This window comes from Hemitrygon akajei, chromosome 26 (genome assembly GCF_048418815.1).
Source record: "Hemitrygon akajei chromosome 26, sHemAka1.3, whole genome shotgun sequence".
In the NCBI taxonomy this organism is placed as follows: domain Eukaryota; kingdom Metazoa; phylum Chordata; class Chondrichthyes; order Myliobatiformes; family Dasyatidae; genus Hemitrygon; species Hemitrygon akajei.
Genome location: NC_133149.1, coordinates 44,979,662 through 45,268,019, shown reverse-complemented (window position 1 = coordinate 45,268,019; position 288,358 = coordinate 44,979,662). Strand labels below are relative to the sequence as shown.

The window sequence follows — 288,358 nt, the reverse complement described above, 5'->3', positions numbered from 1 at the left end:
ATTCTCCATTGTCTATCCTCCTTGTTATTTCTTCAAAGAATTCCAACAGATTTTTCAGGCAAGGTTTTCCCTTGAGGAACCCATGCTGACTATAACCTATTTTATCATGTGCCTCCAAGTACCCTGAGATCTCATCCTTAATATCTTCCCAACTACTGAGGTCACACTAACTAACCTATGGTATCCTTTCTTCTGCTTCTCTCCCTTGCTGAAGAATGGAGTGACATTTGCCATTTTCCAATCTTCTGGAACCATTCTAGTGATTCCTGAAAGACCATTACTAATGCCTCCACAATCTCTTCAGCCAGCTCTTTCAGAGCCCTAGTGTGTACACCATCTGGTCCATGTGACTTATCTACCTTCAGACCTTTCAGTTTCCCAAGAACCTTCTCTCTGGTAATGGTAGCTTCACTCACTTCATGCCCCCTGACACCTGGAACTTCCACCATACTGCTAGTGAATTCCACATTGAAGACTGATGCAAAATACTTATTCAGTTTGTCTGCCATTTCCTCGTCCCCCATTATTACCTCTCCAGCATCGTTTTCCAATGGTCCAATATCTTCTCTTGCCTTTCTTTTACACTTTATACATCTGAAGAAACTTTTGGTATCCTCTTTAATATTGTTGGCTAGCTTAATTTCATTTCCATCTTTACCTTCTTAATGACTTTTTTAGTTGCTTTCTGTTGGTTTTTAAAAGCTTCCCAATCCTCTAACTTCCTGCTAATTTTTGCTGTATTATATGCCCTCTCTTTGGCCTTTATGTCAGCTTTGACTTCTCTTGTCAGCCACAGTTGTGTCATCTTTCCTTTAGAATACTTCTTCCTCTTTGGGATGTATCTACTCTGCACCTTCTGAATTTCTTTCAGAAATTCCAGCCATTGCTGCTCTGCCATCATCCCTGCCAGTGTTCTTTTCCGATCAATTCTGGCCAACTCCTCTCTCATGCCTCTGTGATTCCCTTTTCTCCACTGTAATACTGATACTCCTGACTTTAGCTTCTCCTTCTCAAATTTCAGGGTGAATTTACCTTAAGCTCTCTGATCAATTCTGGTTCATTACACAACACCCAACCCAGAAGAGCTGCTCCCCTCGTGGGCTCAACCATGAGCTGCCCTAAAAAGCCACCGAGTAAGCTTTCTAGAAATTCCCCCTCCTGTAATCCAGCACCAACCTGATTTTCCCAATCTACCTGCATATTGAAGTCTCTCATGTCTATTGTAACATTGCCCTTTTGGCATGAAATTTCTATCTCTCGTTGTAATTTGTAGATCACTTCCTTACTACTGTTTGGAGGTCTGTGTACAACTCCCATCAGGGTCTTTTTTACACTTGTAGTTCATTAGCTCAGTCCACGACCTCCTCTTGTGCCAGGATGAGTCCACCCTCATGGTGGAGGAGCAACACCTTATATTCCGTCTGGGTAGCCTACAACCTGATGGCATGAATATTGATTTCTCCTTCCAGTAAAAAAAGTCCCCTTCCTCTGTTCCCTACTCTGACCTTTTACCTCTTCTCAGCTGCTTATTACTTCCCCCGGGTCCCCTCCTCCTTCCCTTTCTCCCATGCTCCACTCTCCTCTCCTTCTCAGATTCCTTCTTCTCCAGCACTTTACCTTTCCCACCCGCCTGTATTAGATTTAAGCAGAGAACAAGGAGCAATCCTAGGAACTACAGACAGGTGAGTCTCATGTCAGTTGTAGGGAAATTGTGGGAGAAAATTCTTAGGGTTAGGAAACTTGAGCGTTTGGAAACCCATGGCCTAATTAGGGAGAGCCAGGATGGCTTTGTGTGGGGTAAGTTGTACCATACCAACTTGATTGAGTTTTTTGACACGGTGATGAGAGAGATTGATAAGGGTAGGACAGTGGATGTTGTCTACACGGATTTTAGTAAGGCACTTGCCCAAGTCCCTCATGGAAGACTAATCCAGAAGATTAAGATGCATGGGATCCCTGGTGAATTGGCTGTTTGGATTCAGAACTGGCTTGCGGATAGAAGACAGAGGGTAGTGATTGGAAGGATTTATGCGAGCTGGAGATCTGTAATTAGTGGAGTTCCTCAGGAATCTGTGCTGTTTGTGATGTACATAAATGTCCTGGATGAACATATAGATGGGTAGGTTAGTAAGTTTGCAGATAATACCAAGATTGGTGAAGAGTGGTGGATGTCTAGAATGTGCTGCCTGGTATGGTGGTAGAGGCAAATATAGATTGGAGGCTTTTAAGAGACATTTAGATAGGCTCATGGATGTGAGGAAGATGGAGGGATTCGTCTTTTGGGATTTTTTGATTTACTTTTTTGTTGGTTTGGCACAATCCTGTGTGCTGAAGGGCCTATTCTTGTGCTGTGCTGTTCTATGCTCTATGTTACTGGCCCTTTTCTGGCATCTTTCTTTATGTTTGTCTGATGGTGGGTAGGCTGATGCCGCTGATCCATTGGGCAGTTTTGACCACCTGTCCGCCGCAGTGCAGTTTCCGTACCACACAGTGATGTAGCACGTTAGGATGCTCTCTGCTGCACCAGTATTAATGTGCACAGTGCAAACCTCACTCCAGCAAGTTCAGCAACCAGAGGGGATAACTTCACTCACCCCATCACTGAAATGTTCTCACTTTCAAAGACTCATGTTCTCACTTTCAAAGACTCATGTTCACAATATTTTTTGTATTTGCACAGTGTGTTGCCTTTAGCACATTGGTTGTCTGCCTTGTTTCAAAGATTCAAGATTCAAAGCACATTTCGTAACAAAGTATATATGCAGTATACAACCCTTCGTCTTCCCCACAGACAGTCACAAAACAAAGAAGACCATGGAATCAACCCGTTCAAAGAAATACATCAACGAAACCGCTCCACCACACACTCAAACCAAATCATGCAAATGGCAACAAAAAAATGAGTGAAAACACAGAATATAAAACACAAAATCAAAAGGCAAGCTTCAGTTCAGCACAGTGTTCATTATCTGCAGGCCTCCTGATTCAAAAATCACCCAGAACTAGCAACAAAAAAAGGAACAACCAGAAAAACTAGAACACATCATAAACGTGAATTAGAGTCCCATCCGGAAACTGTGTCGATTAAACTTTGCTCTGGCACTATCCTCCGACGGCATCGAGAGAGAGAGAGAGATTATTTGAATGCAAGGACCTTCCCTTGGGAGCAGCGAGTGGGAGGGAGACAGAGATGGTCACACACAGACACTTTCCTTCACCGGCAGCGAGTGAGAGGCTGGTAGACGGCGCTGAACACCCGCTCACCTCTGCACCCTCCTTGATGGTTTGAGTCTCCCTTGGTGCTTTGATCAGCGAGAGATGGAGTTGATCATGGGTTCGCTATTGCCCTCATCCACCACCCCGTCTCCAGGCTTCCTGGCCTCCATACCACACACTTTGCTCGCGGCCTCGTGGTACCCTCTTGGAGACAGCAAAGCGCCAGATTGCCCGCTCAGCCCAAAAACACACCAGAAGGCAGATAACAGGCTCCAAGAGTAGCAGAACCACACCTGAAATGTAAAGAGGTGAAAGGAGATGCTTCATGACCTGTCTTGAGGCTATCGCCTTTGGTAGTGTTGTTCACTGGTGCCATCTTCTTCCAGAGTTGATGTGATCTTTCAATGATTCTAATATGGTTATTGGATTTATTGAGTATGCCCACAAGAAAATGAATCTCAGAATTGTATGTAGTGACATATATGTACTTTGATAATAAATTTACTGTGAACTTAGAATTTTTTTCTTCAGCCTCCTCAGAAAGTAAAGGCATTGAGGTAAAGATGCTAACAATTGCAACAAATTATTTAATACACAGAATTATGAGAAGATATATTTCATTTTTTGCTCTCCAGTTAGTTACAAATTGACATGTGAAATGAAACTAAGAAATGTTCTTCAATAACAACTCATTTTTTAGTTAGTCTTGTCAACGACTTTGACAAACTCCAAGATATAGCACAAGAGGGAGCATTTTATCTATTTGCTTTGAATAATGATATGCATTCCTTGCACTCACTAACTTCATTTTGATGAGACAGCAAACCCAAGATACATCCCTCAAGAGCTAAAAGTTATATGCAACTCCTACACTAACAGGTTGCTAAAACCAGTTTAAAACTTTAATCATAATTAATTATGCAATTATAAGGAAATGTAATTCGACTGTAAATGCCAATGCATTTAACTAGTATGATAGAAAAATATATTTGAAAAAGTGAGAGTTAAAGAGAAAGGGGTGAAGCAGTAAGAGTGGAATGTGGAATAGTGGAATAGGGGTCACAGTGTAAGGATAAAGGGGAAGCCTTTTAGGACCGAGATGAGGAAAAACTTCTTCACACAGAGAGTGGTGAATCTGTGGAATTCTCTGCCACAGGAAACAGTTGAGGCCGGTTCATTGACTATATTTAAGAGGAAGTTAGATATGGCCCTTGTGGCTAAAGGGATCAGGGGGTATGGAGAGAAAGCAGGTACAGGGTTCTGAGTTGGATGATCAGCCATGATCATACTGAATGGCGGTGCAGGCTCGAAGGGCCGAATGGCCTACTCCTGCACCTATTTTCTATGTTTCTACGTTTCTATGGAAGGAAGTAAATGTGAGTGTGGATGTATATGTGTGTGTCTGTGTGTGTGTGGGTCATGTGCTGTGTGAGTGATTGTGGGTATGTGTGTCTGTGTATGTGTGTCTGTGTGATCTGGGTGAGTATGTATTTGTATTGTGTCTCTGTGTGTGGGTGTGTGTCTGTATGCATATGGGTCTGTACATCTGTGGGCTTGTGTATGTGAGAGTATGTGAGTGTGGGTGTTTGTCTGTGTCTGTGTTGGTGTGTGTATGTGTGTGTGTGGGTGTGTGTTTGTGTGTGAGTGATTGTGGGTGTGCATTTGTGTGTGTGTGACTGTGTGTGTGTTTCTGTGTGAGTAAGTGTGGGCGTGTGTTTATGTGAATGTGTGAGTCTGTGTCAGTATGTGTTTGCATCTCTGTGTTGTGGCCATACGTGTGTGAGTCTCGGTGAGTGTGCATGTGTATGTGTTTGTTTGTGGTTGTGAGTGTGTGTATATGTGCGTGTCTGTTTCTGTGTGTGAGTGTGAGTGTGTGTGTTAGTCTGTGTGAGTGTGAGTGTGTGTGTGTGACTGTGTGAGTGTGTGTATGACTGTGTGTGTGTGAGTGTGTGTGTGTGACTGTGTGAGTGTGAGTGTGTGTGTGTGACTGTGTGAGTGTGTGTATGACTGTGTGTGTGTGAGTGTGTGTGTGTGACTGTGTGAGTGTGAGTGTGTGTGTGTGACTGTGTGAGTGTGTGTATGACTGTGTGTGTGTGAGTGTGTGTGTGTGACTGTGTGAGTGTGTGTGTGTGTGACTCTGTGTGTGTGTGTGACTGTGTGAGTGTGTGTGTGACTGTGTGAGTGTGTGTGTGTGACTCTGTGTGTGTGTGTGTGTGAGAGTGTGACTGTGTCTGTGTGTGACTGTGTGTGTGTGTGACTGTGTGAGTGTGTGTGTGACTGTGTGAGTGTGTGTGTGTGTGTGTGTGTGTGTGAGTGTGTGTTCTGTGTGGCTGTATTACAGATGATGGTCTTATCTTCATGAAGGTGAATGATCTAAGCTCAGAAAATCAGGATGTCAAAATGGTTTGGGTTGTTACTAGAAATAATAAAGGTTAGGGGTTACTTTAATGATTTCCAGTTTCCTTAACAGTAAGAGCCTATCAGGACAAAGTGTAAAAAATAATTTACAGGAATTGTTGGAAAGTTACGGTGGTAATCACTCAGAATTGGTTAAGTCACACATGGACTAGATGGACAAAGGCAGCCTTGATGAATTGGTTAATGATTTCTTTGTGGTGGCACTCCTAGGTTGAGTTGGATGGGGAGAAGAAAGTGTAATATTTTTTCATCCAAAAAGGGCAGGTCAGAGAACAAAATTGCAGAATGTAGGCATGTCAGCCTATTCTATGCCAACCTCCCTTTCATTAACCTCCACTTCTGCCCATGACGTTGTGCCAACCTTTTAACCTACTCTAGGATCAATCTAACCCTTCCTTCCTACATAACCCTCCATTTTTCTATCATCCACATGCCTATGTAAGAGTTTCTTAAATGTCCCTAATTTATCTGCCTCTACAATGCATTCACCACTCTCTGTGTAAATAAACTTACTTCTCACACCTACACTTTCCTCCAATCACCTTAAAATTGTGCACCATCACATTCGCCAATTCCACCACGGGGAAAAAGTCTCTGACTCTCCACTCGATCATCTTATATACCTCTATTATATCACTCTCATTCTCCTTCATTCCAAAGCAAAAGTCTTAACTCACTCAACCTTTCCTCAAAAGACATGCTCATGTCCCAACGTTTTTCAGAAGTTCCAGCACATCCACTTTCCTTTGCCATATTCCAGCATTTTAGTCTGTTCTGGCTGTACATTTGTCAAGTCAAGGCCCCTCTTGCTTGTCTTACCCTCCCTCTAGTTATCCTCCATATGCAGTATGTGTAAAATGCCTTGGGATTTTCCTTAATTCTACTCGCCAAGGCCTTCTCATGTCTCCTACCAGCTCTCCTAAGTTCTTTTTTCAGCTCCTTCCTGGCTACCTTGTAACTCTCTAGTGCCTTGTCTGATCCTTGCTTCCCAAACCTTAAGTAAGCATCATTTTCCTTCCTCTTGCCTAGATGTTCCACATCTCTTGTCAACCATGGTTCCTTCACCCTACCATCATTTCCCTGTTCAATGAGAGAAGCCCTTCCACAACCACATGCAAGTGCTGCCTATGTCACAAGTGTATCCATGCTATGTTGGTGCTGAAACATGACAACTCTTGCGGGCTGCCCCCAGCACAATCCTCGGACTGTGCTGTTCGTTAAAGCAAAATGATACATTGCACTGTATGTTTCAATGTTTTGATGTACATGTGACAAATAAGGCTATTCTTTAAAGAAATCTTTAGTGAAATAGCTATGTGGTAGAGTAGCGCTTAGAGTGACGCATTAGGCTCGGGATGTTGGAGTTCAGAGTTCTCTATGTCCTTCCCTTCAGCACATGGGTGTTCCAGTTTCCTCCCGGAATCCAAAGATGTACTGGCTAGTAGGTTAGTTAGTCATTGTAAATTGTGCTGTGATTAAGCTAGGGTTAAATAGGTGGGTTGCTGGGTAGTAAGGCTCGTTGGGCTGGAAAGGCGGTATCTCTAAATAAAATAACATATTTATCTGACAATCTGGAAAATTAGCTCAGCATGTCCTGGGATCAAAATCCAGTCCAGTACCCAATCAGCCTATGCTCATCATTCACACAGTGATGGAAGCTGGTGAAGAGAGTGCTATTCAGTAACACTTCATTACTGACAGCTTGCTAATCATTGCCAGGACCACTCCAGACCTGGTTCAGGTACGGGCTGAAGACCTGAACTAGACTCAGAATTAGGTTTAATATCACTGGCGTATGTCTCGAAATTTATTACCTTGAGCCAGTAGTACATGCGATACATGATTCTAAAAAACATAAATTGCAAAAAGAATATATATACAGTGTATAAAAAATTAAATGAAAGAAGTATTGAAAAAGCAGGCAAAAAAAACCAAATACATCATGAGTTAGTGTTCATGGGTTCAATGTCCAATCAGAAATTGGATGGTAGAGTGGAAGAAGCTGTTCCTGAACCACTAGGTGTGTGTCTTCATGCTCCCGAACATCCTTCCTGATGGTAACAATGAGAACAGGGCACGTCCTGGGTGATGAGAGTTCTTAATTACGGATGCAGCCATTTTGAGACATGGCCTTTTGAAGGTATCATTAATGCTGGGGAGGCTGGTGCCCATGATGAAGCTGACTGAGTTTACAACCCTCTGCAGCTTTTTCTGATCCTGTGCAGTAGTCCCTCCTTTCCAGTGATGCGACCAGTTCGAATGCTCTCCACAGTACATCTGGAGTCATGTGGAGATAGGTGGAGAGAAACAGGTGCTTCTGCTCATTAGTCACCAATTATGTTAATCCCATTTGTTATGCTCATTATGCCCCCCACCCCAACAATTTACTACTCACCCACATCAGGGCAGTTGTGCTGGCCAACAGGTGGCGGGGGGGCGGTGCGGCATGGTAATATAATGGCTGATGGCAATATAATTTTCTTTACAGCACCAGCTGTAAGATCTGGATTCAATTCTGTAAGGAGTTTGCACATTCTTCCTGTGATTGTGTGGGTTTCAAATTCAAGTTCAAGTTCAGTTTATTGTCATTTAATCGTACCTGTGTATACCACCAAATGAAACAATGATTCTCAGGACCAAGGTGCATAACACAGTACATATAACTCACACACATAACACATAAAGTAATATTACCACAAATAAATTAACAAATAATAAGGTAGCCGGGTGCTCTGGTTTCCTCCCACATTCCAAAGATGTACCGGTTAGAGTTAGTGAGCTGTGAAATGCTATGTTGGCACCAGAAGTGTGGTGACACCTGTAGGCTGCTCAGCATAATTCTCGCAGATTTGATTTAACACAAACTTCACATTTCACTGGACGTTTCGATGTACATGTGACAAACAAAGCTAATCTTTCTATCTCAACTTCCTGCTGGGAGGTAGGAGGTGAGCAACTTCATGAGGTTAGGAATGAACCCAGATCTCTGGGACTGGGAGGCAACAGCTCTACTTGCTGCCCCACTGTTTCACTCTTGACATCAGGCTAGCATTTGACCAAGTCTGTCTTCAATGAGTCCTGGTAAAACTGAAGTCAGCAGGCATCCTTCGTATGATAATTTTGGTATAATTTTGATTGTTCATTTCTACACCGGGGTTTATGGGATATCTACAGAGAGATAGCACCTCTGGTGAAGATGCTTGTCATGTCCATTCTGGGGTGACTTCGCTCTCACCTGTGGCTCCAAGTAGCTGTTTGCATGTGACAGCAGCCATACCCCAGTACACTGCTTCAACAGGCGGGCTAAGGAAGCAATGCGATTGCAGCAGGACTTAGACAAATTGGAAGAATGGGCAAAAAAGTGGCAGATGGAATACAGTGTTAGGAAATATACGATAATGCGTTTTGGTGAAAGCAACAATGGTGTGGACTATTATCTGAATGGGAAGAAGATTCAAACACAGAGGTGCAAAGGAACTTAGGAGTCCTTGTGTAAGATTCCAAGAAGGTTAATTTACAGTTTGAGTCTGTGGTAAAGAAGGCAAATGCAATGTTGGCATTTCTTTCAAGGGGAATAGAATATAAAAGCAAGGAGATAATGCTGAACCTTTATAAGACACTAGTCAGGCCGCATTTGGAGTATTGTCAACAGCTTTAGGACCCATATCTCAGAAAGGATGTGTTGTCATTGGAGAGAGTCCAGAGGAGGTTCACGAGGATGATTCCAGGAATGAAGGAGTTAACACATGAGGAGCGTTTGGCAGTTTTGGGCCTGTACTTATTGGAATTTAGATAGAATGTCGGGCAATCTCATTGAAACCTGCCGAATTTTGAAAGAACTGGATAAGGTGGATGTGGAGAGGATGTTTCCGATGGTGGGTTATCCAAAACTACAGGGCACAGCCTCCAAATTGAGGAGTGACCTTTTGAAAAGAGGTAAGGAGGAATTATTTTTAGCCAGAGAGTAGTGAATCTGTGGAATACTCTGCCACAGACTGTGGTGGAGGCCAAGTCCATGAGTAAATTTAAAGCGGAAGTTAATAGTTTTCTGATTGGTCAGGACATCAAAGGATATGGCAAGAAAGCAGGACTAGATGGGAGAATAGTTTAGCTCATGGTGGAGTGGCAGAACAGACTCGATGGGCCGAATGGCCTACTTCTGCTCCTTTGTCTTATGGTCTTATGATCTTGTGTGTGGGGTTGAGGAGGATCCGGAATCAGCCATGATGGAATGGTGGAGCAGACTCAATGGGCTGAACAGTCTTATTTTGTCCTTATATCTTATGGTCTAAATGATTGACTGCACTCAAGACAAGCAGATTTTTGATCTATGGGGCAATAGAGGGTTTGGGAGAAATGAAGCCAAAATCAGATTAGCTGTGATCTGATTAACCAGTGGAGTAGGGCTGTAAGGTTTTTCTTTCTTCTCCTTTTTCTCTTGTAAACAAAAAAACATTCAGTGCTTATAAAAAGTATTCACCCCACCCCCTTGGAAATGTTTATGTTTGATTATTTTACATTGAATCACAATGGATTTAATTTAGCTATTTTGACACTGATCAAAAGAAAAAGACTTTTTCATATCAAAGTGAAAACAGATCACTACAATGAGATCTAAATTAATTACAAATATAAAACACAAAGTAACTGAATGCATAAATATTCACCCCCATCATGTCAGTATTTAGTAGATGCACCTTTGGCACCCCTAAGTCTGTGTGGATAGGTCTCTATCAGCTTTATACATCTGGACACTGCAATTTTTCCCTATTCTTCTTTACAAAACTGCTCAAGCTCTGTCAGATTGCATGGGAATCATGAGTGAACATCCCTTTCCAAGTCCAGCCACAAATTCTCAATTGGATTGAGGTCTGGACTCGCACTTGGCCATTCCAGGACATCAACTTTGTTGTTTTTAAGTCATTCCTGTGCAGCTTTAGCTTTATGCTTGTGGTCATTTTCTTGCTTGAAAACAAATCTTCTCCCAAGTCTCAGTTCTTTTGTAGACTGCATCAGGTTTTCCTCCAGGATTTCCCTGTAATCTGCTACATTCATTTTAACCTCTACCTTCACAAGCCTTCCAGGGCCTGCTGCAGTGAAGCATCCCCACAGCATGATGCAGCCACCACCATGTGTTTTTGATGATGCTTGCTGTTTGGCTTATGCCAAATGTAGTGTTTAGTCTGATGGCCAAAAAACTCAATTTTGGTTTCATCAGACCATAGAACCTTCTTGCAACTGACTTCAGAATCTACCACACACTTTCTGGCAAACTAACCAAGATTTCATATCCTGCTGAAGGTCCTCAGCCTGAAATGTCGATTGTAATCTTTTCTGTAGATGCTGCCTGGCCTTCTGGGTTCCTCCAGCTTTTTGTACGTGTTGCCGAGATTTCATTTGGGTTTGTTTCAACAGTAGCTTTCTCTTTGCCACTCCCATCTCAGCCACTACACTCCATTGTTTAAAAAAGGCTCTAAAAGTAATCCGGGAAATTATAGGCTGATAAGTTTGACGTCGGTAGTAGGTAAATTATTGGAAGGAGTAATAAGAGATAGGATCTACAAGTATTTGGATTGACAGGGACTTATTAGGGAGAGTCAACATGGCTTTGTGGGTGGTAGGTCATGTTTAACAAATCTATTAGGGTTTTTCGAGGAGGTTACCAGGAAAGCGGATGAAGGGAAAGCAGTGGATGTTGTCTACATGGACTTCAGTAAGGCCTTTGACAAGGTCCCACTTGGGAGGTTAGTTAGGAAGATTCAGTCATTAAGTATACATGGTGAGGTAGTAAATTGGATTAGACTTTGGCTCAATGGGAGAAGCCAGAGAGTGGTAGTGGAGGATTGCTTCTCTGAGTGGAGGCCTGTGACTAGTGGTGTGTCACAGGGATCAGTGCTGGATCCATAGTTATTTGTCATCTATATCAATTATCTGGATGATAATGCAGTAAATTGGATCAGCAAATTTGCTGATGATACAGAGATTGGAGGTGTAGTGGACAGTGGGGAAGGTTTTCAAAGCTTGCAGAGGGATTTGAAAAATGGGCTGACAAATGGCAGATGGAGTTTAATGCAGACAAGTGCGAGGTATTGCACTTTGGAAGGACAAACCAAGGTAGAACATACAAGGTAAATGGTAGGGCACTGAGGAGTGCAGTAGAACAGAGGGATCTGGGAATACAGATACAAAATTCCCTAAAAGTGGCATCACAGGTATATAGGGTAGTAAAGAGAGCTTTTGGTACATTGGCCTTTATAAATCAAGGTATTGAGTATTCCTCCTCCCACCCTGTCTCCTGCAAGAATGCTATCCCTTTCTCTCAATTCCTCCGCCTCCGCCGCATCTGCTCTCAGGATGAGGCCTTTCATTCTAGGAGAAAGGAGATGTCTTCGTTTTTTAAAGAAAGGGGCTTCCCTTCGTCCACTATCAACTCTGCCCTCCATCGCATCTCCCATATTTCACTCACCTCTGCCCTCACCCCATCCCCCCACCAGCCCACCAGGGATAGAGTCCCCCTGGTCCTCACCAGTCTACAGATCCAACGTATAATCCTCCGTAACTTCCACCACCTCCTACGGGATCCCACCACCAGACACATCTTCCCCTCCCCCCGACTCTCGGCTTTCCGCAGGGATCACTCCCTACGCGACTCCCTTGTCCATTCATCCCCCCCATCCCTCCCCACCAACCTCCCTCCGGGCACTCATCCCTGCAAACGGAAGAAGTGCTACACCTGCCCTCACACTTCTTCCCTCACCACTATCCCAGGCCCCAGACAGTCCTTTCAGGTGAGGCACCACTTCACCTGCAAGTCAACTGGGGTGATATACTGCATCCTGTGCTCCCGATGTGGCCATTTATACATTGGGGAGACCCGCCGCAGACTGGGAGACCGTTTCGCCGAACACCGGTGCTCAGTCCTCCAGCAGTGGCGGAATCTCCCTGTGGCCACACACTTCCACAGACCACTCACACTCCGACATGTCTGTCCATGGCCTCCTCTACCATCAAGATGAGGCCACACGCAGGTCGATGGAGCAATACCTTATCTCCTGCCTAGGTAGCCTCCTACCTGCCGGCATGAACATTCAACTCACAGACCTCCGTTGATACCCCTGCCCCCCCTTACCCTATCCCTATCTATAATTTTAGTCTGGTTCTCTTTATCTCTCTTTTTCCCCCTTCACTATAATCTCCCCCCAGCCCTACCTTTCTTTCTCTTTTATTTCCCATAATTCTCCACCTTCCCCCAGCCCATTTCCCTTCAGCCTATCACTTCTCAGCTCTTTACTTCATCCCTCCCCCCACCTCTTATCCCCCCTTGACCATCCCATGTTACTTCACTCCTGATGAAGGGTATTGGCCCGAAACGTCGTCACTACCTCCTCCCATAGATGCTGTCTGGCTTGCTGAGTTCTGCCAGCATTTTGTGTTTTTATTGAGTATAAGAGTTGGAATGTTATGGTGAGGTTGTATAAGACATTGGTGAGGCCGAATTTGGAGTATTGAGTGCATTTTTGGTCACCTAATTACAGGAAGGATATTAATAAGGTTGAAAGAGTGCAGAGAAGGTTTACAAGGATGTTGCCGGGACTTGAGAAACTGAGTTACAGAGAAAGGTTGAATAGGTTAGGACTTTATTCCCTGGAGCGTAGGAGAATGAGGGGTGATTTGATAGAGGTGTATAAAATTATGATGGGTATAGATAGAGTGAATGCAAGCAGGCTTTTTCCACTAGGGGAGGAAAAAAACAGAGGTCATGGGTTAAGGGTGAAGGGGGAAAAGTTTAAAGGGAACATTAAGGGTGTCTTCTTCACACAGAGAGTGGTGGGAGTGTGGAATGAGCTGCCAGATGAAGTGGTGAATGTGGGCTCACTTTTGACATTTAAGAAATACTTGGACAGGTATATGGATGAGAGGGGTTTGGAGGGATATGGCCCAGGTGCAGGTCAGTGGGACTAGGTGGAAAAATGGTTCGGCACAGCCAAGAAGGGCCAAAAGGCCTGTTTCTGTGCTGTAATGTTCTATGGTTCTATGGTTCTATGAAAACTTGCAAGGGTGGGGACAAATACTTTTTATAGGCACTGTACATAACAAAACACAGCAAATTCTGAACAAAGACTCTTAACAGCAGAAGCATAATTAAATCCCCTGGGTATTCCCCTAAATATAAAATCAAACTACATTAACTCATTTTTATTGATACCTTTTCTCCTTCAGCAAATCTGTTTGTTCCTCCTCACTTGCACAATTCTCACCATTTCAGGCACAAAAGGAGGGCTGGTGCAGCATACTGTTTTTTTCATATTTTTGTTCATTCGAAACTGCAGAATTTCGATCATGCGGCAAGCTGTAATCTCAATAAGAGTGAGGGCATCTTCCCAGTTTACAATGGAGGGAAAACAAGTTCACTTTCACCAACATGCCCATCGTTGAAAAGGTGTTTAGCAAGGCACTGGGCAGGGCAGATCCTCTTTCTAAACTACCTGATTCAAAATCACTTATTTCTTTGTTTTCTTTCTGGGATTATTCATTGGCAGGCAGACATTTGTAATATACATGAAAGCATTTATTCTTTGAATAGGGACCATATTTTTTCACAAGAATCAACTTGTGTGAATATGAAACGTGATTTACAAACTGGATTTTCCTGCTCTCTGTGGTTCTGGCAGATTCATTCTATCATTCCACTATGCATAACTGACAAATGGTAAAACCAACATGCATAAGCAATTTGTGAAGAATAGTTCTATTAAATGCTCCCTTGATGTCTAGTGAACCTTTTTTGGGATGTGTGTTTCTATCTGCAGGGTATGAAAACAGATGGAAAGTAGTTCAATACACCCTATTAGTAATTATGTGCTCATGGTGATTCATAAATCAACTTCCACGCCCAACCTGCTGAACCTTACGAACGTGCCTAGCTTGTAGAGTCATGCCTGCTTCTTTAGAGCAGTATTAAGTAGCAAGAAGGTTTTTTCCTAAACAAAGATAGTCACCAATTCAGTACTGATAAACACATTCAAACAATGAAACATTGATTGTTCATGGCTTTCCATAGTTGCTGTCTGACCTGCTGAGTTCCTCCAGCATTTTGAGTGTGTTTCTCTGGATTTCCAGCATCTTCATGATCCCTTATGTTTATGATACAGTACTGATGAAATTGGGAGTTGCTTAGACATCATGGCCAAGAAAGTTTGCCAATGTCTCTACTTCCTTAGGAGGCTAAAGAAATTTGGCATGTTCCTGTTCTCCCTTATTGATGCTCCATAGAAAGCATCCTAACGGGATGCATAATAGCTTGGTACAGTAACTGCTCTGCATGTGACCACTAGAAACTGCAGAGAGTTCTGGACATAGCTCAGCACAACATGGACACCAGCATCCCCTCTATGGACTTTGTCTATACATCTTGCTGCCTCAGTAAGACAGCCAGCATAATCAATGATCCCACCACCTCGGCCATTCTCTTTTCTCCCCCTTCCATTGGGCAGAAGATACAAAAGCTTGAAAGCACGTACCATCAGGCTCAAGAACAACTTCTACCCCACTATTATATAGCAATTCAGTAGTTTCCTAGTATAATAAATTGGTCTCTTGACCTCACAATCTACCTCATACAATCTTGGACCCTATTAGACCATAAGACCATAGAACATAGGAGCAGAATTAGGCCACTCAGTCCATCTCCTTCTTCAATCATGGCTGAATTATTTTTCCTTTCAATCCCATTCTCCTGCCTTCTCCCCGTAACCTTTGACACCCTTACTAAACAAAAACCTATCAACCTTTGCTTTAAATATACCAAATGACTTGGCTTCCACAGTCATCTGTGGCAATGAATTCCACAGATTCAACAACCTCTGGCTAAAGAAATTAAGGTTACTTTTATGTTCTAAAGCAATGTCTTTCCATTGTGAAGCTGTGCCCTCTAATTCTAGACTCTCCCACGAATACATACATCCGCTTGATATCCACTCTATCAAGGCCTTTCAACATCTGATAGGTTACACTGAATCCCATATATAAACAATATATACCATACATTGTACAACCTTGAGATTCATCTTCTTGCAGGCAGCCACAAAAACAAAAAAATTCAATAGAATTAGGTATACATAATTAAGTGGTCATGTAATTAAGTGCAGAGTTAATAGAAAGAAAAGATGAAAATAAAATCTTCTTCCTAATCTGGTGTTAATCCTTGATCTGGTTATTAAGATGGTGCTTGACATGGAGAAGATTTCAGAGGTAGAGACAGAGGCAGATGGATAGCATAATGGGAGTAACATGATGATCTTGAAAGAACAGCAGCAATTAGAAAAGAAAGGTCCAGGAATTAGACTTGTTAATGCTTTCCTTTACACTCTCATGAGTTCATTGTAATAGCATTCGCAACAATTAAAACCGAAGATTTCTAGTCACATTCTCCATCAGAGAGTTCTCCACCATGAACATGAACATAACTGTCATCAATGTATATTTCAATTCTGTGTGATAGAGACTGGAGCCCCCAGCTCTGGAAGACCACTGACATTAAGCAGTCATAAAGAAAAGGAGCACCTTGACTTGCATTCTTTACACGGGCTCCAATTAAAGGATTGCTTGGGATACCTTGAGATATTACACAAGGCATCTCAGGAACCAGCCAAACCTGGTGTATCTTTTTGATTATTGAAGAATCAAGATTGATGGGATGAGGTGGGAAATGTTAATACTAAAGATTGGTGGTATACTAGTGCTGTGGTTGGTGCAATTGAGCGATCACCGACTGGGATTCAATTTCCACCGCTGCAAGGAGTTTGTACGTTCTCCCTGTAACCATGTGGCTTTCTGCCAGGTACAATCCAAACATCAGAATGGGGAAGAAATGTGATCTAAGTGACTTTGACAGTGGAATGTTTGTTGGTGCCAGATGGGGTGGTTTGAGTATCTCAGAAACTGCTGATCTCCTGGGATTTTCACACACAACAGTCTGTAGAGTTTACAGACAATGGTGTGAAAAACAAAAAGCATCCAGTGAGTGACAGTTCTGTGGGTGAAAACACCTTGTTAATGAGAGAGGTCAGAGGAGAATGGCCAGACTGGTTCAAGCTGACAGGAAGGTGACAGTAACTCAAATAACCACACGTTATAACAGTGGTGTGCAGAAGAACATCTCTGAACACAACACGTCGAACCTTGAAGTGAATGGGCTACAGCAACAGAAAGCCACAAGCAGACACTCATGGGATACCTAATAAAGTGGCCACTGAGTATACATATTTGAATTTGACTTTGACTACATCCAATTAAATGTCAGAACAGCTTTCAAGGACTGTATGCTTTACTTCTGCTTCCAGTTCTTACATGCAGACTATAATGATTTGGAGGTTAAGAGGGCCACAGACTACAGAGACAGGAGGGTAGAAGGCTTTGATGGGCACAGAAGACAAGGGCTGACATACATAAAATTGGATGTTAAAACTAGGGAGACTAGTCAGGAAAGTAATGAATCATTTGTGAGTTACAAAGGTATGTGTGAAGGTTTCAGCTGCAGAGTCAGATGATATTATAGATGCAAAAATCGCCAGTTTCAGTGAAAGCACAGGAATGTAGTGCATGTCATTGCTCTCTTTACAATTAGCCGGGGATTACAAAGTCAGTTAAAACTAATAAAACCACTTGAGGAAATGAAAAAAGCATCATGGAATACGAAAGGCGTTCCAACCGAAACGTATGGTATATAATGAATCATTTGGGGAGAATATGGAATGACTAAACCAATGCACATCCATGCCAAAAATTTACAATAAATCAAAAATTGACAGCATCTTGATCTTAATTTTTAATAAATATCACTGACTATGAAATATTTGAACAGCATTTAGTTGAAATGTTGCTTGGTATTTTAAAAGATTAATTGCTCTCTTGATCTTTGCAGTCTTCTACAATACACACAAAATGCTGGAGGTACTCAGTAGATCAGCTAAATTTCAACTGTTTATTGCCCTCCATAGATGCTGCCTGACATGCTGAGTTCCTTTAGCATTTTGTGTGTGTTGTTCAAGATTTCCAGCATCTGCAGAGTCTCTTGTGTTTTTGATTTGCGATCTGAAAAGTCCATTGGAGTTCAAGATGGCAATTTGATGGCAGTTGATCACATGCTCTATAAAAGTGTTCACGATACAAGATTAAGTATGATTGGTCACATGCACTTTAAAACAAACAGTGAAATGTGTCATTTACATTAACAACAACCAACACTTCTTTGTGGGAGAAGCCAGAGAGTGGTAGTAGAGGGCTTGCCTCTCTGACTGGAGGCCTGTGACTAGTGGAGTGCTGTAGGGATCGGTGCTGGGTCCATTGTAGTTTGTCATCTGTATCAATAATCTGGATGATAATATGGTTAACTGCATCAGTAAATTTCTGGATGACACCAAGCTTGTGGGTGAGGAAGACTATCAGAGCTTGCAGAGGGATCTGGACCAGCTGGAAAAATGGGCTGAAAAATGGCAGAGAGAATTTAATGCAGACAAGTGCAAGGCTTTGCACTTAGGTAGGACCAACCAGGGTAAGTCTTACACAGTGAACGGTAGGGCACTGAGGAGTGTGGTAGAACAAAGGGATCTGGGAATACAGGTACATAATTCATTGAAAGTGGCATCACAGGTAGATAGGGTCATAATTAAATCTTTGGGCACACTGGCCTTCATAAATCAAAGTATTGAGTACAGGAGATGGGATGTTATGTTGAAGTTGTATAAGACATTGGTGAGGCCTAATTTGGAGTATCGTGTGCAGTTTTGGTCACCTAACTACAGGAGAGGTGTAAACAAGGTTGAAACAGTACAGAGAAAATTTACAAGGATGTTGCCAGGTCTGGAGGACCTGAGTTATAAGGAAAGATGGAATAGGTCAGGACTGCATTCTGTAGAACATAGAAGATTGAGAGATTTGATAGAGGTATACAAAATTATGAGGGGTATAGATAGGGTAAATGCAGGCAGCCATTTTCCTCTGAGATTGGGTGGGACTACAACCAGAGATCATTGGTTAAGGGTGAAAGGTGAAAAGTTTAAGGGGAACATGAGAGGAAACTTCTTCACTCAGAGGGTTGTGAGGGCGTGGAATGAGCTGACAGCACAAGTGGTGCATACAAGCTCGATTTCATTGTTTAAGAGAAGTTTGGATAGTACATGGATGGTAGGGGTATGGAGGGCTATGGTCTGTGTGCATTTTGATGGGACTAGACAGTTTAAATGGTTTGTCACAGACTAGATGGGCCAAAGGGCCTGTTTTCGTGCTGTACTTTTCTATGATTCTATGAATCTATGACTATGTCATCTGAGAATGAGCTGGGAGCAGCCCAGAAGTGTGGCCACACATTCTGGCACCAACTTACCATATTCACAGTGTTCAGCAGAACAACACAGAACACAACAAGCAACAAAACAACAACAGCAAAAACAGTCATTCATTCCTCCCACCCATACACATACACAGTCCTCTAACTCCAGCAGTCATGGACTTGGGCCTTCAGGCACTGGGCTTTGACCTCCCTAGTGGTTCACAGACTTGGCTCCGGCCAAAGGGCGTTAACCCCTGGACTTCTGATTCCTCCTCAGGCCTACTTTATCATTTGCTGCCAGAATCACTTAATGTACAAATATCCTGTACCTACTGTCCTTTTTTGGACATATAATCAATCTATGTATATAAGCTATCATATATATTAATATTTATTGTGTTTTTAATCTTATTACATTTCTGAATGCTTCTCTGTGAAATAGCATCTATTTCTATAATCCTAAGTTCAAATGACAAGACATTTTAAAGTATTTATCTGATGCAACCTCCAAGTTTGGGAGACCTTTGAATTTTACTGCACATCTCCACTCCAGCCAACCTACTGTCACCATTTCTTGTCCTCACTGTCACCCACATTTATGACAGCCATGAGTGAAGTTTAATTTTTCCTTTACTACTCTTTAACATTGCTTTTATTTACAAAACTGCTGCAAAAGGTCATGCCTGATTATTGGACTGCTTGAGATGTCCAACATCAGAGTCCTGTCAGGGTGTTGTTTGCAAATTATGGAGGAGTGTGTGTTTATGTACTATTCATTTTAGATTCTGCAGGCAAACCTCAGGAACAAAATCTCTCTGACAAACTGATGGTCACCAACCTGCAAAATCTGTGAAAGTGGGTTACAAATGTGTATCAGAAAGTTATTTTCAGTTCGGTTGGATATATACCAATAAGCTGGGTATGTACAGGCCTGTGGGGGGAAATTTCAACATTTAAGAAAAACAGGTACATGGATGTAGGGAGATGGAGGGCTATAGTCCTGGTGCAGGACGATGGGAGTAAGCTGCTTAAATGGTTTGGCATGGACTAGATGGGCCAAAAGGCCTGTTCTGTGCTGTGCTTCTCCATGACTCTGTGACTCTATGACATGTACATTGAAATATAGTGAAATGTATCACTTGAGTTAATAACCAAACCTAAGTAACACACATAAAATACTGAGGGAACTGAACAGGTCAAGCTGATACATTTCACTGTGAACAAAGAGCTAATGTTTTGTGCTGAGATCCTTCATCAGGACTTTGCCAGGACCTAAGGATGAGCTGGGGCAGCCCTCAAGTGACACCACACTTTCCTGTGCCAACACGCCCACTGTGATCAGCAGAACACCACAAGCAGCGCCAACAATAAAAGTAGTTATTATTACATTCACAAACAAGAGAAAATCTGCAGATGCTGGAAATCCAAACAACACACACAAAATGCTGGAGGAACTCAGCAGGCCAGGCAGCATCTATGGAAAAGAGTGAACAGTCGATGCTTCGGGCCGAAACCCTTCATCAGGACAGGAAAAAAAAGATGAGGAGTCAGAGTAAGAAGGTGGTGGGGCGGGGGGGGGGGGGAAGAGGAAGAAACACAAGGTGATCAGTGAAACCGGGAGGGGTGGAGGGAGAAAGTAAAGAGCTGGGAAGTTGATTGGTGAAAGAGATACAGGGCTGGAGAAGGAGGAATCTGATAGGAGAGGACAGAAGGCCAAGGAAGAAAGAAAATGGGGGAAGAGCACCAGAGGGAGGCGATGGGCAGATGAGGAGATAAGGTGAGAGAGGGAAAAGGGGATGGGAAATGGTGAGGGGAGGGGGCATTACCAGAAGTTCGAGAAATTGATGTTCATGACTTCTCAGTTCCTCCAGCATTTTGTGGGGGTGGCTATTATTGCATGAGACCATTTTCAAAGCATATGACCCAAATACATCTGTTCACTCAAAGCAGTCTCACTCTCTCTTCCAGTGACATGCGTGTTGTATGCCTATCATTTACTGGCATCAGTTGCTTAAGCTACTAATGAAGTCAATGCATTTTTGTGGTGGGTAGCTGTGTATTCATGCACATACCAAATTGTATACTAGTCCAGACGACACATTGAAAATACTTTTGGGTTTAGACAGTTTTTTCCCTTTCATATTTTAATTCAAAATTGTTGCTGCAGGAGCAAAAGCAATAGAGTTGATCCATTGTGCAAGAGAACAGATGAAGCCCCAAGGTTTGAAAACATACTGAGCACGGACATGGCGTTGTTCAACTGTCAAGTCAGCCAGTTTCGACAAGATAAAGTCTGTGGGTGTTTTCAGCTCCTTGCACTGTGTGTTTCCCTGATCCAGGGCCAATGCCCCATGTACTCACAGGACTCCAGTCCGAAAAACAAATTTTCACTATCATGCCCGAGTAATTAGGTTGTTCTTCCTACATGTTTCAACCATGCATTGTACATTCTTATTCAAATCATTGATATAGATTATAAACAACAATGGGCACAGCAATAACCTTTGAGATACGCCTCTAGTCATAGGACTCCAGTCTGGAAAATAAACTTTCACTCTTTGCCAGAATAATTGGATTGTTCTTCCTACATGTTTGTATGGGAACTAAAGAAATAAAGACCTTGTTCTGAGGACATAAAGAGATTCACATGAATCATGTGCAGCATGAATAACAATGAACCTGAAAATGCACTTAAACGTGAACTTGATATGGGTAACTGAAACATGATGAAATTGGAGAAACACTATTCCCAGCCGGCAAGTGTTGCCACACAAGCACGTCCACAAAGTTCAGCAGAACAACACAAGCAACAACAGAACAACAGCAAAACAAACCTGTTTCCTCTCTCTGACATGTGGACACACACACTTACAAAAAAAACACACACACACACACACTCACACTCACACATACACAGACACTCACAAACAAAAAACACACATATGCAGACACTCACATATACACACACTCACACTCACAGACAAACACACACACACAGGTACATACAGACAAACATTCAGACACACACACACATACAGAGACACACACAAACACACATTCACAGAGACACACAGATACACACATACAGATACACACTCACAGAGACACACAGAAACACACTCAGAAACACTCACTTACACACATGCAGACAAACACACAGACATACACACACTCACAGAGACACACAGACACACACATATACTCACACATACACACTCAGATACACAGATACACACACACACACACACACACAGACAAACAAAAAACACACATATGCAGACACTCACAAACACACACACACACTCACAGACAGACACACACAGGCAAACACATTCACAAACAAACACACACATATACATACACATACAGAGAAAGTTGGTCCTCTGGAAGACCAGATGGCAATTCATGTGTGGAGCCAAACCATATAGGGGAGATCTACTTCTGGTGTGCAGATGGAAGCTGATTTAAAATTTGGGGAGAGTACTGTCAGATGAGTGTGGGATTACTGTAAATGTGTGCATGATGGTTGTCATGAGCTTGATGGGCCGAAGGGCCTGTGTCTGTGCTGTCTGATGCTCATACTCTAGAACTAAATGCCTGAGATATCCTCACATTAATCCAACGCTGAAAACCGGAGTGGACCTTTTCCCCATTGAATTCCACACAACACTTAACTATACAGAACTACATGCTCCCAAGGTAAAGAGATCAGCTAACTTACTTACTGCCTGTTAAACCACTGGCGTTTTGGGCAACAAGGAAGGTCCTTCATCTCTCTTTTCTTGGCCACTAAGATGTAGAAGGAATCTTCATTGCTGTATCCGTAACTATTTTGTTTGACCAGCTGGGGTTGTTCACCCTGAGCTGAACCCCCGAACCCGGAGGACCGGTGGACCGCTCTTAGTCTGGCCTCTACCCTTCGACCTATTTGGCATGGGTGACCCTACCAAGAGCCAAAGCATAAAGCCAACACAGCTCTCTGGGTCATCGAGGCACGCAAGCCTCTGAACCCTACAACAAGGTTGTGGCCCTCTTGGAGAGGGTAAAGCGATTAAAGGTCAGCTTTGTTCGTCATCTGTACATCGAAGTATATAGTGAAATGCATGGCTTGCGTCAATCTGATCAACGAGGATCGTACTGGTCAGCTCGGAGGTGCGGACGTGCTTCCAGCACCAACGTAGCATGCCCACGACTCAGCAACCCTAACCCGTATGTCTTTGGAATGTGGGAGAAACCAGAACAGCTGGAGTAAATCCGCGTAGTCGCGGGGAGAACGTAAAAACTCCTTACAGAGAGTGCTGGGAGTCGAGCCCCGATCTTAACACTGGCATTGTAAAGTGTTGAGCTAACCTCTATGCTACTGTCCCATCCTAGGCAGTTCACCGGTGTCTAATTAAACAACAGTGGACAGGGAGATGTTGGAACAGATGAGCAGAAGCTTGGTCAACAAGACCTCTTTTGATTGATGCACTGACGCTGGCAGAATATTTGCACTGACCATGCCCAGCTTCCCTGCTGACATGGAGGTGAGGTGAGATTAGTGTATGCCTGGCCCAGCAAAGTGCTACAGGCCCTTCCACAGTACCCAGCAACCCCAAGCCCAGCCAGTGGACAATTTACAGCGACCAATCAACCTACATGGTACGTCGTTGGACTGTGGGAGGAAACCGGAGCACCGGAGGCAAAACGCGCACAGTCCGTGGGGAAGACTCACAGACTCCTCACTGGGGATGATGGGATTGAACTCTGAACTCCGACACCCCGAGCTATAATAGTGTCGCACTACGGCACCCTCTTGCACGGAACAATCTGGTGAAATGGAAAGACAGGAGAAATTGGTGTCAGTCAAAAACAAGATCAACGTTGTCACCATGAGTGAGACTTGGTTGCAGGAGGGGCAGGACTGGCAGCTCAACACCCCAGGGTTCCGTTGTTTTAGACATGACAGAGTGGGAGGGATTAAAGGAGGAGGGAATGGCCTTTCTAGTCACGGCAGTGCTCAGTCAGGACAGACTGGAGAACTCAACTAGTGAGGTGTTACGGGAGGAACTGAGACATAGGAAAGGTATGACCACGTTAATGGGGCTGTATTACAGACCACCCAACAGTCTGAGGGATTTAGAGGAACAATTTTGTAAAGAGATTGCAGACTGTTGCAAGGAACATAAGGTTGTTATAGTAGGTGATTCTAACTTTCCACATATTGACGGGGAATCCCATACTGTAAAAGGACGAGATGGGATAGAGTTTGTCAAATGTGTTCTGGAAAGTTTCCTTCATCGGTACTTGGAAATCCCAAGGAGAGAGTGTGTGATACTGGACCTGCTATTAGGGAATGAGACAAGGCAGGTGATGTGCATCTTGTGACCACAATGCCATTAGTTTCAAAGTAAATATGCAAGAAAGATAGGTCTGGTCTGTGGGTTGAGATTCTAAATGGGAGAAAGGCCAGCTTTGATGGTATCAGAAATGATCAAACAAGTGTGGATTGGGACAGGCTGCCTAATGGCAAAGGTGTCCTTGGTAAGTGGGAGGCCTTCAAAAGTGAGATTTTGAGAGTACAAAGCTTGTATGTGCCTGTTGGAATAAAAGGAAAAGATAACAGGCTTAGGAAACCTTGGTTTACAAGAGATATTGAGGGCCTGGTTAAAAATATAAGGAGGTACATAGCAGGTATAGGTAGGTAGGAACAAATGAGGTACTTGTGGAGTATAAGAAATGTAAGAGAACTCTTAAGAAAGAAATCAGGAGGGCAAAAAGAAGGATGTCATAGCAGACAAGGTGAAGGAGAATCCCAAGGTATTCTACAGATATGTTAAGAGCAAAAGGATTGCAAAGGACAAAACTGGTCCTCTGGAAGACCAGAATGATAATCAAAGAGATGGGGGAGATTTTAAATGTATTTTTTGCATCTGTATTTACATGGGAGATAGATGCAGAGTCTGTAGAAGTGAGGCAAAATGGCATCAACTTCATGGACCCTGTACAGATTACAAAAGAGGAGGTGCTTGCTATCGTGAGGCAATCAGGGTGGATAAATCCCCAGGGCCTGACAAGGTGTTCCCTCAGACCCTACAGGAGGCAAATGCAGAAATTGCCAGGCCTCTAGCAGAGATATTTAAATCATCCTTAGCGAGAGGAGAAATACTGGAGGGTTGAGGATAGCTGTTGTTCCATTGTTTTAAAAAATCTCTAAACAGAAATCAGGGAATTATAGGCTGGTGAGTCTATAATTAACCATATAACCATATAACAATCACAGCTCAGAAACAGGCCATTCCGGCCCTCCTAGTCCGTGCCGAACTCTTAACCTCACCTAGTCCCACCTACCCGCACTCAGCCCATAACCCTCCACTCCTTTCCTGTCCATATACCTATCCAATTTTACCTTAAATGACACAACTGAACTGGCCTCTACTACTTCTACAGGAAGCTCATTCCACACAGCTATCACTCTCTGAGTAAAGAAATACCCCCTCGTGTTTCCCTTAAACTTTTGCCCCCTAACTCTCAAATCATGTCCTCTCGTTTGAATCTCCCCTACTCTCAATGGAAACAGCCTATTCACGTCAACTCTATCTATCCCTCTCAACATTTTAAATACCTTGATCAAATCCCCCCTCAACCTTCTACGCTCCAATGAATAGAGACCTAACTTGTTCAACCTTTCTCTGTAACTTAAGTGCTGAAACCCAGGTAACATCCTAGTAAATCGTCTCTGCACTCTCTCTAATTTATTGATATCTTTCCTATAATTCGGTGACCAGAACTGTACACAATATTCCAAATTTGGCCTTACCAATGCCTTGTACAATTTTAACATTACATCCCAACTTCTGTACTCAATGCTCTGATTTATAAAGGCCAGCATTCCAAAAGCCTTCTTCACCACCCTATCTACATGAGACTCCACCTTCAGGGAACTATGCACTGTTATTCCTAGATCTCTCTGTTCCACTGCATTCCTCAATGCCCTACCATTTACCCTGTATGTTCTGTTTGGATTATTCCTGCCAAAATGTAGAACCTCACACTTCTCAGCATTAAACTCCATCTGCCAACGTTCAGCCCATTCTTCTAACCGGCATAAATCTCCCTGCAAGCTTTGAAAACCCACCTCATTATCCACAACACCTCCTACCTTAGTATCATCAGCATACTTACTAATCCAATTTACCACCCCATCATCCAGATCATTTATGTATATTACAAACAACATTGGGCCCAAAACAGATCCCTGAGGCACCCCGCTAGTCACCGTGGGAAAGTGGGAAAGTTATTGGAAGGTGTTCTAAGGGACCGGATATATGAGTATTTGGATAGACATGGACTGATTAAGGATAGTCAGCATTGCTTTGTGCATGGTAGGTCATGTCTAACCAATCTCATATAGTTCTTCAAGGAAGTTATTAGCAAAGTGGATGAAGGGAAGGCAGTGGATGTTGTCTACATGGACTTTAGTAAGGTATTTGAAGTAAGGTATTTGGTAGTAAGGTATCAAGAAGATTCAGTCGCTCAGCATTCAGGATGAGGTAGTAAATTGGAGTAGACACTGGCTTTGTGGGAGAAGACAGAGAGCGGTAGTAGAGGGTTGCCTCTCTGACTGGAGGCCTGTGACTAGTGGAGTGCCACAGGGATTGGTGCTGGGTCCATTGTAGTTTGTCATCTTTATCCGTGATCTGGATGATAATATGGTTAACTGCATCAGCAAATTTGCGGATGACACCAAGATTGTGGGTGCAGTGGACAGTAAGGAAAACTATCACGGCTTTCAGAGGGATCTGCATCAGCTGGAAAAATGGGCTGAAAAATGGCAAGTGGAACTTAAAGCAGACAGGTACGAAGTGTAGGACCTACTGGGGTAGGTCTTACACAGTGAACGGTCGGGCACTGAGGAGTGTGGTAGAACAAAGGGATCTGGGAATACAGGTCTATGATTCGTTGAATCCAAAAAAAAAAGGCATAGGCGAAAGGAGTCATAGAGCCAGTACATGCACAGAAACAGGCTCTTCAGCCCACCTAGTCCATGCTGAACTGTTGTTTTGCTTAGTCTCTTTGACTAGGAAGGAATTTTAAAGAAGATTGTAGGGGTTAGATTTTTTCTGACACTACATCCACCAACTACTTGTTAATCAGTTTTAATTGACTCCAGACTGTTTCTATTAATCCTGTGGTCCTTTAAGGTTGTCATAGACAGGGGATGGAGGTCATTGGGGACCTCCCACTACCACTACCTACTAAATACTCCCGATGGCATGCACCTCAAATAGGTGCAGCTCTTGGTCGTCACATGTGGCTTAGCTATTAGGTCTGGCGGAACCATTTCTACTGACAAGAGAAGGGGCAAAGGCTGGTTACTGGTGCCTCAAAACCAGTTGCTTTGGGCAGATAGGGGTCATCAGCCATGGTTTGCAGTGGTGGAGAAGGAAAATTCTGGAGCTGGAGTCCCTAAGGCAGTCCTATACTGACTGGCAACTCCTGCGACACTGCCGGTGCCAGAATGTATTGGTCTTTGCCGTTCCTTTGGGCTCATCAGCAGCACAGAGAGTGGAGCCTGCTGCATGGGCAACAGTCTGATCTCCATATTGTACTGATCTATCTTGCGTGCTAGCTTCTAGCGGCCCAATCAGTGGCGGGAGCAGCGACCTGTGAGGAGGTTACTCGCAGGTGAGTGGCGCAGACACTCGTTATCAATCCTTTGACCCAAATCTCCCTCTACGTTGAGAGCATCCGGCTGCAGCTCCTTGAAGACCGTGTTAGGGATCTGGAGCAGCAGCTGGATGACCTTCGGCTTGTACGGGAGAGTGAGGAGATCATCGATCAGAGTTACAGGGAAGTAGTCACTCATAAGTTGCAGGAGGTGAGTAGCTGTGTGACTGTCAGGAGAAGGAATGAGAAGGTGAATGCAGGGCACCCCTGTGGCTATTCCCCTCAATATTAAGTATACAGTTTAGGATACTGTTGTGGGAATAACCTCCTGGGTGAATGCCACGGAGACCAGGTTACAGACACTGAGCGTGGGTCCGTGGTGCAGAAGGGAATGAGGGAGAAGAGGGGAGCGGTAGTGATAGGGGGCTAAATAGTGAGGGGAACAGACAGGAGATTCTGTGGATGTGAACGGGACACGTAGAGAGTATCTTGCTCCCTGGTGCCAGGGTCAGGGATGTCTCAGATCACGTCCACTACATTTTGGAGAGGGAAGGAGAGCAGCCAGATGTCTTGGTACATGTACATACCCATGACATAGGAAGGAAAAGCAATGAGTTCCTGAAGAGTGAATTTAGAGAGCCAGGTAGAAAGCTGAGAAGCAGGACCTCCTGAGTAGTAATTTCTGGATTGTTGCCTGTGCCACGCACCAGTGAGAGTAGAAACAGGATGACTTGGCAGATAAATGTGTGGCTGAGAAGCTGGTGCAGAGGGCAGGGCTTCATGTTCTTGGATAATTGGGATCTCTTCTGGGGGAGGTATGACCTGTTCAAAAGTGACGGGTTGCACCTGAAGCCAAGGGGGACATTATTCTCATGGGCAGGTTTGTTAGAGCTGTTGGGGAGGGTTTAAACTAACTTGGCGGGGGGATGGGAACTGGAGTGAAGGGACTCAGGATAGGACGGATGGTAAAAAAGCAAAGATAGCATCCAGTCAGGCTGTCAGGAAGGGCAGGCAGGAGATAGGGCAAAATTGCTGCCAGCAGGGTGAGTATCAGTGCATTGGGGATGCAGAATCAAAAAGGGTGGCAAATGCAGTACTCAAAGTGTTATATATGAATGCACAGAGTATGAGAAATAAGGTGGATGATCTTGTTGCACTTTTACAGATTGTCAGGTATGATGTTGTGGCCATCACTGAATCATGGCTGAAGGATGGCTGTAATTGGGAGCTGAATGTCCAAGGTTACACGTTATATCGGAGGGAGAGGAAGGTAGGCAGAGGGAGTGGTGTGGCTCTGCTGGTAAAGAATGGCATCAAATCATTAGAAAGATTGGAAGATGTTGAATCTCTGTTTGTTGAGTTAAGAAACCGCAAGGGTAAAAGGACCCTGATGGCTTCCAAACAGTAGCTGAGATGTGAACCACAGATTACAATGGGAAGCAGAAAAGCTGTGTCAAAAGGGCACTCCTCCCATGATAGTCATGGGAGATTTTAACATGCAGGTCGATTGGGAAAATCAGGTTGGTTATGGATCCCAAGAGAGTAAGTTTGTTGAATGCCTAAGAGGTAGCTTTTTAGGGCAGTTTGTCATTGAGCCAATGGAGGGATCAGCAAGACTGGACTGGGTGTTATGTAATGAACTGGAGGCAATTAAGGAGCTTAATGTAAAGGAACCCTTAGGAGTCAGTGATCACAATATGATTGAGTTCAACTTCAAATCTGATAGGATGAAAGTAAAGTCTGATGTAACAGTATTTCAGCGGCGTAAAAGAGAGGAGTTGGCCAAAGTAAATTGGAAGGAGATGCTGGCAGGGATGACAGCAGAGTAGCAATGGCATGAGTTTCTGGGAAAAATTGAGAAAGGTGCAGGATAGATGTATTCCAAAAACAAAGAAATACTCAAATGGCAAAATAGTACAACCGTAGCTGACAAGGGAATTCAAAGCTATTGTAAAAGCAAAAGGAGGGCAAACAACAAAGCAAAAATGAGCAGAAATGATCTTTCAAGAATCATTGGACTCTGGCATGGTGCCAGAGGACTGGAAAGTTGCAAATGTCACTCCACTCTTTAAGAAAGGAGGAAGGTAGCAGAAAAGAAATTATAGACCAGTTAGCCTGATCTCAATAGTTGGGACAATATTGGAGTCAATTGTTAAGGATGAAGTTACGGAGTACATAAGACAAAGTAAGCATGGTTTCCTTAAGGAAAAACTTTAGTTGATGAAACTCTTGGAATTCTTTGAGGAGATTGCAAGTAGGATAGATAAAGGGGATGCAGTGGATGTTGTGTACTTGGATTTTCAGAAGGCCTTTGACAAGGTGCCACACATGAGGCTGCTTACCAAGTTAAGAGCCCATGGTATTACAGGAAAGTTACTGGTATGGTTAGAGCATTGGCTGATTGGTAGGAGGCAGCAAGTGGGAATAAAATGATCCTTTTCTGGGTGGCTGCCAGTGACTAGTGGTGTTCCGCAGGGGTTGGTGTTGGGACCACTTCTTTTTATGCTGTATATAAATGATTTAGATGATGGAATAGATGGTTGCTAAGTTTGCAGATGATATGAAAATTAGTGGAGGAGGGGCAGGTAGTGTTGAGGAAACAGATAGGCTGCAGAAGGAATTAGACAGATTAGGAGAATGGGCAAGAAAATGGCAAATGAAATACAATGTTGGAAAATGCATGGTCATGCACTTTGGTAGAAGAAATAAATGTGCAGACTATTTTCTAAATGGGGAGAAAATCTAAGCATCTGAGATGCAACGGGACTTGGGAGTTCTTGTGCAGAACACGCTAAAAGTAAACTTGCAGATTGAGTTGGTGGTGAGGAAGGCAAATGCAATGTTAAGATTCATTTCAGGAGGTGTAGAATATAAGAGCAGGGATGTGGTGCTGAGGCTTTATAAGCTACTGGTGAGGCCTCACCTTGAATATTGTGAACAGTTTTGGGCTTCTCATCTAAGAAAAGATGTGTTGGCATTGGAGAGGGTTCAAGGAGGTTCACAAGGATGATTCTGAGACCGAAAGGGTTATCATATGAGGGATGTTTGATGGCTCTGGGTCTATACTTGCTGGAGTTTAGAAGGATGAGGGGGGATCTCATTTAAACCTTTTGAATGTTGAAAGTTCTAAACAGAGTAGATGTGGAAAGGATGTTTCCCATGGTGGGAGAGTCTAGGACAAGAGGGCACAGCCTCAGGTAGAGGGGCATCCACTTCAAACAAAGATGCTGAAAAATGTCTTTAGCCAGAGGGTGTTGAATTTGTGGAATTTATTACCACTGACAGCTGTGGAGGCCAGGTCGTTGGATGTATTTAAGGTGGAAATTGATAGGTTCTTGACTGGCCACAGCATCAAAGGTTACGGGGAGAAGGCTAGGGTGTGGGGCAGAGGATGGTGGAGCAGACTTGTAGAATTGCCTATTTCTATTCTGTGTCTTATGGTCTTATGGTCTATAAATTCTGAAGCAAATTAGCCATGATCAGATTTGAATGGTTGGGCAGATTTGAGGGGCTAAATGACCTACTCCCCTCTCCAAAATGCAGCTTCTCCCGGTGGCTACCTCATTTCAATTCAACTCCAAACTCAGGTTGGAGGAGCAACACCTTATATTCCGTCTAGATAGCCTAACCCTAGCCCTGACAACATGAACATCAATTTCAAAGTTTCAAAGTAAATGCATTATCCAAGTATGTATATTTACTGTGAGATTCATTGTCTTGCAGACATTAATAGCCAACATAACCTAAAGATGTGCTAAGGGCAGCCCGTAAGTGTCACCACAAATTCCACTGCCAACATAACATCTTAACATCTTCAAAATATTCAGCAGGCCAACACAAAGGAAAACAAGCCCCTTTCCCAATGGATCTCTCACACACACACACACACACACACACACACACACACACACACACACACACACACACACACACACACACACACACACACACACACACACACACACACACACACACACACACACACACACACACACACACACACACACTTACTTCTTGGCCCTGGACTCTCAGACATCAGGTCTCCAACCTCCAGTCCCTATCCTGGACTCATGCTTTTAGGTTCAATGGCTACTGTAAATTACAGGAAGACCACAATCTTTGCAGATCGGTGATAACATCTCCTCCTCGCTGATGATCAACACTGGTGCACCTCAGGGCTGTGTGCTTAGTCCACTGCTCTACTCTCTATATGTTGATGATACAACCATTGTTGGTAGAATCTCAGGTGGTGACAAGAGGACGTACAGGAGTGAGATATGCCAACTAGTGGAGTGGTGCTGCAGCAACAACCTGGCACTCAATGTCAGTAAGACGAAAGAGTTGATTGTGGACTTCAGGAAGGGTAAGACAAAGGAACACGTACCAATCCTCATAGAAGGATCAGAAGTGGAGAGAGTGAGCAGCTTCAAGTTCCTGGGTGTCAAGATCTCTGAGGATCTAACCTGGTCCCAACATATCGATGTAGTTATAAATAAGGCAAAACAGTGGCTATACTTTATTAGGAGTTTGAAGAGATTTAGCAAGTCAACAAATACACTCAAAAACTTCTATAGTTGTACCGTGGAGAACATTCTGACAGGCTGCATCACTGTCTGGTATGGGGGGTGGGGGGGGGGAGGTGTGGTGTTACTACACAGGACCGAAAGAAGCTGCAAAGGGTTGTAAATTTAGTTGCTATCTTGCTCCACCTTGGGTACTAGCCTACAAAGTACCCGGGACATCTTCAAGGAGTGGTGTCTCAGAAAGGCAGTGTCCATTATTAAGGACCTCCAGCACCCAGGGCATGCCCTTTTCTCACTGTTAACATCAGGTGGGAGGTATAGAAGCCTGAAGGCACACACTCAGTGATTCAGGAACAGCTTCTTCCCCTCTACCATCCAATTCCTAAATGGACATTGAACCCTTGGACACAACCTCACTTTTAAAAAAAATATATATTATTTCTGTTTTTGCATGATTTTTAATCTATTCAATATATGTATACTGTAATTGATTTATTTATTTATTTATTTATTATTATTATTATTTTTTCTGTCTGCTAGATTATGTATTGCATTGAACTGCTGCTACTAAGTTAACAAATTTCACGTCACATGCTGGTGATAATAAACCTGATTCTGATTCTGAAGTAGGTGGGCTGCAGAGGAGTTCGGCAAGAGAATAGTTTACAGGAGGTTAAGATGAGGATTGGAATTGATGGGTATGTATGTACAGAGAATTGGCAAAAACTGAATGGAAAGACTGGCCTCGTATGTGGTAAGGAACAAAAAGAAAAGCTCCAGGTAATTTTTCCCTTCCTTTCTTTATTTCTGCTCAGCTACGACAGTGGAGATGCCAGGCAGAACAGTTCAAAGCTCCTCTTGCGGGATGTGGGAAGGCAGGGAGATCTCCAGTGTCCCTGACAACTACTACTGCGAGAAGTGCATCCAGCTGAAGTTTCTAACAATCCATGTTGGAGCTGGAACTGGATGAACTCTGGATCATTCGGGAGGCCGAGGGTGTGATAAATAGGACAGAGGTATGTCCTATTTATCACACAGAGGTAGTTACACCCAAGGAAACTGGGTGACAGTCAGGAAGGGGAAAGGGGTTAAGGAGCCAGTGTATAATACCCTGTGGCCATCCCCCTCCACAACAGGTGTATCACTTTGGATATTGTCGTGGGGGGGGGGCAGAATTATCAAACAGAGAAAAGTCACAGTGGTTGGGTCTCCAGCACTGAGTCTGCCTCTCTGACGTAGAAGGAAAGTGGGGAGAAGAGGTGTAAAGTGGTGATAGGGGATTCGTTTGTTAAGGAAGCGGACAGGAGGTTCTGTGGGTGAGAATGAGATTCCTAGATAGTATGTTGCCTCCCAGGTGCCAGAGTCTGGAACATCTCAGATTCTAAAGTGGGAGGATGAACAGCCTGAGGTCATGGTCCATGATTAGGACAAGGAGTGATAAGGTTCTGCATAGGGAATTCATGGAGATAGGTATTAAGTTAAAGAGCAGGAGCTCCAGGGCTGGGATCTCAGAATTGCTACCCATGCCATGTGTTAGTGAGGTCAGAACTAGGAAGGTTATACAGTTTAATATATAGCTATGGAGTTGCTGTAGGGGGGAGAGTGTCAGATTTTTGGATCATTGGGCTCTCTTCCAGACAAGGTGGGACCTATACAAATGGGACTGTTTGCATCTCAACTGGAGGGTGGCTAATATCCTAGTGGGAAGGTTTGTTAATGCTGCATGGTGGGGTTTAAACTGGAGTTGCAGGGGGATGAGAACCAGAGTGCCAGAACAGTTAGTGGAGAGGTTGTGGAGACAGATGTTGGTAAGACCTCAGACAAAGTCAGGAATCAAAAGGTTGAGCATGGTGTGATTAGTGTCCTGAGCTACGTATATTATGACTTTGTAGCCGTTAGTGAGACTTGGTTAGAGGAGGGACAGGACAGGCAGCTCAATATTCCAGGGTTCTGTTGTTTTAGACATGACAGAGCAGGAGTGATTAAAGGGGGAGGGGTGGCGTTACTAGTCAGGAAAAATGTCACTGCAGTGCTCAGTCAGGACAGACTGGAGAACTCAACTAGTGAGGTGTTATGGGTGGAACTGAGACATAGGAAAGGTATGACCACGTTAATGGGGCTGTATTACAGACCACCCAACAGTCTGAGGGATTTAGAGGAACAATTTTGTAAAGAGATTGCTGACTGTTGTAAGAAACATAAGGTTGTTATAGTAGGTAATTCTAACTTTCCACATATTGACCGGGAATCCCATACTGTCAAAGGACGAAATGGGATAGAATTTGTCAAATCTGTTCAGAAAAGCAGGTATAAGCAAGCAGGAACAAATGAGATGCTCATGGAATATGAGAAATGTAAAATAACACTTAAGAAAGAAATCAGGCAGGCTAAAAGAAGGCATGAAATTGCACAAGCAGACAAGGTGAAGGAGAACCCAAAGGGATTCTACAGTTATGTTAAGAGCAAAAGGATTGTTAGGGACAAAATTGGTCCTCTGGAAAACCAGAATGGTAATTTATGTGTGGAGCCAAAAGAGATTGGGAGATCTTAAATGTATTCTTTGCATGTGTATTCACTCAGGAGATGGATACAGGGTCAACAGCAATGAAGCAAATTGGCATCAACTTCATGGACCCCTCAGATTACAGAGGAGGAGGTGTTTGCTGTCCTGAGGCAAATCAGGATGGATAAATCCCCAGGGCCTGACGAGGAGTTCCCTTAGACTCTGCGGGAGGAAATTGCAGAAATTGCTAGGCCTCTAGCAGAGATAATTGAAACATCCTTAGCGACAGGAGAGGTGCCAAAGGATTAGAGGTTAGCCAATGTTGTTCGCTGTTTAAAACAGGCTCTAAACATAAACCAGGAAATTATAGGCCGATGAGCATGACATCAGTAGGGACTGGATATATGAGTATTTGGATAGACATGGACTGATTAAGGATAGTCAGCATTGCTTTGTGCATGGTAGGTCACGTCTAACCAATCTCATATATTTCTTCAAGGAAGTTATTAGGAAAGTGGATGAAGGGAAGGCAGTGGATGTTGTCTACATGGACTTTAGTAAGGTATTTGGTAGTGAAGTATCAAGAAGATTCAGTCGCTCGGCATTCAGGATGAGGTAGTAAACTGGAGTAGACACTGGCTTTGTGGGAGAAGCCAGAGAGTGGTAGTAGAGGGTTGCCTCTCTGACTGGAGGCCTGTGACTAGTGGAGTGCCACAGGGATTGGTGCTGGGTCCATTGTAGTTTGTCATCTTTATCCGTGATCTGGATGATAATATGGTTAACTGCATCAGCAAATTTGCGGATGACACCAAGATTGTGGGTGCAGTGGACAGTAAGGAAAACTATCAGAACTTGCAGAGAGATCTGCATCAGCTGGAAAAATGGGTTGAAAAATGGCAGATAGCCTACAACCAAAGAATCATATTTGGAAACTAAATTCAAGTCCACTCAATGATCCCTATTTTAAGGAACAAATTAAAAAAAGAAATTGGTCTTTACTTAGAATTCAATGATAATGGAGAGGTTTCACCTCCCATTCTATTGGATACTCTGAAGGCTGTCTTAAGAGGGCAAATTATAGCGATATCTGCATATAAGGAAAAAAAAGGAATAAAACATCAGAGGAATTACAAAATAGGCTGAAGGAACTAGAAAAAGAAACACAAATTGAATTTGGCACAGGATACATTAGGGGAAATTTAAAAAATTAGGAATGAAATTAATAGTTTGACTACACAAGAAATCAGGAAAAATTTAATGTTTCTGAAAAAGAGACAATATGAAAGTGGATCTAAGTCTATGAAAATACTGGCGTGGAAACAAACAAAAATAGCAGAAAATACAATTCATAGAATTAGGGAATTAAGAATAAAAGTGATTAAAAAATAAGCTAAATGAAATTCAAGAAGCTTTTGAAGTGTTTTACAAAACTCTATATTCCAAAGTTCCAGGGGGAAGCATAACCCAAATTGACACCTTCCTGAATTCTCTAGAGTTACCCACTTTAAGCGAAGAACAAAATAGAATGATGACTGCTGACATAACTGAAGTTGAATTAAAAACTGCAATTAGTAGGCTTAAATTAAGCAAGTCACCAAGATCAGATGGGTATACGGCAGAGTGGTACAGAGAATTTAAAAATGAGTTAATTCCTGTTTTACTCCCCACACTGAACTGGGCTCTAAAAAAGGCACAAATGCAACCTGGCTGGAAGGAAGCGATAATCTCAGCTATACTGAAAGAAGGCAAGGATAAAATGGAATGTGGGTCATTTAGACCAATAGCCATTCTTAATGTGGATTATAGATTATTTACCTTCATCATGGCCAAATGATTAGAAGAGTTCCTACCCACACTGATACATAACGATCAGACAGGTTTTATACGATAACGCCAAACACAAGACAATATACGAAAGACACTTCACATTATGGATCATACACATAAAAATAAATTCGAAGCAATAGTGATAAGCGTGGACGCTGAAAAGGCATTTGATTTGGTTAATTGGAATTTTCTTTACAGAATTTTACATAGATTTGGTTTACATGACACAATTATTAAAACTATACAGGCACTATATGACAACCCTACTGCTAGGATTAAAATCAATGGATGTTTATCAAATAGTTTTACCCTAGAAAGGGGCACAAGACAGGGTTGTGCATGGTCACTGCTACTCTTCACGTTATATCTGGAACCATTAGCTCAATACATCAGACAAAATGAAGATATCAGGGGAATTACTATTAAAGTTACAGAGCATAAATTGGCCTGTTACGTGGATGACATTTTGATCTATCTAGATCAAACATACTCTTTACCTAAATTGATGCAATCCTTTGAACAATATGGTCAATTATCAGGATACAAGATCAACATAGATTAAAAACCCAATTACTTTCATATAACTATAGCCTACCAAGAGATATTGAAAGTAGATATCCCTGGGCATGGCAAACAGAGTCTTTCAAATATTTGAGCATCATTATGCCAAAAGATTTGGCAAAATTATCAGAATGCAATTGTTCGCCTATATATAAAGAAATTAAGGAAGATATAACAAGATGGAACCTAATCCCTTTTTTCAGTCTCGGTTCAAGGATTGAATCCATTAAAATGAATATACTGCCCAGACTATTATATCTCTTTCAGACCCTACCAATAGAGATTAATCAAAATCAATTCAATGGATGGAACAAAATGTTATCAAGATATATATGGCAAGGTAAAAGGCCTCGAGTTCATCTCAAAACTTTGCCATTAGCCAAGGAAAAGGGGGGGATGTGGCCTACCTTCTCTTAGAGATTATTATTTTGCAGCACAGTTGAGAGCTGTGATATGTTGGTGCAACCCATCATATGACGCTCAATGGAAAAACATTGAGGAGGGGATACTTCCCATCCCCATACAGGCAATTTTGGCTGATAACAACCTGCAAAGGTACATAAATACTATTGATAACCCATGGGTGAAATGGACTCTTAAAATATGGAAAACTACTATAAAAGAATATACAGTAAACTAGAGGGAGATAATGCAATTCTTAAATGGTGTGCATATGACTCGGATTTTACGCCAGATAAACTGGATGCTAAATTTATGGACTGGACGGCTAAAGGAATAACAGTTCTTTGTTCAGTTTTGAAATGCTTAAAGAGAAACACTTATTAGAAAAACAAGACTTTTATCGGTATTTACAGATATGACAGTATGTTAATGGGACAGTTAAAAATGTAACCAAGGCAAGTACATGTTTGATAGAGCTATTTAGAAAAGTATATAATTCAGATAATTGTAGTAGAATCATTTCAAGTATATATAAGGGTTTGTCAAATCTTAAAACTTATTTGACTTCATACATTAAAACAAAATGGGAGAAGGAAGGAGGGATAATTATATCTGAGGAAGAATGGACAATAATATGGAGGTATCAATGGAAGTGTACCAGTTCACAGAAATGGAGGGAGTTTGGTTGGAAAAACTTGATAAGATTTTTTATTACACCCGCTCAGAAATCCCATTATGATAGTAACCTCCCTGTTTGCTGGAGAAATTGTGGAGATCAAAATGCAAACCATTATCATATTTTCTGGGAATGCCCCGTTATCAAAGACTATTGGAGTGGGATACATAATGCCCTACAAGACATCTTTAAATGTGAAATACCCTTAGAAAGTAAGACCATATATTTTGGGTATATACCTCAAGAATGGTTGAAAAGAGATAAATATTTAATGAATATACTGCTGGTGGCTGATAAAAAGACTCTTACTAGGAAATGGTTATCACAGGAGAGTCCAGCTTTAAACGCATGGATAGAAATTACAATGGACATTTACAAAATGGAGAAGATAACAGCATCTGTTAATCACAAGTTAGAACAATTTGATTCATACTGGGAAAAATGGTTTAACTACATAACACCTCATAGACTTGATTTTATTCTCACAAATCAATGAATATGTTGTTAAAAAAAGATCACTCCCTACTTGTACATAGTTTTCTCCTTTCACTTGTTCTTTCTTTCCTCTCTTATCTATAAGTGTATACCTCAGGTAAATATTATGTGGAGATTTATGACTATATATGTATATATGACTATATATGATATATATGTATAGCATCTGAAATACATCTTATGGAAATGTTTGTTTGATGATGAACTTCAATAAAAATTAAATTACAAAAAAAGTAAAATGGCAGATAGAATTTAATGCAGACAAGTGCAAGGCTTTGCACTTTGGTAGGACCAACCAGGGTGGGTCTTACACAGTGAACGGTAGGGCACTGAGGAGTGTGGTAGAACAAAGGGATCTGGGAATACAGGTCCATGATTCATTGAGAGTGGTGTCACAGGTAGATAGGATTGTAAAGAAAGCTTTTGGCACATTGGCCTTCATAAATCACTGTATTGGGTACAGGAGATGGGATGTTATGTTAAATTTGTATAAGACTGTATAAATTTGTATGAGGCCTAATCTAGAGTATTGTGTGCAGTTTTGGTCACCTACCTTCAGGAAGGATGCTAACAAGGTTGAAAGAGTACAGAGACAACTTACAAAGATGTTTCCGTGTCTGGAGGATCGGAGTTATATGGAAAGATTGAATAGATTAGGACTGTATTCTTTAGAACATAGAATACTGAGAGGAGATCGGATAGAGGTATACAAAATTATGAAGGGTAAATGCAAGCAGGCTTTTTCCACTGAGGTTGAGTGGGACTGCAACCAGAGGTCATGGGTTAAAGGTGAAAGGTGAGAGGTTTAAGGGGAAAATAAGGGGAAACTTCTTCACTCAGAGGGCCATGAGAGTGTGAATGAGTTACCAGCACAAGTAGTCCACGCAAGCTCGATTTCAATGTTCAACAGAAGTTTGGATAGGTACATGATAGTAGCAATATAGAGACCTTGGTCCCACTGCAGGTCGATGGGAGTCAGCAGTTTAAATGGTTTTTGCATGGACTTGGTGGGCTGGAGGGCCTGTTTCTGTGCTCCAATTATCTATGACTCTATATGAATTTCCTTACAATACAGGAGGCCATACAATGCCATGGTAGTGTAGTAATTAGTGCGACACTATCACAGCTTGTGGTGTTGGAGTTCAGAATTCAATTATAGTATCCTCTGCTAGAAAGTTTATATGTTCTTCCTGGGAATGCATGAGTTTCCTCCAGGTGCTCCAGTTTCCTCCCACAAAGACGTACTGTTTAGCAGGTTAATTGGTCATTGTAAATTGTCCTGTGATTAGGCTGGGGTTGAATTGGTAGCTTGCTGGGCAATGTGGCTCATTGGGTTGGAAGGGTCTGTTCCATCCTCTATTTTGAAATAAAATTCAGTCAAGTGATTGTTAGTACCTGAGGAGATTTGGGTACATCACACTCATTTGCATCATCTCTCACTCCAGGTTTATTTAATACTGATTTCTCACAGCTTCAGGATTAACTGCAGAGGGATCACATTGTTAAATACATCAATGCATTCTTCTTGTGTCATTCACATAACCTACTTAACTAATCCTTGACATATTTTTGGTTCTAGTTCAGCTCTTTCCTAGTGTATAGGAAAGTGGGAAAAAAGCAAGTGTCACACAAGGACAATGTCTGAGAAATAAAAGAAGAATGACTTGAAAACCATAGAGGTACCTAAGAGAACAATGCTCCCTGATAACTGTTTAGAATCAACTCAGAGGTCTTGTGACATGTGATGAGGATGTTAGGAGAATTCAGGGTGACTTGGATAGGCTGGGTGAGTGGGCAGATACTTGGCAGATGGCGTTTAATGTGAATAAGTGTGAGGTTATCCACTTTGGGAGTAAGAACAGGAAGGCAGATTATTATCTGAACAGTATAGAGTTGGGTAAGGGAGTAATACAAAGAGATCTCGGAGTCCTTGTTCATCAGTCACTGAAGGTGAATGAGCAAGTGCAGCAGGCAGTGAAGAAGGCTAATGGAATGTTAGCCTTTATTACAAAGGGAATTGAGTACAAGAGCAAGGAAATCCTCTTGCATTTGTACAGAGCCCTGGTGAGAACACACCTGGAGTATTGTGTACAGTTTTGGTCTCCAGGGTTAAGGAAGGACATCCTGGCTGTAGAGGAAGTGCAGCGTAGATTCACGAGGTTAATTCCTGGGATGTCTGGACTGTCTTACGCAGAGAGGTTAGAGAGACTGGGCTTGTACACGCTGGAATTAAGGAGATTGAGAGGGGATCTGATTGAAACATATAAGATTATTAAGGGATTGGACAAGATAGAGGCAGGAAATATGTTCCAGATGCTGGGAGAGTCCAGTACCAGAGGGCATGGTTTGAGAATAAGGGGTAGGTCATTTAGGACAGAGTTAAGGAAAAACTTCTTCTCCCAGAGAGTTGTGGGGGTCTGGAATGCACTGCCTCGGAAGGTAGTGGAGGCCAGTTCTCTGGATGCTTTCAAGAAGGAGCTAGATAGGTATCTTATGGATAGGGGAATCAAGGGATATGGGGACAAGGCAGGAACTGGGTATTGATAAGAATTGATCAGCCATGATCTCAAAATGGCGGTGCAGGCTCGAAGGGCCGAATGGTCTACTTCTGCACCTATTGTCTATTGTCTTTAATTCAAAAACATTGATGTATGAGGCATCTATTATTCTTCTTTTAAAAAAGGGCAAAGACCCAACAGAGTGTTCCTCGTACAGGCCGATCTCTCTGCTCAATGTTGATGTAAAGATCTTAGCTAAAGTGTTGGCTCATAGATTAGAAACCGTTATTCCCTCCATTATCTCTGATGACCAAACAGGCTTTATTAAAAACCAACTCCCTTTTTTTAACATTCAGCGTCTATTTAATATTTTATACTCAGTTCCAACTGGGACTCCTGAATGTGTTATCTCCCTTGATGCAGAGAAAGCATTTGACCGTATAGAGTGGAACTACCTTTTTGCAGTCTTAGAAAAATTTGACCTCGGCCAAAGTTTCATCTCTTGGATCCAATTGCTGTACCTGTGTCCTACTGCTTCTGTTCTAACTAATTTTCAGAAATCCCAAGTATTTAATCTCAAACGTGGCACCCGTCAGGGATGCCCCTTAAGTCCCTTTCTCTTTGATTTGGCTATAGAACCTCTGGCGATAGCATTTCGAAATTGTCCTGAATTGACCGGGATTTGGAGAGGGGGTGTTGAGCATAAAGTTTCTCTCTATGCTGATGACTTATTACCGTAGATTCCGGACTACAGAGCGCACCTGATTAAAAGCCGCTGGCTCTAATTTTAGAAATAAAATCAATTTTTTACTTGTACAGGCCGCACCGGATTTTCGGCCGCAGGTGTCCCACGTTGTAATATGAGATATTTACACAGAAAGATATTACACGTGAGGATTTTTTAACTTTTAATTAAATCCATATGGTAACATAAACAAATACATATTCCAAATGCTTTTTTTCGAACCGTGCCTGTAACGCGGCTACTTTTAAATATACGTTGCGTATACTTCTTTACTGAACAACATTCCAATATCTCCTAACGACTGGTAAAAAATATATATACTGCAGCCTACCAGGAAAAGTTATTGATCGCCTTTAACTTAAAAGCAGCGTTTTCGCTCTGCCGCTCGCCCCCCTCCTTCCCGTTTATCGCAAACTGGCATTTTTCCCACAAGACGCAGCGAAACCGGGTGTGACGTCATAGCATCCCGCGATGTAGTACAGAAAACAAATATAGTTAAAACAGTTCTAACTTTAACTAACAAATGAATTACTAAGCGAAAATATTATAAACTAAATAACTGCCATAAAGGCAGCACAATGCTTTTCTTCGAGTGTTTTCCATGTTGATGAGGGTGAGTACAAATGACTGATTTACAATAATTTAATTGTGAAAGTGCGCTTGATTTATCGTACAATTTCATTGGACCTCTGTGAACTACTCATCAATTTTATTGGTCTACTGTTACGAGGCAAAATGTTTTTGGCGGCATGAAAAAAAACCATGTATTAGCCGCTCTGTATTAAAGGCCGCAGTGTTCAAAGCTGTTCAAAATGTGGGAAAAAAGTAGCGGCTTAAAATCCGGAATCTACGGTACTCTTTCTCTCAAATCCATCTACATCCTTACCTCTAATGTTTTCACTTCTTGACCAGTTTAGCCAGATCTCTGGCTATAAACTTAACTTACATAAGAGTGAACTTTTCCCAATTAATAAAGAAGCACAAGAACTAATATTTCGTGATCTCCCTTTTAAAGTAGTCCATAATCAATTTACTTATCTTGGAATTACAGTCACAAGGAAGTTTAAAGATCTCTTTCGTGAAAACTTTGTCAATCTTTCATATGCTATAAAACAGAGTCTGGTACAATGGTCACCTCTATCTATGTCCTTGGTAGGTCGTATTAATGTTGTTAAAATGTATGTTCTCCCCAAATTTTTATACTTATTTCAATCTATCCCAATTTTTATTCCTAAATCTTTTTTTGATTCCTTAGACTCTATTATTTTGTCATATCTGTGGCAGAATAAGCACTCTAGAATTAATAAAATCCACCTCCAAAAATCTAAAAAAGAGGGTGGCATGGCTTTACCTAACTTTTGCTTATATTACTGGGCAGCTAATATACGTTGTGCTGCCTTCTGGTCTTTCTTCCACGGTCAACCCGAGTGCCCTAACTGGGTGGCAATGGAGTTGAGCTCCACGAAAGAATTATCTATATCTGCACTTCTTGGCTCTGCACTCCCTAGCAGTCTGCCCAGATCAATAGCTAATCCTCTGGTTAGACACACTTTGCTTATATGGGCTCAGTTCAGGAAATGCTATGGTTTCCAGGGGTTTTCCGTTTCTAGCCCTGTCGCACATAATCACCTTTTTTTACCTACTACGTACGATTCAGCATTCCATGTTTGGTACAGGAAGGGCATTAGACATTTTGAAGATCTCTTCATTGATAATCGCTTTGCTTCTTTTCAGCAGCTCTCTGTTAAGTTCAACCTGTTTAACGCTCACTTTTTCAGATATCTCCAAATCCGACACTTTACTGCTCCTTTAATTCCTAACTTTCCTGAAATGCCTGCGAAAAATGCTATGGACCTATTTCTTTCCATTAATCCACTAGGTAAAGGTTTAATTTCAATTATCCGAGATAAACTAGCAGCCTTACGACGGGCCCCTGTGGATAAAATTAAAATGGCCTGGGAGCAGGATTTAAATATCTCCTTATCCGAGGAGAGCTGGGACTCAGTTCTCAAAACGGTTAACTCAACCTCCCTTTGTGCTCGCCATTGCCTCTTACAGTTTAAGATTGTTCATAGAGCCCATATGTCTAAATCTAAACTATCTCGATTCTACCCTGGCATTAGTCCGCTCTGTGATAAATGCAAGAGGGGTGTGGCCTCTCTCATCCATATGTACTGGTTCTGTCCTAGCTTGGAGAAATTCTGGAAAGATGTCTTCACTACATTATTGGGTATTCTGAATCAGCACCTAGAACCTAACCCCTTAATTGCTCTGTTCGGTTTTTGGGGCGAGACAGATTTATGTCTGGGTCCGACCAAATGCCGAATACTATCCTTTGCCTCTCTCCTGGCGAGACACTTGATCCTCCTTAGATGGAGAGATGTTGCCCCGCCCACTCATGCGCAATGGCTTAACGACATTATGGCCTGCTTGGACCTCGAAAAAATTCATTATTCAGTTCTTAATTCGGATCTAAAGTTCCATAAGGTCTGGGGACCTTTTATCGAGTACTTTCATAACTTTCCTCTTGACTAGGGTTTTTTTCTTCTTTTCTTTTTTTTTCTTCTTTTCGGTCCCTTGCTTTCAGCTCCCTTTTTTTTCTGGTAGTAGGCATTATTATCCTCTGTTACTAAGTGTATTCACAGTCTGGGAGTTTGACTGTCCGGACTTATACTCTTTATACTGTGTGGTGGTTGGTCTGGAGTTGTTGTTGTTTTTTTCTTGTGTTGTGGGGCTTGGGGAGGACACTAAGCTCACTTGTCTTTAATTTAGGTGCTTTTTTGTTAAATTCTCTTCCTTTGTAGCATATTGTTATTGTATGCTTAATCTTGCAGTGTATTAATGCTCCTCATTGGGATTTGGGGTTTTTAATTTTGTAAAATGTTTTGAAAAACTAATAAAAAAATTAAAAAAAAACATTGATGTCAACAAAGTTGAGAGTAGAGAGAAAATTTACAAGACTGTGGCTGGAACTTGAGGACCTAAATTATAGGGAAAGGGTGAACAGGTTAGGATTGAATTCTTTAGAGCACAGGAGATTGAGGGAAGATTTGATAGAGATATATAAAATTATGAGGGGTATAGATAGGGTAAATGCAAGCAGGTTTTTACCACTGAGGTTGAGTGAGACTACAACTAGAGGTGATGGGTTAAAGGTGAAAGGTGAGAAGTTTAAGGGGAACATGAGGGGAATACTCAGATATTAGTGAGAATGTGGAAGTGCTGGATGCAGGCTTGATTGCAATGTTGAAGAGAAGTTTGGATAAGTACATGGATGAGAGGGATATAGAGGGCTGTGGTGAAAGTGCAGATCAATGGCAGTAGGCAGACTAATAGTTTGGCATGGACTAGATGGCCAGTTTCTGTGCTGTGGTGTTCTATGTCTCTCTTATGCTGATAAAATGAACTGAAACCATCTCCAAAAATTAACAAATGTTAAAACAGCTTATAAACACTGATGAAGGGTCTCAGCCCAAAGAGTTGACTCTATTCCTCTTCATAGGCTTGCTGAGTTCCTCCAGCATCTTGTGCTTTTTTTAAATTTGAAGATACAGCACGGTAACAGGCCCTTCTGGTCCAATGAGCCCACACTATGCACTTACACCCATGTGACCAATTAAACTACTATCCCTTACATCTTTGGAATGTGGGAGGAAACTGGAGTACTTGGAGGAAACCCACACAATCACAGGGAGAATGTACAAACTCCTTCCAGACAGCGGCAGGAGTTGAATCTGGGAAGGTGCTGTATTGGTGTTACACTAACCACTATGCTACTGTGTTGTCCTACACAGTATTGTGCGTGTTGTTAAAGTAATTCCAGTGTAAATTACTCATACTTACCCTTCTCTCCTTTCCATTTAAATGAATGGAATCACTGGTCCTGCATGTAACACAGATTCCTCAAAATAAATGCTGGGGAATGGGAGCAAGTTCTTGCTTTTTCAGTGGTTTCCACATTGAATCCAATATCAGAGCTGTGGCTGATTATCACCGGTGAAGCTTGGTCAGCAACTTTAGGGCTTGCATGTGTGTGGAGGAATCCTGGAATTGCTGACGTATACAGAATGCGGTGACTGTAGTTTGGTGTAAGGCATCTAACGAGTCCCAAACCACTTAGCTAACATGAGGCAGCATAACTTTAAGGTGATTGGAGGGAAGTATGGGGGGGATGTCAAAGGTAGTGAGTGCATGGAAGGGGTTGAGGTAGGGGAACTGTTAGAGGCAGATGCATTCTGGACATTTAAGAGAATTAGGCACATGGTTGATAGATAAATAGAAGGCTATGTAGAAGGGAAGGGTTAGATAGATCTATATTCTATGTTCTATGCTCCATGTTCTATGTTCTATTACAAGTGTTACATTTCTGCAAGAAAGAAGAACAAACACAAAGAGAAACAATAGTGTATAAACAGAGGAAAAGTTCTAAGTAACTTTATTGTCGAAGTATGTATATGTCATCGTATACTACCTTGTGATTCATTTTCTTGCAGGCATTCACAGTAGGACAGAGGAATACACTAGAATCAATGAAAAACTACACACAAAGACTGACAAACAACCAATGTGACAAAGACCAACTATGCAAATAAAATAAATAAATAATACTGAGAACATAAGTTGTGGAGTCCTTGAAAGTGAGTCCATAGGTTGTGGAATCAGCTCAGAGTTGCACTGAGCGAAGTTATCCACACTGGTTCAGGAGCCTGATGGTTGTAGGATAATAACTGTTCCTGTACCTGGTGGTGTGGAACCTGCCTGATGACAGCAGTGAGAAGAGACTATGGCTCAGATAGTGAGGGTCTTTGATGATGGATGGTTCTTTCCTGTGCAGGGCTCTGTGTAGATGTGCTCATTGATGGGGAGGGCTTTTCTCAGATGGACTGGCATGTGTCCATTACTTTTTGTAGACTTTTCCATTCTTGGACAATAGTGTTTCCAAATCAGGCTGTGAAGAAAATAAGAGAAAAATATAAAGCAAAAGCAGAATTACCCTCATGGATTGATTGTGCTATACAGCATGGAAACAGGCCTCAACTTGTCCAAGATGTCTACCTGAGCTAGTCTTATATTCTTGCTTTTGGCCCTCGATGCCTCTGGGTATTTCCTATCAATATATTTGTGCAAATTATTTTTAAACAGTGTAATTGTACATGCCTCTACAGCAGGAGTTCCAAACTTATTTTATGTCATGGACCAATACCATTAAGCAAGATGTCTGTGGACCCCAGTTTGGGAGCCCCTGATTTACAACATCCTTTGGCAGCTCCATACCTCAACCACCCAGTGCATGAAAAAGTTTCTGCACAGGTCCCTTTAAAATCTCTTTCCTCTCACCATAAACCCATGCTCTTTAGTTTTCAACTTCCCTACTCTGGAATGAAACTGTGACCATTCACTTGATCTGTGCTCCTTGTGGTTTTATATACCTCAAGGTCACCCGTTGGCCTCCTGCACTTCAAGGAAAAGGTTCCCAGCCTATACAGATGAATTTTAAGAATAAATAAACATTTGAAAACATAAATTTTGCTACTATAGTTAATTAATTATTTGGTTGTTTATTTATCCATTCATCTGTTTATTTTGTTATTAACAGATATGAGGGATACTTGGTTTGTGCCGGAAAATGGGGCTGAGCTAACAGGTCAGCCATGATCACGTTGAACAGCGGAGCAGACACAAGGGACTACACAGTCTGCTTCTGCTTATTATTAAAGATTAACTTTATTTGCTACACGTACATCAAAACGTCAAAGCATCCAGTGAAACAACCAACACCGAGGATGTACTGGGGTCATCACGCACGTGTTGCTATGCTTCTGGCACCAACATAGCCTTAACTCATCCATATCTGGACTATGGGAGGAAACCAGAGCACCTGAAGGAAACCCACGTGGTCACGGGGTGAACGTACAAACTCCTTACAGACAGTGGCAGGAATTGAAACACAATTGGTGGTGCTGTTCTTATTGCATTCTGAATCAGCAGTCTGCAAACATTATCCAGGAAACCGAGACAGTAGATAACAAGCCGAGCGTTTATCAGAATTAACTGTTGTTACTCTCTGCAGTCAATAGAGGATGCCAAACTCTTATTGGATGTAACATCAACAGGAGTGATCTTGGAGTAATTACCTCAGTTTTGCTGCTTGACTCCTGATCCAACTGGCTATTTTAATCACTGATATTTAAGATTGTAACATTTTAAAGAATGTCAGTGTCTCTACCTATTTCTCCCTTTGCAATGCACCTTAAAATCTGTTTCTTTAATGCAGTTTTTGTTTGCCTACCTAAATGGTTTGACATTTGATTTACCTTTTCAATTACTCTTGGGAAGCTGTGATGTTCTAAAGATGTGGACACAGGATGTAGGAAGGATGCAATTGCTTGAATCAAGTATGATGTTCTAGTAGGGGTTATTCACTCAATGGAGAATGCCTGTGGGCCACTTTGTTTAACATGGGGAGGCTGATGAATGGGCAGCCACTACATGGTCCTTTACAGATTGGGTCCTGAAGAGTGAGTACAGAGAGCTTGGTAGGAAGTTGAAAAACAGGACCTTGAGGGTAGTAATCTCTGGATTGCTGCCTGTGCCACGTGCCAGTGAGGGTAAGAGTAGGATGCTCTGGCAGATGAACATGTGGCTGAGAAACTGGTGTAGGGGGCAGGGTTTCAGATTTCTAGATCATTGGGACCTGTTCTGGGGCAGGTGGGACCTGTACAAGAGAGACAGGTTACACCTGAACTACAGGGGGACCAATATACTTGCAGGGAGGTTTGCTGGTGTTATTGGGGAGGGTTTAAACTAGATTTGCAGGGGGATGGGAACCAGAGTTCCAGGGTAGATAGTGGAGCGGGGGTGAAAATAAATGATGTTAGTAGTTCATGCAAAGTCACAAATAGTAAGGTTGTGTGTGGTGGTAATAATCTTCTGAGGTGTGTATATTTCAATGCGAGGAGTATTGTGGGAAAGGCAGACGAGCTGAGGGCCTGGATTGACACATGGAATTATGACATTGTAGCCATTAATGAAACTTAGCTACAGGAGGGGCAGGACTGGCAGCTCAATGTTCCAGGGTTCCGATGTTTCAGACGTGATAGAGGCAGAGGGATGAAGGGTGGGGGGGGGGGGGGCGGGGTGGCTTTGCTAGTCAGGGAAAATGTTACAGCAGTGCTCAGGCAGGACAGATTAAAGGGCTTGTCTACCAAGGCCATATGGGTAGAGCTGAGAAACAGGAAAGGTATGACCACATTAATAGGGGTGTATTATAGACCACCCAATAGTCAGCGACAATTAGAGGAGCAAATCTGCAGAGAGTTAACAGACAACTGCAGGAGACAGAAAGTTGTGATTGTAGGGATTTTAATTTTCCACACATTGATTGGGACTCCCATACTGTTAAAGGTCTAGATGGGTTAGAGTTTGTGAAATGTGTTCAGGAAAGTTTTCTAAATCAATATATAGATGTACCAACTAGGGAGGATGCAATATTAGATCTCCTATTAGGAAATGAGTTAGGACAGGTGACGGAAGTGTGTGTATGGGAACACTTTGGTTCCAGTGATCGTAACACCATTAGTTTCAACTTGGTCATGGATAAAGATAGATCTGGTCCTCGGGTTGAAGTTCTAAACTGGAAAGAGGCCAAATTTGAAGAAATGAGAAAGGATCTAAAAAGCATAGATTGGGACAGGTTGTTCTCTGGCAAGGATGTGATTGGTAAGTGGGAGGCCTTCAAAGGAGAAATTTTGAGAGTGCAGAGTTTGTATGTTCCTGTCAGGGTTAAAGGCAAGACGAATAAGAATAAGGAACCTTGGTTCTCAAGGGATATTGGAACTCTGATAAAGAAGAAGAGAAAGATGTATGACATGTATAGGAAACAGGGAGCAAATAAGTTGCTTGAGGAGTATAAAAAGAGTAAGAAAATACTTAAGAAAGAAATCAGGAGGGCTAAAAGAAGACATGAGGTTGCTTTGGCAGTCAGGGTGAAGGATAATCCTAAGAGCTTCGACAGGTATGTTAAGAGCAAAAGGATAGTAAGGGATAAGATTGGTCCTCTTGAAGATCAGAGTGGTCGGCTATGTATGGAACCAAAAGAAGTGGGAGACATATTAAATGGGTTTTTTGCATCTGTATTCACTAAGGAAACTGGAATGGAGTCTATGGAAACAAGGCAAACAAGTAGGGAGGTCATGGAACTTATACAGATTAAAGTGGAGGAGGAGGTGCTTGCTGCCTTGAGGCAAATCAGAGCAGATAAATCCCCAGGATCTGACATGGTATTCCCTCGGACCTTGAAGGAGACTAGTGATGAAATTGCAGGGGCCCTGGCAGATATATTTAAAATGTCGATATCCACGGGTCAGGTGTCGGAGGATTGGAGGATAGCTGATGTAGTTCCGTTGTTTAAAAAAGGCTCAAAAAGTAAGCCGAGAAATTATAGGCTGGTAAGTTTGACATCAGTAGTAGGTAAATTATTGGAAGGAATACTAAGAGATAGGATCTACAAGTATTTGGATAGACAGGGACTTATTAGAAAAAGTCAGCATGGCTTTGTGCGTGGTAGGTCATGTTTAACCAATCTATTAGAGTTTTTCGAGGAAGTTACCAGGAAAGTGGATGAAGGGAAGGCAGTGGATGTTTTCAAAGCTTGCAGAGGGATTTGGACCAGTTGGAGGAATGGGCTGAAAAATGGCAGATGGAGTTTAATGCGGACAAGTGTGAGATATTGCACTTTGGAAGGTCAAACCAAGGTAGAACATACAAGGTAAATGGTAGGACACTGAGGAGTGCAGTAGAACAGAGGGATCTGGGAGTACAGATACATAATTCCCTAAAAGTGGCGTCACAAGTAGATAGGGTCGTAAAGAGAGCTTTTGGTACATTGGCCTTTATAAATCGAAATATTGAGTATAAGAGTTGGAATGTAATGGTGAGGTTGTATAAGACATTGGTGAGACCGAATTTGGAGTATTGTGTGCAGTTTTGGTCACCTAATTACAGGAAGGATATTAATAAGGTTGAAAGAGTGCAGAGAAGGTTTACAAGGATGGTGCCGGGACTTGAGAAACTGAGTTACAGAGAAAGGTTGAATAGGTTAGGACTTTATTCCCTGAAGCGTAGGAGAATGAGGGTTGATTTGATAGAGGTGTATAAAATTATGATGGGTATAGATAGAGTGAATGCAAGCAGGCTTTTTCTACTGAGGCCAGGGGAGAAAAAAACAGAGGTCATGGGTTAAGGGTGAAGGGGGAAAAGTTTAAAGGGAACATTAAAGGTGTCTTCTTCACACAGAGAGTGGTGGGAGTGTGGAATGAGCTGCCAGATGAAGTGGTGAATGTGGGCTCACTTTTGACATTTAAGAAAAACTTGGACAGGTATATGGATGAGAGGGGTTTGGAGGGATATGGCCCAGGTGCAGGTCAGTGGGACTAGGCAGAGAAATGGTTTGGCACAGCCAAGAAGGGCCAAAAGGCCTGTTTCTGTGCTGTAATGTTCTATGGTTCTATGGTTCAGTAGCATGGAATGCAAGATGGCTGGGTACCCTTCACTACTGCAACGTGCCCTGCTGTAGTGAAGTTTCATCATCTGCCAGCTCCACTGCTGAGGTCTTGATTGGATTTCACTTTGACTGGAACCTCCCCCTTGACCATGGATGATCCTACCACGAACTAAGCTTCAGGTGGCATAGCTCTCAGGATCCCAGGAACTCACAAGTCTCTCCACCACAAATTGATGATCCTCAGAGAAGAATGAATGTGAATATTGTTCAAACCGCCTTCATGTTTTGTGAATCATGTATTGCCGTAGAAATGCAGAAATAGATAGGAGCTCTGACATGTAAGTTTAAACTACCTGTGGAGTGGAACAGGGAAAATTGGCAAATTTCCTTCCTGGAGATGCTCGATGACAGGTGGTTTCATCTGAGAACATAAATTATAGCATGGCGTAGGACAGTGCTATTTTTTTAAATTTTGGGTTACCTTAATCACTGGAATTTGAATTCTCCAGGAACAATGAGATTCAACCTTGTGATTCCTGATCAGTAATCCCACGCAAGAGGATCCAGTTCACTGCACAACTGGTAATGCACAAGATCGTAAGACAGAGCAGCGGAATTAAAATTCACCCCTTTGAATCTGCTCTGCCATTCCATCATGGCTGAGTTATTATCCGTCTCAACTTCATTCTCCTGCTTTCTCCCCATAACCTTTGATGCCTTGACTAATCCAAAACCTATCAATCTCTGCTTTAAATATACCCATGATTTACCCTCCAATGATTGTGGCAATGAATTTCACAGATTCACCAACCTCTGGCAAAAGAAATTCTTCCCTATCTCTGCTCTTAATGAACATCCCTCTGTTCTGAAGCTGTTCCCTCTGGTTCTAGACTCTCCCCACTACAGGAAACATCCTTTCCATGTCCACTGTATCTAGGCCTTACAATATTTGATAACTTTCAATTAGATCTCCCCTCATTCTTCTAAACTCCAGCACGTACAGACCCAGAGCCATCAAACACTCATACAGTAACCCTTTTATTGCTGGAATCATTCCTGTAAATCTGCTGACAACACTCAAGGTGAGGCCTCACTGGTGCCTTAAAAAGCCTCAGCATCACATCCTTGCTTTTAAAGTCTAGTCCTCTTGAAATGAATGCCAATATCGCATTTGTCTTCCTCACCACCGACTCTACATGCAACTTTTAGGGAATCCTGCACAGGGACTCCCATGTTCCTTTGCACTTCTGATTCCTGAATTTACTCCATGCTTAGAACATACTTAGTCTACACCTTTATTCCATCAACTAAAGGCATGCAGTCGTTTCCTGAACAACTATAAAAGTTGTGATGCAGATGCTTGTCTGATGTTATCACTTAGGAAGTTCAAAGTCTTCCACTCAGTTGCATTCAAGATTAGGAGATCCATAGATAGGATTGATAGTCAAAATCTTTTTCCCATGGTAGAGATATCAAAAAGAGGAGGAGGGGAAGTGAGGAGTTTTAAACGGGACCCGAGAGAATGGTTTCCTGCGCAAAGATTAGTTGATATCTGGGAAATGCTGCCAGAGGGGGTGGTGCAATGAGAATCATTTTTCTTCCCCCTCCTATCTGGAAGAAAATACAAAAATTCTGAAAGCACCTACTACAAGGCTCAAGAACAACTTCTAACCATCTGTTATAAAACTATTGACTAGTCTCTTTGTTTGATAAGATAGACTTGATCTCAACCTACCTGGTAATGACTGCCTGCACTGCACTTCCTCTGTAACTGTAACACTTTATTTTGCATTGTTTTTGTTTTCCCTTGCACTGCCTCAATGCACTGTTGTAATAAAATGGACTGTTCCTCCGGCCATGTAACAATAATAAACTAATTTACGTTTAGGAGATAATTAGGCAGACATTGAATGGGTAAGGCATAGAAGGATACGATCCTAATGCAGCCAATTGGTATTCGTGTACATGGGCAAGGCGTTCAGCGTGGACGTGGTGAAGAGTTAACTTTGGGTGACTTTAAGGGACTCTGGCTCGTTTACTGTGCGTTGCAAACCAGGTTGGCATGACTGTAATATACCTTTGTCGCCAGGTCTCTGTGGTGGGAAATTGCTCCCGGTGATGGGTGACGGAGACTGTGTGCCAATATGTATTTTCTGTCGGTACATGTCAGGGTTTTTTCCTCAATAAATAAGCAACAGAAGTGTACAGCTGAGAATAACTTCTGCTAATACTCCAGGCACTGATGATCTTTGCGGCCCGAATTCTAGCGGCAATGATTGTAGGCAGCGGCTGAATTAATTCTCCATGCTCCTATCCCTTGCACTTATGCAAGAAGGCGTTTTTCGTTTTGTTTCCAATGAAACGACAAAATATATAGGCTTCAACTCACACACAAAATGATCTATCAGCGCAGACAAGAGTTACATCAAATAAATTAATTGGAGTGTTTAATTTCTGCATGTTTTAACTCCTGCATTGGTCCGGATGTGTACCGCTCCCTGCACAACTTTGAATTAGTTTTGATAAACTGGGTTTCTCAGATTCCTCCTACCGTATTAAATCGATTAATGATAAAAGGTCATTATTGGAAGATTAGCAGAATTAGTGATTTCAACTATAGGTATTTCACAGCGAAAAGAAAACACTCACTTTGACACACCCAGAGTGGGCAGCGGCGCGGACTGTTGGTTTCACAGAGCAGTGTTTTACACCGCAAGAGAGTTAAGATGTCCTGTACATGCAACGCAGTGGAAAGCAGCTAAAGACTAATTAAATGGAGCACCCGTATGATTGACAATTAGCCATGGGTTAACATAGACCATCCAAATGAGCGGGAACACACCTATAAATGAGATACAAATCTCAGTATGCTGGTGTAGCGTAAAACTAATATAAACTACATCCATACGTGACAGCTTATACACAAATAAATTATTCCTATCATTTATACTTAAAATATCCATACATACCTGTGGAATATAAACATGTCTACGTTGAGACGCACCTATCTGTGATACTGTATCTACTATATATGTGACGACAAATGGTGTATCAATATAAATGAGCACTTTTAGACAGACAGACATACTTTATTGATCCCGAGGGAAATTTTAGGCTATAAGATGTTACATTAGGCGCTGTCACATAAATGCCTCATTATATTATGTTCCGCGTGTCGATTTAAATAGGCATGTAGTAACTGTGGCAGAAAGGATGGGCTTCTTGTGCCTTAGAATCGTAGATATACAACACAAAAACGGGACCTTTAGCGCTGATCATCAAACACCCATTCAAACTGACCCCACATTAATCCCGTTTTTTCATCTTAACCTGAATTCTCCTCAACTCTCCCGGGATTCAATTCAAAGTTCAAAGTAAATTTATTATCTTAGCATATCTGTCATCATATACAACCCTGACATTATTTTTCCTGCGGACATTCACAGTAAATACAAAGGAACACAATGCAAAACGTACACAAGACAAACAACTAATGCGTAACCGACAACAAACTGTGCAAATACAAAAACACAAAAATAATAACTAAAGCAATAAACATCGAGCACATGTGACGACGAGTCCTTGAAAGTGAGTCCATAACGTTGTTCAGTTCCACTTACCCACCCGCTAGGGCAGATTAGTAGAACTACCTGCATTTGATGTACAATTTGAATTTTGTAGGGTTTGCGGGTGAATGGAAAATTCATATATTGCATAAAGTGTTAATTTACGATAATGCGCTTGTTCGTCAGCGACTAGCACCCTCGGTACGGAACGGTGTTTTGCCTAGTTGCTCGTCGCTGCACAAGATCCCTGCAAAACACGCAGTTCGCCTTCATTAAACTGAAAGAAATTTTCAACTAGCAAGCCGGTCGGAGGACCCAGTGGGGTAATCTTTGATATTATAGGTGAAAACTATGATTATTCCTGACAGTTTAGCAGAATGGACACCAGGAAGGAGGGGAGAAGTCAGGCCCCTCCCTCTCTAAATTACCTGCCGGTAAAGCGAACTCTACCGGGAAGGACCGTAGCAAGAAAGCGCCGCGTCCCTCTGCGCGCTCGGAACACCTTTTGTGACTCCCCGTCCGAATTTTACTCGGGGAAAAAAAGACAGGATCGGAGTGTCCTACTTGCAGAGTAGGAAGAATTAGTTCGATCAAATAAAATACAATGATTGCGGAAAGGGCCATAATTTATTTTATTGGTCTAATTCATTTGATTCTCGCAGGGGAAAAAGTATGAACCAGGCTTCCGCAGATGTAAAAAAAATTTAACCTGCTCACTCCAATAGTATTCACTTACCATACAAAAGAGGCTAAGTCGCGCCTCTATCATTTTTGTACGAGGTTTAACAGAAATCCCTCTGCGTTCAATTTATGAACCAGCTGCGAAAATAACAAGACCCTCCAAACAGAGAAGGACTGGAGTTAATTTTTAGGAAAGGTAACATTGACATAAAAATAGCCAGAAAACGGTGGCACGTTTAACTGTATGCTTTGTATGCAGCGACTAAAGAAGTTTACATTCATACAATAAAATATATATCATTTAGTTTCAGTTTTAACAGTTGGATATGAATGTGTAAATGTTTGGCATAAAGGAAATGAGATCATCTTTAGAACATTTTATACACCATATATACACCATAAGAAAAAAAACGGGAATGATGACACAATGAATTTAAAACACGCTCTTCTGCTGTGTTCCAGAGTCTGGTTAAAAGAGGTGATCAAAAGCCCAAAAAACAATTGGAAATTTATAAACGATAAATATGTTTAAATTAGAATAGTGATTTTAGTTGTTGCAGGTACAGGAAGTCTCTGGTTTGTGATCCAGAAGCCTTTACTGACACCACAGCCAGAAATTAAGGAATTTAATAAGAAATGTACTTAGTTATCAGGATTCACTGTAGTGAAAGGAGTTTTGGAAACAGGTGAGAGGTACCACATGCTGTTTCAGTTCCAGTTGTGTGATGGAATGAAGTTTTGGTTCTAGGCCACGCCCACAGTCTGCCATGTTAGACACCTAAATGTGAATCAATAACACATTTTACACTAAAATTTGGATGTGAAGTATACCCAAAGATGCAATACGTTCCTTGCAATCATATTTGTGAAGCTGTGGTGGTTTGAGGCAAAAAGGGCCCAGCAAATGGAAAATTATGGACATATTTGGTCATCTCCATGTGCTTTTGGCAAAGATTGCTAAAATCATGAAAATGTGCCAAATTCTGCTCAAAGTTCTACACTTTTACATTGTATTTTATTCCATGGAAGGCTTTAGTACATGGAAATGTACAGTGTATCAAAAAGAGAGCAGTCTTTTTGTCTAGGCTTTGAATATTCAAATTGAAAGTATCGCGCAATCATCCGTTGTCAAATCATTGGATTGTAGGGGTTTTAAAAAGGTCGGCAAGTGTGTTCCTAAAGTCTAAGTTATATCCCAAGCTATAGTGCAATAATTTTGTTTGTGAGTTATCCAAAATTAGGCACAGAAGGAAAGAAATTAGTTTAATTTAAAAAATACTGCACTCTTGTGAAAGGATCTGAAGGCTAAGATTTACTTCTTGAGGCCACATAATTATCTCTCCTGTAGCTAACAGCCAAATAATCCAATAATGTCTGGTAAGAACATTTTTCTCTCTTTTGTGCATCTTCTTTTTGCATTCGTTTTTCTTGTCTTGGTTCACTTTATAATTACCTGTAAAAAGAAAAGAGTAATCAGTGTTTGTGTGGGTCCTTTAACATATTGCTGAAATCCGTTATATGCATTTTCTAACTTCAACACAAGACCCACAGGGTTAAATATCACAACTGCTAGCTCAAAATTGTGGGTGCAGTTCATTCCTGGTAATTTTAAGTAATGGTTTATGAGTTGTTATTTGGTTGTAGCACTTTATTTATTGTTTTTCTTGATTTCTTGCAAGGAAGGGAATTTTAACACGTATGGGTTGTGCTGACTCTTTCAAAGCATCACATTTTATGCGTTCACTCTTTTGTGATTAACTGGATCAGAAAAATAGAAATTTTTTTTTAGATTTATCTTTTGTATCCCTTCCATACCTTCAAAGGGGGTAAAAGAAACACGTGCTTCCACAAAGGAGAAAGTTGAGGAAAGGAAAAAGTTTTTTTAATATATCTTTGGGCTGCTATAATTGTATATTAGATTGGATGTTAGACCAAACCGATTCACTTTCTGACCGTAAACAGCGAGATGTTAAGGGTCGGTGGCAGCGCACAGTTACAGTTTAACCATCGATGCACTACATGCATATTTGATAATTTTAAATATATCCATTTGCATTTAATTTCGATGTTTGATATTGGTTGTGAGATACAGTTGTAAGCACTTTCCGGGTAGAATGTGCATAGTTTAAATTCGAAGTATGCCGCAAAGATGTTTTTTTAGTTGTTGTTACAAGAGTTTGTTTCAAAGCCCAGTGTGTTTTCAAGTTTAGATCAGAGGGAGGCGCATCTCGTTAGGTGGAGGGCCCTGGACTCGCCACATCTGTCCGGAGGTGACTCTGTGGGGAGACATCTTGTTAGCGAGAGGTGACTGGAGAGAGGTTAGGAAAGGGGTGGGGGGGGGGGGGTCGGCGGAGGATATATGCCCTCGGGACTGTGACTGCCTATTCGGGGTAAGGGACCACCATTTGATAAACCTGTGCGAACAGAGCAACATACTGAAGCGACTTAAACAAGAGGGACTTCAACCAGCGGTCGGAAACTGCAAAATTAAACATTTTTAAACGCATTGTCCCAAAAAAACTTGCGATTGTTTGCCCCGGGCACCACCATCAGCTTTTGCTGATACCAATAAAAGTAAATCTCCTCTTCTGTCGAACTTTTAACGAACCCTTGGCTTTCAAGTTTTCGATGTATTGGGTACGAAGTCACCTAAGGTTTCTCGGTCAATGTTCCTTCACCGAAAACTGTTTCAAGGAAACGCGGACTCGCCGTGTGCGAGCTCCGGCAAACACGTTCAATCCGCTCAAATTAAACAACTTTCCGCGCGCTCACTCACCCACCGCTCTGCATTATCCTCGCATTGAACTCTCTCGTCTCCTGGTTATTAAGCGCATAAAGAATTTTGAATCGGGACTCCGCACAACTGTTCTCCCCCCGGTGTGGGAGAGGTCTCTGCCGTAAAATTCAGTTCAAGTGTTTACGACTTTTACTAGCGGCAGGTAACTTAGTGGCTTCCTCATCCAACGCAGGCTGGGTGCGTTGGGGGAGCTGGTGAAGACGAAGCGGGGTTTGGGGGGCGGGCGTGGGTAGATTATCCCCGCGCGAAAGGGGTTTCATCGACAAAAAAAGATTTCTGAAAATACTAGGGATGTCAGGTCTGTGTTTGTGAAGCTAAACTGGCGTCTTCCGTTAACTCGTTCAATGCTGAAAGGAACCCATTGACAAGATAATTAATTGGCACGGAGTTCCAGTTAGAAACCGATTGCGGGATTGGGGATCTGCCCCGCTTCGAAATGACTCTCCGTCCACTTGATAGGGGAGGACTTGGTCATTTAGTGGCGAAAACGTTGCAGAGGGTGAAGTGGCAGAATAATCTAGTTACTCCGGCTTGAAAAGGGGTAGGCAGTGCACTAAAACTGTTAGCGAGGGGTTTCCACTGACACGTGTGTATACAACTATTATCCAACTATAATTATAGAAGGACTGGTATTTCATCTTCGGAAATGTGCTGTGTTTCCCGGTAGCGTTTTCCGAGAATTTTCTTGGAATCAGACTTGGCAGTTTTACGTAGTCAAATGTCCTTAGGAAAGAATGCAATCCCCCAGCTGAAGCCCACAAGTGAAAAGGGGTGTTGGGTAACCCATTCCCAGCACACAAGGGAGTGCAGATGCTGGAATCTGGAGCAAAAAGCAAAATGGTGGAGGAACTTTTCGGGTAGGGGCAGCATCTGTGGAGTCAACGTTTCGGTCGACACTGGTGAAGAAAAAGTCTTGACCCAAAACATCGTTTATTCTCCTCTGCGGGTGCTGCCGACCCGCTGAGATCCTCTAGTTTTCTGTCACTCTCGCCACTACCGCCCCTCCAACATACAGAATGTTATTGAGTTCATTTTGTTTTTATACACATACATATCCGAGAGCAATTTGTACGTGGAGATTTCCAATCAGAGAAATAATTCCAAGAAGCGAGGGAATTGGGTGATTCAAAGGTTAATTTATTATCCAAGTATACAACCCTGAAATTCTTCTTAGTGGGTTAACTGGTCATTATAAATTGTCCTGTGATTAGGCTAGGGTTAAATCGGTGGCTCGCCGGGCGGCCTGTTCAACATTGTATTTCAAAATAATACAACATGGACCGTGCGTCTTCCAGGCAACTTAGATGTGTAATGTAGAATTGACCCCGCGGGTAAACAACCATCGACAGTAGGCGCGCGGCTTCCAGTTTGTGCGGTTGCATATCTGATGTTTATCAGACTCTTAAAACCCGCAGGCTCAGCCAAAATGATTGAACTGGAACCATGGAAAAGAAGTTCCCCTCCCTCTCTTCGACCACTTTATTTGAATACGCATATTCTCCTGACTGGGAAAAAAGTATTTTCCAAACAATATTATGTTTCCCAAATGCGGCCGTCCGTGGGTATCAATAAGATTGGTTTGGGGGAAGTCAAGGAGATCTTTTTTGGCTTATTGTTATGGGCGTGAGGGAGGGAGACGGAACAGATTGAACACGAGCAATTGGAAAATGCAATTTTTTTTAGGTCTGGGTTGTTTGTTGAATCATTTCTGAGTGTTGCGAGGCAGAAATAGTCCTTCATATAAAATAAGTACATCAAGAGCTTGTCCACATTTCTGCTGTGGCTTCAAATTCCAAAGTATTAAGTTTCAGCAATGCCTTACAAAGGTAATTGAGGAAGGAGAACTGGGTAGAAATTTGCACCCTCCCTCCGCTAGCACCTGTCCCGAAAGTCCCGATTGTATTTCCAAGCACCTTGAGCCCTAAGCAGTTTGGTTTTGAAGTTACATGGCTGTGTGTGTCTGTGTGCATATATTCTCTCACCCCTTATGGGTGGTGCATATGTGTACTTCTCCCTCAATCTCGGGTCCTCTACCAGAGACTGGGAGCTTGAGGGTTCGGCGCAGTATCTTTGCTGTTCCTAGTAGTGTGCTCTTCTGGACCGAGATCTCAGATATTGTTCCTGGGATTTGTCGGAGCCACTCTCCCAGTCCAGGTGTCACAGCTCTGAACGCTCCCATCACCACCGGGATTACTCTGGCTTTAATCTATCTGCCCTTTCAAGCCCTGGTATTTCTCCAGCTTCTCGTATTCTTTCTTCCTGATGTTACTGTCACTCGGGATTGCCACATTTATTACTATTGCTTTCTTCTGTTCCTTGTCCAGTATTACCATGTCTGGCTGCTTGGCCAGGACCTGCTTATCAGTCTGTATTGGGAAGTCCCACAGGGTCTTAGCTCTGTCATTCTCCACTGCCTTCTTGGTTGTTTCCCATTTGGACTTGGTTGGGGAACCTCGACTATCTTGCGATAAATTGTCTACTGATAGGAGGGCAGGAAAGAGAACATCCAGGGTGGGTGGGATCTTTGATTTTACTGGTTGCTTTACTGAGAAAGCAAGAAGTGAAGACAGAGTCCATGGAGGAGAGGGTGATGGACTGAGTTGTGTCCACAACTTTGCAATTTCTTGTGGCCTTGGGCAGTTACCATACCAAGGCATTATACATCAAGATAGGAGGCTTTCTATGGTGCATTGAACTTTATTCCCAAGATAACAGGAGGATGGTTGGAGATTTGATGGAGGTATGGTGGATGTGGGCTCAAGTTGCACATTTAAGATAAAGTTGGATAGGTACATGGATGGGAGGGGTATAGAGGCCTATGGGACTAGGTAGAAGACCAAACTATCATGGACTAAATGGGCCTAAAGGCCTGTTTCTGTGCTGTAGGGTTCTGTAAAGGAAAAGATGGAATACAAAGGTAAACGAGCCAATAAAGAGAATACCAAAACTTTTCTCAGATATATAAGGAGTAAAAGAGAGGCAAGGGTAGACATTGGACCACTGGAAAAGGAATCTGAAGAGGTAGTAATGGGGGACAGAGATATGGCAGAAGAACTGAATGAGCATTTTGTATCAGACTTCACAATGGAAGACACTAGTAGTATGTCGAAAGTTCGAGAGTGTCAGGAGGCAGAAGTTACTATTACTAAAGAGAAAATGCTTGGAAACTGAAAGGTCTGAAGGAAATCAGTTGATGTTGTGTACTTGGATTTTTAGGCCTTTGACAAGGTGTCACAGATGCAACTGTTAAACAGGTTAAGAGCACATGGTATTATAGGAAAGATTCTAGCATGGACAAACCAGTGGCTGATTGACAGGAGGCAAAGAGTGGGAATAAAGGCTACTGGTGTCTAGTGGTACTCTGCAGGGGTTTGTATTGGGACTGCTTCTTTTTGCATTATATGACTTGGACAATGGAATTGATGTCTTTGTGGCCAATTCAAAGATGGATGGAGGGGCAAGTAGAGTTGAGGAAGCAGAGTGGCTACAGAAGGACTTGGGCAGACAGATTAGGAGAATGGGCAAAGAAGCAGCAGTTGGAATACAGCACCAGGAAGTGTATGATATGCACTTTGGTAAGTAAAATAAAAGTGAAAACTGTTTTCTAAATGGAGAAAAAATGCAAAAGTATGAATTGCAAAAGGACTTGGCAGGATTCCCAAAAGGTTCATTTGCAGGTTGAGTCTATGGTGAGGAAGGCAAATGCAATGTTGGCATTCATTTCAAGAGGACTAGGATATAAAAGTGAGGATGTAATGTTGAGGCTTTATAAGGCACTGGTGTGGTCTGACCTGGAGTATTGTGAGATGTTTTGGGTCCCTTAGAAAAGATGTGCTTACACTGGAGAGGGTTCAAATGAGGTTCACAAAAATGATTCCAGGATTGAAAGGCTTATCATGAGGAATGTTTGATGGCTCTGGGCCTGTGCTTACTGGAATTCAGAAGAATGCGTGGGGATCTCATTGAAACCTATTGAATGTTGAAAGGCCTTAATAGAGTGGATGTGAAGAGAATTTATCCTATGGTGGGAGAGTCCAAGACCAGAGGACACAGCCTCAGAATAGATGGGTGTCCTTTTAGAATAGAGATGAGAAGGTATTTCTTCAGCCAAAGAGTGATGAATCTGGATATTTAAAGCAGAGATTGATAGATTCTTGATTGGTCAAGGCATGGTCAAATGCAGTGGGTTGGGGGGGGGGGGGGGAGAGGCAAGAGTTTGGGGCTGAGAGGAAAAATGGATCAGCCCTAATGAAATGGCGGAGCAGACTTGATGGGTCAAATGGCCTAATTCTGCTGCTATATCTTATGGTCTATGGTGTTATTTTCTATGACTTAATGTATCATTACTGTGCTTGGTAGTTACTCCGAGGTTTACATGAGCAAGGAATTTTGCTGCACCCTGGTGTATTTGACAAGAAACTGATCTGTTCATTTTCCCTGCTCTTTGCCAAAAAGAGTCTCAAAGGGATTGTGAACCCCTCAACACTCGCAGTAATATCTCTAAAAGCAATACCTCTGACAATACAAAGCAACCTTGCTAGTGCACTGAATTGGCAGTCTAGATGTTTCTGCGCTTCTCTGGAGTGGGAATTGAACTAGGAATGTTCAGACTCTGAAGGAAAAGCACCACCTACTCAATCATGTGCATGATTGGACACTGCATGGCTGTGATTTCACAGCAGTGAGGAAGGATGCCTGTGTTTGTGTACCCTGTTTGTTTGCTTAGTGAACTCTGCCAAAAGCATCCAAATTTAAATATAACATGCACAAAATTCTGGAGGAACTCAGCAGCTCAGGCAGCATCTATGGAGGGGAGTAGACAGTTGATGTTTTGGACCAAAGTGACATGCATCAAAAATATTATTTTTGTAATAATGGGCTACCTTATCATTATTGAATACTTGGAAAAAAACAGCCTTCCATGTATTTTCCAAAGCTTATCCACAAAATGGGGAGTTTTGTAAATTCTTGTTGGAAAGCAGCTCAAAAGTCCAAATTCCATATTCGCAATTAGCCCAGATTCACAGGCACAGGAACTAATTTGAACTAGATCTGTGTTTGGCCGTTAGGCTCCAGAAATCCATGCCAAAGCTGTGGTATTTGCCTCTGTCTTTAGAACAGTCCTTAACCTATCTGTGTTTACAATTCTACACCACCATTTTCTAATGTAGCTCAGTTCAGCATGTTGGGATATTGTATTAGGTTACACACTGCCATTATCTTCAGCTTAGCTGTAACAGTAAACAGTGAACATGTTTTAACCCTGAAGATTTTGAATCAAAACCACAAGAGGTTCTGCAGTTGCTGGAAATCCAGAGTAACACACACACAAAATGCTGGAGGAACTCAGCAGGTCAGGCAGCATCTATAGAGAGGAATAAACAGTACACAGTTTGGGCCAGGACCCTTCTTCAGGACTGGAAAGGAAGGGGGAAGAAGCCAAAATAAGTAGGGGTCGGGGAGGGGAAGGAGTACAAGCTGGAAGGTGAGAGGTGAAGGTGAAGGGTATGGTGGGTGGGGGGGGGAGGAAAATGAATTGAGAAGCTGAGAAGTGATTAGGTGGAAAAGGTAAAGGCTAAAGAAGGAGGAATCTGATTGGAGAGGTGAGTTGAACATGGAAGAAAGGGAAGGAGGAGGGGCACCATGGTTGTTAGGCAGCTGAAGAGAAAGGGCAAGAGAGGAGCTAAAATGGAAAAGGAGAGAGGAGAATTTAGCAAAAGTTGAAGAAATCAACTGAATTTAAATTCCTCTATGTTGATCTATGAAATGATGCCCCACTTCAGATAAATGGACCCATGATGAAATTGCTTGTACAGGGCAGTATGTATGGAAGGTTTTGCTTTGGAACACTCAACCTTGTTGAGGTACAAACCAGAACCTCTGCATCAGGTAGAAATATTAAAAACACAATAGAAACATTTGAAGAATGGAAATGGAGTTCAGCAAGAATCAACTTTATTCACTATATACAGTATATTTACATGTATTAAGCTTCTCCATGATCATCACCTTGTCATGGTGGAGAGGCTTGAGATTTCCTGAGATCGATGCTGTCTGGACGTTAGCTATCTTGAGCTTAGCGCCTGGTAGGGTCACCCATGGTGGTGAGCTCAAGGGGGAAGCTCCAGACAAAGAACAATCAAACTAAGACCTCAATAGTAGAGCTGGTGGAAGACGATGATGGCACATCACAACAGCAGTGAAGAGTCCCCGGTTGTTTTGCATTCTAAGCCACAGGACCATGACTGTGATTTGTGCATTCAGCCTCCGCACGTTAAATAAAGTTACGCACAGGTGTTCTCCAATAAAAGAATACGAGGATCCTGGATCAGCCACCTGAGGACCCACCAATAGACAACCTCTGAGGAGAGCATTGTACTCATACTTGCACTACATGCATTAGGAATTTGCTGTGCTGTGTTAGCGCACCATGCAGCAGAAACAATTGTAAAGAATTATATAAAAATACATTAGAGGTTAAAGTACGGATATGGAATAAAATATGCATAAATACCAGTATGTATTGACAATGTAAACAGCATTATAAAAAGTGGTTTGAAGTATTTACAGTGCAGTGCAGTGATAGGGTAATAGATGGGGGGGTGGGGGGTGTGGATAACTAGAATGTTTGATTCTATATGGCTTCTGTACCTCCTGTCCTCTTCTCATTGCTACCATCAGAGGGGAGGTACAGGAGCCTGAAGACACACACTCAAATGTTTTAGGAACCGTTTCTTTCCCTCTGCTGTCAAATTTCGAATGGGCAATGAACCAATGCATGAACACTACCCATTGTTTGCTCTCTTCTTGCACTATGTATTTAATTTTACATATTTCTTAATGTAATTTATAGATTTTTTAATGTATTGCTCTACACTGCTGCCACAAAATAACATTTCATGACACGTACCAATGATATTAAACCTGATTTTGATCAGATTACCTGCCTGGGTGTGAAATTTTAGCTTTAATAGCCCTTTTCAATAATTATCTCTCAACTAACATCACCAAGTAAATTATCTGGTCACTTTTCTTATTGTGGAACCTGGCAAGGTGCAATTTAGTTTCTCCACAACAAAACAGTGAGAGCACAAACTATTTTGAGACTTTTCCTGAAGAAGTAAAAATTATTACTTTTTGTAATTTATGGATCATTGCTAGCATATTTTTGTTCCAATTTTCTAACAGCTATTTACATTTAATATTTATTCTTATCAATAAAAATTAATTGAATCAAACTGTATATCTTACCATAAATATTTACATTTCAGAACAGAATTATTTTAATTTGATAATATATCTCATATCTTTTAAATTTCCCCATCTATTAAAAGAGATAGTGTACTGAAGAGTACACACGAGTTAGTCAGAATAAAGATCATCAGTCCTATTACCCTCCCATTAGTACTCAGCTGTTTTCCAGTGACTGACCCGACAAAATGGGAAAAGTTGATGGACAATTCCCCGTTTCTTGGCAGTGTCAAAAATACTTGTTTCTTCACTCTGCAGCCCTGACTCATTATCTCACATTCGAAAACAACTTTGAAAGCACCTAAAAAATATAAATCACTTATTTTCTTTATTTTATTTTTATTTAAAGATCCAGCATGTCAACACCCTATTGGCCCAATGAGTCTGTGCCAGGCAGTTACACTCATGTGACCAATTAATCTATTAACCCATACGTGTTTGGAATGTGGGAAGAAGCCAGAGCAACTGGAGGAGACCCACGTGGTCACGGGGAGAACATTCCTTACAAACAGTCGCGGAATTGAACCAGAGTCATTGGTGCTGTAACTGTTATTGTGCGCTGTCATGCCACCCCATTCTGTTTGTTTATTTCCGGCCCCATGAGCCGTGCTGTCCAGCAACCCCCCCCCCCCCCCACCCCGCAATTTAACCCGTGCCTAATCATGGGACAATTTACAATGACCAATTAACCTACTGAATTGTAGGTCTTTGGACTGTGGGAGGAAACCGAAGCACCCAGAGGAAACCTTACTTTCTTAAACTGAAATCAACTTGAACATTTATTCATATTTAAAAGGACAAGCCATGTGACTAAGACTTAAAAAAATGCTCACCATACTGGCATTTCTATGGATGCTGACTGTCCCACTGAGCAATTCCAACATTTTCAAGTCAGTGCAGAATTTATCATGCAGAAATTAGGTGCCTGGTCACAAATGTTATAATCTCATGTTAATTTCTTCAGCAGAGAAACAGAAGGTTTATCAAGGAGTGAGGGTGAAGATCACAGTGAAAGAGCTCTTGCAGCAGAGAAGGGCACTTCAAGCAGCAGCTGCAATAACCACCACAGCAGTATGTATATCTCCTTTGCATGCCAGCTTCGCAATACACAGAAACTTTCAAGGCAATAAATTATTTTTTTAGGTCTAAAAAGTTAATTTTATGAAACTTGGTAACTGTGCAAAATAGCAGTTGCTAACAGAAATATCTTCTAGATATCAGCTTGGTTTAACAGACATAAATTCAAGGTTCAAGTTGTACTCCAGTAATGTTAACACAAAACCAAGAGGTTGTGCCCCTTATACAAGAAGCTAAGATAACAGCTTGCCTGCTTCTTCAGACAGGCTGGACACAAAAGATTCTGTAGTATTGTCTTAAGTGGGGAAAAAAAACAAGGTTTGCATTTATGGAGTGACTTGCAGCATGCTAAGATTTATTATAACCAGTAAGAATTATTTTTGAAGGACCGTCACTTTAGCAGTGAATAAAATGCAGTGTTGTGTGCATAGCATGGTCCTACAAACAACAATGGATAATGATCAGGTGGCACTTCAGTGATATTTATTGAAGATTAAGTATTGGTCAAACACAGGGGAGACCCTCTCCCCCCCCCCCCCAGTATTCTGCTTTGGAATCATGGGGTGTGTGTTCTTTTATTGGACTACTGATATAATTGGAAATCTGTAATTTTTAACAGTAATTTGGATGTGAATATACATGGCTAGCAATTTTGTGGATAGTACTAAAATAGGTGGTGTTGGCGATAGTGTCAAAGATTATGAAAAATTTCAGGGTGATCTTGATCAGCAAGGTACAGTGTGTGGGCTCAGAAATAGCAAATTGTTTTCAATCCAGATTAAGGCCATTTTGGGAGTTCAAACCGAAGTAAATGTTAGAGCCCTGGCGAGTGTTATAGAACAGAGGGACCTAGAGTACAATCACATTGTTCACTGAATGGTAAAGGTGGTGTTTGGCACACTGGCCTTCATTAGTCAATGCACTGAGTAGAGGAGTTGGGAAGGTATGTTGTGCTTATACAAGATGTTGGTGGGACTGCACATGTTGTGTACATGTTGGTCACCCTGTTATAGGAAAGATGTCATTAAACTAGAAAGGGTCAGAAAAGACTTACCAAGATGTTGCCTGATCTTGGGGGCCCGAGTTACAAAGAGGGATAGACTTGGGCTTTTCTCCCCCGGAACATAGGAGATTGAGGGGTGATCTGGTAGAGATATACACGATCATGAGGGGCACTGACAGGGTAAAAGCACAGTCATTTTCCCATGGAGGAGGTGCTAAGAGCAAAAGATTTTAGATAGGAGCAAGAGATTTAAAAGGGATATCAAAGGCAGCTCCCTCACACAAAGGGTGGTGTATAATTGGAATGAACTACTAGAATTAGTGTTTGAGGCCATCACATTAGCAACATTTAAAAGCCATCTAGACAAAGTACATGGTTAGGAGAGGTTTACAGGACAGTGGGACAAGCATGGGCAGATGGGACCAGATAACTGGGCAATACAGTTGGTACAACATGGACCAATTGGTCCAAAGGGCTTTTTTCCATGTATGACACTATATGCTATGTCCATATTCCGCTTAACATTTTATCCAAAGTCACCTGCTAGCTGTACATGCTATCTCCCACCATTGACCTAGAGTGTCAGTGCAGATTACTGTGCTTCAAACTCTGGACTGGGAAGGGAAGGAACATACTTTCTAGTTAATTTTTACCCTTCAACCAACATCACATTGCAGTCTAGAGGACTGTGGTATGTTCCACGTTGCCTACACTGCATTGGTCATTAATCTAACACGCCTCATTGCATGTATTCTGAGTGGGGTGGCATGGCAGTGTAACGATCAGGGTTCGTCTTTATGGAGTTTGTACATTCTCCCCATGATCGCATGGGGCTCCCCCTACAGGGCTGGTGAGTTGTAGTCATGCAATGTTAGCGCCAGAGGTGTGGAAACATTTCAAGGTTTTGAAGTAAATGTGACAAAGCTAATCTTAATCTGAAATCTAGCGATCGTGAAAGGTGCAACATAATTGTGTTTTTGTTTCAGTTACATTACACTTGGTTCTGGAAGGCTTAGTGCTATATTCTAACTAGCTATAAGCTCCATGACATTGGAAGCAGTATCAGGATAAATAGAGGAATGGTGAGCATGGCAACTGACTTGACAGATATCAGCGATGGAATCTCAACTATTGTCAGTCTACTTTATTCAAAATTCAAAGCTCATTATCAAAGTATGTATGCATTATACAACCTTGAGATTCAGCTTCTTGCAGGCAGCCACAAAACAAAGAAACACAATAGAACCCATTAAAAAAACACCCAAAGACAAAACACTCAATGTGTTTGCAAATTGTGCAAACAATAGAAGTCCAGAAATAACACAGAGAAATAACACTGCAGAGTCCCCAAAGGCGAGCCCACAGCCACAGAGCCAGGTCAGCGATGAAGCAAGAAAATGTCACACAGTAGTGAGCTGAACATCAGCCCATCTTTTGCTCTTAGCCTTGATCAAATAGCGCAAATAGTAAAAAAAAAGTAAACAAAACCACATGGGACACAAGCTGCAAAATGAGTCCACGGTTGCAGAGCCCGTTCAGCATGGAGGTGAGTGAAGCCAGACGTCTGCAGGCTAACGACTACTCCCAAACCTGGCGGCATGGGACCCAAGACTCTGGCACCTTCCGCCTGACGGCCATGGCAAGAAGACAGGAAGGCAGGTCAAACACAGGCAGACATCACCGTCTACCTGTTCATTTTCTGCTCTCACCTTTGACAATTTTATTCTTGCACAGAGTAACGGAGCCAACCAGGTCTTGATGCAGCATCCACCCCCAGTGATGGCTGTCCTGGCCATACCTGCACACACGACAGTCTAGTTTGCTGAACCCCCCAGGAGGTTGCCAAAGTGCCAAATCATTTAGTTGGTTCAAAAGTACATCCTTAAAAGGGAAATTACAGGCTGCAGACCACAGCAATCGCAGTTCAGAAGTATATCTACTAGAGCATCTAGTAGTTTTGTGAGCTCTCTGGAAAACTTTGCCATTAGTTGTGAGTGCCATTTTACCATCAAGATTATTTAATATCATTTCTAGTACACAAGCGTAAAGGAGAACAAAATAATTGTTACTCTGGATCTGATGTAGCACAAAAAAAACCACACACACACACACAATAAGATAATGAACACAATTTTTTTAAAAAAAAAATCACAATAAATAAATTGATTGTATGTCCATAAAGTGACACTAAGCACAGCGGTGCCTAGCAGAAGGGATTGGGTCTGTTGTAGCAAAATATCTTGATGATGCAAAAGCAGGTGGAAAGCAGGTGAGGAGAACGTGAAGACCTTGCAAAGTGACTTCAGTAGGTTAAGTGAGCGAGCAAAAATTTTGCGAGTGGAATATGGGGAAATGAGAAGGTATCCACCTTGATGGGGTGATTAGAAAAGAATATGGTTTATTTGGAGAGGAAAAATGCAGAATACTATTGAGTGCCTTCATACTAAATTCAATACAAATCTTTTCCTTGAGGGTGCAGCCTCAGAATAGAGATGTCCACAGAACAGTGATGAGGAGGAATTTCTTTTGCCAAAGGATTGTGAATCTGTGGTATTTGCCACAGACGGCTGTGGAGGCAAATGAAGCCCACAGCATCATCCTGACATTATTCTGGCAAATCTCCTTTGCAGTCCACACCCTCTGACATCCTTCCTGATACATAGAGCCCAGAAAGGGACACATGTTACAGTAGCTGTGTCCAAAACAGTGATTTGCATTTTTGAACCTGTCTTGCCATATTTGCATACATAGAGTACACCCCAATTCTTTAGCCCTCCCTTAAAATTGTACTTGTATTTTATGTTGCCTTAATAAATTCACTGGTGTTTGAATACAGACTCTGAAATGTAAACTTTCACTCAGTGGGGTTGCAAGTTTTAGTCAAGTTTTAGCAAGTTTGAGACAATGTCTTCATTTTGCACTGCATTCTGGAGTGTTTCAGCTCTGGGAAACATTGTAATTCTCTAGCATTAACATGAAACTACATTGGTGAGGATCATCTGAAATAATCTATAAGAAGATTAATGCTGAAATGTGGTGCATCTTTGCATGCGTCTCTCCAGTAAGCATCAGAGCTGAATTTATAAAATCATTCTTTTAGATGATAGAGTTCTTCATAATCACAATTACCAAAACATGGGTTAATTTTATACTTATTGCAATAATCTAGACACACACATCTATGTTGTCCTGGTCATTATTTAGGACAACCTGATGACCATGAAACTTTGAACAGAACTGGTACCAACATATTCAAAATCTGCCTTTGCAGACTTCAGAATAGCACCCGTTAAGTTGAAGGGTGTGTAGAGCAGGATGGTTTTTAATGAAGTGAATCTACTGGAGACTCAGAGATGGCCTGTTCTGGGGTTCAAGACCGTCTCTATGTGTGGGTGGTAAAGGGCTTGGTTTGCTGTTGTTATTGGTTGAGTTGTTCTGTCAAACACTGAACATACTACGTTAACGCTAGAATATGCTGCGACACTTGCGGGCTGCCTCCAGCACACCCTTAGACAGTGTCACAAACAACTTATTTCTCTGTATGTATCAATTTTGATGTGATTAATAAATGGATCTGAATTTGACCATTTCACGTCTTTACAAAAGATGTCACACTCTTTGAGTGATGAAGTCACAGTAATATGAAATGTTGTAACCAATTGGTATATAGCAAGTTCCTAAAAATACCAACATTGGTGTGAGCCAAGTTGCTTTTTTGTCATTGAATATTAAACATTGACCAAGGTGGAAAGATAATAATGATTATTTTTAATTTCTGAAATTGTGGCAAAACAATCTGGAAGCCCATAACCTGAGTGGGTCAATATGAACTCGTTTACCATTCCCATTTAAGAGATGGCATCTTAGAGAGAGCAACACATGTTGGCACATTAGTTCTCACACACAACAGTCTCTAGAATTTACAGAGAATGATGTGAAAAAAAATCCAGTGAGTGAAACTGACAGGAACTCAAATAACCACAACAGTGGTGTCCACAAGAGCTCTGAACGCACCACATATCAAACCTTCAAGTGGATGGGCTACAGCAACAGTAGATCACAAGCATAAACTCAATGGCCACTTTATTAGGTACAGGAGGAACTTAATAAACTGGCCACCGGGTGTATCCCTTCATTATTGCATTGATTTGTAATTTATTGACTTTCCTTCTGTGCTCTTAGCTGCACTTTTTTGCCCAGTTCAGAAAAGCAAGGATCACAAATAAATTCTGCAGATAATCCATCAAATAGCTAGTCAAGATGATGACATTGAGAGATACTGTTGTATTTTGAGGTTAATTCTGCAGTCCTCAGATTCCACCGAGAGGATACAAATATGCAACATTCAAACATTTAACTAACTTGAATATGTAATAGAATATCAGTATCAAAATTGTATTAATTTCTGATGTTTGCAACAAGATATTTGAACATACAACTTGTCTGCAAGTAACTTCAATTGTACCTGACATAAATCTGTGAAGTATTTCTGCAGCACATTGTCAAAGATGTTTATTTCCTCCTTTGCCAGTGTTCAATAGATATTTGATTGCTGAGCATTATCCCCATCCCTAACTTCCTCAAACCCAGACTGTATTCAAAGTAGTATATGGTGACATACCCATTCTTTGATAATAAATTTGCTTTGAAAGTGCATTGCAGGCAGACACTCATCGCTGTATTAATTGCTGTACTCATTATTGCCATGTATATTGTTTACTCTGAGTTTGATGCAAGCAAGACATTTCATTACAATTGGTGTATTTGATGATGAACTAAAGCAGAGTTTGAAAGCGCTAAATCAGCAGAGTTCTGGCAGTGAGGTGACATCACAGCTATGGCAAAGATACTAACATATTCTGCTGTAATTGTGTGTGTAGGGTGTGGAAGTACTGTGATTTTGTTTCTGTAGAAATAGGGTAGATGATTTTTTTTAATCTAGTCCACGTTTCAGTCTTCATGTCCTCAAGTCACTTAAAGGGAAGACATATATATAGCTTTTTTTATGCATGAGATAATGTAGGATTTCCGAAATGCAGTGCTGGGAGCAATATAGTTAATTAGTGCATAGCTAGTTCCCACAGTTTGATATTGACGGAAGATCTGGTTTGGTGGACTTATTTATGTGACATATATACTGGAGACAAGCCTAAACTCTTCTTCACACACTTGTTTACATGCATTGAGAGCTGACAGAGTCTTACTTTAACAGAAACTTGGTGCTACCAGCAGTGTGATATTCCCTTAGTGCTAATCCCAGTTCAGATTTTCATCCATAAGATTGGGGTGGGGGGGGGGGGGGTGAAGAGAGCACAAACCCAAAACAAACCAACTAGACCAGTCACTTGGGCTTAGGTTGATGTTACATCATCTCCAATCTCAAGAACAAAGTAAAAACAGAAAAAAAACTTACTAACACAAAAAGAGTAATCTCACCTTGATTCCACAATAGGATGAGTGCCCCTGAAGACGGTCTTAATTCAGTCTTGGTTTCACACATAGTGCTCATGACATCCATTTTGTGAAGCATCAAGGAGTACTTCACTAAATTAACCACATTGCTGTTGATGTGTCAGACTTTCTGCAGACCCATCCTGAAAACCAAAACTAGAATCTTAAATGCGAGGAATATTGTTGGCCTAGCCAGCCTTGTCTTGATTAATATGCTCACAAGCATCTCAAGATTAAACATTAGAGCTTCTGAATTTCAGAGTTTATAGTGTTAAGCTATGAAAGTGTCAGTTACAGTTCAGTTGGTCAAACCATGCTTTATGCATTGTGTTATTACTTTATGTGTGTGTTATATGTACTGAGTTATGCACCTTGGTCCAGAGGGACATTGTTTCATTTGGCAGTATACATGTGTATGATTGAATGAAAATAAACTGAACTTGGACACATGAACAGGAAGGTTCTTGCTTTAGGCTCTATTCCAAAGATTAGAGTGCAATAATTTAGGCTATTGTCCAATCCAGTACTTAACTCAGAAGTGCTGTGGTTTAAATTAATATTTAAATTGTGCCCCTTGTAAGTGGGCATGAAAGGCTCCAAGGCTCTTGTCATTGCAAATTTTGCTTTACCTCCAATGACTTCCAATCCCTTTCTCAACATCACCAAAAAGAACAAATGGTCTGGTCATTATTGCTTATTAGAAGTAAATTGTCTGAAAGAAATGACCTATCAAAAGTCCTTCATTGTCTGTAAAGTGCTTTGGAGGGGTTCTGAAAGGACACAACAAGCACTAACAAAGCTGGAGGTACTTAGTGTGTTAGGCAGCATATGAGCGGAGGGATATGGACTGTCAACATTTCAGGTCCAGGCTATGCTCTCTTCTCGTTACTACCATCAGGAAGGAAGTATGGAACCTTAGGTCCCACACCAACAGGTTTGGGAATAGTCACTACTATACAACCATCAGGCTCTTGAACCAGCATGGATAACTTCACTCACCTCAATCCTGAAATGATTTTACAAACCACAGTCTTACTTTCAAAGGACACTTTACAATTCGTGTTCTCAGTTTTTTGAAATATATGTGCATAGTTCATCTTCTTTTGCACATTGGTTGTCAGTGCTTGTTATATATACTGTATAGTTTTTTGTAAATTTTATTTCTTTATGTTCTGTAAATGCCTGTAAGAAAATGAATCCCAAGTTAGTAAATGGTAATAGGTACTTTGATAATAAATTTACCTTGACTTTGAAGGGTCTCATCCCAAAACATCATGTTCATTTCCGTCCACAGATGTTCCCTGAAATACTGTGTTCCTCCAGCATCTTGTTTGTTACTAACAAACACAATTTGTATTTTTATATAATTGCAAAGTAAAATTAGATAATGTAATCTACTAGAAGTAGGGCAAATCTGAAACATCAGATTAGTTTCTGTAAAAAAATCCTGAGGAAATTCTAGCATTGGTTCACAGTGTTTAGCATTTGCATTTTAAAAATATTAACATTGTAACATTGAACTTGTTCCAACTCTCCAGGCCACTGAAGTTAACATTCCCTCTTCATCCCACCTTCATATCTGTTTGATTCACAATTTGACTTACACAACTGGGTGAGCTGCATAAATCAAATGAAATCATCAGTATACTTCTCATCGGTGTCACTACACTTGTAATTTGAGGATGTGCTGTCAGATGGATAATATGCATACCCAATGTTAGGAGAAATTGCCAGGTGTGAAACTGTCCTCCAGAGGCCAAACATGCATTTCTCAAGCTGCACTGACACCAACTTCCACGTACTGCACCATCACCAGCAATACTCAACAAACACACACACAAAACGCTGGAGGAACTCAGCGGGTCAGGCAGTATCTAGGAAAAGAGAATGTCAACTGTAATCTTTTCCTAGATGCTGCCTGGCCTGCTGAGTTCCTCCAGCATTGTGTGTGTGTTGCTCAGATTTCCAGCATCTGCAGATTTTCTCTTGTTTGTGACCAGCAATACTCAGCCCTGTCTGGAGTGTGTATCACACTGCCCAAAAAGACATACAGTAGTTGGCAAATGATAACCACTGACTAAAGTACCTAGCTGAAAATTGGTATTCACTTCCATCAGTGAGGTGTTCAAAAACTGGGACCTCCACTATGAATGGATCTTATTACTCTTGTTACTGTAGGGTTATCCTATCTCCGGCCATAAAAAAATAACACAGTTCACTAAATAAAATTGAAATCATCCACATCCCAGGATGGATTCCTTGGATCTTTACACAATATCTCTCACCCTCAGCTGTATCAATGCTTGGCCCTCTATTAGCACACCAAAGAAGGATCAACTTTGTACTATAGATATGGTTTGAAATCATGGAAGCTATTTCCAAGTATTACAGCAATTGCTCATGCATATCAAAATGCAATTATGTATTTAGAAATAACATTTCTGAAAAGGAACTCGAAATGATTTAAGGGTAGAAAATCAAAGTTCAGATTTCCAGCTTCTGCAGTGCTGAAATAAAATAGAAAACAGTGGAAACACAGCAGGTCAGGCAGCATCTGTGAAGAGAAATAAGGAACACGTTTCACTGAAGCATGAACTTGGACTTAGTGTTAACCCATTTCTTGCTCTCAAAGTGGAGAAAGATTCAAAACTGCTCCAGACAGAGGGGAGGGATTATTTCCCAAACACTGCATAACAAACAGAATTTGAGAGTCAGTGACCTTATCAGTGTGAATTGGTAATAATATCTCCTCCTCACTGACAGTCAACACAGGCACACCTCAAGAGTGTGTGCTTAGCCCACTGCTGTATTCCTCTCTACACCACAGCTCTGTGGCTGGGCACAGCTCAAACACTATAAATTTGCCAGTGATGCAACTGTTGTTGGCAGGATCTCAGATGGTGAGAAGGTGGCATGCAGAGATAGATCAGGTGGCTGAGTGGCGTCACGACAACAACCTTGAAGACCAAATAATTGATTGTGGACTTCAGGAAGTGAGAGTCAAGGGAACACACATCAGTTCTCATTAAGGGATCAATATGTTGAGCAGTTTCAAGTTCCTGTGTGTTGACATCTCTGAGGATCTATCCTGGGCCCAACATATTGATGCAATTACAAAGAAGGTACAACAGCAGCTATGTTTCACTAGGAGTTTGAGGAGACTTGTTATGTCACCAAAGACTCAAGCAAATTTCTACAGATGTATCGCGGAGAGCATTCTAACAGGCTGCATCACCGTCTGGTCTGGAGGGGCAGAAAAAACTGCTGAAAGTTATAAGCTCCATCATGGGCACCAGCCCCGTCAGCATTGAGGACGTCTTCAAAAGGCGATGCCTCAAAAACAAAAGGTGGCATCTATGAAGGACCCTCGCCATTTGGCACATGGCCTTTTATTTCTACCATCAGGGCGCTTAAAGAAGCACTTCATATGTTAGGAACAACCTCTTCCCTTTTGCCGTCAGATGACTGAACGGCCCATGAACCCTATCTCTCTATTCTGCTCTTTGTACTTCTAAAAATACATTCTTACTCTAATTTGGAGTAATTTTATGTACTTCCATCACAAACATTTCACGACACGTCAGTGACATTAAACCTGACTCTAATTCAGTTGGCAGTTTCGACTGTCGAATCCACACACCGCCCTTATACAGTGGTTATCAGACTTACGCCAACGCCCGCTGATACCTTCCGTCAGGGAAGGATGATAAAATCTGCCGAATTAATGCATGGAAACGCGCAAATTACCTTCCACTAGCAGGCCAGAGATTGAGCCAGACCTCTGCCAGACTCCAAACCTGTTTTTGACAAGTCCAGTCGGTTTCACCTCTAATACCGCTGTCATGTTTGAGGCGCAAAATTACTCAAATATATATTTTATTTTGACAAGTGCAAGACCGTCTTTCACTGCAACTCTGAACAGGATCTGTCTGTAAAACATCAGCCGGACTACCTCCGACGGCAAGACATCTGTCCAGCCATTAAACCTACGACGGCAGATCACCGCAGCATCGTAGTCAAGTAACTCGAGTTCTGATAAGATGAAGCAGGCAGTTTTGAATTATTACCGCAATTAAACTCCCACTACCTAAGCTAAATTCAATAGAAAAAGTCCACGAGTTATCTTGCATCAGGTGCTGGGAAGGGATGATGTAATGCAAACACGATCCAGGGAGGTTTCAATTTAAATCACGTGTCCATTTAACAATTTAGGGAGGGGTAGCTCTCTGAAAAGTATCAGGCACTGTGACTTTCACGCTCCTGGACCTCATTAAAAACTTCTATCTAAACCTAAACGCCACCATAACTTACTACTGTACTTGTACATTCTGCAAGCGAGGCATCTGGAAATGAGTATCTAGTTTCGAAAACAATAACAAACGGTCTAACCAATGCCCACACTTAAATCTGGACGCAAATGCTCTTGTTCAGCAGCCTTGCGCAGATATGAAATGAAATTAAGTTCAAATGCATTGATATTAGTACAAGATAACTAAATGTAGCCTGCTGCTGGCTGTTTTTGTTGCTACGTTAGTTAGTATTTGTCTAAAGACCACCTTCGTTTTCTTATTTGCAGCTTACCACAGGCAACAATCCACAGGTCGCTGAACCAGTCGTTCCCTCGTATTCAGGTCAGTAAATGGCACCCAAGATACAGCATCCGTCTCACCAGGAGGGTCAAAAAATTCAGCCTGCAGCCTTTTGCGATATCGTATCCTCGCCTTTAATATTAAAGTACAGACAGCGCATAAATCAGTTAATCCACCAATCAGGCACACAAAGTGGGAGAATGGAATGCAGATGAAAGGGTTGGAACGAATCAGATACTGGGGTCGCTCCGCCATCCACTGCTCTCACCATCAAAGGATGACTCCATTTAAAGGTTGCCATCTAAACTGCAAATCGAAGGCACGGTTTAAGCGTTCTGTCCCGTGATAATCGCATCTCTGCTGTTGGCGGAGGGTGCCTCTCATTTGCTGTTAGCAGACAGGAGGCGATCCTCTGATGAATGCTTCTCTTCAAGACTCTCATATTTCACCTCTTAATGAGAACCGAGCGAGCTAACGCGTGTTTCGCAGACCTTGTTCACCTGTCAGTCTATTCATTAGCCAGGGTAACCCACCCCTGGACTTAAAAACATTCAGCACTGCCAGTCCTACCTCGGAGCAGTGTTGTCGACCAAGAACTAAAAAAACAAAAATCTCCCTCTTTAATAAAGTATCTTTATTTAGAAAGTAGCGGTATGAAGCGTAATTAATGGCGAGCCAGTGCTGTCTTGTTTTAATTGGCTGTAACTCGGGAAGTATCAGTGATAACCGCTACGTTGAAAACTGTCTTAAGGGGCACTTGATTTGGAGGGTCTTGTCGATTTTTCGGAGGTATTGACCAAGGAACGTCGCCAGAACGGGAGATTTTAAGTGGCTCCGGTCCTGACTCAAGCAATACAAACGCAAAGAATCCCTGAAGCTGCAATTCTGAAGTTAATAGATGGAAGTAGAGAGCAGACAGTATCTATGCAGAAAGAAACAGAAGCTCAGGTCAATGATCTTTAATCGGCATTATTCCAACCTTCTCCCTACAGATGCTGCCTGGCTTGCTTGAGTTTTAAAGGTTTTGTTTTAAACTTCTTAAGTAATTATTTGTCCTGTGCTCAGCATGTCCTAGCGATCTTTGTTACAACGCAAAGAAAAATGAACAAGCCCAATTTGAAATCCATTTGAACCAACAGCAAATTACACCTCCTCTGGAAGAGTTTTAAAGTTACCGGGTTCCGTTAAAGAGCCGTTATGACTCCTCGAATGCGAGGACTGCGAGGAAGTGGTTAGTTCAGAGCAATATGTACGATGCTGTCACAGTGGTCAAACTGAAATCCATCGTAAATCAAACAGTTCCAGATACTGAGGCTCTCCTAAGCTGCCGACGTGCACCCACACATTTTGTGCAGAGCGAACAACCTCACGTTATTTTGCAAAAGCCAATTAGAAAAAGAACTTTCTACTCTGCTCAAAAGAACTCCACTCTTTCTTGTCCAGTGTGGCTTGCGCCCAGTCTTCAACACGGTACAATATACTTTCCAAAAACAAAGGATTTTTTCTGACTTTTTTTTCCAATTCGCAGTGTTTGTAACTTAAATTTATTTGATCACATTGCACCCCGGGAAAGGGAAAGACCGTTTTAACCATGAACTTGAAATAAATCCATCCACCTTCATCAACACATAAACGAACCTGTAATTGTTAACATGTAGTTCAACGTTGGGAAGCCAAGAAGAAAATGTTGCTAACTCATCCTCTGCTTTTGATTTTTCCAGCTCCCCAGTATGCTTACCCTCCACCTAACGGTTGTGAATCCAGTATTTACCAGACCCACCAGTTCCCAGAGAACGGCACGAACCCGATCTTCTATGACGAGGCGTGCCCGCCTGACCTCTGCGCTGACAACTCTTACAACCCGTACAATAACGGTCTCTGCAGCCCCCCAGTCAATTACCAGACACCCGCCCACTACAATCACTCAGCTGTGGTAAGTGAACCTGTCCTATCACTCTTTGCCGTTCCACCGCACTTGGAATGACTTGTCGACATTACGCACAATGATTGTACTATTTCCTGTAAAATTATTTCTATATTGGTACTTCATTGAACCAAGAATCTCCAATTCCTCAAACCTAATCATTCATTAAGGAAACCCAGTCGTGTATATGAACTTGAACTCCGAAACCTGGGATGTTAATCACAGAAACATAGAAACATTGTAGAACAACATTGAAACAAAAATAGAAGTAATAGAAACAGATTATCCAAATTAAATACCTATTGCAACCCTCTCCCCATATCCATTCATCATCTCTCTAATCTTGAGGGAAAATATCCAGTTGCTTATTGGATAAGTTTAATGATTTGGCTTCAACACAGGTACCCCTCTAGGCTGTGTCCGAAGCCCCCTCCTTTACTCCCTGTATACCCATGACTGTGTCATAACACACACAGCGCCAATCCACTAATTAAATTTGCTGATGACACTACACTGACCTAATCTCAAATAATAATGAGGCAGCCTACAGAGAAGAAGTCATCACCCTGACACAGTGGTGTCAAGAAAACAACCTCTCCCTCGATGCTGCAAAAATAAAGGAGCTGGTTGTGGATTACAGGAGGAATGGAGGCAGGCTAACCCCTATTGACATCAATGGATCTGGGGTTGAGAGGGTGAACAACTTTAAGTTCCTCGGCATCCACATCACCGAGGATCTCACGTGGTCTGTACACACCAGCTGTGTGGTGAAAAAGGCACAACAGTGCCTCTTTCACCTCAGACAGTTGAGGAAGTTTGGTATGGGTCCCCAAAACCTAAGAACTTTCTATAGGGGCACAATTGAGAGCATCCTGACTGGCTGCATCACTGCCTGGTATGGGAACTGTACCTCCCTTAACTACGGGACTCTGCAGAGGGTGGTGCGGACTGCCCAGTGTATCTGTAGATGTGAACTTCCCATGATTCAGGACATTTACAATGACAGATGTGTAAAAGGGGCCCAAAGGATCATTGGGGACCCGAGTCACCTCAAGCACAAACTGTTCCAGCTGCTACCATCCGGGAAACGGTACCGCAGCATAAAAGCCAGGACCAACAGGCTCCGGGACAGCTTCTTCCACCAGGGCATCAGACTGATTAACTCATGCTGATGCAACTGTTATATTGACTATCCTGTTGTATATAATATTTATTATAAATTACTATAAATTGCACATTGCACATTTAGACAGAGATGTACGTAAAGATTTTTACTCCTCATGTATATGAAGGATGTAAGTAATAAAGTCAATTCAAATTCAATTCAGTTCAATGGCTTTCATTCTACAGGTTCACCATACTTTGGGAGAAGATCTTTTTTTCTTCTCATGTCAGTCTTAAATCCTTATCTTTTTATTTGTGACTCCAAAGCCAAACCAAATCTTTAGGTGACTTTATCATGATCTTCACTGGTGATGAGGACTTCTGCTTTGTTCCTTTGTTCTTTATGCCTGCAGCTTTCACGCCATATGACATAGGAGCAGAATTAAGCCATTCGGCTCATCGAGTCTGCTCCATGTGGCTGAGCACTTTCTCTCTCAACCAGTGACCAGTGGTGTGCCTCAGAGACCCCTACTCTTTGTGATTTTTGTAAATGACCTGGATGAGGAAGTGGAGGGATGGGTTAGTAAGTTTGCTGATTACACAGAGGTTGGAGGTGTTGTGGATAGTGTGGAGGGCTGTCAGAGGTTACAGCGGGACATTAATACGATGTAAAACTGGGCTGAGAAGTGGCAGATGGAGTTCAACCTAGATAAGTGTGAAGTGGTTCATTTTGGTAGATCAAATATGATGGCAGAATATTGTATTAATGGTATGACTCTTGGCAGTGTGGAGGATCAGAGGGATCTTGGGGTCCGAGTCCATAGGATGCTCAAAGCAGCTGCGCAGGTTGACTCTGTGGTTAAGAAGGCGGATGGTGTATTGGCCTTCATCAATGGTGGAATTGAATTTAGGAGCTGAGAGGTAATGTTGCAGCTGTATAGGACCCTGGTCAGACCCCACTTGGAGTACTGTGCTCAGTTCTGGTCGCTTCACTACAGGAAGGATGTGGAAACCATAGAAAGGGTGCAGAGGAGATTTACAAGGATGTTGCCTGGATTGGGGAACATGCCTTATGAAAACAGGTTGCGTGAACTCGGCCTTTTCTCCTTGGAGCGACGGAAGATGAGAGGTGATCTGATAGACGTGTATAAGATGATGAGAGGCATTGAACGTGTAGGTAGTCAGAGGCTTTTTCCCAGGGCTGAAATGACTAACACAAGAGGGCACAGGTTTAAGGTGCTGGGGAGTAGGTTCAGAGGAGATGCCAGGGGTAAATTTTTTATGCAGAGAGTGGTGAGTGCGTGGAATGGGCTGCCAGCAACGGTGATGGAGGCGGATACGATAGGGTCTTTTAAGAGACTTTTGGATAGGTACGTGGAGCTTAGTAAAATAGAGGGCTGTGGGTAAGCCTAGTAATTTCTAAGGTAGGGACATGTTCGGCACAACTTTGAAGGCAGAAAGGCCTGTATTGTGCTGTAGGTTTTCTATGTTTCTAAAAAGTTATAAATTAATAATTGCATATTAAACCTGACCAACCTGACCAATGGTTACTTAACTCCTGGCACTTTTTCAAGATATTGTGAATAACTTCATAAATTAATATTTACACTTGAAGTGGAGATAAGCTCTAGAAAAAGCATGTAGATGCCTGATTAATTTGTTTATTCTGAGGTCAGTTGCTAAATGATGAATGTTGAACTGGATATGTCCTGTTGCCCCAATAGTCACTGCTCCACTCATACCCACTTTACCACATATTAAACTTTTCCACAAACTCCACTAAAACTTTGCATAATGTTTTTCCTTTCTATTTGAGCAATGGGTAATGAAGGATATAATAAAATTGGTACTGCGCTGAACTTATGTTGGATTCTGATGCTTCTGTGATCCAGAAGTTCTTGGGAAGTCAAGAACGATGCATAAAACTTGTTGCTTATGGCCATTTTATTAAAAGTTACAAGAGTAAAGAACAAGCAAAGAAAGAGGAGCCAAGAAAACAAAGAGAAAAAGAGAGGAAAAAACAGCTGTGGTTGCTTCATTCTCAGAGCAGAGATAACAAATTTCCAGTGATAACAATTAACCTATAAAATCACCAGGTTCAAGTGCTATAGGAAAACTAAGAAGCTTCTCTGGAAAAAGAATACAGAAAAGTCTGTACCGTAATTGCTGGAAAATTCACTGAACAATTACAATTATATACAGTGCCTATAAAAAGTATTCCCCCCCCCCCTTGGAAGTTTTCATGTTTTATTGTTTTACAACATTGAATCACAGTGGGTTTAATTTGGCTTTTTTGACCCTGATCAACAGTGTCAAAGTGAAAACAGATCTCTACAAAGTGATCTAAATTGCAAATATAAAACACAAAATAATTGATTGTAGAAGTATTCACTCCCTTCAATTTAGTAGTTAATAGATGCACCTTTGGTAGTAATTACAGCCTTGAGTCTGTGTGGGTAGATCTCTATCAGCTTTGCACATCTGGACACTGCAATTTTTCCCCATTCTTCTTTACAAAACTGCTCAAACTCTGTCAGATTGCATAGGGATCATGAGTAAACAGACCTTTTCAAGTCCAGCCACAAATTCTTAATTGGATTGAAGTCTGGACTCTGAGTTGGCCACTCCAGGGCATTAATTTTGTTGTTTTTGAGCCATTCCGTGTGGCTCTGTCTTTATGCTTGTGGTCATTGTCTTGCTGGAAAGCAAATCTTCTCCCGAGTCGCAGTACTCTTGCAGACTGCATTAGGTTTTCCTCTAGGATTTCCCTGTATTTTGCTGCATTCATTTCACTCTCTATCTTCACAAGCCTTCCTGAGCCTGCTGCAGTGAAGCATCCCCACAGCATGATGCAGCCACCACCATGCTTCACGGTAGGGATGGTGTGTTTTTGATGATGTGCAGTGTTCGGCTTATGCCAAACATAGTGTTTAGTCTGATGGCCAAAAAGCTCAAATTTGGTTTCATCAGACCATAAGACCTTCTTCCAGCTGACTTCAGAGTCTCCCACATGCCTTCTGGAACTCTAGCCAAGATTTCATGGGTTTCTTTCAACAGTGGCTTTCTCTTTGCCACTCTCCCATAAAGCTGTGACTGGTGAAGCACTCTGGCAACCATTCCTGTATGTGCAATCTCTCCCATCTCAGCCACTGAAGCTTGTAACTCCTCCAGAGTTGTCATAGGACTCTAGGTTGCCTCCCTCACTAGATCCCTTCTTGCACGGTCACTCAGTTTTGAGGACTGCCTGCTCAGGCAGATTTACAGCTGTGCCATATTCTTACCATTTCTTGATGATTGACTTAACTGTACTCCAAGGGATATTCAGTGATTTGGAAATTTTCTTGTATCCATCTCCTGACTTGTGTTTTTCAATAACCTTTTCACAGAGTTGCTTGTAGTGTTCTTTTGTCTTTGTGGTGTAGTTTTTGCCAGGATACTGACTCACCAGCTGCTGGACCTTCCAGATACAGGATACTTTTACTACAATCAATTGAAACACCTTGACTGCCCACAGGTCTCCAAAAACAGATCTCCATTTAACTAATTATGTGATCTCTAAAACCAGATGGTTGCATCAGTGATGATTTGGTGGGTCATATTAAAAGGGGGGGGGGGTGAATACTTAGGCAATTGATTATTTTGTGTTTTATATTTGTAATTAATTTACATCACTTTGTAGAGAACTTTTCACTTTGACACAAAATTGTCTTTTCTGTTGATCAGTGTCAAAAAAAGCCAAATTATATCCACTGTGATTCAATGACAATAAAACATGAAAAAGGTGAATGCTTTTTTTAGGCACTGTAGGAGATTATATAAATATACAAGCAAGGATCGGAAAGCTAAGCTACAAGGAAAGTACAAGGAAAAATATCAATTTTATTCCCTAATCCAATAAAATCTTAGAATGGGGCTTGAAGTCATAAACCCCTTAGGATGCACACATGTATAATTGTCCTGTTCTCTTCTTAGATTTCAGGATCTCCTACGTATGCTTCAGTGGATTATGAATATTCTAGCCAGCGCGTTGCATTGTCTGCCCAAGACTTCTGTCCGTCTTCACACTTGGAACCTAAGTCCTTTTATCCAACTTCTGAAGAGTATTTCACTCACCAACAGTACAGCTGCACATCAGCCATCTGTTCCATTTTTTCCTACATGCCAGACAACATGGAAATGGGCCCTGTGTCTGAAAACGGGTCCTTTCCAGAGTACAAAGACTATTCGACTGGATTGCTCACAGAGGATATTTGGAGAGGAAATCTAAATGAATGTTTGGACTATTGAAATAATTCTAGAGCATGTTTTGAGAACATATTTTCTTCCTCATATGCCTGTAAAAAGATGTGATTGTTTGAATGAGTGTAGTTTCTCTTCATCAATGTTGTAAAGCCAGCAAGGAAAGACATTCAAATCCAGAACACTGGAATCACTACAGCTCTCACTCTTCTCATTAATTTTCTCTGGATTTTTCCCCTTTCTATCCAATTACAATGCATTTTTGCCAAGCTTAGTACCATGTGCTAGTCACTCTATGCCATGCTTATGGTTTACTTACTATGTGTGTTTTTGTTAGACTGAACTTGCTTGGATATATGGTCATTACCAATACCCACATTCAGATTGGGGGTGGGGAGGTGAAATCGCTGAATATTTTTCAGAAGGGCACTGAGGCAACGAGTAACATCTACTCTGCTGAGGATAGAACCTGGGCTTTTTGGCCTATACATCTTTACTGATCACTAGATAAACACACACAAAGTACTGGAGAAACTCAACAGGTCAGGCACCATCTGAACCAGAATCCAAACAGAATTTGGTTAAATCTAGACCATAAGGCCATAAGACACAGGAGCAGAATTAGGTGATTTGGCCCACTGGGTCTGCTCCACCATTTCATCATGGCTGATCTATTTTTCCTCTCAGCCCCAATCTCCTGTCTTCTCCTCTTATCTCCTCATGCCCTGACTGATCAAGAATCTATCAACCCCTGCCTTAAATATATATTAAGAATTGACTTCCACAGCTGCCTGTGGCGAAGGATTCCACAGATTCAACACCCTTTGGCTAGGTAAATTTCTCCTCATCTTCATTCTAAAAGGACAGCCCTCTATTATGAGGCTGTGTCCTCTGGTTTTAGACTCTCCCACCATAGGAACCATCCTCTCCACATCCACTCTATCAAGGCCTTTCACCATTCGATAGGTTTCAATGAGGTCACCCCTCATTCTTCTGAATTCCAGTGAATACAGGCCCAGAGCCATCAAACACTCTTCATATGACAAGCCATTCAATCCTGGAATCATTGTCATGAACCTCCTTTGAACCCTCTCCAGTTTCAGCACATCCTTTCTAAGATAACAGCCCAAAACTGCACACAATACTACAAATAAGGCCTCATCAGTCCTCTTGAAATGAATGCTAACATTATATTTGCCTTCCTCATCACAGACTCAACCTGCACAAGGACTCCCATGTCCCTTTGCACCTCAGAGTTTTATATTTTCTCTCCACTTAGAAAATAGTCAACCCTTTCATTTCTTCTACCGAAGTGCATGACCATACACTTCCTGACACTATATTTCATTTGCCATTTCTTTACACATTCTCCTAATCTGTCTAAGTTCTTCTGTAGCCTCTTTACTTCCTCAGAATTACCTGTCCCTCCAGCTATCTTCATACTGTTTGCGAACTTTGCAACAAAGCCATCAATTCCATCATCCAAATCATTGACATATAACATTAAAAAAAAGGTCCCAACACAAAACCACGTGGAACACCACTAGTCACTGGCAGCCAACCAGAAAAGGCTCCCTTTATTCCCACTTGCTGCCTCCTGCCAATCAACCACTGCTTTATCCATGCCAGAATCTTTCCTCTAATACCATGGTTCCATTGCTTGTTAAGCATCCTCATGTGTGGCACCTAGTCAAAGGGCTTCTGAAAATCCAAGTACACAACATCAACCGATTCTCCTTTGTCTATCCTGCTTGTTATTTCTTCACAGAATACCAACAGATTTGTCAGGCAAGATTTTCCCTTGAGGAAACCATGCTGACTACTGCCTATTTTTTTGTGTGCCTCCAAGTATCCTGAGATCTTATCCTTAACAATCAGCTCCAACATCTTCCCAACCACTGATGTCAGACTAACTGGCCTACAGTTTCCTTTCATCTGCCTCGCTCTCTTCTTGAAGAGTGGAGTGACATTTGCAATCTTCCAGTCTTCTGGAACCATTCCAGAATCTAGTGATTCTTGAAAGATCATTACTAATGCCTCCACAATCTCTTCAGCCATCTCTTTCAGAACCGTGGGTGTGCACCATCTGGTCCAGGTGACTTTTCTACCTTCAGTCCTTTCTGTTTCCCAAGAACTTTCTCTCTAGTTATGGTAACCTCACACACTTCATGTCCCCTGACACCTGCAACTTCCACCATACTGCTAACGTCTTCTGCAGTGATATTCCACAGTGAATATCATTGGCAGTAAATAAGTCGTGCAAAAAGAAAGCTAACAAGCATTAAAAAAAATTGCGGTCATGTCCATGGCTTCATTGTCCATTCAGAAATCTGATGCTGGAGGGGAAGAAACTGTTCTCGAATGACTGTGTGTGTGTCTTCAGGCTCCTGACCCTCCTCCTCAATGTTAGCAATGAGAAGGGGGCATGGCCTCGGTGATGGGAGTTCTTAATGATGGATGCAAAATTTTTGAGGGATCACTTTTTGAAGAACTCCTCTATGGAAAGGACAAACACTTCATGTTTTAGGCCAAGACTCTTCAGCACACTGTAATGGAAGGGGAAGAAGCCAGAGTAAGAAGGTGGGGGTTGATGAGACAAAACATTTACTTGGAATACGTTCTCCCTTTAAGATTGGCAATGAGACAACATATTATTTGTTCAACATGCAGCAGTCATCAAATTCCAGTATTACAATATCTGAACAATGAATATGAACAATTACCTAAAAATCTATACAGTTGGGGATCTAATTTATCTTTTCCTGATTTCAAGCAATAAATATAGATGTAGAAGTGATTTTGAATCACCTTAGTTTATTTATCTGAACAATCTACTCTTCCCTCATTTCAGGATTCAATCAACCCTTGCTTAATTCCACCTTTTTATTTTGGTGCCTTCCCCCTTCCTTTCCAGCCCTGTTGAAGGGTCTCATCCTGAAACATCAACTATTTCCATAGATGCTGCCTGACCTGCTGAGTACCTCCAGCATTTTGGGTGTGTTTCTCAAGATCACCTATATCTGCAGAATCTTGTCTTTATGATCACTGGATAAACTTGTTGAACTACTCAGTTAAAGAGTACCCTAACTTATAGAAATGTTCTTTAGAAATTATATTGTGATAGTATAGCATTTAGTGTAATGCTATAACCTGGGTTCAGTTCTGCTGGTTACAGCCGCTGTCTGTAAGGAGTTTGTACATTTTACTCGTGATCGTGTGGATTTCCTCTGGGTGCTTCAGTTTCCTCCTATATCCTACAGATGTAGAAGCTTGTAGGTTAATTGATCATATTTGGATTCAATCAACTCTTGTTTGGTTCTACTATCTTTTCTTTACTCAGAAGTATATTTTTGTGAAATTTTTGACTTGGCTGCTTACTGTGCCTTTTACCTTCTTGCCATAGTTCACCGTGGAGCTGAGTTCATCAAAGGGAATCAGTGCCTAATCATAGTTAATGCTAAAGCCATGCCATCCAGTTTTATTATTTACTTTTTATACAATCCAGATAAATGTGATTTATGTTTTCATTCTCTTGAACAACCACACTGTAGTAGGAGACCTTTGCGATCTTTCTCTTTCCCCACAACACATCTGAGTGAAGGATTTTTGCAAAATTGTGATTGCAGATAGACTTAATCAGAATGATTTCTGCAAATGTTGACTTGAACAATGCTCACCATCCAAAACAGTCTGCTTGCTCTCAGCTCTGCTTGCTCTTGGAAACAAAATACCTTGCTGATGTGGCATATTATTGTTTGGACTTGCTTACATCTCCTCGCCCTATTCCGATCGGTTGAGCAACTTGTCAGTGATGTTTTGGTTTCTACAGCATCAAAATTGGCATTTGAGAGTTGTTTTAACATCTTTACGAGGAAATACATGATGATGATCAAAAAATACAAACTTGGCTTCTTCATGTTTCCATTTGACTGACAAATGCAAAGTTCACTTGCATATACCAAGCATATATTAATTCAATGACCACTCACAGGGATTGAGTTCATTGCTTAGTTATTAAGTTCAATGTAAATTTATTATTAAAGTATGTATATGTCACCATTCAATTCACTGAAATTTTCAATCTCTCTCCTTTATTCTGATTTGACACCACCTTTGATTCAGCTTACAGCAGTAGTTGTAGGCTTAAATATGGTATTGGAGCTGTGCGTAACCTCACAGTCATGAGTGTAAAGCAAGTGGAGCAGGGGCTAAATGCACAGCCTTGTGGTGCACCTGAGCTGATGGAGATTGTCAAGGAGGTGTTGTTGCCAATCCAAACTGACTGGGGTCTGCAAGTGAGGAAATCCAGGATCCAATTCCACAAGAAGCTATTGAGGCCCAGGTCTTGGAGCTTATTCATTAGTTTTGAGGAGATGATAGTATTGAATGCTGAACTGTAGTCAATGAAGAGCAACCTGATGTTTGCATCTATAGTTACATTCATTAGTTAGTGAATTAAGACTGCAATTTGCTACAAATTGATTTCCAATGGTCACATGTGCGTAGAGGAGAATGGATTGGTCGACGCAACCTTAGTCCGCTCCTCTGGATTGCTTCATTTACTACTATCTGTTGGTCAGTAGACTTGACATTCTTTTCCTACAATTTTACCTTTACAATCTTTGTTCATATCTGGTCAAACTCATGAATTATTCAATTGAACAATGACATCTAACACAAACTGCACATCAGGTTGGAAACTGAATCAAGTTCACTTTGCATTGGGAATGAGTGGGAAGGCGAGAGGAATTATATATTTCTGTTGGTGCTTACACAGTTAACCACATTTCCATTGGTGAAGGGCTGTTTTCTTGCAACCAATTCCTTTGACACACTTCACAATTTCAGCTTTATTAGAAGTGGCGCATTTCTGTTTTTTCAGCTGTTTCTGGTGAGCTGGTGAGTGCTTAGATTGTTTAATCTCACAGGCTGGGGGAATATGTCAATATGGGAATAGAATCAGAACTTTAGCTTTCCATTTAACTATGCATTTTAAATGCCTAGATTGTCTTTTTCTTTGTAGTTCATTTGTTGTAGTGTCTCCTGAAAATGAAATTCTCATGCTACATAGAACAGAAATACCACTGAACCATTATTTTGATATTTTGAAAATAAACATTTTTTATGGATATAGAAATAAAAAAATATACAAATCATATGCTATGCCTGAGTGATCAATCAAACACAACTACTGTATGTTCAGACGGTCATAAAAATCAGGTTTGGGAAACTCAGACAATATATGTCTCTCCATTCTTTTTGTCGTGTTTGAGTAGAGCTATCCAGTTTGATCCAGTCCTCTGATCCATCTTCACCATCTGCAATGTTTTTGTTCTTAAGCATATATCTGATTCTCTTCTGAAATGAGCATGCTGCTGTTGTGTACACACACAGATCTTGTTGGCGAGAAAGCATGGATTTGTGGTTTGCCAGATACCTTGCGAAGAAATAGTCTGACTTGTTTTTACTGGGGCTGTTACAATTAAACAATACCTGGCCTTGAGCCAGAAGAGGAGATATTAAAAGAAAATGTTGTACTGTAAATTCTGTAGAACAATGAAAGGGTTAAAGTATGAGAAGTTTTTGATGGTTCTGGGTCTGTACTTGCTGGAATTTAGAAGAATGAGAGGGAATCTCATTGAAACCTATTAAATATTAAAAGGCCTTGGCAGAGTGATGTGGAGAGGATGTTTTCAATAGTGGGGTAGTCTCAGACCAGAAGACACAGCTTCAGAATAAAGGAATGTCCCTTTCAAACAGAGATGAGGAGGACTTTCTTTAGCCAGAGGGTGGAGAATCTGTGGGATTCATTGCCACAGACAAGTCTAGGCCATTGGGTATATTTGAAGTGGAGGTTGATAGGTCCTTGATTAGTCAGGGCATCAAGGGTTACAAAGGGATGCAGGGGAATGGGTTTGAGAGGAATGATAAATCAGCCATGATGGAAAGGCAGAGCAAACTCAATGTGCCAAATGGCCTAACTCTGCTTGTTTGTTTATGACCTTATGACGAGTAGAGAATGCAACTTTCCAAGGAGTAAATTTCCTTGGAATAAATTTTCTGTGGAAAGGGAGACAGTTGGAGAGGAAGTGATGCTTTAAATTTAATACAAATACAAGTTTACAAGTTTCCAACATGATGGTACTAATTTAGAGGAAACCCTTGTGGTCACAGCAAGAATATGCAGCTTCCACCCAGAAAGCGCGGGGGACAAGGATCAAATCAGTTGGGTCATTCTTTCAATGAGCCAGCGTTGACTGGATGGGCTGAAATGCTTCCTCCATTTTATAACCTTCTACTAGTTCCCTCTTTCTTCTAAATCTACTTCCATTCAGTGCGCTTCAGTTTATAACGATTTGTGGCTTTGAAGTATCTCTCCTGACAGTTCCTCTTGGTTGCCCAACAGGTCCCCTTTAAATCTTTCTCCTCTCACCTTAAACCTATGACCACTCGTTCTAGATTCCCTTATCTTTGAAATAATACTGTGCCCACGCACTTTCTCTCTACCCCTTAAGAGTTTATAAGGTGATTCTTGGCTGGCTGGTGGCGCAGTGACATCAGCGCTGGACTCCGGAGTGAAGGTTCCCGAGTTCGAACCCAGTCTGGCCTCTCCTGGGCACGCCTTCCATCCGTGCCGGGTTGAGTGTCGAGCTCACAACTTGGCCTCATAAAAAAACACTGTGCTGTGAGAAGGACGTGGGGGACCACTCACAGAATCTTTCCCCCAAGACAACCACTTGATAAAAAAGTGGTCACCGAGGCTCTGGCAGTGTATGGCACACACAAAAAAAGGTGATTCTTAGCCTCCTTCACTCTGATATGTCAGAGCAATGTACCTATTGGAGTGAATAATCTAGATCGATCATTAGTAGAATAACCTTGACCTATCATAAATAACCTACATCAGAAAATACATTCTGCTGTGAAAAGATCTAGGTTAATAAGGAAGGTCCTTGTGGACACATAATTGGTGCCAGTATGAAAACACCAAAGCCCTTGAACAGAAAGGCCTATGAAAAGTAGTGGTGAAAACTTCTCTGTTGTGTATTTGATATTTCAACAAATATTTCAGCATTCTTTGTTGTTTATGTAATACCCTGGTTAAGATTTCGATTGCTATGCTGTGAGGTATTTTTATTTTACCAGTTTTCTGCAAAAGCAGTGTGTCCTGTTAGTAAGAGTGTTTTGCCTTCAGCTAAAGATAAGGAGCCATTTTGTCCAATTTAGGAATGTTGTGTCAGCCATTCAGGGTTGCCTTGGTACATGTTGTAACTTTCTACCCAGTGGGATGTCACGGAAGATTCGATGAGAGCTGGGTGGGATTGGATTCTGAAGTGCAGTAGTCTGATATGGTGTCTTTTGGTGGGAGCAGCTGAGTGGGGCACAAGGAAAGAAGCCGCTGAATGCCATTCAAAGGAGAGACCCCATTTTAAGAAGTGCTTTGTGCAGAATGGTTCAAAGGAGGAAGTGCCAATACTCCTGAGTTAGAAGTACGTTTGGGATGGTCTTCGAGGGAAGTTCAAATTGTGACTGGTGTCTTTCACGCAGAACGTGAGTAAAGTGATACAGTCGACTGCTCCAGGAATGAGCTCCAACTTTTAACTGGAATGGGCCCTTTACTTTCTTTTCTTTTTCCTATTAACTGTTTACTAAAGCTTAAATTGGTAAACGTACTTTCTTTCTAACTTCATCCGGAGTACGATTTGTAATTTCTTGCCGACCGATAAATGTGCATGGGCAGTATTCACAGAGCATTCACTCAATTGAGGTTCCATTAATCAGAACATCACAACTTTCCTGTTTGGTTGAACCCCAAATCATACTGAATCTAGATGATTATTGCTTATGAAAGGTGACCCCCTCACTGCTGAGTCACAAGGCTGTTAGCAGAGTTAGCTATCGAGCCAAGTTTGTATGCAAGCCCGGTGAGAGGGTTACATTTGCTAAATGTACACGAGTTATCCCTGGAGATCCCATGTTTTTCTTTTGATTAATTTTTGGAGTTACAAGACATAACACTCTCCACCATTGAGCATCTACAAGGAGCACTCCACAGGAAAGTAACATCTGTCATTAAAGACCCCACCATCCAGGCCGTGCTCTTCGGCTGCTGCTTTAGGGAAAGGGCTTCAGGACCTACAGCACTGGGTTCAGGTACAGTTACTACCCCTTAACCATCAGGCTCTTAAACCAAAGGGGATAACTACACTCACCTCAACACTAAGCTGATTTCAAAACCTGTGGACTCACTTTCAAGGACTCTACAACTCATGTCCTCGGTATTTGTTATTTATTGATCATTTATTAGAAGAATCTGTTCGTCTAAGAGCAGAAAGTGTGGATGCTACAAAGAACAGAATATTGAGATTGAATATGGATTTCCTGCTGCCACCTGGAACAATCCAGTGTCCAAGAAGTTGGAAGTCACAAACAGCTCTCTTTCCAAGGACAGGGCAAGTCAAGGTGCCATTCCAGAGGGTGTCACGTGTCTGTGATAACTGCCTTAGCTTAAGGGGTTGCCTCTTGACCTTCCCTGTGTAGCACTTTAAGAAAACCAGACTCGCACACAAAATGCTGGAGGAACTCAGCAAGCCACGCGGCATCTATAGAGGGGAATAACGGTCGACCTTTTGGGCCAAGACCTTTCCTCAGGAGTCCTGATTCTGATTGCTTGGTCTAGCTGTTTAGGGAAAACTTTGGAGCAGAAATTTGAACAAGTAGCCCAATGACGATGCAGATCCAGAAAACCTGGCTCATTGTAAGCTGACATTCCCTTCTCACCACACACCACCTTATTAATCAAATTGCAGATCCTGGAAATCCCATGAAAAAGTATCTATCCTACAAACTTTCTTGGTAGATATATATCTTTAGGAATGATTTTATTTTACATAGTGCAGAGCTTTCTCGGTCATCATTGGAAAGTATAGCTAGCAAGTATCAATTCCTTCTCTAGGTAGCCATGATCTCCATCGTATACAGATCTTACATATGATATTCTTCATCATATAAAGAAGAGTACTTTCCAAGCCTGTTGAGTTGTTAGTGTTACTGGACCATGTATCTAGCAACTTCTGGCAGGTAGAAATATGCACCTGTAAGTTTTTATATTGACACAGGTTATTTCATTACAAGGTTTGACATGTTGCACATTCAGAGATGCTCTTCTACACACCACTGTTGTAACGTGTGGTTATTTGAGTTACTGTCACCTTCCTGTCAGCTTGAACCAGTCTGGCCATTCACCTCTGACCTCTCTCATTAACAATGAATTTTCACCCACAGAACTGCTGCTCATTGGTTTTTTTTTTGTCTTTTGCACCATTCTCTGTGAACTCTAGAGACTGTTGTGCGTGAAAATCCCAGGAGATCAGCAGTTTCTGAGATACTCAAACCATCCTGTCTGGCACCAACAATCATTCCATGGTCAAAGTCACTTAGATCACATTTCTTCTCTATTCTGATGTTTGGTCTGAACAACAACTGAACTTCTTGACCATGTCTGCATGCTTTTATACATTGAGTTGCTGCCACATGATTGATAATATATTTGTATTAATGAGCAGGTGTACAGGTGTACCTAATAAAGTGGCCACTGAGTGTATATCAAATGAATATATTACTCATATGAGTTTGGCCCTGTTGGTATGATGTGGTTCCGTTCTGACAGCAATCAGTAGAGTCTTTGGTTGACTTGTAGGCACATGCTGGTGTTGTTTCACCCTGATGAGCTTGAAGGTTGTCCACCTCGTGCTTCTTCCTAGTGCACCAGCTTATACACACTTCACCTCACCAGGAAACCAGCAGATATCTTTCCTAATAGGTCCCACCCTGATGACTTAACTGTTATATGTCTTCCCCATATCTTTCTATTTTCTCTGGTCCTGCTGATGTATCTTTACAATTATTTTTATATATAATTTTCCCAGAAAAGTAAACCCTTGAGGTATCAGGTTTATATGTTTAGATGTGTCCATTACACTGTCTTGGTTTCGCTTTATCCCTGTTTCCAGTAATTGCAACCTTAGTAATACCAAAATACTTATAGTCTGCTTCTGTAAATCCCAGCTGGAAATTATCTTTTATTTTTCTTAATGTTCCTAATCTGCACCCTTTCAGCCGACTATTTAAGAGCCTGTAACTGATTCCACCATGTTTATGATAGTGAGTTCCAGATATCAATCTTTCTGTATGGAAAAAAAAAATTCTCCTCAAGACACTTTTAAAAGTCTTTCCTCTCACCCTTACAAATGCCCACTTGATTTAGATTCTTCTTACTAGGGGGAAAAAGATTCTGACTATCTAGCCTGTCTAGATACCTAAAAATTATAAATTGTGTTATCATTTTATTTGTTGGTTTGTAACCTGGTTATAATAAATAACCTAGTTGTCCAATAAATTCTTGCTTATCTAGCATTTATGGATCCAGAATTCACATGCAACTGGCAAACACTTCAAAGAATATTGAGCAATTTTATAAACATTTCTCAAAAATGCAAATTTGAGTTTGGGAGGCTGGGTTCTGATGTGATTTTATTCATGCACTGTCTCCCATCAGCCTTCAACACAGCAGTCAACCCTTAGTAAGTCACTTGTGTTTACAACTGGTGGTAGGTTCCAGCAAAAGTATAAAGGAGAAATACGGCACCCTAAGATTGAAACCAAAAATGGAGAAATCATAAAAGACTGGAAAAAGTTGAAAGTTGTTATTCTTCTGGAAGAATTTAGTGTTAAATGATTGCATTGCAAAGCTTGAAATATTCTTCCTGAACTCAAGAGAGTGATAAAAGTGTTGAAATGTTCCATAGAATTCTCTCAACAGTGCTTTATGTAGCATGTTTTTCTTAAAGAGTTCAGAGGCTGCATGCACCTCAAGGCCAGTTTTAGTAGAAAAAAAGTTATTTTATGAAAGAATGTCTTTTCTCAAGGATGGTTCAATCTCTTCAAGATTCGGCACCGGATTCAAAGACCGTTTCTGGAGAACAGATCTGCCAATGTCTAAAGTTCAAGAAGAAGAAAATGATGATGAAGGGGAACCAGATGTAAATGTCTCTTGCAAAATTGTTGTTGAATGATTCTAAACTATCTTAAAATTGTTAAGTAATTGAATTGCTTTTCTGCCCAATTTTATTCTCACTTCTTTCGTGAAGAAAAAAAGGCATGCAAGCAAGCAGTCAAAAGGGGTCTAGTCAAGCAGGCTCCGACTTCGACACGTTTACATTCTGTTGAACCTGGTGAAATGCTGTTAGAATATTCCAAGCACAGTGAATAAAGTCCTCTGCCCTTTTGACACTTAAAAGCAAATTATTTTGTTTAAGTTATAGCCGAGTCAAAGTTAGGTTATGCATAAAAGTCCATGTATAGCCTACATAAGATTGCTTTGTTATGAAAATAAGCTCTAGCAGTAATTTTTATAGAGATACAGCACAGTAACAGGCCCTTCTAGCTTAACAAGCCTACACCACCCAAATACACCCACGTGAGTAATTAACCTGTATGTCTTTGGAATGTGGGAGGAAACAGGAGCATCCGAGGGAAACTCACAGAGTCACAGGGAGAATGTAGTGGGATTGTACCCAGGTTGCTGGCACTGTAATAGCATTACGCTAACCACTGTGCTACTCTGCTGCCCAAAATGTCTTTCAAGTGTTACGCCAAATAAGTGTGAAAAGACATTTCTAGTTCATTTAAAATTTTACATTAAGGCAGCGCAGCTGTAGGCTGATTAGCAACATTCTCTGTGAAGGTTTGTCATTTCATGTGACAGTGAGTACAGTCACTCATTTGCTGTGTGTGGAATGAGCTGCTGGCCGATGTGCACTTGATTCAATTGTGTTTAGGATCATAGTGTCATGGGGCAGTACAGCACAAAAACAGGACCTTTGGCCCATCTAGTCTGTGCTGAAACATTTAAACTGCCTACCCCCATAAACCTACATCGAGGCCACAGCCCTCCATACCCCTACCATCCATGTACCTATCAAACCTCTCTTAAATGTTGAAATCAAAATTGATCCATCACTTGCACTGGCAGCTCATTCCACACTCTCATCATCCAATAAGTGAAGAAGTTTCCTCTCATGTTCCCCTTAAACTTTTTACCTTTCACCCTTAACCAATGATCTCTGGTTGTAGTCCCACCCAATCTCAGAGGAAAATGTCTGCCTGCATTTACCCTATCTATACCCCTCATAATTTTGTATACCTCTATCAAATCTCCTCTCAATCTTCTATGTTCTACAGAATGCAGTCCTGACCTATTCCGTCTTTCCTTATAACTCAGGTCCTCCAGACCCAGCAACATCCTTGTAAATTTTCCCTGTACATTTTCAACCTTGTTAGCATCTTTCCTGTAGTTAGGTGACCAAAACTGCACACAATACTCCAAATTAGGCTTCACGGACGTCTTATACAACTTCAACATTAAATCCCAACTCCTGTACCCAATACCTTTATTTATGAAGGCCAATGTGCTAAAAGCTTTCTTTATGGCCCTATCTACCTGTGACGCCACTTTCAATGAATTATGGACCTGTATTCCCAGATCCCTTTGTTCTACCACACTCCTCAGTGCCCTACCGTTCACTGTGTAAGACTTACCCTGGTTGGTCCTATCGAACTGCAACATCTCACACTTGTCTACATTAAATTCCATCTGCCATTTTTCAGCCCATTTTTCTAGCTGCTCTAGATCCTACTGCAAGCTCTGATGGTCTTTCTCACTGTCCATTACACCCCCAATCTTGATGTCATCTGCAAATTTGCTGATCCAGTTAACCACATCATCATCAAGATCAGTGATGTAGATGACAAACAATAATGGACCCAGCACCAATTCCTGCGGTACTACATGAGTCACAGGCCTCCAGTCAGCTTCCACACCACTCTTTGGCATCTCCTCCAAAGCCAATGTCTAATCCAATTTACTACCTCATCCTGAATACCGAGCGACTGAACCTTCTTAACCAACCTCTCATGCGGGACCTTGTCAAATGCCTTGCAGAAGTCCATATAGATAACATCCACTGCCTTCCCTTCATCCACTTTCCTGGTAACTTCCTCAAAAAACTCTATATGATTGGTTAGACACAACTTACCAAAGCCATGCTGACTATCCTTAATCAGTCCATGTCTATCCAAATGCTTATATATCCGGTCCCTTAGAACACCTTCCAATAACTTTCCCACTACTGATGTCAGGCTCATCGGCCTATAATTTTCCTGGTTTATTCTTAGAGCTTTTCTTAAATAGCGAAATGACATTAGCTATCCACCAATCCTCTGGTGCCTCACTAGTCACTGGGGATGATTTACATATCTCTGCGATTTCTGCACTAGTCTCCCACAGGGTCCGAGGGAACACCTTGTCAGGCCTGGGGATTTGCCTGAAGACAGAAAATATCTCCTCCTCTGTAGTCTGTGTAGGGTCTATTACCTCACTGCTGCTTTGCCTCACTTCTATAGATTATGTATTTATTGAGAATGCTCCCAAGGAAATGGTAGTCTGTACTTCCAAAGGTGCATTTACTAAATACTGACTTGAAGGAGTTGAATACATATGCAATCAATTATTTTATGTTTTATATTTGTAATTAATTTAGATCACTTTGTAGAGATTTGTTTTCACTTTGACACAAAAGTGTCTTTTCTGTTGATCAGTGTCAAAAAAAGCCAAATTAAATCCACTGTGACTCAATGTTGTAAATCAATAAAACATGAAAACTTCTAAGGGGGGTGAATACTTTTTATAGGCACAAACAGCAACAAACAGCCTCCAGCCTCCAGGATCACGCTCCATTCCTGACTGGCTCGAGATCCAAATGTAGAAGCCAGACTGGTTATTTGAATCATTGGCATGAAACACTGTTAGGTGACGATGTCATAGTGCCATATAGCATAGAAACAGATTCTTTGGCCCACAGAACCCCTCAATCCTACACTATTCTCATTTTATTTTCCACAGGAGGTTTTAAAGAGCTAAGTTTTATTATTAGTTACATGTACATCAAAACATACAGTCAAATGTGTTGCTTTACATGAACAACCAATACAGCCAAAGTATTTTACTGGGGGCAGCCTGCAAGTGATACCATGTTTCTAGTGCCAGCATAGCCTACCCACAACTCACCAACCATAACCGTATGTCCTAAACAAGGGTCTAGGCCTAAAACGTCGACTGTTTGTTAATTTCCATGGATGCTGCCTGACCTGCTGAGTTCCTCTGGCACTTTGTGTGTGTTTCTTACTGTATGTCTTAGGAATGTGGTGCCACAGTGGCTTTGTGGTTAGCATGTGCTATTCCAGCTTGGGGCTTCGGAGTTTGGAGTTCAATTCCAACATCCATTGTAAAGAGTTTGTATGTTCTCCCCATGACCGTGTGGATTTCCACTGGGTGCTCCGGTTTCCTTGCACAGTCCAAAGATGTGATCATGTGGATAGTCAGAGGCTTCTTCCCAGGACTCAAATGGCTAGCACGAGAGGGCACAGTTTTAATGTGCTTGGAAGTAGGTACAGAGGAGATGTCAAGGGTACATTTTTCATACTGAGAGTGGTGGGTGCGTGGAATGGGCTGCTGGCGACAGTGGTGGAGGCGGATACAATAGGGTCTTTTAAGAGACTTTTGGATAGGTACATGGAGCTTAGAAAAATAGAGGGCTATCGGTAAGCCTAGTAATTTCTAAAGTATGTGTTTGGCACAGCATTGTGGGCCGAAGGGCCTGTATTATGCTGTAGGTTTTCTATGTTCTATGTTTCTATGTACCAGATAGTAGGTTAATTGGCCATTGTAAATTATCCCGTGATTAGGTTAGGGTTAAATCAGCAGGTTGCTGGATGGCACGGTGTGAAGGCCAGAAGGGCCTGTTGCACGCTGTATCTCTAAATAAATAAATAAGAAACCGGAGCATCCGAAGTATTCGCACAAGGTCACAGGGAGAATGTACAAACTCATTACAGACAGTGGTGGGAATTGAACTCAGTTCAGTAATTGCTAGCACTGAAAAGGTTAACATTTTGTTCTTAAATGAGATTTGAATGCCATACGTGTCATTGCAAAAATATATATCATGTGGCAAGTGCATGAGTAATGAGTAATTTGCAGAGTTTGTAATTGGTTGAAAGGAGAATGCAGAGCTTTAGAGGTTGATCTGTTAGAAGTTTCGGAAGCTGTTTTATTGCACTAGCATGGTAGCACAGCAGTTAGAGCAACACTTTACCGCTTCACCTTAAGACTGGGATTCCATCCCACCACTGTCTGTTAGAATTCTCACCATGACCACATGGGTCTCCTCCCACATCCCAAAGACGTGTGGGTTGGGGTTAGTGAGTTGTGGGCATGTTATGTTGATGCCAGAAGCACAGTGACACTTGCGGGCTGCCTCCAGCTCATATTTGCACTGTGTTGGTTGTAGATGCAAACAGTGCATTTCACTATACAGTATGATTTGATGTTTCAATGTCTATGTGACAAGTAAAGCTAATCTTTAATCTTTAATCTGATAGAAGCTTTTATCATTCGCCAACACAAACGGTCACATCTTCCACTGCTGAGTGATTGTTGAGTAATTACCCTTGGACCAAATGCTCCTTCCAGCATGGTCCCTAGGTTAGATTCCTATTGGAGGGAGCTTGTTTGCGAGGCCCAGGAAAGTGTAGGACCACACAGGACCTCCCACTTAACACCTTCGACAGCTTTGCCCTAAGGCTCATCAGCTCCCACAGCTGCCATGAAACATTGAATACTTGAATTCAGAATCACTCAGGTTCTAGTGAAAAACAAAAAAACAATATCAAAGAAAATGAAACATGGTTTAAAAAATTAAGAAGTTATCACGACAGGGGGCGGCATGGTAGTGTAGCAGTTAGCATAACACTATTACTGCACCAGCGATTTGAGTTTGTTTCCGCGGCTGTCTGTAGGAAGCTTGTTCTCCCCATGACCATGGCAATTCCTCCGGGTGCTCCCGGGTGTAAATGCACTGTATGGGCTCATTGGTTCAGAGTCAAACCTCTAAATAAAAAATAAAACAAAGAAAAGCACCACACATGTACAACACAATACACACTCACACTCACACACAAACTCACACTCACATACACACACACTCACACACACATGCACTCACACACTCACTCACACTCACACACACACTCACGCTCACATACACACACGCACACACACTCACTCACTCACACACTCTCACTCACACACACTCACACTCACTCACACACACTCTCACTTACTCACACACACACACTCACACACACTCACTCAGACACACTCACTCACACACACTCACACACACACTGTCACTCACTCACTAACACACACACTCACACACACACTCTCACTCACACTCACTCACTCACACACACACTCACGCTCACACACACACTCACACACTCTCACTCACACACACTCACACACACACTCACACACGCTCACACTCACTCACACACACACTCACACACTCTCACTCACACACGCTTACACTCACTCACACACACACACTCTCACTCACTCACACACACACACACTCACACACTCTCACTCACTCACTCACTCACACACACTCACACACACACACACTGTCACTCACTCACTCACACACACATGCTCACACTCACTCACACACACACACTCTCACTCACTCTCACACACACACTCACTCACACACACTCACTCACTCACACACAGACTCACACTCACACACACACTCACACACACTCACACTCACTCACACACCCACTCTCACTCACTCACTCACACACACACTCACATACACACTCACTCACACACGCACTCACACACACTCACACACACACCGTCACTCACTCACTCACACACACTCACACACACACACTCACTCACTCACACACACACGCGCTCACATACACACACGCATACACACACTCACACACACACTCACGCTCACATACACACACACACACACGCACTCACACACTCTCACTCACACACTCTCATACTCACACACACACACACTCTCACTCACTCACACATACACTCACACACGCACTCACACACACTCACTCACACACACACACTCTCACTCACACACACACACTCACTCACACACACACTCACTCACTCACACACACACACACTCTCACTCACTCACTCACTCACACACACACACTCACTCACACACACACTCACTCACTCACACACACACACACTCTCACTCACACTCACTCACTCACTCTCACTCACACACGGTCACACTCACTCACACACACACACTCACACACGCACTCACACACACACAAGACCTTGCCTTGGGAATGCTCAGCCATTCCGCCAACAGAGCTGAATTGGCTTTTGTGGTTAAAACATTACTGAAACTTGGGTTGAATCCAGTGTTCCAAGTAAACCCTGCAATCAGTAGAAAAGATAACACAAGCAACTGACAAAGCACACACTTCTGTTTCTGTTTATCCCTTGCATGTACCTGCAGAGGTTTCCACACCCTGGCAGTTATTATTCAGCTCAGTCCAGGTGTGTGCATTTTATTACCGTCTACCAATTGCATTCACACAGCTCCCTACAAGCAAAAAGAGAACAAATCACTCCCTTCAGTTCGAATGTTAAGATTTGGGGGTGATCCAAAACGGAAATTCAAAGGGATCCAGTTCTGAACATTTAAAATATATTCAAGAAATTCTGATGCAGAATTCTTTATCTATACCACCCACCCTGATCACAAACAACCGATGTGCAAAAGAAGACAAACTGTGCAGATATAAAGAAAGAGTAATAAAGAAAGAAACAAATAAATGAATAATACCGAGAAGATGTGTTGGAGAGCCCTTGAGAATTCATAGGTTGTGGAATCAGTTCAGAGTGCTGGTGAGTGAGGTTATCCCCTCTGGTTCAGGAGCCTGATGGTTGAAGGGTAATAGCTGTTCCTGAACCTGGTGGTGTGGAACCTAAGGCTTCTGTACCTTTTGTCTGACAGCAGCAACAAAAAGAATGGTGGGCATCCTTGATGATGAGTGCTACTTTCTTGCATAAACGTGAAATTTATTTATGGTGAAAACTGGGAGGTGGTAGGAGAGAACAGATCCAAGACTGAGATGGTTATTCTATAGGGTTAAGTTGTAAAAGAATGAGGGAAAACTGAAGGATACCGAAATTCCTTATCAGAGAAGATGTAGCAAAGGGTTCACAACAAATATATTAAATATGATAAGCTAAATCCTGCTTATGATCAACATATGCTTAGAAACTGAATCTCCAAACATTGGAAAACAATGCTACTTGATCCATTTTCAATATTTCTGTATATTCAGCTTTGGGATATGCGTGTTACTGACAAGGCCACAAGCTCCAGGATGGAAGCTTGCCGTTGAACTGCGCATGGCTTTTATAGTGCACAGGTGCTGAAGCTTGACACTGCAAAAGGTTTATCTCTCTCTATCTACCCACAGCACAGGCAGGGTGGAAATAAAGGGGAAGAAAGTAGATAAGAAATTAATGGAAGAATAATGGAAACTTTGGATCTGGGAGCATCAGGACAAGCAATGTCAGCTCGTAATAAAGAGAAAATTCGTTTTGCAGTTGAGCTCTAGACTCCATGTGAATTCCTTCAGTCTACTGTGGGCTGCTGGCTAAGCAACCTACTTTATCCTACTTTATCACAAACAGGCCATTGTCTCCCACACCATCACCAACTTTATTGACTCTGGGGATTTCCCATCCACTGTTACCAACCTCATAGTTCCTGCACCCCGCACCTACCGTTTCTACCTCCTACTCAAGATCCACAGACCTGCTTGCCCAGGAAGACCCATTGTTTCAGCTTGTTCCTGTCCCACTGAACTCATATCTGTATACCTCGATTCTGTTTTAGTCCCTTCCTACCTACATCCATGACACATCACACACTTTTGATCTTTTCAAGGATTTCAAGTTCCCTGGCCCTGATCATCATATTTTCACTATGAATGTCCAGTCCCCGTACACCTCCATCCCCCACCAGGAAGGCCTCAAAGCTCTCCGCTTTTTTTTTCTGGACACCAGACCTAACCAATTCCCCTCCTCCAACACTGTCTTCCGCCTAGTGGAACTTGTCCTCACTCTCAATAATTTCTGCTTTGACTCCTCCCACTTCCTTCAAACAATAACGGTAGCCATGGGTCCCAGCTGTGCCTGCCTGTTTGTCGGCTACGTGAACAGTCTGTTCCAAGCCGACAATGGTGACTGTTCCGCACTTTTCCTACGCTACAATGACAACTGCATTGGTGCTGCTTCCTGCACCTGTACTGAACTTATCGACTTCATCCACTTTGCCTCCAACTTCCACCCGGCCCTCAGATTCACCTGGTCCATTTCCAACACCTCCCTCCTCTTTCTTGATCTCACTGTCTCTATCTCCAGAGACAGCTCATCCACCAACAAACCCACGGACTCTCACAGCTACCTGGACCACACCTCATCCCACTCTACTACTTGTAAAAATGCCACCCCTCTTCTCTCAATCCCTTTGTCTCCACCACATCTGCTCTCAGGAAGAGGCTTTTCATTCTATAATGAAGGAGATGTCCTCCTTTTTCAAAGAAAGGGGCTTCCCTTCCTCCATCATCAATGCTGCTTTCCCTTCCATTTCGCTCATGTCTGCTCTTACCCTACCCTCCTGCCACCTTACCAGGGATAGGGTTCCTCTTGTCTTCATCTAACACCCTACCAGCCTCCGTGTCCTGCAAGTAATTTTCTGGAACTTCCGCCTTCTCCAACGGGATCCCACCACCAAGCATATCTTTCTCTCCCCTCCCCCAACACCTTCTGCTTTCTGCAGGGGTCGTTCCCTACACAACTCCTTTGTCCACTCATCCCTCTCCACTGATCTCTTTCCTGGCACTTATCATTGCAAGCGGAATAAGTGCTACACCTGCCCCTACACCTCCTCCCTCACTACCATTCAGGGCCCTAAACAGTCCTTCCAGGTGAGGTACACTTCACCTGTGAGTCTGTTGGGGTCATCTACTGTATCTGGTGTTCCAGGTGTGGCCTCCTGTATATTGGTGATAGCCAATGCAAATTGGGAGACTGCTTCACCAAGCACCATCTGCCAGAAGAAGTGGGATCTCCCAATGGCCACCGATTTTAATTCCACTTCTCATTCCCATTCTGGTATGTTTATCCATGGCCTCCTCTACTGTCACGATGAGGTCACACTCAGGCTGAAGGAACAACATCTTGTATTCCGTCTGGGTAGCCTCCAACCTGATGGCATGAACATCGATTTCTCGAACTTCTGGTAATGGCCTCCACCCCTCTCCTTCACTATTCCCCATCCCCTTTTTCCCCTCTCACCTTATCTCCTTGCCTGCCTATCGCCTTCCTCTGGTGCTCTTCCCCCATTTCTTTCTTCCTTGGCCTTCTGTCCTCTCCTGTCAGATTCCCCCTTCTCCAGCCCTGTATCTCTTTCACCAATCAACGTCCCAGCTCTTTACTTCATCCTTCTCCTCCCAGTATCACCTTGTGTTTCTCTCTCTCCTTCCCCACCTTTTAAATCTACTCCTCATCTTTTCTTTCTCCATCCTTCCAAAGGGTCTCGGCCTAAAACATCGACTGTACTTTTTTCCTTAGATGCTGCCTGGCCTGCTGAGCTCCTCCAGTATTTTGTGTGTGTTGCTTGGAGTGTTGTGAGCAGTTTTGGGCCCCTTATCTAAAAAAAGATGTGCTGGCATCATAGAGAGTCCAGAGGAGGTTCGCGTGAATGATTCCGGGAATGAAAATGTTAATGTATGAGGAGCGTTTGATGGCTCTGGGCCTGTACTCACTGGAGTTGAGAAGAATAATGGGGGAATCCCACTGAAACCTATTGAATATTAAAAGGCCTCGATAGAGATGATGTTTCTTATAGTGGGGGAGTTTAGGACCAGAGGGCACAGCCTCAGAATAGAAGAACATCCATTTAGAACAGAGATGTGGAGAAATTTCTTTATCCAGAGGGTGGTGAATCTGTGGAATTCTTTGCCACGGACAGCTGTGGAGGCCAAGTCATTGGGTATACTTAAAGTGGAAGTTGATAGATTCTTGATTAATAATGGCATGAAGGATTACGGGGAGAAGGCAGGAGAATGGGGTTGAGAGGGATAATAAATCAGCCATGATGGAATGGTAGAGCAGACACGATGGGCCAAATGGCCTCAATCTGCTCCTATGTCTTATGGTCTTATATTCCATCACACTCCTGACTTGTACCTTGTTGATGTCAGTAAGGCCTAGCAGTGTCAAGAGGTGAGATAAAAGAGATTTCAGATGCTGGAATCAAGAGCAACAAACAATATTCTGGACGAATTCAGTGGGTTGAGCAGTATCTGTAGGAGGAAAGGATTGTTTGTTATCCAAACCCTACATTAGGCTAGTGATAGGTGAGTCCAGGTGAGGGGGAAGGTGGATGGTTCAGGGAGGGGCAATGAAGTAGGAAGCTTGGAGGATGGGTAAGAGGTAAACGGTTGAAGAAGGAAGCTAATAGGAGAGGACGGTGGACCATAGGTGAAAGAGAAGGAGGAGGGGCACCAGAGGGAGGTGATGGACAGGTGAGGAGGGGAGAAGGGTTAAGAAAGGAACCAGACTGGAGATTGGTAAAAGAGAGAAGGGAGAGAGAAGGAGAAATTCCTAGAGTTTAGAGAAATCGATATTCATGCCTTCGAGTTCAGAATCAGAATCAGAATCAGGTTTATTATTATTGTAGCTCAATGCAATACATAATCTAGCAGAGAAAATAAATAAATAAATAAAATAATAATATTAATAAATAAGCAAGTAAATCAATTACGTATGTCGAATAGATTAAAAAGTACAAAAACAGAAATACTGTATATTAAAAAAAGCTGAGGTAGTGTTCAAAGATTTAATGTCCATTTAGGAATCGGATGGCAGAGGGGAAGAAGCTGTTCCTGAATTGCTGAGTGTGTACCTTTAGGCATCTGTACCTCTTACCTGATGGTAACAGAGAGAAAACCATCTACACCTCGGACTTCAACTACTGCACAGAGTCTTGCCATCTTCAGAAGTTTTCTGATGACTCTGCCATAGTTGGATGCATCAGCAAGGGAGATGAGGCTGAGTACAGGGCTACGGTGGGAAACTTTGTCACATGGTGCGAGCAGAATCATCTGCAGCTTAATGTGAAAAAGACTAAGGAAATGGTGGTGGACCTGAGGAGGGCTAAGGCACTGGTGACCCCTGTTTCCATCCAAGAGGTCAGTGAGGACATGGTGGAGGATTACAAATACCTGGGGATACGAATTGACAATAAACTGGACTGGTCAAAGAACACTGAGGCTGTCTACAGGAAGGGTCAGAGCCGTCTCTATTTCCTGAGGAGACTGAGGTCCTTTAACATCTGCCGGACAATGTGGTGGCCAGTGCTATCATGTTTGCTGTTGTTGCTGGGGCAGCAGGCTGAGGGTAGCAGATACCAACAGAATCAACAAACTCATTCGTAAGGCCAGTGATGTTGTGGGGGTGGAACTGGACTCTCTGACGGTGGTGTCTGAAAAGAGGATGCTGTCCAAGTTGCATGCCATCTTGGACAATGACTCCCATCCACTCCATAATGTACTGGTTAGGCACAGGAGTACATTCAGCCAGAGACTCATTCCACCGAGATGTAACACTGAGCATCATAGGAAGTCATTCCTACCTGTGGCCATCAAACTTTACAACTCCTCCCTCGGAGTATCAGACACCCTGAGCCAATAGGCTGGTCCTGGACTCATTTCCACTTGGCATGATTAACTTATTATTATTTAATTATTTATGGTTTTATATTGCTATATTTCTACACTATTCTTGGTTGGCGCGGCTGTAACAAAACCCAATTTCCCTCGGGATCAATAAAGTATGTCTGTCTGTCTGTTAAAAGGGCATGCCTTGGCTGCTGGAGGTCCTTAACAATGGACGCTGCCTTTCTGAGACACCACTCCATAAAGATGTCCTGGGTACTTTGTAGGCTAGTACCCAAGATGGAACTGACTAGATTTACAACCTTCTGTAGCTTCTTTCGGTCCTGTGCAGTAGTCCCTCCATACCAGACAGTGATGCAGCCTGTCAGAATGCTCTCCACGGTACAACTATAAAGGTTTTTGAGCGTATTTGTTGACAAGCCAAATCTCTTCAAGCTCCTAATAAAGCATAGTCACTGTCTTGCCTTTATAACTACATCGATATGTTGGGACCAGGTTAGATCCTCAGAGATCTTGACACCCAGGAACTTGAAGCTGCTCACTCTCTCCACTTCTGATCCCTCTATGAGGATTGGTATGTGTTCCTTTGTCTTACCCTTCCTGAAGTCCACAATCAGCTCTTTTGTCTTACTGACGTTGAGTGCCAGGTTGTTGCTGTGGCACCATTCCACCAGTTGGTATATCTCACTCTTGTACATCCTCTCGTCACCACCTGAGATTCTAGCAACAATGGTTGTATCGTCAGCAAATTTATAGATGGTATTTGAGCTATGCCTAGCCACATAGTCATGTGTGTTTAAAGAGTAGAGCAGTGGGCTAAGCACACACCCCTGAGGCGCACCAGTGTTGATCGTCAGTGAGGGGGAGATGTTATCACCAATCTGCACAGATTGTAGTCTTCCGGTTAGAAAGTCGAGGATCCAATTGCAGAGGCCCAGGCTCTGCAACTTCTCAATCATGATTGTGGGAGTGATGGTATTAAATGGTGAGCTATAGTCGATGAACAGCATCCAGACTTAAGTGTTTGTGTTGTCCATGTGGTCTAAAGCCGTGTGGAGAGCCATTGAGATTGCATCTGCCGTTGATCTATTGTGGCGATAGGCAAATTGCAATGGGTCCAGGTCAATGCTGAGGCAGGAGTTCAGTCTAGACATGACCAACCTCTCAAATCAAAGCTGGAGGCTAGCCGGGTGGTGCTCCTCCAACCTGACCTTGGCCTTATCGTGGCAGTAGAGGAGGCTGTGGACAGACATGTCAGAGTGGGAATGTTAAATCAAATTGCACTGACAGTGAAAAGCTTGTTTTGCATGCCATTCACACAGATCAAATCATTCCACACTCTGCATTGAGGCAGTGCAAGGCAAAACATTAACAGAATGCAGAATAAAGTGTAACAACCACAGAGAAAATGCAGAGGTATTTTAAAAATTTTTTATTTTTAACGACACAGCGCGGAGTAGCCTCTTCCAGCCCTTCGAGCCACGCCGTCCCAGCAACCCCTGACAAACCCGATTAACCTTGACCTAATCACAGGACAATTTATAATGACCAATTAACCTACCCGGTGCACTGGAGAGCTCGGAGAAAACCCACGCATTCCACGGGGAGGACATACAGAAACTCCATACACGACGGCACTGGAATTGAACTCCAAACTCCGGAATGCCCTAACCACTACTGTGCTGCTTGTTCAAGCCCAATCTCCAGTTTGCATATTTTTCTATGACTCCATCGGTTTCCTCCAGATGTGAATGCTTTAAAGAGAGTGCAGAGGAGACTTACCAGGATGCTGCTTGGATTAGAGAGCATGTCTTAGTAGGATAGGTTGAGCGAGCTAGGACTTTTCTCTTTGAAGCAAAAGAGGACGAGAGGTGACCTGATAGCAGTGTGTAAGATGATAAGAGGCATAGTTAAAGTGGATGGCTAGAGATTTTTTCCCAGGGTGGAACTGGCTAATACCAGTGGACATACTAATTTTAAGATGAATGGAGGAAAGTATAGGGAGATGACATAGGTAAGTTCTTTACACAGACAGTGGTAAGTGCATGAGAAGCACCCTGCCAGGGGTGGTGGTAGAGGCAAATTCACCAGGGATATTTAAGGATCTGTTAGGCACAGGGATGATAGAAACATGAAGGGGTATGTGGGAGAGACAGGTTGGATTAAAGAGCAGGGTTAAAGGGATGGCACAACGTTGTGGGGTGAAGGGCCTCAGTTGTATTCTATATTCTATGTTCTTGCTTGCTCCCATTTTCAAAAGGCATGATAGCTTATATTGGAAGTATGATAGAATCTGCAGGGAGTTGATAGGAACGTGGAGAGAATAAACGGAATCAGTGTAAAATGGATGTTTGATGGTTGGTGTAGAGTCAAAGGTTTGAAGGGCCTGTTTCCACTCTGAGGGACTGTATGAATCTCTGGTTGCCTTGCAATATTCCACAAGAACGGGGATGACCCCACTCAGCATCCACATCCTCATCTCCCAGCTGAGTTGATAACATCTGTTAGGGATGTATAGATACCTGGTCTAAAAATCATTTCTTCCAAGGAAACTGCAAAATTTTACACACCAGCACAAGCCAAGTAACATGTCCACTCTCCATTTGTTACCATCAACTGCAGAGCTCAGATGATGATGGTTTATTAATTTTTCTGTGCTCTGCAGTTGATGGTTTATTAATTGTCCTTTCTCTCTGACAAAGACAGGCTGATCTGATTCTTCTCCCTGGTTTGTTCTGCTCCAGTCTTCACCCATCACAACACCTCAGTGCATGAATGAACAACCTGAGATGGAAAGACTGGAGAGGCTGGGTTTCTTTTTCTTGGAGCAAGGAGAGGGTGACCTGATGGAGGTCTACAAAATTAGAGAGGCATAGAAAGAGTAGATAATAAGAAATTTCTCCCAATGACAGAGGTGTCTAGGACCAGAGGGCATAATTTTAAGGTGAGAAGCAAATAGTTTAGAGGAAAATTTTTTTCATCCAGAGGTGGTTGCAATCCAGAAAGCACTGCCTGAGAAGGTGGTGAAAAGAGGTGCTCTGAAAACATCTGGATGCACATTTGAATCACCAAGGCATATAAGGCTACACTCCAAGAGCTGGCAAATGAATTGACTGTAGATGGCTACTCACTGGTCAGTCTGAAAATGATGGGTTGAAGGACCTGTTTCTGTGCTACACATCTCTATGACTATAATTATTTATGACTCGATCTCTGCCTCTGTGCTACTGATGAGTAACACCTTGCTTAAAGAAACCTGCTCCTTGAACAAGAAACATTTACCTTGGAATTGCTCCATTCTGGGGGTCAAAATCAATCAGTAATTGAAAGATTGTATATTTTGGGCTTATTCAATCTTATTGGTGGCTTTCATTGTTACAACTAATGCATCTTGCATCACAATATTTAAATCATAGAGTGGATTCTGGCTTCTGCCCCTTCTTTTCCATTCCTAAAGAAGGGTTTCAACCCAAAATGTCGACAGTATTTCCTCCCATAGATGCTTCCTAATTTTCTGAGTTCTTCCAGCATTTTGTGTGTGTTGCTCAAGATTTCCAGAATCTCTGATGAGAAAGATGGAGGAGTTGGTATTTCAGGCAATGAAGTCCATACTCATTCATTGAGAATGCCCAGACTTGAACGTGAAGCAAATTTGAAGTTGGTCTAAGGGAAGAACTGATGAATTCTCAGTGGTAAATGGAGGACTCTACAGCATGTAGTTAAAACTGCGCAATGCACCACCAGCACCACTCCCATCAGAGAGGAGGCTACGTAACATCCACAGCAGGACTACTGGACTTAAAAATAGTTACTTCCCCCAAGCCATCAAGCGGATGTACACTTTATGTACATTCAATCAGTCAATGTATATAACCTAATCTTATGTATTGATATTTATTGTATGTTTTTCATTGTGTTCTTTATGCTTATTGTGATTTTTTTTGCTGCGTTGGATCAGGAGTAACAATAATTTTGTTCTCCTTTACACTCGTATATTGACAAATGACAATAAGCAATTTTGAAACTTGAAACTTGAGGCACATGCAGATATCACACTTACCTGCACAGCAATCACTTTTGACTAGTGTTCTCACCTGTCCCTGCTGCAATCATTCTACCACAGAATGAAAAGGAAATGGTGATTTTACTTACACCACTCAGCTTCTCAGAAGTTGCTATGATACATATAGCAAGAGGAGACCAGTGGAGAGAAGACAAGAAGTCACCCTGAGTTATTGCCAGAATAGGATGGTAGTTTTAATCACAGTGAGTCTCTCATTTCTGTTGAAAAGTATCCTACACCATATAGTGGGCATTATGCTGACCTCATGAAGTGACCAAAAATCATGCATCTGCCCCCTAAAGGTTGATGCAACAATGCAGTAGCAGTTTGTGTAAGTGTCATGTTATCCTAGATCCCAAAGAATTTCCCAAGATATGTGTTTGGTGCTCTGCCAACCATCCTGATGTACAATCTATTCTGATGACATAAAATTTCCTCTATCTTGCTCCATTGTGTGGGTGTTCTCACATTTGGAGGAGATGTATATGGTCCAAAATCCTGTCATACTTGCATTATGTTTGCCTTTGAGTATGATGTCCTTCCCTGATTGTTGTTGAGCAAGATGCCAAAGAGTATTCATCTAAGCTGGATCCTGTAGGGAATGAAAGATCTCTTATTTTTCTTCATCTTTTTGAGTGTAAAACACTCCAATACAGTTCTAGATTTTGGCCAATTTTATGATATGAGGGGAAATGAATTTCCCTTTGTATTAAATGCCACAATATTTTAGCATGCCAAGCAAGAATCTTATCCAATCTCTAAGTGATGTAGATGGGTGGGTTACCTAAATGAAAATGTATATAGATGGGTTACCTGGATGGGTTAGTAAGTTTGTGGATGATAGCAAGATTGGTGGAGTTGTGGATTGTGTAGAAGACTGGCAAAGAATACAGCACGATATAGATCAGTTGTAGATATGGGCTGAGAAATGGCGGATGGAGTTTAACCCAGATAAATGTGAGGTGTTGCCCCTCGGTAGGAAAAATGCAAGGAGACAGTACTCTGTTAAGGGAAAGGTCCTGAACAGTGTTGCTGAACAGAGAGATCTTGGGATCCAAGTTCACAACTACTTGAAAGAGCTACACAGGTCGATAAGGTGGTTTATGGAATGCTTGCTTTTATTAGTCGAGGCATTGAGTTAAAAAGTCAGGAGGTTATGTTGCAACTTCATAAAACTCTGGTAAGGCCACATCTGGAGTATTGCGTACAGTTCTGGTTGCCCCACTATAGGAAGGATGTTGAAGCTTTGGAGAGTGTGCAGAAGAAGTTTACCAGGATACTGCCCTGATTCGAAGGCATGTACTATCGCCAGAGGCTGGATAAACTTGAGCTGTTTTCTCTGGAGTGCTGAAGGTTGAGGGGAGATCTGCTTGAGGTTTATTAAGTTATGAGAGGCATAGATAGACTGGACAGAGAGTATCTGTATCCCTTGGCTGGAATGTCTAATACCAGTGGGTATGCATTGAAGGTGAGAGAGGGCAGGTTCAAGGTGGATGTGAGGATAAGTTTTGTAACCCTCACACTGGGGCTTGTACACCAGCTTAGCTTGTTACCATAACAGCCATGTGACTCAGCGGTGTGAAGGCTACCTTTCATAAGAAATATACAACTTGGGTCAGTATGATTTGGGGTTCAACCAAACAGGAACGTCGTGATGTTCCGATTACAGGAACCTCGATTTGAGCGGATGCTGTGTAAATACTGCCCATACCCAGTTTTTGATAACGCAGAAGTGACAGATTGTACACTGGGATAAAGTTATAAAGAAAATATATTTATCAATTTTCAACTTTATCAAACAGTTACCAGAAAAAGAAAAAAATAAAAGGGCCCATTACAGTTAAGTAGTCTAAATGTCACAAAACGTTGGAGCTCATTTCTGTAGTAGCTGGGTATATCGCTTTACTTATGGCGCTGAATTCCTATCACTAACCACAGGTAGAACGTCCCTTCTTGGAATCCTCCACCTCGCGAAGGGTTTCCCTTTCAATGGAATCCTCCAGGCCTCTTCTCTGGTGCTCTTCTCTCCACCAAACCAGACTGCTGTCCTTCAGAAATCCCTTCCCGCCCAGCTCTCTGAAACCTTCTCACCCATCCCACAATCCTGATTGGCTGACCCAACATTCCTAAGGACAGCATGGCTCCTTATTTTTAGTCAAAGCCAAAACACTCTTAGCAGCAGGACACACTGTTTTTACAGAAACTGCTAAAATAAACTATCTCACAGGATAGTAGTTGAAATCTTAACCAAGGCACTGCAGTTTTTTCACTCAGAGAGTCGTGGATGCCTGGAATGCACTACCTAGTATGGTGGTACAGGTTTTTAAGAAATGTTTGGATAGGGACATGGATGTAAGGAAGATGGAGAGATATGGACATGGTGTAGATAGGAGGGATTAGTCTTTGGGTGTTTTGATTTGCTCTTTAGCTGGTTTGGCACAACATTGTGGGCTGAATCCTGGTCCTGTGCTCTACTGTTTTATGTTCTATATTGGAAGTACAGAATTTATATATTTTTGTTGAAATAAAATACAACAGGTTTAGAGAACCTCGGTTTTCGAAGATATTGAGACCCTTTTTAATATTCCTTTTTAAGAAGGAATATTATATCAATAAATGACAGTTAGGATCATCATTAGGAACCCTAATGAGGTTCTTGATGAACATAAGGAATGCAAGAAAACACTTAAGAGGGAAATCAAGAGGGCTGAAAGAGGATATGAGGTTGCTCTAGCATACAAGGTGAAAGAGAATCCCAAAGTCTTCTGCAGATATATTAAAAGCAAAAGGATAGTAGGAGACAAAATTGGTCCTCTTGAAGATTACCATGGTCATTTATGCATGGAGTCGAAAGAGATGAATTTTTTGCATTTGTATTTATTCAGGACACAGGCACAGGATCCTCAGAAGTGAGGCGAGACTGTAGCGAGGTTATGGACCCTTTCTGGATTACAGAGCAGGTGCTTGTTGTTTTAAAGCAAGTTATGGTGGATAAGTCCCCAGGAGCTGATAATACATTCCCTCAGACCAAGTGAAGGAACTAGTGCAGAAATTGCAGGTTCTCTGGTAGAGATATATAAAACATCCTTGATCATGGGTGAGGTGCCAGAGAACTGGAGGATAGTAAAGGTTGTTCCATTATTCAAGAAAGGCTTTAAGAATAAGTCTGGAAATTACAGGCAGTGAGCCTGATGTCAGTTGTGGGTAAATTATTGGAAAATTATCGAAGGCTTTGGATGTGTAAGTATGTGGATTGACAGGGCTTGATTAGGAATGTTAGTGTCTAACCAATGTTACAGAGATTTTGAGGAGGTTATGAAGAGGGTTACAGTCGTAGAATAGAGTCAAAGAATCACAGAAACAGGCTCCTTGGCTCATCTAGTCCATACCAAACTGTCAATCTGCCTAGTGGTATTGATTGCACCTGGACCTTAGCCCATCGACATACCTATCCAAATTTCTCTTAAGCATTGAAATCGAACCCACATCCCTCACTTCCACTGGCAGCTCATTCCATGCTCACACCATCCTCGGAGTGAAGAAGTTCCTCCTGATGTTCTCCTTAAGCATTTCACATTTCACCCTTAACCCATGACCTCGTCTTATAGTCTTGCCCAACCTCAGTGAAACTCTCCATTTCTGGAGAACTTCAAAGACACTGGAGAAGGAGAGCAGTTTTCTATAGATAATGCTTTCACCTGATCTTTATTATGATCAGGTTGGGTAAAGTATGGATTAATATTGTAAGCTCTATAGTACAGAGCAAGTGTGCTCATGTTAGATTTTAATTTGTAAAATCTTATCTCTGGTGGAGAAACTCTTGGCTCAGAAATTCACAACTGAGTTGAACATTGAACATAGAAACTTACAGCACATTACAGACCCTTCAGCCACAATATTGTGCCAACCATGTAATCTACTCTAGAGAATGCCTAGAATTACCCTACTGGATAGCCCTCTAATTTTCTAAGCTTCATGTACCTATCTAAGAGGCTCCTAAAAGACCCTCTTGTACCCGCTTCCACCACAGCCACTGGCAGTGCATTCCACGCACCCACCCCTCTCTGTGTGAAAAACTTACCCCTGACATCCTCTTATCCAAAATTTACTCCTGACATCCCCTTATCCACCCACCTTAAAACTACGCCCCCTCGTGTTGGCGATTTCAGCCTGGGGAAACAGCCTCTTGCTATCCACCAGATCAATGCCTCTCATCATCTTATACACCTCGATCAGACCACCTCTCATCCTCCGTCACTCCAAGGAGAACAGGCTGAGTTCACTCAACCTGTCTTCATAAGGTATGCCCTCCAATCCAAGCAACATCCTTGTAAAGCTCTTCTGTACTCTCTCTATAGTATCACATCCTTCCTGTAATGAGGTGACCAGAACTGAACACAATATTCCAAGTGGGGTCTGATCAGGGTCTTATATATTTGTAACATTATCTCACAGCTCTTGAACTCAATCCCACAATTGATGAAGGCCAATGCACCGTATGCCTTCTAAACAACACTGTCAACCTGCACAGCAGCTTTGAGTGTCCTATCAACACGGACTCCAAGATCCCTCTGATCCTCCACACTGCCAAGAGTCTTACCATTAATACTATATTCTGCCAGCATATTTGACCTACCAAAATGAACCACTTCACACTTATCTGAGTTGAACTCCATCTACCACTTCTCAGCCCAGTTCTGCATCCCACTGCTGTCCCGTTGTAACCTTTGACAGACCTCCAGACTATCCACAACACTCCCAACCTTCGTGTCATCAATAAACTTACTAACCCACCCTTCTACTTCTTCATCCAGGTCATTTATAAAAATCACAAAAAGGAGGGATCCCAGAACAGATCTCTGAGGCACACCACTGATCACCAACCTCCATGCAGAATACAAGCCATCTACAACTACCCTATCTGCTCCTCAATGTCCCTGTTACTATTGGGGGGGGGGGGGGGTTCTATATAAAAAAACACCCAGTGGAGTTACTGCCCCTTTCCTGTTTCTGACTTCCACCCACACTGACTCAGTAGACCATCCCTCCATGACTTCCTCCTTTTCTGCAGTCATGACACTATTCCTGTTTAGCAATGCCAACCCCCACCCCCACTTCTTTTGCCTCCCTCCCGGTCCTTTTTGAAACAATTTAAGCCTGGCACACTCAGCAGCCATTCCTGCCTATGAGACATCCAAGTCTCTGTAATGGCCACAACATCACAGTTCTATGTATTGATCCACACTCTTAAGTTCATTCGCCTTGTTTATGATACTCCTTGCATTAAAATAGACACATCTCAAACCATTAGGCTGAGTGCATCTTTGCTCTATCATCTGCCTATCCTTCCTCACAAACTCCATACAAGCTGTCTCTACTTGTGCTCCAACCTCCCCATCCTCTGCCTCTTTACTTTGGTTCCCACCCCCCTGCAAATCTAGTTTAAACCCTCCCCAATAGCATTAGCCAACCTCCCTGCCAGGATATTGGTCCCCCTTGGATTCAAGTGCAACCCATCCTTTTTGTACAGGTCACGCCTGCCCCAGAAGGGCTCCCAATGATCCAGAAATCTGAATCCCTGCCCCCTGCTCCAATCCCTCAGCCACACATTTATCCTCCACTTCACTCTATTCTTATGCTCACTGTCATGTGGCACAGGCAGTAATCCCGAGATTACTACCTTTGAGGTCCTACTTCTCAGCTTTCCTCCTAACTCCATGTAGTCTGTTTTCAGGACCTCCACCCTTTTTCTACCTATGTCATTGGTACCAATTATGTACCCTGACTTCTGGCTGCTCACCCTCCTATTTCAGGATATTGTGGCTGTGCTCAGAAACATCACAAACCCTGGCACCTGGGAGGCAAACTACCATCCGTGTTTCTTTTTTGGGTCAACAGAATCACCTGTCTGTTGAGTATAGTACCACGGTCAAAAGGAGTCTTTGCCCAAGATATTGACTTATGGGATTATCGTTAAGAGTTTGGAATCTGCTAGAAGCCTCAGGGTGTTGGCCTCATTCCTCCCAATATTTAGCCTAAAGCTCTGAATTGAGCTACTTGGGGTAGCGTGGTAGCATAGTGGTTAGCTCAACACTTTACAGTACCAGTGCCTCACGTTCAATTCCTGCCATTGTCTATAAGGTGTTTGTACATTCTCCCCATGACTGCATGGGTTTCCCCAGGTGCTCTGGTTTCCTCCCACAGTCCAAAGACAGGTTGTCTGTGATTAGGCTAGGATTAAACTGGGGGAGTCCTGGGTGGCATGACTCAAAGGGCTAGAAGGGCCTGTTCAGTACTGTAGCTCAATAAATAAAAAATAATTAATTTTCTCGTAAATCAGACTATCAACTTTAGATCATAAGACCATAAGATATTGGAGCAGAATTTTCCCTCTCAGCCCAAATCTCTTATATTCCCCCCATATCCCTTTATGCCCTGACTAATCAAGAATCTATCAACTTCTGCCTTAAATATACCCAATAACTTGGCCTCTACAGCCGCCCGTGTCAACAAATTCTACAGATTCTCTACTCCCTGGCTAAAGAAATTCCTCCTCTTCTCCATTTCAATTGGACATCCCTCTATTCTGAGGTTGTGTCCTCTGGTCTTAGACTCCCCCACCATAGGAAACATCCTCTTCACATCCACTCTATTGAGGCTTTTCACCATTTGATAGGTTTCAATGAGGTCACCCCTCATTCTTCTAAATTCCAGTGAGTAGGGGCCTAGGGCCATTGAATGCTCCTTATATGACAAGCTTTTCAATCCTGGAACCATTTTCATGAATCTCCTTTGAGCCATTTCCAATGTCAGCACATCCTTTCTAATATAAGGGGCTCAGATCTGCTCACAATATTCCAAGTGAGGCCACACCAGTGCTGAATAAAGCTTCAACATTATATCCTTGCTTCTAGTCCTCTTAAAATGAATGCTAACATCGCAGTTGCCTCCCTCATCACCACCTCCAAATAAACCTTCAGGGAATCTTGCACAAGGATTTTAGGGGTCATTTAGGGAGTCTTTCAGAGTTTTACCTTGCACATTCAAAGATTTTCATTTGTCTTGTTGACAGAATAGGACACAATTTCATGAAAAAGGGAAACTGAGATGGTGATTGATAGCTTGGGAACTTTTACTGACAACTGGCCAAGACTAACATTGATTACAATTAGCAAATGACCACATCTTTTCTGCAGTAGGTACTGTTCAATTTTTGGGAAGTGGTAGATAAGGAAGCACGCTCCTTCAACTGAAAGAACCTGATTATAACAACATATTATAGTGGCCTTAACAGCTAGGGTGGCCATGGTAGTGTAGCAGTTAGCACAATGTGCCAGCATTGAACTGATCAGGGTTCAATTCCCACTGCTATCTGTAAGGAGCTTGTACATTCTTCCTCTGATCTCATAGATGCTCCGGTTTCCTCCCATATTTCAAATGCATATGCTTTGGGTTAGGGTTAGAGTTAGTGAGTTGGCGACACTTGTCAGCTGCCACCCTGGACCATCCTCGGACTGGGTTACTCATTGACAGAAAGCAAAATATTTTATCGTATGTTTTGATGTTTCGATATACATGTGACAAGCTAATGTAGATAATCTAGAAAATCTTTGCTGGATGTATGTTGTAAGTCATCTGACTCAGGACAGAAACAAGACATAATAAAATGCAGTATTATGAGACAGTATGCTGAAATTCTTTCAAGAGTGCAAATGTTTATTATGCATTGTTATCAATATGCATACAGATGAAAGGGCCAGTTATACCAGCAAAATGTTACATTGTGGTTCACAATAAATGATAAAACGATATTCTAATAAAGAATAACAAACTCAAGTTTAAACTCTTTTCCATACCACAAAAATAGCCAAGCTTACAGTGACAGAAATAATTTTATCCAGAATTCAGGAATAAATACAAGAAAGATTGTGATATCTCAATTCCAAGGGCAACGTCAGATCAGTTTGCAACATCACGGTAAACATAGTATCAAAACTTAATAATGTGAAGCAAGCGGCAGATGCAAGCACTGCTGAAGCAGCACTGGATTAGAAACTGCGTCAAATGTCTGAATTGGGTGAATAGTATTCTCCTGAAATAGTTATTACAGGAACCATTTTAAAAATCCCACATCTCCAGATCAGGCATACTGCCTGTTTGTGAGGGATTACCAGGTTTAGGTGGGTCAATTTAGGAGTTTGTTCAGAAGGGATTTTTATACTTCACTCTTAAATTGCAAGATAGTGAACGTCGTTAACTTCCTCCTCAATGGACTTCATAGCTATTTCACCACAAGTTTCATTCACCTTGTCAGGGTAATTAAAGCATCAATTGTTTTCAAGTAACAAGCATTTTATTTCTATATGTTGGAACAAACAGGAACCCAAATGAAAAAGATAGAACAAATGTTTACCCTATCTCTTAAACTTCCGTCAAGGAATAATCATAGAATTATCCGGCAATCTCAAGCTTCTTAAAAACCGCCACATGCATAGAATGAATTTCCATGAAACAGTTTTGAGCTGAGAGCAATGTATGTTTGACGTAGAGGAACGCCTTCCAAAAGGTTTATCGTTAACAACTGGAATCATCATCATCATCAGAGAATCTTAGGATTTTATGGCATAGCAGTGGAAGGACTTCATTTGATCAATTGTGTCCAGCTTGGACAGTGAATATTTGAGACTAACCTCACTTTTCAGGTTTTTATCTGCAAACTTGTGAGGTAGTTCCCAGTATAATCCATTGTTACAAAATTGTAATAATATTGTCATGAACAATTACTCATTTGTTACCATTATGCTGTTCCAAAGAATAATAAAGTACATCAGAGATGTATGTTGTCAAACCTGAATTCTGTGATATCCTAAATGCAGCCAAGCAATATAGCCCTGCCACACTGATGCAGTGTAATCAAATTTGATCTATACAAAAATACAAAGTATGTATTTATATCGCAGATTGTATGACAATCAACAATTTATTTCATAGAAATAATAAATATTCTGCTTTAACCTGATCCACACATCAGTCACAGATGTGCAGAAAAGGGAGTTACTGTCACCAGTACTGATTCCCTGAAAGAAAAAATGTGGGAGCCAAACAACGGGCCAAACTGTAGAAAATATGATCTCATGTATAAATAATGAACAAAATATAAGGCAGACAAATTGTAGAAAGCTGTGAGATGATCCTTTCTTGTTTGAAGCCTGATCTCTTAATTGAAAATGCTACAATCAGAGGCAAAAACATACTGAATAGAGAACAAAGAGTAGTGCAGAGCCTTCAGCTCATGATGTTTATTTCAAGATACAGCAAGGAACGAACAGGCCCTTCCAGCCCAACCAGCTGCACTGTTCAGCAAACCACTAGCCTAATAACAAGATAATTTACAGTGACCAATTACCCTACTAATTGATACATCTTTGGACTGTGGGAGGAAACCAAACCACCTGGAGGAAATGCTCACAGGAAGGATGTACAAACTTTTTACAGAGGATGCTGGAATTGAACTCCGAAACCTGACTCCCCTCCATTAATCTTTTATCCATGTGCCTTTCTATGAGTTTTGTATATGTCACTAATCTACCTGCCTTTACCACCACCCTGGCACCCACCACTCGCTGTGTGAAAACCTACCTCTGACATCCCCCCCTATACTTTCTTCCAATCACCTTACAATTACGCCCTCTTGTACTCATTTCTGCCCCGTGAAAAAGTCTCTGGCTGTCCACTCGATCTATGCCTCTTATCATCTTGTACACCTCTATTAAGTCACCTCTCATCCTCCTTTGCTGCAAAGAGATAAGCTCTAGCTCGCTCAATTGGATGAAGAACCCAAATCATCTCAATTTCATTTTGGCTTGTATTGTGCTCTCTTGAGCTATTTCAAACTGCAGAACCATACTTGGCACCCACCCAAATGAGAAGAGTCTCTAATCCAGCTGACAAGTATTAATGGTGCTAATATTAAATCTATGGTGGTGTTAGCAGATAAATTCATATCACATTTCTCAATTGCTTAAGAAATTTTGAAAATTAGTTTGAAAAGAACCATTGTAAAAATTGTCATTAAGCTATTTCTGGCAATCTTAAATTAGATGAAACTGAATAAATACAGTGTACTTATCAATGAAGCAAGCCAGTAGGCTGAGAAAAGAAAGTATCTGAAACACAAGAAGGATGTGCGTAGAATTAATTTGCTAAAACCAAGACAAGAATTTTCTGGGCAGCGATGTAAGTAATTGTGGCAAAATATCTAATTTTCAAGATAACACATTTGATACAATCAAGGAGGATATTAAATTTGAAATACAACTGTTTTTGACACAATGAGATGTTACTGGTAATGTGTTAACAAGTAACCATGGCTTGTGCCCATCCCTGCTTATGTGTTTAGCCAATATTTGTGGGCATTGTCCTTAAACATAGTGAAATTCAGTCTGCAGGGCCCAGTGAACTAACTCTGATGCTATTGAAAACATCCAGATGGAAGAATGATATTCACGGTTGGAGAATAATCAAAGATTATATCTTTGTTCCAAGGTACACCTTAGCAAAGTATCCAGAGACACATTGGAACATACTCCAATTAATTCATTTTAAAATCTGTTAGCATACCTAGTCTAGGCCTCGGTAATGTTAAAACTAAGGCTTAAGGCCAGACATGAATAAATACTAAAAACTTTGTTTTAAGTTACATTTAACAGAATCAAGCAGAAAAAAAAATAATGCTATTACAGGCAATAGCACAATTTTCTTCTACCTTTTCAGCCATGGCTGTATCCTTATCAATGACTTGTAATGAAAATGCTACAGAGTAAAATTCCTCTAATCCCTGCTTTTAAATCTAACATTAACAGCTCTCTAGGTTGTGGATACACTGTGTGTTTCCCAGCTGAGTGGCTCTAAAGTTTTCAAAATGAGGTGAGGTGAGAAATCAGAACAAGAAATAGTGGTGGGATGCTTTGGTACATTAAAAGATGTGCTGGCATTGGAGAGGATTCAGATGTTCACAAGGATGACTCCAGAATGAAAGGGTTAATATATGAGGAGCATTTGATGGCTCTGGGCCTGTACTCACTGGAGTTTAGATGAATGGGGGGGCAGGAAGAATCTTGTTGAAACCTATTAAGTATTGCAAGGCCTAGATATAGTAGGTATGGAGAGGATGTTTAAAATAGTGGGGGAATCTAGAACCAGCGGGCACAGCCTCAGAATAGGACATCCCTTTAGAACAGAGATGAGGTGGAATTTCTTTAGGCAAAGGGTGTTGAGCCGATGGAATGCATTGCCACGGACAGCTGTGGAAGTCATGTCATTGGGTCCAATTAAAGCCGAGGTTGGTAGGTTCTTGATTAGTAAGGGCATCAAAGAAGGCAGGGGAATGGGGTTGAAAGGGAAAATAGTCATGATGGAACGGCAGGGCAGAGTTAAAGGGCTGAATACCAAATTCTGCTTCTATGCCTTCTGGTCTATTTTCTGGAAATAAACCAAAGTGGTTTTATTTTTGCGTTAGACTTAGGAGAGGGGAAGTTCATCTTCGTTACCATCCATGAATGTTTGAGAGTATTGGCTGCTAGTTGTATTCAGCTTCTGACAATCACCAGCAATAATTTTAATGATTTCATTCACATCAATGGAACTGAAAACCAGGAGGCTAACACAAGTACTGGTTAATAATCTCAAAACCATTCAACACTAGTGACTAAAGATACATCCCCCCCCCCCCCCCAATATTTGTCGTCTTCTGAGTTTTTGTCAGTTAGTTGTGCCCAAGTCATTTCTAAGGCTGTTGATTCCTCACTATTTTGTAATTCTGAAAGAGGCCACAACTCCTGTTTTGTTTTGGTGCTGATGTTTTACCCCATGTCCTGCACTAAAGTAGGAATAATCTGTGATAAAACTGGCTTCTCTGGTCCTTAGGAAGCTCCAAAGCACTTTCCAGCCAACGATGTACTTTTGAAATGTTGTCACGCATGGTAACATGAAACGTAGCAGCCAATTTGTGTAAAGGGGTACAGATTCTGTTTTAATTATATTGGTTTGCAAGCAAATACTGGCAAAGACAGTGGTGAGACTTCCTCCACTTTAAACTGAAATGATGCTGGGTGGAGAAAATTCAAGAGTCCTCTTGAATTGATGTCTGATCTGACTGCTGGCAGTGTGGCACCCCACAGTACTCCACGGGAGTGTGAAATGAGTTTTTGTGCTCGAGTCCTTCCAAGTAAAAATGGCCCTGATTGAACTAGAGTTGACACCATCTCAAGAAGCTTATTCTTGCAAGCTTTAAAAATGATAGTTCTTTATAATTCTGTGGAAATTATTTTAGCTATTGGGAAAATGACTATATCAAGAAAATAATTGTTCTACAAGCAGGAAGATCTTTGCAGCTGAGGAATTAACAGACTGATGAAGTCTGACTAGTAATCTGCCTTTTTTTGTATAGGACTGACCTCCAGAATCACTACTTTCCACATACCTTTGGATGTTTAATGAGTCTTTGATTGCACTGTGGTGTAGAAATCTGATGCACACTGATTGCAGTCCATCTTATATTCCGAATATACATCAGTTCCACAGGAGTGAAGAGGGTATACTTGTGAACTGGTCTGAGTCCAGACTGAGTTTGGCAGCTGTTCTGGATCACAATGGACCGAGGAGACAGAAATAATTTGTATCCAGTCCTCTGGCATAATGCCAGTGATTTGTGCTAACTTTCATGTAAATACCTGCTAAGATTTTTATTTTGTTTATTAGTTTGTACTAATTTAATGTACTTTAGTTAAATTATTTTTTGACTCATAACTTTTAAAATTTTAATTACACTGTTCATTACTCAGTCTCACAGGGAGCAGAGACTGCCTACACAATGTACATCATGGTGCTGCTATGCATCACCAGGCAATCAACATGGCAAAGCAATGAACGTGGGTAGCATAAATGAACCTATTAGACCATAAAACTGTAAGATATAGGAACAGAATTAGTCTATTTGGCCCATCGAGTCTGCTCGACCATTACATCATAGCTGATCCAATTTTTCTCTCAGCCCCAATCTCTTGTCTTCCCCGTATCCCTTCATGCCCTGACCAATCAAGAATCTTTGAACCTCTGCCTTAAATATACATAAAGACTTGGCCTCCACAGCTGCCAATGGCAAAGAATTCCACAGATTCACCACTCTTTGGCTAAAAAAATTCCCTCTCTTCTCCATTCTAAAAGGACGCCCCTCTGTTCTGAGGCTGTGTCCTCTGGTTCTAGGCTAAGGTTTCCTAAGGTTTCCACCATAGGAAACATCCTCTCCACACCCACGCTATCCTTTCACCATTTGTGTTACCAATCACTTTGATACACTGGTTGACCTTTACTTAGCAAGCTGATCATTTTTGCTAGGCTCCAATGAAAGCAAAATAATAATAAAATATCAAAATTGATTTAAATTAGATTTTTAGGAATCTATTGAATAACTATTAACTATTTTTTGTTGAATGATTCTATTGTAGCTTACTGTTAATTCAAACTTAAGAGGGTACAACTACTTTGTGATTTAATTTAACCAATATAAATAAAGTTACCAAAATAAAGTACAAAAATGTAAAATTATCCCATTATTCAAATTAGCCAATTCAACTTCAGATGTTAAAAAGATACAGCTTTCTGCTTGGAAATTATTGTTTCTTGTTTTCCTATTTTCCATCCTCTCCTGAGATTATCCAGGGCTGGTGTCTTTTTAGGATGGTCTGTAGCCATCTGGTCCATCAACATACTACTGTACCACCTCCTGTGCCACCAAGGAAGGAGTTGGAAAGGTAAGAGGGGAAGGATGTGGGGGTGGGTGTAATTATCAAAACTAGTCTTTATCCCACCTCTTTCTACATTCCTTCCCATAAAGTGCCCATCAGAATCTGCTTTATCATAACGAGGTGTGGGGATTTTGGACAATTTTATTTTCTCTCCAAGCTCAGTAGGAACGTGTCAGACTGTTTTGGATGGCACAAGCTAAAGTTTTTGTATCAATATTTGATCATTGCATTTGCTTAGCAAAATAGAAAACAAATTTGGATCAGTTCCACTGTTGATTAGTAGAGTTCTGATTTACTCATTATTTGCTGTATAACTTTTTTTGTATTTTGGGTTTGTGCTAAAATGAATAAGTAAATATTTCCTCTTTGAAATGCTCTTTTGAACTATGCTGTTATTATCCAACAAAAATAATTCATTGGCTGTAAAGGACTTTGAGGCTTCATTCTGAAAGGAGTTAAAAAATTCAGTTTAAGTTCTATGACTGCACGAAGATTCACAAGTCCCTTGGAACATTAAGTGAGAAAGAAAATGTCTGCTGGAAGTAGTTTGTTACATAGGTAAATTACACCAGGAATGAAAGACTTGAGTTTTGCAGATAAGTGCATGCTTAAACATTCCTAATGCATTCATTCCGCAGAGTGATGTGGGTGGGACTGGTCTGAGTCCAGGCTCAGCTACATTCCTAGGATGTTGCACTTCGTTGGTTTGACCCTGAGCCAACTCGTCCTTTCTTCAAGAGATGCCTGATCTGTAAAGCCATAAAAATGTTCACAATAAGCTTCAAGTGAATGATTAAACCCATTTCAAATGCTTAACAGTACAACCCAGTGCCATACTGGTAATGGGGAAATCAGTTCTCTGTCAGCCATGCAAGACGAGACCTCTGACTGGCCACCCATTTCAATCAACTTTCCATTCTCATTCTGATAGCCTCCTCTGCGGCCACTCTCAGGATGGAGGAGCAACACTTCATATTCTGCTTGGGTAGCCTCTAACCCAATGCTATAAACAGCAATTTCTCTAACTTCTGGTAATTCCTTCCCTACCCCCCACCCCTTCCCTCTTTTCTCATTCCCCATTCTGGCTCCCCTCCTCATAAGACATGCTCCTTGATCCAGGCAGCGTCCTGGTGAATCTCCTCTGCACCCTCTCTAAAGCTTCCACTTCCTTCCTATAATGAGAAGTTCATAACGAAGTTCAGGAGTGATGAAACAGGCTTGAGAAGCATGTAAGCCTCGCCTTCCACCATTTCTTATGTTTTAAACTATCAAATCTTTTATCACCTATATTACATGCTACAAAATGGAGTTCAAACAGACAACAGCATCACAGGAAAAGCCCTCCCATCATTGAGCACATCTACAGGGAGCACTACGACAAGCAGGCAGGTCCCACACTTCAGGAACAGTTATTACCCTTCAACCATCAAGCTCCTGAACCAATGTGGGGATATCTTCACTCACCTCAACTTTGAACTGAATCTGCAACCTATTGATTCACTTTCAAGGATTCTACAACTCATGTTCTCAATATCATTTGATTTGATTGATTGGTTGCTAAAGTTGTCATAGCCAGGGTGGTAGTGGGGATAAGCTCCCACTACCTATAAAGTGCTCCAAATGGCATGCATCTCTAATAGCCTCTGACAACCAAGTCCAACTCTTGGCCTTCACGTGTGGCTTAGCTACTAGGCCCGGCGGAACCGTTTCTACTGACAAGAGAAGGGGCAAAGACAGACCACTGGCACCTCAAAACTAGTTGCTTCGGGCAGGTGGGGATCATCAGCCTTGGACGGCAGCCCACCTAGGAGAAGGAAAACTCTGATTTTAAATCCCCACTGCCTTGCGGCCACACCCACCCATGAGAAAGATTTTGGGAGTAAACCCCGAGGAAGAAATCCGGAGCCGGGGTCCCTAAGGCAGTTTGATGTTGTTTACAACTTCACTCTGGTAACCTCTGTGACGACTCTGGTGCCAAGCTGTATCGGTGCTTGCCCTTCCCTTGGACTACATCAGTGACGTGGAGAGGGGGAACCCGCTGCATGGGCAACAGCCGGTTCTTCAAATCTTCCCATGCCCAGGCTTGCACCCTGGATAGGACACAGTCCAGCAGAGGCCCAAACCCATTATCCTCTGGGATCAACAGCTGCCTACTACCTACTTATTGATTGATTTTTTTTTTGTATTTACACAGTTTTACTTAATTTGCAAATTGGTCGTTTGACAGTCTTTGTGTGTAGTTTTCCATCGATTCTATTGTATTTCTCTGTTCTATTGTGAATGCCTGCAAGAAAATGAATCTCAGGGTGGTATATGGTGGCATATGTACTTTGATAGTAAACTTACTTTAAACTTTGAACTTTGACAAACATGGTATAATTTCTAAGGAAGAGTCTTTCAACTTTTTGTTTTATATTCTGTGTTTCTGTCCATTCTTTCTTGTCGCTGTTTGCGCAATTTGTTTTTTTGCACACAGGGTGGGGGGGGGGGTTGATGTTCTTGTTGCCATTTGCGCGTTTTGATTTTTGCTCATGAGGGGTTTTGATGTTCTTGTTGCTGTATGCATGTTTTTCTTTTTTTGCGCGTGGAGGGAGATTGATGTTCTTGTTGCCGTTTGCGCGTTTTGAGTTTTGCACAAAGGGTTTAGATGTTCTTGTTGCTGTATGCGCAAATTTTTGCACATGGGGTGAGTTTGGTGTTCTTGCTGCCATATGCGAAATTTTTTGCACGGGGGTGTTGATGTTCTTGTTGCCGTTTGTGCAATTTGTTTTTTTTGTTCATGGGGGTGGGGTTGATATTTTTCTTTTGAATGGCTTCCATGGTTTTCTTTGCTTCATGGAGAAGACGAATCTCAAAGTCATATACAGCATACATACTTTGATAATAAATGTACCTTGAACCTTGAACCTTGAAGAGCTGTGGGAACCAAGGACAAAGAATACATTTTCTGTGGCTCTGCTATTGAGGATACGTGGACGAGCAGGGCATTCAGTAAAGGAAATCTATCCCCCACAGTTCGTTGCATCGCATTTCAACACAGATGGATGTGAGGAGAGCACGTGAAACTGTAATCATCATTGCAAGAAATGGATGAATTGCCAACAAGAGATCTTCCTCACCTGATCTCCCGGCTCCCCTGGCTGTACCAAATGAATAGGTTGGTCGTTCTCCAGGTTTCGAATGCTGCCGTCTGCTCCATGCTGTAGAAGTAGTTTAATTATTTTCTCCTGATTTCTCTCATTGTGAAGACCAGCTGCCATGTGCAAAGCTGTGTTACCATGAGCCTAGACGAAAGCAAAAAAATTACAAATGTTTTCCTGATTCTGAAGATCCAGATTAGCGCAAAATGTTGGAGGAACTCAGCAAGCCAGGCAGCATCTATGGAGGAGAATAAACAGTCAACATTTCAGACCGACACCCTTTATCAGGACTGGAAAGAAAGGGGGAAGAAGACAGAATGGGAAGGTGGGGGAGGGGAAGCAGAGGGAGTACAAGCTAGCAGGTGATAGGTGAGACCAGGTGAGGAGGAAGGTGGATGGGTGGGGGAGGGTCGTTGAAGTGAAGCTTCACACTTCATTCCATCCCCCCTCCCCACTTACCCATCTACCTTCTTTTCTTTGTTTATTGCTTTTTCTTTGTCCTATTCATTGTTTATTTTTGCAAATTCTATTTTTAACACTGAGCGTCCAAGATTAATAGTTACCCTTCCCAACCAGGGCAAGGTAGTAACTGAAGTATTAAGCCACTGTGTAAAGTGGACAGTATCAGGTTGGTTGCATGTAATAGAACTATTTGATAAGGAAAACTAAATGAGTGACCAAAGGTCGACAATTCCACTTTACTATCACTGCAGGTTTCCATTCTTCACAAACAGTTAATTCAGGCACTCCACAATTAAAATATGATGAGGAGTGTTTGAAGGCTCTGGGCCTGGACTCACTGGAGTTTAGAAGATTGAGGAGGAATTGAATATTGAAATGCCTAGATTAGGGTGGACGTGGAGGTGATGTTTCCTATGGTGGGAGAGTCTGGGACCAGTAGGCACAGCCTCAGAATAGAAGGATGTCTCTTTAGAACAGAGATGAGGAGGAATTTCTGTAGCCAGAGGGTGGTGAATCTGTGGAATTCATTGCCACAGATAGCTGTGGAGGCCAAGTCATTGGGTATATTTAAAGAGGAGGTTGACAGGTTCTTGAATAAAAATGGTGTCAAAGGTTACAGGGAGAAAGCAGGAGAATGGGGTTCAGAGGGATAACGATCAGCCTTGATGGAATGGTGGAACAGACTCGATGGGCCAAATGGCCTAATTCTGCTCCTATGTCTTATGATCTTATGGTTTGATAAAATGCTTAGTGAACACATACTGTATGTGATTACTTGTTATGTTATGGAAAGGATTAACATGTTTAAACTAAATCTCAGATAAAATCAAATGGAGAAATAAGTTAAATATTCACTGAGTGAAAATACACACCATAATTATCTATATAGAGATCTCAGTTTGATGCTTTCTAATCTTTATGATTAAGAAATGTAGATTGGGCACATGTAACCAGTTAGGAGTAGGTAATCTCTCCTCTGAATGAGGTGCAGTTTATTCCAGTCCCAGTGTAGTAGTGCAGGGCCTAATGGTTAGGCTTATCTTGCTGACAGTGAATACTGATTTCAGACACAGTATCAGAAAATTATGGAGTTGTGCAACACAGAAAGTGGCCCTTCTGTTTACCACTTTCAATCTCTTTTGCCCATGCTTTGACCATGTTAGGAATATATTCTTCTGTACCTTACTTCTGTAAGCATCTGTCTAAATGTACCTTAAACACACTGGCTCTATCTAATTTCACCACCTCCTCTGGCAGCACATTCCAGCTATCAACCACTGTCTATGTAAAAAACTGATTTCCTTCAAATCTCCATTAAAGCTACTTCTTCTCACCTTAAACCCATGACTTCTTCTTTTTCATACTCCTACCATGGGGGAGGCGGTATCTTATGATCATGTACTTTATCCAAGCTTCTCATAATCTTCTATATTTCCATCAGGTCACCCTTCAGCTTCCTTCACTCCAGGGAAAACAAGACAAGTCTATCTAATCCCTCCCCATAACTGTAGTTCTCCAACTCAGCCAGCATCCATGTGAATCTCTTTTGCATTTTCTCCTGTACAGTCACATCATGAACAGTTTCCAATGATGAGTGTATTATTTGGAGATTTGGTTTGTCACCAAAGACTCTAGCAAATTCCTACAGATGTACTGTGTAGAGCATTCTAATTGGTTGCATCACCATCTAGTCTGGAGGGGCCACTGCACTGGATCGGAAAAAGCTGCAGAGGGTTGTAAGCTCGGCCAGCTCCATCATGGACGCTAGACTCCCCACCATTGAAGACATAATCTGAAGAAGGTGGTGTCTATCATTAAGTGCCTTCCTCATCCAGGACATGCCCTGTTCTCAATGCTACCATGAAGGAGGATGTACTGGAAACTAAAGACACACACTTAACATTTTAGGAACAGCTTCTTCCCCTCCACCATCAGATTTCTGAACAGCCCATGAACCCATTTTGCTTTCGTTTTACACGATTATTTATTTTTTAAAAATAGTTTTATTGTAACTCATAGTACAGTTTATGTATTGCATTGTACTGCTGCTGCAAAACACCAAATTTCATGACGTGCTGATGATAATAATTCTGATTCTGATTTCCCTACAATAAGTGGGGTTAATAAAAGTGATCAAACTGCATTGCCAGGGACAATGTGAAAAAAGAGGGGAGCTCGTTTGGTGTGGAAAAGTTGGAGAGCAACTCTGTCCACCAGAAACAAAAGACTTTGTGTACTCCAGGACTTACCATCCTGTAGGAACTGGAAGATAGACAATGGCAACCAACACTGTTCGTGCAAGAGTTGACTTGCATGAGTATCTGTGTCTAATTGCTAAGGAAAAAGCTCAGGTGTCTGAACTTGCCTCACGCCGATCGTTAGTTTTAATCTCTTAGTACACTTAAAGTTGTTCATTGGACTAACACTTTCTCAATAAATCTCCAAGATTGCTCAAGACATTGGAAGATTTCTAAGGGTTTGAAAATCTCCCTTTAATTTCCAAAAGTCCTGTACACTTTGTAAGATCTCAAGGCATCCCTGGACAATTTACAAAAAATTGAATGCTTCCTGACACCTGGGCACTATTCCAGAGAGGGGAATGTGATCGCCAGCCTTGTTCAAAAGCTATCACAAACAGCAATGTGATAATGGCCAGACAAGTTCTTTTTGCAGTGCTGACTAGGGTTCAAATTTAGACAGAAAACTAAGCACAACATCCTGAGAGAAGACAAGGCATTATTATTTAATTGGGATCCAAAGGACAGGTACATCTGACAGTGTAACACTCCCTCAGTCTCTCAACAAAGAACTACCTGGTTCACTCTGTCCTTTGGGAAATCTGACATAGTACTGCCTTTATGAGATTTCAGGCCCAGTATAGGGGAGATCTCTTAACAGTCCTGTGGAAAACACCTAGAAAGCCAGTTTGGGCTGGAGAACAAAAAATTATACCATGAATGAGGAAAAATAACAGGTCTTAGTCTACAAGCAACTGCCTGCCATGCATCTTGCAACATAACAACAATAATACACCAAATAGATGTAAAGATGTAATAGACAATAACACACAAAATCAACTGAAGTGCACAATATAAGCTTAAGTTGTTGGTTCCTTCTTGGATAAATGCAAATTCTGTTCCCTGCTGACTTCCAGAGGAAACAGTGAAAGTGTACATTTATTTCTAACTTGTGTTGTTTTTCCTGTGTACAGCTGTTTTCTAGTGCCAGATGGGACATGCACCCATCTCATACCTTCTATCAGGGAGGAGCTACAGGATCTTGAAGAAACACACTGAGTGTTTTAGGAACAGCTTCCTCCCTTCTGCCATCAGATTTCTGAGCAGTCCTTGAGCTCACAAACACTACCTCACTATTCTTTTTTGTTTTTGCACTATTTATTTATTCAGTAATTTGTTGTAACTTTATGTCTTTGCTCTATACTGTGGCCACAAAACACCACAGTAATATTGCAGTTACCACATCACTTTACACCATCCATGATCATTGATTGGGGTTCAATTCCCATCACTGCCTGTAAGGAGTTTGTACATTCTCCTATGACCATATAACCATATAACAATTACGGCACGGAAACAGGCCATCTCGGCCCTTCTAGTCCGTGCCGACCATGACCATGTAGGTTTCCTCCAGGTGCTTCGATTTCCATCCAGATTCCAAAGACATGTCGTTAGGTTTAGTGAATTGTGGGCATGTGCTGTTGGTGCTGGAAGCATGGCGACACTATGGGCTGCACAGCATGATTCTTACTGATTTGATTTGATGCAAATGATGCATTACACTGCAGGTTTCAATGTACATGTGACACATAATGTTAATCTCTTTAATTTTTAATCACACACAATTAGACAGCGATAATAAAGCTGATTCTATTCTGGAAATATTCAACAGGTCAGGTAGCAGCTGTTTAGAGAGGAAAACTGAGCTAATGTTACATTCCCTTTGTTCTCTCCACCGTTCTCTCTGCAACTTAACACCTTCCAGTCCTGATGTAAGGGGATATCTGCAATAAGATCTTCGATAGAGTGGAAAGCATAGTTGATCAGGTAACATGATAGCTCTCAGTACCGTTTAAAGAGAGGGAAATGAAAAGTAATTTATCACAACTTATCTCTCTGCAGCGTGTAAGTACAGGAAAATGAATAAGAGCATTAGGGAGAGTATATGCAATTCCTGCTGGAAATGGATTTAGGGGAGACCTCATCATCAGCACAGATCTCTCTGTAGCATGTAAAGGTGACCTCACGGTTTGTAGAGGAGATGTCGTGGCATGTAGAACAGACATTATGACATGTGGAGGAGACCTCAAGGTATGGAATGACCTCAGGATATGTAGAGGAGAACTCACGGTATGGAGTGATCTCATGGTATGTAGAGGAGACCTTGTGGTATGTAGAGGAGGCCTCATGGCATGCAAAGAAGACCTCATGGTATGGAGTGACTTCATGGTATGTAGAGGAGAACTCATGGCATATCAGGGGTACCTTGTGGTATGTAGAGGAAACCTCATGGTATGTAAAGGTGACCTCATGGCATGTAGAGGAGACCTCATGGTATGGAGTGACCACATTGTATGTTGAGGAGAACTCATGGTTTTAGTGGAGACCTTGTTGTATGTGCAGGAGAACGTGCTGTGAAGAGGAGACCTCATGCAATGAGTAAGAGGCCTTGTGGCATGTAGAAGACACCTCACAGTATATGGAGGAGACCTTGTGGTATGTAGATGAGGCCTCATGGTATATAGAAGAGTTCTCCTGGTATATAGAGGAGTTCTCATGGTAACACAGAACATAGAAAACCTACAGCACAATACAGGCCCTTTGGCCCACAAGGCTGTGCCAAGCATGTACTTACTTTAGAAGTTACCTTGGGTTACCTATAGCCCTCTATTTTTCTAAGCTCCATGTACCTATCCAGGAGTCTCTTAAAAGACCCTATTGTATCCACCTCCACCACCGTCGCCGGCAGCCCATTCCACACACTCACCACTCTCTGTGTAAAAAACTTACCCCTGACATCTACTCTGTACCTATTTCCAAGCACCTTAAAACTGTGCCCTCTCGTGTTAGCCGTTTCAGCCCTGGGAAAAAGCCTCTGACTATCCACACGATCAATGCCCCTCATCATCTTATACACCTCTATCAGGTCACCTCTTATCCTCCGTCACTCCAAGGAGAAAAGGCCGAGTTCACTCAACCTATTGAGATGAAGATGAAATCTTGAGATAAGATGAAATAGTGGCACATTTGGATAGCAGTAACAGGATCGGTCCAAGTCAACATGGATTTACACAGGAGAAATCATGCTTGACTAATCATCTGGAATTTTTTGAGGATGTAACTATGAAAGTGGACAAGGGAGAGCCAGTGGATGTAGTGTACATGGACTTTCAGAAAGCCTTTGATAAGGTCCCACATAGGAGATTAGTGGGCAAAATTAGAGCACATGGTATTGGGGGTAGGGTACTGACATGGATAGAAAATTGGTTGGCAGACAGGAAACAAAGAGTAGGGACTAACGGGTCCTTTTCAGAATGGCAGGCAGTGACTAGTGGGGTACCGCAAGGCTCAGTGCTGGGACCGCAGTTGTTTACAATATACATTAATGATATAGATGAAGGTATTAAAAGTAACTTTAGCAAATTTGCAGTTGGGTGGCAGTGTGAAATATGAGGAGGGTGTTAGGAGAATGCAGGGTGACTTGGACAGGTTGGGTGAGTGGGCAGATGCATGGCAGATGCAGTTTAATGTGGATAAATGTGAGGTTATCCACTTTGGTGGCAAGAACAGGAAGGCAGATTACTATCTGAATGGTGTCAAGTTAGGAAAAGGGGAAGTACAACAAGATCTAGGTGTTCTTGTTCATCAATCACTGAAAGTAAGCATGCAGGTACAGCAGGCAGTGAAGAAAGCTAATGGCACGTTGGCCTTCATAAGAAGGGGAGTTGAGTATAGGAGCAAAGAGGTCCTTCTGCAGTTGTATAGGGCCCTGGTGAGACTCCACCTGGAGTATTGTGTGCAGTTTTGGCCTCCAAATTTGAGGAAGGACATTCTTGCTATTGAGGGAGTGCAGCGTAGGTTCACGAGGTTAATTCCTGGGATGGTGGGACTGTCATATGTTGAAAGATTGGAGCGACTGGGCTTGTATACACTGGAATTTAGAAGGATGAGAGGGGATCTGATTGAAACATATAAGATTATTAAGGGATTGGAACACGCTAGAGGCAGGAAACAGGTTCCCGATGTTGGGGGAGTCCAGAACCAGAGGCCACAGTTTAAGAATAAGGGGTAGGCCATTTAGAACAGAGTTCAGGAAAAACTTTTTCACCCAGAGAGTTGTGGATCTATGGAATGCTCTGCCTCAGAAGGCAGTGGAGGCCAATTCTCTGGATGCTTTCAAGAAAGAGTTAGATAGAGCTCTTAAAGATAGCGGAGTCAAGGGATATGGAGAGAAGGCAGGAACGGAGTACTGATTGTGGATGATCAGCTATGATCACATTGAATGGCAGTGCTGGCTCGAAGGGCCAAATGGTCTACTTCTGCACCTATTGTCTATTGTCTATTCTCATAGGGCATGCTCCCCAATCCAGGCAACATCCTTGTAAATCCCCTCTGCACCCTTTCTATAGTGGTATGTGGAGGAGACCTCATGGTATGTAGATGAGATCTCATGAAAGAGACCTCCTTATATCAAGAGGAGAGCTCATGGCATTTAGAGCAGACCTCATGCTATATAAAAGAAATCTCCTCATATCTCGAGGAGAGCCCATGGCATATGGAGGTGACATCACTGTATGTAAGGGAGACCTCATAGTATTTAGAGACCTCACTATCAGCACAGATCTCTCTGCAGCACAGCTGATCTCCCTGTGGCGTTTAAGTAGGGGAAATGAATCACAGCATTAGAGAGAGTGAGCACTCTGTGTTAACTGCATTTGGTTTCTCTGATGTATAGGAGACCTGAGCAGTAGCACAGTATGCAAAACATTAAACTTAAGAAAGAGTAAGTGTCTCCCTGTTTCACCTGGGTGTCTGATGGGAAGTGGGCAAGGGAAAAGTGCAGTTGCTGTATCCCCTGTCTTTGTTCGGGAACATTGAGGATGGAAGAATTTGAGCAGGTATTAGGGATTGATGAATTGAGCTGGGAATCATGGACAGAAGAGTCCTTTTAAAGTGATGAAAGAGGTGGAGATGGGAGGCGACATTTGGCAGTGGAATCTTATTGAAGGCTTCAGAAAGTTGTATGTGCAGATAAAGGGCCCTCTACCAACTTCCCAAGTCACAGACACACTCATATCCTGCACTGGTCACGTTTCGTCTTGTATTGCTGCTGTTTCACATATCTATCAGACTGCTTGTTTTATTATGATCGTGTCAGTAACATTACACTGTCTTACAGAAACATGTACCTCACACTTTCAATCTTCAGACCATGCCACTCAGGAACTTGTGCTGGTATTATTTTGTGACTGTATGCGCTGGATCGTAACTCTATGTGCTGTGTGTGACCGTATGTACTGTGTTTTGTACCTTGGTCCCAGAGCCACACTGTTTTGTTTGGCTATGTATTTGCGCATGGTTGAATCTCTATAAACTTGAACTTGAACTTGAATTTGAAATCTAAAGACTCATCCATTGCTTGTGGAGGTGAGTGGGATTGAAGGTAAGGCCAAGGGAAACCCAATCATTGATCTGGTTGTGATAAGAGGAACTGGAACTGAGGCTCTCTCGACCAGGGCAGAGGGGGAAGAAGGAAGACATCTGAATACTCTGTTGAAGGAAGTCTTTTCTGAACAGAGATGATGGAAATGGGCAAATTGGGACAACTGAGTGGAATGCTTACCAGAAGAGGGTAGGAAGTGGAGTAGTTAAGATAGTTGCAGGAGTCTGTGAGCTTTTAATGGATATTTGGTCTGTAATTGTCTCCTTAGATGCTGATAGAAAAGTCAAGAGATGGATAGAGAGCATGACAAAATAAAAGACGGGTAAAAATTGGCAGCAAAGATAATGAAATGTTCCATGTTGCGCATTTGTAGGAAGCAGCATGAATCATGTCATCATTGTATCAGATAAAGAGGTGAAGGAGGGAGCCCAAATTGGACTGAATCAAGGACTGTTCCACGTATTTCATGAAGAGACAGGCATTGCATGTGAGTGACTAGCTACATCTTTGACCTGGTGAATGCATGTAGAGAACAAGGAGGAGATCTTCAATGCAATACAGGCTAAAGACAAATACAGATGCTGGAAATCTAAAACAAAAGTAAAACATTTCAAGTTAATGATGAAGGGTTGTGAACTGGAAAGACTAACTCTTTCTCCCCCTCCATAGATGCTGCCTGACTCACTGAGAACCTGGCTTTTTCTTCTTTTGTAACCAATGGAACAAATTATGCTTGAGAGTTGTAGTGCTAAACTTGTAGTTCATACCTAAACATAATACATCGATAAAGTCAGCAAAGCTTACTAAATGCTTAATTATCCTTACAATTAGGTAAATTAAAGAATTTTAATTAAATTGAGATACTATTATGCTTTTAAAGAACCTAACCTATGTATCATATCACCAGAGTGTTGTCATTTTACAAATGAACACGTCAACATCACCTACCTTCATGTTGACAAATTCAGATGACCTGGTGCCACTGAGTTTCAGGAAGTAGTCCAGCAGCAAGAGATTTCCCTCCTGAACTGCAAAGTGCACCACTGTTTTATTGCTCTTCACATCCTGTTCACAGAAAAGAAAATGAATGGAACTTTCATTTGCATCCAGACACCTATGGAGAGTCTTTTCTAGTGTAGCACTTACTACACTAGAACAGTATAGCCCATGATATTGTGCCAGACTAATTAAACTAGTTAACTAGGGTGGCATGGTAGCATATCAGTTAGCGTAATGCTTTACAGTGCCAGCAATCAGAAGATCAGGTTTCAATTTGTGCTGCTGTTTGTAAGGAGTTTTTACATTCTCCCCGTGTCTGCGCAGGTTTCCTCCCACAGTCCAGAGGTGTATGGTTAGGTTTAGTGAGATGTAAACATGCTTTGTTGGTGCCAAAAGCATAGCAACACTTGCGGGCTGCCTAGCACATCCCTGGGCTGTGTTGGTCATTAATACAAATGATGCATTTCACTGTATGTTTCGATGTTTTGATGTGCATGTGACAAATAAAGCTAATCTTTAGTAATCAAGTGCCCAAGTAAATGAATCCCTTCTGCCCACACAATGAATTAGAATTAGAACTCTATTTCTTACATCCATCTCACAACATGAGGGAGTAAAAATCTATATGTTGCGTCTCCATTGCTATGTACAAACAATAAGGAAGGAAAATGTGGGAGAATATTACCCAATGTCCATATCCTTCCATTCTCTGTACATTCATGTGCATATCAAAGAGCTTCTTAAGCATCTCTATTGTACTTACTTGGCAGTGCATTCCATGCTCCCATCATTCACCGTTGAAAAAACTTGCCCATTGACATTATCCCTTCTCACCTTAAATGCATGCTGTCTAGTATTAGACATTTCAACCCTTTGGAAAAGATACAGTCTGTCTACTTTATCTATGCCTCTCATAATCTATCTTATAAACCTCTATCAGGTTTCCCCTCCCCTCTCCGCTCCAGAGAAACTCATTACATGCCTCTCCCCATTGCACATGCCCTCTTGTTTGTGCTACTCAGGGAAACCATGCCAAAGCAAAAATCAGAGATGGGAAACAAATATTCCATTGCTCATGTTATGTTAATGAAAAAGTGGTTCAGTGTTGTGGAACAGTGAAGAAAGCTTTGTTCCAACATGTTGAGAGTGTAAGTAGATTGACAAGGCATGATTTTCCTGAGAATTCCCCATACAAGCACCAGCAAGTTTGGAAAAGTCATGGATACGTGTATAAACTTGGAAATCTCAAACTTTCTGGCAACTATTGGACAAGTTATGTGTGAAGATTTTTTTGTAATTCTATGGAACATGCAGACACGTCTAGAAACTCTGGCACAGTGAATGTAAATATCAGTAAATAACTCCATAAAAATATACATTGATAGATGGGCCTGTGAAAGACGATGAAGTACTCCAATTGGGCCATTATCTTAAGGATGGCACGGTAGCATAGAGATTGGTATATATAACACCAGTGATCACTGATTGGGGTTTGGTTCCCACCACTGCCTATAAGAAGTTTGTGCCTTCTCCGTGTTCGTGTCGGTTTCCTTTGGGTACTCCAATTTCCAAGAAGTATGGGTTAGGATTAGTGAGCAGTGGGCTTACTACATTGCTGCTGGAAACGTGGTAATACTTGCAGTTTGCCCAGCATAATATTTGCTGATTTGATTTGATGCAAATGACACATTTCACTGTATGTTTTGATGTAAATGTGATAAATAAAGCTAATCTTATAATCTTTTCTTTTATCTTTTTAACAGTGCTGGTAAACAAGTTACCTGGCTGGTTATTAAGGCTCCCATTTCTATCAGTAACCGGATGCAGGAATGAAGTTGATCAGCTTTATAATGTAGCTCGTTCTGCCTCTGTGGTGTCAGATCATGATCATAAAAGAGTTCCCGAAAAACAGAGTTATGAGAAATAACTGCGCAGTGCAAAGGAGTGAGTCCTAAAACACAAAGAGAACTGGAATTTAGTTCCATGCAGACAAACCACATCAACTGTAAACCTTTAGCACAGCAACCGACCAAAGGAGTTTTATAAAACCACAAAAGTAACCGAACTACATAAGGAGATATTCGAGTACGTGACCAAGAAATGAAAATGGTGGTGTAGATAAAATCAACTTGAATGACATTTACTGATAATTATTTTGTAAAACTTTTGTTTCAGTTGCTTCCCTGGAGAAGAAATTTTGCTACCACTAATACAGTACTGGCACATATACACTGTATATAGCTAAGGTGTCTAAGACTTTTGCAGAGTACTGTGTTAATTTTATGTAATGCATTATACTACTGCCATTAAAAAATCATGACATATGTGAGTGATAATAAACTTGATTCTGATACGGGTCTTTGTTGTGGACTGAGAGTGGGAAGGGGACAGAGAGAAGGGAAACAATGTTAGGAAAAGGGGAATGGAGAAAGGAGGGAGTGGGAAGCACCAGCGAGACATTTTGTAATGATCAATAAACTAATTGTTTGGAATCAAATAACCTTACTTGGTGTCACTTCTAGCCTTTTGTGAACCATGCACTCAGCTCCCTCTGCATCTCAGAATTCTTCCATCTCTCATCTCTCATTATTCTGATGACATCCTTCTTTTTCATCTTCCCTGCCAAAATGGACAATTCCTGATTTTCACACACTATGCTTCATATTTGCCCACTGACTTAACCTATCTATATGCCACTGTAGCCTCCATATGACCTATTTATAACTTACTTTCATACCTATCTTGGTGTTATCAGCAAGTTTAGCAATCATATCTTTGACACCTTTGTTCAAGCTGTTTGAATAAATGCATAATATTGAAACCCTAGTACCAAAACCATTCTTTTTTCTTAAGTTTGTTCTACCTCAGTGCACTGCGTAATAATTTCATCTATATGAACAGCATGAAACAAACACCTTTCTCTGTACATGGGACAACAATAAATCAATACCATTACCTCAGCATGTCACTTGTTATGTAAGGAAGAAGCTGAGTCAATAGGAGGTTGGATGCTGATGAATCTGAATTTCAAGCTCTGGTTTAAATTTCACTAATACATTAGTGTGGAATCTGCACTTGTGTGATGATAAAAATTACGTGTAACTAATGGAAATCGAAGTCATTGGAAGGGATACAAAGTGGGTGGCCATAGACTCATTGCCTGTATCACACCAAACTAGGATCTATTCCTGTCAATGCTTTTCATCTGTTCAAACTACAAGAAGATCAACAATGAAAGAGATGACCTTGAAAAGCTGGTTAAATCAAACATAGAACAGTACAGTAAAGCCCTTTGGCCCATGATGTGCTGAGTTTTGACCTACTCCAAGATTAATCTAACTCTTCCCTTCTTGCATAGCTCTCCATTTTTCTTCCGTCTGTGTGCCTATCTAAGAGTTTCTTAATGCCCCTGATTCACATGCTTCTACCACCACCCCGGCAGTATGTTCCATGCACCCAACACTCTCACTATAAAACACCAATCTCTGACATTCCCCTACACTTTCCTCCAATCACCTTGCATTAGTCATTTCAACCCTGGGGAAAAGTCTCTGGCTACCCACTCTATCTAATCCTCTTATCAAACAATGCATGTCTATTCTACTTGGCAATGGACATGGAGGAGAAAGTAGCCAAACAGTTGGATGATGTTGGGTTGATGTATGAGTAGCCAATATTTATGCACTATTCATGCTGTGTTACCACCTGAAGGTAATTCCATTCCAATAGGGATTAGCTCTCACTAGTTGAGGAAGTTAGTAATGTTCTTTCTTCTCAGTCTTATGGGCTTGTTTTGCCTTTTATTACAACACTGTGCAGGTGTAGTTGCAATATTGAGTAGTTTTTGTATACTTTCCAACTTATGGACAAAATCAATTTGTGGATGTCTGTAAAACTATTACCCATGGACAGCCTGTGGTTAATTGGGAGTAATTCTACACAGTAAGCTTTCATGGTATGTTGCATCCTAGGTGCCAGGGTCAGGGGCGTCTTGGATTGGGTCCACGGCATTCTAAATGGGGAGAGTGAGCAGACAGAAGTCTTGGTACATATTGGTACCAATGATATAGGTAGGAAAAGGGAAGAGGTCCTGAAGGGAGTTGGGTAGAAAGCCGAAAAGCTGGACCTCCAGGCCGGTAATCTCTGGATTGCTACCTGCACCTCGAGCCAGTGAGGGTAGGAATAGAATGATTTGGAAGATGAATGTGTGGCTGAAGAACTGGTACCGAGGGCAGGGTTTCAGATTTCTGGATCATTGGGATCTCTCTGGGGAAGGTACAATCTGTACAAAAGGAATGGGTTACACCTGAATCCGAGGGGGGACCCGATATCCTTGCTGGCAGGTTTACTAGCATTATTGCGGAGTGTTTAAATTAAATTGACAAAGGCATGGGAACCAAAGTGATAGGCTGAGGTTGTTATACAACTTGATGTAATGTGTAGTGAGACTGTCAGGAAGGACAGATGATTGGGAAAAATTGCAGTCAGTGGATGAGTTGCAGTGTAACCGAGGGATAAAATTTAAAAGGGTGATAAATACAGGACTGAAGGTGTTATATTTGAATGCACAACTGTATACGGACTAAGGTAGATGATCTTATAGTGCAATTGGCAGGTAGGACATTGTGGGCATCACTGAGTCTTGGTTGAAAGAAGATTAAGTTGGGATCTTAACATTCAAGGATCCACATTGTATTGAAAGGACAGGCAGGTAGGCGGGGGGTGGGGGTGGCTCTGTTAGTAAAAATTGAAATCAAATCCTTAGAAAGAGGTGACATAGGATTAGTAGAGTTATGGGTAGGGTTAAGAAACTGAAAGGGCAAAAAGGCCCTGACAGGAGTTATATATAGGCCTCTAAACAGTAGCCAGATGTGGCTACAAATTATAACGGCAGAAAGGGAAGGAATGTCAAAAGGGCAATATTACGATAGTCATGGGCAATTTCAATATGCAGGTAGATTGGGAAAATCAGGTTGGTGCTGGATCCCGAGAGAGAAAATTTGTAGAATGCCGAAGAGATGGCTTTTTGGAGCAGCTTGTGGTTGTGTCCACTAGGGGAAAGAATATTCTGGATTGGGTGTTGTGTAATGAACCGGATTTGATTAGGCAGCTTAAGGTAAAGGAACTCTTAGGAGGAAGTGATCATAATATGATAGACTTCACCCTGCAGTTTGAGAAGGAGAAGCTAAGGTCAGATATTACAGTGTAGTAAAGGGAACTTAGAGGCATGAAAGAGGTGCTGGCTAAAGTTTGATTGGCAGGGGACACTAGCAAGGATGTCAGCTGGAGTTTCTGGGAGCAATTTGGAAGGCGCAGGATAAATACATCCCAAGGAAGAAGTAGTATTCTAAAGGCAGGATGATGCAACCGTGGCAAACAAGGGAAGTCAAAATCAACATAAAAGCAAATGAGAGGGTATACAATGGAACAAAAATTAGTGGGAAGTTAGAGGATTGGGAAGTTTTTAAAAACCACCAGAAGGCAACTAATGAAGTCATAAGGAGGGAAAAGATAGCATATGAAGGTAAGCTAGCCAATAATATCAAAAAGGATACCGAAAGTTTTTTCAGCTCTATAAAGAGTAAAAGAGAGGCAAAAGTAGATATCATAGATCTAGAAAATGACACTGGAGAGGTAGTACTGGGGACTAGAAAATGGCAGATAAACGGAATAAGTATTTTGCATCAGTCTTCACTGTGAAAGACACTAGCAGTGTGGTGGAAGTTCCAGGTGTTGGGGGCATGAAGTATGTGAAGTTACTATAACTAGAGAGAAGGTTCTTGGTAAACTGAAAAGTCTAAAGGTAGGTAAGTCAGCTGGACCAGATGGTATACACGCCAGAGTTCTGAAAGAGGTGACTGAAGAGATTGTGGAGGCATTAGTAATGACCTTTCAAGAATCAACTGATTCTAGAATGGTTCTGGAGGAATGGAAAATTGCAAATGTCGCTCCACTCTTCAAAAAGGGAGAGAGGCAGAAGAAAGGAAACTATAGGCCAGTTAGTCTGACATCAGTGATTGGGAAGATGTTGGAGCCGATTGTTAAGGATGTGGTGTTCTGGTACTTGGAGGCACGTGATAAAATGGGTCAAAGTCAGCATGGTTTACTTAAGAGAAAATCTTGCCTGACAAATCTGTTGGAAGAAATAACAAACATGATAGACAAAGGAGAATTAGTGGATGTTGTGTACTTAGATTTTCACAAGGCCTTTGACAAAGTGTCACACATGAGGCTGCTCAACAAGTTAAGAGTCCATGGTACCACAGGAAAGATTCAAGCATGGATAAAGAGTGACTGATTGGCAGGAGGCAAAGAGTGGGAATAAAGGGAGTCTTTTCTGACTGGCTGCCGGTGACTAGTGATGTTCCACAGGGGTCTGTGTTGGGACTGATTCTTTTTACATTATATATCAATGATTTGGGTGATGGAATTTATGGCTCTGTGGCCAGGTTTGCAGATAATACTAAGATAGATTGGGAGGTAGGAGCAGGGAGGCTGCAGAAGGACTTAGGCAGATTAGAGGCATGGGCAAATAAGTGGCAATTGGAAAACAGTGTCAGGAAGTGTATGGTGATGCATTTCGGTAGAAGAAATAAAAGGGTAGACTATTTTCTAAATGGGGAGCGAATACATAAATCCACAGTGCAAAGGGACTTGAGAGTCCTTGTGCAGGATGCACTAATGGTTAACTTACAGGTTGAGTCAGTGATGAGGAAGGCAAATGCTTTAGTATTTATTTTAAGACAACTAGAATCTAAAAGCAAGGATGTAATGCTGAGCCTTTACAAGGCACTGGTGAGGCCTCACTTGGAGTATTGTGAGCAGTTTTTGGCCCCTCATCAAAGAAAGGATGTTCTAACATTGGAGGGGGTTCACAAGAATGATTCTAGAAATGAAATGTTTATCATTGGGGGAGCATTTGATAGCTCTTGGTCTAGAATTTAGAAGAATGATAGGGGATCTCATTGAAGCCTATCAAATGTTGAAAGGCCTAGATAGAGTGGATGAGGAGAAGATGTTTCCTATATTGGGGGAGTTTTGGTCCTGAGAACACAGCTTCAGAATAGAGGGACGTCCATTTAGAACAGAGACGAAGTGGAACTTCTTTTGCAGAGGGTGGTGAATCTGTAGAATTCGTTGCCACAGGTGGCTGTGGAAGACAGGTCTTATGGAAACCTACTGGATATTGAAAGGCCTATATGGAGTAGGTGTGGAAAGGATACTTCCTGTAGTGGGGGAGTGTAGAACCAGGGGGCATTGTCTCAGAATATGAGGGAGTCCCTTTAGTGTTTGATGGCTCTAGGCCTGTATTCACTGGAGTTTATAAGAATGAGGGGGAATCTCATTGAAGCCTATCAAATATTGAAAGGCCTAGATCAATGATTTCAAATGGGGACAGTTATGTGTCCTAAGGAAATGTTAAGGGAAAAAATGTCATTGGGAGGTGTTCAAGATTCTTGAGGTGGGGGTAAGCGATACCCTAACTTGAGGCAAGAGATATGATCGACCATTAGTAGAGCAGGCACTTCCAAAAAAAGGATGAGGCACTGGAACACAGGAAGAACCATAGCTCTGCAGGCGGTGAGCACCCGTCGTCACAACGCGTCTGAAACTCAGTAATCTCATCCGACCTTACCAATCAAACAGACATTATTGGGGATGCATAAATTAGTAACCAGGGTGCTCACCAGTTCCCCTTGAATCATGGCACGGAACGAGTTCATGCAATTTAACAGTGGTAAGTCTTCTCAGCACTGCCTGGAACCAAACAGTGAAATACAGCCAATCTGTGAATCTGCTGACCCCCAGGATTCCTCTTGAGATGTTCAAAATGATCTTGGCTTCTTATGTGTGATCAAGAGCCATTTTGGGGATTATGAGCCCTTACATGATTGGTCAATCATGCTAACTGGAATAGTATAAAGGTAGTTTGCTGAACACCACCTCCATCTCAACTGACATTCAGATTCCAATCTGAATCATTGTCAATGTAATTTTCACTGTCATGATCGTCTTCATCTTAACTCACATGCCGCTACTATCGTTCCATCCATGTCAACTCGCTGCCGTCATCAACATCTGATAGGCATTCCCAGTTTGTGTTAATTATTTATTTTAATTTATCCCTGTTAATGATGGATAAATGGCGCAATCTCTATGAGTCTGAAGGCAGTGAAGCCTTGAATTCTAATCCTGCTAAGAAATAGAAACTACAGGAAGTGTGTCAATACTATGTTACACACCTGGAGTATGATTTTATTCTGTTCCCATCAGATCAGCAACACTCCATGTGTCTCGTTTGTAATACTGCACTGTCTAATGAAGCCATTAAACCATCAAGATTGCAGGAACACTTCCGTAAAAACCAGCCTCAAAAGGCTACTCAGTTCCAGAAGATGAAAGAAGCATTTTAAAGGTGTTGCAAACTCGAGTCATTTGCCAAGAAAGCTAAAAATGACCTTGATAGTGGTCTCATTGCTTCTTATAACAGTTCCAAAATGATAGCAAAGTGTTGAAAATCTCATACAATTGGCAAAAGGTTAACAATGCCTGCAGTATCAGAAGTGCTCACCATTGTTCTTAAAATGGATACCAATATTTTAAAATGAATTCCTCTGAGTAATAACTCTGTAGCTCGTCATACTGACAAAATGAGTGAAGGCATTGAGAATCAACTATGCACAGAGCTATAAAAAGCACAATTTGGCATACAACTGGATGAGTCAACAGGACAATGAGATAAATATACAGTTATCAAAAATGGAAAAGTTTATGAACAGATTCTCTTTTGGAAAAAGTTGAAAGCAAATATCAACAGAGAATCAATCCAGAATGAGCTCAAAATGTATATTAAGGATAAAAGTATTTCGATTAGGAGTTCTTGTGCAACATATGTGACAGATTGCCATGCTGGTTTAGTGGCATTTGTGAAAAAAGAAATTCCAAATCTGTTTGCAATTCATTATGTAATTTATCACCAACATCTTGCAGCCGAAAACCTCAGCCACTGACGTTTTTCAAGCATGACTCTTGTAATATCTGCTTTCAACAAAATTAAAGCTCATCCATTAAATAGCAGAATATTTCACCAGTTATGCCAAGATAATGAAGATAGTGCTTGCTCCTTCACACCAAAGTGCGTTGGCTGTCAAAGGGCTGCTGTTTAAAATGTTTCTTTGATTTTTTTCACACTGTGGTTGAATATTTGCTCAAAGTTGACAAGAGCTTGGGAAACAAGATGAACTTCGACGTGGAGATGTGACATACCTAGCCGACCTGTGTGACAATATGAACATTGAAACTGCAGGGTGATAATTTCAATTTAATCCAGGCAAAAAGTGCAGTGTCCACTTCTATCAAAAAATTGAAAATATATAAGCAGAACATTGGGAGAAGAATGTTCTCACAGTTTCCCTGCGTGGAAAGTAAGGCACTCTCTTTCACCAATGGTGATTTGCAAGAGTACTGCTTACACTTGTAGAAGGATTTTCAGAATCAATTCAAGGATTTGAACAAGCTGGAAATTCAGGTCTGGATAATTAACTCATTTCTTTGCAAGGTGGAAGAACAGGAAACAAGAATGCTGTGGACCTGATCTGAGACGTCCCTGACCCTGAACACCTGGTAGGTAACATACCATCTGGATGTCTCTATCGCACCCACAGAGTCTTGTCTCTATTCCTCTAACTACAGAATCACCTATCACTTCTGCATTCCTCTTCACGTCACTGGTCTTCTGAGCCACAGTACCAGAGACCCGGTCACTGCGACTCCCCCTCAACAGTGTCCAAAGTGATAGCATTTCAGCGACACACACCTCATTCTTCTAAACTCCAGCGAATACAGGTTTAGAGTCATCAAACACTCTTCATATGTTGCAACAAAGTACAGGCCCTTTGGTGCACAATTTTGTGCTGACGTGATAACCTACTCCAAGATCAATCTAACTCTTCCCTTCCACATAGCCCTCCATTTGTTTTTATCATCCATGTGCCTATCTCTCAAATGTTCCTGATGTATCTGCCTCTACCACCGCCCCTGGCAGGGCATTCCACACACCCACCACTCTCTGTGTAAAGAACTTAGCTATGACATCCTCCCTATATTTTCCTCCAATCACCCTAAAATTATGCCCTCTCATATTAGTAATCCTTCCATTAACCCTTTCATTCCTGGGAACATTCATCTAAACCTGTTCTGGACCCTCTCCAATGCCAGCACATCTTTTCTAGATATGGGGACCAATCAGGATTAAACATGGGTTTTATACAACCAGTGAGGCCAAACCCTCGATGACTGAGCAGTAATTACATACCTTCAAAGTCTCTGGCCTCCAAGTCCACCAATGTACCTGCTGCTATGACCATCTGTAAAAGCAAACAAGTTTGACTGAGATCACATAAGGTCAGTTGAAAATCATTACCTTGTATATTTCAAAGAGACATGCAATTTAAAATCTATGCATTTATATGCCATAGGAATATGATCTAGTACCCTCCTATATCAGGAATGTCATACTGTTTATTTCTCTGATCCCAGGAATTTGATCCCAGATCTCTCTCAGCCCAGGGATAAGCTTCTACTTATCATGTCAACTTAAAGGAAAATATCCACTTACTTCTCCCATCACCAGTCCCACACATTTATGCTGATTTACTCCATTAGTCCTGATGAAGGGTCTCAGCCTGAAATGTTGACTGTTTATTTATTTCAATAGACGCTGCTTGACCTGCTCAGTTCCTCCAGGGTTTTGTGTGTTAGACCAGTAAATGCTGCTTTGTTTAAACGTGCTCCAGTAACACCCAGGCTTTTCTCACTTTCCCCCGATGGCACAGAGAAGGTGTATTGGCTATTGGTGTAAGCTATAAATCTATGGCTTGGGAGCTGGGGAGTGAAATGAGACCACAGGCTCTCTCCAGGTTGCAACAGGGTTCTGTTCCTGTGAACCTTTTTGTAACCTGAACAGTTCACAAGTTGGAAATGTGACCCTAAGCTGAGTTTCCACGCAGCAGAAAGTGCCTGCAGGCCCACAACAGCTGGCAAATCCACCTTGCAGTTTCCCAAGTGCTTGATTTTACTTACAGGCTTTACACAAGTTGGCTGTTAGTAATCTAGGGAGGACATGTAAATAGTGTTTATGGTTGTATAACTATGATAGGTTGAATGGCCATATTCTGTGCTATGAATTCTATACTCACAGGGCTTCAGAATGTCTGGGTAACATGCTGGAAGATAAGTTTTCAAAACATACAGTGAAATGTATCATTTGTGTCAATGACCAACACAGGTTGAGGATGTGCTGGGGGCAGCCACAAGTGTCGCCACACTTCTGGCACCAACATAGCATACCCACAACTCACTAACCCTTACCCGTACATCTGGAATATGGAAGGAAATCAGACAGCAGGAGGAAACATGCACAGTCCTGGGGAGAACGTACCAACTCCTTACGCTCAGCGGTAGGAATTGAAACCTGATTGGTGATTGATGGCGCTACTAACTGCTATGTTATCGATCTTTCTTGATGTTACTTGATCTTTCCTCTGATTGGTTTTTCACCTGGCACATTCCACCCTCCCCCTACATTCTTTATAGGGCCCCTGCCCCCTCCTTCTTCAGTCCTGATGAAGGGTCTCGGCCCGAAACGTTGACTGCTCATTTCAACGGATGCTGCCCGACCTGCTGAGTTCATCCAACTTGTTTGTACGCTATGTTGCCATGCTGCGCATTCTTGGAAGAATGGCCATTCTTGGAGATAATGGAACTTGCTTTTTAAAATGGAGTCCAGGGTTTTGAGTTACCATGGCTAATTATAAGCTCTGCCTCCATAATAGTTTTTGGATAAGGTGAAAGAAAAAAAGATATGTATTCTGCAGGACAGAAAGAAAGACAAAGTAACTACTGGAGGATAATGAGAGAGTAAAAATGGGGAGGGGAATTGATATAATGTTACTCATTTGGTTCTGAGAGCTCATGTGAAATAACTCGCTAAGATTCCCCAACAATTATTTTTCTGACACTTGGGCTAATTTCCGTGGTTGGCTTCCATGATTGTGCACAATCCAAAATGGTGTGAAACTTGAGCATTGGCAAATTGTCCCTCATGCCTAGCAGTATGAGTCCAGTTTAGCTCTTGGCACTTGCAACAGGAATAGTCAATAGATCAAGAACCACAGTGATTTTCCCTTAGACAGGGGCTCTGAGGCAACTGTTTGCCCAGATGATGTAAGACACATAATAACTGACCATTTAGTTTCTTCTATAATCACTATTCTGAGACCCTAATTATTATTATGATGTAGCAAAATATATGAACTTCAAATCTAGTTTTCTGTTCCTACTATATCCTCTTTGACAGTGTGACAAGAGACCGAGGCGATAATGGGAAGGACCCAAGTGCTGGAGTATCGGAGACTAGAATTGATACACGATACGAGACCTACATGAGGCCAGGGTTCTAAACTAGATGCTAGACAAGAATCCAAAGTAGAGCTGGCCATTGAACCCTGAACTTTAAATATTAAAATCTTGGCGCAAAAGCATGGCCATCAATTAGCAGGATGGGCCTGACTCTTTAAAGGAGCTGCACCAGCTAGTCATATTCCGAGAATTGGAGCATCTAAATCCAGAAGCTGGCACAATTGGGTGCATACTGTAACAGATAGCAGCAAGATTACATTAAGAACGAGTTACTGCCTTTGTCAAAAACCTGAGTAATTATGTTGGCCCATTTAATTATTTGCACTCTGATCTCTCAGTCACTAGACCCATACGCAGCCAAAGTCAACATAAATTCCAACAAGATTATGATAAATGTTATAGTCAGACCTCTTCCACATTCTGCAGTTCAAAAATCTGTACAAAAACTTAGTGGAGGCAAGACCTTATAACAGAGCCAACCACAGGACATCTGGGACTTCAGTAAATTGTGAGATCAGCAGTTTATCACTAGGCTTTGAGAACAGAAGAAACCAGATAGGAAAAGAAGGAAGGTGAATTATAGACAATAGGTGCAGAAGTAGACCATTCGGCCCTTCAAACCTGCACCGCCATTTTGAGATCATGGCTGATCAATTCCTATCAATACCCGGTTCCTGCCTTGTCCCCATATCCCTTGATTCCCCTATCCATAAGATACCTATCTAGCTCCTTCTTGAAAGCATCCAGAGAATTGGCCTCCACTGCCTTCTGAGGCAGTGCATTCCAGACCCCCACAACTCTCTGGGAGAAGAAGTTTTTCCTTAACTCTGTCCTAAATGACCTACCCCTTATTCTCAAACCATGCCCTCTGGTACTGGACTCTCCCAGCATCTGGAACATATTTCCTGCCTCTATCTTGTCCAATCCCTTAATAATCTTATATGTTGCAATCAGATCCCCTCTCAATCTCCTTAATTCCAGCGTGTACAAGCCCAGTCTCTCTAACCTCTCTGCGTAAGACAGTCCAGACATCCCAGGAATTAACCTCGTGAATCTACGCTGCACTTCCTCTACAGCCAGGATGTCCTTCCTTAACCCTGGAGACCAAAACTGTACACAATACTCCAGGTGTGATCTCACCAGGGCCCTGTACAAATGCAAAAGGATTTCCTTGCTCTTGTACTCAATTCCCTTTGTAATAAAGGCCAACATTCTATTAGCCTTCTTCACTGCCTTCTTCACTGCCTGCTGCACTTGCTCATTCACCTTCAGTGACTGATGAACAAGGACTCCGAGATCTCTTTGTATTTCTCCCTTACCTAACTTTACACTGTTCAGATAATAAACAACAGAAGGTAAAGAAAGTGACATAAATAGCAATAAAGTAAAGAGGAAGGAGAAATAAACACAGGGAAAATGATACATTTAAAAAATCATTGACAAGAAATGTGTGCAACCAAATAAGTGGGAATGAGACTGAATGACTTTAATTATGTTTTAGAGAAATGACTTGGAATTTTTTTGAAAAGACTTTCATTGATCTGATGTTCCATTGCCAACTTCATGCAGGGAATATATTGATGAATGGTTTCAGAGTAAATTCAGAAAGTAGTTAAGAATAATCAGTGACACCAAGGGGGAGGCAATGCTTGTAAAAAGCAAATGAAAGAGTAATAAAAATCAACCAGCAAATTCTGTAGATCCACTGTAGAAAGTAACTGTGATTCCAACATCATGCCAACACAGCATTCACTATTTTATCCCATCTTTCATTACAGAGAGATGGTGCCATGTAGCTTTTTTAGATTAAAAGAAAAGAAAGACAGGTTAGCTTCATTTGTCATGTACACATTGAAACATACAGTGAAATGCATCATTTGTATCAACGACTAACAGTCAAGGATTACTGGGGGCAGCCTGCAAGTGTCACCATGCTTCTGACGACAGCATATCATACCTACAACTTGAAATGTGTGTCTTTAGAATGTGGGAGGAAATCGGAGCACCTGGAAGAAACCTTGTGGTCACAGGGAGAACGTACACACTCTTTACAGACAGTGGCAGAATTGAACCCAGCTCACCTGTCCTGAAAGTGCTACACTAACTGCTAGGCTGCCCTTTTAATACACACATCCTTCCTTCCATACTTTCTAGAAAGCTGTTTTATTGAGAAAATCTTTGAGCCTATCATGGCGAGAGCTGCTAACTAATAGACACTTGGCAGTCAACAATGATGATTGGATTGGCCGCTGCCTAATCCACACTTTCATTCTGTCAGCCTGGTCCCAGAACAACAGGTAAAACAATGCTGAAGATGTTAAATGTATCTGTCTTAGTCCAGCAAGTCCAGTGTCACAATAGCTATGCTAAAAAGAAGCTTTGAAATATGCTGGTTTTCTCATCTCCACACAAAGTAAAATTTGACGTTAATCGGTCATACTTGTGAGCTTTTCCTGCTTTATGTGGGATAATGGCAGCTGTTGAATGAATCAAACTTCAGAAAGCCAGAACCATGGTGATATGTTTAATGACAGTTGAAATAAAAATAAATTTGAAACATAGCCTGAATCAGATCAGGCAAGAGTTATAATTCCATAGATTTGATCAGCCTCAGCTTGACAGAACACTATGCAAGTTACTTCACTGTTGGTTGTTGGCTGGAGAGAGCAGTGTGTAAGTGTCAAGTGGTAATTTGCTGGGTTAAAAGCTCTGACATTAAGCCTGAAGGCATGTGATTCAGTTTAAGATATATTTCTTCACTTACTGTGCTGCTTTTTTAAAACTAAATTGCTCCATATTGTAGAAGCACAGTCTCAACATTGTTTTAATTTTCTGTCAGTTTAACACTCGATAGATTAACTTCAGCTTGTCTTCATTTTGAACCCTAACCCTATAGTATATAGTTATACTATAAATTATAGCTATAAATAATATTTCTTATTGGAATTTATAATTTGTTTTTATATATTGCACTGTACTGCTGCTACAAAATAACAAATTTCACAACTTATGTCAGTGATATTAAAACTGATTCTGATTTTGATAATAGATTTTTGCATTTGATGGCTCAGGCTCCAATGATGGAGGTATTAAATTCAGAGATGATCCAGTGACTACAGCTGGAATCTGAATTCATTTGGTAAAATTCTGAAGTGCAACGAATTGGAACTTGTTTCACAAAATATTGTCTTTGTGTACAGGCTTGGGAAGGGAAACAAAAGAACGGCAAGCCTCACCTTGATAAATGCCAAGCACATTAAAGAAGGATCTATCTGGGCATGTGTGTACAGTAAGCATCTATTTAAACTGCATGTTAAAACGAATCGTATTTCAATTCCAGGACTGGTCCTTGTATTTTTACAAAGTAATGGCCAAGCAGTCTACTCTGAATATCATGTTCATATCCATTCTAAACAAAATGCTGGCATTGGAGAGGGTCCAGAGGAGGTTCATGAGAATGATCCTAGGAATGAAAGGCTTAACGTATGAGGTGCATTTGATGGCCCTGACCCATACTCACTGGAGTTTAGATGAATGAGAGTGGATCTCATTGAAATCCACTGAGTATTGAAAGGCCTAGATAGAGTGGATGTGGAAAGGATGTTTCCTATGGTGGGGGAGTCTAGGACCAGAGGGCACAGTCTCAGAATAGAAGGATGTTCCTTTAGAATAATGATGAGGAGGAATTTCTTTAGCCAGAGGGGGGTGAATCTGTGGAATTCATTGCCATATACAGCTGTGGTGCACAAGTCATTGAGTATATTTAAAGATGAGGTCAATAGATTCTTGATTAGTAAGGGTGTCAAAGGTTACAGGGAGTAGGCAGGAGAATGGGGTTAAGAGGGTTAATAAGTCAGTCACTATCGAATTGCAGAGCAGACTTGATGGGCTGAATCGCCTAATTCTGCTCCTAGGTCTTATTCTCTTGTGGTCAGAACTATATTGAATATTTCTTGAAAGTGACCAGGAACAAATGTTGTTGCTGTTGATCTTATAGGAAAATGCACTTGCGAAGGGAACCTGTTGCATATTTACAAATATCACACAGTATTGCAAAGGAATCTTTCAAATCAAATCATGGTTGATTTAGCTGTAATGCAGTTTATATCTTCTGACACTCAAAACACTGATTAAAAAGGCAAAGGTTCCATTAAGAGCCATTGATTTCACTGATCTTCACTGGTAATTGGCTCACTGATTTGATTATTGGACTGTAGTTTATATTGGTCTCGGTGTTTTCTATGTTGTTGCTGATTGGTGGGTGGGTGATACATTACTTGTTTGTGTGAGGGAGGGGTTGATGTCTGATGTTCTTGTTGGTGTGCTTCTATGTGGGTGATCTGCTAGTTTTTGTGTGTGAGAGAGGGGTTGAGGGTTTGATGCTATTGTCACTGATTTTTTGAGAGGGAGGGGGTTGGGGGTTTGGGGTTTTGATGTTCTAGCTGCTGTTTTCAGTGTGGGCAACCTGTTAATTTTTTTGAGTGAGTGAGGGGGTGGGGGGTTTGTGGTTTGTGAGTTTTGATGTAGCATCCTGCCGTAGGTGTTTGTGTTGTCCAGGTGGTCTAAAGCCGTGTGGAGAGCCATTGAGATTGCGTCTGCCATTGACCTATTGTGGCGATAGGCAAATTGCAATGGGTCACCTGGACCAGATGGTGTACTCCCCAACATTCTGAATGAGGTAGCTGAAAAGATTGTGGAAGCATTAGTAATGATCTTTCACAAATCAATTGATTCTGAAATGGTTCCGGAAGACTGGAAAATTGCAAATGTCACTCCACACATCAATACGGGAGAGAGGCAGAAGAAAGGAGACTATAGGCCAGTTACTCTGACCTCAGTGGTTGGAAAGATGTTGGAGTTGATTATTAAGGATGTGGTTTCAGGGCACTTGAAGGCACATGGTAAAATAGACCATAATCAGCACAGTTTCCTCAAGGGAAAATCTTGTCTTACAAATCTGTTGCAATTCTTTGAAGAAATAACAAGCAGGATAGACAAAGGAGAATTGGTTGATGTTGTGTACTTGGACTTTCAGGCCTTTGACAAGGTGCCACACATGAAGCTGCTCAACAAGCTACAGGCCCATGGTATTACAGGAAATAAAGCAGTCGCTGATTGTCAGGAGTCAAAGAATGGCAATAGAGGGCCATTTTTGAGGAAGTAGAGAGGCTACAGAAGGACTTAGACAGATTAGGAGAATGGGTGAAGAAATGGCAGATGGAATACAGTGTTGGGAAGTATATGATCATGCACTTTGGTAGAAGAAATGAAAAGGTTGACTATTTTCTAAATGGAGAAACAATACAAAGAACTGAGGTGCAAAGGGACTAGGGAGTACTTGTGCAGGAATCCCTAAAGGTTCATTTGCAGATTGAGTCTGTGGTGAGGAAGGCTAATGCAATGTTAGCATTCATTTCAAGAGGGATCCTTTGCAGGGATCGCTCCCTTGTCTATTCATCCCTCCCCACTGATCTCCCTCCTGGCACTTATCCTTGCATGTGGAACAAGTGTTACACCTGCCCCTACACCTCCTCCCTCACTACCATTCAAGGCCCCAAACAGTCCTTCCAGGTGAGCCGACACTTCGCCTGTGAGTCTGTTGAGGTCATCTACTGTATCTGGTGGTCCAGGTGTGGCCTCCTAGATATCGGTGATAGCCGATGCAGATTGGGAGACCACTTCACCAAGAACCTATGCTCCATCTGCCAGAACAAGCGGGATCTCCCAGTGGCCACCCATTTTAATTCCACTTCCCATTCCCATTCCAACATGTCCATCCATGGCCTCCCCCACTGTTGTGATGTGGCCACACTTAGGTTGAAGGAACAACAACTTGCATTCCGTTTGGGTAGCCTCCAACCTGATGGCATGAACATCAATTTCTCAAACTTCCAGTAACCCCCCCCCCCCCACCCCCTTCACCATTCCCCATCCCCTTTTCCCTCTCTCACTTTACCGCTTTACCTGCCCATCACCTCCCTCTAGTGCTACTCCCCCTCCCCTTTCTTCTGTGGTCTTCTACACTCTCCTGTCAGATTCCCCCTTCTCCAATCCTGTATCTCTTTCACCGATCAACTTCCCAACTCTTTATTTCACCCCGCTACCCTGCTAGTTTCACCTGTCACCTTGTGGTTCCTCCTCCCCCCCCCCCACCTTCTAACTCTGACTCCTCATCTTTTTTTCTCCAGTCCCGATGAAGGGTCTCAGCCCGAAATGTTGACTGTACTCTTTTCCATTGATGCTGCCTGGCCTGCTGAGTTCCTCCAGCATTTTGCTTTTGTTGAAGCGAGACATTTGTCCATACTTGTGCAAATATCCACAGGAATGTGTCATACAAGTCAGTTCAATATCCATTATTTATAAAGATGGTCTGTAGTTTTTAGCAGTCTATCAATGTCAGACATACGGAATGCATAGTCTTTCACTACCTGACTATCTTCTAGTGTAACAACGAAGCAGGTTTGGAAGGTGCTGGCATAGACTCCACACCACAACCCAGGACTATCCTGCAGCTCAGGAAACCTAACACATGTACATAGTTCTAGTGAGGAACATAAGAATCTTAAAGACATTCTGCATCTTTCCCACTGTTTTAGGCTGGCTTTGTTAGAAGCACCCTGCAGGCAGGACGTCTGATATCTTTGAGCAGTTTCAGCTCTTTGGTGGCATTCTGTCAATGGAAACAATATCAATCATTTCCCGTATTAAAATTGTTCAATTCCCATGAACGGAAAAGCCTACAGAAAGTAGTGGATGCAGCCCATTCCATCACAGGAAAAGCTCTCCCTACCATCGAGTACATCTACAAGGAGCATTACCACAAGAAAGCAGCATCTATCATCAAGGATCCCAACCACCCAGGCCATGCATCCTTCTCATTGCTGCCATCAGGAAGGAGGGACAGGAGCCTCAGGTCCCACACCCACTAGGTTCAGGAACAACTATTATCCCTCAACCAACAGGTTTCTGACCAGTGGGGATAACTTTACTCACCTCAACACTGAACTGACTCCACAACCGAAGGACTCGCTTTCAAGGACTCTACAATTCATGTTCTCAATATTATCTATCTATCTATCTATTTATTTATTTATGCATTTATTAATTTATTATGATATTTTTTGTATTTGCACATTGTCAGTCTTTGTGCACAGTTTTTCATTGATTTTATTGTATTTCTCTGTTCTGTGAATGCCCACAAGAAAATGAATCTCAGGGTAGTATATGGCGACATATACTGTATGTAATAAATTAATTTTGAACTTTGAACTTTGAATATGAAAACTTTTAATTCTTCCATCACCAGTTTCTGTCACTATAATCCCTCTCTATAAACACTGTAAGTCATTTCCATTAAATCTTCACGGTACCAACTCTGGAGCATCCATTTACAAAGATGGACACTGGATATCTGTCTAGAAATGTGGTGCATGGAAATTTTCCAGCCAAGGCCTAACTGGAGATTTAGATGTATTTACAATTGTTTTGGTACTTTGTCCAGTTGTTCATAAAACTAAGGGTATCAAATGCTTTTCTAGCAGCCTTCTTAACTTGTCCTGCCATCTTCTTGGATTTCTGTTCACTTTCCTGGATCGTAAAGTTTCCTGCCAAGTTCTATTATTTTAACTCACCACTATATTAAAATTGCTTCTACTTGTGTGGCTGGATCCATCTGCAGTCTCTCACTACCCTCTGCTGTTAATGGTATTCCCACACTTTGAAATTATGGTGCGAATACACAAATCAAAGGAGAATTGGGTCCAGTACCAAACCATGTGGAATAGCACAAGACTTCTTAATAAAGCTCTCTGCTTCTTTCTTGACAACAGACTCAACTAGTTCTCCTCTACCACCACCCTCCCCCGTCTGGCGGAACTGGATCTCACTCTTAACAATTTCTCTTTCTCCAAACCAAAGGTGTAGCCATGGGCACCCACACGGGCCCCAGCTATGCCTGCCTTTTCGTTGGCTATATGGACTAGTCCATGTCCAAGCCTTCTATGGTAATGCTCTCCAACTTTTTCTGCACTGCATTGATGACTGCATTGGTGTTGCTTCATGCACCCATGCTGAGCTTGTCAATTTCATCACTTTGCCTCTAACTTCCTTCCTACCTTTAAATTTACTTAGTTCATTTCTGACACCTCTCTTCCCTTTCTCAATCTCAGTGTCTGTATCTCTGGGGACAAATTGTCTACTGATATCTTTTACAAACCTACCAATTCCCATGGTTATCTTGACATCTTTCCATCTCCTGTAAAAATGCTATTTTCTTTTCTCAGTTCCCAGGATATGGCTTTCCTTTCCAGGACATCACAGAGTTCCCTTCCACCACCTTTGACGATGCCCTCATCTGCATCTCCTCTATTTCCTGGATATTCACCCTCACCACACTTTCCTGCTGCCCTAACAGGGATAGAGTTTCTTTTACCATCCCAAGAGCCTTCACATCCACTCTGTCGCTTTCAACAGACTCCTACCACCAAACACATCTTTAACCCCCCCACCCCTACCCCTCTGGTGCCTCTCCTCCTTCCCTTTCTTCAATGCTTCACTCTCCTGTCAGATTCCTTCTTCCTCAGCCCTTTACCTTTTCCACCTATCACCTCCCCAGCTTCTTCCTTCATCTCCCTCCCTCTTCCACCCACCTGGCCACACCTTTCATCTTCTAGCTTGTACTCCTTCTCCTGCCCCCACCTTCTTATCCTGCTTTCTTATCCCTTCTTTTCCAGTCCTAATGAAGGGTTTTGGTCTGAAATGTCATCTGTTTATTCCTCTCCATAGATGCTGCCTGAACTTCTGAGTTCCCCCAGTATTTTGTGTGTTACTCTGGGTTTCCAGCATCTGCAGATTCTCTTGTGTTTACTTCTTAATTCTGACTGTTCACCACCACTCTCTATTTTCTGTTGCTTAACGAATGATTTTCTTAAACATGTCCACCTGTTCTATTTCTATGGATTTCAATTTGTCAAATGGATCTAATTTTCCATCTTTGTAAGTTGATATACAAAACATTGGCTGCATTATGTTCATTATCAAGTTGGTGAAACAATAATTTGCCTTTCACAAAAGAGGTGCTTTCACAGATGCTGTTTGACCTGGTGATTATTGCCAACATACACTGTTTTTTGGTGAGCATCTGCATTTTTATTTGTCGTGAAGTTGATGACAAACTCCAATTGGGTTTTATCAGAGGTACGCCTCTGCATTCTAGGTCAACATCCTCCCCAAATTTTGCATGCTTCAAGAGCAGTTCAGGTTAGACCATAAGGCCATCAGACTTAGGAGCAGAATCAGGCCATTTGGCCCATCAAGTCTGCTCCATCATTCCATCATGGCTGATTAATTATATCTCTGAACCTCCATTCTCCTGCCTTCTCCCGTAATCTTTAATCTTTGGTGCCTTTACTAATCAAGAACCTATCCACCTCCACTTAAATATACCCAAAGACTTGGGCTTATCTGTGACAATAAATTTCACAGATTTGTCACTCTTGACCTAAAAAAATTCCTCCTCATCTCTGTTCTAAAGGGACATCCTTCTATGTTAAGGTTGTACCCGCTGGTCCAAGACTCTCCCACATTCTCTCCACATCCATTCCATGTAGGCCTTTCAATATTCAATGTGTTTTAATGAGATCCCCCCTCATTCTTCTAAACCAGTGAGCACAGGCCCAGAGTATCATAGCAGACCTATATCCACTTGGTCACCAAGAGAGCCAGTGATCATCAAAAGATTATATTTTGAAAATCCATTACATCCCACTGACATTTCTGTATTTTTTTTTACGTTGTTTTGTTACCCATCCTCAGGAGGGTTTAAGCGAGGTTGTTGGTGGGTGGGGGGGGGGGTGATAACTAAAGCAACAGATCAAAGGAGGAGGGTTGGAGAGGACAGTTAATGTTATGACTAGTAAGAACAATCAGGGGCAAGGTAATAAACACAATGGGACAAGTGGGGTGAAATGTGTGTATCTTAATGCTAGGAGTATTATGGGTAAGGGTGTTGATAGGGAAACTTGGATGTTGAGAGATTCTGGTGGACTGGCAAGTAGCTAATGTTTTCCATTTCAAGAAGGGAAACATGGACAGGGTTAATCTTGGAATTATAGATCTGTGAGTCTCACATCAGAGGAAGTGAAATTACTGAAAAAGATTCTTAGGAATCTTATGTTCCAAGTTTATAACTCCCTGAAAGTGTTTGCACAAGTTGTTAGAAATTTGGAAATTCAGAGGGCATGCATTTAAGGGTGGGGGGAGTGGGACAATAAATTGAAAGAAATTGTGCCGGGTGTATTTTTTTACATAGAGTGGTGGGTGCCCAGAATACACTTCCTGGCGTGGTTGTGGAAGCAAATACAATAGGAGCATTTGGTAGACTCTTAGACAGGGTAATGAATGGCTAGGAAATGGAAGGATATGGACATTGGGTAGGCAGAAGGAATTGGTATAGTAGCCATTTGATTACTAATTTATTTGATTCGGCACGACATTGTGGGCTGAAATGCCTGTTCCTGTGCAGTTCTCAGTTCTATTTTCTATATTCTATTCTCTTAAATGCTGGCAAAAGTAATTTAGACCTAAACTCTTCAACCATTAAAATATGCAGCTGAAGTTCCAATATTTTGATTGGGAACTGGTTAAAAAACAATCTCTTGGCAACCACTTTATGATTCTCTGTGACTAATAGAAACTCGTGTCCTTGAGGGTATTTACAGGCAGCCACTATGCAAATAAGCTCATAATCCCTGATTGCTATGAAGTTACAAAGAATTTTAGTAATACTTCCGTAAAGTAACAGCCTGGATCACAAGTCTTCCTCACATGCTTTGATGTGTTTGGAGCATACTAGAACATATTTACTTTTGAAACCTCCAGTGCTTAACTGTTCATTGAAAAAACTCACCGAGTTCAGGGGGTGGGGGGGGGGGGGGAGTATAATTTTAATGGTAAAAAATGATAACCTTACCAGGGCAGCATTGTTTTTTGTAATGCTTTGTAGTGCCAGCGAGCACTGATTAGGGTTCAATTCCCACCACTGTCTATAAGGAGTTTGTATGTTCTCCCTGTGACTGTACGTGCTTCCTCCAGGTGCTCCAGTTCCCTCCCACAGTCCAAAGATGTGTGAGTTAGGGTTGTAAGTTGTGGGCATGCAACGTTGGTGACACTTGCAGACCTTAGATTTAGATGATGGAATAGATGGCTTTGTTACCAAGTTTGCAGATGATACGAAGATTAGTGGAGGGGCAGGTAGTGTTGAGGAAACAGGTAGGATGCAGAAGGACTTGGACAGATTAGGAGAATGGGCAAGAAAGTGGCCAATGAAATACAATGTTGGAAAATGCATGGTCATGCATTTCGGTAGTAGAAATAAATGTGCAGACTATTTTTTAAACAGGGAGAGAATTCAAAAATCTGAGATGCAAAGGGACTTGGGAGTCCTTGTCTAGAACACCCTAACAGTTAACTTGAAGGTTGAGTCGGTGGTGAGGAAGGCAAATGCCATGTTAGCATTCATTTCAAGTGGTCCAGAATACAAGGGCGAGGATGTGATGCTGAGGCTGTATAAGGCACTGGTGAGGCCTCACCTTGAGTATTGTGAACAGTTTTGTGCCCCTCATTTTAGAAAAGATGTGCTGGCATTGGAGAGGGTCCAGAGGAGGTTCACAAGGATGACTCCAGGAATTGAAGGGTTATATTATGAGGAACGTTTGATGGCTCTGGGTCTGTACTCACTGGAATTCAGAAGGATGAGGGGGATCTCACTGAAACTTTTCAAATGTTGAAAGGCTTAGACAGAGTAGATGTGGAAAGGATGTTTCCCATGGTGGGAGAGTCGAGGACAAGAGGGCACAGCCTCAAGGTAGAGGGACGCCCTTTCAAAACAGAGATGCGGAGAAATTTCTTTAGCCAAAGGGTGGAGAATTTGTGGAATTTGTTACCATGTGCAGCTGTGGAGGCCAGGTCATTGGGTGCATTTAAGGCAGAGATTGATAGGTTCTTGATTCGAAATGGCATTAAAGGTTATGGGGAGAAGACTGGGAACTGGGGTTGAGGAGGAGAAAAAAAAGGACCAGCCATGATGGAATGGTGGAGCAGACTCGATGGGCCAGATGGCCTAATTCTGCTCCTATGCTTTATGGTCTTATGATCTATCTCAAGAAGGATGAGGGGGGATCTCATTGAAACCTGTTGAATATTGAAAGGCCTGGACAGAGTGGATGTGGAGAGGATGTTTCCAATAGTGGGTGACTCTAAGGCCAGAGAGCACAGCATCAGAATAGAAGAATGATCCTTTAGAACAGAGATGAGGAAGAATTTCTCTAGCCAGAAATTCGTTGTTACAGATGGCTGTGGAGGCTAAATCATTGGGTGTACTTAAAACGAGTCCTTGATTAGTAAGTGTGTTAAAGGTTACGGGGAGAAGGCTCATGAATGGGGTTGAGAGGGATAATAAATTGGCCATGATAGAATAGTGGAGCACACTTGATGGGCCAAATGGCCTAATTCTGGCCCTTTATGATATGATCTTATAACTCAACTGTTTAACATAAAATAGGCAACCAACAATGCAGTTTCCACATTTCCACAGTTGAAAGTGTGTAGTTCTCCCAATTTATCATATGAGACATGGTGAATGTATTTAACTTGGACGCCATTTAGGAATGTGAATCATTGTAATTGAGAGCTTTGGTAGCTTAAAGTGAACCGAGCAAATAGCAGGCTTACCTGAATGATGCTCAGATGGCCATATGTCGCAGCCAGGTGGAGAAAGGTTAACCCTTTGTCGTCAACAGCATTCAGATCAGCACCAAGTAGGATCAGATCTCTTACAATCAGAGGCTGATTAGCTACCACGGCAACCAATAGGGGTGTCTAGGAATATCATAAAATGCATAGTTGGTAGTAAAGGAGGTTAATGGAATAGGAGAAGGGCCAGCATTATCTTGAGCCCATTCCACAAATGATCTCATTCAGAGTTGAATTGTACCTTTACTTCATTTATTTATAACACAGAACATAGAACACCATGATACAGACCCGTTGGTCCACAACGTTGTGCCGACCTTTTAGCCTTCTCTAAGATCAATCTAACCCTTTATTTTCTATCAGCCGTGTGCCTATCTAAGAGTTTCTCAAATGTCCCTACTGTATCTGTCTCTATCACCACACTGGCAGAGCATTCCATGTATCCACCACACTCTGTATAAAGAACTTATCTATGACATCTCCTTATCCTTTCCTGGCAAGGAGTCCCTTTTCTACAATTAACCATTAATCTTAGTTATGCCTTAAACCTACCCTCAGTAGCATTTTGCAGGGAGAATTCCAGATTTTCATCATCTTTCGAGATCCCTGGAAGTTGCCGTGCAAATTGATTGGATATAGTTAAGAAGGCATATGGTGTGTGTTGGTCTTCATAAGTTAGGGCAATTGGGTTCAAGAGGCATGAGGTAATGTTGCAGCTCTATAAAATCATGGCTGGGCCCTACTTGGGATGCCACAGTAGCACAGTGGTTAGCGCAATGCTATCATAGCTCAGGATGTTAGAGTTCAGAGTTCAACTCTGGCACCCTCTGTAAGAAGTTTGTATGTCCTTCCTGTTTCCTCCTATAGTCCAAAAATGTACCAGTTAGTGGTTAATAGGTCATTGTAAACTGTGCTGTGATTAGGCTAGTGTTAAATAGGTGGGTGCTGGTTGGCACAGCTCATTGGACCAGAAGGGCCTGTTATATGCTGTATCTCTAAACAAATAAATAATAAATAAAATAGAATATTGTGTTCCTTTCTGGCCACCCCATTATAGGAAGAATGTGGCAGCTTTGGAGAGGGTGCAGATGAGATTTACTGGGATGCTGCCTGGATTACAGAGCATGTCCTACGAGAATAGGCAGAGTGAGCTAGAGCTTTTCCCTTTGGAGCGGAGGGTGAGAGATGACTTAGTAGACGTGCACGTAATGATAAGAGGAATAGATCAAGTGGATAGCCAGAGACTTTTTCCTGGGCAGAAATGGCTAATATGAGGGGGCATAACTTTAAGGTACTTGAAGGAAAGTATGGTGGGGGGAATCAGAGTTTACACAGAGTTGTGGCTGCATGGAACACACTGCCAGAAATGGTGATTGAGGCAGATACATGAGGGGCTTTTACAAGATGCTTTGATGGGCAAATGGATGATAGAAAAATAGGGGCAATGTAGGAGGGAAGGGTTAGATTGATCTTAGAGTAGGTTAAAAAGTTGGCACAACATTGTGGGCCAAAGGGGCTGTACTGTCCTATACTGTTCTATGTTCTATGTGAAGAATTAGTTACTGATATGGCTCCTGTACAGTATTGCTCTGATTTTGTTAAGTCCCTCTAGAACAAATAACCTCTTCATCAAGCCCATAAAATTCATTCATCATTTAAAATTCTCAGATTGGATCATCTCTTAACTTTTGTAGTCAAATATAAATTCAGTTCTTATCACCACATTGTAGGGAGTTGGTGAGTTTGGAAGTTATGTTGTTATGAAGTTATGTAATATAGGCTCCTAAGTCTATTAAAAGTGCCAGTAAAGATATGCAAGTGTAGTTATTGGGTAATTAGGAGAATACATTGAAAGGTGGGATGTTGGAGAGGTAATTGTTTATATCGAAAGAAGTCATAAATAAGTTATTAAAGAAATATGTTCCTTTCAGTCACTAAACGCCTAAAGGAAATGCAATCCATCCATGGCTGACAAAAGTAATTAAAGATAGTATTGAATCAAAGAGCGAATCTTGTAAAGTTGCCAGAAAGAGCAAAAGGCAAGAGGATTAGAAGTATTTAGAACTCAGCAAAAGAACACTCAGAAAGGCAAGATGGAACATTGCTGTCACATAAAAATGTAAGAGCCTTTATAAGCAAATCAAATAACTAGTAAGGGCAAATCAAAAACTGCAGATGTTGGAAATCTAAAATTAAAAACAACAAAAGTGCTGGAAGTACTCAACATGTCACACTGCCTCTGTAGCAAGAGGAACAGGTCAGAGGCTATATCGTAGCAGTACTGAATGGTGGAGAGTAATGTGCAGGCAAGCAAGTCTTCTTTTATTTTGATTTGCTGGAGGATGGTCAAGTGAGTGGCATCAATAAACATGACATAATCAGAACAATCATTGGATCAATTTGCAGGAATACTATCTGTAGAGAAATGGAGAGTCTATGACCTTAATCCTGATCACCATTTTATTTGAAATATACACGGTACTGGAGAAGATGCAAAAAGAATTTACAAGTATTAAAAAAATGCAAGGGTATGTCAGTCAGTAAAGGAATTTTTAGGCTGGATTCTAGTATAAAGAGAAGTGACAGATCTAATAAATATATTTAAAATTATGAAATGTCTTGAGTATGATATTCCTTTACATTGGAATATCTGTGGAGAAGAATTTGCAGACTTTGTGCAAGACAAGAAAGTCTTGGAATCTAAGCTAAGTTAAAGTCCTTGGGCCCAGGGAGATTTTACTTATGTAAAGAAGGTAATTATTTGCTTTTACTGTAAAATTGTAGTGATTTAGAAATGTTTTTATATTATTTTATTTCTTTTTTAAAGCCCATTATTAATATATATATTATAAAAATTAATTGTTTCTTTATTTTTTAATGTGGACATTTGAAAACATTGAAAATCTGGCAGGACAGTGCTGGGGCTTGGCTTTGCCTTTTGTGGGTGGGGCATGATTCCGACCATGCAACCCAATTAATGTTGCCATGGAAAAAGGTACCAAATGGGATGTGGATGAGATGTGCAGTGAGTTGATCCCCATGGGTAAGGTACGTGCGGGACAACTGTGTATCTTAACAGTAAGTTTCATCAATCAGTTGGTACTCCTTGTGGGGCCGACAAAAGCCATGAACAATCATGGAAAAATCAAATTGGAAATTGCAAAGAAACTTTTTGAAAAATTGTAAATTGCTCCTGTAGGGACTGGTTGAGATCAATAATACAGAAGCATTGAAGGGAAACTGTATGAATACAAGACAGGGTCATGAATAAATGGATATGGTGGACATCTATCATTCACTAGAATCACTAGCTCGCTACCTTTGTGCATACTGCTTGCTCCATTAATTCATTAATACTTGGATCTTGTTTAAAATGTTTTTTTAATGCTTAGTGCACTGAAATTCATCTTGGGCACTAAAAATATATTGCAATTAATTAGATATAAATTAGCAGCCAAAATCACCCCTTCATTTTAATGGAGGCTTTTATGATTGTGCCCGAATTAACCCAACACACACTCAGTGGGCATGTTTCCCAACCTGGGAGCTGCGATAAAGAAAGATATGGAAACACATTATGAGAATAGCATTGAGCATAAGTGTTCGGATGGACTAAGATGCCTGTTTCTGACCATTCTGACTAGTTGCATCACAGTCTGCTATGGAACCTCTAATGCACAGGATCGCAAGAAGCTGCAGAAGGTTATAGACTCAGGCAGCTCTGTCAGATTCTCAACAACTCCCCCAACAGCCACCCCCACCCACCACCCACCAACATCGAGGACATCTTCAAGAAGCGATACCTCAAGAAGGGAGCATCCACCTGACTAAGGACCCTCACCATCTGGGATATGCCCTCTTCTCGTTATTAACATTGGGAAGGAACTTGATTTACTTCCTCTCCACCATCCACTTCCTGAACGGTCTGTGAGCCCATGTACCCTACCTCGCTATTCCCTTTGCACTATGTACTTATCTTGTAATTATAGTAATAATTATCTTTGCTGCCACAAAATATCAATTTTCATGTCATACAATAACAGCAATCCTGATTCTGATTCAGAAATTCTACAATCAAACAGGCTAACTATAGACAGTAATGCAACAATGGATTTTTTTTGTCTTTATGCTTAATTCTGTGTAATTTACATATTTTTAGGTTCCTTAAGGTTTTCATAGCTGGGGTAGGTAGTGGGTATAAGCTCCCACTACATACTAAATACTCCCAATAGTGAGTGTGCTTCTCAAATAGCCTCTAACAACCAAGTCCAGCTCCTGGCCTTCACATGAGGCTGAGCTACTAAGCCCGGTGGAACTGTTTCTACTGACAAGAGAAGGGACAGATAACTGGTGTCTTAAAACCAATTGTTTTGGGCAGATGGGGCTCATATAGGAGAAGAAAAACTCTGATCTCAAATCTCCACTGCCTTGCTGTTATACCCATTCATGGGAAAAGCTTCGGGAGTAAACCCCAAGGAAAAATCTGGAGCTGGAGTCCCTAAGGCAGTCCGACATTGAGTTCAACACTGACTGGCCATTCCTGTGATGCCGCTGGTGCCAAACTGTATCGGTCTCTGCTGTTCCTTTGGATTCATCAGCTGCATGGAGAGGGGGAGCCTGCCCTATGGGCAACAGGGTATTCTCCATATCATACTGCCCTGGCTTGCACTCTGGCTTACGTATCACGTAGACAGCTAGGCCGACCCAACCAACAGAGGGCTTCAATATAACACATATAATGTATATGGTTTTTCTTGTGAATGTTGTATCTCTAATGCTATGCATCTGTGGAGCTGCTGCAAGTAAGTTTTACATTGCACCTGTGAATACATGTACAACAATACAACAATAAACTCAACTTAGATTGTGGTAAGGTTTTTATACCTTTCCTCTGTGTTCTTTTGTATCAAGTCTTCTGAGCTCACGCATTCGCTCAGCGGCTGCGTAGGCATGCTCCCTCATACCTTTTGCTGCGTAGATGTGTAGGATTCTGGAAGAGACAAAATCATACAATTACAGTTTAGACTGATTGCTAATTTTGTTTCCATTTTTTGGACTGATAGATGGATAACCAGTTTGAAAAAATGCTTCAAGAGGTAGTTCATAGAAACTTCAATATTCATCATTAAAGAGTAAGGCAAAATGTTCTTCTGTTTTGCTGCATGGCTGGTCTCCGCTGCTGTCATGAGAGGCACTGAATGAAGAATGGCATGTCGCATGGTACGAGGATCCAACTGGGCAGTTCTAGTGCAGGCCCTTGCAGCTTTCTAAGAGCACTACTGACAGAAACTTGGAAAGGTTTATAACACATCCCTGTGCCTATGACCAACAGATAAAGAGAGATTCATGAACAATCATTAAGATTGTGAAGATTAAGAGTTGACACTCCCATTACTTTGATGTATTTCTATCTCCTTTCTATAGATCTGCCTTTCTCAGAGTTGAAAGAAGGTGGATCATCCACTCTCAGGTCAGATGGTTGTCTACCGGCTCATGAATGAAGATGTGGGTGACGTGTTCTCTGATGTTCCTGAATCAGCTTTACAGAAGCATTGAGCTTCTGCTGGTCTTTCACTGCCTCCATCAATAGCATAACATGTGTTGCTAATGCCCTTTTTTATCGATCAACACTGTTCTCCTCTGCATCTTGCAGCATGCTCATTTATTTCTTAATGTTTTGGGCAGATTCCACTCATTCCTTCCTTTAAAACAATTGGAGTGCAGAAAGAATATAAAATGGGATTGGTGGAGATGACTGTTTGATGGCTGGCGTGGACTGAACGGAATGTTTCCCTGCTATATGATTCTCTGACTATTGTGCAAACAAGACTTCTAAGTAAAGTAAGCCAGTGTGGAAGTGGGAACAGTGTCAATGTAATTATGGTGTTTACAACTTGACTGTGGCAAACCTGAACAAATACAGGTGAATCAATACACACACAAAATGCTGGAGGAACTCAGCAGGACTGACAGCATCTATGGAAAAGAGTACAGTCAATGTTTCAGGCCAAAACCTTTCAGCAGGACTGGAGGAAAAGAAATATGAGAAGTAGAATTAAAAGGTGGGGGTAGAAGAGAGAGAAACACAAAATGAGAGGTGAAATCTGAAGGGGGAGGGATAATGTAAAGAGCTGGGAAGTTGATTGATGAAAAAGATAAAGGGCTGGAGGAGGGGGATCTGATAGGAGAGGACAGAAGGCCATGGAAGAAAGGGAAGTGGGAGGAGCACCAGAGGGAGGCGATGGGTGGGCAGGGAGATAAGGTGAGAGGGAAAAAGGGATGGGGAATGGTGCAGAAGGGTGGTTGGGGGTCATTACTGGAAGTTTGAGAAATTGATGGTCATGCCATCAGGTGGAGGCTATATAAGGTGAATATAAGGTGTTTTTCCTCTAATCTAATCATCATGACAGTAGAGAAGGCCATGGACATATCGGAATGGGAAGTGGTATTAAAGTGGTTGGCAACTGGGAGATCCCACTATTTCTGTTGGTCAGAGCATAGATGCTCGGTGAAGCAGTCTCCCAATCTACGTTGGGTCTCACCAATGTACAGGAGGCTACACCAGGAGCACCAGACACAGTTTATGACCCCAACAGACTCACAGGTGAAGTGTCACCTCACCTGGAAGGGGTTTGGGGTCTCAACAGACTCACAGATGAAGTGTCGCCTCACTCATGTTGGAGGAACAACACCTTATATTCCACCACTTCCACTGGTAGCTCGTTCCAGTATCACCACTGTCTGAGTGACAAAGTTTCCCCTTAAATATTTTATCTTTCACCATAAGCTTATAACCTCTAGTTCTAGTCTCACTCAACTTCAGAGGGAAAAGTCTGCATGAATTTACCCTAAAAATACCCCTCATAATTTTGCACACCTCCGTAAGATCTTGCCTCATTCTCTGATGCTCCAAGAATAAAAGTCTTCACCTATTCACCCTTTCACCATAACTCAGCTTCTCAAGACCTGGCACCATCCTTGTAAATTCTCTCTTGTACTCCTTCAATTTTATTGATACTTTTATCATTGTAGTACTTTTAATATTATGTTGACTTTTTTTGTTTATGTCTATAATTTTTCCCTCATCATATTTTTCTTAAATTGTAAGGTCTTATTTACAAATTTAGTTACTGCAGTGAGATGCTGAAGATGTTCTATAGGTCAGTTGTTGAGAGCGCCCTCTTCTTTGTGGTGGCGTGTTGGGGAGGAAGCATTAAGAAGAAGGACGCCTCACGTCTTAATAAGCTGATAAGGAAGGCGGGCTCTGTCGTGGGCAAAGTACTGGAGAGTTTAACATCGGTAGCTGAGCGAAGGGCGCTGAGTAGGCTACGGTCAATTATGGAAAACCCTGAACATCCTCTACATAGCACCATCCAGAGACAGAGAAGCAGTTTCAGCGACAGGTTACTGTCGATGCAATGCTCCTCAGACAGGATGAAGAGGTCAATACTCCCCAATGCCATTAGGCTTTACAATTCAACTGCCAGGACTTAAGAACTTTTTTTAAAGCTATTATTAATGCTTTTTGAGTTAGTGATTTAGATGCATATCATATTATTACTGAGTTAAGTATTGTATGTAATGAGTTTTTGCTACAACAAGTGTATGGGACATTGGAAAAAATGTTGAATTTCCCCATGGGGATGAATAAAGTATCTATCTATCTATCTATCTATCTATCTATCTATCTACTTTCCCAAGACATCCCTTCCCAATGCAGATTTTTTGTGTCAAATCTTATTGCCACTCTAGGTGAATATCTGGATAGGGAATGTTTAGAGGGCTATGGGCTAAAAGTAGGCAGATAGGACTAGCTTGTTGGGTAACACAGTTGGCATGGACCAGTTGGGCCAAAAGGCCTATTTGCATGCTATACGACTCCATGACCCACAAATTGAAACCGCAATCACCCCATTGCTCATTGAATCATATGTTCAACTTTCAGAATTTAATCTGTACTCACGTAATTTAGAAGAATGAGGGGAAATCTCACTGTAACTTTCCAAATACTGAAAGGTCTAGATAGAGTGGATGTGGAGAGGAAGTTTCCTGTAGTGGGTGAGTTTAGGACCAGAAGGCACAGCTTCAGACTATAATGGATGACCCTTTAGAATGAAGATTAGGAGGAATTTCTTTAGCCGGAGGGTGGAATTGATTACCACAAATGGCTGCGGAGGTCAAGTCATTAGGTATATGTCAAGAGGAGGTTGCCTGATTCTTGATTAGTAAAGGCATCAAAGATTTTGGGGAGAAGGAAGGTGAATGGGGTTGAGATGGATAATAAATCAGCCATTATGGAATGGTGGAGCAGATGTTGGGCTGAATGGCCTAATTCTGCTCCTATGCCTTATGGTCTTATGGTGCAACTTTTTGAACCAATACATTTTATTGGTGGTTCAGTTATGAATCATTTGAGCATTATCCTTGATGTTTTGCATTTTAGGAACGGCAGATGTTCTCCCCTGAAGGAAAATAGCAAATCAGATATGTCTTTACAACAATATAATGGTTTCATGGCTACTCCATGCCATTCTTTTATTTCTAGAGTTAGTTGATTACTTAAATTTAAATTCCCCGGCTGCCATTCTTGCCACAGGGGAGTGCCACAATTGTTACAAACCAGTCTGAAATTTTATTGATACTAAGATGGATTAACCTTGCATAATCATTTACTTTGATTTTCCTTTTTACTGAGCCAAGAATTCATGAGACGGGAGGAAAGCTGTGTGCAAATGGGTGTTTATTTTGGTCTCTCTTTACATATTTCTCAAGATAACATACCATTTATTGGCTTTTACAGGTGGTTCACATAAGCAAGGGTAATCTTACAAGGAGCACAAATACATTTATAAATCTTTCAAAAGGAATATATTATTTGTGATCATATAAATTGAAGCCATATTCTCTTTTCTTTGTGTTGCATTCTGAAATATTTCAAATCAGAGTGAGATCTCTGTTCACCAACAAATCCAGAGACCTGGAATAGTGATCCTCAGAACCACAAAGCAGCTGGTAAACTCAATTTCAGTTAAGTAAATTTGGAAAATAAAGAAAAATTATTTAACACTAATAATGTCAGAAATGGAGCTGTGTTGAAACAGGGGTGTCCATTGCCTCTAAAGCCTGGTTGCATGGCTCTTCTGTGATCTAACTCCCTCAATACAAAATTAATAGTGGTATAGATAGGGTAAATGCAAGCAGGCTTTTTCCACTGAGGTTGGGTGGGACTACAACCAGAGGTCATGGGTTAAAGGTGAAATGTGAGAAGTTTAAGGGGAACATGAGGGGAAACTTCTTCACTGAGAGGGTCGTGCGTGTGTGGAACAAACTGCCAGCACAGGTGGTGCATGCAAGCTCAACTACAATTTTTAAGAGGAGTTTGGATAGGTACATGGATGGTAGGGGTATGGAGGGCTGTGGTCCTGGTGCAGGTCAATGGGAGTAGGCAGTTGGAATGGTTCGCACAGACTAGATAGGCCAAAGGGCATGTTTCTGTGCTGTACTTTATGATTCTATGATTCTAACTCCAATGGTTGAATTGTACCTTTCATTATACCCACTTTATTGATTCTTTCACTAAAGTTATCAATTTGAGAATTAATAAGGAATTCAATATCAATTGTCCTTTGAACTTCATTATAAAATCCATTTGTTAAAGGGACTGTACCATCCTGATCTAGTCTGAATCTGGCTCCAGACAAAGCAACGTTATGTTTACCTCTTAAATTTTAAAAGATTAGATTTGAAAAGATTCAGCCCTTCGATCCGACTGGTTCAACCAACCACAGCATCCTCCCTGCTAATCTCAGTTGCCCACATTCAGCCCATAACCCTCCAAGTTCTTACCATCCATGTAGCTATTCAAATATCTCTTAAATGTTGCAATCTTACCTGGCTCAACCATATCCTCTGGCAACTCATTCCAGGTACTCACTACCCTAGGTGCAAACTTATCTCTCAAGTCTCTTTCAAATCTCATCCCTCTTGTATCTGTGTGTGGTGAACTACATATACCTGTCTGGACACGCCCCTCCCTGCTGACTGCTCCTGTGGCTCCTCCCACAGACCCCGGTATAAAGGCGATTGGAGCCACAGACCCTTCCTCAGTCTCCAGGATGTTGTGTGGTGGTCACTTGCTGCTGACGGTGCTTTCTTCCAGCCAATAAAAGCCTACCTTAACCCACGTCTCAGAGTTATTGATGGTGCATCACCGTGCTCTCAAGTTTTGGACTCCCCAACCCTGAGGAAAAGACTACGAATGTTCACTTTATCCATACCCCTTGAGACTTCATAAAAATTCCAGGAGGTCACCAAATAATAAGCAATTGAGCACCAACATCCTCTGCTAGTTACACCCCTCAAGCTGTAAAGGAGTTATTTGGACAAAATGTTTTTTTTCTTTGTGATGGCCAATTTCCAATCCATGCTAACTTATTTCTTCCAATACCTAGGCTCTTAATTTATATACCAGCTCCTTATGTGGTTCCTTACAAAAAAGCTTTTTGGAAATCTAACTACACTATGTCTACAGATAGCCCTCTATAAGCTCTCCTTGTTACGACTTCAAAGCGTTCAAGCTAATTTGACAGGCATGATTTAACTTTCATAAAACAATGTTCATACATTTAGCATTTAGGTCTACTTTGATTACTTACTCTAGCAACTACGGACACTATGTAACATTATTCCACCCATCCATTTTCTCTACTGTGTCCTAGAGTAATGTATGTTTCTCAGTTCTGATGAAGCGCCTGGACCTGAAATATTACTGTTTCTCTTTTCATAGATGCTGTCTGACCAGCCTTTTCCAGAATTTTCTGTTTTTATTTCAGATTTCTAGCATCTGCAATTCTGTTTTGATTTTCAAAGGAAAATAACATTTGCATTTTAAACAAAGGTTTAAGTTACATGAAGGCCACAGCACAAGCAGACTGCTTTGTGCTCTCTTCACACAAGTTTACTTCAGCCCTTTTCAGTAATGCTCTCTAGTTCTTTTTCCATGTGGTTTAAGCAAGATTCTCTTTCATAGCAACCATGTTGCTTGCTGGGAAAACTTCTTATTGTACAACATCTTAACTACTTTTGGGTTAAGGAAGTTCAGGCTGAGTTGAATTTATTGATGAATGTAAACTAATTAGTGTGAGGTATCGGGAATTTATGCACATGAGTAGGTTAACTTCCTCAGTGTAGTAGGTTTCAGATATTAGCCAAAGCATCAGCTCAGAAATTGGAATATTGCTTTGGGAGAAGTTGGTGCTGGGCCAGAGAAGTGGGGAGAACTTGGTTCAGGACTAATTCTTGACTGTGGTCACTATTAAATGTTAGTACAGCTCAGGGGCTTGGAGTTCAGAGTTCAATTCCAATATCATTTGTACGTTCTCCCCATGGGAATGCGTAGATTTCCTTCCACAGTCCAAAGATGTACTGTGTAGGATAATTGGTCATTGTAAATTGTCTTGTGATTCGGCAAGGGTTAAATTGGGTGATGCGGCTTGAAGGGGTAGAAGGGCCTATACCTCTAAATAAAAATAGGATACACTGCAGCTCTGTGACATTTGCTGATCTGAACAAAAATGATGACTCAGAAATGAAAAAAAACAATAGATCTGTTAAGACAAAGGCCAGAAATGGGAAAATTGCCTTTCCTTTGTAGCTGTCTGACCATGATCCCTTATCTCAAGACTGCAATTAGCTTCTTCATAATGTCAAATATTAACTTTTCAAAGTACGAAGTCATGAAGTACATCATTGTGTTCACACCACTGATTACACTGGGACAACTGAGAAACAGAGAATATGACTTCAATCATAAACATTTAAATGTAATTGTAAAAGCAGATATATGATGAATGTGCCCACAGTGGGTACAAGACTCAGACTTGAAAAAGCCAATAAACTGGAAACTTCTCTAAGACAATTTCTCATTGCTAGCAACAAGAGGACAGTGTAAGCTAATCTAGAGTACCTCTGGGCTATTTAAAGTTCATCACACTGTGTCAAAGTTTGAACTTTATGAAGATGAGATATAATAGTAGTATACAGAGGAACAGTTTCTTCCTTTCGTCCTATCATTCTACTAAGCATACAACATTCAAAAATAAATCCTAGTTACAGTTCCATATCAAGTTATCCCTGCTAATACAAACAGAAAACAAGACAAATTATAACATTACAAAAGGTTATAGCACAGGAAAAGACCTATTATCCCACCTCCTCCATGGTGATGTATATGCACTTAGTGAACGTCCCTAATGTAATATAGAGCCCATCTGCAGATGATATGAAGGTTGGTGGTATTGTGGATAGTGTAGAAGGTAGTTGTAAGTCCCAGCGGGACATTGACTGCTTGCAGATCTGAGCTGAGAAGTGGCAGATGGAGTTCAATATGGAAAAGTGTGAAGTGATTCACTTTGGAAGGTCAAATTTAAAGGCAGAATACAGGGTTAATGGCAGGATTCTTAGCAGTGTGGAGGAACAGAGAGATCTTGGAAAAATGGATGGCCATGTGGGATGGAAAAGTTAGATTAATCTTGAGTAGTTTATTCAGTCAGCACAACATTATGGGCTGAATGGCCTTTACTGTGCTGTACAGTTCCTTTCTTCCTCATAATCTTTTCTACCTTCTTCTCACAAGCACAATTTGACCTGGCGGGTAGCACTAAATAGCCAAGACTGTGTGTTTTATTCTGCTTTTCTAATTTTGATTTCAACAAAGTCAATAGAACTCAATGTTGAAAACATTAGAATCTGCAGCTACTACTTCATGGCCAATGTAATGGAGATGAGTTTAAATATTTGGCTGCTATGGAATTAATATCCTGTCACAGTGAGTGACTGCCATGTGGGAGACAGCTGATGTGAACCAGGATGGTGATGCGCTTGGTGATGAGTGGATATTGTCTAATACCTCACACTGTGGAGCAGGAATAGTTTTATTAAGATGGGAATTTGAAGCATAGTACACATTTAATTTCATTCCAAGAATGGCTCAGTGGAATACTTCTGACAACCTTAACAGTAGAATTTCCTTTTAGACCATAAGACCATTAGTTATAGGAGCAGAATCAGGCTATTCCATGATGGGTGATTTATTATCCCTCTCAACCCTATTCCCCTGCCTTCTCCCTGTAACCACTGACACCATTACTAATTTCTTAGAAGTGATGCATGCCTGAAAATTTATTTGGAAAATGATACATAGCTCTCATTCTCTAGTGAGGAGTTGATGAAATTGTCTACTAATAACAACCTATTCACTTATTTTCTTGGGCTAAATACTTCTCTATTTCAACATTAAACTGGTGATTTTTAATTATAGCTCTTAACATTTTATGCCTTAGGGATAGTTTTAAGTTTTAATTTATTTTAGACCATAAGACCTAAGAGCAGAATTAGGCTACTTGGCCCATTGAGTTAGCTCCAACATTCCATCATGGCTGACTTATTTTCCCTCTCAACCCCACTCTTCTGCCATCTCCCTGTAACCTTTGACACCCTGACTAATTAAGAACCTATCAATCTCTGTTTTAAATATGCAAAAATAACTTGGCCTCCACAGCTGTCTGTGGCAATGAATTCCACAGATTCACCACCCTCTGGTTAAATACCTGTTTAAGAAACATTTAAACACTTCTATCATAACTGCCCCGGCCACCACCCCTTTCAATATTCAGTATGTTTCAATAAGATCCCCCTTCTTTAATGCACCATTACATGTATAAGCAAATGTTATATGATTATGGAGTAATACACTCAATGGCCATTTTATTAGGTACACCTGTACCCCTGCTCATTAAAGCCAATATCTAATCAGCCAATCATGTGGCAGCAACTCAATACATAAAGGTGTGCAGACAGGGTCAAAATGTTCAGTTGTTGTTCAGACCAAACATCACAATGGGAAAGAAGTGTGATCTAAGTGACTTTGACAGTGGAATGATTGTTGGTGCCAGACAGGGTGATTTGAGTACCTCCGAAACTGCTGATCTCCTGGGATTTTCACACACAACAGTCTCCAGAATTTATAGAGAATGGTGTAAAAAACAAAAAACAATATCCAGTGAGTGGCAGTTCTGTGGGTGAGAACACCTTGTTAATGAGAGAGGACAGTGGAGAATGGCCAGACTGGTTCAAGCTGACAGGAAGGTGACAGTAACTCAAATAACCACACGTTACAACAGTGGTGTGTAGAAGAGCATCTCTGAATGACAATAGACAATAGGTGCAGAAGTAGACCATTCGGCCCTTCGAGCCTGCACTGCCATTTTGAGATCATGGCTGATCAATTCCTTATCAATACCCGGTTCCTGCCTTGTCCCCACATCCCTTGATTCCCCTATCCATAAGATACCTATCTAGCTCCTTCTTGAAAGCATCCAGAGAATTGGCCTCCACTACCTTCCGAGGCAGTGCATTCCAGACCCCCACAACTCTCTGGGAGAAGAAGTTTTTCCTTAACTCTGTCCTAAATGACCTACCCCTTATTCTCAAACCATGCCCTCTGGTACTGGACTCTCCCAGCATCTGGAACATATTTCCTGCCTCTATCTTGTCCAATCCCTTAATAATCTTATATGTTGCAATCAGATCCCCTCTCAATCTCCTTAATTCCAGCGTGTACAAGCCCAGTCTCTCTAACCTCTCTGCGTAAGACAGTCCAGACATCCCTGGAATTAACCTTGTGAATCTACGCTGCACTTCCTCTACAGCCAGGATGTCCTTCCTTAATCCTGGAGACCAAAACTGTACACAATACTCCAGGCGTGGTCTCACCAGGGCTCTGTACAAATGCACAGCATGTTGAACCTTAAAGTGGATGGGCTACAGCAGCAGAAGACCATGAACATACATTCAATGGCCACTTTATTAGGTACAGTTTGGACTTAGTGAAGTGTCTACTGAGTGTATATTAGCAACAAAATCTGGCTGGAGTTTGGCAGAGGTTTAATTGGAATACCAAACAATAATATTTGATTGATAAAATCATTAACACAAGAGATTCTAGAAATCCTGAGCAACAGACACAAAATGCTGGAGGAACTCAGCAGGCCAGGCAGCATCTATGGAGAAGAATAAAGAGCCAATGTTTCAGGCCGAGATCCTTCATCAGGACTGGAAAAGAAGGGGGAAGACACCAGAATAAAATGGTGGGGGGAAGAGAAAGGAGGATAGCTGGAAGGTGATAGGTGAAGCCCAAAGGGTAGAAAAGGTCCAGGGCAAGAGAGGAAGGAATCTGATAGGAGAAAGGGAAGAAGGAGGGGACCCAGGGGGAGGTGGTAAGCAGGCGGGAAGAAGTAAGAGGCCAGAGTGAGGAACAGAAGAAGAGGGTGGGTGAGGGAAAGAAATTACTAGAAAGAGAAATTGATGTGTTCAAATTGATAATATCTAAGTCATTCTAGAAAGATCATCATTTGCCGCATGGAACTCAAATCCTCCCCTATAAGATATTCAGTGGATGGTCCGTCTGAAACATACAATTTCCGTCAAATCAAGACCAGTGACGATGGAAATATACCTTTGGGACATTTTAAAATTTCTCCCTGTGATTAATGTCAAACGTAAAATGTTAGTACAGTAAGTGCTTTTCAGTGCTGGTGACAGATGTACAGCAGGAAACTTCCTAAAACTGTCATTTGGTAAAATATAGCTGACAGGCAGTAAGTAAGTCCAGTTCTTTTGCCCTACCAATATTGATCATAGTTCCTGGTACACAGCTGTTGTTTTTGCCTCAGCTCTGAAGATATACTGATGATCCAATTTCTAAATGAGCAATAGTTATTTAGGAATGTATGGTTTATGTTTTTAGAAAACACCAAGTAGCTCATCTACCTAGTTTCAAATCTTTGCATTAAATCTAGTTAAAAAATATATTGTGAGAAGCAATGTGACTAGAATTCATGTTATTAATAGGAACCAAATGCGATGAAGTTCAATCTGGAAAAATATGAAGTGATTTACTTTGGAAGGTTGAATTTGAAGGCAGAATACAGGGCTAATAGCAGGATTCTTTACAGGTGTACAGTGTGGTTCACATCCACAGATCTCTCAAAGTTCCAGCACAAGTTGATAGGTTGGTTAAGATGGCATATGGTGTGTTGGCCTTCATCAATCAGGGGATTGAGTTCCAGAGCCATGAGGTAATGTTGTGGCAATATAAAGTTCTGGTGAAACCACACTTGGAGTGTTGTGTTCAGTTCTGGTAACCTCATTATTGGAAGGGTGTGGAAGCTTTAGAGAAGGTGTAGATGAGATTTACCAGGATGTTGCCTAGATGATAAGAGACATAGAAAGAGCCACAGACTTTTTCACCGGACAGAAATCGCTAATATGAGGGGGCATGGTTTTAAGGTGATTGGGTGAAAATACTGTATAGGGGAGGATGTCAGGGTAGGTTTTTTACACAGAGAATGGTGGGTGTGTGGAACACCCTGCCAAAGGTGATGGTAGAGGCAGATACATTAGGGAGATTTTATATAGGCACATGGATGAAATAAAAATGGAGGGCTATGTGGGAGTGAAGGGTTAGATTGATCTGAATTAAGAGGTCAGCACAACATCATGGGCCAAAGGGCCTGTACTGTGCTGTAATGTTCTATGTTCTATAGTTACTCTGAAATGACCCCCTCTTTAAAGGCTCACTCTGACCCATTGTAGACCTTTTGCATTGCTATTGTAAAGTAACATACGTGTCATTGTCTTCATCTTGCTGCAGCAGCTTCTCAATGGCCATGCTCGCAATGGTTCTCCTGGCATCCTCCAACTCCAGAAGTCCTAGCTCAGGGATGGAAATGTTCAGAGGCATGAACGGGGATGGCAGAGACTGCAGGGAGTTTGTCTGACATGGTACACCTGATGGTGGTAAAGCTGAAAGCGTTTGGCTCCAGGATGAGTGACTGAGTGCTGACTGCTGATCCAACAGATCCATTTGTGAAATCCCAGCTGGTGTAGGGGCCCTCGACTGTGGGGAAACAAAAGCTTTCATCAAATAACAGTTCCCTTCAAAACATTGCTTTGACTCACTGACAAGTGCACTGATTATCCTTTGTTTACCTTTTTCTAACTACTGATAATTTCTCCCTCGTTCCCCTTTTCTCTTTTGCCATTCCCAATTCTGGCTCCTCTCTTGCCCCTTCTCTTCTCCCCCCACTAGTGCCACGCTTTCTTCCCTTTCTCCCATTGTCCACTCTCTTACAGAGTTTACAGAGAATGGTGTAAAAAACAAAATAAAAAAATCCAGTGAGCGGCAGTTCTGAGGGCAAAAACAACTTGTTAATGAGAGAGGTCAAAGGAGAATGGCCAGACTGGTTCAAGCTGACAGGAAGGTGACAGTAACTCAAATAACCACACGTTACTACAGTGGTGTGCAGAAGAGCATCTCTGAATGCACAACATGTCGAACTGTGAAGTGGATGGGCTACAGCAGCAGAAGACCATGAACATGCACTCCAGGGTCACTACATTAGGTTCAGGATGGCTAGTGGAGAGATATTTAAACTGTCTTTAGTCACTAGTGGGATGCAAGAGGATTGGAGGATAGTGGATGTGATTCCATTGTTCAAGAAGGGCTCCAATAATAAGCACGGAAATTATAGGCTGGTGAGGATGACATTAGTTGTGGGAAATTTATTGAAAGGTATTCTAAGAGACCGGGTACATGTGTATTTGGACAGACACGGACTGATGGAATAGTCAATATGGCTTTGTGTGTGGCTGGTCGTGTCTAACCAATCTTACAGAGTTTTTCGAGGAAAGTTGATGAAGGCACAGCAGTGGATGTCTACATGGACTTTAGGAAGGTATTTAACTCGGTCCCTCATGGGAGGCTGGTCAAGAGGGTTCAGTGGCTTGGTATTCAGGATGAGGTAGTAAATTGGATTAGACCGGCTTTGTGTGAGAAGCCAGAGAGTGGTAGTAGAGGGCTTGCCTCTCTGACTGGAGGCCTGCCTGTGTGATTGGTGGTGTACCGCAGGGATCGGTGCTGGCTCCATTGTTGTTTGTCATCTATGTCAACATCTGAATGATAATATGGTTAACTGGATCAGCAGTTTTGTGGATGACACAAAGACTGTGGGTGTAATAGACAGGAAGGAAGACTATCAAAGCTTGCAGCAAGATCGGGACTAACTGGAAACATGGTCTAAAAAAATGGCAGATGAAATTTAATACAGACTAGTGTGAGGTGTTGCACTTCTGTAGGACCAACCAGGGTAGGTCTTATACAGTGAACGATTTGAATTGAATTGACTTTATTTCTTACATCCTTCATATACATGAGAAGTAAAAATCTTTACGTTACGTCTCTGTCTAAATGTGCAATGTGCAATCCTAGTAATTTATACTAATTTATAATAATTAGAACAGTCAATGTAATATAGAAATACACTCAAATCAGCGTGAGTTCATCAGTCTGATGGCCTGGTGGAAGAAGCTGTCCCGGAGCCTGTTGGTCCTGGCTTTTATGCTGCAGTACCGTTTCCCGGATGGTAGCAGCTGGAACAGATTGTGGTTGGGGTGACTCAGGTCCCCAGTGATCCTACGGGCCCTTTTTTCACACCTGTCCTTGTAAATGTCCTGAACCATGGGAAGTTTACAACTACAGATGTGCTGGGCTGTCCACACCACTCTCTGCAGAGTCCTGTTATTAAGGGAGGTACATTTCCCATACCAGGCAGTGATGCAGCCAGTCAGGCTGCTCTCAATCATGCCCCTATAGAAAGTTCTTAGGATTTAGGGGCCATATCAAACTTCCTCAACCATCTGAGGTGAAAGAGGCACTGTTGTGCCTTTTTCACCACACAGCTGGTGTGTACAGACCACGTGAGATCCTCGGTGATGTGGATGCCGAGGAATTTAAAGCTGTTCACCCTTTCAACCCCAGATCCATTGATGTCTATAGGGGCTAGCCCATCTCCATTCCTCCTGTAATCCACAACCAGCTCCTTTGTTTTTGCAACAATGAGTGAGAGGTTGGGTACTGAGGAGTGTGGTAGAATGGAGGGATCTGGGAATACAAGTCCATAATTCATTGAATGTGGGGTCACAGGTAGACAGGGTCATAAAGAAGGCATTTGGCACTTTGGTCTTCACAAAGTACTGAGTACTGGAGATGGGATATTCTGATGCAGTTGCGTAAGACATTGGCAAGGCATAATTTGGAGAATTGTGTGCATTTTTGGTCACCTGACTACAAAAAAGATGTCAATATGATTGAAAGAGTGAACGGAAAATTTACAAGGATGTTGACGGGACTTGAGGAACCGAGATATAAGGTAAGTTTGAATAGGTTAGGACTTTATTCCCTAGAGCATAGAAGGATGAGGGGAGATTTGATAGAGGTATACGAGGGGTGATTAATAAGTTTGTGGCCCAAGGTAGAAGGAGTCAATTTTAGAAAACCTAGCTCATTTATTTTTCCTACATTTACACACTTAGTCTAGCGGTCATGGAGCATACGGATCCCTTCTTGTAGAAGTCAGTGTCTTGGACCTTCAGAGGTGGTCGACAGCATGGGGTGATTGATAAGTTCGTGTCCGAAGGTAGAAGGAGTTGAGTTAGTAACTTCAAACTTTCTGCATTTCACTTAAAGAGTCAAACTGCACGTGCATGTAACCAGAGCTGTATAACTCATCTCCTTCTACCTTAGGCCATGAACTTATCAGTCACCCCAGCTGTGGACCACCTGGAGGTCCAAGACGCTCTCATTACATGCACGTGCAGTTCAACTCTTTGAGTGATAATGCAAAATGTTTGAAGTTGATAACTCATCTCCTTCTACCTTAGGCCACAAACTTATCAATCACCCCTGCTGTGGACCACTTCTACAAAGAAGGGATCCGTATGCTCCACGACCTCTGGACTAAGTGTGTAAATGTAGGAGGGGACTATGTTGAAAAATAAATGTGCTAGGTTTTCTAAAATTGACTGCTTCTACCTTAGGCCACAAACTTATCAATCAGCCCTTGTACAAAGTTATGAGGTGCTTAGATAGGGTATGTGCATTAGGGTTTTTACCACTGAAGCTGGGTGAGACTACATCTAGAGGTCATGGGTTAAAGGTGAAAGGTGAAATATTTAAGGGGAACATGAGGGGGAGCTTGTTTGCGCTGAGGGTTGTGAAAGTGCGTAATGTTCTGCCAGTGCAAGTGGTGAATGAGGGTTTGAGTTCAACTATCAAGAGAAATTTGTAAAGGTACATGGATGGGAGGGGTATGGAGGGTATGGTCTGAGTGCTGGTCGATAGGACTGGTTAATAGTTAGATTAATAGTTCAGCATGGACCAGTTAGGCTGAAGGGCCTCTTTCTGTGGTGTGGTGTTTTATGACAGCATGACTATGTCCACTCTACCTATGCCTCTTATCATCTTCTACACCTTGATCAATTCACCTCGTTGGAAAGCAGCTCAAAAGTCTAAATTCCATATTCGCAATTAGCCCAGATTCACAGGCACAGGAACTAATTTGAACTAGATCTGTGTTTGGCCGTTAGGCTCCAGAAATCCATGCCAAAGCTGTGGTATTTGCCTCTGTCTTTAGAACAGTCCTTAACCTATCTGTGTTTACAATTCTACACCACCATTTTCTAATGTAGCTCAGTTCAGCATGTTGGGATATTGTATTAGGTTACACACCGCCATTATCTTCAGCTTAGCTGTAACAGTAAACAGTGAATGTGTTTTAACCCTGAAGATTTTGAATCAAAAACACAAGAGGTTCTGCAGATGCTGGAAATCCAGAGTAACACACACACAAAATGCTGGAGGAACTCAGCAGGTCAGGCAGCATCTATAGAGAGGAATAAACAGTACACAGTTTGGGCCAGGACCCTTCTTCAGGACTGGAAAGGAAGGGGGAAGAAGCCAAAATAAGTAGGGGTCGGGGAGGGGAAGGAGTACAAGCTGGAAGGTGAGAGGTGAAGGTGAAGGGTATGGTGGGTGGGGGGAGGAAAATGAATTGAGAAGCTGAGAAGTGATTAGGTGGAAAAGGTGAAAAGCTGGAGAAGAAGGATTCTGATTGGAAAGGAGAGTGGACCATGGGAGAAAGGGAAGGAGAAGAAGCAACAGAGACAGGTGAGGAGGGTAAGAATTGGAAAAGAGAGAAAGGGGAGAAGAGGGAAATTTGTAGACATTAGAAAAAAATGTTAATGCCATCAGATTGGAGGCTACCCAAGTGGAATATGATGTGTTGATCCTCCAACCTGATAGTAGAAGAGGCTGTGGAACAACATGTCAGAATGGGAATTCAAATAGCTGCCTGTTGAGGACAAAGCAAAGGCAGTCCCCCAATCTGCACTGGGCCTTGCTGATGTAGAGGAGCCACGTCAGGAGCACCAGATACAGCAGATGACTGTAACAGATTTGCAGATGAAGTGTCACCTCAGCTGGAAGGACTGATTGGGGCTTTGAATGATGGTGAGGAAAGAGGTAGAAACATAGAAACATAGCAAACCTACAGCACAATACAGGCCCTTCGGCCCACAAAGCTGTGCCAAACATGTCCTTACTTTAAAAATTACCCAGGGTTACACATAGCCCTCTATTTTTCTAAGCTCCATGTACCTGTCCAGGAGTCTCTTAAAAGACCCTATCGTATCCACCTCCACCACCGTCGCCGGCAGCCCATTCCACACACTCATCACTCTCTGTGTAAAAAACTTACCCCTGACATCTCCTCTGTCCCTACTCCCCAGCACCTTAAACCTATGCCCTCTTGTAGCAGCCACTTCAGCTCTGGGAAAAAGCCTCTGACCATCCACACAATCAATGCCTCTCATCATCTTATACACCTCTATTAGGTCACCTCTCATCCTCCATCGCTCCAAGGAGAAAAGGCCGAGTTCACTCAACCTGTTTTCATAAGGCATGCTCCCCAATCCAGGCAACATCCTTGTAAATCTCCTCTGCACCTTTTCTATGGTTTCCATGTCCTTCCTGTAGTGAGGTGACCAGAACTAAGCACAGTACTCCAAGTGGGGTCTGACCAGGGTCCTATACAGCTGCAACATTACCTCTCAGCTCTTAAACTCAATTCCACGATTGATGAAGGCCAATACACCGTTTGTCTTCTTAACCACAGAGTCAACCTGTGCAGCTGCTTTGAGCGTCCTATGGACTTGGACCCCAAGATCCCTCTGATCCTCCACACTGCCAAGAGTCTTACCATTAATACTATATTCTGCCAGCATATTTGACCTACCAAAATGAACCACCTCACACTTATCTGGGTTGAATTCCATCTGCCACTTCTCAGCCCAGTTTTGCATTCCTCCACACTATCTACAACACCTTCAACCTTTGTGTCATCAGCAAATTTACTAACCCATTCCTCCACTTCCTCACCCAGGTCAGTAATAAAAATAACAAAGAGTAGGGGTCCCAGAACAGATCCCTGAGGCACTCCACTGGTCACCGACCTCCATGCAGAATATGACCCGTCTACAACCACTTGTTGCCTTCTGTGGGCAAGCCAATTCTGGATTCACAAAGCAATGTCCTCTTGGATCCAATGCCTCCAATAAGCCTTGCATGGGGTATCTTATCAAATGCCTTGCTGAAATCCATGTACACTACATCTACTGCTCTACCTTCATCAATATGATTAGTCATATCCTTTAAAAGTTCAATCAGGCTCATAAAGCACTACCTGCCCTTGACAAAGCCATGCTGACTATTCCTTATACCTCTCTAAATGTTCATAAATCCTGCCTCTCAGGATCTTCTCCATCAACTTACCAACCACTGAAGTCAGACTCACTGGTCTATAATTTCCTGGGCTATCTCTACTCCCTTTCTTGACTATCATGTGGATAGTCAGAGGTTTTTTCCCAGGGCTGAAATGACTAGTACGAGAGGGCACAGCTTTAAGGTGCTTGGAAGTAGGTTGGAGGAGATGTCAGGGGTAACATTTTTACACAGAGAGTGGTGAGTGCGTGGAATGGGCTGCCAGCAACGTTGGTGGAGGCAGAAACAATAGGGTCTTTTAAGAGACTCCTGTACAGGTACATGGAGCTCAGAAAAATAGAGGGCTATGGGTAACCCTAGGTAATTTCTAAAGGTACATGTTCGGCACAGATTTGTGGGCCAAAAGGCCTGTATTGTGCTGTAGGTTTTCTATGTTTCTATGTTCAACATGTCAAAAAGAGTGAAAGAGTATGGAGAAAATTTACAAGGATGCTGCTGGGACTTGAAGACCTGAGTTATAGAGAAAGGTTGAATAGTTTAGGACATTCTTCCTTGGAGTGTAGGAGATTGAGGGGAGATTTGATACAGGTAAACAAAATTATGAGTGGTATAGATAGGGTAAAATCAAACAGGCATTTTCCACTGTGGTTGAGTGAGACGAGAACTAGAGGTCATAGGTTAAGGTGAAGGGTGAAATGTTTAAGGGGAACCTGAGAGTGAATTTCTTCACTCAGAGGGTAGTGAGACTTGACTGCAACTTTTAAGAGAACTTTAGATAATCACATGTATGGGAGGGGTATGAAGAGCTATGATCCAGGTGTGAGTCAATGGGACTAGGCAGAATTACAGTTCAGCATGGACTAGATGGGCTGAAGGGCCTGTTTCTGTGCTGTAGTGCTCTATGACTCTTTGACTCTAATATTTACTCCATGTTTAGTCTGACAGAGTGGAACTATTAGGACAATAACCCTACTAGTGAGCTACCTAAATGAATGGAGAAGCAGGCTCAATGAACTTGTTCCTCTTCTTCTGCCTGAGGCTGACACTGATCATCTAGGTACTGAAAACCAGATCTGCAACTTGCAGGAATAGAACTGCTTTCCAAAATCAGCTCGGTGAATGGGAGGAGGTTTGGAGGAGATACGAGAGGAACTTTTTTTTCACATAGAGGATGGCTGAAGGCTGAAATCTACTTCCTAAAGAGGTGGTCGTACCAAGTACTCTTAGGCATCATAGGCAAAACTCTTGCCAACAGTAAGCACATTCACAAGGAGCGCTGCTCAAGAAAGCATCATCCATCATCAAGGACCACCATCACCCAGACCACGCTCTCTTCTCACTGCTGCCCTTGGGAAGGAGGTACAGGAGCCTCAGGACCCACACCAGCAGGTTCAGGAACAGTTATTACCTCTTAGCCATCGGACTCTTGAACCAGAGGGGATAAATTCACTCAACTTCACTCACCCCATCACTGAACTGTTCCCACAACCTATGGACTCACTTTCAAGGACTCTTCATCTCATGTTCTCGCTATTTATTTATTTATTTATTTATTTATTACTGTTGTTGTTGTTGTTGTTGTTGTTGTTGTTGTTGTTGTTGTTATTATTATTATTTGTATTTGCATGTTTGTTGTCTTTTGCATATTGGTTGTCCATCCTTTTGGGTGAGGTCTTTCATTGATTCTATTGTGTTGCTTCTATTTATTGTGAGTGCCTGCAAGAAATGAATCTCACTGTTGTATATGGTGACAATTATGCATGTTGATAATGAATTTTCTTTGAACTTTGAATAATATTGAAAAATAGGCTGAATTTGGCAAGACATTAAAAGTGGTTCCAGACATATCCTACCTGGCAGTTCACTCCGAAGTTGCTGAGCAGTGGCTGGGAGCCGTAAGACATCAGTGAAGGGGGTCCCATCATTGCGTAGCTGGGACACGCAGGTTGCATGCAGACATCTTGCACATAAGATGAGTTTACCGCATCATGTGAGGTGTAATTGGGGCAAGGCGACCACTGTGGTATTGGCTGTAGGTTAGTGGAGGACGGCTGCGGCAGCCATGTAGTGTGGTAGGTACCCTCCTCAGCATGTTGTACCGATGATGAAGAAACATCTGTCTCATGGAACACAGGATGTCCTAAAGGTTGTCAAAAATAGCCAAGAAAATTAAAAACACATACTTCTCAGCATTGATCAGAAGTGAACTTTGGTAGCAATAAACTTTCCATATATTACAGATTCTGTTTTGTAAAATTACACAGAATATTACAGCACAGCACAGGCCCTTCAGCTCATAATCCTACTCTAAGATCAATCTAACCTTTCCCTCCTACATAGCTCTACAATTTTCTATCATCCATGTGCCTATCTAAGTATCTTAAATGTCCCAAATATTCTATTATTTTTAATTATTAATGATTTTATTTTTGAAATGAAGCTGCTCCAAAACCATGAAAGCAAAGTGGAGTCACAAGTGATTCTGCAGATGCTGGAAATCTTTTGCAACAAACACAAAATGCTGACCAATGAATGGTCTCAGCCTGAAATGTTAACTGTTTATTTCCCTTCATAGTTGCTGCCTGACCTGCTGAGTTCCTCCAGCGTTTTGTGTGTGTGTTGTCCATGAAAAGCAAGCTCTTTATAAAAAAAATTTGGAAATTACCAGTAAGTACAGCATTGACCTGAAGAGTGGAAGACAATTAACATTTCTGGACAATAAACTTCCAACAAAACTGGATATGCATCTGTTATGGGACAAAGAAAGTATAGGGAGAATGAAAGAACAAAAGGGAAGCTACAGTGATATGGAAGAATAAAGTAGGGATTTGTTACATACTTTCTTGTTTGTTGTCTCCCTACTTCCCTCTTTTCCTGCAGCATATATCTTTCTTCATTCCTAGCTTCCGCCAGCTTGATGAAAGGTTGATGGAATGCTAACATTCTTTCTCTCTTCGTAGCTCCTGCCTGATGTGTTGAGCATTTCCTGTATTTTCTGTTCACCAATTACACTGGACAACAAAGATTTTGCTTCCTGAATAGTTTTGTGTGTACCTTATGGATTTTGGGGTGCTGATTATGAAAATCACCATGAAATATTCCTATTGTGCACCTTTTTTAAAATTGCCTATATTTGTTATTTCAGTTCACAATCTAATCAATTAAAATGTTGCCCACAACGTAAGTCGAAAAGTTTTCCATCTTGTCCAGGAATGCCTGGACATGCTTAGGCAGGGTGGATGCTGCGTGGCAGGACAGGTTTTAGAACGGCTATAAAAACATCACGCACACACCATTCTATACATTGCGTTTTCTTGTATATACGTTTGCGATCAGGTTGATGCGCATGCTCTACGCACATAGCATATTGTGTGTACTCATTATAATAAAGTAATTGTATCTTCAGAAGTATTTGTGATAGCAAAATGTCTCGCCAATATTGCAACAGCTGCGATACCTTCTGTTATATTTGTGGTGAGTATACACTTAAATTTCAATGATGGAGCATGACTCCTCTTATTAGAATTGGCGACCAAGACAAAGGCTGGGCTCCTCACAGTTTTTGCGCAACATGCACGGTTGATCTTAGAGCTCAGCTCAGAGGTACTTGGAGATCAATGCCGTTTGCTGTCCTGATGATACGGTGAGAGCAGAAGGATCATGTGACAGACTGCTCCTTCTGTCTGACCAGTGTGGGGTCTGGTTTCTCTGAAATCCATTGAATACCCCAATCTCCCTTCAGCCACGAGACCTGCATCGCGTGACGATAGTCTTTCAGGACCAAAGCCACCAGAGACATGGAGTCTAGAGGGGGCAGACGGAGATGCCACGATGCACAAGGCAGCAATGAAAAACAACACTGATACTGATACAGAGTGTGAACCCTTTATGTTGAGTAACCCTCATCTGATAACTAAATCTGAGTTAAATGACCTGGTCAGAGACTTGGGTTTGTCAAAGGCAAAAACAGAATTACTGGGTTCAAGGCTGCAAGGATGGAATCTGCTGTCGCCAGGCACAAACATTTCCATGAAGGATTTGAGACAGATGTTTCCCAGAATAACTGATGCCAAGACTAAGGAAGACATTTTTGTTGGTCCACAAATCAAACAGGATGGGTCATCAATGACAGGCAATTGAAGGACTTTGAGTGGGACTGGAGAAAATTGCATTGAAGGATGTTGTTGAAAATTTTCTTGGCAACTACAGAGCACCAAACTATGTGCAGCTAGTTGTAAACATGCTTCAAGCATACACAACCATGAAGTCCAACATGTCACTAAAGATTCATTTTCTGCATTCCCATTTAGACATCTTCCCTGCAAATCTTGGCGCTGTCAATGCCAAGCATGATGAGAGGTTTCACCAGAACATTGCGGTCATGGAGAAACGGTATCAGGGCAACTGGGATCCATCAATGCTGGCTGATTATTGTTGGACACTTAAGCGAGAGGCCTCAGACACGGAGTACAAATGAAAATCATCAACAAAACAGTTTTAGCTTAGTTGAACTGTTGCAATGTGTCAGCACCAGAATGAAATCAAATGCATTATATTCGATAAAAGTTAATTTTGTGTTTCTCCAAATTCTTACTTGATATAAGTAGTCTGAAATTATATTTGTTTTCAGCTTTACATGGTCTATCATGAACACAAAAAGAACTTCTGAGGAAGCACCACATTCAAAAAAATTTGCTGTCCAGTGTTTCTGGCTTCAGTCCTGGGAGGGTGGTAAACTGAAGGAATCAGTGTTGGGACCATGCTCTATTTTGACATGCATTGTTAACTTGTATATCATAAAATTAAAATATCTCAAATGGCTCCATGCTTGAAGCGGTATTAAACTGTTGAAGAGCACAGTAATATTCTGCAATAAGATGTCAATTGGATGGGAAATTGGGCAGATGAAATATAACATACAGAAGTACAAAATAATATATGTTAGCAGAAGATTGTGCAGAGAAAACATGGGCTAGATGCTACAGTTTTAAAGTGTATTCATGAGTAGAGGGACCTGCATCTACAGATGCACAAACCTTTGTAAGTGGAAGAGCATGTTAAGTGAATGATCAACAAAAATAATGGGATTCAGAGAATTATAAATAGAGGCACAGAGTAAAAAATGAGGAAAATCTTTATAAAATACTAGTTATGCCAGAAATGGAGAATTGTATTCATTTTTGTTGAACACATTTTAGAAAGAATATAAACACTGCCAAAGAGATTGACTAGAATAGTTCCAGGAACTTTGAATTTTAGCTCCTTTCCTTTTTCCCATGGTCTATTCTCCTCTCCTATCAGATTCCTTCTTCATCCCTTTCCCTTTTCCAGATATCATCTCCCAGAGTTTCACTTCAACCCTCATCCCCCACCCACCCATCTCCTCCCTCACCGGGTCTCACCTATCCCATGCCAGATTGTGCTCCTTCCCTCCCCCCACCTTCTTACTCCAGCTTCAGCACCCTTTCTTTCCGAGCCTGTTGAAGAGTCTCAGCCAATAAGTCGACTGTTTGCTCTTTTCCATAGATGCCACCTGACCTGCTGAGTTCCTCCAGCATTTTGTGTGTGTTACATTGGATTTTATCTGCAAGGTTAGACACAAAAGCCTGAGCTCTTTCCTCAGCTTATTTGCTCTTTGGAGTTTCCTATCCACGTACCCGTCCAAATACCTTTGAAATGGTTCAGAAGAGATTTGTTGTAAGTGTTCAAGGTTTAGCCTGGTTATGTAAAAAATCACTGTTCCATTGGCAAAAGGAAACTGGAATGGGAAGAGTGGCACAAGAAGAATATGCAAAGACTGGTTATGAATTGGAATTCACTGTCTGTAACGGTGGTTGAAACAGTCGGTCAGGGATTTCAAACAAAAATAGATTTGGGTTTAGAGGCTGCATGGAAAGCACTGGTCTGAATGAACTCCATCTATATCATGACAATTGTATGATTTTAAGACCATGAAACAAAGGAGAAGAATTGGACCATCCAGCCCGTCATTCTATCATGGCTGCTTTATTATCCCTCTCAACCCCAGTTTCCTGCCTTCTCCCCATAATTTGGTACTAATATCAACTTGCCTTAAATTCTAAAAAAATAATAATTGCTGCTATGACAGGATTGACCATGTATCTCATGATCAATGCACAGAGCCTCTGGATAATTAATTACTGTCCTTACATGCAGATTATGGAATGAGTACATTTCATTGGAGACAATACACATCATCATTGTGATGGGCATAAAATACATTAAAATATTTTAAAACATTTAATGAAAGCTTAAAAGAATCAAAAGCATGGTCCAGTCAGTGAGTGTTATGTTTCTAACTTTTAAGGAGAATTTATTAGTTTTAGTAATAAGTGTTGGTATCCACTCTAAATGCAGAGCAATATATGGGCATAAGATCAGAGAACTGCTGATACCATACCTCACGTGCCACATTCTACCTGACCTGAAACCACCCGACCCCTGAGAAGTACATCGTGAGCTAATTTTGGCATTAACATTTGAGGAAATTCCTTTCTAATTCCTCCTTAGATTATTAAAGCTAACCCAAGAGACTATCTTAACACCAATAATACTTTCCCATTGTAAAATATTCTCTTATGAAGTTAGAATATTATTATACTTCTCTTGAATCTCCTGTGCCACCTCCATGCTACTACATCTCTGCATCAGGTCTCAGTTTGCTTCTTTCTGCAGTATTCCCATTAGCCAAAGAAATCCTCAGCCTCCATAAGAAATAAGAAACTCTACAGATTAACACACACACAATGATGGAGGAACTCAGCAGGTCAGGCAGCATCTATGGAAAAGAGTAAACAGTTGCGATTTCAGGCTGAGACCCTTCTTCACAACTAGAAAAGAAGAGGGAAGATGCCCGAATAAGAAGGTTGGAGGAGAGGAAGGAGTATAAGTAAGAAAGTGATAGGTGAAGCCAGGTGGGGAGGGGAGGGGGAATGAAGTGAGAAGCTAGAAGGTGATAAGTGGAAAAGGGGTGAAGTGCTGAAGAAGAAGGACCATGGGAGAAGAGAATGGCTCCATTTCAATTTTATGCAAGCCTCTGCCCAATGAATCTATGCCTGAAAGGTTCCTCACTTTGTTAGTTGCAAGAACTTGAGAAAAACTTGGTCAAGACAATGGACAGTATCTAGATGTCCTTCCTTCCCACAAAAGCAGTCCATTACCCAGTACAGCGATAATGTCGGAGTCCCAATAAGCAATGAAAGGAGACTTAATTTTAGATTTTACTTAACACAGTACTATCGAGTCATATAGGTCCTTTTGCACCTGCTAGCCCTTGTATCGAGATTGCGCTGTAAGCTAGTTCCATTTGTCTGCCTTTGGGCCATATCCCTTTCAACCTTTCCTATCCATGTACCTGTCTATGTTCATCTTGTGTCTGGTAATAAAATGAGTTGAAATGTATTCAATTCACTGACTGTCAATTCAGAGGAAAGTGAATGATAATGAACTTTAGTTACCGTTTTTTGTCAAAATACTTGGCATAAACACAAAAGAACTAACACTAGATTGACGAGTTTTCTTTGATGATAACTGCAATGCCAGTTTTAAATGGACAAACAATGGATTACTGTATGTAGGTAACTTAACTATTTAGAGCTTCTTGCTGTCAAGATTATACTGTTTATGCAATAAATATGTACCTTAGATCTTACCTATTTGCGAATAGCATGTCATTGAGAGATGTGGCAAAACCATCTGCTTGACATAAAAATATACACAATTAGAAAAATTATAACAAATATTGTTGCTGTAAATACAAGCTATTTTGATCTCAGAAGTGCAATTAGTATCATTTTTCATCTGCAAAGAATTCAAAATAATGGTCTGCTAAGTATAATATCAGAGCAGAGTGGTGCTCACAAAGCATTCCATCTCAAGTCAAACACTCAAACTTCTGAAGAACAGTGCAGGAGATCCGAGGAGAAAATATTCACTAAGGCCAATGGGAATCATGACATGATTATCATGTTTGGGAATTTTTTTAGGAAAAATATAAAATTGGTGCCTTTGGGTCATATATTGATTTCTATAGAGCATGCCACAGGAAAGCAGTATCTATCAGTACCGACCTCCATCGTCCAGGACATGCTCTCATGTCACTACTACCCTTTGGGCAGGAGGTACAGAAGCCTTAGGTCCCACACCACCAGGTTCAGGAACAGTTATTATCCTACAACCATCAGCTTTTTTGAACTGGCTTGGACAGCTTCACTCACCATAACTCAACACTGACTCCCTTTCAATGATTTTTTACAACTCTAGTTCCCAATATTATTATCTTATTAATGTTTACACAATTTTTCTTCTTTTGCGCATTGGTTGTTTATCAGTCTTTGTTTATATATAGCTTTTCACAAGTTCTATTGCATTTCTCGACTTTGCTGTAAATGCCTGCTGGAAAATGAATCTGGTGGCAGTACACACTAACACATACAGTATGTACTTTGATAACAAATTTTACTTTGACTTTCACTTTTGCTCCCAACAAATATTCTCTATTGACTGTCCAAGCACTTTCACAATACTTGTCCTGTTGGTATGTTCCAGGATGAAAACTTGCAATGTGAATGTGGAATAAGAGACAATGTTATCAATTATGTGGACTCCAGGTCCACAATGGCAACACCCAACTCAGCCTCACCATCATTTCCTTCCACTCCGTGTTGCTGGATTTCTGTCCTGAATGTCCTGTACAGAAACCATTCACTTTGATCCTGTTAGAGACTTCATTCTGTTGTCAATGATTCCATCCCACTCCCTGCTTACTGTCTTAGAATGACTGCTTGTAATATGAGTCCAATTTGACCTTGAGATATTCTTCCAACCCTGTATGCTTTCTATTACAATATCCATCTCTCTAATTTAGCTTCTCTCTCTCTGTTCCTTAGCTTACAATCTTTCATATTTTCACTACATTCAGACTAAATTCCAATATTCCCTACCTGGTTTAGGTAGAGATTTAGATTTAGATTAGCTTTATTTGTCACATGTACAACAAAACATGTAGTGAAATGCATTGCTTGTCTTGACAATTTTGTGAGGCAAGTGTCACCATGCTTCTGGCACCAACATAGCATTCCTACAACATACTTATATTAACTCATTTGTCTTTGGAATGTGGGAGGAAACCCACGCAGTCACAGGGAAAATGTACAAACTCCTTACAGACAGTGGCAGGAATTGAACCGGGGTCACTGATGCTAGAATGCTGCCCACTTCATAAGCCTGAGTTTGTTCAACACTCTGTTGTCTAAACCTGTACAATCTTTGATGCACATTATTTGTGTTCCTTGATAGCTATTCCAATAATTTTAATATCCAGAACTCTTATCAATATTATCAGAATACTCCGTGGCCCAGCCATTTTACAAACTCTTCCAGTCTGAAAGCCCTTTAATCACTTTTCATTCCTTCACCTTTTGTATGTGCTCCATCACATATTTTCCATGCTTCAGATATCTGAGCAATGGAAATATTTCCTTGAACCACTTTAAAGCTTAGCTCTTAAGTCACCTCCCCTATTGCTTGCTACTTTAAGTAAACACCATTTCACTGTAGCAACATATCTTGTCATGTTTCCCATGTTGAAATGCTGATACCACTGCAAGCTCTGACAGTTATATAAATATCCCAAAACAAAGTAGAGATCTAGATGCCCAAATACAATTCAACCTCCATGTACCATCATCTACTCCAAATACACGATCCCTTGAGAAAAGTCAACTAAATAAAAAGAGGCAAAACTCTACTTGGAAAAGTAATCTAGTAACTTTATTCTTTTGGAGTTTTCTTGAAAGCTTTAGAGGGATTTTCCAGGTAATTTCAATAAAATGAATACCAACAAACTCAAGGAGATTGAAGTAATTGATAAAATGAAAGCATTTAATTCCTGCTTTCTTTCCATAATCCATCCACCATCCACTCTCTGCAACTCATACCCATCTGCTCTGCAGTCTTAAGGTGAACCTAATTTTTGTTTCCATTCTCAGTCAACATATTCAGTGGGCATTTAAAGATTTAAAGAAAGATTAGTTCTATTTGTCACATGTACATCGAAACATACAGTGAAATATGCCGTTTGCAGCATCTCAAATCAGTGAGGATTGTGCTGGTGACAGCCCACAAGTGTCATCTCGCATTTAGCACCTACTTAGCATACCCACAACTCACTAACCCTAACCCGTATGCCTTTGAGAGGAAACCGGAGCACCTGAAGGAAACTCATTTGGTCATGGGGAGAATGTCCAAACTCCAAACAGACAGTGGAAAGAATTGAACCCTGATTGTAAAGCTTTACACTAACCACTACGCTGCCATGCCACCAGAGATAAATTGATCCAGAATGCTTATGGTTGGGACAAAATGGACAACTCTACAACATATACATAGCCAGAGTCAGGGAAGCACTTGTAGAATATTTATCTGCTCTGCATTATTATGGTCCATGATAGTGCCCAATCAGAGAGATTGAAAGCCTGAGAAGATGTAGTTCACTCGAGTTTGCCGATGGAGTAGAAAAGGTTTGCGCCAGTTTGGAGCTTTGAGCAGCGCCCAGTCAAAGAGATCGAAAGCTTGAGAAGACGTAGTTCACTCAACTTAGTCAATTAAGTAGAAAAGACAGCGATTTGCGGCAGTTTGGAGCTTTCAACAGCAGCTAATTACCGATTGCGAAGACAAGGCAGCAACTTGCGGCAGTTTGGAGCTTTGAGCAGTGGCAAATCGAAGATAGGAAGCCTGAGAAGGCTTGTTCACTCAGGTTCACCAACTGAGTAAGAAAGGCAGTGACTCATGGCAATTTGGAGTTTTGAGCAGCGGTCAATTGGAGAGATCGGAAGCCCGAGAGACATAGTTCACTCAACTTTGTCAACTGAGTAGAAAAGTCAGCAATTTGCGGCAGTTTGGAGCCTTGAACAGTGGCCAATCAGCATTTAGGATTGATTGGCAAGAAGAAATTAAGGTAAGGGAGGGGCAAACAGAGCGGCCATTGTTCAAGTGGCCAGAGTTAGAGTGGGATTTTGAGGCTTCAGCAAGGAAAAGGCTTTAGTCAGTGAAAGTGATAAACTGTGGGTAGAGCTTCCCCTCCCCCACAGCTTATTTATTGTTTTTCCTTCTTTATATTTGCTCAGGTAGTAAAGTAGAGATGCCAGACAGGATAGTGGAATGCTCCTCTTGCAGGATATGGGAAGGCAGGAAGACCTTCAGTGTCATTGATGACTACACCCTTGAGAAGTGTTGGAGCTGGAACTGGATAAACGCCACGTCATTCAAGAGGCTGAGGGCATGATAGATAGGACAGACAGAGAGGTAGTTACACCCAAGGTGTAGGACACAGGAAACTGGGTGACAGTCAGGAAGGGGAAAGGGGTTAAGGAGCCAGTGCAGAGTACCCCTGTGGCCATCCCCCTCCACAACAGGTGTATCACTTTGGGTACTGTCTTTGGGGGGGATGATTGAACAGAGAGAAGTCACGGTAGTTGGGTCTCTGGCACTGAGTCTGCATCTGTGACTCAGATGAGAAGGGGGAAGATGGGGGAAGAAACTGCTTCAGTTTTAGGGGAATTAGAACAGAGGTTCTATGGACAAGAATGAGATTCCTGTAGTGTAGCATAGCAAAATTTGCTGATGAAACTGAACTGAGTGGAAAAGCAAATTGTACAGAGGATGTGGAGAGTCTGCAGAGGGATATAGATAGGTTAAGTGAGTGGCCAAGGTCTGGCAGATGGAATACAATGTTGGTAAATGCGAGATCATCCACTTTGGAAGGAATAAGAGAAAAGAAGATTATTATTTAAATGGTGAAAGATTGCAGCATGCTGTTGTGCAGAGGGACTTGGGAGTGCTTGTGCATGAATCACAAAAAGTTGGCTTGCAGGTGCAACAGGTTATTAAGAAGGCAAACAGAATGTTGGCCTTCATTGCCTGAGGGATTGAATTCAAGAGCAGGGAGGTCATGCTGCAACTATACAGGATACTGGTGAGGCTGCACCTTGTGTACTGGTGCTGTTCTGGTCTACATACTTGAGGAAGGATATACTGGCTTTGGAGGCAGTGCAGAGGATGTTCAGGTTGATTCCAGGGATGAAGGGGTTAACCTATGAGGAGAGATTGAGTCGCCTGGGACTGTACTCTCTGGAGTTCAGAAGAATGAGAGGGGATCTTATAGAAACATACAAAGTTTTGAAAGGGATAGATAAGATAGAAGTAGGAAAGTTGTTTCAATTGGTAGGTGAGACTAGAACTAAAGGACATTGCCTCAAGATTCAGGGGAGAAGATTTAGTACGGAGATGAGGAGAAACTGTTTATCCCAGAGAGTGGTGAATCTGTGGAATTCTCTGCCCAGGGAAGCAGTTGAGGCTTCTTCACTAAATATATTTAAGATACAGTTAGATAGATTTTTACATTGTAAGGAAATTAAGGGTTATGGAAAAAAGGCAGGTAGATGGAGCTAAGTTTACGGACAGATCAGCCATGATCTTATTGAATGGTGGAGCAGGCTCGATGGGTCGGATGGCCTACTCCTGCTCCTATTTCTTATGTTCTTATGTATGTTGCCTCTGGATGCCAGGGTCAGGGACATTTTAGATTGAGTCCTCAGCATTCTTAAGTGGGAGGGTGAGCAGCCAAAGGTCATGGTCCCTGTAGATACCAATGATATAGGTAGGAAGAGTGATGAAGTTCTGCAAAATGGATTCAGGGAGATAGGAGTAGGACCTCCAGGGTTGTGATTTCAGGATTTCTACACATGCCATGTGCTAGTGAGGCCAGAAATAGGAAGATTATACAGTTTAATATGTGGCTAAGGAGTTGGTGTAGGAGGAAGGGCATAAGATTTTTGGATCATTGGTCTCTCTTCCAGGGGAGGTGGGACCTGTACAGAAGAGACAGTTTGCACCTGACTGGAGGGAACTAATATCCTAGCGGGAAGGTTTGTTAATGCTGCATGGTGGGGTTTAAACTGGAGTTGCAGGGGAATGGGGACCAGAGTGCCAGAACAGTTAGTGGAGAGGTTGTGGAGGCAGATGTTGGTAAGACCTCAGACAAAGTCAGGAATCAAATGGTTGAGCATGGTGCAACTAGGGTCTTGAGCTGTGTATATTTCAATGCAAGAAGTGTCGTGGATGAGCTCAGGGCATGGATCAACACCTGGAATTATGACATAGTAGCCGTTAGTGAGACTTGGTTGCAGGAGGGACAGGACAGGCTGCTCAATATCCCAGGGTTCTGTTGTTTTAGATGTGACAGAGTGGGAGGGATTAAAGGGGGAGGGGTGGCGTTACTAGTCAGGGAAAATGTCACTGCAGTGCTCCGTCAGGACAGACTGGAGAACTCAACCAGTGAGGCATTCAGGGTGGAACTGAGAAATAAGAAAAGCATGACCACATTAATGGGGTTATATTACAGACAGACCAAGGGACGTAGAGGAACAAATTTGTAAAGAGATCGCTGACTGTTGTAAGAAACGTAAGGTTGTTATAGTAGGTGGTTTTTAACTTTCCACATATTGACTGGGAATCCCATACTGTAAAAGGACTAGATGGAATAGAGTTTGTCAAATCTGTTCAGGAAAGTTTCCTCTATCAGTATATACAAGTTCCAAAGAGAGGATGTGCGATATTTCACCTGCTATTAGGGAACTGGACAGTGCAGGTGATAGAAGTTTGTGTAGGGGAACACTTTGCATCTAGTGATCACAATGCCATTAGTTTCAAAGTAAATATGCAGAAAGTTAGGTCTGGTCTGTGGGTTGAGATTCTAAATGGGAGAAAGGCCAGCTTTGATGGTATCAGAAATGATCAAACAAGTGTGGATTGGGATAGGCTGTTTTATGGCAAAGGTGTCCTTGGTAAGTGGGAGGCCTTCAAAAGTGAAATTTTCAGAGTACAAAGCTTGTATGTGCCTGTCAGAAAAAAAAGGTAAAGATAACAAGTGTAGGGAACCTTCGTCTTCATGAGATATTGAGCCCCGGTTATGAAAAAAGGAGGTGCATAGCAGGTATAGGCAGGTAGGAACAAATGAGATGCTTATGGAGTACAAGATATGCAAGAGAATACTTAAGAAGGAAATCAGGAGGGATAAAAGAAGGCATGAGGTTGTCCTAGCAGATTAGGGGTATAGGCCTTACACAGTGAACGGAGTGTGATAGAACAAAGGGATCTGGGAATACAGGTCAATAATTCATTGAAAGTGGTGTCACAGGGAGATAGGGTTGTTAAAGATTTTGGCCTTCATAAATCAATGTATTGAGTACAAGAGATGGAATGTTATGTTGAAGTTGTATAGAACACTGGTAAGGCCTAATCTGGAGTACTGTGTGCAGGTCTGGCCTTCTACCTACAGGGAAGATGTAATTAAGATTGAAGGAGTACAGAGAAAATTTACAAGGATGTTGCTGGGTCTGAAGGGCTTGAGTTATAAGGAAAGATTGAATAGTTTAGGACTGCATTTCTTGGAACGTAGAACATTGAGTGGAGATTTGATAGAGGCATATAAAATTATGAGGGATATAAATAGGATAAACACAGGCAGGCTTTTTCCACTGAGGTTAGGTGAGAGTACAAACAGAGGTCATGGGTTAAGGGAGAAAGATGAAAAATTTAAGAGGAACACGAGGGCAAACTTCTTCACTCAGAGGGTCGTGAGAGTGTGGAACGAGCTGAAAGCACATGTGGTGAATGTGAGCGCAATTTATATGTTTAAGAGAAGTTTGGATGGGTACATGGATGGGTATAGAGAGTTATGGTCACGGTGCAGGTCCATGGGAGCATTTTAAATGGTTTGGCATTGACTAGATGGTCTGAAGGCCCTGTTTCTCTGCTGTACTTTTTAATGACTCTGTGACTCTATAAATGGAGCTGATTAATCTTATCCAGTCCAGAACCAGATAGCAATATGGATGAAATAATTTGAATTTACATTCCAATGGGCACTCCCAGTGGTTCTGTAACTGGAACTAAATCATCCAGAAATGATTGCAGATTAAGTTGCCTGTTCTACTGATATCTCCCTGTATCTTCAGTGAGAAATTCTGCAGTATGAAACTTTATAAACTCTAAAAACTCATTCAAAAATCGGAGATACTTGGACTTCTAAAGAACTGGATTTTAAACTTTGGTCCTTATCGTTCCATGTTGAATGTGCTTTGGGTACAGACTGCTGTGTAGTGTGTCAATACTCTGATAAATTGCAAACTCATACCAATGATCCATGATTAATGAGTGTGGCAGATCTGTTGAAATAGAATTCCCTTCTTTGTTCTACAGGTCAATGTGTCCATTGAACTACTGACCTGTAGACATTAACTTCGCCAGCATCTATCTGTCAGAACACAAGAACATACAGTGTAGAAGCAGGAGATGGCAATTGGCACTTTGTACCTACTTTACCATTCAAAAAGGTTGTGGCTGCTCTTTACTTGGCCTCCTTTCCATTACCCTTGGCCCTCCAAAATTCTGATAGCTGGCTTCTGTCCTCTTGCTCAGTCAACACTGCTTCTGCAGTTGAGAAAGTCAAGTATTTACATCCATTTGAAAGATGATATTCCTTTTCCTGCCTGCTTTAAATTGGCAACACCTACTGTAAAATTATACTCTTTTCCAGATTCCTCCATGACAGCAAACATCTTTTCATGCTGTTATGTCTCTTCAGGATCATGCGTTTCAATATATCACCTCTCATTCTTCTGTACTAGTGAATATGAGTTCAACACTCATGACCTTTCCTTATACGTAAATACACATTAATATTTATATATCTTGGCACATTTTATTCCAGGTCTGTACATTAATCTCTAACTTTATTTTATATAAATCTTTATTTTTTATAATTGTTGAACGTTGATGTTTTTACTGCATGTTACACCCTGACAAACACATCACAGCAAATTCCTAATACATGGTAATACACACTCAGTAGCCACTTTATTAGGTACACCTGCTCATTAATGCAAATATCTAATCAGCCAATCACGTGGCAGCAACTCAATGCATAAAAACATGCAGACAGTGTCAAGAGGTTCCATTGTCATTCAGACCAAACATCAGAGTGGGGAAGAAATGTGATCTGAGTGACTTTGACTATGGAATGATCGTTGGTGCCAGATAGGGTGGTTTGAGTATCTCAGAACTGCTGATCTCCTGGGATTTTCACACACAACAGTCTCTGGAGTTTACAGAGAATAATGTGAAAAACACAAGAAAAAACACCCAGTGAGCGGCAGTTCTGTGGGTGAAAACACCTTGTTAATGAGAGAGGTCAGAGGAGAATGGCCAGACTGGTTCAAGCTGACAGGAAGGTGACAGTAGCTTAAATAACCACACGTTACAACAGTGGTGTGTAGAAGAGCATCTCTAAATGCACAACACATCAAACCTTGAAGTGGATGGGCTACAGTAGCAAAAGACCATGAACATGCAATTTGTGGCCACTTTATTAGGTATAGGTACTTTCTGTACCTAATAATGTGGTCACTGAGTGTCCATGGCAAATAAAGTTGATCCTTGATCCTTAATCCTTATAAGCCATGTCGTTCATTCCACAAACTAGTGAAATGAACCTCCTCTGAGCTGTATATTTTGACAGAATATCCCTTCTTAAACAAAGAAACCAAAACATAAGGCAGTATGCAGGTGTGGCCTCAACAGTTGCAAAAGTTCTCCCATATCAGTATTTCTTACCATTGCAATGAATGCCAACATTTTTGTCTCTAATTAGGTACTTTCTGAATTTATTTCCCTTCTGTGTCTCTCTAGTCAATGATTAAAAGAAAATGTGAGCAATGCAAAACTGTGGTATCATTGGTAATGCCAGTATTTATTTTAAATGTTTTATCCAAAATGAACTTTATTCATAATAAAAATATGTACAAGAATAAACCGTGTAATGCCTTCTCATTCTTATATTCATAAGCAATGTGTTAATGTAAAACATAGAACACTCAGTACAGTAGAGGTGCTTTGGCCCATGATGTTGCGCCAACCCATTAATGTACTCCAAGGTCAATTTAACTCTTCGTTCTGACATAGGCATCCATTGTCCTTTCATCCATGTGCCAATTTAAGAGTCTCTTAAATGTCCCTAACGTACCTGCCCTGGCAGGGTATTTCATGGGTAAAAATACTTACCTCTAACATCCCCCCTATACATTCCTTCAATCACATTAAAATGATTGCCCTGCATGTTAAAAATAACAGTGTCGCTGCCACTCACGTGACCCCCTGCAGTAGTTCACTACTATGATACAATAATTGAAGGGTTTCCTCACCCAGCCCGGTCCCTCCCTGTCCAGTAGCGGACACTGCGGTCCTTCTCCACTGAGTCCTTGAGCTTCAGTGTGTCCCTCAGCACGTACTCCTGCAGCCTGGACTGGGACATTTGGCAGCTTTCCTCCAAGGTCATCTCAATGTGCCGGCACACCAAGTTTAGGGCCAACCGAAGAGCGTCTTTCACTGAGTTGATGATGTTCCAGCAGCACTTGATGTTCGTCTTTCAATGCCTGCATTTAACTTTCATGCCTAGCTGTGATTGAGAAGGTGGTGATGAGCTTTCTTCTTGAACTATGACAGTCCTCCCACGTTGTAGTTAGGTTGGGAATTCCTGGGTTTAGACTCACTGAGCATGAAGGAAGAAAGGTATAGTTCCAAGTTTGGTGAGGGGTGGTCATATTCCAGTTTTCCTGATGCTTTTTTGTCTTTCTCCCTAATAGCTGAGATTGTGGTTTAGGAAGGCGCTGTCAGTGTAGTCTGGGTGAGAAAGTGCAATGCATTTTGTAGATGGTACACCCTCCAGCTACTATGCTCCTGATTTGGAGGGAATGATAGGGGTCTGTCAGGTTCCCATCACGCAGTAATACACCTCTCTATATATAATGTCACTGACATTAATCATGAAATGTGTTGTTTTGTGCAGCAGTACAGAACAAGGCAGAACAAATTACTATAAATTACAATAAAAATAAAATGTGCAAAAATGGAATAATGGGGTAGTGTTCATTGTGCCGTGACCTTTTTGAATGACAGAGCACTGTATGTAACTTGTGGAACAGCACCTCATTTTCTGCCTGGGTGGTTTATAATTCAATATATTGGACCCTGATTCCGCCAACAACCTGCTCTCCCTCTTTTCCTTTCTCCCCCATTCTAATCTACTCAGTTCCACTAAACGCCCCAAACACCTTTCCAAACACCACGCCCACCACAACTCCAGCTCTGTCCCCTTTCCCACCCAGTTAGATCAGCTTTTCACACACACTCTCACCCCACTGAGTCCCCTACTCTGTTCCCCAAGTGTTCCATCTGCCCACAATCTTTCCCTCACCTTGTTCAAATCTACATCTTCTTTTCTGGATCAAGTTCCACAATTTGTTGCCTCCACCTCCTGACCTCTGTTGCTAATCCCACTCTTCATTGCCTCCACTTGATTCCATCTGCTCATCGACCTTTCCTCGCATCACATAGCAGCAGCATTCAGCCCATCGAGTCTGTTCCTCCATTCCATCATGGCTGATTCATTATCCCTCTCAACCCCACTCTCCTGCCTTCTCCCCATAACCTTTGATGCTCTGACTAACCAAGAACCAATCAATTTCTGTTTTAAATATACTCAATGACTTGGCCTCCACAGCCATCCATGGCAATGAATTCCACAGATTCAGCACTCTTTGGCTAAAGAAATCCCTCCTCACCTCTGTTCTAAATGGATATCATTCTATTCTGAGGCTGTACCCTCTGGTCCTTGACTCCACCACCATAGGAAACATCACCTCCATATCCTCTCTATCTAGGCCTTTCAATGTTTGGTAGGTTTCAATGAGAATTTCTGCTGCAAGCACAGCTTAAATAAGGAGCCTGTCCAACTCTGCTCACAATACTCCAAATGTGGTCTGACCAATGCCTTATACAGCCTCAATATAGATCAGATATCTCCCCTCTACACTTCAAGTCCTGATGCAGGGTCTCAGCCCAAAATGATACATATTCTTTTGTCTCCACAACATGGCCTGACCTGTCAAATTCCTCCACTGAGCAGGTCAGGCAACAGTTGTGGAGGCAAAGGAATAGTCTCCATTTTGGGCTGAGACCCTGTATTATTTTGCTTCACATTCCAGCATCTGCAGCCTCTTTGTCACCACTGTAGAGTTCTTTGATTCTGCGCGATCTGGCTGCGAAGTGCCACAAAGACCGGCTTGCAATTAAAGCATATTGCCGTCCTCTGGAGTAACTCTGCCTCAGGTTCCGGCTTGACAATGTGCCCCTCCTCCACAGAAACAATTTCAGGTCAGATGCTCCATCTAGTGGCCATACTGAGCAAATTTGCCAGCATAGTCACAGAGCACTACAGTGGAGAAACAGGTCCTTCAGCCCATCTAGTCACTGCCCAACTAGTTCCATCAACCCACACATGGGCCATAGCCCTCCATACCTCTTCCATCCATGTATTTATCCAAACATCTCAAATGATGCAACCAAACCAGCAGGACTGCTGTGACTGAAAGACAGATAACACTGACATTTGTATCAATATAAAGCCCGTTGGGGAATAAAACAGCACTTAAGCTGTAATCTTCTGGTTGTACTGTATTTGCCATGTTCTGCAATTCATAATGCTAGGACTGTGTCACAGAATGAAGGGTTGTTGTGTCACCACACTTTAGGAGGGATATAAAGTTCTAGAGTGGGTGTTGAAGAACGACAGGACTTTTTCCAGGGATGAAAAGCTTGACATATGAGGAGCAGTGTCATTGGTTAGAGCATCAATTGTTTTGGAGAGTATGTCGTGGAGATTATAATCCACTACATACCAAACTGTTGGCTTGGTAGAACTTCAACCTCTCGCTATAACCAGAGCTTGGACAAACTTGGGTTGTTTTCTCTGGAGCAGCAGAGACTGAGGAAAGATCTGGTAGAGGTTAATAAGTTTATGAGAGGCATCGATAGAGTAGACAGCCAGTACCTGTTTCCCAAGGTTGAAATGTCTAATATCAGAGGGCATGCATTTAAGGTGAGGGGGTAATTTCAAAGGAGATGTGAGGAGCAAGTTTTATACACAGGGAGTGGTGGGTGCTTGGAATGTACCACAAGAGGTGGTGGTAGAGGCAGATACATTAGAGATTTTTAAGAGATATTTAGATAGGCACATGGATGTGAGGAAAATGTAAAGATATGGACATTATGTAGGCAGAGGGGATTAATTTATTTGGCCATTTGATGACTAATTTAATTGGTTTGGCACAACATTGTGGGTCGACGGGCCTTTTCCTGTGCTGTACTGTTCCATGTTTAAAGATATTCATACATTTACCTGATAGCTAATGAGCAATGAAGAAGTAACTTGTTATAAACATGTGGAACACATTACAAGGGTGGTGCAGTAGTGTAACACTCTATAGTACCAGCAATCAGAAAATCCAGGTTCAATTCTCGCCGCTCTCTGTAAGGAGTTTATAAGTCCTCCCCGTGACCGTGTGGGTTTCCTCCTGGTACTCTGATTTCCTCCCACATCCCAAAGCTGTGCGGTTAGTGAGCTGTGGGCTTGCGATGCTGGTGCAAGGTGATATTTGTGGGCTGTCCCCAGCACATCGTCGGTTTGTGTCGGTCATTGACGGAAACGATGCATTTCACTGTGTTTCAATGTACATGTGAGAGATAACACTAATCTGTGTTATCACTCAGTGCAACTGCTTAAACGCTGAAATCAAGCTGAAAGCACAAATGAACAATAGCTACTTACTGAGCTGCTTGAAGTTGTGTTAGTGTTCTCAACGTTCTTTCTCTTTCTTTTAAGCAGTTCCTTTACGGGATCTTTCACACGAACTCCTAAATAAGGTCGCTGCTGTGATTGATCAGGAGAAGCTGGAAAAGTGAGTGAATATTTTTAAATATCATGTCCGTGATAATCCTGTGATATCCAATCCATTCAGCAGATGGGCAGCAAATACTGAAACAGTAACAGTTATAACAAAGAGCCACACACAGAAAACGCTGGAGGAACTCAACAGTCAGGCATAGGTGCTGACTAAAATGGCAACCTATGCAAATGAATTAACAGTTGCCATTTCGGGCTGAGACGCTTCATCAAGACTGGAAAAGAAGAGTGAAGAAGCTGGAATAAGAAGGCAGGGTTTATAATGAAGTTAGAATAAGATTAACAGTACTGGCCTGGCCATTCAGCTCACAATATTGATGTAAATTTTCTCTTCCTGTATATCATCCATATCTCTCTGTCCACACCCTGGAGTCCACAGACACCTCAGTTAGGACACTTCCATGGTACAACAAAGGTTGGGAACCCCACCTCACATTTGTGTGTCTATCTAAAAACCTTTTAAACTGCCTGATTTCACTACTACCCTTGGCAACTCTTTCCAGGCACCCTACCACTTTCATGCCATTATTTAAACATTCTTCCCTAATCTTAAATTCATGTCCTGTGTTTGATATTTCTAACCCGGGGAAAAGATGTGGGACACAATTCATTAGAACCATAGAACATTACAGCACAGAAACAGGCCTTTTGGCCCTTCTTGGCTGTGCCGAACCATTTTTCCACCTAGTACCACTGACCTGCACCTGGGCCATATCCCTCCAAACCCCTCTCATCCATATACCTGTCCAAGTTTTTCTTAAATGTCAAAAGTGAGCCCACATTCATCACTTCATCTGGCAGCTCATTCCACACTCCCACTACTCTCTGCGTGAAGAAGCCCCCCCTAATGTTCCCTTTAAACTTTTCCCCCTTCACCCTTAACCCATAACCTCCGGGTTTTTTTCTCCCCTGGCTTCATTTGTGCTGTCACTTAGTATACCTGAACTGTGCCTCCAAAACCATATGATACCTTTTGTCCTGCAGTATATTCCTTGACTGTTTAATCTCAATGAACTTCTTCATGTCCTGGGCTTTCCACATACTCCCCATCAGTTTCAAGAAATCAGTGCCTTCATCACCAATTAATCATGGTGTAAGTAGTTAACATTGGGACACTAAATGTATAAGTACATTTTTATTCTGATAATATCACTCAGTTTTTCCTACTTATGTAAGTCTCACACTTACATAAAGTTCTTTAAAAATTTGAAGGATTAATTTTTTTGAATATTGTTCCTGTCTTTTTGTTTACCTCTTTGAAACAAATCACATTATCCTCTTAATTCTGCATTTTGTTGAACTAGATGGTGTTAGAAATTCATTTTAGTTCCTCATCAATCCTCAAACAGCTAAGCAGATAGGGAGACACACTACTGTTTCTGTCAGTCACCAAGGCCCAAGTGCATAATTGTTGATGAGTTCACAGAATTAGTAACAGAACAAATGTGCAGAGGGTCTTCTCTCTTGTGGAGGAACCTAGAACAAGGGGACCACTAGTTAGAATAAATAAGAAAGACAGTGAAGAGATGATTTTATTTCATTCAGAGAGATGAGACCCTTTTAAACTCTCTTCCTCAAAAGGCAGTGGAATTAGTCCTAGAATGTGTCTTAAAGGTGGGAGGTGGGAATGCAGAGCTGAGCTTACGACTAAACCAAGCTTGATTTTACCAAGTGCTGTAGGAAGCTTGAGAAGCCAAATGCAAGGTAATAAACCCATCATTGCTTAGCCACTGCCTCATTTTTTGTGTGGAAGCATACTGTGCATTTATTGCCTGTAGGAATAAATGGCAAGTATAGCTCCACACACAAAGATGAGGCAGTGACTAAGCAGTCAAGGACATTTGTTGAGGTGTAATCTTCTCCTAAGTTGTAATTATTTCCTGCTTCTAATTGGCTCATGGCCATGTTCAAAGTGCATATATTTCACTGTATACAACCTTGAGTTTCATTTTCTTGTGGGCATACTCAACAAAACTGTGGAATAATAACTGTAACATAATCAATGAAAGACCGCTCAATCAGAGTGCAGAAAACAACAAGCTGCAAACACAAAAAGAAGAAACAGCAATAATAAATAAATAAGTAATAAATATGAAGAGCGTGAGATGAAGAGTCTTTGAAAGTGAGTCCATTGGTTGTGGGAACAGTTCTGCAGCCTATAGAATCTCACCGATGATCATCGGCACCATGTTGAAAAAAATGTGAAACGTGTGGTAATTTGAGTGATAAAGCCTTAGCTGATGGCTAAGCCAGAAGTCCAACCAGTGGAGGTTAGAGCAGTTAGATATTCTTGCTCACTATCTGAGGCAACTGTCATGAGAACTGAAATTTAACTTGACGTCTTCAAATTTGGAGACCACTGATCTTGATGTCATTATTAATAATCAAGGTTCTTAATGAGTAAGGGTGTCAAAGGTTATGCGGTATCGGCAGGAGAATGGGGTTGTGAGAGAAAATAAATCAGCTGTGGCAGAGCAGACTTGGTGGGCCAATTGGGCTAATTCTGCTCCTGTTACTGTTACTGAATGTCCTGTGGCTGACTGAAAGCACAGTGAGATTAATCCGAAGGGCTGAGGGTGAAGTCAAAGGAGAAAAAGCTGGACATATTCAGCGGGCAATGCAGTAAATGTGGAAAAAAGAATAACAGACGTTATAGTTATTGGCACAGACTAGATGGGCTGAATGGCCTTTCCAGCGCTCTAGTATTCTTTGATTCTATGACTCTATGACTGATTGTATTTTATTCCAGATTTCTGGTAGCTGTTAACTTTTACTTTTCAATAAAGGAATCTGATATTTTGGTACTGAATGAACTGGCACAAATCCAAATTATTCCAAGGAATTATTACTACAAATGTTCAAATATTGATTATAACTGAAACAGAGAATTTTATTGGCAGTTACGGTATTCTTGGAATAATTTGTTTCACTGTTGAAGCTCTTAAAAATACGGAGAGCTAGCACATCCATCCTTATGTTCTCTGAAGCTGCCATTTTATTAAAAATGGAAATAATTGCATTTTTGTCCATAATAATCACATTCTGGCTTTCTTTAATGAAGTAGAGAATATTAACAATGCTATAAACACAAGAGATTCTGTAAATGCTTGAAATCTAGAGTAACACTCACAAAATGCTGTAGGAACTCAGCGGTCATCAGGACTAATAAAGGGTTGTCAACTATTTATTCCCCTCTGGAGATGCTGCCTGACTTTCTGAGTTCCTCCACCATTTTGTGTGTGTTACATTAACGAATATTAAGATGCTATGAATATCTTCCTGCTTAATATTAAGGTTTAGATTCATGTAACTGTAAGTATACTATGTTGAAGAAAGGTATTAAATATCTAAGAGCCTTTAAGAATTTCAGGACTGTGCAAAGCTGTTTACTATCACTGCAATGTATGCATTCTTGTGCAGTAGGAGCCAGGGTGGCTAATAAATGCATAGCAGGCTACCACAAACATAAATGAGGTGGTGACTGACATATATTGAGGTGCAATTATTGGCCAGGTCTGTAGAAACAACAACCCTGAAACTTTTTCTTCAACCGGTGCCTTTTACTCCAATTTGCAGGGGCAGTTTTGCTATTGAGAAGTGTTTTGAAATGTTTCCCAGTACTAGTCTGGCATATCACAGTTGGTAGAGTATTCCAGATTTTTGGTGCATAAGAGCAAAAGACCACATCATCAGTTCTTTTATGGTTGGCTCAGGTACACTAAACAAACCATTAGTCATGGATCTAAGATTACAATTAAGAATGTAAGGGGATAGAAACTCCAAAATATATGGAGCAGCTAGATTATTCAGAGCCTCATATACAATTAAGAGTTTTAAAAAATTGATTCTCAAAGACATAGATAGCTAGTGTAATGATGCAAAAACCAGTGAAATGCGCTCTAATTTTCTTTTTTGGTTATGATTCTTGTTGTTACATTTTGAACAAGCTGCAACCATTTGCAAACAGTAACCCAAATAGCCACAAACAGTGGTGTGCAGAAGAGCATCTCAATGCACAACACATTGAATCTTGACGTGGATGGGCTACAGCAGCAGAAGACCACAAACATACACTCAGTGGCCACCTCATTACATACAGGAGGTATCTAATAATGTAGCCATTGAGTACATATGTATATTGATAATAATTTTACTTTAAACTTTGAATTTTTAAAATGTGGAAGCGCTACAGCGTGGTTGAACTCAGCTGTGGCCTAGCCTCACTTGTCGGTGCTGCCCTCCTGTGTTCGAGTGGTGGAATGACAGGCTGGAGTGTGTGCATCTGCCCTCTGCCAGGAGACTGTACCATTGATAGCTGGAAATTGTCGTGCAGGGTCTTGGACTATATACATGCTTTTTGTTCAAGTGAAGATGCTTCTTTGTTCAATATTTTGAAATATGCTACTCGCTATTTTGAATGCTTAGCACCTTGGCCCCAGAGGAACATTTGACATTTCTACCAGGGGAGAAAGATTCTGACTGTTCAGCTGATCTATGTCTCTCATACTTCTATAAGATTTTGTTAGTTTTCCCTTCAGTCTCTGCCACTCCAGAGAAAACAACCCATGTTTGTCCAACCTCTCCCTATAGCTCGTATCCGCAAATCCGGGCTGACTAACCTCTTCCACAGCCTCAATATTCTTTCTGTAATGGAGTGTTCAGCTGTATCTATATATGGTTTGAATGATAGTTAAACTTTATTTGATTTGATTTGATTTAATATTAACCAAAAGTTGCTTGCTCTCAATGTTGATAGCACACTTTTACATCTGTCCTGCAATTTTTCCTTCTTGTAACGCTGTAGAAAGGAGAGCTGAACATTGGATAGACTCCTTGTGTGGTTCCACAGAAGTTCTACATATATTTATCATTACCTCCTCATTTTCCATTGTATCTAATTGATAAGAACTTGACTTGATCAACTGTCATGACACGAGTTGATGAAAGGCAATTTGAAAGTGTATTTAATTTTTATTATCATGTGTCAATATTCACCAGGTGTTCATGTTATTTATGAATGTATTTTGCTTCCAGATTATTCCTTATCCAGCCCTTTTCCCCTCTTTATTGGTTTATGTAACACTTCTTATTTTCTTTTAATTTGATAAACTACAATGAGATCTTTCTGTAACAGCAGTAAAAGCCTTTACATCAAAGAGCATTATCTCCTTTTTTTGAGATCAATAACATTATTACTCACAAATAAGACAAAGATCCTTTCTTTTCATGTCTGGTATAACTAGAACGAGGCTGCGTGATCACATCTCAGGTTTAACATTTAATTTAACACATCCCTCTCACTGTAAATGCATGTTCTTTAGTGTTTGACATTTCTACCAGGGGAGAAAGATTCTGACTGTTCACCTGATCTATGCCTCTCATACTTCTATAAGATTTTGTTAGTTTTCCCTTCAGTCTCTGCCACTCCAGAGAAAACAACCCATGTTTGTCCAACCTCTCCCTATAGCTCGTATCTGCAAATCCGGGCAGTATGCTGGCTAACCTCTGTAATGGAATGATCAGAATTGCACAAGTGTGGCCTAAGCGAAGATATTAATAGCTGCAACATGACTTTGTTATCCTTATATTCAAAAAGCTGACTAATGGAGGTGAGCACCCCATACACCTTTATTACCAGCCTATTTCCTTGTATGGTCACGCTCAGAAACCAAGATCCCTCTGCACATCTATGCTGCTAATGGTCTTCCCATTAACTGAATGTGTTTGACCTTTAAAAGCTTTGAAATTTATTGTTGGTCAGAATATTAGGCTTCACAGATATGAATGGCCAAAGTCCCTGATGAATAAATGTGAGCAGGATACCTCACCATTCCCTGACCTCCATCACCTCTACTTCATCAGAAAAGCTGAGTTTTTTTCTCCAGAGAACAAAGAAAATCAAATAAAGGCACAAATAACCGTGGAATCTTAAACCCAAGGGATTCTTCAGATGCTGGAAATCCAGAGCAACACACACAAAATGCTAGAGGAACTCAGCAGGTCAGACAGCACCTATGGAGAGGAATAAACAGTCGATCTTTGGGGCTAAGATCCTTCATCAGGACTGGAAAGGAAGGGGGAAGACACCAGAGTAAGAAGGTGAGGGAGAAGGGAAGGAGTACAAACTGGCAGGTGATCGGTGAAACCAGGTGAGGGGGCAGGCAGGTGGATGGGGGGTGGGAAGCTGGGAGGTGACAGATGGAAAAGGTAAACAGCTGAAGAAGAAGAAATCTGACAGGACAAGATGGTGGACCATCAGAGAAAGGGAAGGAGGAAGGGCACTAGAGGGGCAGGTGAGGAGAAGAGAAAGGGTAAGAGGGTAACCAGAATGGGGAATGGAAAAAGAGAAGGGAGAGAATGGAATAATTACCCCCTCTCCTCCTAATGACTGCAGATGCTGCCATTATTTGTTGCTCAAAGAAAATCAAGTGGAAGTTTAATCATGCAAACATACAATTATTTTTGACATGGAATAAATGCATTTGGCCCATCAGGTTTCTGCCAGCCCCTTGTGCAACAGTCCAATCAGTTTAACTATGTCTTTCTTCCCATGTTCTCCCTGTATTACCAAATACACTCCCTTCTGAAAACTCTAATTGTCTCTTTATTCATTACCCCTTCATATCATAATCACACTTGTGTAAAAAAACAAGCTTTTTTTTTACTATATTCCACATTTATCTTTGGATTTTCAAAGGTGACTAAGATTATGAAGGCCTCATAGGGAGAAACTATTTCTAATGGTACTTAAGAATCATTTGTAAGAAAACCAGGTATAGGGGAGACATTATATTATTCAGTTAGGTCTAATGATCTTTGCCTGAAAGAAGGTGGAAGCAGCTTTAACAGTAGCTCTCAAAAAGAAATAGAACATTTTACCGAAAGCCAGCTGCACCATTTGGCACTGTACTGCTGCTTAAGAAAGTCTCTAAGAATAAACCAGAAAATTATAGGCCGGTGAGCCTGACGTCAGTAGTGGGAAAGTCATTGGAAGGTATCCTAAGGGACCGGATATATAGAGCTTTTTGGGGAAGTTACTAGGATGGTTGATGAAGGCAACTGTCTATATGGAGTTTAGTGAGCATTTGACAAGGTCTTTCATGGGAGGTTTGTCAAGAAGGTTCAGTCACTTGGCATTCAAGAAAGCTGGTGAATTGGTTTAGACTGGATAGTAATGTTGTTAATTGGATCAGCAAATTTGCAGATGACACCAAGATTGGGGGTATAGTGGACAGCGAGGAAGATGATCAGAGCTTGCCACAGGATCTGGACCAGTGGGAAAAATGGGCTGAAAAATGGCAGATGGAATTTAATGCAGACAAGTGTGAGGCATTGCAGTTTGGTAGGACCAACCAGGGTAGGTCTTACACAGTGAATGGTAGGGCACTGAGGAATGTGGTAGAACAAAGGGATCTGGGAATACAGGTCCATAATTCATTGAAAGGGGTGTCACAGGTAGATAGGGTCTTAATTAAATATTTGGGCATACTGGCCTTCATAAATCAAAGTATTGAGTACAGGAGTTGGAATGTTATGTTGAAGTTGTATAAGACATTGGTGAGGCCTAACTTGGAGTATCGTGTGCAGTTTTGGTCACCTAACTACAGGAAAGATGTAAACAAGGTTGAAAGAGTACAGAGAAAATTTACAAGGATGTTGCTGGGTCTGGAGGACCCGAGTTATAAGGAAAGACTGAATAAGTTTGGACTGTATTGTTTAGAACATAGAAGATTGAGAGGAGATTTGATACAGGTATACAAAATTATGAGGGGTATAAATAGGTAAATGCAAGCTGGCTTTTTCCACTGAGATTGGGTGGTACTACAACCAGAGATCATGGGTTAAGGGTGAAAGGTGAAAAGTTACAGGGTAACATGAGGGGAAACTTCTTCACTCAGAGGGTCATGAGAGTGTGGAACAAGCTGCCCGCACAAGTGGTGCATGCAAGCTTGATTTCGATGTTTAAGAGAAGTTTGGATAGGCACATGAATAATAAGGGTATGGAGAGCTATGGTTTCAGTGCAGGTCGATGGGAGTAGGCAGCTTAAATGGTTCAGCACAAGCTAGATGGGCCAAAGGGCCTGCTTCTGTGCTGTATTTTTCTATGACTCTATTCTATGATTCTATAAGGACGACTGCCATAAGAAAGCATCAACCATCATTAGGGATCCCCAGCATCCAGGCCACACTCTCTTCTTGCTGCTGTCATCAGGAAGGAGATACAGAAGCTTTAGGTTCCACACCACCAGGTTCAGGAACAGTCATTATCCTTCAACCATCAGATTTACCTCAAAACTGAATTGATTCCACAACCTATGAACTTACATCCGAGGACTCTGCAACTCATTTTCTCACTCGTATTTATTTTCTTATTTCTTCTTCCTATTATTCGTGTATTTTTATTTTTTTTCTCAGCTCAAGCTGGTGAAACCTCAGGTATGGGCAGAGCCAAGAACACCCATTTCTCAATTGCTAGGAACTTTCGGACTATTCTACTGGTGTTTAGTATTGTGGCTTTCTGGAGATTTACATAAATATTGCTGTGTTTAATGCTATTGTGTAGTGACTTTGGGATGATACCAGTTGTAGATATTATTGTTGGGACAATGTATATATCCTGTTCATGTTCCATAGTCTTTCAATTTCCTCTTGTAACTCACTATATTTATAGTGCGTTTCACTTATTGATTTCTGTTAGTTGTTCTTTCTTGTTTATTCTGTAATATTATATCCGGATGGTTATTATGGATTGTCCTAACTGCAATAACAGATCAGTTGTAACATTATTTGTCGAACACTGACTCTAAATCTGGATTATTATTACCATTATTAGTATTATTTTGTATTTATACATATTGTTTTCTTTTGATTTTTATCAGTCTTTGTGTGTAGTTTTTCCATTGATTCTATTGTATTTCTCTGTTCTACTGTGAATGCCTGCAAGAAAATGAATCTCAGGGTATTATATGGTGCATATACATACTTATACATACTTTGATAAAGAACTTACTTTGAACTTTGAACTCTGAACTTGGAGTATTTGTTGGGCTCTGTAGAAAGGGGTGGGGTGTTTACCTGTTTGGGATTAATTGGAGAGTTCAGAGACCTTGCAGAGTGGCAAAATGCTCTCCTCTGCATGGCAAGATTCTTCTTTTCTTCCCATAAAATAGTTAAAAGTAGCAAAGCATCCTCTAACAGTGTACCTTCAAAGCTGCTGGAGCTCAGTTTAAAAAAAACACACTTACATTCCCACTTGTGCAGGTGTGATTAAAGACACATGTGTGCTTGTCTTTATTTCAAGGGTCCTACTTTCTTGGCCAGTCTCCCAAGTCCCACCCTCTTCAAGATACAATTAACCCAGTCTGGAGCGTGTCATGTCCTAACCTGCTGAAAGCTCTTCCCTTCAAGTATCCTGTTCTTCACTACTCTCCATTTGTCAATATCAGTGGCTTTATGCTCCACCAAATGCTTCCACGATCTTGGGCTGCCCTATCCCTGCAAACACGTGAAATGATATTTTTGAATGTAGGTTTTACTTCCCTGACACTGATTACTTCCTCATCGCTTCTGCTTCATTTCTGCTGTCTCCCTTCCTGGAGTTACAACATAGAACATTACAGCACAGTACAGTACAGGCCGCTTGTGCCAAACTTCTTACGTACTCTGAGATCAATCTATCCCTTCCCTTCCCTTCCCCACAACCCTCAATTTTTCTATTATCTCAGAGTTTCTTAATTGTCCCTGATGTATCTGCCTCTACCACCAATCACTGTGTCAAAACCTTAGCTCCGTCATCCCCCCATACTTTCCTCTGATCACCTTAAAATAATGTCCCCTCATATTAGCCATTATTTAGAGTTATTTAGCTCTTCCTTCCGTGCTTCGTAAAGCCAAGTAAAAACTAGTCCTTTCTTCTGCTTTTAATGGTCCATTCTACCTGACCTTCATCTTTCCACTTTGCATATTATCGTTTATACCACGTCAAGAGTTGCAAACATCTTTCTCACTGTAAGAGTCATTGCACTATATGAAAGAACAGCTGGTAGTAGCTCCAAACCTCTAATGTTGTAACAGTACTTCCAAAGAAAGAAATATGAAGCGCTAAAACATTATCCGTTAATCCATTTTTAATGCTGCTCTTATACCACGGTAGTGTAGCGCCGGTAATTGGGGTCCAGTTCCTGCTGCTGTCTGTAAGGAACCTGTACAGTCTCCCTGTGACAGTGTAGATGTCTCTTTGTACTCCTGTTCTTCCCCACATTCCACAGACATGTGGTAAGTGTTAGTAAGTTTCAGGCTGCCCCCAGCATATTCCCAGACTATGTTGGTTGGACAAGTGTCACATTTCACTTTATTTTTCAATGTATATGTGACAAAATAAAGCTAATCTTTATCATCTTTATCTTATAATAACCCTCCTACTTTTTAAAATAAATGACTTGTAGCAATGATGAGTTGTATGTAATCCAAAAGCTGTTGTTCAAGACTTGTGCCACTCGTTCCCTATTACCGATATCCTTCTTTTTTGCTGTCACTGCCTTTCCCCACTTTCTCTGCTACATGGAAATATTTTCATTTCTAATTTTCCCAAGTGCTGGTGAAAAGTCGTTGAACTATAATTTGTCCACACATACTGCTCAAATATTTCCAGTTTTTTCTCTCTTTGTGTGAGTCACATTCACCTCAAGCTTCCTTCGCCTTCTCTGGTTGTGCAACATGTGCACCTGACTGTGAGAAACCACGCTTCCAGTGATTCATTGCTGTTGTTTACATAACCCCCAGCTGTAGCTAATCTTATTGCGCTCTTTGGAATGTCTTAAACCTTAATCGCTTAAGGCAAATGTTTTCTAAAGATGATTTTAATCTATGTGGCTGGATTTTAAGCTATTATTTAAAGATTAAATTGAAATAATTAAATCACTGATCACAAACTTCGGGAGGAACTCTGCAGACTGAGCAACATCTGAGGGGGAGGTCTGGTTAAGGAATTGTGAACATTTTGGGCCAAGTCCTGATGCAAGGTTCAACCCGAAAGGTTGACAGCTCCTTCCCCCACAGATGCTAGTCAATTCGCTGAGTTTCTCCAGCAGGTTGTTTTTCTGCTCCAGGCTTCTTAGCTTTCTAAATCATTGATGACCGAATATTGCACGCCTTCCTTACAAATGGCAGAATAAGATTTGAGGAGATTTGGTATGTTACCAAAGACTCCAGCAAATTTCTCCAGATGTACAGTGGAGAACATTCTGACTAGTTGCATCACCATCTGGTCGGGGGTGGGGGGGGGGGTGTTTATACAGCACAAGATCAGAAAAAGCTTCAGAATGTTGTAAACTCAGCCAGCTCCATCATTGAGGACATCTTCAAAAGGTGATGCCTCAAGAAGGCAGCATCCATCATTAAGGAACCCCATCACTCAGGACGTGCCCTCTTCTCATTGCTACCATCAAGGAGGAGGTTCAGGAGCCTGAAGGCACAAACTTAACATTTTAGCAACCGCTTCAGATTTCTGATTGGACTATGAACACTACCTCAGTTTTTGCTCTCTTTATGCACCACTTACTTATTTTTACGTAAAATTCTTATTGTAACTTATAGTAAACTTTAAATATAGAACTGCTGCAAAGCAACAAATTTCATGACATACAGTATGTCAGTGATAATAAACCTGATTCTGATAGCAAAGTGGATGTGGGAGTAAATGCTTTAAGAGGCGGCAGGTTGGTTAGAACCTGCACAGAACATCCTTTAAAAAAGCGGATGGCTGTCTGTGTTGTGGTTTGTTCAATTTTGTGGTGACCTGTAACTCTTGGATCCTCCTCTGTATTACAGAATGATTACCTTCTCCCCTTTCTTACATGATGGAAATGATCAGCTGAAGCTTCACAGTTGTACAGGAAACTTTTGAACACAATTGCTCAGTGAACACAGAGTGCGTGTCTCATCCCACCTAACCTTAAAGATCATTGTTGAAGGTCATTTATAGTTCTGATAAAAGGTCACTGACCTGAAATGTTCCTGATATTGACTCACAGCAATGGAGAATACAGGAGGTATATTTCCCTTGGAGAGGATGTTTCCTATGGTGGGTGAGTCTAGGACCAGAGGGCACAACCTCAGAATACAAGGGTGGTTCTTTAACATCTAGGCCTGTATTCACTAGAGTTCAGAAGAATGATGGGGATCTCATTGAAGTCTATTGAATATTGAAAGGCCTAGATAGAGTAGAAGTGGAGAGAATGTTTCCTATAGTGGGGGAGTCTAGGACCAGAGGACACAGATAGAGTGGATGTGGAGAGGATGCTTCCTATAGTGGGGGAGTCTAGGACCAGAGGACACAGATAGAGTGGATGTGGAGAGGATGTTTCCTATAGTGGGGGAGTCTAGGACCAGAGGACACAGATAGAGTGGATGTGGAGAGGATGCTTCCTATAGTGGGGGAGTCTAGGACCAGAGGGCACAGATAGAGTGGATGTGGAGAGGATGTTTCCTATAGTGGGGAGTCTAGGACCAGAGGACACAGATAGAGTGGATGTGGAGAGGATGTTTCCTATAGTGGGGGAGTCTAGGACCAGAGGACACAGATAGAGTGGATGTGGAGAGGATGTTTCCAATATTGGGGGAGTCTAGGACCAGAGGACACAGATAGAGTGGATGTGGAGAGGATGTTTCCTATAGTGGGGGAGTCTAGGACCAGAGGACACAGATAGAGTGGATGTGGAGAGGATGCTTCCTATAGTGGGGGAGTCTAGGACCAGAGGGCACAGATAGAGTGGATGTGGAGAGGATGTTTCCTATAGTGGGGGAGTCTAGGACCAGAGGACACAGATAGAGTGGATGTGGAGAGGATGTTTCCAATATTGGGGGAGTCTAGGACCAGAGGACACAGATAGAGTGGATGTGGAGAGGATGTTTCCTATAGTGGGGGAGTCTAGGACCAGAGGGCACAGATAGAGTGGATGTGGAGAGGATGTTCCTATAGTGGGGGAGTCTAGGACCAGAGGACACAGATAGAGTGGATGTGGAGAGGGTGTTTCCAATATTGGGGGAGTCTAGGACCAGAGGACACAGATAGAGTGGATGTGGAGAGGATGTTTCCTATAGTGGGGGAGTCTAGGACCAGAGGGCACAGATAGAGTGGATGTGGAGAGGATGTTCCTATAGTGGGGGAGTCTAGGACCAGAGGACACAGATAGAGTGGATGTGGAGAGGATGTTCCTATAGTGGGGGAGTCTAGGACCAGAGGACACAGATAGAGTGGATGTGGAGAGGGTGTTTCCAATATTGGGGGAGTCTAGGACCAGAGGACACAGATAGAGTGGATGTGGAGAGGATGTTTCCTATAGTGGGGGAGTCTAGGACCAGAGGGCACAGATAGAGTGGATGTGGAGAGGATGTTCCTATAGTGGGGGAGTCTAGGACCAGAGGACACAGATAGAGTGGATGTGGAGAGGGTGTTTCCAATATTGGGGGAGTCTAGGACCAGAGGACACAGATAGAGTGGATGTGGAGAGGATGTTTCCTATAGTGGGGGAGTCTAGGACCAGAGGGCACAGATAGACTGGATGTGGAGAGGATGTTTCCTACAGTGGGGGAGTCTAGGACCAGAGGACACAGATAGAGTGGATGTGGAGAGGATGTTTCCTATAGTGGGGGAGTCTAGGACCAGAGGGCACAGATAGACTGGATGTGGAGAGGATGTTCCTATAGTGGGGGAGTCTAGGACCAGAGGACACAGATAGAGTGGATGTGGAGAGGATGTTTCCTATAGTGGGGGAGTCTAGGACCAGAGGACACAGATAGAGTGGATGTGGAGAGGATGTTTCCTATAGTGGGGGAGTCTAGGACCAGAGGGCACAGATAGAGTGGATGTGGAGAGGATGTTCCTATAGTGGGGGAGTCTAGGACCAGAGGACACAGATAGAGTGGATGTGGAGAGGATGTTTCCAATATTGGGGGAGTCTAGGACCAGAGGACACAGATAGAGTGGATCTAGAGAGGATGTTTCCTATAGTGGGGGAGTCTAGGACCAGGGAGCACAGCCTCAGAATGGAAGGACATCCATTTACAAACAGAGATGAGGAGAAAGATGAGGAGATTTGAAGCAAGAAGGCTGCGAGTGGAACGGCTAATGAGTTCCGGAGCAAAGACATTTTACTATTCGGGGTAAAGAAAGGTAAGACTGTGCAGGCGCGTGACGTCAGGTAGTAGAGCAGGAAAAGTTTAAAAAGGCAAGGAATCTTCAGCAGTTTTAGATTCAAAGCGAAAAGGCTGCGAGTGAAATGGCTAAGGATTTTCAGAGCGAAGGGGTTTTACTACTCGGGGTAAAAGAGAGGTAAGACTGTGCAGGTGCGTAACGTCAGCCAGTAGAGCGGGAAAAGTTTATAAAGAAGACAACCATATCCAGTGGGCAGCGGAGTGAGAGGGTAGTAGAGAGATGTGAAAGAATAGGACCTATCAAGTGTGACAGTGGGAAAGTGTGTATGGAACCAGAGGAAATAGCAGAGGTACTTAATGAGTACTTTGCTTCAGTATTCACTATGGAAAAGGATCTGGGTGATTGTAGTGATGACTTGCAGCAGACTGAAAAGCTTGAGCATGTAGATATTAAGAGGATGTGCTGGAGCTTTTGGAAAGCATCAAGTTGGATAAGTTGCCGGGACCAGATGAGATGTACCACAGGCTACTGTGGGAAGCGAGGGAGGAGATTGCTGAGCCTCTGGCAATGATCTTTGCATCATCAATGGGTCGGGAGAGGTTCCAGAGGATTGGAGGGTTGCGGGTGTTGTTCCTTTATTCAAGAAAGGGAGTAGAGATAGCCCAGGAAATTATAGACCAGTGAGTCTTACTTCAGTGGTTGGTAAGTTGATGGAGAAGATCCTGAGAGGCAGGATTTATGAACATTTGGAGAGATATAATATGATTAGAAATAATCAGCATGGCTTTGTCAAGGGCAGGTCACGCATTATGAGCCTGTTTGAATTTTTTGAGGAGGTGACTAAACACATTGATGAAGGTAGAGCAGTAGATGTAGTGTATATGGATTTCAGCAAGGCATTTGATAAGGTACCCCACGCAAGGCTTTTTGAGAAAGTAAGGAGGCATGGGATGCAAGGGGACATTGCTTTGTGATCCAGAACTGGCTTGCCCACAGAAGGCAAAGAGTGGTTGTAGATGGGTCATATTCTGCATGGAAGTCGGTGACCAGTGGATTGCCTCAGGGATCTGTTCTGGGACCCTTACTCTTTGTGATTTTTATAAATGACCTGGATGAGGAAGTGCAGGGATGGGTTAGTAAATTTGCTGATGACACAAAGGTTGGAGGTGTTGTGGATAGTGTGGAGGGCTGTCAGAGGTTACAGCGGGACATTGATAGGTTGCAAAACTGGGCTGAGAAGTGGCAGATGGAGTTCAACCGAGATAAGTCTGAAGTGGTTCATTTCTGTAGGTCAAATATGATGGCAGAATGTAGTATTAAATAGTAAGACTCTTGGCAGTGTGGAGGATCAGTGAGATCTTGGGGTCTGAGTCTATAGGACGCTCAAAGCAGCTGTGCAGATTGACTCAGTGTTTAAGAAGGCATATGGTGTATTGGCCTTCATCAATCATGGAATTGAATTGAGGAGCTGAGAGGTAATGTTGCAGCTATATAGCACCCTGGTCAGACCCCACTTGGAGTACTGTGCTCAGTTCTGGTCGCCTCACTACAGGAAGGATGTGGAAACCATAGAAAAGGTGCAGAGGAGATTTACAAAGATGTTGCCTGGATTGGGGAGCATGCCTTATGAAGACAGGTTGAGTGATCTCGGCCTTTTCTCCTTGGAGCGACAAAGAATAAGAGGTGACCTGATAGAGGTGTATAAGATGATGAGAGGCATTGATTGTGTGGATAGTCAGAGGCTTTTTCCCAGGGCTGAAATGACTAGCACAAGAGGGCACAGGTTTAAGGTGCTTGGAAGCAGGTATGGAGGAGATGTCAGGGGTAAGTTGTTTTACGCAGAAAGTGGTGAGTGTGTGGAATGGGCTGCTGGTGATGGTGATGGAGGTGGAAATGATAGGGTCTTTTGAGAGACTTTTGGATAGGTACATGGAGCTTAGAAAAATAGAGGGCTATGGGTCAGCCTAGTAATTTCTAAGGTAGGGACATGTTCAGCACAACTTTGTGGGCTGAAGGGCCTGTATTGTGCTGTAGGTTTTCTATGTTTCTATGTTTCTAAATTTCTTTAGCCAGAGGCTGTTGAATCTGTGGAATTCATTGCCATAGATGACTGTGGAGGCCAAATCATCGAGTACACTTAAAGCAGAGCTTGATAGGTTTCTGATTAGTAAGGGCGTCAAATGTTATAGGGAGAAGACAGGAGACAAAGATCTGAGTTAGAAAGAGATCACAGGGAGTGAAGAGGAGTTTGAGGGAGAAGTGGTGGAGGAAACCATAAGGGGATGAGATCAGTGGGGAAGAGATACTGCAGAGAATACTAATTTTTCACCTTTTTTGAATGAAGACCACTCTCAAGGAGCAGTGACACAGGAAAACAGCATCTATCGTCACTATGCAGACCAGACTATCTTCTCGTTGCTGCCACCAGGTAGGAGGTAAAGGTCCCATACCACCAAGTTCAAGAACAGTTATGACCCCACAACTATCAGGGTCCTCAACCAGAGTGGACAACTTGTGTCACCTCAACACTGAAATGGTTCTGCAACCTATGGATTCATTTTCGAGGACTCTCTCAGAAACAGAATTAGGTTTAATATCACTGGCATTTGTTGATTTGTGATAGCAGTGCTTTGAATACATAATATGCATATTTTCAGTAATATTTTTGGGTTGCACATTTTTTCTTCTTTTGTGCATCGGCTGTTTGTCAGACTTTGCGTACAGATTTTCCTAAATTCTATTGTATTTCTTTTTTTCCCTGCGACTGCCAGCAAGAAAATAAATCTCAAGGTAGTATATGGTAACACATACATACTTTGATAATAAACTTTACTTTTACTTTGAACTTTAAACAGCCCTCTCCTACCTCCCAATAGAAGGCTATCAAGTATCAGATCATGGACTTTGTGGGCAATTTATTACTTGTTGCTTTTTGAATCTGCTGATGGAACTTGCTAAAGTGCTGTAGTCGTGCTAATGATGCTTCTTCCACAGACATAACAATGTCCAGTACATTGCATTCACATCACCTGATTTTTCTTTCGGCCTTCTGTTCTACTTTCTAAACCTCTTCTTCTGTCTTAAGTAAATTTACTGACGATACCACTGCTGTTGGCCGAATCAAAGGTGGTGACGAATCAGCATGTAGGAGGGAGATTGAAAATCTGTCTGAGTGATGCCACAACAGCAACCTTTTACTCAATGTCAGCAAAGAGCTGATTATTGACGACAGGAGGAGGAAACCGGAAGTCCATGAGCCAGTCCTCATCGGAGGATCAGAGGTGGAGAGTCAGCAACTTTAAATCCCTCAATGTCATCATTTCAGAGAGTCTGTACTGGGTCCTGCACATAAATGCCATTATGAAGAAGGCACCAGAGCATTTCTATTTTCATAGAAGTTTGCGATGATTTGGCACGTCATCTGAAACTTTGACTGAAATGTACTTTGATAATAAGGTTACCTTGAACCTTGAACTTTGAAGTGTGCTACATCTCATATATTTCTCTTGATGGTTCAAAATGAACTTTAATAACAAAGACAAACATTTTTGGGGGTTTTTTGAAGCCTCAGGTCCGCACATGGCCTTTTGAAGGCTGTAACACAGGGGTGGCACAACAGCATAGTGGTTAGCACAATCGCTTTACAGTGCCAGCGATCACTGATCAGGGTTCAATTCCCGACACTGTCCGTAAGGAGCTTGCATGACCACATAGGTTTCCTCCTACATTCCAGAGATGTAGAGGTTAGTGTTGGTGAATTGTGGGCATGCTTCGTTGGCACGTGAAGCAACATTTACAGGCTGCCCAGCACAATTTGACACAAATGAATCATTTCACTGTATGTTTCAATGTAAATGTGACAAATAAAACTAATCTTTAAATGTGGCAAACTATGTGTGCAGAGCAAGATACCAGAAAAGGCAACGTGACATTCTCTAGATAATTTATTGAAGTGATTTTGATTCAGGAGCAAGCATTGTTCAGGTTACATGGGAATAATAGGCTGTTTTCAGTGGTGCCACTTGAATAAACTCTACACATTTCTCAGTTCTCTTTTTAATTTGAAGAAGACAGCTAAGTCATTGGGTATATTTGAAGCTCCTAATTTGTCAGACTAGCAAAGCTTACAGGGAGAAGGCAAGAGAATGAGGCTGAGATGGATGATAAATCAGCCATGGTGGAGCAGATTTCTGCTCCAATGTCTTATGGTCTAATGGTTTAAGATTATTCCATACTGTAAACATCTGAAAAGACGAAACGGGAGGAAAAATGACAGTTGATTTTTTTACTACCAGTTCATATGCAAGTTCCCAAACACCTATAAACCACAAGATGCAGAATATGATTAGAGCCTCTTTTTTAGGAGTATCATTTATTCAATCCTCTCAGATCTCATGACCCTCGCTGTGGGAAGTGTGAATCGAAACATTGCTGTTTTAGCTGCGGCCCATTTCCTATAAACTCACGTGAACAACACGAATCACAGCTTGCTTGAATGGCTTTAACACTGTTCCCCTGCCAAGTCCTCAGCTGGTTCACAGTTACTGCTCAAAGAACAGCAAATGCTTAAAGAAAAACATGTTCTTGTAAAGTAAAAAAATGTCATGCAGATCTGTGACATTCAAGTGGCAATGGTTAGGTTGAATGGATTGGAAATTTGGTCTTCTCAGCAGGAAGCCCCAACTTTGATCAATACAGCTTTCTGAGGTGGGATCTCCGTCAGGCCTTACGGGCTTTATCATGTGTGGGAGTGAGGGATCAGTGGTGAAGGGGTGAGTCAGAGACTGTAAGATATAGGTGCAGAATTAGGCCATTTGGCCCATTGGGTCTGCTCCACTATTCCGTTATGGCTGATCCATTATCCCGCTCAAGCCCATTCTCCTGCCTTCTCCCCGTAACCTTTGACACCATGGCTAATCAAGAACCTATCTACCTTTGCTTTTAATATGCCTAATGACATGACATACATGGGTGTTTATGGCAATAAATCCCACAGATTCACTACCATCTAGCTATAGAAATTACTCCTCATCTCAGTTCTAAAGGGACGTCATTGTATTCTGAGGTTGTGCCCTCTGGTCCTAGGCTCACCCACCATAGGAAACATCCTCTCTCCATACACTCTATCTAGGTCTTTCAATATTCAATAGGCTTCAATGAAGTCCCCCCTCATCATCTGAAACTCCAGTGAGTCTAGACCCAGAGTCATCAAACACTCTTAATATGATAACCCTTTCATTCCCAATACCTCATCCTTATAGAGAAGATATTACTGGATAACTTCTTCCCTTCCTTGTTTTTCCCTTGCTACTTTTTGACCTCTTTCATCTGTGCATTGATAATTAGTTCTAATGTTGTGAACTATTTCATTAAGTTGAATTAAAACATTTTGTTACTCCTGACGACACATGGAAGGTGGCTGTTGATACAACAATTCTGCCACCTGAAAATTTGCAGAACCTTATGCAATAATTCAAATGAGAATTTGCTCAGAGCTGTTTCCACACTTGCTATAATCAGGCTTCTGGGGGTGGTAGAAAGACTATGTATTTCCCCTATGTGGTCCCTTAACATAGGGAATGCAATAGAAGGAACAAGGTTATCTTTTAAGCTGGCTTTTGACCTCCAGAAGTAAGTTTTTCACTAAGAGAGCCCAGCAAAATTAACATTTACATACTAACTTTCACAATTACAGGATAGCCTAAAACATGTCACAGTTAATGACATACTTTTAAGCTGAACTGATATATTCTCAGGCTATTTATTTTCTTTACTACAGGGAATTAGGCGCACAAACCTACAGAGATGAAGAGGTATGAATCATGTACAGATAGAAGAGATTAGTTTAAATTCAAAAGGTGATGCTTCAGGAAGGTGACCCTCACCACCCAGGTCACGCTCTTTGCTCATTACTGCCATCTAGGAGGGGGTCCAGGAGCCTGAAGACACACACTCAATGTTTCAGGGACAACTTCTTCCCCTCCACCATCAGATTTCTAAATGGACAATTAAACATAGGAACACATGCGATAAATGGTTCACGTTTCAGGCCAAGCCCATTCATTAGGACTATGAATGCACAATACTACCTCACTATTTTGTTCTCTTTTGCACTATTTATTTCTTACTGTAACTTATAGTTTTAATATGTATTGCACTGTACTGCTGTGGCAAAACAACAAATCTCACAAGACTGGTCAATGATATTAACCCTAATTCTGATCCGATTCTGCCTTTTGTGGCCAGTGAGGTAACTGGAAGTGTAGGTGAAGGAAGGACATCAGCCATGTTGCCATTCCCCCGTGACCTTCTCTCCTCTCTTATCAGATTCCTTCTTCAGCCCTCTACATTTTCCACCTATCCCATTCCAGCTTCTCACTTCATCCCATCTCCCCCACCTACCTGGCTTTACCTATCATCTTCTCGCCTGTACACCTTCCACCTCCCCCCCCCCCCCCCCACCTTCTTATTCTGGCATCTTCCCTCTTCCTTTCCGGTCCTGATGAAGGGTCCTGACCTGAAACATTGACTGTTTATTCCTCTCCATAGGCACTGCCTGACCTGCTGAGTTCCTCCAGTACTCTGTGTGTGAGTGTGGAAGCTCAGTTTCAAGGTTCATCTAATGATCCTCCCTCAGTACAGAACTGAAGCATCAGTTTAGTTCATGTCTGAGTTTCAGGGGTTGACTTTGAACTTGCAAACTTGATGACTTTTTCTCTCTTTTGTTTCTGGGACGTGGGTGTTGTTAACAAGGCCAGCATTTCTTGCCCATCATCCCCAAATGTCCTTGAGAAGGAGGCTGTGAGCGTCTGCAGTTTGTGCAGTGGGAGCACGACTGTTGAGTTACAAGCCACACCCTGTGTGGTCTAGTAGGCTTGAACTGATTGCTGATAACGTGAGCAGAAAAATATTACACACGTGAATTCCCCTAATTGCTGTTTTAGTGGAAGCAGAAACTTGTTTTCTTCAACCTCCCCTCAAATTTGCTTTTGTACAAAAAAGTAGCTCAACAATAATGTGTCTTATTATTGATGTGTCGTCAATTTGTCACTACCTTTAACTTCAATCTACCTTTTATCTCCATCTCCACTGCTGATAACCTCTCCCTACTTCTATCTCCATTTCTATCACCAATGTTTCTTTCTGGTTCCAGTAATAATGTATCAATTTAAATTAGCTGAGGGCAGGCCGCAAGTGTCGGCAAGCTTCCAGCATTAATATAGCATGCCCACAACTCATTAACCCTAGTTACGTCTTTGGAATGTGGAAGGAAACTAAATCACCCAGAGGAAAGTCACACTCTTACATACGTACTCTTACGAGAATGTACAAACTCTTACAGGCAGTAACAGTGATCATTGGTGCTACTGTACCTATTAGCTTTACAATATATGGATAAATAAATTTCAGTTAATAATTGAAATGAAATGAGTCAGCATATAGGAGGGAGATTGAAAACCTGGTTGAGTGGTGCCGCAACAACAACCTCTTATTCAATGTCAGCAGGATGAAGGAGCTGATTATTGAGGAGGAAAACAGAGGTCCATCAGTCAGTCCTCATCGGACGATCTATCCTGTGCCTGGCATGTAAGTGCAATTACGAAGAAAACACAACAGTGCTTCTACTTCCTTGGGAGTTTGCGGAGATTCGGCATGACATCTAAAACTTTGACAAACTTCTATAGATGTGTAGTGGAGAGTATATTGACTGGCTGTATCACAGCCTGGTATGGAAACACCAATGCCCTTGAATGGAAAATCCTACAAAAAGTAGTGGATATGGCTCAGTCCATCATGGGTAAAGCCCTCCCCAATTTTGAGCACGTCTACACGAAACACTGTCGCAAGAGAGCAGCATCCATCATCAAGGACCCCCACCACCCAGGCATGCTCTCTTCACAGAAGCCTCAGGACTCACACCAGCAATTATTACCCCTCAAACACCAGGCTCTTGAACCAGAGGGGATAATTTCACTTAACTTCACTTGCCCCATCACTGAACTGTTCCCACAACATATGGATTCACTTTCAAGGATTCTTCATCTCATGTTCTTGATAATTATTGTTTATTTATTTATTATTATTATTTCTTTCTTTTTGTATTTGCACTGTTTGCTGTCTTTTGCACACCGGCTGAACGCCCAAGTTGTTGTGGTCTTTCATTATTCTATTATAGTTATTATTCTATGGATTTATTGAATATGCCTGCAAAATAATGAATCTCTGGATTGTATGTGGTGACATACTGTATACGTACTTTGATAATAAATTTACTGTGAATTTTGATCTATAAAATGATATCAAACTGTAAAAACCGCTTTTAGTTCAAAGTTCAAAGTAAATGTATTATCAAAATGTGTACATATCACCATATACAACCCCGAGATTCATTTTCTTGCAAGCATTCGCAGTGGAACAAAGGAATACTACAGAATCAAGGAAAAATTACACACAAATAATGGCTTGCAAGCAACTAATGTGCAAAAGAAGACGAACTGTACAAAAACCCCCAATAAATAAACAAATAAATAACACCGAGTGCATTAAAATGTAATGTACAAATGTAATGAAAATACTGCACCTTAAAGCAGCTCTGTCATTGCAGTAATAGAGTGACTCAGCAAGATTTGCCGCATTACACGTTAGGGTAGAAATTGCAATTTCCTTTTGACATGTTTAATGTAAATTCAAGGGGATAGCCCATTGAGAATGTACTTTTTTTTCATTTGGTCATCATATCTTGGGATGCCACTTACACTGTGATTTGCATATTGGTTGAAACTCTATAAGATAGCTCAAAGATAAGTTGTATCAAATCATGATAATAATAATAGTGTACCCTGTGGTAAATAACAAAAAACTGACTAGATGTTTTGAAGAAATCACGCTGAAATAATTTGCTTCGAATTTAGTTTAACAGCAATTCATTTTGAACCTGATTCACATCAGGCGTCATCGTCATAGATGTTGACAAGACATTAAATGGCCCTTTGGACCACCATATCCATCTGAAAATCAAATCTTAATTGGAAATCCTCAAATCAAGGTCCAATGGTTGACATGCTGGGGAAGTCAGAAGCTTGTTGTCCTCTCTGTGAGGGAGGAAAGGAGTTTGTTTTGCAGTTGTTCTTTTTTGCTTGTTGTGTTCTGTGTTGTTCTGCTGAACACTGGGGGCATGCTACGTTGGCTTTGGAATGTGTGGCAACATTTGCAGGCCGCCCCCAGCTCACCCTTAGGTTATGTTGGTTGTTAATGCAAACAGCACAGGTCACAGCATGTTTTGATGTACATGTGATAAATAAGTGAATCTGAATCTGAACCTGATTTGAGGAGACATAAATCAAAAAAGTCTTTGGTTGTGCTGCTTAACACAAAGGATGAATTTTGCTGTATGTTTTGATGTACTGGTGATGAATGAATCTGAATCGGAATCTGAGCCATTTGACATTGACCCACATTAGGTCTGTATTCTTCTGTGCTTCTTAATTTGTATCTAATTCTACCAGCTCCTCAGACTGCAAGTTCTTGATGTCAACTGCTCTCTGTGCATTTACCCTATCTGTAGCCCCTCCTAATTTTGCATAACTCTATCAAATCTCCCCTCATTCTCCTACATTCCAAGGAATAAAGCCTTAACCTATTCAATCTTTCCCTATAACTCAGGTCCTAACTGCGTTTGAGCCATTTGCCTTATTTGGTCTATAATCCTTTTCCTGTAACTGTTTAATTGTCTTTTAAATGTCAAAGTTGCATCTGCTTCCACCACTTTTTCTGGCAGCTCATTCCATGCATTCACCACCCTCTGTGTGGAAAAGTTGGCCACCAGGTCCTTTCTAAAACCTTCTTCTTTCACTCTAAAACTCTAATTTGGACTCTTCTTGCTGTTCACCTTATCTCTGCCCCTCAAGATTTTATCAACCTCTATGAGGTCACCCCTCAGCCTCCTATGGTCCAGGGAAAAAAGTCCGTCTATCCAACAACTCCTTACTGTCTCAGTAAATCTTTATTTTTGCACCATCTCCAGTTTAATGACATCCTTCCTACAGTAGGACAACCAGAACTATACACATGTGGCCTTAGCAATCTCTTGTTCAGCTGTAACATGATGTTCCAAATCCTAAACTTAGTATTGTGACTGATGAAGGCAAGTATACCAACCACTTTCTTCACCACCCTGTCTACCTGTGTTGCCACTTTCTATGTACCTACTCCCCTTGGTCTCTGTTCTACTACACTCTCTAGGGTGCTCCATTCATTGTGCAAGCTCTGTTCTGGTTCGTCTTACCAAAATACAACACCTTGCATTTATCTGAATTAAACTCTGCCTACCATTTCTCAGCCCACTGCCACAGTTGGTCAAGATCCCATTGCAATCTTTGATAACCATTTTCACTACCCACTATTTACAGATGACACTAATAGATGGCAATGCCATATCCCCATTGTCATCCATGTTGCTATTCTAGATGATGAAACACAACAGACACAGCACCAATCCCCGATGGTAAAGTAACAAACACACACTGGGCAAAGCCCTCCCCAATTCAGAGCACATTTACAAGGAGCACAGTTGCAGGAAAGCAACATCCATCATCAAGGACATCCACGACCCAAGCTATGCTCTTATCTCTCTGCTGCCATCAGGAGCCTCCAGGCTCAGGAACAGATATTACTCCTCACCATCATGCTCTTGAACCAGAGGGGATAAATTCTCTCATCCCAACACTGAACTGATTCCACAACTCAATATTCATTGTTTGATTATTTATTTATCTTTTGTATTTGCAGTTCGTTGTTTTTTACATATTGGCTGTTTTTCCATTTGTCATGTGTGTTCTTTCGCTGATTCTATTATGGTTTTTTGTTGTACTGTGAAAGCCCACAAGAAAATGAATCTCAGGGTTGTATATGGTGACATGTATGTACTTTGATAATAAATTTAGTTTGAACTGTCTATCTATTTATCTATTGTCATTCATTTGTTGATTTATCACCTTATTTGTTTGTCTCTATCTCATTAATCAATTGTTTATTTATTATTTATCTATCTATATAACTACCTATCTATTTACTTACTTATTTATTTAAAGATACAGCACAGTAACAGATCCTTTTGGCCCAGCGAGCCCGCATTGTCCAATCACACCCATGTGACCAATTAACCTACTAACCCGTACATCTTTGGACTGTGGGAGGAAACCCACGTGGTCACAGGGAGAACTTATACCATGCTCAACCAGTGTGAGATTTGGAGGGAACTTATGAGTGATGGGATTCCCACGTGATTGTTACCCTTGTGAGTCAGTTGTTACTGGATATACAGAACTAATCAACCCTTATAACCACATAAACTGGGCTAGGAGAGTTTCTAATCAGCAGTAAGCCAAGATATTTTAATGGTGGGTGATTTAGTCATGTCATTGAATGTCAAGGGTAAATAGTTAGACTCACTTTTAGAGAGATACTAAGGGATTGGATCAGTGCTGGTTACCAACCACCAACATACACTAATCCAATGGGTCTTATCAAATAAGCTCTTTTGTTGAGAGATGCATCCATACATCCCTTTAAATTTCTGGCAGCCCAATTGAAGAGAAGGCGACACACAGGTCGGGGTGAAAGATTTAAAAAGGAGCGTTTACAGGCTTTCGGCTTATTCCGGTGGTTCAACTGAATCGAGATTCATTATCAACGGTAAACAAAAATAAAGTAGGGAAAAGTAGAGTGGAGTGGCCATTCTGTGAATAGACCTGTGTTAGAGTGGGAAGGCTTTGGCTCAACAGGCTAAGGCGAGGTAAGTTTCTTTTTCATTCTTCTTCTGTTAGTGCAGTGAGAATGGCTGTAGGGTCTGTGTTGTGTTCTATGTGTGAGATGTGGGAAGTCTGGGAGACCTCCAGCCTCCTGGGTAACCACATCTGTACAAGGTGTACTGAGCTGCAGTTCTACGGAGAATGTGTTAAGGAACTGGAGCTGCAGCTCGATGATCTTCAGCTCATATGGAAAACTGAGGAGATGATAGATAGAAGCTACAGGGAGGTTGCAGAAGGTAGGTACTTGGGTGACTGTCGGGAGAAGGAAGAGAAATGGGAAGCCAGTGCAGAGTATCACTGTAACCGTTCCCTTCAGTAATAAGTTCACTGCTTTGGATACTGTTGAGGGGGTTGATCTAGCCGGGGGTGCCGCAGCAACTGAGTCTTTGGCACTGGGTCTGGCTCTGTGGCTCAAAAGGGAAGGGGGCGTTGAAGAGGTCTGCAGTAGTGATAGGGGTAGTTCGAGAGGTAGAGATGAAATACTCAGTGTGGTAGAGACACCGGAGGGTATGTTGCCTTCCAGGTGCCAGGGTCAGGGTTGGCTTGGATTGGGTCCACAGCATTCTAAGGGGGGAGGGTGAGCAGCCAGAAATCTTGTTACTTATTGACACAGTGAAAGGTGAGGGGGTCCTGAAGACAGAGTTTTGGGAGTGGAGCAGAAAACTGAAAAGCAGAACCTCCAGGGTAGTAATCTCTAGATTGCTGCCTGGGCCATATGCCAGTGAGGGTAAGAATACGATGATTTATCAGATGACTGTGTGGCTGAAGAATTAGTGCAGGGGGCAGGGTTTCAGAGTTCTGGATCATTGGGATCTCTCCCAGGGAAGGATGATCTGTACAAAAAGGACAGGTCACAGCTGAACCCCGAGGGGCACCAATATCCTTGCAGACAGGTTTGCTAGAGCTGTTGGGGAGGGTTTAAACCAATTTGGCAGGGGAATGGAAACTGGAGTGACAGGGCTAAGGATGGAGCAGTAGGTTTACAAGGAGAGACACTATCAGGAAGGAAACACAGATGATCGGGTAAAATTGCAGTCAATGGAATGAGTTGCAGTGTAATAGGGGACTAACCAAAAAAGGATGATGAATACAGGACTGAAGGTGTTATATTTGAATGCACGCAGTATACAGAGGTCGATGAACTTGTAGCACAGTCACAGTTTGGAATGTATGACATTGCGGGCATCACTGAGTTGTAGCTGAAAGAAGATGATAGCTTAATGTCCAAGAGTACACACTGTTTCAAAAGAACAGCAAGGTAGGTAGAAGGGCTGAGGTGACTTGATTGGTAAATAATGAAATCAAATGCTTAGAAAGAGATGACATAGGATCAGAAGGTGTAGAATTCTTGAGGGTATAGTTAAGAAACTGCAAGATTCAAAAGACCCTAATGGGAGTATATAAAGGCCTCCAGACAGGAGCTAGGATGTGGGCTACTAATGACAGTGGGAGGTAGAAAATACATGTCAAAAGGTCAATGTTATGATAGTCATGGGGGACTTCAATATGCAGGTAGACTGGGAAAATTGGTGCTGGATCCTAAGAGACAGAATTTGTAGAATGCCTATGAGATGGCTTTTTCGAACAACTTGTGGTTGAGCCCACTAGTGCAAAGGCAATTCTGGATTGGTGTTGTGTAATGAACCAGATTTGATTAGGGAGCTTAAGGTAAAGGAATCCTTAGGAATCGGTGATCATAATATGATAGACTACACACTGAAGTTTGAGAGGGAGAAGCTAAATTCAGATGTATCAGTATTACGGTGGAGAAAAGCGAATTACAGAGGCATGAGAGAGGAGCTGGCCAAAGTTGATTGGAAGAGGACACTAGCTGGGATAACAGCAGAAAAGCAATGGCTGGAGTTACTGGGAACAATTTGGAAGGTACAAGATAGGTACATCCAAAAGACGAAGCATTCTAAATACAGGATGATGAACCGTGGCTGACAAAGGAAGTCAAAACTACATAAAAGTAAAAGAAGGGCAAATGAAAGAGCAAAAATTAGTGGGAAGGTTGAGGATTGTGAAGCTTTTAAAATCCAACAGAAGGCAACTAAAAAGCCATAAAGAGAGAAAAGATGAAGTATGAAGGTAACAACATCAAATAAGATACCAGAAGTCTTTTTTCCCAGATGCTGTATATAAAGAATAAAATAGAGGATATCGGGCCACTGAAAAATGACACTGGAGAGACAGTAATGAGGGACAAGAGATGGCAGATGAGCTAAATAAGTATTTTGCATCAGTCTTAATGATTGAAAACACTAACAGCATGCCAGAGGTTCAAGAGTATCGGGGCAGAAGTGAGCAATTGTGATTACTAAGGAGAAGATGCTTGGGAAGCTGAAAGGTCTGAAGGTAGATAAGTCACCTGAAGCAGATGGATTACACCTCAGGGTTCTGAAAGAGATGGCTGAAAAAATTGTGGAGGCATTGGTAACGATGTTTCAAGAATCACAAGATTCTGGAATGGTTCCGGAGGACTGAAAAATTGCAAATGTCACTCCACTCTTCAAGAAGGGAGGGAGGCAGAAGAAAGGAAATCATAGGCCAGTTAGTCTGACCCAAATAGTTAGGAAGATGTTGGAGTGCATTGTTAAGGATAAGGTCTCAGGGCACTTGGAGGCACATGATAAAATAGGTCGTGGTCAGCATGGTTTCTTCAAGGGAAAATCTTGCCTGACAAATCTGTTGGAATTCTTTTAGAAAATTACAGGCAAGACAGACAAAGGATAGTTAGTGGTTATATTTTACTTGGATTTTCAGAAGCTTTTGACAAAGTGCCATATATGACCAAGAGGCTTAGCACATGGTATTACAGGAAAGATACTAGCATGCATTTTGAGAGAAGGTAAAAAGCATAGACTATTTTCTAAATGGACAGAAAATTCAAAAATCCAAGGTGCAAAGTGACTGGAGAGTCCTTGTGCAGGATTTCCTAAAGGTTAACTTGCAGGTTGAGTCAATAGTGATGAAAAGAAATGCCTTAACATTGACTTCGAGAGGACTAGAATATAAAAGCAAGGATGTAATGCTGAGGCTTTATAAGGCACTGGTGAGGTCTCGTTTGGAGTGTTGGGAGCAATTTTGGGCCCCTTATCTAAGAATGGATGTGCTGACATTGTGAAGGGTTCAGAGGAGATTCACGAGAATGAAAGGTTTATCATTTGAGGAGTGTTTGATGGTTCTGGGCCTGTACTCACTGGAATTTAGAACTATGAGAGTGCATCACATAGAAACCCATCGAATGCTGAAAGGCCTCAATGTTTCCAGGACCAGAGGGCTCCGCCTCAGAATAGAGGGATGTCCACTTAAAATGGAGATGAAGTTGAATTGCTTTAGCCAGAGAGTGGTGAATCTGTGGAATTCATTGCCACAGGCAGCTGTGGAGGCCAGGTCATTGGGTGTGTTTAAGGCAGATGTTGATAGCTTCTTGATTAGTCAGGGCATGAAGGGGAGAAGGTGGAAGAATGAGGTTGAGAGGAAAATGAATCATCCATGTTGAAATGGTGGAGCAGGCTCGATGCGCCAAATGGCCTAATTCTGCGCCTACCTCTTATGGTCTTATGGTCTAAAGTAACTAGAAGATTATAAGACTAGCAGGAAGGAGTTTAAGAATGAAATTAGGAGAGCCAGAAGGGGCCATGAATAGGCCTTGGCAGACAGGATTAAGGAAAACTCCAAGGCATTCTACAAGTATGTGGAGAGCAAAAGGATAAGACATGAGAGAAAAGGACCAATCAAGTGTGACAATGGAAAAGTGTGTATGGAACCAGAGGAGATAGCGGAGGTACTTAATGAATACATTGCTTCAGAAATCACTACGGAAAAGGAACTTGGCGATTGTAGGGATGACTTGCAGCAGACTAAAAAGCTTGAGCATATAGATATTAAGGAAAAGGATGTGCTGGGGCTTTTGGAAAGCATCAAGTTAGATTAGTCACTAGGACCCAATGGGTTGTAACCCAGGCTACTGTGGGAAGTGATAGAGGAGATTGCTGAGCCTCTGGTGATGACCTTTGGAGGATTGGAGGGTTGCGGATGTTGTTCTCTTATTCAAGAAAGGAAGTAGAGATAGCCCAAGAAATTATAGACCAGTGAGTCTTACTTCAGTGGTTGGTAAGTTGATGGAGAAGATCCTGAGAGGCATTTAGAGAGGCATTTATGAACATTTAGAGAGACATAATATGATTAGGAGTAGTCAGCATGGTTTTGTCAGAGGCAGGTCATGCCTTACGAGCCTGATTGAATTTTTTGAGGATGTGACTAAACACATCGATGAAGGTAGAGCAGTAGATGTAGTGTATATGGATTTCAGCAAGGCATTTGATAAGGTACCTCACGCAAGGCTTATTGAGAAAGGAAGGAGGCATGGGATGCAAGGGGACATTGCTTTGTGGATCCAGAACTGACTTGCCCACAAAAGGCAAAGAGTGGTTGTAGACGGGTCATATTCTGCATGGAGGTCGGTGACCAGTGATGTGCCTCAGGGATCTGTTCTGGAACCCCTACTCTCCGTGATTTTTATAAATTACCTGGATGAGGAAATGGAGGGATGGGTTAGTAAATTCGCTGATGACACAAAGGTTGGGAGTGTTGTGGATAGTGTGGAGGGCTGTCAGAGGTTACAATGGGACATTGACAGGATGCAAAACTGGGCTAAGAAGTGGCAGATGGAGTTCAACCCAGATAAGTGTGAGGTGGTTCACTTTGGTAGGTCAAATATGATGGCAGAATATGGCATTAATGGCAAGACTCTTGGCAGTGTGGAGGATCAGAGGGATCCTGAGGTCCGAGTCCATAGGACACTCAAAGCTGCTACGCAGGTTGACTCTGTGGTTAAGCAGGCATACGGAGCATTGGCCTTTATCAATTGTAGGATTGAGTTTAAGAGCCAAGAGGTAATGTTGCATCTATATAGGACCCTGGTCAGACCCCATTTGGAGTACTGTGCTCAGTTCTGGTCACCTCACTACAGAAAGGATGTGGAAACCATAGAAAGGGTGCAGAGGAGATTTATAAGGATGTTGCCTGGATTGGGGAGCATGCCTTATGAGTATAGGTTAAGAGAAATCGTCCTTTTCTCCTTGGAGCGACGGAGGATGTGAGATGACCTGATAGAGGTGTATAAGATGATGAGAGGCATTGATCGTGTGGATAGCCAGAGGCTTTTTCCCAGGGCTGAAATGGCGAGCACGAGAGGGCACAGTTTTAAGGTACTTGAAAGTAGGTACAGAGGAGATGTCAGGGGTAAGTTTTTTTACACAAAGAGTGGTGAGCGCGTGGAATGGGCTGCTGGCGGTGGTGGTCAAGACGGAAACGATAGGGCCTTTTAAGAGACTCCTGGATGGATACATGGAGCTTAGAAAAATAGAGGGCTATGGGTAACCCTAGGTAGTTCTAAAGTAAGGATATGTTCGGCTCAGTTTTGTGGGCCGAAGGGCCTGTATTGTGCTGTAGGTTTTCTATGTTTCTAATTGAATAGATTATCAGTCTTTACATAATTGGAACCTAGCTTTGAATTCTGTAGCAACACTTTGATATTTTTATTTTTTATTCTTTGATGTATCGAAATTTACCCTTGATCATAACAGAACCAATAGTGAATTCTAAGAAGGACAATTGTTCTCCTTCCCGTAAACTTGGCCAATATCTATGACCAAAATTACTGTCTTATTTTAGACTGAACAGCAACCAAAACCTAAAAAATATTAAAAATACTAACCATCAGTATTTCAGTTCCCTTCATTTGAACCCAGACATCCTCTCTCTTACTAAAATAGTGGCAGAGTAGCAATAATTCAGCTTTGGTGACGCTAATTAGCGTCACTTTCAAACTGCGAAATGTGCATCTGTATCCATTCTAACTGTTTCAGAAGAAGTCTTCTGAGGTTTTGTGCAAAATACAAGCCTGAATGCCAGGAAGAATGACACTTGGTCATTTTAAATGTCCTCCAAAAATAAGATTTCAAATAAATCCTCAAGCTACATACTAAAAAGATGCTGTGGTGAATATTTTTTAATCTATTCATTTTCTTAGAACTGGGGATACATTTCTTGTGCATCCTAGTTGTCTTTTAGAAGAACAATTAGGGCAGGTGGCACAGTGGTTAGCGCATCACTTTTCAGTGTTATCTGTGAGGTCAGGGTTTGATTCCTGCTGCTCTCTGTAAGGAGTTTGTACATTCTCCCCATGACTGGGTGCTCCAGTTTCCTCCAATACTTCAAGGACATGTAGTTAGGGTTAGTGAGCTGTGGGCATGCTAGTTGGCACCTGAAGCATACCAACACTTGTGGGCTGCCTGGCACAATGTCAGTTTGACACATTGACACATTTCATTGTATGTATCAATGTAAATTTGACAAATTAAGCAAATCTTCTTTATGTTTAAAAAATGAAGGCGAAGGTGAACAACCTTCTTGAACCGCTGTCTCCCTTCTGGTGAAGATAATTCCACAGTGATGTTGGGGCAAGTATTCCAAGAACTTTGGATTCAAGATTCAAGATTATTTATCATGTGTACAGTGAAATCCAGTGAGATGTGTCATCTCTGTGAACAACCAACACACTGGAGTTTGTACTGGGGGCAGCCCGTAAGTGTCACCACAGATTCCAGCAACAACATAGTCAGTATGATAAAAGAGCAGCAGAATTAATGCTATTAAGATGGTTATTTTACCTAAATTTTTATATATTTTTCAAGCGGTACCAATTTTTATTCCGAAATCCTTTTTTACTAATGTTGATTCAAAAATTTCCTCATATATATGGCAGAATAAAAATCCCAGGTTAGGTAAAATATACTTACAGAAGACAAGGAAGGATGGTGGGTTGGCATTACCCAATTTCAGATTTTACTATTGGGCAGTTAATATTAGATATTTGATATGTTGGTTGAAAGAATGGGATGGTCCTTTTGGCCCTCATTGGGTGAGTTTGGAAACTAAATCGGTATCTGCTTATGCTCTGGGTTCTATTTTAGGGACATCTCTCCCTTTTGCTCTTTCTAAATTGCCGAATCGAATCGACAACCCGATAGTTAAATATACCTTACGTATATGGTTTCAATTTCGGAAATTTTTCGGGTTGACTCAATTCGTGTTAAATAGTCCTATTGTATCTAATTGTTTTTTCCACCCCTCAATTATAGATCAAGCTTTTTTGGCTTGGAAAACTAAGGGATTATTAAGATTTTCTGACTTATTTTTGGACAACTGTTTTATGTCTTTTGAGCAATTAGCAAATAAATATAATTTGCCTAGATTTCATTTTTTTAGATACTTACAGGTTAGGCATTTTTTAAGTACGGTACTTCCTTCATTCCCAAATTTTGTGTCTTCAGATATTTTGGAGAGTTTGTTTGAATTAAACCCTTTTCAAAAAGGACTTATATCAAAACTTTATAATATAATTATGAAGATACGTTCAGTGCCCTTTGATAAGACCAAAAATGATTGGGAAAGAGAGCTTAATCTTATTATTCCTATTGAGAATTGGGATAGAATTCTTCAATTAGTTAATACATCATCTATATGTGCCAAACATTCATTAATACAATTTAAGGTTGTGCATACGGCCCATATGTCCAAGGATAAATTAGCTCATTTTTATTCTCATATAAACCCTATTTGTGATAGATGTCAATCAGAAATCGCGTCTTTAACTCATATGTTTTGGTCATGTCCGATTTTGGAAAAATATTGGAAAGATATTTTTGATATTATTTCGGCGGTACTGAACATTGATTTACAACCCCATCCTATTACCGCAATTTTTGGTTTACCGATGATGGGCTCACTTCACTTATCTCCTTCCGCCTGTCGAATGATTGCTTTTCTCACTTTGATGGCTAGAAGATCTATTTTGTTGAATTGGAAGGAAATTAATCCTCCCACGGTATTTCATTGGCTTTCTCAAACTATGTTATGTCTAAATTTAGAAAAAATTAGAAGTGCTGTATTTGATACTTCTATTAAATTTGAAAAGATATGGAGACCATTTATTCAATATTTTCATATGATGTAATGGCCCTGTGCCAGGCTTATTGGTTTTTTCAGCTTTAATCGTATTTATGTTGAGAGGATCGGAGTTGACGACATTGATGTTTATGTATGCTTGTGAGATACTATGAACAGCCCTTTTTTTTTTCTTTTTTTTTAGTTTTTTTTTAGTTTTTTCTTCCTTTTTTGTTTTTTTTCTTAGATATTAGATTAGTAGATTAGTTAACTTTCATATATAGATTTATATTTTTTTTCTCTTTTTTTATATTATATATTATGGAATATCTAGACTTACCTTGTTCATATATACACTATATGGTTTATGTTTTGGGAAAGCTTACTTATACTGTATTCATTGCTTATGTATTCCTTCATGTGTAATGGGAGTTTATATGTTTGTAATCCATTATTAATATTTTAATTGTATTTTGTTCATAATATTTTTAATACTAATAAAAAGATTAAAAGAAAAGAGCAGCAGAATATTTTCAAGTAAGGATGGTGTGCAAATTGGAGGAGAACCTGTGGGTTGTGATGATCCTAGCCGCTGTTGCCTTTGCCCTTTTTGGTGGGAGAAGTTGTGGGTTTGCGAGGTGCTGTCAGAAAAGTCTAGGATCCAGTAAACTGCAAAGTAATTTCTAGATGGTACAATCTAACAACTGTGATCCTATGGCGATCTATTTACACACTGCTGGATCTGATTCTCCTGATTACAATCATTTGTACCAGTTTAAGCTACAAGCACCTCAACATTGGACAAATCGAACACACCTAAGGTCCCTCAAATCATTTATTTCCACAGAGATGGCAGGCCACTTCTTTTAAAGGACCTTATTTGGGTTTGTTTTATGCCTGATTGGATTCCTAGAGCATAACTTTGCATATGCACAGCAATAAACTTTTGCACTCATCTGCGATATATGATTAGATTCACTACTGCTATAATATGGTTCACTCCAAAGATTGTTTCTAATATACAGTACACAGCTGTAGACTGACTGCTCAGTATCTCTGGAGCTCTGGGAGGAGAGATAACATGAGGAAACGCATTTTAGGTTTTGCAGGAAGAGATTTTTATTGTTAGTAAATGTTGACTTTAACTCACACTCATGTATCAGTGACAACGTTTTACTGACCACAGTCTGAATTCATTATTATATCAACCATTGGATAAAGCTTTAAAAATGGAGAACACAGCCCTATGTGGTTATGGTTCGAATTTGCAAACTGCACTCCAGTGATTAGTATAAGTTTATTTTTTGATTAGGTAAGGACATGTTGGGCACAGTTTGTGGGCCGAAGGGCCTATATTGTGCTGTAGATTTTCTATGTTTCTATATATATAATTCATAAACACAAGAGATTCTGTAGATGCTGGAAATCCAAAGTAACACACACATGCTGGAGGAACTCAGCAGGACAGGCAACATCAATGGAAATGAATAGATAGTTTTGGGCTGAGACCTTCATCAGGACTGGAAAGGAAGGGGGAAGAAGCCAGAATAAAAAGTCGGGGGGAGAGGGGAAGAAGGATTAGCTGGAAGGTGGTAGTTGAAGCCAGGTGGCTGGGAAAGGTCAAGGGCTAGAGAAGAAGGAATCTGATAGGAGATCTATACTGCTGATGCAGTATAGGGGTCTGGCATGAACTTGATGATTTTAAAGCTTCCTTCTTTGTTACTATTAAATAAAAAAGAAAATAAGTGGATTACTGAGAAGGAGAAAGGAGGAATTATTTGAATGCATCCATCAAAAGGGAAAATGCACTGATGACAGGTCCTTAAGATCGCAGTGGCAGAATTTACTGTATAGTTTCCCTATAAATATAACTTACTGTATCATGATATATTGGTAAACACCCCTGTAGATTCACGCCTAAGTACATTGTGAATTTCTAGTACAGGTGTGATGTATCAAATGGCCTCATTCATTATTATAATTTTTTTTACGATAAATTTCTGTTAGGCTTTTGGTAATTGTTCTTACAAATGAAACTCACGTGCAGAGTACATTTCCTCTGATCATTAAACGCGGGCACCCACATCTAACAATGAGCAAATCTTTAAACTGAAAGTTTTTTGCTTCAGTTATAGTTTGGGTAATTTGGACAATGGATACCAGCCCAACTGAACTCTAAATAAGTTTCTTGCCTGTAAACGTTTCTGGGTGAGAAAACCTTAATGAACATTTTGAATGTTGATCTAATATGATTTTCTAGGCCTGAGACAAAAGATTTTATGTTTGAAAGATTAGCTTTATTTGCTACATATACAGTGAAATACATCATTTGGGTCAAATCAAATCAGTGAGGATTGTGCAGGGGGCAGCCCGCAAGTGTCACCAAGCTTCTGGTACCAACATAGCATGCCCACAACTCACTCAACCTAACCTGTACATCTTTGGAAGCTGGAAGGAAACTGGAGGACCAAGAGGAAACCCACAAAAATGCTTGGAGTATATACAGACTCCTTACAAATAGCAGAAGGAATTGAACTCTGATCTTACAGCTGACACTGCAAAGCATTATCCAAACCATTGTGCTACTGTGATGCCCACAATACTCACTACTCACTATCCTGACCCCTGGATACATTTGATTAACCACACGGAATAAGGGGAATTACAGAGGTATGAGAGAGGAGCTTGCTCAGGTGGATTGGAGGAGGATACTGGCAGGAATGACGGCAGAGCAGAGATGGCTGAAGTTTCTGGGAATAGTTCACAAGATGCAGGATAGGTATGTCCCATAGAAGAAGTTGTTCTTAAGTGGCAGGGGTAGGCAACCGTGGCTGACAAGGGAAGTTAAGGACTGCATAAAAGCCAAGGAAAGGGCATATAAGGTAGCAAAAGTGAGTGGGAAGTTGGATGATTGGGAAGCTTTTAAAATCTGACAAAAGGCAACTAAGAGAGCTATAAAGAGGGAAAAGATGAAATATGAGGGAAAACTAGCCAATAATATAAAATAGGATACTAAAAGTTTTTTCAGTTATTTAAAGAGGAAAAGGAGGTGAGAGTTGATATTGGACCACTGTAAAATGATGCTGGTGAGGTAGTAATGGAGGACAAAGAAATGGCAGATGAACTTAATGGGTACTTTGCATCAGTCTTCACTGTGGAAGAGGTCCATGAGTGTCAGGGAGTAGGAGTGAGTGCCGTTGTTATTACAAAAGAAAAAGTGCTAGGCAAACTGAAAGGTTTTAAGGTGGATAAGTCACCTGGACCAGAGGGACTACATCTCAGAGTCCAGGGAGAGGCTGCTAAGGGGATAACGGATGCATTGGTCATGATCTTTCAAGACTCACTTGATTCTGGTATGGTCTGGGAGGACAAGAAGATTGTAAATGTTACCCCACTCTTTAAGAAGGGAGGAAGGCAAAAGAAAGGAAATTATAGATCAGTTAGCCTAACCTCAGTGGTTGGGAAAGTGTTATTAAGGATGAGGTTTTGGGGTACTTGGAGACTAATGATAAAATAAGTCAAAGTCAGCATGGTTTCTGTAAAGGGAAATCTTGCCTGAAAAATCTGTTAAAGTTCTTCAAGGAAGTAACAAGCAGGGTGGACAAAGGAAAGGCAGTGGATGTCATTTACTTGTATTTTCAGAAGGCATTTGATAAGGTGCCGTACATTAAGCTGCTTAACAAGATAAAATCCTATGGTGTTACAGAAAGATCTTCAGGGGCCAGTACTGGGACCACTACTTTTCACATTGTATGTCAATGATTTGGATAATGGAATTGATTGTTTTGTGGCAAGGTTTGCAGATGATACAAAGATATGGAGGAGTAGGTAGTGCTGAGGAAGCAATGCGATTGCAGCAGCATTTCGATAAATTGGAAGAATGGACAAAAGAGTAGCAGATGGAATACAGTGTTGGGAAACGTATGATAATGCATTTTGGTATAAGGAACAATAGTGCATACTATTATTTAAATAGGGAGAAGGTTCAAACATCAGAGGTGCAGAGGGATTTAGGAGTCCTCGTGCAAGACTCTCAGAAGGTTAATTTACAGGTTGTGTCTGTGGTAAAGAAGGCAAATGCAATATTGACATTTATTTCAAGGGGAATAGAATATAAAAACAAGGAAATAATGCTGAGCCTTTATAAGATACTAGCCAGGCCACACTTGGAGTATTGTCAACAGTTTTGGACCCCATATCTCAGAAAGGATGTGTTGTCATTGGAGAGAGTCTAGAGGAGGTTCATGAAGATGATTCTGGGAATGAAGGGGTTAACATATGAGGCGCATTTGGCAGCTTTGGGCCTGTACTCACTGGAATTTAGAAGAATGCTGGGGGTTCTCATTGAAACCTACTAAATATTGAAAGGGCTAGATAGGGTGGATGTGGGGAGGATGTTTCCTATGGTGGGTGTGTCCAGAACTGGAGGGCACAGCCTCAAAATTGAGGGGTGACCCTTTAGAACAGTGGTAAGGAGGATTTTTTTTTAGCCAGAGAGTAGCTAAACTGTGGAATGCTCTGTCACAGACTGTGTTGGAGGCCAAGTCCATGGCTGTATTTAAGGCGGAAGTTGATCATTTCCTGATCAGTTAGAAAATCAAAGGATAAGGCTAGAAGGCAGGTGTATGGGGTTGAGTGGGATCTGGGATCAGCCATAATGGAATGGCAGAGCAGACTCGATGGGCTGAATGGCCTAATTCTGTTCCTATGTCTGATGGTCTTATTTATTATATGATCATGCTAATGAAAAAACAGTGTTAGCATTCTTGCAAGAGGTTAACCTGCAAGGCTGTCCCAAACTTTCTAAATTTTGTTCGACAATCATCAATAGATGTACACTATTTATTTTCAAAATTGCAACATTTTCAAGTTATGCCTGGAGTATTAGATTCATAAGTTCACTATTGGACTCTGACGGCATGGGTGCTGTGTAACAGACCCACAAGCACTTGCAGGGAGCATTATTCAAAGAGGGCACACGTGTGCCATTAGTGCTTTGTATAGAGGTTGTGTTGATTTGATGACACTACCTTGCTAACACTATTAATGCATAGACTGGTTGATACAATGAGTGTCAAGAAAGCCGAGTATTATACGTACTGTATATAAACTCAGTGGCCACTTTATTAGGTACACCTGTACACCTGTTTGCATGCAACTTTGCTGATGACACCACTGTTGTTGACTGTATCAAAGATGGGAATAAATCAGCATGCAGGAGGGAGACTGAAAACTTGGCTGAGTGGTGTAATAACAACAACCTCTCACTCAACATCAATAAGACCAAGGAAATGATTGTAGACTTCAGTCGTCTTTAACTTGTCTTTAATTGTGGAATGATTGTTGGTGCCAGATGGGGTGGTTTGAGTGTCTCAGAAAGTCCTGATCTCCTGGGATTTTCACACACACTCTAGAGTTTACAGAGAATGGTGCAAGAAACAAAAAAGAAAAATGAATGAGTGGCAGTTCTGTGGTTGAAAACATTTTGTTAGTGAGAGAGGTCAGAGGAGAATGGCCAAATTGTTTCAAGCTAACAGGAAGGCCACATGTTAAATCAAGCGACATGAGAGACAACAGGGCTTCACTTCCAGATGAACTCACTGCCTTCCCTGTTCACTTTGACCATCAAAACATGGAGGAACGATCATAAACTCCACCGCCCCTAATGATCCGGTGATTTCAGTGTCTGAGGTTGACTTGCAAGCAACCTTCAGGAGGGTGAACCCACAAAAAGCATCCGGCCCAAATGGGGTACCTGGCCAAGTACTAAAGACCTGTGCAGATCAACTGGCTGGAGTGTTCACTGATATCTTTAACCTCTCGCTTTGGCAGTCTGAGGTACACACCTGCTTCAAGCAGGTTTCAGTTATAATGGTGCCTAGGAGAATGTGGTGATCTGCTTCAATGACTATCATCCAGTAGCACTTGCATCCACAGTGATGAAGTGTTTGAGAGGTTGGTGATAAAACATATCAACTCCTGCCTGAGAAGTGACTTGGATCTGCTCCAATTTGCCTAACAGCATAACAGGTCCATAACAGATGCCATTTCATTGGCTCTTCACTCAATCCTGGAGCATCTAGACAGCAAACCTCCCTGTGCATTTGGATCCTCCATTTCCTCACTTGCAGACCCCAGTCAGTTCGGATTGGCAAAAACATCCCCTCCATGATCTCCATCAGCACAGGTGTACCACAAGGCTGTGTGCTGAGTCCCCTGCTCTACTCGCTAGGCACTTCTGACTGTATGGCTAAGCACAGTTTACTGACGACATGACTGTTGTAGGCCAAATCAGGCATGGTGATCAGTCAGCTTATAGGAGGGAGATTGAAAATCTGGATGAATGGTGCCATAACAACAACCTCTCATTCAATATCAGCGAGACCAAGGAGCTGTTTAGGAAGAGGAAAGCAGAGGTCCATGAGCCAGTCCTCACTGGAGGATCAGAGGTGGAGAGGGTCAACAACTTTAAATTCCTCAGTGTTATCATTTCAAATGCTCTGTCATGAGCCCAGCATGTAAGTGCAATTACAAAGAAAGCACGGCAGTGCCTCTACTTCTTCAGGAGTTTGCAAAGATTCTGCATGACATCTAAAACTTTGACAAACTTCACTTCTACCGATATGTAGTGGAGCATATATTGATGACCTCATCACAACCTGGTATGGAAACACTAATGTTTTTGAACAGAAAGTAGTGGATACGGTCCAGGGTAAAGCCCTCCCCACCACTGGGCACTTCTACACAGAGCGCTGTCACAGGAAAGCAGCATCCATCATCAAGAAATGCCACCTTCCTGGCACCTTCAGGGACCCCCACTGCCCAGGCCATGCTCTCTTCTTTCTGCTGCAATCAGGAAAGAGGTACCGAAGCCCAAGGACCCCCACCACCGGGTCCAGGAGCAGTTATTACCCCTCAACCATCAGGTTCTTGAACCTGTGAGGATAACTTCACTCAACTTCACTTACCCCATCACTGAACTGTTCCCACAACCAATGGATTCACTTTGAACAACGTTTCACCTCATGTTCTCGATATTTATTGTATGCTTATTTATTATTAATATTTCTTTTTTTTTGTATTTGCAAAGTTTGTTGTCTTTTGCACACTGGCTGAATGCTCAAGTTGGTGCGGTAATTCATTGATTCTACTATGATTATTACTCCTCTATGGATTTATTGAGTATGCCTGCAAGAAAATAAATCTCAGTGTTGTATATAGTGATGTATATGTACTGTGATAATAAATTTACTTTGAACCCTCCTTCTTTCCAGCTTTTTTTTTAATTCTCAGTGCGATATTTTTTCTCAAAATCAATTGATTAATATTAATAACCAATTCCATTTATGTGAACATCGAGACACTTAATGAATGCAAGTCTGTAACTGAACAGAAGGAAGAAGAGAGTTCAGAAAAGATATTCGTGGTGACTCATGTTTGCGACCTTAAATAAGCTTTCTGTTGATATATAGGACTACCAATGGTTTCTTGGAAATGATTAAATGGTGGAATATATTCAGGGCATTCACCCAAACACCTTTGAGACTATCACCTTAACTTTCATCTCTATTGATAATAATACACTGCTTTTGAATTCACATTGAAGTTTGACTATGTTTAGTATTGATTATGTTTGATTGCACTGTTCATAGAATTGCAACATCAATATTATTTCCTTTGATGTATTGGATATTATTCAAAATAATCTACAGAAGATCCATGTGCCCACTATAAAATATGCAAATTTAACTTAAGTAGTCAAGTTATTCCATTTATAATGTTACAAAAGATAGTGGTGTGTCAGTAACTCATTTTTGTTGCCATGGTAGATTTTTTTATAGAACAGTATTAAATATAATTAAGCTATAAAAGGGATGCTATAATGAGGCTTTAGCTTTAGCACAATAGTTCAATCGCATTGATAGCTGGCAGAATAGTGATTAGCTGAAGAGAGGCTTTGGTGTGCTTCCAATTTGACCTTCAGCCAGGGTGAGTTTGTGTACCCATGGTGATGGAGGATGTTGGCAAGTGTCCAATGAGGCCAGTCATGGCCTCCAAATGGATACTTCAACCAGAAGCAGACTCATGAGGAAGTCCTCTTCACTGAGTAATCAAAGATCAGGAGGAAGGGCCTGGGGGACAGCCAGTAATTAAGGAACAGCTCCATCAAGTAGCGAAAGGTGGATAACAACCTCTCACACTCACGAAACATGCAATCCTTTGAGCTGTAAAAGTCATGGCTATGCGATTTGTGAACTGTGTTTGGAATTCTTAAAAAGATACATTGGGAAGACGTTGCACCAAGTGCCAAAACTGGGGAGTGTTATATTTCAAGGCCAAGTGTGCTGTCTGATTGTTTAATTGTTTGGAATGTTTCTTTCTTTTTCATGCTGCTTATTCCAAATCCACAAAATTTACATATTTAACAATAATAACTGTTTTCAATGGCACTTATTTGATTGCATGGAACAAGGCAAAGGACAGGAGATGAATGACGATGGAGAATAAATGACTGATACAACTGCCATGAGCAATTATTTTGTTATCTGTTACAGTCCCTCAGTCAGCAGATTAGACATACCCTATGAGCTAATAAGGCTTCACCCACTACTTTCAAGGTTACTCCTAATCTGTAACTTCTCTGCTGTAGAACACAGGGAACAAAGGTAAAAACAAATCTAAGCTTCAAGCAAATTGGGCGCTCAGTGTGATGCTCTCCCAAAGGCCAATGGACATCTGAAAGTACTTCAAGCAGACTGTTACTGGACTGTGTCGGATTGATTGCAAGAATGTAGCAAATGTATGTGGCTATTTGATCATGCATTGAATCGATAGGGCCTCCAATGCACAGAGGGCATTCTCTCTGTTTTTCATCTTGACTGGTCTAGTTCTTAGGTTTCAGACTGTAAGTTGCCCAGTGTGTACCGTTCCCCTAACGTGACTCAGTAAAAATGTTTAATCACTCTAGTCATTGTCATTCTTGCTCCGTGCATACATAATAGTTACTAAACACAAAGTACACTGCAGATGCTGGGGTCAAAGCAACACGTATAACACGCTGGATGAACTCAGCAGGTCGGGCAACATCCGTGGAAACGAGCAGTCAACGTTTCGGGCTGAGACGTTGACTGCTCGTTTCCACGGATGCTGCCCGACCTGCTGAGTTCCTCCAAGCGTGTTGTACATAATAGCTACTGTTGTGCTAGTCAGTTCATTCCTTTAGAAATAAATATGTCAGCCAGAAAATTAAGTGAAAATTAGGAATATAAAATAGGGATCAAGAAAATGGAATACAATAGAAACATAGAAAACCTACAGCACAATACAGGCCCTTCGGCCCACAAAGCTGTGCCCAACATGTCCTTACCTTAGAACTACCTAGGCTTACCCATAGCCCTCTATTTTTCTGAGCTCCATGTACATGTCCAGGAGTCTCTTCAAAGACCCTATCGTTTCCATCTCCACCACCACCGCCGGCAGTCCATTCCACGCACTCACCGCTCTCTGCATAAAAAACTTACCCCCGACATCTCCTCTGTACCTACTTCCAAGCACCTTAAAACGATTCCCTCTCGTGCTCGCCATTTCAGCCCTGGGAAAAAGCCTCTGACTATCCACACAATCAATGCCTCTCATCATCTTATACACCTCTATCAGGTCATCTCACATCCTCCGTCGTTCCAAGGAGAAAAGGCCGAGTTCACTCAACCTATTCTCGTAAGGCATGCTCCCCAATCCAGGCAACATCCTTGTATATCAATATTTGAAAGGTATCAGGTTGTTCCATTTATGGTGAGCATGATTCTACCAGATTGTCATAAAAAAATCACACGAGTTCATTGTTGTCGAGGAAAATTCACTGTCCTTATTTGGTTTGGGTAAAATAGACTCCAAGTTCACAGTAATATGGTTGACTCTTTTATATAAATAGATTGGAAGACATCTATTATTGGCTATCATAACTTTTATATTAATACAGAAAATAGATGAAACTAGACAGGCCAGCAAGGATACACCTATGCATGGAACTTGGAAACAATTTAGCTGTGATGCTACTGTAAGTAGGTTTTTCATTGCACCTATGCATGCATGTACTTGTACATATAATAATTAACTTGGGTCTGACTTTAACTATGACAATATTGCTAACCTCAACTGATAAATAAATTGGGACATCTGACCTACAGTTAAGGTCTGATACTGTCTTCTCTGACATAACATTACAGAGTTTCCATCCCAAAAAATCTGCAGATGTTCTAAAATGAAATTAAGACAGAACCTGCTGGACATACTCAGTAAATCAGGATAAACAGAGGTAATATTTTACAGTGTAGAACTTTCATCAAAATCCACAAAACAGAAGATCTTAGCTGAAGTAATGATTTTGACCTAAAAGTTTAACACAGTTTCTCTTTCATCCTGAAAATCAATGGGTACATCCTGCCCCACCATCAGGAAGACCTTCCAGATTTGGTGCTACAGTGATAGACATGTGTTATGGAATGACCCTGGAAGATATCAACATTGATTCCATGGCATCAGGTCAGCCATAGGGTGAATACAAAATGCAGTGTGGCAGCAAACTGTGGGTCAAGTAGTATCTGTAGAAGGAAAGGAATTGTTGATGTTTTCAGTTGAAACCCTGCATTTGGTCCTGTTAGACAGATGACTTGTAAAACTAAGTTTTTCTCCATAGCTCAATACATGCGACAATAATACATTAATACCATGTCATAAATAGATGGGTCATACAAGAAATGAAAACTCCTGTGCAATTACTTATCTACAATGAGTTGACCCATTGTAGGCAAGGGAAAGCTTTAAACTAGGGTTCTAATACTGTGCAGAAAAGCTGAACTAAACAAAAAGCATTGGCAGTGCTATCCAAAGCAAATGTTTCTTGGCTTCCTGAAGCCAATCATGTAAGCAGTATGGAATTACTTACAAGAATACTTGTTAACAGTGCCTTTAGACGTGAAAGATTAGCACTATAAAGCTTGCTTTGATTTAAATAACATTTTATTTTACCAGTGTCCGATAGTGCAAAGTGACTGCACTTCAAAGAGTGTTTAATTCTCCACCCTACTTTGAGATACCCAGCTGCAAAATGCATGTTTTTCTCTCTTTTGTCTTTGGCTTTTCATTTTCTAAATTTTTACTCTTTACTTCATGTGATGTTTTCTTTTTGATAACAATTTGAACAAGATGTCTGTATACAAGGTCAAGTGATCTGGCAGTGGTAGAATACATTGACTTGGATTGAACCTGGAAACTCTCAAGTTATAAGTGATTAAAGGTGAGTTTATCCATTTTCTCTTGACATTCAATGGTATTTCATTTTCCTGTATTCCACCATCAAATTTTCAGGACTAGAAATTAATTTGGACCCTTTATTTATAGTAATATAACAGGCTATTACAATTTTATCTTTTTGTGTTTAGATCTTTGAAGGTGGAGTTGAGTGAATCAGTAAGTGGGAACCATGCAGTAAGTGACTCAACTCCTGACACCTTAAAGACTTTCCACCAACAATAGGGCACATGGCAAGAGTGTGATGGAATACTTTCCACTTAGCTGGATGAGTGTAGCTACAACTGCTCTCAAGCAGCTTCTCACAATCAGAGACAATTGATTGGTTCACCATTCACCAACCCCTTCCCCCAATCATTCCTTCCACCAGTAGTGCATATTGACTGTGATGTGCATAATCTACAAAATGCCTTACAGTTACTCACCTGGGCTACTTCAGCAACACCTCCCTAAACTGCAATGTCTATAAGCAAGGACATGGACTTTCAGAGGATGGAAAATCTACCCCTGCACACCATCCTGACCTGAAAACATATCATCGCTCCTTCATCATTACTGGGTCTAAGACTTGAAACCCCATTTTTTACTAGAATTACCAGAATTTTAGAAAGCAGCACACTACTATCTTCAAAGGGAAATTAGAACTGAGTAAGATGCTCAGTGATCACCTTACTAGGTACCTCCTGTACCTGATAAAGTAGCCACTGAGTGTATGTCTGTGGTCTTCTGCTGCTGTAGCCCATCCACGTCAAGATTCGACATGTTGCACATTCAGAGCAGCTCTGTTGTAATACATGGTTATTTGAGAATCAGAATCAGGTTTCATATCACCAGCATATGTTGTGAAATTTGCTGACTTTGCAGCAGTAGTACAACCCAACACATAATGATAGTTACTGTCACCTTCCTGTCAGCTTGAACCAGTCTGGCCATTCTCCTCTGACCTCTCTCATTAACAAGGTGTTTTCACCCACAGAACTGCTGCTCATTGTTTTTTTTTGTCTTTTGCACCATTCTCTGTAAACTCTAGAGACTGTTGTGTGTGAAGATCCCAGGAGATCAGCAGCTTCTGAGATACTCAAACCACCCCATCTGGCACCAATAATCATTCCATGGTCAAAGTCACTAAGATCACATTTCTTCCCCATTCTGATGTTTGGTCTGAATAACAACTGAACCATGTATGCATGTTGTTATGCATTGAGTTGCTGCCACGTGATTGGCTGTTGAGATACTTGTGTTAACGAGCAGGTGTACAGGTGTACCTAATAATGTGGTCCCTCGGTGTATGTGCTGCCTTTGTTCTGATAAAGGGTCATTCATCTGAAAGATTATCTCTGTTTTCCTTTCCCACTTGACCAGGGGAGTGTTTCCAGAATTTCCTATTCTTATTTCTCAAGTCACATAGGTATAATTCCGATCTGGAAGTATACTAGCACTCTTTCATTGGAGCTGGATCAAGAGCCTGAAATTACTTTTCTAACAGCTCAGTAATAGCACAGTTAATCACCAGTGCTTGTCATTTGGAGTGTTATGATACCAATGATTTTTTGGACATGGGGCCGTTATTACAAACATGTGTAGTGAAGGAGATGTAACAATCAGTCATGTTACCCTTCACTAATGGCTTTGGAGAATGTTAGAGGCACTAGTGGGCTGGAAGGTGGAAGGTGGGTGGTGGGTGGTGATGAAGTGATGGATGTCCAATAGAGAGAAAATAAACATGGTCACCAAGAGTCACTCTTTGGAATAAATTGCCTGGCATAATTCCAAAAGGGAATTACACAACTTCATGTGATCAGATGCTATTTGCATCTGATCACAAATCATTTGCATTTGTGTCATATTGGGAAGTATCCATTTAAATGTCCAGAATAATCCAAAATGACCTGTTAGTGGCTATCACTACACTATTTTCCATCCCAAGCACATTCTCGAACCCTGAATAAACATACCATGCAATTAAGCTTCTAGCCCCATTCTCAAGGGCATAAAATTCTGACCATTTCCCAAGAGAGCATTAAAATAACCTACATACTATGCATCACATGACTGAAAATTTCCACTACTCCTGAAACAGAGATGTGACATATAGGTTGCAAAGGATTTGAAGTCCTCTTTAAAACCATGTTCAGCTTTTGTTCATCTCAGTGCTGGGGGTGCATTGTGCAAAATATCAGGAGATTTTCCTACATCTGGTTCTTTGTATAGTTCAGCTGAGGAGTGTGTATTTTATTCCTTAGAATGATAGAATTATAGAAAGTGACATTAAAACGCAAAGTGCCCATGCCAGCCAAGTGTCACCTTAGGTTAATCTTACTTCCCACTCTTGGTCTGCAGAAGCCTTAGCTCATCTATAATTGTGTTGAGTGCTTCCACCTCCAATCCTCCTCTAACCAGTGAGTTCCATCTGATAGAGTCAGTGAAAGAAAGATTCAGGAGAATTTTGCTTGGAATTTCCTTTCCTCCAGAGATGTAGATGCATGGGGGCATTATCTAGGCAATGATGGTGGGCAATGAGGGACAGAGGCTTTACTCACTTTATATGCAGGATATTCAATTCTGGTTCCCCACCAGGTCTTTCAATGCCACACATTCACAGAACATGCAACAGTATACAGCACAATACATACTTTTCGGCCTACAATATTGTGCTGCCCTGTTAACATATTCTAAAACAATGCAACCTTTCCATTTCTCATAGCCCTCCATTTTTCTATCATCCATGTGCCTATTTAAGAGTTTCTTAAATGTCCCTACTGTATCTGTCTCTACCACTACCCCTGGCAGGGCATTCCACACACCCATCTCTCTCTGTAGCTAAAACCTACCTCTGACATCTCCCTATACTCTTCTCCAATCACCTTAAATTATGCCACCTTATATTAGCCACTTTTACCCTTGGAAAAAGTCTCTGGCTTTTCACTCTATCTATGCCTCTTATCATCTTACACACCTCTATCAAGTCACCTCTCATTTCCCTTCATTCCAAAGAGAAAAGCCCTAAATTGCTCATTCTATCCTCATAAGACATGCTCTCTAATTCAGGCAGCATCCTGGTAAATCTCCTCTCCACCCTTTCTGAAACTACCATATCCTTCCTATAATGAACTGAACACAATATTCCAAGTGTGGTCTCTGGTCCTCTCTCAATGCTTGAAGCATGTACAAATGTTCCACTGAGCATCAATTTGGGCATTCCATGCTCTCAGTGAAAAAGGCTGTGTAAATATGCTCCACAAATTAATGTAAACCCTGTGATGACTATGTTTGCATTTCCACCAAAATTCAGCTCAAAAGTGTGGCTAAGAGCAGTCTGCCAAGTAGGCATATTTTATCAACATTACATATACTGAGTAGCTGTTTTCACCTATAATTACTCCCTAGAACTTTCTATTAGAACAATGGAAGATTGAACCTTTTATGACCCTCATATGGTTTCCTGACTCAAAGTGGTTAGGGATCCTATCAGATTTTTTAAAAATATTGTGGTCTATGGTTGGTAAAAACATTAACAATTTCCTCTTATAAAATTCACAGAATGATTAATTCAGATTTTTACCTTGATAGTACCTTCTTTTGTTTCCTAACAAATTCCGATTTCAAGTGAATCTGTTCAACCATTCCTGTTAAACCCTGCTAAAAATTCTTAGAAATTAAATTTTGCCTTCTTTTCATGATTTAATCACGTGCTGTCAACAGCTGGTAAAATTTGGTAAAATATGTTAAGATTTGTGTGAGGAAGGTTTGTAAGCATTAAAATGTGGTGCTACCATGGGTAGTGTGTGTAGAGGCTCTCAGCTGGCATGATAGAGGGGATGTGGAGGGGATGTTTCTTGTAGTGGGGGAGTCGAGGCCCAGAGGGTACAGCCTCAGAATAGAGGGATGTCCTTTCGAACAGAGATGAGGAGGAAATTCTTCAGCCAGAGGGTGGTGAATCCATGGAATTCATTGCCACAGGTCAAGTCATTGGGTTTATCAGTGAACAGGCCAGATGCTGGATCTAAGACATCTGTTTTGGTAGGACACATGGACATGCGATGCTTGTACCACCACATTAGATGCACAGGAAGTTGATAGTTAAAGTATTAAGAAAAGACTGACTGAAGTAAAGAATCATTTTAGTCATCTGCAGTGCAATCACTACACTGCAGTCAATATTTTATGTAATCTACAGTGTAGTACATAGAGCATTGAACATAGAACAGGACAGCACAGAAACAGACCCTTTGGCCCACTGAACTAATTAGTGAATAAACACTAGTTAGCTAACTAGATAATTAGTTAGTATGTGGGCAGAAGGGATTAGTTAACTAATCCCTTCTGCCCACACACTGTCCATATCCCTCCATTCTCTGTGCATTCACCGGCGTAAATGAGAGTCTCTTAAACATCTCTATCATACATGCCTCCACCACCATCCCTATCAGTACATTGCAGGCACCCACCCCTCTCTGTGTAAAACCCTTGCCCTGCACATCTCCTTTGAACTTGCACTCTCCCACCTTAAATGGAAAGGTCAACATACAGTGGTCATGGTGAGGATGTTTCTATTAATGTGAGAGTCTAGGACGAGAGGGCACAGCCTCAGAAGAGAAGGATGTCCCTTTAGACAATAGACAATAGACAATAGGTGCAGAAGTAGACCATTCGGCCCTTCGAGCCTGCGCCGCCATTTTGAGATCATGGCTGATCAATTCCTATCAATACCCGGTTCCTGCCTTGTCCCCATATCCCTTGATTCCCCTATCCATAAGATACCTATCTAGCTCCTTCTTGAAAGCATCCAGAGAATTGGCCTCCACTACCTTCCGAGGCAGTGCATTCCAGACCCCCACAACTCTCTGGGAGAAGAAGTTTTTCCTTAACTCTGTCCTAAAACAGGGATGAGGAGGAATTTTTTTAGCCAGAGGGTGGTGAATCTGTAGAATCATTGCCACAGAGAGCTGTGGAAGCTAAGTCATTGGGTATATTTAAAGTGGATGTTTGATTAGTCAGGACATCAAAGGTTACGGGGAGAAGGCAGGAGAATGTGGGTGAGAGGAATAACAAATCAGCCATGATTGAATGGCGGCGCAGACTCGATGGGCCAAATGGCCTAACTCTGCTTCTATGTCTTATGGTCTTTATGCCCCACTGAATGCTGGGAAGGTTGAAAAACTTACCTGTTGCTCCATTAAGGCTGCCATGGAGGTGAGGGAAAACATGAGAGGGAGGAAAGCTGGCCAGTGCAGCTACCTGACCATACAAACCAGTGCCCGACAGCTCCTTGATATGCCCGGCAGGTGCTACAGCACCTTGCATTGAGGTGCATAATGGAGAGTTTCTGTGAAGATTTTGTCTGCAAAATGACACACAGAAAATGCTGGAGGAACTCAGCAGGCCATGTAGCATCCATGGAAAACAAGTAGTCAACGTACAGGATCGAGACACTTTGGCTGGACTGGAGAAAAAAAGATGAGTAGATTTAAAAGGTGAGGGGCAGGGGAGGGAGAAACACAAGGTGAGAGGTGAAACCAGGAGGGGAGAAATGAAGTAAAGAGCTGGGAAGTTGATTGGTGAAAGAGATACAGGGCTGGAGTAGGGGGACTCCAATAGGAGAGGACCGAAGGCCAAGGAAGAAAGAAAAGGGGGAGGAGCACCAGAGGAAGGTGATGGGCAGGCAAGGAGATAAGGTGAGAGAGGGAAAAGGAAAAGGAGATGGAGAATGGTAAAGGGGTGGCGGTCATTACCGTAAGTTCAAGACATCGATGCTCATGCCATCAGGTTGGAGGCTACCCACCTGGAATATAAGGTATTGTTTGACCAACCTAAGTATGGCCTTATTGCAACATTGGAGGAGGTCATGGATAGACATATTGGAATCAGAATGGGAAATAGATGGAGAATGGTAAAGGGGTGGCGGTCATTACCGTAAGTTCGAGAAATCAATGTTCATGCCATCAGGTTGGAGGCTACCCACCTGGAATATAAGGTATTGTTCGACCAACCTAAGTATGGCCTTATTGCGACATTGGAGGCGGCCATGGATAGACATATTGGAATCAGAATGGGAAATAGATGGAGAATGGTAAAGGGGTGGCGGTCATTACCGTAAGTTCGAGAAATCAATGTTCATGCCATCAGGTTGGAGGCTACCCACCTGGAATATAAGGTATTGTTCGTCCAACCTAAGTATGGCCTTATTGCAACATTGGAGGAGGCCATGGATAGACATATCAAATGGAAATGGGAAGTGGTATTAAAATGGGTGGCTACTGGGAGATCCTGCTTGTTCTGGCGGATGGAGCATAGGTGCTCAGTGAAGCAGTCTCCCAATCTGCATCAGGTTTCACTGGTATACAGGAGGTCACACCAGGAGCACCGAACACAGTATATGACCACATCAGACTCACAGATGAAGTGTCAGCTCACCTGGAAGGACTGTTTAGAGCCATGAATGGTAGTGAGGGAGGAGTTGTAGCACTTGTTCCACTTGCAAGGATAAGTGCCAGGAGGGAGGGCAGTGGGGTGAGACGAAAGGACAAGGGAGTTGCATAGGGAGTGATCCCTGTGGAAAGCAGAAAGTGGGGAGGGAAAGATGTGCTTAGTGGTGGGAAAATGACAGTGGCAGAGATTGTGAGTGATACATTAAGACATGTTTCTTTGCCAATTTGGTCTGAAAGATTACTCCTTATGTTTGTGTTTTATACATGAAGGTGGTAGAATGCACCCTTAGGCACCAATGTAGTTCAGTAATTGTGGAAAGGGCACTGGGCTTTCAACCATTTGCCAAAACCCTAATAACTACAGTTTAACAACACTGACCACTTTGGTCATTTTACACTAAAATCAACTTTGTTTTTGTTTGTGTTCTAATTAAGTTTTCTGGTAAAAATCATGTATAGTTTATGTTTAATTTGTGTTAGTTTTTCTTGTGAATACTCTTATCTAATGCTCTGTGCCTGTAAGGCTGCTGCAAGTCCATTTATCCTTGTGCATGGACTTGTGCAAAGGACAACAAACTGGACTTTGGGAATGTGCTAATCTCACTCACTGCATGACCATCTCTGGGCAAACATCTGCTGCTCCAAGAAGAATCATGTCTGGTTTCTTGCTGAAAGCTACTTGCCTTGGAAGGGATGTGATAACGGTTTTAAACTGTGGAAACTGGCTTTAATATGTGATTTTTGTATAAAAATTTTGAGCAACTTCTTCCAATTTCCAAGCCTCTGTTTCTGTGCTACTGCTTCCATAAGACCAGAAGACAGAATTAGGTCATTCAATCATTATTCCTGTCAATCCCATTCTCCTGCCTTCTCTCTGTAACCTTTGACACACAGATTAATCAAGAACCTATTAACCTCCGCCTTAAGTTTACACAATTAAAAATGGCCTGCACAGCTGTCAGAATTCCAGGTTCACTGCCTTCTGGCAAAAGAAACTTTTCTTCACCTCTGTTATAAATGGACATTGTTCAATTCTAAGCCTGTGCCCTCTGGTCCTAGACTCCCCCACTACGGGAGACATCCCCTCAACATCCAATCAATATTCCATAAGTTTTAATGAGATCCCCCCTCATTCTTCTGAGAATCAACAAGTCCAGGCACAGAACCATCAAATATTCTTCCTTCTTTATGTTAACCCTTTCATTCCCGGGATCATTCTTGCGAACCTCCTCTGGGCACTCTCCAATGCCAGCACACCCTTTATTAGATAAAGGGCCCAAAACTGTTCACAATGCTCCAAGTATGCTCTGATCCATGCCTTATAAAACCTCAACATTACATCCTTACTTTTATATTCTAGTTCTCTCGAATAATCCTTAGTCCTTAGGGAATCCTGCACGAGGACTCTCTAGACCCTTTGCACCACTGATTTTTGAATTTTCTCCCCATTGACAAATTTGTCCACACCTTTATTCCTTCTACCAAAGTGCATGATCATACACTTCCCAACACTGTATTCCATCTGCCACTTCTTTACCCATTCCCCCAATCTGTCTAAGTCTTTCTGCAGACACCCTGTCTGATCAACCCTTCCTGCCCTTCCATCTATCCTCATATCACAAGCAAACTTGGCAACAAAGCCATCAGTGCCATCATCCAAATCATTAGCATATAACGTAAAAAGAATCAGTCCCAACACAGACCCCTGTGGAACACTACAATTCACCGGCAGCCAACCAAAAAAGGATCTCTTTATTCCTATTTTATGTCTCCTGCCAATCAGCCAATGCTTTATTCATGTCAGACTCTTTCCTATAATACCATCAACCAATTCTCCTTTGTCTCTCCTGCTTGTTATTTCTTCAACGAATTCCAACAGATTTCTCAGGCAAGATTTTCCTTTGAGGAAGCCATGCTGACCACGACCTATTTTATCATGTGCCTCCAAGTGCCCTGAGACCTCATCCTTAACAATGCACTCCAACATCTTCCTAACTATTTGGGTCAGACTAACTGGCCTATGATTTCCTTTCTTCTGCCTCCCTCCCTTCTTGAAGAGTCGAGTGACATTTGCAATTTTTCAGTCCTCCGGAACCATTCCAGAATCTTGTGATTCTTGAAACATCGTTACCAATGCCTCCACAATTTTTTCAGCCATCTCTTTCAGAACCCTGAGGTGTAATCCATCTGCTTCAGGTGACTTATCTACCTTCAGACCTTTCAGCTTCCCAAGCATCTTCTCCTTAGTAATCACAATTGCTCACTTCTGCCCCGATACTCTTGAACCTCTGGCATGCTGTTAGTGTTTTCAATCATTAAGACTGATGCAAAATACTTATTTAGCTCATCTGCCATCTCTTGTCCCTCATTACTGTCTCTCCAGTGTCATTTTTCAGTGGCCCGATATCCTCTATTTTATTCTTTATATACAGCATCTGGGAAAAAAGACTTCTGGTATCTTATTTGATGTTGTTACCTTCATACTTCATCTTTTCTCTCTTTATGGCTTTTTAGTTGCCTTCTGTTGGATTTTAAAAGCTTCACAATCCTCAACCTTCCCACTAATTTTTGCTCTTTCATTTGCCCTTCTTTTACTTTTATGTAGTTTTGACTTCCTTTGTCAGCCACGGTTCATCATCCTGTATTTAGAATGCTTCATCTTTTGGATGTACCTATCTTGTACCTTCCAAATTGTTCCCAGTAACTCCAGCCATTGCTTTTCTGCTGTTATCCCAGCTAGTGTCCTCTTCCAATCAACTTTGGCCAGCTCCTCTCTCATGCCTCTGTAATTCGCTTTTCTCCACCGTAATACTGATACATCTGAATTTAGCTTCTCCCTCTCAAACTTCAGGGTGTAGTCTATCATATTATGATCACTGATTCCTAAGGATTCCTTTACCTTAAGCTCCCTAATCAAATCTAGTTCATTACACAACACCTAATCCAGAATTGCCTTTCCCTCTATTCTGAGGCTGTGCCTCTGGTCTTAGACTCTCCCACCATAGGAAACATCCTCTCCATATCCACTCTATCAAGGCCTTTCACCATTCGATAGCTTTCAATGAGGTCACCCCTCATTCTTCTGAATTCCAGTGAATACAGGCCCAGAGCCATCAAACACTCTTTATGTGACAAGCTGTTCAATCCTGGAGTCATTTTTGTGAACCTTCTTTGAACCCTCTCCACTTTCAACACATCCTTTTGAAGATAAAGGGCCCAAACCTTTTCACAATATTCCAAGTGAGGCCTCACCAGTGCCTTATAAAACCTCAGCATTACATCCTTGCTTTTACATTCTCGCCTTCTTGAAATGAATGTAACATGGTATTTGCCCTCCTCATCACAGACTGAACCTGCAAATTAACCTTTAGGGAATTCTGCACAAGGACTCCCATGTCCCTTTGCACCTTAGTTTTTGTATTTTCAAAAGCTTGGGGTGTATGCCATTTGGCCCAGGTGACTTACCCACCTTCAGAACTTTCAGTTTCCTAAGAACCTTCTCTCTAGTTATGGTGAGTTATGTCCTCTCTTTTCCTTTTATGCTGTCTTTAACTTCCCTTGTCACTTTCGACTGTTCTAGGTTTCTCCTGGGGAACCTCACAAATTTCTCCTCCATTTCAAAAGTCTTGAAGCTATGTTCAGACCTGCTACAATCTCCAGGATCACTGCAGTCTGCCAATTCTTGTTAATTGTGTATCACTCAGTACCTAACCCACCACTGATTGTCAAATTAGCCACCAGCTTTAAAATTCTCTTCTTAGACCACTCTGGATTTCTCTGATCTTTTGGCATTATTTAAAAAAACTGCCTCATTTGACTGAGTCCCAGTTTAAAGTATGTTGGTGTATTTTATTGTTCAGTGAGACAGATGTTAATGAAGCCTGTCAATTTTATTGAATACAGTCTTCCCATGAAATGTGTTAGATTGCCTGATCATCTAATAGTTTTTTAATATCCTTGCTAAGTTTCTGTGATTATTGACTGGGGTCGTTCATTGTTTATCTTAACTCAAACTAGCAGCAAAACCAAACCAGCAATGATGATAGGAAATGAATACAGATGATTCTGAGAAATATATAACCACGAACCATATTTGGCACAGGATCCCCTCCAGAGGCAGGAAGTGGGAGGTCATTACTTTGAGCAATATTGTGGTACACCCTCACAACAATATCAAAGGTGCCGATTCATGGAAGAAAAGGTTTAGCTGTCGGAATGATACCTTCCACCACGTTCGTTCACCATCGGAATTATCCGCTTTTGCGAAGCAATCAATACGATGGTGATTCATGGCTTCGAAGGAAAATAATGGTCAGTCGTCTCCAATGGCAATTGTCACATGTCGAGTAAAGGACAAGCATGCAGCAAAAGTGATGAATGAAAGTAACTGTTTCCAGCTTCAACTGATAATGACTGTATGCACGATCGTTGTGAGTCATTTGCTCTGATCCTGTGAGCTCTTTCTAGGTGTTTGGTATGAGCAAGGATGAGTGACAGTGAATATTCCAATACATACATTTGTACTAAATGTTATTAGAAATCCGAGAAAATGGCTTTAGCTTATAAATGGCATTTGGTTTACTTAGAATTCAGTTGTCCTCTGCTCTGTTTCTCTCTTCTTCCTTTATCCCTCTTAATCCCTCGTTCTCCCTCTAGTTTTTATCTGGCTCGATCTCTCTTTCTATTTCACTCTCTCATTTCTCTCTCAAACTCACTCTCTCTGATCTCTCTCTCTCTCTCTCTCTCTCTCCCTCTCTCTCTTTCCCCCATTATATTTTTATGTAATTTCATAGTTACTCTGTAGGATATTGTTGGAAACAGCTGTTACAGGGCAATTGGAACAGATGTAAAACAAATATCAGTGGTATAACAGGATCTGATAATGTGGAAGAATTACCTCAGTAATTCTAATAATTACTGGATCTAAGAAATCTGTTTTGGTAGGACACATGGACATGCGATGCTTGTACCACCACATTAGATGCACAGGAAGTTGATAGTTAAAGTATTAAGAAAAGACTGACTGAAGTAAAGAATCATTTTAGTCATCTGCAGTGCAATCACTACACTGCAGTCAATATGTTATGTAATCTACAGTGTAGTACATAGAGCATTGAACATAGAACAGGACAGCACAGAAACAGACCCTTTGGCCCACTGAACTAATTAGTGAATAAACACTAGTTAGCTAACTAGATAATTAGTTAGTATGTGGGCAGAAGGGATTAGTTAACTAATCCCTTCTGCCCACACACTGTCCATATCCCTCCATTCTCTGTGCATTCACCGGCGTAAATGAGAGTCTCTTAAACATCTCTATCATACATGCCTCCACCACCATCCCTATCAGTACATTGCAGGCACCCACCCCTCTCTGTGTAAAACCCTTGCCCTGCACATCTCCTTTGAACTTGCACTCTCCCACCTTAAATGGAAAGGTCAACATACAGTGGTCATGGTGAGGATGTTTCTATTAACGTGAGAGTCTAGGACGAGAGGGCACAGCCTCAGAAGAGAAAGATGTCCCTTTAGAACAGACATGAGGAGGAATTTCTTTAGCCAGAGGGTGGTGAATCTGTAGAATCATTGCCACAGATGGCTGTGGAGGCCAAGTCATTGGATATATTTAAAGTGGAGGTTGATAGATTCTTGATTAGTCAGGGTGTCAAAAGGTTGCAGGGAGAAGGCAGGAGAATGCGGTTGAGAGGGATAATAAATCAGCCATGATGGAATAGCGGCACAGACTCAGTGGGCCAAATGGCCTAACTCTGCTCCTATATCTTTCAGCCGAATGGTCTAAAATCATGCCCTCTACTATTAGATATTTAGACCCTGGGAAAGACACTCTGGTTGTCTATCAGTCCCTCTCATATGCTTACAAACTTCTATCAGGTCTCTTTTAGCTATACTGATCAATGATCAGGCATCCCCACCTGTTCCATTGCATTAAATTCCTCCATATTTATTTATTTATTGAGATACACCACGGAATAGGCCCTTCTGGCCCTTTGAACTGTGCCACCCAGTAACCCTCCCCACCCCCCATTTAATCTACCCTAATGATGGGACAATTTGCAATGACCAGTTAATCTACTAACCAGTGTGTCTTTGGACTGTGGGAGGAAACCGGAGCACCCGGAGAAAACCCACATGGTCACAGGGAGAGCGTACAAGTTCCTTACGGGTAGTGGCAGGAATTGAACCCAGATCACTGGAAATGTAAAGTGTTGTGCTAACTACTACACTATCATGCCGCCCAGATAAGTTCCTGTCCATAGTAATAAACAATTCAACTCACACGTCTTACTTATAATTCACATCCATACAAAGTCATGAACTGTGTTATGTATGTTCCAAAATATGATGTTCAATTTTTACAGTGATTACTCGATCCATTAGTTGGGCTCACTTAGTCCTACCATAGCATATATTCATTTGTCTAATGGCCAATACCTTGCCTGCATATTTTTTTCAAAATGTTAACTGTTTATTCCTCTCCATAGATGCTGCCTGACTTTCTGAGCTCCTCCAGCATTTTCTGTGTGTTACTCTGGATTTCTATTATCTGCAGAATCTCTTGTGGTTAGATTTGAATTAATGTGCCTCTGTACATATAATTTGCTGACTGGTCTGTAATTCCTGTAGGTAAAAACTCTCCAGTCAAGACTCCCTCTAGAGCTCTTTTATTTACTGTTTACACCTGTTACCAAAACCTGAGGTGACTCCACAAGGCACTGCTTAATTGGTATTAGTCTGACACATTTCCAAAATATCCAGACACAGATATCTGCTCTTAACAATCTCTAATGTTGTTTTATTATACTTTGAAAATATATAACTACACAATAAATCATTTTGGAGTTTGAATACATCATTTGCTAGGAATGTTCATTTTCCTCCTGAGGTTACCATTTATTGGCAGTCAAAAGAACTTGAACTGATGTTGGGCAGAAGTGGAAATCAAAGATAGTTGGGATCCTTCAGCTGAATTGCTTCAGCTTGTGGAATTGTTTGTGAAGAACTCTTATACTCCCAACATCAGTTGTCTTCCTCAAATCATGATCCTCCTCACGTGCTGGCTTCAACAATTCTATCTTCAACCTCTTCCAAAGATCCAACCACAATGTAACACTTCATAGCACACACAACACAGCATAAAACACCACTATTAAATGCAACTATCTTTATTGCAGAAGCCAGCAGACACCTGCAGACCAGAGGAACCTTTGCTTAAGGAGTCTGTTGCTTTACTGATGAGCACTGTAGAAGGGGAAGTTGATCTGTCAAAAGCAAACTGTGCAAAGAATAAGTTTTGCCCCCTAGATGATCAAAGAATCAAAATCAAAATCAGGATCATGTTATTCTCATATGTCATGAAATTTGTTATTTTGTGGTAGCAGTGCTGTGCACTACATTAAAAAAACTATAAATTACAACATGACTATATAAAAAAAAGTGCAAAAAGAGAGCAAAATTGTGAGGTAGTGTTCAGGGGTTCATTGACTATTTAGAAATCTGATGGTGGAGGGGAAGAAGCTGTTCCTGAATTGTGGAGTGTGCATCTTCAAGCTCTGACACATCCTCCTTGATGGTAGTAATGAGAAGAGGGCATGTCCTGGGTGGTGAAGATCCTTAGTGATAGACATCATCTCTGTGAAGTGCCCCTTTTTGAAACTGTCTTCAGTACTGGTGAGGCCTTTGCCCATGATGGAACAGGTTGAGTCTATAACCCTCTTCAGCTTTATCTGATCCTGTGCACCGACACCTCCAAACCAGACAGTGAACCAGTCAGAATGCAATCCACTGTACATCTGTAGAAACTTGTCAGAGTCTTTGGCGACATACCAAACCTCCTCAAACTCTAATGAAGTATAGTCACTAGAATGGGACTGCAAAGGATTTCACGGGGTGACAATGTAAAGGCAGCTCTCAGAAAAGCAGGAATACTCTTGGAACTTTGGGGTTATATCCATTGGCCATCACAATCCTGCTGCATACAAAAGAGAATAAAGCTCATCTGATGCCATGGATACTGTTGCTGAGATTTCAGATTCCTGAAATCCTCTGAATCCATTTCTATCTACTGATTTCAGGCTTCAATGATTGCAATGAAGTTGTTTTCATAATGCAAGTAAGAAGGAAAGGGAGACTGATGTTTGTGATGTCTTCTACACTACGCTGGAAAGAGTAGAAAGCAAATAAATTGAGGGCAGCAGCAACTTTAGTGGCAACAGGAAATACCAGAACTTGGATACAAGATTTTCAGTTGGAGTTCTGTGTCAGTCTCTGTAGAAAGAATGCAGCCTTGGTATGTTCTTCACTGAGAAACGTAGGCACTTCAACATGGTAAAGATTTCTGCCAGCACTGGATTCTCCTGAAGATTACAGTTCTTCCTATTCTTCCTTCTCCCATAACAATGACAATCCCTAAAGGGCCACCATGGTTGAAACTTCTTTAACAAGCTGAATACTAGAACTTCTATAGATGCAGAGTGGAGAGCATCCTGACTGGCTGCATCACGGCCTGGTATGGAAACACCAATGCCCAGTCCATCACAGTAAAAACCTTCCCCACAAGAAACAGCATCTATCATCAAAGACCCTCACCAGCCAGACCATGCTCTCTTCTCGCTGCTACCATCAGGAAGGAGGTACAGGAGCCTCAGGATCCACACCTTCAACCATTAGGCTCCTGAACCAGTGTGGACATCTTCACTCATCACAGCACTGAAATGATCACTGAGCACAACCTATGGACTCACTTTCAAGGGCTCTATTATTCAAGTTCTCAGTATTATTTATTTACTTATTTATTATTATTATTATTATTCATGTTTAAATATTTGCACAGTTTGCACTTTAGCACATTGTCTTTCAGTCTTTGTGTGTAGTTTTTCATTAATTCTATTGTACGGTACTTCTTTGTTCTACTGTGAATGTCTGCAAGTGAATCTCAAGGTAGTATTTGGTGACATATACGTACTTCAATAATACTTTGACATTTTTGAACTGTAAACATTGTTCCGGAATGATAAGCCATATAAATAGTATATGGAGCCAAAATTTATATAATGCAAGAATTTGCCTGGATTGTCATTGTGATAGAAACATAGAAACATAGAAAACCTACAGCACAATACAGGCCTTCGGCCCACAAAGTTGTGCCGAACATGTCCCAACCTTAGAAATTACTAGGCTTACCCATAGCCCTCTATTTTTGTAAGCTCCATGTACCTATCCAAAAGTCTCTTAAAAGACCCTATCGTATCCACCTCCACCACCGTTGCCGGCAGCCCATTCCACACACTCACCACTTTCTGAGTAAAAAACTTACCCCTGACATCTGCTCTGTACCTACTCCCCAGCACCTTAAACCTGTGTCCTCTTGTGGCAACCATTTCAGCCCTGGGGAAAAAGCCTCTGACTATCCACACGATCAATGCCTCTCATCATCTTATACTAAATACATGGGTTGGAAGTAAAATTAAATTGCGCTTCTGAAAATGGATTCAATGAAATTAATTCTTTGAAAACTTTCCAGCTTTTCCCTCACTTAAGTTTCTAAGAGTGACACAATTTTAATCTCCTCTACTCACAGTATGTGAAAAGGTTGAAGAACTGTCGATGGCAATTCAGATAGCAAACAAAACCATTTCTTGGCTGGCCTCCAGATGGACCATGAATTTATCCAACAGTCTGCTGCTTTCTCCCTTTATCTGTGTGCCAGCTTCTGCTTTTAGTTCCTGCTGCAGCTACCCTTCAATTTGAAATTTGCATTCTTCTTTGTAAATCCATCCATGACTTCATCTCTCCTGGAAATGGTGTATAAAACTTATTTAAGAGCAAGTCATTGCTTTTCTAACGCTAGTGCAGAATGAATAAACTCTTTTCGGGCTTCCAGCCGGGTATAGATATCGATTTTAACCGAAGTTTCGATGATAAGCTCTGCCATCTTCACATAACAGAGCTTGTCATCAAAATGTCCATTACAATCGATAACTGTACTCGGCTGTAAACCCGAGAAGAGTTTATTCATCAGCTACGTCGGGAAAGCACTAGATCCTTTTTCACTCGTGCAAAACATACATCCACCCTGTTTGACCATAAGACATAGGATCAGAATTAGGCCAATCTCCTGCCTTCACTGCATAGCTTTTGACACCCTTACTAATTCAGGACCTATCAACCTCTGTTTTAAATACACCCAATGACTTGGCCTCCACAGCCGTCCATGGCAATGAATTCCACAGATTCACCAGCTTCTGGCAGTATAATAGTGATAGTACGATAGTGTAATGGTTAGCACAACGGTTTACAGTACCAACGACCTGGGTTCATTTCCTACTGCTGTCTGTAAGGTGTTTGTACGTTCTCCCCATGACCACATGGGATTCCTCCAGGTGCTTGGAGTCCAAAGACATACTGGCTGGTAGGTCGATTGCTCATTGTAAATTGTCCTGTGATTGGGTTAGGATTAAATCTGGATGGCATGGTTTGAAGTGCTGGTAGGGCCTATTCCATGTTGTATCTCAATAAATAAATAAGTAAATTATCTTTATCTCCAATCTAAAGGGACATCCTTCTATTCTGAGGCAGTGGCCTCTGTTCCTAGACTCCCCCACTATTGGAAACATCCTCTCCACATCAACTCTATCTTGGCCTTTCACTATTCGATAGGTTTCAACAAGATCCCTCGTCACTCTTCTAAACTGCAGCAAGTACAGGCCCAGATCCATCAAACACTCCTCATATGTTAATCCTTTCAATCCTAGGATCATTCTCATGAACCTCCTCGGGACCCTCTTCGATGTTAACAAATCTTTTCTTAGATGAGGGGGCCAAAAATGTACCATATTCCAAGTAGTTGTTCCTGAATGTTAAATAAAATCCTATTTAATAAATCAGAGATAGACCCATAGTCATATACATCACGGAAACAGGCCCTTCACCTCTACTAGTCCATACTGACCCAGAATCTGGCTCTCAAATTGTATCGGCCTTGGTGGAAATTTGGCAAAATCCACAGTCATACAGCAGGGGTTCAGGCCCTTCAGCACAAACTTGACACTAATCCCACTTCCTTTAAGTGGGATTCAAGTTCAAGTTCAGGTTTATTGCCATTCACCCATACACAACGAAATGAAACAGCGTTTGACAGGGACCAAGGTGAAAAACACATAAAACAATATTAACAAATAATAATAATAATAATATTACATAGAACATAGAATAGTACAGCACATTACAGGCCCTTCAACCCACAATGTTGTGCCAACCCTTAAACTCTGCCTCCCATATATCCCACCACCTTAAATTCCTCCATATACCTGTCTAGTAGTCTCTTAAATTTCACTAGTGTATCTGCCTCCACCACTGACTCAGGCCGTGCATTCCATGCACCAACCACTCTCTGAGTAAAAAACCTTCCTCTAATATCCCCCTTGAACTTCCCACCCCTTCCCACCTTAAAGCCATGTCCTCTTGTACTGAACAGTGGTGCCCTAGGGAAGAGGTGCTGGCTATCCACTCTGTCTATTCCTCTTAATTCTTGTACACCTCTATCATATCTCCTCTCATCCTCCTCCTCTCCAAAGAATAAAGCCCTAGCTCCCATACTCTCTGATCATAATACAAACTCTCTAAACCAGGCAGCATCCTGGTAAATCTCCTCTGTACCCTTTCCAATGCTTCCACATCCTTCCTATAGTGAGGCGACCAGAACTGGACACAGTACTCCAAGTGTGGCCTAACTAGAGTTTTATAGAGCTGCATCATTACATCGCGTCTCTTAAACTCTATCCCTCGACTTATGAAAGCTAACACCCCATAAGCTTTCTTAACTACCCTATCTACCTGTGAGGCAACTTTCAGGGATCTGTGGACATGTACCCCCAGATCCCTCTGCTCCTCCACACTACCAAGTATCCTGCCATTTACTTTGCACTCTGCCTTGGAGTTTGTCCTTCCAAAGTGTACCACCTCACACTTCTCCAGGTTGAACTCCATCTGCCACTTCTCAGCCCACTTCTGCATCCTATCAATGTCTCTCTGCAATCTTTGACAATCCTCAACACTATCCACAACACCACCAACCTTTGAGTCATCTGCAAACTTGCCAACCCACCCTTCTACCCCCACATCCAGGTCGTTAATAAAAATCACAAAAATATTCTGTAGATATACAAGTTGATATAAAGTGCATTTATGAGATATAGTTCAATATACAACAGTATAATGCTACTGGTGCTGTGTACTGGGTGGTAGCAGGGTGTTCTGAAGTCTCACAGCCTGGGGGATGAAGCTGTTACCCAGCCTGACTGTCCTCATTCTTATACTTTCTGTCTGACAAAAAGAGGTCAGAGAAGTTGTAGGGCTGATGGGAAGGTTCCTCACATTTTCAGCACAAACTCACAGTTTCTACCACTCTCATACACAACAGGGCTTATTAGGACTATCCACAGACCTTTCGGACATGGGAGGGAGCTGGAGGAAGCCCAGGTGGCCATGGGGAGAATCTGCAAGCTCCTTACAAACAGCACCAGAGGTCAAAGATCTCATTGAATCTGGGAAGTTAAGAAGCCACAGCTAAGTAATCTGCACCACTGGGCTACCCCATACTGCTTCTGTCAAATTTCCTTCCTACTCGATGGTTCATCCTGAAAAATAGGATGGCCAACTGGCAACTGGAGCCCTCAGGCTCTGTAAAGATGATCGTACTGCAAACACAATTAGCTTAATATTAAAGATAACTGACTGACAAGTGAAACTCCAAGGTGGTGTGCAGGCGGCTTTGTTGCCAGGGAGATTACAACAAGTATGGCCATAGATTCAGTGAGCAGATTAATGGTGCAGTTTTAGTTTCTTATGAAGACTTGAAGGAGGGAATTTCTAAAGTGCAATAGTACAAGTTTGTCCTGCACGTTGTTGGCAACTGCTTCAGCCTTTTGCATGACTAGCACAGTAACCACTTATCATTTCAAGAGTGGCAAGACTGTTCAAGATTCAAGATTGTTTAATGTCATTTCCTGTACACAAATGTAAAAGAGAACAAAATAATTGTTACTCTGGATTTGATGCAGGACAAAACAAATACACAGTAAGATAAAGAACACAATAATAATAAAAAAACAATAAATATAAATACACAAGATAGCTTATATACATTGATTGTAGATATAGTATGTTCATAAAGTGACACTAGGCATAAGAGTGTCTGTACATAATGTGACTGGCAGGAAATGATGAAGTACAGGTGGTGCGGTTCTGGAGGGGTGAGTTGGTGGGTGGAGGTGTTGATCAGTCTTACTGCTTGGGGAAAGGAACTGTTTTTGAGTCTGTGGTCCAGGTGTGGCCAGCATGAATAGCGTGGAGAAAGGTGCCAACTAACTTTTGACATCTTCTGCCATCCTGAAAGTTCTTCCAGTGGTTCTCAACAGGAACCATTCCCAATCAGAGGCATTGAGTAACCTGGTCCAACACTGGACTGATAGGTTTGACTAAGGATTATACACCTCACCTCTCAGCATCTGTGGTGGAGAAATGGAAGTCCATGACAAAAGGTCAGAGTAGCCAGGATTCCCCTTTCCCTTGCCCCCTAACCAAAACATGGCAGAATTCAGATACACTTGGTCCTTCAAAAAGTTTAAAGATTTAAAGATTAGTTTTATTTGTTGCATGTACATTGAAATATCAAAACATACAGTGATTATGTGTTGCTTGCGTAAACAACCAGCACAGTCTGAGATTATGCTGGGGGCAGCCCACAAGCGACACTACACTTCTGGCGTGAATATAGCATGACCGTAACTTACTAATCATAATTGTACGTCTTTGGAATGTGGAAGGAAAGCAGAGAACTCGGAGGAAGCCCACGTGATTATGGGGAGAAAATACAAACTCCTTACATTCACAGAGGAAATTGACACTCTAAAGCATTATGCTAACCACTACACTACCATGCTGTCTAAATGGAAGGAAACTATTGTTGCTTTTATCAAGGCTCAAAATAAATTGATCATCAAAATATGTAAATGTGGGCACCATGGTTACAGCTTGGGGTATTGGAGTTCAGAGTTCAATCCCAGTGTCCTTTGCAAGGAGTCTGTATGTTCTCCCCGTGGAATGCATGAGTTTTCTCTGGGTTCTCTAGTTTCCTCCCACAGTCCAAACATATACCGGATAGGTTAATTGGTCATTGTAAATTATCCCATGATTAGGTTAGGATTAAATCGGGGTTGTTGGGGTTTGCCAGGGCCGTAGGTCCTATTCCGCACTGTATCTCTAAATAAATATGTCATCATGTTCTACCTTGAGATTCATTTCCTTGCGGGGATTCACAGTGAACAAAGAAACTAGGTAAGGGCCATTCCTTTAAATGAAGCTTTAGCCTGTTTGGTTTACACTGTATCTTCATTGCAAAAGGTGCAACAAGAATGTCAAACATGAATTAGACACTGCTTGCTTTGAATCTAAGCTAAAATTCCCACTGTGGATGCTTAGAAGAACCAATCAACTTTACACTTGGATTCAGTCAGCTTACACACAGAAGACAAGCACTGAGCATCCAAATTGCTATAATATACAACCAAAACATTTAAACATCTATTTATCATTCATCTGACTTAAGCCTGAAATATTTTTTTCAACTCAGCCTTCTGAGAGTAAATCAGATCCCAAAGTGAATGTTTATTCCCAACTCATGGGGCGTCTGACTGTTATCTCTGGGGGGTGTGTTTCACTGTTGTGCTGTGTGTCTTGATACTATAATCAGGCATCATTTACTTAACTGGCATAAAGGCAAACTGACTTACATTATTAGAAACCAGATTAAAATCCACAAGTGTAGAGAACTGCAAGCAAATCACCCTTTTTCATTAACATTATGTTTTGATTGTTACTAATAAAATGTCACCTCATTTATTTACGTAATTTATTTAGAGATACAGTGTTAAACAGGCTCTTCTGGCCCAATGAGCCGCACTTCCCAGCGACCCACCTATTTAACCCTAGCCTCACCACAGAACGATTTACAGTGATCAACTAATCTACTAAATAGCACGTCTCTGGACTGTGGGAGGAAACTGGAGCACCTGGAGGAAACCCCACTGTTCAAAGTGAGAACATACAAACTTCTTGCAGGGGGTGCCAGAACTCCAGAATGCCCCAAGCTGTAATAGCAGCTACACTACCGTGGCACCCAAATTGTAAAGCATAAAGTGTTATCTCATTAATTGCAATAAAAAAAATCACATCTAGTTTACACTAATGAGGAAACACAATCCAGATGTGAAATTAAAAAGTAAAGCAAGAAGTTATAAGACAATCTGAGGTGCAAAGAGATTTGAAAGTCCTTGTGCAGGATTCCCTAAAGGTTAATTTGCAGGTTGAGTCTGTGGTGAGGAAGGCAGGTTTCATTTCAAGAGGACTAGAATACAAAAACAAGGATGTAATGTTGAGATTTTATAAAGCACTGGTGAGGCCTCACTTGGAGTGTTGTGAGCAGTTTTGGGCCCCTTATCTTAGAAAGTGTGTGATGAAACTGGAGAGGGTTCAAAGGAGGTTCACAAAAATGATTCCAGGATTGAATGACCTGTCATATGAAGAGTGTTTGATGGCTCTGGGCCTGTATTCACTGGAATTCAGAAGAATGAGGGGTGACCTCATTGAAACATATTGAATGGCGAAAGGCCTTGATAGAGTGGATGTGGAGAGGATGTTTCCTATGGTGGGAGAGTCTCAGACCGGAGGACACAGCTTCAGAATAGAGAACATTCTTTTAGAACAGAGTTGAGGAGGAATTTCTTCAGTCACAGAGTGGTGAATCTGTGGAATTCTTTACCACAGGCAGCTGTGGAAGCCAAGTCTTTATGTATATTTAAGGCAGAGGTTGATCGATTTGTGGTTGGTCAGGACATGAAGGGATACAGGGAGAAGGAAGGAGATGGGGGCTGAGAGGAAATGGATCAGCCATGATGAAATGGTGGAGCAAATTCAATGGGACAAATAGTCTAATTCTGCTCCTATATCTCATGGTCTTATGGTCTTATAAGGCCCTAAGACACTGGAGCAGAATTGGGCCATTTGGCCCATCAAGCCTGCTCTACCAGTCTATCATGTCTAATTTATTATTCCTCTCATCCCCATTCTCCTGCATTCTCCCTGCAACATTTGACATTCTTACTAATCAAGAACCTATCAACTTCTGCTTTCAATATACTCAATGTCTGTCCTCCACAGCCATCTGTAGCAATTAATTCCATAGATTCACTATGCCTGGCTAAGTTATGGCATACCATCACAGGTAACGTTTTCCCCTAGAGCATTCAAGCATTGAAATGACTTATTTTAAATTATATTTTTTCAGAAAATGAAACCTAACCAAAACTAAAGTTCAGAAATACTGAGAGATAAGAAACCTTATTGTTTTCATTAGTACATTGAGTTTTTAAATCCACTTCCCCCAAATGTACTCCGCCCCCAAGTCCAGTATATTAGAATGAACACTTGGGTTAGGCTGAAAGAGGAAGGGCTTACAGATGAGTAAACACAATTCAGTAGCCTGCAGTGCAGGTGTCCTCAATTGATCACCCATGGGAGAAGGCTTTGCTCAGCATCAGGCATGTTTAACTGTAATTCTGACCACTCGATCGTGCTAAGAAACCCAACTCAAACTGCAGACACAGCTTAGCAAGTCAGGAATTAAAGCTGTCATATGGTCAAAATAGGCAAACTATAGCATTGTCTGACTTATAAATGTAATGTCTATCTTAAAAACCAAATGGTAACTTTAATGTTATTCGTGTCTCCTTCTCATACAATACCATCAACTTGCCTTTCCTTCTTTCACTTTGGTGAGAGAACAAAGAAAAAAATCAATAAAGCAAGAAGGTAGGGAATACCCACTTTTTTACTTTCTGGTTTTGGTGTGTAGATAGTTTAATAAAATATCAAAAATAAACCAGATCATGTGGTAACACACACAAAATGCTGGAGGAGCACAGCAGGTCAGGCAGCACCTACAGAAGGGAAGAAAGAGTCAACGTTTCGGGCCAAGTCCCTTCATCAGAATCCAATCACTGTATTGGTTAAAGCCTTGTAATTCCCGAGAAACTCTTTTCCCATAAGTGACCAGATGTACCTTGTGGACTGGCAAATGTTTCTGGACGTCTGGCAGCTGCACAAGGCCCCCCCCCCCCCCCACCGGCCTTCTGTGTTATGTGATTCAGTAAATATCAATGGGAGAGAAAGACCAGCTGGCCACTCAGAACCCCCAAAATTGCTGCACCTAAAATATGTCAATATTATTTTCAAATCATACAACATTGAGAGGAAATTGATGTAAAAACTGAAGCCAAGACTCAGAGAAAAATCTAACCAGTGTTGATTGATGAACTTGCTCTGGTTTATTGAAACGGATTCACATAAGCATGTTGCAATAGCCACACAGATCAGAACAGAGCTTTGCTATGAATTATTCTTCTATATAAGGTCAGACAGTTGTTGAATGTTTATTTTTATTCATTTACAGAATGAGGATGTTGCTGGTAAGATTAGCAGTTGATGTCAATTCCTAATTGCCCTTGAGAATTTGGTGATGAGTTGTGAACTGCTGCAATCCATGTAGACAGCATATGGGCTTGTCCTGAATTGTAGCTAACAGATGCAACATCTGCTTTGCTTATGTTGAAAGGGAAGGGAAGTGAAGTGAATTGGCAGCAATTTCAGGTGGATGAATTAATCCAAATGACATCCTTCTATGACTATCTGACAACTTAAATGGGGGAACTATTTAAGCATGGTGGTAACAAGCAAGTGGGATGCAAGATACTCTAGCTAACTAAAATGATATTTGAAGTTCAAAAAGTCTCCCAGAATTACATAGCAGATATACCTGTACATTGGTTGGATTGTGGGCTGTTGGGGGCAGAGAAAATAAGAAGCTCTTTGTGATATCCCTTTGGCACTATGATGTTAGCATAAACGGAATCATTCCAGGAGTATGAGTGCAGTCCTGATGAAGGGTCCCAGCCCAAAACTTTATTGCTTTCTATAGATGCTACTTGACCTGCTAAGTTCCTCCAGCATTTTGTGCATGTAACTCTAGATTTCCAGCATCTAAAGAATCTCTTACGTTTATGCAGACAATTATACTTTCCTATTATTTACACACTGAAATTCATGGTTTGCATTCAGAATTATTGAAGTCCTGCTCATTACAGCACTGAAGAAGGCCTTTCAGTCCAATTCATCCATGGCAGCTCTCAGCAGAGCAGTCATGTCCGATTACATCCCCATCTCTCCTTATTTCCCCCAGCCTTGCAACTTATCCTATTCCCATCCACTCGCCTTATATTCTTTTGCCAATCATCTACACACAGGATAACCGACAGTAACTGAATTAATCTATTATCACGTCTTTGTGATATGGAAGGAAACTGGAACACCTGCTGAATCTTTTATTTGTAGAAGAATTCTTCCCTTGGTTTCCGGTGGTAACATTGAAGTGATCATGATAACTTTACGACTGTACTGACATTTTCAAGTTGGTGGAGCAATAGAAATCACCAGCACACGAAGAATCAATAATGAAGGTGGTTTAGTATCTACTTTGTGAGAGTATCTGGATCTACTTATTGTCATCACTGCTGCTTAATCAATGAGCTATTTTCATAGAAGACGTCCTATTCATTAACCCTTACATAAGCAAAACACATTATACCAAATTATTTATAACTGTTGAACTGAAACATAATATGCCCGGCGGAAGGAAGTATCTGAAAAAAACATATAAAATAAACAATGTATTCTTTTCATTTTTAATTTTCCCAGATGAAACCATTGCTGGGGAGACCAGCATTTATTCTTATTCATCTTTCCCCTTGACATCTTGAACTACTACAGAACATTTGGTGAGGGCATTCTTACAGGTCTTTTGGACAGTGTATTCCAGAATTGACTCAGTAACACTGAAGGAAAGGCAACACACACAAAATGCTAGAGGAATTCAGCAGGCCAAGCAGCATCTATGGAAAAGAGGACAGTTAATGTTTCGGGCCAAGGTTCTATTGAAGAGTCTAGGCCCGAAACATTGACTGTACTCTTTTCTTTAGATGTTGCCTGGCCTGCTGAGTTCCTCCAGCATTTTGTGTGTGTTGCTTGGATTTCCAGCATCTGCAGATTTCCTCTTGTTGATGAAGTCAGGGTGGCTTACTTTATTCTTGCTGGTTTTGGGCTTCCTGAGCATTGTTGGAGCTACATTTCAAGTACAAAGTAAATCTTCAGGCTCTTAATATGTCTCTTAGATTGTGCAAATGGTTGGGGCGGTTAGGAGGTAAGTCACACCACAAAGTATCTAGTTTCTAACCTGTTCTTATACATTAAGCATCTCCCACATTGTTAGGTAGCTGCTGGTAAAACTGTATCAAAAGGGACTTGGTGAAAGATACAAATGGCTCAGGGGCACTGATGTTCAACAGTACAGTCAGAATATTGCCTGATAACAATGGCTTTGTTTTCCCATTTCTGTCAACCATTTCTTGATGTGTGGAGAAGTTGAGTTGTTTGGAAACTGGCCTCTGTGGCAGTGGGCCTCTCAGGCGGAAGCAGAGAGGGATCACCCGTCTGGGTCTTCTAACCTTCCCTTCAGCACTCAAATGCTAGGCCTGGCCACATTGAGCAAGAGGTTACTCTTGGAGTCTCATTCTCCTGTATGCTGGATCCAAGTGTACTCCAGAGATCTGTTGTGATGTATTGGTCATGAAATTGTTTAGCTCTGTCTGTTGCATGCTGCTTTTGCAATATCATTTAGGTTGGAACATCATTTTTAGTATACGCTTCTACACTACCCTCTAAATAGGGAGAATGAAGAGAAGTCAGACTTGAGTTTACAGACTTTGGTAGTATTTAATTCTGGTGATATTGATGGTCCACATTGATGCCCAGATTTGTGTTTCCCTAATCTTCTCTACTCTATTTTTCCCCTTAGTACCGTACAACACTATGTGGGAGGGAAGGATTTGATTAATCATGGAGTCAGTTAAAATATCAGCACGACATATTGGGCCGAAGGACCTGTACTGTGCTGTAATGTTTCAGGTTCCATTTTTACACAATGATAGGCATCCTTGGTGTAAAGGATATTATAGCAATGATTGAATGAGTAACACTTACAATGCTATTAAGGACAGAGAGATTGAAATACCTAGATTGATAAGAAAATAAGACCATAAGACAAAGAAGCAGAATTAGGCCATTTGACCCATTGTGTCAGCTCCACCATTCCATCATCCCTCTCAACTCCATTCTCCTCCCTTCTCCCTGTAACCTTTGACACCCTGACTAACCAAGAACCTATCGACCTCCATTTGAAATACACCCAATGACCTGGAAATGGGTTTATTCCTTTTGCTGATATCACTACCTGATATTGATCCAGTCTAGCAGCTTTGTCCATCAGCTATTACAAAAGAGATAAATGGAAATAATTTTGAAATGAAAGAAGGTTGTTAGCTCGGATTGACTGTATGGTTGAAGGGTTGGTTGCCGAGCCTGGGGGCAAGGTCACAAATCTCTAGTCAAGTTCACAATTGACTGTTGTTTCTGCTGAGTGCTGATTGGTTGACTGTCATAATCGCCATGACAAAGAAAATAATTTTCGTTCAGCGATCTTGTGTGTATCTAAGATTTAATAGTTATAGCCAATTTGGCCACTGTTTTTGTTGTTAACAATGTCTCTTGAATTATGGTAACTGCATTCAAATCATTTCAGGTTATTCACTATTCTTGTAGAACATTTGGTATAAGTGAGATTTCTGATATACGAATCAGTAAGCTTTTAAGCCAAAATCCTTTCCTGATACCAGTCAAAGATTTTGATGGATTTGTCTCAGAATCTTCGCTGATTGTATCTCCTGATCCTTGATCATGTGCATAACCAGATACTTCTATTCCCTGCTTCTAAAATGATCCTAAAGCAATGTCTATCTGCCATATGACATAACAAGTTCTTCCTTCAGGTGACCACAGCTCTAAACATTTGGGAGCTCAGTACCATAGGACTCTAATATAAAAGAGTGCCCTCATAACTTCCCTCTGAAATAAATGAATTTAAGAGTTCAGGCACAGGACTGAAAGCTCAACCAGTAGTCTTTGGGACAGTACTGATAGAACATTTTCATAATTAGCTATAGCATTTTCATATAAGTCATATGAATCAGTATCCCAATGGAATAAAGGGAATTACAGAGACATGAGAGAGGAGCTTGCCCAGGTGGACTGGAGGGGGATACTGGCTGTGATGATGGGAGAGCAGAGATGGCTGAAGTTTCTGGGAATAGTTCACAAGGCGCAGGATAGATATGTCCCACAGAAGAAGTATTCTCAAATGGAAGAGGTAGACAACCATGGTTGACAAGGGAATTTAAGGACTACATAAAAGCCAAGGAAAGAGCATAAAAGGAAGCAAAAGTGAGTGGGAATTTGGATGATTGGGAAGCTTTTAAAATCCAACAAAAAGCAACTAAGAAAGCTATAAGAAGGGAAAAGATGAAATATGAGGGCAAACTAGCCAATAATATAAAGCAGGATACTAAAAGTTTTTTCAGTTATTTAAAGAGGAAAAGGAGGTGAGAGTTGATATTGGACCACTGTAAAATGATGCTGGTGAGGTAGTAATGGGGGACAAAGAAATGGCAGATGAACTTAGTAAATACTCTGCATCAGTCTTCACTATGGAAGACACTAGCAGTGTGCCAGAGGTCTGTGAGTGTCAGGGAACAGGAGTGAGTGTCGTTGCCATTTCAAAAGAAAAAGTGCAAGGCAAACTGAGAGGTCTTTAGGTGGTTAAGTCACCTGGACCAGATGGACTACATCCCAGAGTCCTGAGAGAGGTTGCTGGAGAGATAGCCGGTCCACTGGTTATGATCTTTTAAGAATCACTTGATTCTGGCATGGTTCTGGAGGATTGGAAAATTGCAAATGTCACTCCACTGTTTAAGAAGGGAGGAAGGCAACAGAAAGGAAATTATAGGCCAGTTAGCCTAAGCAACACAAAGTGTTGGAGGAACTCAGCAGGCCAGACAGCACCTATGGAAAAGAGTACAGTCGACGTTTTGGGTTGAGACCTTTCGGCAGGACCTCAGTGATTGGTAAAGTGTTATTAAGGTTGAAGTTTCAGGGTACTTGGAGACTAATGATAAAATAAGTCAAAGTCAGCATGGTTTCTATAAAGTGAAATCTTGCCTGACAAATCTGTTAGAGTTCTTCGAGGAAGTAACAAGCAGAGTGAACAAAGGAGAGGCAGTGGATGTCATTTACTTGTATTTTCAGAAGGCATTTGATAAGGTGCCACACATGAAGCTGCTTAACAAGGTAAAATCCCATTGCATTACAGAAAAGATACTAGCATGGATAAAGGAATGGCTGACAGGTAGGAGGCAGCAAATGGGAATAAAGGGGGCCTTTTCTGGTTGGCTGCCAGTAACTAGTGGTGTTCCTCAGCGATCAGTACTGGGAATGCTACTTTTCACATTGCTTGTCAATGGATAATGGAATTGATGGCTTTGTGGCAAAGTTTGCAGATGGTGTGAATATAGGTAGTGCTGAGGAAGCAATGCGATTGCAGCAGGACTTAGACAAATTGAAAGAATGGGCAAAAAAGTGGCAGATGGAATACAGTGTTGGGAAATGTATGATAATGCATTTTAGTAAAAGGAACAATAGTGCAGACTATTATCTAAATGGGGAGAAGGTTCAAACATCAGAGGTGCAGAGGGACTTAGGAGTCCTCGTGCAAGGTTCCCAGAAGGTTAATTTACAGGTTGAGTCTGTGGTAAGGAAGGCAAATGCAATGTTGGCATTTATTTCAAGGGGAATAGAATATAAAAAGTAAGGAGATAATGTTGAGGCTTTAAAAGACACTAGTCAGGCTGCACTTGGAGTATTGTCAACAATTTTGGGCCCCATATCTCAGAAAGGATGTGTTGACATTGGAGAGAGTTCAGAGGAGGTTCGCAAGAAAGGTTCTGTGAATGAAGGGGTTAACATATGAGGAGCTTTGGGCCTGTACTCACTGGAATTTAGAAGAATGCGGGGGGGGGGGGGGTCTCATTGAAACCTACTGAATCTTGAAAGGACAAGATAGGATGGATGTGGGGAGGGTATTTCCTCTTGTGGAGGTGTCCAGAACTAGAGGGCACAGCCTCAAAATTGAGGGGTGACCCTTTAGAACTGAGTTAAGGAGGAATTTTTATAGCCAGAGAGTAGTGAATCTGTGTAATGCTCTGCCACAAACTATGGCGGAGGCCAAATCTGTGGGCATATGTAAGGCAGAAGATGATAGTTTCCTGATCTGTCAGGGCATCAAAGGATATAACGAGAAGGCAGGTGTATGGGGTTAAGTGGGATCCAGGATCAGCCATGATGGAATGGTGGAACAGACTTGATGGGCTGAATGGCCTAATTCTGCTCCTATGTCTTAGAAACATAGAAAACCTACAGGACAATACAGGCCTTTCGGCCCACAATGTTGTGCCGAACGTGTCCCTACCTTAGAAATTACTAGGCTTACTTATAACCCTCTATTTTACTAAGTTCCATGTACCTATCCAAAAGTCTCTTAAAAGACCCTTTCATATCCACCTCCACCACCATTGTCAGCAGCCCATTCCATGCACTCACCACTCTCTGCGTAAAAAACTTACCCCTGACATCTCCTCTGTACCTACTCCCCAGCACCTTAAACCTGTGCCCTCTTGTGTTAGTCATTTCAGCCCTGGGAAAAAGCCTCTGACTACCTACACGTTCAATGCCTCTCATCATCTTATACACGTCTATCAGATCACCTCTCATCTTCCGTCGCTCCAAGGAGAAAAGGCCGAGTTCACACAACCTGTTTTCATAAGGCATGTTCCCCAATCCAGGCAACATCCTTGTAAATCTCCTCTGCACCTTTTCTATGTTTCCACATCCTTCCTGTAGTGAGGCGACCAGAACTGAGCACAGTACTCCAAGTGGGGTTTGACCAGGGTCCTATATAGCTTCAACATTACCTCTCTGCTCCTAAATTCAATTCCACGATTGATGAAGGCCAATACACTGTATGCCTTCTTAACCACAGAGTCAACCTGCGCAGCTGCTTTGAGTGTCCCACGGACTTGGACCCCAAGATCCCTCTGATTCTCCACACTGCCAAGAGTCTTACCATTAATACTATATTCTGCAATCATATTTGACCTACCAAAATGAACCACTTTACACTTATAGTCTTTGTTCCTAAAGTGAGTATTTGGATTCTGTAATTGAACAAGTGGTTTTCATAGCAATTGTTGCCATTAATCATGTTAGTCATGTGCCATGGAAGATGCTCTTGGACACATCATTTCACATTGACCATCAAGCACCAACTTACAGCAATCCTACACTAATCTCATTTTAGTCTCTGTGCATTTCCACCAACTCCACACTCACCTAAGTACTAGGTGCAATATAAAATGACCAATTAACCTACTAAGTCACATGTCATTGGGATCTCAGAGGAAAGTGGAGCACTGGATAGAACGAGGACACAGATAGTACAGGAGGTCAAGATTGAACCAAGTTCCCTGAAGCAATGGGTAGCGGGTGTATTAGTAAACAATTAATCTTTCCTAAGTGTGCAAAAGAACTGACCAACTTAGATTCATAAGGTGCAGAAGAGGTTTACAGGATGCTGCCTGGATTAAAGGGAATATGCTATAATGAGAGGTTGGAAAAACTTGGGTTGTTTTCTTTGGAGTGGCAGAGGCTGAGGGGAGATCTGAGAGAGTTTTATAAGATTATGAGAGGCATAGATACAGTAGACAGACAGTATATTTTTCTAAGGGTTGGAATGTCTAATAGACATCTAAGATGAAAGGGGGCAATTTCAGAGGAGATGTGTGGGGCAAGTTTTTTACACAGAGAGTGGTGAGTGCCTGGAATGTGCTGCCTGGGTGGTGGGAGCGACAGATACATTAGGGACTTTTAAGAGACATTTTTTAAATAGGCACATAAATGTGAGAAAAATGATAGGATATAGACATTATGTATTTTTTAAGGATTAGGCCATTTGAGATTATTAACTCATTCGGCACAACATTGAGGGCTAAAGGACCTGTTTCTGTGCTGTACTGTTCTATGTTCTTACTCCAAAAGTATGCACATCACTGTGCATCCATTTGGAAGTAAAAAGTACAGACTTATGCTCATGTGTTCCATAAGATGAGTTTCTAGTCTTGATTGAACCATCTGGATGAGTTGAAATAACTCATCAGTATAAAGCAGGTGAATTTGGAAAAGGAATCAAAAAATGTTCTTGATAAACAAAAAAGATTGTACAGATGCTGGAAATCCAGAGTAACACACACAAAATGCTGGGGGAACTCAGTAGGTCAGGCAGCATCTATGAAGAAGCATAGATACGGCAGCATATCCATAGATGCTGCCTTTCCTGCTGAGTTCCTCCAGCACTTTGTGTGCGTTACTCTAAAAAGTGTCCTCCTGAAGGTTTGTGGAAAATTGGGGAAAAGTGGATAAACATTGGAAAGAACTGATGTAAGAACAGATATGTTTCACCTCGTCACTGTTTTTGTGAAAAAAGATTCAAAAAGTCGAGCAATAATATTTGAAAGAAACTTAGATAAAGTTCTGTGGCAGTAACAATTTTTGAAAAGTCCAATCATTTCTTCAAAATTGCATAGAATGTATGCTTTGACATGAAATTGTGGCAGGAATGTACTTCAGTATAGCCTCTAGACTTTAGACTTCAAATAAGGAACTTCCTTTTCAGCACCTAGACAAAATCTGCTCAATTTAATTGTACATTTCATTGCAATGGGCTTGGAAATGAACGTGGCCCTTGCCAACCATGATAATTTGCCTCAGAAGATACCCATTCTGATATCTCATATCTTGTTCCTATGTGCACAGTCTGTCTCTGGAAAATTCTTTTAAAGCAGATTGGAAATAGAGAAGAATGGAAAGCCTCAGTTTAAGAGATGCTTGTGTTATTTGATCACTATGTTAGAGAACGGAGTTAATGTGACTCTTATCTCAGTAACTAAGGGAAAAAATAAACTATTAACACCCCACAATGGAACTTGATTCACAGCTAAATATCTGCTTTGTTCACTTGATTTCAATTAAAATGAATGCATCTTCCATTAACTGATCTGTGCATAAAATAGTATTTCCACTTCACTGGTCCTAACTTTTAGATTCAATGATTGTTGGATGTTTGTGAACATCTGCCAATGTGTTGGCTGCTCTCAGTCTGGTTAATTCTTTGCTCATTTGGCTAGACAGATCATTCAGTCGCAGATCATTTTGTTAAACATTAGACAAGCTATGTTCATTACCGAAGATCATTCAGAATCTACTGCATTTGTTTAGAGTAAAATAGTGGAAATAAAGTTCTTGATCAATAGAATAAGATAACAATTGAAGAAAATTGTACATTTACCAGTGGTAGTTTGATGTATTTTATCAGAGAAAATCAAAGAACTCAGTTTGTACACTTTTACATTGGAAAACATTGAAAGACTCAGTGGGTGTCTGGGCACACTAAGATAACCACTCAGAAAGTAAAGCTTCCCTCAAGTTCTAACCCATATTTTCTCAGTATATTTAACTAGAGTGCTGCAAAGAATCAGCATTGGCATGGATAATGAATTTACAACATTCATTCTTCTTGAAAATGAATAACCATCCAGAAACCTCAAAAGAAAACCTTATTTATGATTTTGTGCAGAAATGTAACAGAATATTATCATAATAGGAAAACAAATACAGAATATTCCATAATTCAAACAATTGATTAGTGAAGACTGGAACACCGCATGGAAAGATATAAAAACTTACCTCACCCATATTAAAATACACTGTAGGTATTTTAAAAGGGACATTACTTCAATGACTATAGATTGATTAAATATCTTTGTTATTCCATACAAATGCATTAAGTGTCTTCAGCTAATATCAAAGTGTATAATTTCCCAGCTTGCTCAAAGATAAGATCATTCAATGAGTTCAATAGCTGGTGATGTTTTTTTAATGTGATGCTACACAGATTTATAAAACATTTGTTTATAATTAATGCTCTAAACAGTTGGAATGCACATACAATCATTCAGCCGCTGACCGAGATACAGTATAGGGTCCTATTTTTTAATGGAACTCAACATCTGAAACGGAGTTTCAAAAAGGGATGGTCCTAGATTTTACCTGTTGTGTTCAGAATTCTGAACCAACATTTTAACAGGTCTACTCTTCAAGGTGCTCGTTGATCTGCTGACTGCTCCCAAGTGTTTTCTGCCTCAATGATATTTATCAAAAGTCAGTGGTGCCCTGCTGTGTGTGATACACATAATTAAGCTGTTCATTCTATTGCATATCTGCTTGGGTTTACTATATTCTTTCAAAGCATATTCAAAAGTACCTAGTATCTTCCTTGATTTAACGTGAGATTGAATCAATAAAATAAATCTGCAGGTAACATAGCTGTTGGGTCATTATGCCATTGCCTCAAAGAGATTGTTTATTGATTGAAATTAGAAAATAGTTTCATAAATCTCTAATATTAAATTTGAGGCAAGAAGGCTATTGCTTCATATACAGGTGTATTCCTATCACAATACAACATTTCAAGCTTTGTTACAATAACCATAATCGTTTAATTAACATAGTTACACAGCTATGCACTGTTATATAGAAAGAATTTTCCAAACGGGTGCTAGGTTCCTTATTAGATTTGATATATTTCATAGCTCTTAACAAGTGCACCTGAAGACATCCCTTAAATTCCTGAGAAATATAACTGGATTAAGTTTAAATTTATAAACTGCTCTACATTTTGAAGAAAGTAAAATTGTACTCACATTTTTGCCAGTGCACATTCTGTGCCATGTTGTAGTCTCTCTCTAGTCTTTCTGATGCAGACAGAGTTGACATTGCTAAGTTCTTACAAAGTGCTTCAGTGGAAGATGTTTACATACTACTGAAAAGCAGAATAGTAAGACTTGAAGTCCCGCTTTGTAGCTGATGTCATCGTGCTACGCTCCAATCTCTCCTCTTGTGGCTACCATTGTTTTTCCTTAGCACGACGTAACCACAGAGACAAACTGAACGGCAATGTTACTCACAGCCTGTTCTGGAAGATATTATGCAGAGAGGAGAATCGTGTATGGTGGGTTTAATGACTAGCTCGCTTTTTAAGCATAGATTTGCTTCTATAAATGAATGTCTTTCAGTGGCATGTTAAAGACATACTTAAAGGAAGCACCTGTGAAGTCTTTCTGAAATAGTACATCCTGTTCTAAAGATATTTTCCTGTCCTTGATTTGAAATGAAAAGGGACAGATGTATGAAACGTAATGTATTAAAAGGGAGTCTTATACTTGATTCTGAGCTATTACCATCTTTTATTACCTTTAGATTTTTATTGAAAGCAGATCTTTTAATATAATTTTTCTTTTTATAAATAAAAGTGCTGTTAAATTTAAGTCGTCAGTTTGAATGTCATTCAGTAACTTTTTCCTCCTCGGTAACTAAGTAAATTCTGTAAGGTAGACAGGTATGTTACATGCTGTGCACATATTGGAACCTCCCACTCAACCTTTCTAAATGGCCCACTTTCTACTAGTGATTCTTAGTACATTATGCCTCCCATTCAGTCAAAAATTAAACTTGCATTATTCACTTATTTGTACTCTTTATGTATAAGTTACACGCTGAATATAGTACGTGAAGTTTAATCAATCCATATAATTTGTTATGATGATTTATATTTATTCTTTATTATTTAGTAGCAGTTGATTCTATATTTAGAGATACAGTGAGATAACAGGCCCTTGCAGTCCAATGAACCCCCCTTCCCAATTACACCCATGTGAAACAATTAACCTACTAACTGGCACATCTTCTGAATCTGGAATCGGTGCATCTGGAGGAAACCCATGTGGTCACGAGAAGAACGTATAAACTCCTTACAGACTGTGACGGGATTTGAACTTCAGTCGTTAGAACTCTATTATCATTACACTAGCCACCACACCACTGTGCTTTTATATCTTAACAAAGAATAATACAAAACATGGACCTTTAAATTCACCCCCGCTTGAAATGAGCACTAAAATCGGCTGTAATGGGGTCTTGTGCCTCTTTTGTTTTTGACATAACACTAAGCCAGATTCATCTTCACTTTTTTTTCTTCTTCTTATCGCTTCACCCCTAAACGGGCATAGACTACCAACAATAGCTCACCAGAGTCCACTGTCTTTCAAATTGCCCCTGGGTGTAACCCGTCGTCAAAGATCCCTCCTCTCCCATGCGCTCTTTGGAGCTTCTGTTGGTGTTTTTGTAGCTCTGGGTTTTTATGGGATGGGGTTGCTGGCCCCATGCCCAACCCTCCTCTTTTTGCATCTGGGCTTGGGCTGTCCATGGTGAGTTTTTCTTCATCTACTTAACCTGAAATATTATCTGTCATTCTCTTTCCACAGAAACTCTCTTCACCAGCTGTGTGTTTCCATCATTTTATGTTTTGATTCCCATTTTCTAAAATTCTTAGATTTAGGTATCAAATAATGGATGAAGTATTTAGAAAACTATAGAATTTAAGTGAGATGAGTCACACTTTTTATTTTCCCTTTCAGTAAAACCTTTTATAAATCTTACCAATATTAGTACTTTCCCTGTATCTATAGGGCAAAACCCACACGAGGGTTAGATTTTAAAAATGATTGCAAAATTACTTTTCACTCTTGGAAATTTTCTTCACCACCAAGAAAAGTAATAAAGATAATACCTGAAGTATCATTGAACTATTATCTCAATAAAATTGTTTAATTTTATTTATTGAGATTAGAGGATGATTTCACAAGTTTATATATTTCTAATGTTAACTTCAAGTTTAAGCAGGCTGGTCTTAGAGTTCTTTGCAAACCAATGCTCTAAATTGAGAATCTGGCAGATGTGTTATATTTGCACTGGGCATATAAAATTTCAGCTACATAACAGAAAACTAAAAAATTAATACTGAGGATATTAAAGTGACTCTGAGTGGGTAGAAAT

General features: G+C 41.5%; 2 protein-coding genes across 4 annotated transcripts; one reads left to right on the top strand and one right to left on the bottom strand.

Moving 5' to 3' along the window:
- Positions 1 to 46,313: 46,313 nt before the first annotated feature.
- LOC140716940 (NF-kappa-B inhibitor delta-like) lies at positions 46,314 to 286,464 on the bottom strand. 3 transcript variants are annotated; one of them, XM_073030092.1, is made up of 16 exons: positions 286,168 to 286,464; positions 206,484 to 206,605; positions 193,411 to 193,453; positions 187,591 to 187,877; positions 179,748 to 180,019; positions 167,947 to 168,052; positions 163,042 to 163,188; positions 148,208 to 148,259; positions 139,674 to 139,843; positions 137,842 to 137,958; positions 128,731 to 128,895; positions 77,753 to 77,892; positions 74,171 to 74,353; positions 73,157 to 73,314; positions 55,648 to 57,045; positions 46,314 to 46,791 (listed from the first exon to the last, which is right to left on the bottom strand). In XM_073030092.1, exons 1-13 carry the CDS (start codon positions 286,238 to 286,240, stop codon positions 74,329 to 74,331), a joined length of 1,719 nt encoding a protein of 572 aa, XP_072886193.1. In that variant the 5' UTR covers positions 286,241 to 286,464; the 3' UTR covers positions 46,314 to 46,791; positions 55,648 to 57,045; positions 73,157 to 73,314; positions 74,171 to 74,328. The 3 variants fall into 3 exon arrangements, with proteins under 3 accessions (XP_072886193.1, XP_072886191.1, XP_072886194.1); XM_073030090.1 differs by lacking the exon at positions 46,314 to 46,791 and having other exon boundaries at positions 54,485 to 57,045; XM_073030093.1 differs by lacking the exons at positions 46,314 to 46,791; positions 55,648 to 57,045; positions 73,157 to 73,314; positions 74,171 to 74,353; positions 77,753 to 77,892 and adding an exon at positions 123,554 to 126,360.
- Positions 66,526 to 90,103, top strand: linc.pou2af1 (lnc RNA pou2af1). Its single transcript, XM_073030094.1, has 4 exons — positions 66,526 to 66,711; positions 77,748 to 77,802; positions 79,482 to 79,693; positions 84,761 to 90,103. Exons 1-4 carry the CDS (start codon positions 66,589 to 66,591, stop codon positions 85,073 to 85,075), a joined length of 705 nt encoding a protein of 234 aa, XP_072886195.1. The 5' UTR covers positions 66,526 to 66,588; the 3' UTR covers positions 85,076 to 90,103.
- Positions 286,465 to 288,358: the final 1,894 nt, after the last annotated feature.

What these genes read in the sequence shown, in the direction of transcription:
- LOC140716940 (XM_073030092.1), bottom strand. Translation starts at nt 286,240, where the DNA reads ATGTCAACTCTGTCTGCATCAGAAAGACTAGAGAGAGACTACAACATG. An exon ending in GCCATCTGAGCATCATTCAG is followed by an intron (nt 148,260 to 163,041) that starts GTAAGCCTGCTA and finishes TTGCTTTTACAG; the next exon opens with ATGGTCATAGCAGCAGGTAC. An exon ending in GGAGGCCAGAGACTTTGAAG is followed by an intron (nt 139,844 to 148,207) that starts GTATGTAATTAC and finishes TTTGTGTTTTAG; the next exon opens with GACTCACTCCTTTGCACTGC.
- linc.pou2af1 (XM_073030094.1), top strand. Translation starts at nt 66,589, where the DNA reads ATGTTAATTTCTTCAGCAGAGAAACAGAAGGTTTATCAAGGAGTGAGG. An exon ending in CTGCAATAACCACCACAGCA is followed by an intron (nt 66,712 to 77,747) that starts GTATGTATATCT and finishes TCTTATTTGCAG; the next exon opens with CTTACCACAGGCAACAATCC. An exon ending in AGTCGTTCCCTCGTATTCAG is followed by an intron (nt 77,803 to 79,481) that starts GTCAGTAAATGG and finishes TGATTTTTCCAG; the next exon opens with CTCCCCAGTATGCTTACCCT.